General features: G+C 43.0%; 3 protein-coding genes and 1 long non-coding RNA gene across 10 annotated transcripts in view; 3 read left to right on the top strand and 1 right to left on the bottom strand.

The window, feature by feature from the left end:
• Positions 1-46,225: 46,225 nt before the first annotated feature.
• On the top strand, positions 46,226-185,364 carry inpp5b (inositol polyphosphate-5-phosphatase B). Of its 5 annotated transcripts, none has more exons than XM_033045465.1 (24): positions 46,226-46,940; positions 48,391-48,470; positions 50,784-50,860; positions 60,849-60,872; positions 68,168-68,278; positions 80,580-80,750; positions 126,373-126,463; positions 129,399-129,467; positions 132,867-133,034; positions 134,133-134,234; positions 138,203-138,317; positions 138,791-138,907; positions 143,884-144,071; positions 147,649-147,760; positions 149,133-149,242; positions 156,431-156,566; positions 159,119-159,229; positions 165,180-165,345; positions 169,656-169,891; positions 175,066-175,182; positions 175,315-175,399; positions 177,714-177,841; positions 179,989-180,100; positions 184,162-185,364. In XM_033045465.1, exons 1-24 carry the CDS (start codon positions 46,884-46,886, stop codon positions 184,284-184,286), a joined length of 2,808 nt encoding a protein of 935 aa, XP_032901356.1. In that variant the 5' UTR covers positions 46,226-46,883; the 3' UTR covers positions 184,287-185,364. The 5 variants fall into 5 exon arrangements, with proteins under 5 accessions (XP_032901356.1, XP_032901355.1, XP_032901357.1 ...); XM_033045464.1 differs by having other exon boundaries at positions 46,227-46,940; positions 50,763-50,860; XM_033045466.1 differs by lacking the exons at positions 46,226-46,940; positions 48,391-48,470; positions 50,784-50,860; positions 60,849-60,872; positions 68,168-68,278 and adding an exon at positions 71,403-71,544.
• A 17,602-nt stretch (positions 185,365-202,966) lies between these two features.
• Positions 202,967-204,476, bottom strand: LOC116988250. The gene is made up of 2 exons (XR_004415897.1): positions 204,345-204,476; positions 202,967-203,367 (listed from the first exon to the last, which is right to left on the bottom strand). It is a non-coding gene; the product is annotated as an uncharacterized LOC116988250 (long non-coding RNA).
• Positions 204,477-204,644: 168 nt separating this feature from the next.
• mtf1 (metal regulatory transcription factor 1) lies at positions 204,645-256,712 on the top strand. Of its 3 annotated transcripts, XM_033045472.1 has the most exons (11): positions 204,645-204,923; positions 207,285-207,773; positions 219,821-220,059; positions 232,379-232,510; positions 237,820-237,893; positions 241,240-241,370; positions 242,715-242,792; positions 245,054-245,156; positions 245,747-246,216; positions 251,080-251,143; positions 252,816-256,712. In XM_033045472.1, exons 2-11 carry the CDS (start codon positions 207,321-207,323, stop codon positions 253,223-253,225), a joined length of 2,154 nt encoding a protein of 717 aa, XP_032901363.1. In that variant the 5' UTR covers positions 204,645-204,923; positions 207,285-207,320; the 3' UTR covers positions 253,226-256,712. The 3 variants fall into 3 exon arrangements, with proteins under 3 accessions (XP_032901363.1, XP_032901362.1, XP_032901361.1); XM_033045471.1 differs by lacking the exon at positions 204,645-204,923 and having other exon boundaries at positions 207,235-207,773; positions 251,086-251,143; XM_033045470.1 differs by lacking the exon at positions 204,645-204,923 and having other exon boundaries at positions 207,236-207,773.
• A 25,603-nt stretch (positions 256,713-282,315) lies between these two features.
• Positions 282,316-288,358, top strand: part of yrdc (yrdC N6-threonylcarbamoyltransferase domain containing) — a 9,876-nt gene continuing 3,833 nt past the window's right edge. The window contains exons 1-2 of the mRNA XM_033045473.1: positions 282,316-282,556; positions 287,598-287,793. Of these exons, the coding sequence (XP_032901364.1) occupies positions 282,406-282,556; positions 287,598-287,793 (347 nt within the window). The 5' untranslated portion in view covers positions 282,316-282,405. The remainder of the gene's footprint in view (positions 282,557-287,597; positions 287,794-288,358) is intronic.

Genomic DNA, 288,358 nt, shown 5'->3' on the forward strand with positions numbered 1-288,358 from the left:
TCATCTTTTCTTACATTTTTATGCCTCTCTTTTCTCCGTTGCACAAAGAACTATTATTCGTGTAAACAAAATCCAGCGAGCTTTCAACTTGCTCCCAGGCCCAAAGCTGAATTGTGCGGCATACCATTGGGATGATCGCGGTTGGAAAATAAGTATATAATGTCTTCCTTGAAAGCTAAACCAGAAGACATTTAAAAACATAATTGAGAGGATTCACAAGGATGGACATTCCTGTGATCAACAGTGCCCTAGATATTCCTGGGGAAAACGAGAGGAGTCAAATGAGAAGTTGTTGAGGGTGAGGATAAGTTATTAAGATGGAACTGCAGATGCTGGAAAATCGAAGGTAGACATAAGTGCTGGAGAAACTCAACGGGTGCAGCAGAATCTATGGAGCGAAGGAAATAGGCAACGTTTCGGGACGAAACGTTGCCTATTTCCTTCGCTCCATAGATGCTGCTGCACCCGCTGAGTTTCTCCAGCACTTTTGACTACCTGTGAGGATGTTAGTTCCTCCAGGCAGAGGAGAGTGTTAGTTGAGGAAAATAATTGGGTCTCTGTTCTGGCAAGAACTAAAGGGCCCTAAGACCTTCCTGGAGGGGAATGGGGATGTTAAGGGATGAACATCCATGGTAAAGCTGAGGCAATGGGGATCTAGGAATGGAAAGGTATTGAAGTGTTGAAGTGTATGTGAGGTGTCTCGGATGTAGATCAGAAAGGACTGGATGAGGGAAAACAAGATGGAATTGAGGTATTTGGAGAATTCCTGAGTCTGTGGAAGGATTCCAACCCAAAGTAACACCTGTCCATTCCCTCCAGATGCGGCCTGACCCGTTGAATTACTCCAGCACTTTGTGCTATGCTAAAGCTCTCTGGTCAAATTGGAAGGCATCGGAGATTCTTCCATCAACCAGAGCGACATAGTTCTAGGCATAACAAACTGCAGATGCTGGTTTACAATTTTTCAGTTAATTTCTCTTTGAAATCTATAACAGAACTACGTATGGTTCCAGTAAATACCAGCCTTGGTTGCAGAGATGCCCGCCATGCATTTGGAACTTCTCTGGTATGAAACATGACAACTTTTCCTTCCTTCATCTACATTTACCTAGACTTTGTAATCCTGGCCTCTACACACCCTTTAGAACAATATGTAAACCCAAAGAAGCAACAGGAGCCAAAATGACAAAATCTACGATGCTTTGTTTTAGTTTAGTTTAGAGATGCAGCATGGGAAACAGCCCTTTCGGCCCTCCGTGTCCGCACCGACCATTGACCACCCATGCATACGAGTTCCATGTTATCCTACTTTCACATCCTACACACTAGGGGCAATTTACTGTAGCCAATTAACCTACAAACCTAGCATCTGTTTTTCAATTTCAAAATTAAATGTTGCTCAAATTCAACAATATATACAAAAAAAACCCTGCAAAATCTCTTGACACATTCTCAGATTGGACATTCAATAGTAGACACAAATAGACAATAGACAATAGGTGCAAGAGTAGGCCATTCGGCCCTTCGAGCCAGCACCGCCATTCACTGTGATCATGGCTGATCATCCACAATCAGTACCCCGTTCCTGCCTTCTCCCCATGTCCCTTCACTCCTCTATCTTCAAGAGATCTATCTAACTCTCTCTTGAAAAAGTGCTGGAGTAACTCAACAGGTCAAGCAGTGTCAGTGCTGAGATGCTGCCTGACCCGCTGAGATTCTCCAGCACTTAGTGTCTTTTTTTGTCAACCACAATCCACATATCCTTGTTTATACATTCAATAGTGATATAGTCAGTAATGTTCACACCTGTCTTTTAATAAAGCACTCTTGCCATTCACGTGCCCCCCTCTGGGGTCATATCCCCTCCCCAACCATTGCAATGTGGATGGAGCAGCAACAAAGAAGAACTGGCAATATATTACCAATTCAAGAAGGTGCAGAACTTGTAGCTTCTATGCTCCTATGGCCTTTATTATCCTTGAAAAAGCAAATGCAAGAAACACAAAGTCATGGGTTACCTCTCCCACACCATCTCTTCCCATTAAAGCATGATCCCCATTGTCAGGCCAGCATTCATGTGAGAATGGCTTAGGTCACCCTGGCATTAAGGAGTTCTCTAGGTTTGAGGTCAGACGTCTGTCTACTCTCCAGTAGCATTGTTAATGGACAAGAGTATCCTCGATCAGTGGCTCACCACCGCCTTTTCAATCAATTCAAACCTTGTCTGTGACACCTATTTCTCAATAGAAATGAATCTTTTTTTTCGTGTGAACCTCAAGTTTGAGTTCAGGTTTATTGTCATGTGCATGTGTACAATGAGGGACAGGTACATGAAACATCTCGCTTGCAGCAGCATTACGGGCACATAGACAAACACACAAAGAATTGGTGGAAATGTGTCAGCCTCAATAACAATCAGCACGGGAGCACCTCAAGGCTGCGTGCTCAGCCCCCTGCTGTACTCACTCTATACCCATGACTGCGTAGCGAACCACAGTGCGAACTCCATCATCAAGTTCGCTGACGACACCACTATTGTGGGGCGTATCACTGATGGGGATGAGTCAGAGTACAGAAGAGAGATCGAGCAACTGTCCATATGGTGCCAGCGCAATAACCTGGCCCTGAACACCAGCAAAACCAAGGAACTGATTGTGGACTTTGGAAGGAGTAGGAGGGGGACCCACAGCCCCATTTATATCAACGGGTCGATGGTTGAAATGGTCAAGAACTTCAAATTCCTGGGAGTGCACATCTCTGAAGATCTTTCCTGGTCCGAGAACACTAACGCAATTATCAAAAAAGCTCATCAGCGCCTCTACTTCCTGAGAAGATTACGGAAAGTCGGATTGTCAAGGAAGACTCTCTCTAACTTCTACAGGTGCACAGTCGAGAGCATGCTGACCGGTTGCATCGTGGCTTGGTTCGGAAATTTGAGCGCCCTGGAGAGGAAAAGACTACAAAAAGTAGTAAACACTGCCCAGTCCATCATCGGCTCTGACCTTCCTTCCATCGAGGGGATTTATCGCAGTCGCTGCCTCAAAAAGGCTGGCAGTATCATCAAAGACCCACACCATCCTGGCCACACACTCATCTCCCTGCTACCTTCAGGTAGAAGGTACAGGAGCCTGAAGACTGCAACAACCAGGTTCAGGAATAGCTACTTCCCCTCAGCCATCAGGATATTAAACCTGGCTCGGACAAAACTCTGATTATTAGCAACCACTTTCTGTTATTTGCACTACCAGTTTATTTATTCATGTGTGTATATATTTATATGGACACATTTATCTGTTTTGTAGTAAATTCCTACTATTTTCTGTGTGCTTAAGCAAAGCAAGAATTTCATTGTCCTATACAGGGACACATGACAATAAAACTCACTTGAACTTGAACACTTGAAAATAAACTATGTCTAAATTAAGCATCAATTACATCTAATATTGTAAAAGACAGAGGGCCGTGCATAAAAATCTAGTGTTCAGTGCAGAAATATAATTTTAAAATAATTTTAAAAGTATGTCCATAGTAGTGGAGACACAAGGAACTACATAGAAACATAGAAAATAAGTGCAGGAGTAGGCCATTCGGCCCTTCGAGCCTGCACCGCCATTCAATATGATCATGGCTGATCATCCAACTCAGTATCCTGTACCTGCCTTCTCTCCATACCCCCTGATCCCTTTAGCCACAAGGGCCACATCTAACTCCCTCTTAAATATAGCCAATGAACTGGCCTCAACTACCTTCTGTGGCAGAGAATTCCAGAGATTCACCACTCTCTGTGTGAAAAATGTTTTCCTCATCTCGGTCCTAAATGATTTCCCCCTTATCCTTAAACTGTGACCCCTTGTTCTGGACTTCCCCAACATCGAGAACAATCTTCCTGCATCTAGCCTGTCCAACCCCTTAAGAATTTTGTAAGTTTCTATAAGATCCCCCCTCAATCTTCTAAATTCTAGCGAGTACAAACCGAGTCTATCCAGTCTTTCTTCATATGAAAGTCCTGACATCCCAGGAATCAGTCTGGTGAACCTTCTCTGTACTCCCTCTATGGCAAGAACGTCTTTCCTCAGATTAGGAGACCAAAACTGTACGCAGTTGCTGGAATCTTATGTAGAACACAAAGCCCTGGGGATCATGACCCGAAATGTCACTGGTCCTTGTCCTTCACAGATGCCACCTGACCCACTGAGTTACTCCAGCACTTCATGTCCATTACAGTACAAGATGCAGAAAAAAGTAATTCAAAGATTACATAATGTAAAACAAATAGTTCATTCCAGAATAATAGCATACATCACGTCGTTTTTAATGTGGTTTTTCAGAACACACTGCCTGAAGCGGTGATGAAGCAGAAACTCACACCATTTAATAAGTTCAGTCAATTCAGTTCGGTTTATGCTCATGTGTACCGAGGTACAGTGAAAAGCTTTTGTTACATGCTAACCAGTCAGCAGAAAGAAAACACATGATTACATTTGATCCATTTCACTGTATAGATACATGATAAGGGAATAATGTTTAGTGCAAGGTAAAGCCAGCAAAGTCCAATCAAGAATAGTCCGAGGGTCATCAATGAGGTAGAGAGTAGTTCAGCACTGCTCTCTTCCCGTTGCCTGATAGCTGCTGGGAAGAAACCGTCCCCGAATCTATGGGTGTGCGTTTTCACACTTCCTTTTCACATCTCCCTTTTGCCTGATGGGAGATTAGATGTATCTAATCAAATACTTGCATTGCCAAATGCTAGTAAACAAGATCAGTACAGATGAGTCAGTATGGACACGACGGGCTGAAGGGCCTTGTTACTGCGCTGAATCACTCTATGATCTTTACTACTACTTGGTTAACTAGGTCACACAAGTGTGTGGGTGTCAACTCGCCCTGTGCTTTTTGTGCATCATCTACTATCGACTTCTGCTTGAGTCTTGCCTATTGTAAGTAACCAAAAACAAGGCAGGGTATCATTGCCTGACCTTGAAATCTAATGGACTTGGAATGCATCCGAAAACATGATCAATCTTGTTAATAATAGTCTGTCAGTATTTATGTTCTTTCAACAGATGCTGATTAATAATGGTTTGACATTTGGCCTTCTGCATTCTGGGCCATGGAAATCCAACCAATGAGTCTGTGATTCCCAAACTCCCAGTCAGCACATCAAGGTTTTCCCTCTGAAATGTTATCTCTCCTAATTTTATTTTTCCAGCAACTTTGTCAAGTATTTTCCGCACACTCTGGAGTGGACAAATCATCCACAACTCTAATGATGATCTATGGGATCGAGACAATCGAGTAAATCGAGACATTCACCACCATTTGGCCACAAGTTGGTTCTGGCAGGTGAAATAATTTATTTCTATCCATCATGTAAAATATTAAGATTTAGGGCGGTGCGGTGACACAGTGGCAGAGTTGCTGCCTTACAGAGCCAGAGACCTAGGTTCAATCCTGACTACGGGTGCTGTCTGTACGGAGTTTGTACAATGCCCCCCGTGACCGCATGGGATTTTCTCGGGTGCTCCGGTTTCCTCCCACACTCCAAAGGCGTACAGGTTTGTAGGTTAATTGGCTTCGTTAAAAATCGTAAATTGTCCCTAGTGTGTAGGATACTGCTAGTGTAAGTGGATCACTGGACGGCGTGGACTCGGTGGGCCGAAGGGCCTGTTCCCGTGTTTTATATCTAAACCAAACTAAACTAAATATCACCCATTAATCATCTGTGTGTACACGGAATATAGAACATGTCGGAATAGGAATAGGCTCCTTGGTCCATGATGTCTGCACTGATCATAATGCCAATCTAACTCATTGGCCTCATCAGCAACAACGTTGAGTCGGCCTATAGGGAGGAGGTCCAGCTCCTAGCAGCATGGTGCGCTGACAACAACCTGACCCTTAACTCCAAGAAGACCAAGGAGCTCAGTGTAGACTACAGAAAGTCTAAGGGCGGCACGCACACCCCCATCCACATTAACTTGACGGAGGTGGAACGTGTTTCCAGCTTCAGGTTCCTGGGGGTCAACATCTTCGATGACCTCTCCTGGACCCACAATACCTCAACTCTGGTCAAGAAGGCTCACCCGCGTCTCTTCTTCCTGAGGATACTAAAGAAGGTCCATCTGTCTCCTCAGATTCTGGTGAACTTCTACCGCTGCACCATCGAGAGCATCCTTACCAACTGTATCACAGTATGGTATGGCAATTGCTATGTCTCCGACCGGAAAGCACTGCAGAGGGTGGTGAAAACTGCCCAACGCATCACAGGTTCCTCACTCCCCTCCATTGAGTCTGTCCAAAGCAAGCGATGTCTGCGAAGTGCGCTCAGCATCGTCAAGGACTGCTCTCACCCCAACCACAGACTGTTTACCCTCCAACCATCCGGGAGGCGCTACAGGTCTCTCCGTTGCCAGACCAGCAGGTCCAGGAACAGCTTCTTCCCTGCGGCTGTTACATTACTCAGCACTGTACCTCGGTGACTGCCAATCACTACTATGCATTACTATGACTGAATGCACGTAAATATATTTATTTATTGCTCATATTCTTGGTCGCTCTTCTAGGGAGATGCGAACTGCATTTCGTTGTCTCTGTACTGTACACTGCACAATGACAATAAAGTTTGAATCTGAATCTGATTCCACTGTTCTGCATATGTTCCATTTCCCTCTAGTCCCCGCCTGTTCCTGTGCCTGTCTAAACGCCTCTGTTATTGCTATCATGTCTCCTTCTACAACCTCCCTTGGCAATGTCTTCCAGGCACCTACCATTTCCTATGTAAAAAAACATGCATCGCACATCTTCTTTAAATTATCCTCCTCTCACGTTAAACCTATGCCCTCCAATATTTGATGGTTCCAGTGTCTTGGAAAGAACTTCTATCCTATCTATGCCTCTCATAATTCAATATACCTCTATCAGGTCGCCCCTCAGCCTCTTGCACTCTAAAGAAAACAATCCAAGTGCGTCCAACCTCTCCTTGTAGCGAACACATTCCAATTCAGGCCGCATTCTGGTGAACCTCTTGTGCATCTTCTCCAAAGCCTTCTCATCCTTTCGATTTGATTTGATTTGATTTGATTCCTTTACTGTCATTCAGACCTTTCGGTCTGAAAGAAATGTCGTTGCCTGCAGTCATACACAATAATAATAAATAACAAAACATACAATAAACACAAATTAACATCCACCACAGTGAGTTCACCAAGCACCTCCTCACTGTGATGGAGGCAAAAGTCTTACTCTCTGTCTTTTCCCTCCTTGTTCCTCCTCTGCGCTGAGGCGATCCAGGCCGAAGATGCCGCTCTCCAGTCCAGCGGACCTCCGTGGTGATGTCGCCGCTGCCGAAAGCCGGAACGCCGTCTCCGCTCCGAGTCGGCCCGCCACAGCCTCAGCTCCGAGTCCCGCTGCCTCAGCGAGTCGGGCCACCGCTGCCTCAGCTCCGAGTCCCGCTGCCTCAGCTCCAAGTCCTGCTGCCTCAGCTCCAAGTCCCGCTGCCTCAGCTCCGAGTCCCGCTCCTCAGCTTCGAGTCCCGCTGCATCAGCTCCGAGTCCCGCTGCCTCAGCGAGTCGGGCCACCGCAGCCTCAGCTCCGAGTCCCGCTGCATCAGCTCCGGGTCCCGCTGCCTCAGCGAGTCGGGCCACCGCTACATCAGCTCTGAGTCCCGCAGCCTCAGCTCTGAGTCCCGCTGCCTCAGCTCCGAGTCCCGCTGCCTCAGCTCCGAGTCCCGCTGCATCAGCTCCGAGTCCCGCAGCCTCAGCTCCGGGCCGCTGCCGGAAGCTGGAACGCCGCATCAGCGAGTCGGGCCACCGCTGCCTCAGCCCCGAAGTCGGCCAGCCTCGCGTTGTAAGTCCTGGCTGGCTCTGCCTCCGGAGCCTCGAGGTCGGTCGCAGATTGGAGACCGCCAGCTCCGCCATTAGGCCTCAGCGCAGACGGAGGCAGAGAAGGGGGATATGAAAAGAAAAAGTCGCATTCCCCCGAAGGAAGAAGAGACAAAAAAACATGTTTCACCCCCCCCATAACACAACCTAATAAACTAAAATTTAGCTAAACAAGACAAAAAAAAACAACAACAAAAAGTAAAAACAGACGGACTGCAGGCGAGCCGCAGCTGTCCAACAGCGCCGCCTTTCTATATTGTGGTGACCAGACCTGTACACAATCCTCCAAATGCCACCTAACCAAAGTTTTATATGGCCTCAACAAGACTTGTCAACATTCATCCCCAATGCCTCAACATGGTACTAGCATGCCGTAGACATAATGTTCTATGCATGTATTTGTTGAACCATCAGTGAACCACTGAACCATCCTACCAACAACTAGAGAGTAGTCCTGAGCTATTATCCACCTCATTGGAGACTCTCGGACTATCATTGATCGGACTTTACTGGATATTATCTTGCACTAAACATTATTCACGTAATTCCCTTTATTATGTATCTGTACACTGTGGATCGCTTGATTGCAATCACGTATTGTCTTTCCGCTGATTGGTTAGCACGCAACAAAACTTTTTCACACTATCTCGGTACTCGTGATAATAAACTAAACTCATTCATATGTTCAATTGTAATATCTTAAAACTGGAAAACCTCTAGGACAGTGCCAAGTTTGGTGACATTGACTTTTCTTCCATTAATATCCACATGAGGAGAACTTTATTAAGCGCTGTGCTTTGCAAAGGACAACTTACCGACATAAACTGAGGTGTATGCTTGTGTGTTCAGAAGGAATCACGCGAAAGCAGCAAATGCCTTTTGCACTAAGTCGCTCATGTATTAGATCATTTAAAGTACTGGTATGAAAGTCAGTGCGGATTATGATCAAGGCATCAGCATGGGTACCTCTTTTCCTAACATGAAATCATTCAAACATTGTGCAAGAGGAAACAAAAGTTCACAACTTCACACGTTATAGGAGTAGAATTTGGCCATTCGGCCCATTTAGTCTACTCCGCCATTCAATCACGGCTGATCTCTGACTCCTAATCCCATTTTCCTGCCTACCATTGACACCCGTTCTAATCAAGAATATGACTATCTCTGCCTTAAAAATATCCACTGACTTGGCCTCCACAGCCCTCTGCGGCAATGAGTTCAACAGATTAACTACCTTCTGACTATAGAAGTTCCTTCTCACCTCTTTCCAAAAGACCTTCCCTTTAATTCTGAGGCTATGACCTCTGGTCCTAGACTCTCCAACCAGAGGAATCATCCTCTCCACATCCACTCTATCCATGCCTTTCATTATTCTGTAAGTTTCTATGAGGTGTTCTTTTTCACTTAATGAAAGTTAACTTAAAACCAATAAGGAGTGTGGGGAATGGGAGATCCATGAGGTTTACAGTAAACTCTTGCCATAGTGTGTATGGGGCACAATAAAAGGCCTGTAAATTAAACAGTACAACTTTTCTCATCCTCCACTCTCTCACCCCTGAGGGACATGTGAGGAAAGAACCTTCAACCAGCATCATGTCTGGGGGTTGTAGGCCGGAATCTGTCAGAGTGGTGAGTAAAACTACTGTAGCTCTGGCCAACAGATTTGTAGCCAACCCAAGGCTCCTTCCGCCTCCAATTCCAGTGCCTGAGCACCAACATCCCATCACATCCATCTATGTCATAGTCACAGTCATACTTCATTGAAACAAGCCCAACTCATCCATCCTAACCAAGATGCCCCATCTAAGTTCGTCCCATTTGCCCACATTTGACCCATATCCCTCTAAACTTTTCTAACATGTACTTGTCCAAATGTTATTCCACCTGCCTCAACTACTTTCTCTGGCAGCTCTGTCCATGTACCCACCACCCTCTGAGTAAAAAATTGCCCCTCAGGTTTCTATTAAATTGTTCCTCACTCACCTATGCCCTCTCATTCTTGATTCCCCTAAATATTTTGTGCTTTTTCCCTATCCATTCCCCTCATAATTTTATACACCTTTATAAATCACCTATCAGCCTCCAGCACTCCAAGGAAAAAAGTCCTAGCCTGCCCAATCTTTCCCAATCGCTCAGGCCCTCATGTCCTGGTAAATCTGCACGCTATCCAGCTAAATGGCATCTTTCCAATAGCAGGGTGACCAAAACAGAACACAAAACACGGCCTCACTAATGTTCTGTAGAGCATAACAACACAACTTCAGAATCAGAATCAGAATCACACTTTATTCGCCAAGTATGTTTTGCAACATACGAGGAATTTCTTTCGCCAGGTCAGTCATCCAATTAAAACCAACAGCTCACATAAAACACATTTTAACATGAACATCCACCACAGTGACTCCTACACATTCCACACTGTGATGGAAGGCGAAATAAAGTTCAAGTCTCTTCCTTTTGTTCTTCCTCGGTCGTGGGCCTCGAGCCCCCGTTGACGGGATGACCTTGACTCCCATAGCCGGTGGCGTTCGGGCCCTCCGCGTCGAGGCGATCAAGCTCCCGCATCGGGGGGGATGTCAGCTCCCCCGCGTCGGGCGATCAAACCTCGCATCGGGGCTGGTCGAACCTTCCGCGACGTTGAAGCTTCCCGACTAGCCTCTCCTGACAGCGAGCTTGATGGTAAAGTCCACGGTGATTGCGGTGGGAGCGATCCCAGGCAAGGGATCAGCTCCGATGTTAAGTCCGCGCCCCGTGGTGGGGCTCACGACAGTCCGAGGAGGCTTCCAGCTCCATCGATGGTAGGCCGCTGAGCCCGGAGAATGTGATCCGAAAATTGATCACATCTCCGGGAAGATAAGAGCTTGAAAAAAAGTTTCCCCTGATTCCCTCCCCCCTCCTCCCACATAAAACAAACCGAAGAACATTAAAACAAACTTTTAACAAACTAAAAAATAACAAAAAGAAAGAAAATACGAACAGACTGCTGGCAGGGCAGCCATCTTCCCGGCGCCCCTGGTGGTCTTATATTCTATACTCAATTTCCTGACTGAGGAAGGCCATTGTGCAAAACCCTTCTTCACCACCCTATCTACCTTTGATGCCACTCTCAGGAAACTATGTACCTGTACTAGATCCCACTGCAACACTCTGCAGGGCCCTACCATTCACTGGGAACATTCTACCCTGGTACAACTTCCCAAATTGCAGCACCTCACACATTTGAATTAAACTCCATTAGCCATTCCTCGGCCCACTCATCCAGATGATCAAGGTCCCACCGTAATTCTTGATAACCATCTTCACCGTCTATGCATTGTTCAGCTTCCTCCAACAGTAACTCAGTGATTTTCGTTGCGGAATCGGCAACTTCCCAACTTCAGGTACAGGTACACACTGACCTTGTGTCAGTAGAAAGATATAGACTGATGCACTGACTAATTATTGATGTCTCGAAACCTTAAAATTCTTCACACGTTTGCATAAAAACTCCAAGGTATACATACGATCGAAGGGGGCGCTGCACTGGCAGCAGCCTGTCGGCAGCGTGTCCGTTTTTTTTCAACTTTTTTTATTTTTTTAGTATGTTTAAAAGTCTGTTTTTAATATTTCTTTGTGTGTTATGTGTGGGGGGTGGTGTGGGGGGGTAAGGGGAAAACCGTTTCGGCCGCCTCTTCCATGGAGAGGCGACTTTTTCAGGTCGCCTCCCCCGTGGCCTAACAGCAAGGATCGGCGCGGACTTTCCCGGAGACGCGCCCGGAGCTTCAGCGGCGGGCGCAGCGTGGACTCTCGGCGCGGAGCGGGTGAGACCTCGCTGGAGGGGAGCGCTCCGTTACGCTGGCCCGCGGCAGCCGGCAGCCGGCAGTCTGAAGCCGCAGTCTGCAGAACTCCAGCTGGTGCGGCGTCTACAGCCCGGGATCCCTCGTGGAGGACCCGGGGGGAAGAAGAAGCTTCCACCGCCGGCCCGCGGCCGTCTTCTACCGCGGGTGCGGCATGGACTTACCATCTCCCCTGGAGGGGAGCTTCGACCACCGGCCCTGCAGACTGTGGTGCTTCCGGCTGCGGTACGGCAGGTACTTTAAAACTTTGACCGCCGGCCTGCGGCCTACACCAGCCTGAAGCCGTGGTCTCTGGTTGGGAAGAACCGATCCTGGACTCACCTTGACTTTGACTTTGTCCCTTACCATCTGGACGCCCGCAGCAACGGCTGTGGAGGGTGGTGGTCCCGACCACGGGGGGAAATGGAGGAGGACTGGCCAAGCTCTGTGCCTTCCACCACAGTGATGAATGCTGTGGTGGATGTTTGTGTAAATTTTTTATTGTGGTTGTGTTCTTTATTACTGTACCACTGCTGGCAACCCAAATTCCACCGACCTTGGTTGTGTGGCAATTAAATTATATCTATCTATCTATCTATATCCATTTACGCCGTCATAAGCATTCAAGATCTTTTCAAGTCTTCTGCATCATGTTACTTTTGCCTTCAGTAGACACATACATACTTGATGCCCATAATAATAAAGTACTTCTCTGACTGCTTCCTGACTGTAAATTCCCCTAAATGTAAATGCCTCAGGAAAAATCGAATGATCTTAAATGAAAGCTGAGTCCACAAAGGATTACTGATTTGCAATCACCAGGTTTGTACATGTATCTGAGATGCATTTATTTTCCTCTAAGTCACACTCATCATAAACTCTGAGGTTAAGTATAACAATATTTGCATTAACAAAGAGGTGGATCAAACCGTTCACACAATGAGTTACATGCAGTATGTACATGATTAGGGTTTAAACCATCTCCAGTGTTAAGTTGGAGACACAAGGAAATGCAGATGCTAAAACTTTGAGTAAAACACAAAGTGCTTGAGCAACTCAACAGATCAGGCACATCTGTGGAGGGTCTCAACCCAAAATGTCGCCTATCCATTCCCTTCATAGATGCTGATTGACCCGTTGAGTACGTCCTGTGTTAAATTGGTTGCTGTTAACTGGGAGGCTACTGGATGCTGCAAATTGTTTCATTGTTGCCAAGGAAGACAAACCGGACAGATTTACGTCCCAGATCCTGGAGTCACAGAGCTACAGAGCTTAGAAATAGCCCCTTCTGCCCAACTCATCCATGCTGACCAAGTTCCCTAATTGATCAGGCTTCAACATCTCAGTCGTTGCCTTGAAAAAAAGTAAATGCACAATACATTTCAGTTTCAGATACATGTGGTTAACTCAAGACCTTATCCATGGTATCATCAGCAGTAATTAGGTCATGATTCAGAAAGTAATTAGGAGTCAGTGTGTCATAAAATAATGCCCTACATTCCTTGTGGCTCAGGAAGGTTATTATCAACTGGTTACCCACAACACTGCAAGATTCAAGACTTGTTTCCCAGTGAAGCAAGCCAGGTTTCTGTCTCTCTGGGTGTGGCAAAGAGACAATGGATGAGAACAGAATCAAATTTGACAACCGATTCCCTCCCACCCAACACTTGCTGTGCACAATCTCAAATAAAGGGAGGAGATATGAGCAGGACATACATCAAAAGCTGACCCTGTCCCTGCAAGAGAACACAATTGAGATATGCAACTGTACGTCGTTTATCTGTGTCTATTACTCCATGTAGTTCTGGTCACCCCATTACAGGAAGGATGTGGAGGCTTTGGAGAGGGTGCAGAAGAGGTTCAACAGAATGATGGGTATTAATTATAAGGTTGGACAAACTGGGCTTGTTTTCTCTGGAACGGTGGCGCAGCAGTAGAGTTGCTGCCTTAGAGCGAATGCAGCACCGGAGACCCGGGTTCGATCCTGACTACGGGTGCTGTCTGTACAGAGTTTGTACGTTCTTCCCGTGACCTGCGTGGGTTTTCTCCGAGATCTTCGGCTTCCTCTAACACTCCAAAGATGTACAGGTATGTAGGTTAATTGGCTTGGTAAATGTAAAAATTGTCCCTAGTGGGTATAGTGTTGATGTGCGGGGATCGCTGGTCGGTGCGGACCCGGTGTGCCGAAAAGGCCTGTTTCCGCGCTGTATCTCTAAAAAAACCATCAGAGGTTGAAGGGAGACCTGATAGAAGCATGTAAAATTATGAGAGGTATAGGTGGAGTAGATGGTCAGAACCTCTTTCCTTTTTTGCAGGGTGGAAATGTCAAAGACTAGATGGCATAATTTTAGGATGAGAGGAACAAAGTTAATCGGGCAAACTTTTCCACACAGTGAGTGGTGGGGGTTTGGAGGGTGATGCCAGGGTTGGTGGTGGAGGCAGATATGATAGTGGCATTTAAGAGGCTTTCAGGTAAGTGCAGACATAGAGGGACATGAATCATGTACACACAGATCAGATTAGTTCAACTCAGCATCATGTTTGGCACAAACATTGTGGGCGGAAAGCCTGTTCCTGTGCTGTTATCTGATACCTTTTTGTCTCCTTTACATCCCGACTTTGTCCACCCATCTACCTATAGAATGCCCCCTCACTTGGACACAAAATGCAGGAGGAACTCAGCAGGTCAGACAGTATCTCTAGAGAAAAGGAACAGGTGACATTTCGGGACAGAACCCTTCTTCAGACCCTACCCACCTATCACTTGCCAGGCTTTATCCTGGCCCCACCTCTCCGTTCCAGCTTCCCACCACACCCCCACCTCCCCCTCACCCCTACAATAATTCTGGAGAAGGCTCCCAATCTGAAATATTGTCCGCGTCCTCCACAGATGCTGCCTGACCTGCTGAATTACTCCAGCACTTTCTGTTTTACTCAAGGTTCCTGCATCTGCAGTTCCTTGCATCTCCGTGGGTAAGAAATGTTGGCCTTACCCAGATTCTGAAAATGAATAAATAAGGGAAGAAATAGGGCGTCACGGTGACGCAGCGGTAATGTTGCTGTCTTACAGCGCCAGAGATCCGGGTTCAATCCCGACTATGGGTGCAGTGTGGAGTTTGTACGTTCTCCCCATGACCTATATGGGTTTTCTATGAGATCTTTGGTTTCCTCCCATATTCCAAAGACGTACAGGTTTGTAGGTTAATTGGCTTGGTATTAATGTAAATTGTCCCTAGTGTGTGCAGGATAGTGTTAATGTGCGGGGATCGCTGGTCGGAGCGGACTCGGTCGGCCGAAGGGACTGTTTCCGCGCTGCATCTCTAAACTAAAGTAAAACTAAAGATCAGTGGCATGCTGCTGTTTATCGATGCAGATTGTTTGCAAATCTCTGGGCTGGGATGATCAGCTCGGAGTTACTGGTGAGCATGTGGCCGGGTTGAACGCCCGAGCATGTTTTGCTGGTGTATTGTTTAGTTGACATGTTCTGGCAGCTGAATCAGGAGGTGACTCATCTCTCCAGGAACCTTCCCTCACTTTCCTGGCTCCCAAAGTGGTCAGATGGTGTCTCTCGCTGCAAACATAAAATGCATTTTCCACTTATTTTCAAAGCCTCAGCCAATGACTGTTTGGATGTTAGTATAAACACAGAGCCTGAGATGAAAGCTCTCTTCCAGAAAACCATCCAGGGAGCTGAGCCTGCAGTTTAATTCTGCCTTCCTCCTTTTGCAATGACCACGGTACCTATTGCACCAACTCCGAGAAACCGTCCCATGGACAATAAGGTTGAGAGATACGGCACTGAAACAAATCTTTCAGCCCTCCAAGAACATGCCAATAATCAATCATCCATTTACGCCAATCTTACACTAGTGTAATCCAATTTAATTCTCCCACATTGTCATTAACTCTCCCCCCCCCCCCCCCCACATTCTTCCACTTGCCCACACACCAGGTTGTTTAACCTACCAACCCACACATCTTTGGGATGTGGGAGGAAACCGGAGCACCCGAAGGAAACCGACACGGTCACAGATAGAACGTGCAAACTCCACAAAATCCAGGATCGAACCTGGGGCTCCGCGAGGCTGCAGCTCTACTAGTTGCGCCACTGTGCTGCCCAGGAGAACTCCCGGTTGCTAACTATTTTAACTCCCCTTCCCATTCCCACACTGACCTTTCTGTCCTGGGCCTCCACCATTGCTGAAGTGAGGCCACACGCAAACTGGAAGACCAACACCCCAACTTCCACTTTGGTGACAGCGGACAAAGGGCCAGTGGATGGAGGCTGTGTTGTGGTTGCTGATACTCAAAATTAACTCAGGCGACGCGGAGAATTCTTCAAGAAATTCAAACCTTTATTTGCAAATCAAGGCTGGAACACTCAAAGAGCAAATCACTTGAGAGTACACTCCAAACCAAGAGTTGCCCCTTCTTATGGCATGTTTAACTCTGTATGTTCCACCCCCGGTGCATTTCCATACCCAATCACTTGCAGACATTCCCTTATCGATATCAATCACTTGCATTTTCTCCTCCTTTCCCAGTAATTTTCCATTCTGTAACCCACCCTTGTTTAAACCACATGGCTTCCACTTTATTGGGCCCCTTATTTGGGCCCCTTATTTCTCTCAGCTAGGGGGCTTGATACAGAGTTACAAAGATCATATAATTGTCACAATTGATTTACGTTAAGTGTTAAGCTAGCAGAACCCAATGTTTACTTTCCTATCTTAGGCCCCCTTTATCTCTCTTAGTTATCTCAGCTAGGGGTGTTACAAAGTTACAAAGGTCATATAACTGTCACAACTCATTTACGCTTGAGCTAACTTCGAGGGGAGAATCAAAACACCTCCCCCCTCAATTTATATAAATAAAACACACAAAGGCGAGCAAATGTCTTATCTCAACATAAACAAGCTAATCCAAACATGCAGAGCAAAGCTAAATCCAAACATGCAGAGCAAAGCTAAAACAAAGGATAATATTTAAGTATCTCAAGTATTACAAACACCAAGAATATAAAATATAAAGATAATACCTATCTCTATATTACTAAATCTCTGTTCTTGACCGCTTTTGGCCTTTGTGCTGCGATTTCCGAGAGAACGCCGCCACCTACGGCCGTAATTTTTGGCCACCTCGCTCAGAGTCCCCCTCCGCCGCATGTGTGCCGAGGATTTTCCCGTCGATGAATAATGACAGAGATATTAATGTTTTTACAAAATTCCCCATTCTCTCTGCTGCCCTCACTGGCGGCAGGGGGAGGGAGGGACTATAAAACCAGGAAGTGGTGTGCCTCAATTAATCTCTGCAAGATGGAGCTCTGTCAATTAGTCTCTGTCACTCTGAGCTCTGAATGACACTGAACAAATGTCTACAGCACTGTGTACCCTTAATTTGGTTTGAAAATGAAAATATGGTTAGAGGTAAAAAAGCACTGCCTGCAAATGGTTGTTTGGGTTTGGGTTGAAATAAAAAGGCACTCTCTCTCTCTCCCCTCCTCTCTCTCCCCACCTCTCTCTCTCTCTCTCTCCCTATCCCTCTCTTTCTCTCTCTCCCCCCCTCTCCTCCCTCCCTCCCCCCTCTCCTCTCTCCCCCCTCCCCCTCTCCTCTCCCCCTCTCTCCTCTCCCCCCTCTCTCCTCTTCCCCCCGCCTCTTCCCCCCCTCTCCTCCCCCCCTCTCCTCTCTCCCTCTCCCCCTCCTCTCTCCCCCCCTCTCCTCTCCCCCCTCTCCTCCTCTCCCCCCCTCTCCTTTCCTCCCCTTTTTCTCCCCCTCCTCCCCTCCATCCCCTCCCCCACCGTCCCTCCCTTAAACCCCCCTCCCCTCCTCAGACCCCTACCCCGTTCCCTCCACCCTCCCTCCCCTCCCTGCTCCCCACCTCTCCCCTGCCCCTCATCTCACCCCCCTCAGCACACCCTCTCTCCCCCTCTCTCCTCCCCCCTCTCTCTCTCTCTCCACTCCCCCTCCCTCCCCTCCACACCCCTGCCCTCTTCCCTCCACCCTCCCTGCTCCCCACCTCTCTCTCCCCCTCACTCTCACCCTCTCTCTCTCCTCCCCTCCTCCCCCACCCTCCCTCTTCTCCTCCTCTCCACCCCCCTATCCCTCTTGCCCCTCTCTCTGTGTCTCTGTCTCTGCCCCTTCTCTCTCTGCCCTCACTCTCTACCCCCGCCCCCCCCCCCCTCTCTAGATGTGACTGCAAGTTGGGGGCTATGCGTCAGTAGATAGGGTGGTTATGGGGTAAAAGGAGCAAATTAATAATATTAATATAATATCAAGGGGGGTAATTAGCGGAGTGCGGGGGCGGGGGGGATAGTTAGTGTGTGACGCTGCATGCCGCCTCCCCCCCCACAACCGCACGTTGGGGGTACAGACCCAACGGGTCTGCACTTGGTCTAGTATATTACTAAAAGTCTGATCTTGACGCTTTTGTTCTGTATATTGATTTTAGAAAAATTGCTGCCACTTACGACTGTGATTTTTGGCCATCTTACTCAGAGTCCCATTCCCCTCCGCAGGACAAGAGGATTTTTCCCATTGATGAAAAATAAAAGAGTTATTAGTGTTTAAAAAATGGTGAGATTCTCTCTCCTCAAGGCCACGCCCCTTCCGGAGTGACAATAAAACCCGGAAGTGTTGAGTGCCTCAGTTAGTCTCTGCATGATGAGCGAGAGCATCGCGTCTCTCATTCTGAGCTGTGAATAACACCGAACACATGTCTACTAAACTGTGAGTGCCCTTAGTGTGATTTGAAAATGATTTGAAAAAGTGTTTTTTGGTTTGAAAATGCATGCTAAAAGTGTGTTTTGGTTTGAGAATTCTAAAGTTGCCTTGCCTAATTAAAGTTGCATTGCCTAATTAAAGTAGCCTTGCTTAATTAATGTTGCTTTGCTTAATTAAAGTTGCCTTGCCAAATGCAACAGGTTTGTTTTGAAAATGTGCCTTTTAATTGTGCCTTATTGAAAAGTGTGCAACAGGTTTTGGAAGGAAAAACCATGAATAAACGTTTCATTAGATCAGGAATGTTTTTAATGCAAAATTGCAGCTAAATCCTTAACCTGCTTAGTGGAGAAGTGGCGCTGATTGCGTCATTTCCACTTCGTGGAGAGGTGGAGCTGAGTGCGTCATTTCCGCTTAGTGGAGAGGTGGCGCTGAGTGCAGAAGAACCATTTGAGTAATTCAAGAGAGCTTACTGCCATGTATATGGTGAGTGTGTTTGTTGAAAGTTATTTAAAGCATGTTTTTGCTGTAGCAGCAGCTGTAGAGGAGTGTTTCAGAGTAAAAATGGCTTTAAACTTTTGAATCATTCGGTTTAGAAACAACTGTGTTCTTATTTTCAAACTTCTTACATAGAGTATATGGTTAGTAACAGGATTCAGTATGCTTACCACATTCTGAAGTTACTTGGCATTTTAGTATTGGTGGTGTGTGTGTGTGTGAGTGTGTGGGTGTGTGTGTGTGTGTGTGTGTGTGTCTGTGTCTGTGTGTGTGTTTCTGTGTGTGTGTTTCTGTGTGTGTGTGTGTGTGTGTGTGTAACTGTGTGTGTATGTGTGTGTGTATGTGTGTGTGTTTCTGTGTATGTGTTTCTGTGTGTGTGTATCTGTGTGTGTGTATCTGTGTGTGGGGGGGGGTGAAGGGAGGAGGGGTGACTGGATGAACTGCCAGCGTACCAGCCGTGAGTGACTGCACTACCAGCCCACCAGCCATGAGTAAGTGAACTGCCAGCCCACCAGCCATGACTCACTGAACTGCAAGCCCAATAATCCATTCTGTCCACCCTCTCCCCCTTCTCTTTCACAGAGTCTGTCATCTGTTATGGGCATAATTTGTGGCAGTTTCTCAGCTGCCAACCTGCCAGGTCTGAGTGACTGTACTGCCAGACCTCAGTGACTGAGCTGCCAGCCCAAGAATCCATTCGTCCCACAATGTCCATACTAGCCCTCTGGAAACCAGTCCCTTCAGCCCACAACACCCATACTAGCGTTACAGAAAGCCCCCCACCCCACTCCCACTGGCCAGCAATATTGGAATTGATGGAGAGGTGGAATATTGCGTTGGGTGACCAGCCCTCCCGTGTGATGCTGGTACCCAACAGGTCCCACTTAGTCTAGTACTCCTCTATAATTCCCCCCTTTGAGACCTAATCAGTCTTACAGAAAAAGAAAATCACAAGCTGCACATATCAGCGTCGAATCAAACTACAACTAGCCCCCAAAATCAGAGTCCTCATATTTCTAATGTTCAGCCTCACGGTGTTCTTTCTCTGGAATCCTGGGTAACTGAGCCAAAAACCCACCCCCATTATACTGGGGCAGGAAAAAAAATCCAGCTATTCTTACAGACTATTGTTCAATATTCCTCTGGTGTGTTTTGCACGTCATCGTAGTATTCTATCAGCGGGGTCTGCTTCTCTGGGAGACCAGATTCACCTTTTTCCTGGAGGGGGAGCTGCTTTGCAGTGGCTCTTACTAGGGGAGACTTAATACAGGGAAAAACACAACATAGCACAACAATAACCACTAGCAGCACAGCTCCAATAGTCACCCCCATCTTAGCCAACCATGCTCCCCAACCGCCTAACATATTTTCTAGCCAATCAATGAATTCATGTCCAAAACCCGCATTCTGCTAAATGTCTTTTCTCAGATTTTTCAACTTATCCATTGCTTTAGTGATGGACCCCTCTGGGCTGGTGTTGTTAGGTATGAAGGTGCAGCAGTGCTCCCCAAACAGGACACACACACACCCCATTTTTCTGTTAATAACCAATCCAGGGCCTGCCTGTTCTGCCACACCACCCTACTGGTGGCATCAAGTTGGTCTCCTAGGGCCGATAGTGTGTCCTCAGTGTCATTAATAAATCTCTGCTGGTTATAATAAATATAGTTGATCCATTCTGTATTTTTCGCAGGCGTGATCCAAATGAGTATTGACTCCAACCCAGCAGTAATCTCACTCCAAGCTTTAAACTCATTGGGGATTCCTCTTAGTTGCCCTATTCCATCCAGGTAAAGTCCTTCAGGAAAGGTTTCAAATTATCTCTTCCTACGGGTCCTTGCAAATATTTATTTTGGGCATGACCAGGACGGGTTGTGCTAACATTACCCTAGCATACAATCCGGTCTAGTTGGGTGGGAGTGTGTTCCTGGCCCTGCCACCACACATCCAAAATCTATCCGCTACTGCTACATCTGCTGTTAGAATCGTCCTGCAATCTGGTAGTGAAATAGGGCTGTTAGACCTGGGCATATTTTGGGCTAACTGATTTGGTTCTTTTTGATTACATGTCCATAATGTACTGCAGCGAACTGGGAAATCTCCTACTGGGTGTGTGCCATTCACTGCAAGGTAGCACTCATACTGTTTTGCAGTTGTAATTTCTATCCCTAACTAGACCAAGTACAGACCCGTTGGGTCTGTTCCCCCAACGTGCGGTTGTGGGGGGGGGGGGGGAGGCGGCATGCAGCGTCACACACACTAACTATCCCCCCTCCCCCCCCCCGCACTCACGCTAATTACCTCCCTTGATATTATATTAATATTATTAATTTGCTCCTTTTACCCCATAACCACCCTATCTACTGACGCATAGCCCCCAACTTGCAGTCACATCTAGAGAGGGGGGGGGGGGGGGTAGAGAGTGAGGGCAGAGAGAGAAGGGGCAGAGACAGAGAGAGAGGGGAGGAGAGAGAGAGGGTGAGAGTGAGGGAGAGAGAGAGGGGGTGCTGAGAGGGGGGTGAGGGGGAGAGAGGAGAGTGGGGGGAGAGGAGGGAAGAGGAGGGGGGGAAGAGGAGGGGGGGGGGGAATAGGAGGGGGGGGGGGGGGAGAGAGAGAGAACCCAAACCCCCCAAACAACCATTTGCAGGCAGTGCTTATTTCCTTCAAACTAACCATAACCATATTTTCATTTTCAAACCAAATTAAGGGTACTTACTCACAGCTGTGTAGACATTTGTTCAGTCATTCAGAGCTCAGACCTCCATGTTGTAGAGACTGATTGGGGCACACCACTTCCTGGTTTTATAGTCCCTCCCCCATCCCACCAGCAGGAGCAGCAGAGAGAATGGGGAATTTTGTAAAATCATTAATATCTCTGTCATATTTCATCGACGGGAAAAATCCTCGGCACACATGCGGCGGAGGGGGGCTCTGAGCGAGGTGGCCAAAAATGACGGCCGTAGGTGGCGGCGTTCTCTCGGAAATCGCAGCACAGATCGCCAAAACCAGTCAAGAACAGATTTTTTGTAATATAGATGGTGGTTTGGGGTAGGGTTCTCTAACTCATGTGAAATTCCATAATGTGCATTGGTCTGCCTGATCTATCCCTTGTGTTGATCCTGCTGCATTTAAATACTACTGAATTTGAGAAATGTTTGACCACTGGTTTATACTTTGGAAGAATTTTGCACAATACGTATAGTTATGAGGATCCGGTACAGCCAGTGTTTTTCAGATTCAGAATCAATCTTTATCGTCATTGTGCAGTGCACAGTACAGAGACATCGAAATGCAGTTCGCATCTCCCTAGAAGAGCGAACATAGAATAATGGAACAGCAAAATATATATATGTACATACATTAGCAATAGTGCAATTTTTCTGGGGGAAGGAGTGTCTGGGGGGGGGGGGGGGGGGGGGTGACTGGCAATCACCAAGGTGCAGAGTTAAGTTGTGTAACAGCCGCAGGTAAGAAGCTGTTCCTGAACCTGCTGGTCCGGCAACAGAGAGACCTGTAGCGCTTCCCGGATGGGAGGAGGGTAAACAGACTGTGGCTGGGGTGAGAGCAGTCCTTGACGATGCTGCGCTCTCTTCGCAGACATCGCTTGCTCTGGACAGACTCAATGGAGGGAAGTGAGGAACCGGTGATGTGTTGGGCAGTTTTCACCACCCTCTGCAGTGCTTTCCGGTCGGAGACAGAGCAGTTGCCATACCATACTGTGATACACTTGGTAAGGATGCTCTCGATGGTGCAGCGGTAGAAGTTCACCAGAATCTGAGGAGACAGATGGACCTTCTTTAGTCTCCTGTGGCCTTAGTGCATTTTATGCATTGTGGTAATTTCAATGTCTGTGCCATGTATCGTGCCCACTTATACCAATCATTAGTGACAGCTCTGGACCATTCGGCCGAGCTATCGCCGTTCCCTGCCCCAAGATCTCGCACCTGTTCCCCTAACCCTGGTGAGGTGGTGGGGTTACCAGGCCATATCGGCCATGTTGATGGTTTCCAGGTCTGAGTGGGGAGGGACCGTATGGGCATCCCCCAGCCCTCCCCTACCCACACTAGCAGGAGGAGGAGAATAATTCGCGACCTAATTTACAACAGCCTCAGAGTCACTAGTGTCTCCAAAAACCTCACTTACTATCTGGTTAAAGCTCTGCTCTTCCCTAAGGTCTTTGTCCCCCTGTTCACTTACCTCAGGGTATTATCGAGCCGTACCTGTGAGACAGCCCTTTGCAATGATTGAGATGGTACCAGGTGGATTGACCTTCTACCTGAACAGCGGTCCTTCTCTTCTTGGCTCGTTCCACTTCCTTCTAAAGGCTCCTACATACGCCGTGTCTCCGGGTTTAATGGGTCCTTCCTCCTGGTCCACCTCTGACTTTTTTTGCTTTTCCTGTGCATAAATCGACTTGTGTATCATAGTTAAATGTTGCATATACTGCTTAAGTTCTACCTCTAACTGCTCCAAACTTGGTCCCTTGTAGGACCTCTCCATTTTGGCGACGGCTTGGGTCTGCCAGTAAGCAGCTCGTGTGGTGTCCAATGAGTTATTCGATGAGTTACAACTCATCAGTGCCAATGGCAGGGCATCAATCCAATTCAACTTTGTAGTTGCACAAATCTTATTTAGCTTAGCCTTCAACGTCCCATTAATTATTTCCACCATGCCCTGTGACTGAGGGTGATATACACACCCAAACCTTTGTTTCACTCTCAGGGCCTGTAGCACCAGCTTGACTACTCTCTGAATGAAAGCCGATCCGTTATCGGAGCAAATTTCTGTAGGTATACCAAACCTTGTGATTACTTAATTCGTCAGAAACTTTACTACAGTCCCTGCACCTAAATCTTTGGAAGGTACTGCCTCCACCCACCTGCTAAATCTATCGATCACTACTAGCATATACCTTTTCCCTCTTACTGTCTTTATCATATCCACATAGTCGATCACCAGGTGCCAAAATGGCCCTTCGGGCACAGGTATGTGACCTATAGACGTTGTTATTCCCTTTCTGACATTGTTTTGAGCGCATACCTCATACTGTGACAAAATGTGGCCTGTAAGTAAGGTGACCAAAACTCATCCTATTTTACCTTTCTTATTACTTCCCCCCTTGCGCAATGGTCTAACCCAATCGATTCTGAAATAAGAATGGTCAGCAATGGTGTTGGTGCTACCAACAATCCTTCTTCAGTAGTCCACAGGCCCTCCGAGTTCTGCTTGGCTCCCCTTTGACTCCACATTGTTTGCTGTGCTAAGGTTGCCTTACCTTGCATTTCAATTACGTCCTCCTCTGTGGGTTCCAGATCCAAGCTTACCTGAGATGCAACAACAGCTGATCGGCATCCAGACGCTGTTATGGCTGCTTCGCCTGCAGCATGATTTCCCTTTATAATCATGTTGTTTCCCTTCTTATGTGCCTGGCATTTAACCAGAGCTAATGCCTTAGGCTTCATCATTGCCCTTATCAGATCTGAAATTTGCTGATAATGTTGTATTTACTTAAAGCCTCTCTGTTTCCATACTGCCCCAAACAAGTGACAGACCCCGTGAGCATATGCTGAGTCTGTATAAACATCAACTTTCTCACCTTCCATCATTTCACATGCTGCTATTAAAGCTTTAATTTCCTCCAACTGGGCTGAGCAAGGTTGCGGGCAAACTTCCAATTTGATTATCTTAAACCCTGCTTAAAACTTCGAAAATACCATTGTTTTTCCTACACAATCATGGGACTCCCCCTCATGACCAAGCGGGGCATAATCAGCCATATTACTTGTGGTACATCTTTGTATAGTAATATCTGGAAATGTCAACAACATCTGAAACGCTGTTATCCTAGCCGGTGTCAACACAAATTTACCCTTGTGTGTATATGATCACAGGATAGCCCATGGTCTCAAACGACGCTTTTTCATATGCATAGTACAATGCGGCTAATCCCTGATAGCAGGGTGGGTATCCCTGAGCTACCTCATCTAGTTTTGTACTGTAATATGCTATCGGCTGCTATGCTTTGCCTATGTCCATTTCCTGTGTCAGTACTGCTGCAGTGTAGCCCTCCTGCCTGTTAGAAACATACAGGTGAAAGGCCTTTTCATAGTTTGGTAGGGCTTGGGCTGGAGCTGACTGTAACTCTTACTTAATAGTGTTAAAAGCTGTTTCCGCCTCATCATTCCATTGCAAAACATTTCTCAGGCTTGCGTGTCCTGCTTCCTTCATTATTTTCCTTAATGGTGTCACAATATCAGCATACTCTCCAATTCAGTCTGAACTGTATCCTGCCATTCCCAAGAACGTCATCATCTGTCCTACTGTCTGATGTTTGGGAGCTTTAATTATTGCCTCAATTTGATCCGGTGCTGTAGCCTTTACTCCTTTGGATATTAATCATCCTAAATATTCTACCTGCTGCTTACAAAACTGCAGCTTCTTCCTTGATACTTTATGACCTCTGCACGCCAGCCTTTCCAAGAGAGAGTCAAAGTGTCTCGCTCACATTGCTCCTCACTTGCGGAGCAAACCAACAAATCATCCACATATTGTATTAATGTACTATCTAAGGGTATGCTTTCCAAATCTGCCTTTAATATCTGATTGAAGACATGGGGCGAGTGTTTAAATCCCTGTGGCATCCTAGTATAGGTGTATTGACTACCTCTATAGGTAAAAGCAAACAAATACTGACATTGCTCTGCTAAGGGTACACTAAAAAACGCTGAACAATGATCTACTACTGTAAAGTAAGCTGCCTCTGTTAGAACATTAGTCAGCAGTGTATGTGGATTTGGGACTTCCGCTGGCCAATCTCTCACCACCTCATTTACCGCTCGCAGGTACTAGTCTCCACTTGGACTTGTCTGCTTTCAAGACCGGTAACAGCCGGGGTGTCGCAGGGACTATTTGTCTTAATAAGGACACCCACCTCCAGCAGACCCTGTATAGTTGGTGCTATACCTTCCTCTGCCTCTGGCTTCAGGGGGTACTGTGGTCTCCGGGGAAGATTTGCTCCCTGCTTTAATCCTATTTCCACTGGACTAGCGGATTTTACATTTCCGACATCTGTGTCGTGTTGTGACCACAGAATGGGGGCAACCTATCTAACCCTTCCTCCTTTGTCTGACCCTCTCTTTTCTTCATCAAAGGATGATGTTGCCGGAGGGTAATTTCGACCACTTTCAATGTTCCCATCATATCTATATTCACCACTATCTTGATATAATTATTATTTCCTGATTTCCATACCTGTTGTGTAATTTTTTCCCAACTAGTAATAGTACCTGCCTGTTTCACCAGGGGCCCCAAGACTCTGGACTGGTGCCCCTCATTGACAAGCAATGTCACATGGGGTGCAGCTCCTGCACCCTATACCACTTTTCCAAAAATGCATCCATTTAATTTGCAAGGCTGCCCCTTGTTTTCCAATTATTATTGCTTCTGCCTTTAGGTGGTGCTGGCCGCATGCCCCTACACGCCACATCCCCCTATTGTCTGCATCTTGAGCTTCGTCAAAAACCACTGTACAGTGTAACTCAAATTTGGGCTGGGCTGCTTTGGGCAGTATGGCCAGCACGCCCTTCTTCCACTTTTCCCAAATTTGATCTTCTATATCTCCTATCCAAAAGACGTTAGCTTTTCTAACTTCCTGCATTATCATTTGAGCACTTGTCCTGTCCACACTCAAACCATTTCTAGTACATTACAATTTTAACTCCAATTTCAACAGAGCATCTCTACCTCACAAATTAATGGGGGTCCCTTTAGAGACCAATACCGGCAATACTATTTATTTATTACTCATTTCTAAACTTACAGGTGCCCTGAACCATGTTAACTGTGTTTTTCCCGAGAACCCTACAGTTTTAACACATTTTCCTGACATGGGAAAGTGGGAGGCATACTGCAGTTGCACACAAGTGTATGTAGCTCCCGTGTCTATTATTATGGGTGTTAATTGTCCCCCCAAAATTACCTGAATCATAGGTTCTTCTTCTGCCTCTCGTGTTATCATTGGGCAATGTCCCTTCCCATCCGGGTTCTCTGGACACCCCTAGTATCTAGCATAGGGGTTCACAGGTCCAGCCGGGCCCGTCGAGGCTGGCCCTGGGTTAAAGTATCGTTCACCTTCCATTTGTCCCTGTTGATATGGGCCGGGCCACGGACGGTGTGGGTAGTCCCTCCTCAGGTGCCCAGCACACCCTATCCATTACCTGTCTCCTTGCTAGCCTTCCTCAACCACCTCCTTGAGATCTCTCCCTCCCTTGGGGACCTCAGTCCTGTCCGGGCTTACATCCAGATTATTTCGTTTCTGATAGGGCATTTGAGGAAACGCTCCCCCAAAGACATTTATTATCGGCATGGGATTTTCCGGCCCCTGTCTGACTGTCATAGGACTCACTGTATCCTTCCCACTGCTCGTGGGCACTGACATCATAGAACATACAACAATACAGCACACACCTTTAGCCCACAATGTCTGCCGAACATGGCGCCAAGATAAACTAATCTCAAATGCCTGCAGGTGATTCACATCCCTCCATTCCCTTGCATATACCATGTGCCCATCTAAAATAGACACAAAATGCTGAAGTAACTCAGCAGGTCTGGCAGCATCTCTGTAGAAGAGGAATATGTGATGTTTTGGGTCGAGACCTTTCTTCAGACTATCTAAAAGCCTCTTAAACGCCCCCATCATATCTGCCATTCTTAGCAGCGCATTCCAGGCACGCACCATCCACCGTGTAAAAAAACCCCGCACATCTCCCTTAGACTTTGCCCCTCTCATCTTGAAGCTATGCCCTACAGTTTTTGACGTTTCCATCCTGGGAAAAAGACTGAGGATGGAGGTTCAGCGTGGTGATTACGAAACAAAATGCCAACCATCAATGGATAGCAACTCCATCCAGCTGGGCAGGAAGTCAGGACTTAAAGAGCTGGGAATTCCCATGATTTCTTCTCAAAGTAGCCGAAGGGTGTTCGTTTTAACCTCTTGTTTTTTTTAATGCTCTCAATCATATTTTCTGAAAGAGTGTTTACTGAGAGACTACTTGGCTGCATCATGGCTTTTTCAGAAAATAGGCTTTAGGGAGCAGTTAGTATCGTCTTGCCTGTTGTTATTTATTGATGAGGCTCGCCCATTGCCAAGTCGAGTGGATTATTGGCACCTGTCCTCCGCTGAGGAAACTCACAGCAGGAAGCCGTTGTACGCTGGAGCAGCTCAGCGTGTCACTGCAGAGCTCATACGTGATGTGTCATCCCATCAGATCGCCCTGATTCATCTTTATAGAAAACATAGAAAATAAGTGCAGGAGTAAGCCATTCAGCCCTTCGAGCCAGCACCGTCACTCAATGTATTCACCGCATTCTCCCACAACAGGCTTACCGAATGTAGATTGGTTATTGCATGTGAACCAATCAGAGTAATGTACTACCACTAATTCCACCCTTGAACACTTCATATTAACACTCATTTCCTATATTATGTAGTCGCACTAGTGGCAGAGTGGAACAAACATGTATTGTACTGTGCCATTATGACTGATGATTAAAACTGACTTAAACACCAGACTGTGTCTGTACAGTTGTTTACATGGTGTCAGAAAGCTGTAAATTACCCACTGCGTCCGTTTAACGGGGTTTATTAGCATTTTATTGATTTGATCTTTTGATACGATGGCTTACTTGTGCTGAAAGCCAGCCTAACTAATCTTTGATACAGACATAGGCGAGCGATGGCGGCTCTTCGAGATCGACTACGAACACTACATAAATATCGCCTATCGCAACGACCCAGACGATGTCAAGGCATCTCTCCTGCTCAACCTGGCTGGATCCGAGGCTATGATTCGCGCGCAGACCTTCGAGTTTGCGCCACATGTGCTCAACATGAACGGCCAGGTGGTGGTCCCAGCTGAGACGGTGTGCAACCCAAATGTGCTGCTACGAAAATTCCGTGCGTTATGTGACATACCATCTAACCGCATTCTAGAAAGAGCTAAGATCTTTGCACGACACCAGCTTCCAGATTAGCCTGTGGAACGTTTCATTTGTGATTTAAAGTATATGGCCCCGCGAGGTCGCTTTGGTGAGATAACTAATGAGTTAATACGCGACAAGATCGTTAGCTACATGTCTGATCTAAAGTCAAAAACAGAGCTACTATGAAATGCAGACCTGACTCTTGAACAGGCTGTACACGCCTGCCGCATGTCAGTCACTATCACCTGCGACGCCTCGCAATACGGTTTAGGCGCAGCCTGCCTGTAAACAGCAACCGATGGTAGCGTGCTACCCGTATCGTACGTATCTCGAACCATGAGAGACCGAGCAGCGATATGCTCAAATCGAAAAAGAGCTGCCTGGGTTTCATTGAGGGACCATCCAAGGAACCTCATTCCTACCTTGTCAACGTCGATGGTGTTCTGTACCGGTGCAACTGTCAACATCTTCTGCCCGTGACTGAGCCGCGACCAACTCCTCCCAGTCCTCATGCCCCGCCGTTGGTTTTCAAGATGCCTGCTGCTGTTGTCTGTCCCCAACCCCCTGACCCCAGCATGCATTCCCCGTGACGTTCGGTTCCCTTACTCCCCAATGCCCCTGGTCCTGCATGCTCGCCCCGCCGTTCATCTCCCGGTTCCCCGGCTGCGTTCTCATTCTCGGGTTCTCCTCCACCCAGCCCTACTAACTCTTCCGCAACAGAGGGGGAGGGGTTTGTCCGCGCGCTCGGGTCGGGTTCGTAGACCGCCGGACAGATACGGTGAGTATGTTTAACCGCACGTATTCTAACAACTGACTAACAACTCTTTCCTCTACGGGGATGGATGTAGATTGGTTATTGCATGTGAACCAATCAGAGTAATGTACTACCACTAACTCCATCATATTAACACTCAATTCAATATTACGTAGTCGCACTAGTGGTGGAGTGGAACTAACATGTATTGTACTGTGCCATTATGACTTACGATTAAAGCTGACTTAAATACCAGACTGTATCTGTACAGTTGTTTACACCGAAAACAGCTTTTCATTCACTCACTCCCACCATACTCATTAGAAACATAGAAAAATAGGTGCAGGAGTAGGCCATCCGAGCTAACACCACCATTCAACACGATCATGGCTGATCATCCAAAATCAACAGCCCGTTCCTGCCTTCTCCCCAAACCCCCCGACTCCCGTCAGCCACAAGAGCCAAATCCAACTCTCTCTTGAAAATATCCAGCGAAAATATCCTGTGGCAGAGAACTCCACAGACCCACAACTAGAGTTACATTCACCCACCTCCCAATGGTGCTGTGCAGTAATTTAGTTTAGTTTACTTCAGTTTCTTGTCACGTGTACCGAGGTAAAGTGAAAAGCTTTTGTTGCGGGGTCACCAGTCAGCGGAAAGACAATACATGATTACAGTCGAGCAATTTACAGTGTATAGATAAATGGTGAGGGAATAATGTTTAGTGCAAGGTAATTGCCTTTCTGACTGCTCATCCTGGCGGGCTGGTTGTTATCTACCTTCGGGAGACAGGTTCACCACCGATTTTCTGGCAACCGATGATCCGGCACTTCCTTTAATCCGGACAAATTTACAAGAGCGCACTTACAATTCCCTGGGCGGCCACAGATGGCGCTGCATGTGACGTGCGCTCTTTTGGGACGTGTCCCTCGGTTCCAAAAGAGTTATTGGTTGACATCTGCAGTTGTTGGTGGTGATCCCTCGGCTTTGTGCAATTCTTCTCTTATTTTGCTTTTATTTAACCCCAGCTATGGCTTGCATTCAAGGTCCAAGTGACAGTCGTGGTGTCAAGCGTAAGCGCATTTAATTTACATTTAATATTATTTTTTTCAGGTTTCTAGCAGTCTATGGTGCTATAGAGACACAGGAGGGGTATAATTAGTGTCAGAGGAATATTGTTGTAGCATTACTATATGTGACCTCTGATGGTCTGCCAAAATGGATAATCCGGCAAGACTCTGGAACCAAGGGTGCCAGAATATCAGTGGTGGACTGTACTTGAATTCATCCAAACTCCTGCTGCTTCATTCACGACTATCACCATCCTGATACCCATCTCTGTCGTGCCAACTGCCCGACATTGCTGTGTGGCCAGCCTTGGATTAAAACGGGCATCATAGCAGTGGTCCTGAGTTTCCCTTTACAATGGATCAACATAACTGTCTCATTTAGTTTAAAGATACCACAGGGAAACAGGTCCTGCGCCCACTTGAATCCACGGCAACCATCAATCACCCATCCACACTTGTTTCACGCTATCCCATTTTCTCATTCACTCCCCGCACACGAGCAGCAATTTACAGAGGCCAATTAACCTACAAACCCGCACGCGTTTGGAAGGTGGGAGGAAACTGGAGCACCCGAGGTCAGGATCGAACCCGAGTCTCTGGTACAATGAGGCAGCAGCTCCACCAGTGGCGCCACTTTGCCCTTCACAGTTTCTTGCCCATCATTCACCAATCTGATGCTAATGAAATTATTTTCTGTCCAATCCCAATGAGCATCCCAATGCCACATCTACAGTGATTCACACAAAATCAAATGAATTTCACCGTGGTGCATCTGGCAGAGCTGTTGCCTCACAGGTCCAGAGATCCAGTTTCACTCCTGACCTCGGGTACTGTCTGTGTGGAGTTTGCACGTGTTCCCTGTGAGTGCATGGGTTTCCTCCGGGTGCTCCGGTTTCCTCCCACATCCCAAAGACGTGCGGGTTTGCAGGTTAATTGGCCCCTCTGTAAATTGCCCCTAATGCGTAATGAGTGGATGCAAAAAGTAGGATAACATGGACCTAGTGTGAACAGGTGATCGATGGTTGGCATGGACTCGGTGGGCTGAAGGGCCTGGTTCCCTGCTGTATCTTTCAATCCATCAATAAATTAAAAAATTCTAATACATTCACAACCAACGATTCCACCATTTCTTCTCATAAGATGTAAAGGCAAACATTTTCTGAAAACATTTGCAGGGGAAATGTCCTCACATTTTACGATATTAAAGGCCCTATAAAAAACCCTTTTTTTTTGCCTGGAGGGGCTACATCAGGTCTCTCATTCAAGCACAGACATCAGTGGACAACCATCTGGTGGAGAGTCCCCGACTGAATATGAGGAGTTTCACTCACCCTATGGCAGACACCACCTTCCACACCAGCAACCAGCAGATACCATCTTCCAACCAGCCACACGCTGAGTGCAGCAATTGATTAAACATTTGACAGGAAAGGGAGATCCCGCAGTAACCAGACTCCTACCCTCCTCCCCCGACTCACGGTCTGAGAGAAAACATCAGAAATATGTCATCACAGCCTCTGTTCAGGCACTCGTTTCACATCAGCCACACTCCCTGGTGTGGGTGTTCTCTTTAGACAGTGACTCATCCTGCTAATCGGCTCCAGAAGCAACGCACCACCACTGAAAAATAAAGGAGACCCAACAATATGCATGAGGGGGAGAGAGGGAGGAACAAGATGTTTACAGAATGTATAGAACATAGGGCAGTACAGCACAGGAACTAACAATTCGGCCCACATGTGCCAAACATGTCAAGATGATCTAATCTTATCTGCCGGCCTATGATCCACATGATTCCTCCATTACCTACATGTCCATGTGCCAACCAGAAGCCTCTTAAATACCATTATCATATCTTCCTCCCCCCCGCAGACAATGCGTTCTAGACCGTCACCACTCTTTTAAACAGCCTTTTAAAACTCTTTTGAACCAAGCCACGACTTAAACACTTGGATGTTTGTCACGACAGACATTTTCGGCATAAATCATTCAATGGAATTTTAAATTTTGAAGACACGTTGATAAGGGGCGGCACAGTGGCGTAGCCATAGAGTTGCTGTCTTACACCGCCAATGACATGGGTTCGATCCTGACAACAGGTGCTATCTGTACAGAGTTTTTACTCTCTCCTTGTGACCAGCGTGCGTTTTCTCCGGATGTTCCGGTTTCCTCGCAAACTCCAAGAAACGAACAGGTTTGTAGGTTAATTGGATTCAGCAAATTGCAAATTGTCCCTAGTGTGTAGGATTGTGCTCGTGTACGGGGTGATCGCTGGTCGGTGTGGACTCGGTGGGCCGAAGGGCCTGTTTCCACGCTGTGCCTCTACAGTAAACTAAAGTAAAGTCTAAAAATGAAGAGCCACGATAAACGTTTGATTTCCCCGAGACATTGTTTATTCGGAAGTGTTGAAAGATTTGTGGGAGAATTTGGGTGAAATCATATTTCTGCAAGTCGGGTCTTCTGTAACCCAGGGAGCACCCTTTACAGGCAAAATATCAACGAGCTCTGTAGTATTTTGTTTGTTCAGGAGGGTGCTGATAGATCCAATGCTTGTCAGCATGTGCGTGTGGGTTCAACAACAGGCTTGTTGCCCAAGTGCACGAGTCCTTGCATGACGTGTAGCAAGAGAAGGAACCATGTGAGGCGTTAGGACTATAACATAAGCCTCACATTGAGCATCCTTTTACCACACGTTTTTGTGGGATGTTGAATTTCTAAGTGATTGTGTAATGTAGGCATGTCAGTGAGCTGGATTCATCATAGGTAGAGTAATGTAGTCAAGCTATGGTGAACTGCTCTGTGTTCATAGGGAAGTAGGTATAATCTGAAAGGACGAAAGAGAGTCGCAGAGACTAACACCCAGGGGACAGCACAGTTGTGCAGCTGGTAGAGCTGCTGCCTCACAGCACCAGGGACAAGGATTCGATCCTGATCTTGGGTGTTGGCACATTCTCCCTGTAACCGCCTGGGTCTCCTCCAGATGCTCCAGTTTCCTCCCACTTCTTAAAGACGTGCAGGTTTGTAGGTTGTGTAAGAAGGAACTGCAGATGCTGGTTTAAACCGAAGATCAACATAAAAAGATGGAGTAACTCAGTGGGACAGGCAGCATCTCTGGAGAGAAGGAATGGGTGACGTTTCGGGTCGAGACCCTTCTTCAGACTGGTTTGGGATAAGGGAAACGAGAGATATAGACGGTGATGCGGAGAGATCAAGAACAAAAAAGGAACGATGATAAAGTAAACAGGTCAGGTTTGTAGGTTAATTGGTCACTGTATTTTGCATCTAGCATGTAACGGAGGGGATGCGTAATGGGATAACATAGAACTAGTGTGAACAGGTGTTTGGTGGCTGTCATGGACTCAGTGGGCCGAAGGGCCTGTTTCCATGCCTTATCTCTAATACTCAAAATCAGAGCTTAGGAGTTGGTCAGCTAAAAAAATGTTTTTATTGATGGAGGATGTTGAACTAACGTGAGTTTGGTTTCGGAGGAACAAAGCATTCTCAGGGTCCTGACCCGAAGTGTTGCCTGTCCATTTACCTCCACAGATGCTGCCTGACCCGCTGACTTCCTCCAGCACTTTGTCTTTTGCCCAAGATTACAGCATCTGCAGTTCCTTGTGTCCCCACTCTCATACTGGAAGAGGTTATGGAGAGGGTGATGGAGGATTGAATGCAAGGATGGGAACTTTAAAATTGTAGTTCTGATTGGGACAATTAGAGCGTTTGACAGGGATCCTCCTCAAAGTGTTCCTTCTGTGTGTTCTTCCGATACTGAATCACACTATTTCTTAAAAGGAGCTGCCATCTACAGTGTGAGGTGGGAACTTAAAAAGCCTGTCTGTGGAACTCGAGTCAACCAAGTTTGAGATTTGACGCCACCAAGTGGTGAGACCAGTGGCAACTATAAGGATGAGGAATAATGAAAAGGCTAAATACACAAGTTTCAAGAGATACAACAAGGAAACAGGCCATTTGTTCCAATGAGTCCTTGCCAACCATCGAGCACCTGTTCATACTAGTTCCATAAAAAGGCACAAAATGCTGGAATAAGTGTATAAATTGAATTTATTGAATTAATAAATTGAATAAATTACTGCAAAAATGTGGAATAAATTGCTGGAAGTGTTGTACTTCCGGTGGCGCTGGTGCCAGCAGCCTCCACCTACAGCCCGGTATCTTTTTGTTTTTTTGTTTATTTAGTTATGTAAAAGTGTGTTTTTTTGTGTTTTTTTTGTGTTTTTATGTGGGGGAAGAGGGTACGGTGCGGGGGATACCGTCCTTCAGCCGCTTCCTGGTGAGGACGCGACTATTATTCGAGTCGCGTCCTCGCCCCCCCCGAGCGGCCTACCTACTGGATTAGCGCGGCCTTTCCTGCCGGGATCGACCAGAGCTCCAGCAGCGGCGGGACAGCGCTGAAACATCGCGGGGCTGGCGATGCCTTACCGGGGATCGCCGTCTGGAGCCCGGAATGCTGGACCTGCTGCACCGACATCATGGAGCTGCGGTTTGCGGGCTCCCAACGCGGGCGGCGCTGATGGACAGCACGGGGTCCTGTGACTCTGCCCGGCTCGGGAGCTGCGGACTCAGGAGCTGCGGACTCCGGCTGCGGGAGGCGGCTGATCAGGAGGTCCGGGCCGCTGAGGAGGAGGATGTTCACCGTCGGGGTTCGGCGTCGGCGTTCCACCAGCCCGGCGTGAGGGCCTGAACATCGGGCCACCCGGGGCGGCGACTGCGGGTGCTAGGAAGACCTCGACCACGAGTGAACATCTGGGAAGAACGGAGGGGAGGCTGGCTGGACTATGGTGCCTTCCTCACCTTGGTGCCACTGTGTTATGTTGTGTCGTGGACTTTCAGTGTTTGTGCTTTTTTTTAAATTCTATTTTATTTTTAATATGTTTTATTATTTATTATTATTTTTTATTTTTTATTTTTATGATACTGCCTGTAAGGGAAATTCATTTCGTTGTCTCTAACTGAGACAATGACAATAAATTTGAATACAATACAATACAATAACTCAGCGGGACTGGCAGCATCTCTGGAGAGAAGGAATGGGTGACGTTTCCAGTCGAGGAAGAAAGGTCTCAACCCAAAACGTAACCTCTGGTTTGCCACTTCTTCTGGACAATTTATATGCCTCTTCCTTGGATTTAACACTATTCTTCAGTGAAGAAGGGTCTCGACCTGAAACGTCACCTATTCCTTCGCTCCATAGATGCTGCCTCACTGAGTTTCTTCAGCATTTTTGCCTACCTATCCTTGACTTCCCTCATCAGCCACAGTTGAGCTGCCTTCCGAATTTTATTTTTTTGCCAGACAAGGTCTCCTTTCTTTAAGTTCAGGACCCTCGTCTTTAAATTAGCCGTGCCGCTCTCCATCCTAATGCAGAATTCCACGATTTTATGGTCACTGTTGCCCAAGGTGCCTTGCACAACACGATCGCTAACTAATCCTTCTTCATTACATAATACCCAGTCTAGGATGGCCTGTCCTCTAGTCGGTTCCTCTACATATTGGTTTAAAAACCCATCCCGTATACATATCAGGAAATCCTCCTGTTCAGCACAGTTACCAATTTGGTTGGCCCAATCTATATGAAGATTAAAGTCACCCATGATAACCGCTGTACCTTTGCTACACGCATCCCTAATTTCCTGCTTGATGCTATCCCCAACGTCGCTACTGCTGTTTGATGGTCTGTATACAACTCCAACAAGCATTTTCTGCCGTTGGCTATTTCGTGGTTCTACACATACCGATTCTACAGCATCCAAGCTAATGTCTCTCCTTGCTATTGCAGTAGTCTCCTCTTTAACCAGCATTGCAACCCCACCTCCTCTTCCTTTCTGTCTATTCTTCCTGGATATCGAATACCCCTGCATGTTTCGCTCCCAGCCTTGGTCACGCTGGAGCAATGTCTCCGTTATTCCAAATACAGTATATCGTGTCCATTAACTACTAACTGCGCATTCAATTCATCCACCTTATTTCAAATGCTCCTTGCATTAAGGCACAAAGCTTTCAGGGTAGTTTTTCTTATCTCCCTTCTCGCTTTTGCTTCTGTCCTTTTATGGGCCTCTGTCTTCTTTCCTTTGGTCCCATCTCCCTGCCCTGTTAGTCTCTTGATTCCGTTAGCCCTAAGAGCTATATCTAACTCTCTCTTGAATACATCCAGTGAATTGGCCTCCACTGCCTTCTGTGGCAGAGAATTCCAGATTCACAACTCTCTGGGTGAAAAAGATTTTCCTCATCTCAGTCCTAAATGACCTACCCCTTATTCTTAAACTGTGACCCCTGGTTCTGGACTCCCCCAACATCGGGAACATTATTCCTGCATCTAGCCTGTCCAATCCCTTAAGAATGTTATATGTTTCTATAAGATCACCTCTCATCCTTCTAAATTCCAGTAATATAAGCGCAATCGACCCATTCTTTCATCATATGCCAGTCCCGCCATCCCGGGAATTAACCTGGTGAACCTACGCAGCACTTCCTCAACAGCATGAATGTCCTTCCTCAAATGAAGAGACCAAAACTGCACACAGGTGCAGTCTCACCAGGGCCCTGTACAACTGCATTTGGATCTCCTTGCTCCTAAACTCAAATCCTCTGGCTATGTGGAGTGGTGGGTACATGTAACACGTTGTCAGGGATGGTGGTGGAAGCCCACGCCAACCAACATGTCCCATCTACACTCGTCCCACCTTCCTCCGCTTGGCCCATATCCCTCTAAACCTGTCCTATCCATATGCCTGTCTAAATGCTTCTTAAGTAACTGCCTCAACTACTGCCTCTGGCTGCTCATTCCTTACACCCACCACCCTTTGTGTAAAAAAGTGACCTCTCAAATTCCCATTAAATATTTCCCCCTTTATCTTAAATCTATGTCCTCAGGTTCTCAATTCCCCTACTCAGAGCCAAAGAGTCTGTGCATTTACGTAATCTATTCCTCTCATGATTTTGTGATAAGATCAACCCTCAACCTGGGAATAAAGTTCTAGACTGCACAACCTCTCCCTAAAGCTCAGGCCCTCGTGTTCTGGCAACATCCTCGGAAATCCTCTCTGCACCCTTTCCAGCTTGACAACATCTTTCTTGTAACATGGTGACCAAAACTGAACACACTACTCTAAATGTGCCTGAACACATTTGAGTATCGTACGGGTGACTGACCTTTCCCCAATTGCCCTGTGTCTTCTGTGGTAGATCAAAACTCTTGGGTAGCTTCACTATTGTGCCACACTTTGTCCTGCCCCTCCTCTGTTTCAGCTATCTTCCCCCCTTTGCCCCGTTACCTTCAGTCTGAAGATGGGCAGCATGGTGGCGCAGCAGTAGAGTTGCTGACTTTCAGCGCCAGACACCCGGATTCGATCCTGCCTACGGGTACTGTCTGTACAGAGTTTGTATGTTCTCCCCATGACATGCGTGGGTTTTCTCTGAGATCTTTGGTACAGGTTTGTAAGTTAATTGGCTTGGTATAAATGTAAATTGTTCCTAGTATTAATGTGTGGGGATTGCTGGTCGGTGCGGGCTCGGTGGGCCAAAGGGCCTGTTTCCGAGCAGTGTCTCGAAAAACTAAAGGGTCCTGACTTGAAAGTTCACCTATCCATGTTGTCCAGAGATGCTGTCTGACCCACTGAGTTACTCCAGCACTTTTTGTCCTTCACACCAAAAATGTTTTGGATGGTGGTTTTAACCTAGACTTCTTCAGGGGGCAATGTTGCATCCTTCAAGAGTCCATAAAAGGTTACAGGAGAGTACGCAGTGTGTTGGAAGAATCATAACGTCTCGGTCATGGCAGAGGCATAACGGAGGTCGGGGTCTTATTCCTAAAATGGCGGAAGTGACGTTCCGTTGAGTACTACATGTAAGTCCATTGTAGGAGTGGTCTATCTTGCTCCTCTAGTATCTTTGGTCATGGCAGAGGTCTGGATATTGTTTTGTGAGAATAACCTCTCTTCATATTGTTATGTCACAGTGATCATCTTGGGAAGCAACACTGGTGACTGGTTACTGTCAGATTGTTGTAATGTTTAGAGTTAAAATGTTTACTGTGCAGGAGTTTCATACCTGATGTGTACAATAGCAGAGGATCATGTATCTAGTTCTTTTCTTTGAAAATATAGTTTACAAATATCAGGAAACGTAGCTGAATTCCACAATGCATGTAAGCACGTTAAACTTTACAGCAATTTGACGGTTACCAGTCACCAATATTACTTCCCAAGCTGTTGAGGCCACATTTGTAGTGTGTTCAATTTTGGTCACCCTGCTACAGGCAAGATGAAATTAGCTGGGAAAAAAGCAGAGAATAATGAGAATGGTGCCAGGACTTTAGACATAGAGATACAGTACGGAAACAGGCCCTTCACCCATTAAGTCCGCACTGACCACCTATATACACTAAGGACAATTTAACAACTTATTGAAGCCAATTAACCTACAAACCTTTACGTCTTCGGAATGTTGGAGGAAACCGGAGCATCCGGAGAAAACCCACGTAGTCACAAGGAGAACATAGAAACTTCACACAGACAGCACCCATAGTCAGGAATGAACCCGGGTCTCTGGCACTGTAAGGCAGCAACTCTATCACTGCATCACTGTGCCACCCTGGCTTTAGCCCTGAGCTACAGGGAGAGGTTGATCAGGCAAGGACTTTATTTCATGGAGCACAGGAGGATGACAGGTGTATAAGATAATGAGGGGAATAGATATGGTAGATGCACAGGGTCTTTTATCACAAGTAGAGATTCCTAGCTCTAGATCCTCCATTCATAGAGAACATCCTCCCAGCTTCCACCATGTTGAGTTCATTTTATATATTCCGAAATATTTATTTTATCGTTAACCAGAGGATTGAATATAAACCAATAATACAAAGAGGATAGTAAAATCTTCTTTAGGTATGTGAAGAGGTAAAAATTAGTTAAGACCAAAGTTGGACCCTTGATGACTGAAAAGGGTGAATTTATTATGGGGAACAAGGATATGGCAGATGAGTTGAACAGGTACTTTGGATCCATCTTCACTAAGGAGGACACAAATAATCTTCCTGATGTACTAGTGGCCAGAGGTTCTGGGGTGATGGAGGAACTGAAGGAAATCCACATTAGGCTGGGAATGGTGTTGGGTAGACTGATGGGACTCAAGGCTGATAAATCCCCAGGGCCTGATGGTCTGCATCCCAGGGTACTTAAGGAAGTGGCTCTAGAAATCGTGGATGCATTGGTGATAATTTTCCAATGTTCTATAGATTCAGGATCAGTTCCTGTGGATTGGAGGGTAGTTAATGTTATCCCACTTTTTAAGAAAGGCGGGAGACAGAAAACAGGGAATTATAGCCCAGATAGCCTGACATCGATGGTGGGGAAGATGCTGGAGTCAATCATAATAGATGAAATAGCGGCACAGTTGGATAGCAGTAACAGGATCGGTCCGAGTCAGCATGGATTTACGAAGGGGAAATCATGCTTGACTAATCTCCTGGAATTTTTTGGGGATGTAACTAGGAAAATGGACAAGGGAGAGCCAGTGGATGTAGTGTACCTGGACTTTCAGAAAGCATTTGATAAGGTCCCACATAGGAGATTAGTGGGCAAAATTAGGGCACATGGTATCGGAGGTAGAGTGCTGACATGGATAGAAAATTGGTTGACAGACAGGAAACAAAGAGTAGGGATTAACGGGTCTCTTTCAGAATGGCAGGCCATGTCTAGTGGGGTACTGCAATGCTCGGTGCTGGGACCGCAGCTATTTACAATATAAATCAATGATTTAGATGAAGGGATTCAAAGTAACATTAGCAAATTTGCAGATGACACAAAGCTGGGTGTCAGTGTGAACTGTGTGGAGGATGCTATGAGAATGCAGGGTGAATTGGATAGGTTGGGTGAGTGGGCAAATGCATGGCAGATGCAGTTTAAAGTGGATAAATGCGAGGTTATCCAGTTTGGTAGCAAAAACAGGAAGGCAGATTACTATTTAAATGGTGTCAAGTTGGGAAAACAGTACAACAGGATCTGGGGGTCCTTGTTCATCAGTCAATGAAAGTAAGCATGCAGGTGCAGCAGGCAGTGAAGAAAGCGAATGGCACGTTGGCCTTCATAACAAGAAGAGTTGAGTATTGGAGCAAAGAGGTCCTTCTGTAGTTGTACAGGGCCCTAGTGAGACCACACCTGTAGTATTGTGTGCAGTTTTGGACCCCTGATTTGAGGAAGGACATTCTTGCTATTGAGGGAGTGCAGCGTAAGTTTACAAGGTTAATTCCCGGGATGGCGGGACTGTCATATGCTGGAGCGGCTGGGCTTGTATACTTTGGAATTTAGAAAGATGAGAGGGGATCTTATTGAAACATATAAGATTATAAAGGGTTTGGAAATGCTAGAGGCAGGAAACATGTTCCCGATGTTGGGGGAGTCCAGAACCAGGGGCCACAGTTTAAGATTAAGGGATAAGCCATTTAGAATGGGGATGAGGAAACACTTTTTCACAGAGTTGTGAGTCTGTGGAATTCTCTGCCTTGGAGGGCGGTGGATGCCGGTTCTCTGGATACTTTCAAGAGAGAGCTAGATAGGGCTCTTAAAGATAGTGGAGTCGGGGGATATGGGGAGAAGGCAGGAACGGGGTACTGATTGGGGATGATCAGCCATTACCACATTGAATGGCAGTGCTGGCTCGAAGGGCCGAATGGCCTACTCCTGCACCTATTGTCTATCATTGATGGGAGTGGGAGGCTGAGCCCTAAGGCTGATGTATAGATCATTGGCAGTGCTTTTTACACAAATTATTTCATTTACTGATCGGTGATGCCAGTTAGCACAGTATGGAGTCCGCGGTGCGTTGTCAGTGCCAGCTCTATGATCCCACAACACAGAGACAATGCACTGGAGATTCAACAGCATTTTGAGAGCCAATATAAGGAAACTCCAAAGGATGCAAAGAACATGCGGACCGTTCCCACATTTGGAATGATAAGAAGAGGCAGCCACGGCTAGTTTCCGACAACTTAAGAAACATACAGTGCTGACAATTAAAATCTGACAGTGTGCACTTTAACCACGTGTGATTTTTTTTCTATTACAAATCTCAAATTGTGGAGTAGAGAGTCAAATAAATAAATGATGGGTCTTTGTCCCAAACATTATGGAGGGCACTGTGGTTCAGAACACTACAACCTAATGTGATCACAAGTTTACCTTCATCTAGTTTGTATTCAAGAGACATTGCACCCTCTCAAGGTTGCTGTCTGCAGCGTGATGTAATACTATAATAATCGGCAAGTCATGCAGAAAACTGGCAGCAGCAGCAAAAAGGGACAGAAATGGGGAAGTAAAAATTTCTAAGATGCGCAATTTGAAAAGACGAAAGTGCTCTCAGCCACAAAGAAAAGTTTGAAATTCAATATCAGGCCATTCAATTCCTCCTTAGCTCTTGCTAAGTCCTTGAAAGTCAAGTAAATAAATATACAACATAATGAGTGTAGGAAGGAACTGCAGATGCTGGTTTACACCGAACATAGTGGTGTAAAAAATGCTTGAGTAACTCAGCGGGACTGGCAGCATCTCTGGAGAAAGGGAATGGGTGATTTTTTTTGGTCATGACCCTTCCTCAGACTGTGTGCTTGTCTGAACACTGACTCATTGCCGCATCTGAAGCTGGACATTGCAGTGAAGAGAATAACACGAGAAAATAGGAGCAGGATTCTGGAGTCAGTCCCTTCAAACAGGCCCCATTATCGGATGTGACCATGCCGGCCTTGACTCCTCTTCCATGCTGATCCTCTATATTCCTCGCTCTATCAAATAATCATCCACTTTAAATGCTTCATAGGATCCAGCTGCCAACACCTGCTACAACAGGGAATTCCAGGGATTCACCACCCTCTGTGAGCAGATGTTCGCTAACCCCCCCTCCCCTCTCTCTCCTGCCTCCCCACCATTTCCCTGCTCTGTGCCACCTGGATTCACATCTATTTTTCTCCCCCCCCCCCCCGCTACTTTCCTCCCTCTGACTTTACAATCCATAACTCTTCAAACCTGTCTCACATCTTCCTTTTTTTATCTCTGGCCTTTGTTCCAACTATTTGTCTATCACCCCCCCCCCCCCCCCACCACCACCCTTGTTTTGTCGACCTATTACCTGCCACGCTTTGTCCGACCTCTCGCCTTTTCCAGCTTTCTGCTTCCCTTCCTACAATCAATCCGAAGGTTCTCGACCTGAAACGCACCTATCCATATTCTCCAAAGAGACTGCCTGACCAGCTGAGTTACTCCAGCACCATGTGTCCTTTTATGTATTAACCAGCATTTGCAGTTACTTGTTTCTACATAGCTCAGTTTTAAATAATTAGCCCCTTATCTTGGGTAGACTCAAGGTTTATTCCTTGGAGCACAGGAGGCTGAGGGATGATCTTATAGAGGTGTATAAAATCATGAGGGGGATAGATAGGGCTTAGTTTAGTTTGGAGATACAGCATGGAAACAGGTCCTTCGGCCCACCGAGTCCTCGCCAACCAATGATCTCCCATACACTAGTTCTATCCTGCACACTAGAGACAATTTATAGAGGCCAATTAACCTGCAAACCGACACGTCTTTGTAATGTGGGAGGGAACCGGAGAATCCAGAGGAAACCCACGTGGTAACTGGGAGAACGTGCAAAGTCCCTGGCGCTGTAAGGCAGCAGCTCTACCACTGCGCGACTGTGCAGGGTGAATGCATGGAGACTTTAACCCAAGGTTGGGAAATGAAGAACCAAAGTGGATGGGTTTAAGGTGAGTGGGGAAAGATTTAATAGGAATGTTGAGGAGCAACGTTTTCACTCAGAAGGGTATATGAAACAAGCTAGTTGAGGGATGTAGTATAACAGCTTTTAAGAGACACTTTTAAAGATATTAAAACAGTACACAATACCTTGTACAATTGCAACAAAACCTTATTTTGAAACTGCAACATCTTTGCATTGAAGGACAGAATGTACTTCACTGAAGACACAATGGCTGGAGTGTGAGTGGTTGTTGGGTACATTCCTGAGGCAGCTTGAAGTGTAGATGGAGTCAATGGGGAGACTGGCTTGTGTGGTGGACTGGACTTCATCCACACAAGGAGCGGCACAGTGGTGCAGCGGTAGAGTTGCAGCCCTTGCAGTGCCAGAGACCCGGGTTCGATCCCCACCACAGGTGCTGTCTGTACGGAATTTGTATGTTCCCCCTGTGACCGCATGGGTTTTCTCGGAGATCTTCACTTTTCTTCCATACTCCAAAGAAGTACGTTTGTAGGCTAATTGGCTTGGTATAAGTGTAAATTGTCCCTAGTGTGTAGAACACTAGGTTCAATTACACTAAGTATGCAGGGGATCGCTGGTCGGTGCGGGTTTGGTGGGCCGAAAGAGGCTGTTTCCGTGCTGTATCTCTAAACTAAACTCTTACAGTCTTGACCAGCAAACCAAGCTGTGATGCATCCAGATATGCAGGGCCGGCCTTAAGCCAATTGGACCAATTGCTCCCAATTGGGCCCCGCGCCTAAGGGGGCTCCCAGCCAGAGTAATCTACTCTCGGCTCGGGTAGATCTACCCCGGGTAGAGGGGGAGAGAGAGTAGATGGGTGGAAGGGGGTGTGAGGGGGAATGGAGAAGGGGGAGAGGGGTCGTTCCCTCACGGTCCCGGGACAGCGCTCCCACCCCTCCAGTCGCCATGCCTCACCACTCTCTCCCCCCGGGGAGACGCGGTGAACAATACAGGGAGGGCGGGGCCGGGGGTTGGAGCAACGTTTACAAACCTCGGCCTCAGCTCACACCCGTCCGCCCGGACCCCGGCATCCGCTCCCGCTGCCGCCACAGAATCTCCTGTCCGCACTTCGGACAATGGAGTCACCCACCACTATGGCACTGCCCGACGTCAGTCTCGCCGGTCGAGTCTCATCGCTAGGAATGGAGCCACCGACCTGTCCGCCGCTCCGACCGGAAGCGTCGTCTGCCCCGACAGCTCCCAAGAGCAAGAGCGGAACTCGCTATCAAAACATGGAGGGGACGGGCGACACAATTTTTTTGGCGGCCACGCGCGCGAGGCTTCGGAGGCTCAATCCAGCGCTAAATGCAGTTCAACTCTGCCTGTCTCACCGGGTTAACTACAGCCCTGTCTGGACTGACGGGATACCAGCGATGCTTCTCCGCTCTGGCCATATTTCCCGCAAGTCCAGGAAGGGTTGTAAGCTCACCTGGCGGGACAGGCAGAGTTAGCTGGGTTTAGCGCTGTTTCTCTGCGCTGGCCCGTCTGACTGCCGACCAAAGATCCTATAGCGGAGGATCTTTGCTGCCGACCTCTCTGGCCACCTGGGGGTGGGGGGGTACTCGGGTGGGGACAGGACAGCGCCGGAGACCCGGCCGGGATCGATCCTGGCTGCGGATGAGGCGCACTCTGTGCCACGTCTCCCTCCTCCAATCATCGCACTGAATCATGTCCCACCCCCATTGCCTCCTGACCGACGTCTCTCTCCTCCAATCGGCGCCCTCGATCATCAGTCTCAGTCCCACCCCCACTGTCTCGCGGAAAGCAGAGATTTCACCGGATTTTAAAATCCAGATTACAAAAACTTGGGGGGGATGTCCCCACCTCTCAAAACATGGAGGGGACGTGTCCCTCTGCCCCCGGGTTTTCCGCCCCTGCCCAAGAGGGCGTACCTGTTTGCAAGAGGAACTTCCACTGAGGTCTCCTGCACCCGCTTCATCCTCTTTCTTTCCGTTCCTACCCATCGCACCTCCTGCACTCTTGGAGTGACGATCTGACTGTAGGTCCTGTCCAGGAAGCTTTTGTTGTCCCAGATGAACCGCAGGTCATCCAACTGCTGCTCCAGTTCCCTAACTTGGTCCTTGAGGAGCTGCATCTGGACACAGTTCACACAGGTGTAGTGGTCAGTGACACCAGACTTCCCACATCATGCAGCATATGCACTGCACTAGCGTCCCTGCCATTATACTTAAATATTTAAATTAAACACACAACAGAATAAGCATAGCCTCCTTGCCTCAGCCTCTTCGCTGAAGACTATCCAAAAGGAATCACAAGGAACTGTGGATGCTGATTTACCAAAAAAGACACAAAGTGCTGGAGTAATTCAGCGGGTTCTAGGGCCTCTGGCCTGGAACACTCACTCTGTTTCATTTTACACAGATGCTGCCTGACCTGCTGAGCGTTTCCAACATTTCCTGTTTTTATCTGCCATCCAGCTGAGACGACCACTGGAAGAAGGCCAGGACTTCAGTTCCTGGATCTCACTGGGAGTTCCTCAAGCCAGTGCCTGCCTTGTCCCAGTCCCTTCAAATGCTTCATCAAAGACCTTCCTTTCATCGTGAGGTGAAGTCAGTTATGGTCGCACAATGCCCACTTTCTATCGTAACTTGGATGGAACATAATGTAAAACATTTTCCATAGTAACAGAAAGGAACGTAATATACTCAGAACGGGGATGAGAACCAAGACAAATGCTATTCGCCCTTTAATGTTACCAACGAGCAACGTCACGATATTTTTCAAAGCACTGTATTCCCTGAAAGAAATGCACAATGAAGCAAAGTTTGTGACTGCAACAGTGCGGGGCAAAGGGGATAAAGAGCAGTGAGTCGATTTCCGGCTGTTCGGACAAGGTTTGGCGTTCTGAATCAAACGTGGCAGCCGAACTTCTCCACCGTTATATCTGGGGCATGTGTGGACTAATAACTCGTGGCAGGATTTAGCAAGAGCAGAGGAAAGTACAACTTTATTTTTAAATAAAAAGGAAGCTCGGAACGTTGCTTGCAAATAAAACCGCATAACCCAGGCGAAGGAATGCGAGTGTGAGCAGAAACTGAGAAGAATTGCAACGGGCGGACGGAGTAGGATTTTTTTTAAAAGGGCGACGGAGATTTGGAAAAGCGGATTCTAGGGAGCGAGCGGAGTGAGCCCCGAGGGGGTTACAGATCCAAAGGAAGGACTGCAGGAGGCGGCGAGGAGTTGCAGCAGAGTTTTGCTCGGTGCCGTTCCCGGGATAATGTGCCAGTGCTGTCGCGCGCCCGGTGCTGGGGCGCGGCCAGGCCGCCGTTGCCAGGCAGCCTGAGCCGGGGTCGCCGTTGCCAGGCAGCCTGAGCCGGGGTCGCCGTTGCCAGGCAGCCTGAGCCGGGCCGGGGCCGCCATGGACCGGTCGGGAGTTGTGCAGGCGACACTGGAGCCCGAACATGAGTGTCGGGCAGTATCCTTGGGGCGGAGGTCGCGGCTTCCTAGTCGGGCTATTGCACTGAGTCCCCTTCCATCTGCTCCCACCGACCTGCTCATCCCCGGGCAACGGGGGCGAACTATCCAGAGGGGAGAGGGATGAACAGGGAGGGTCGGGCAGTGGGATCCCAGCCCTGTTAGAACCCTTTTATATTATATCCCTCCCTATAAATCATAGCCCCCTTTATATTTATAGACCCCTTTAAATTACCCACCCCTCTTTAAATTATAACCTCTCTAAAATTAGACCCCCATTAAATTAGAACCCCAATAATTAGAACAAAAGGGTATTCTGAAGCATTGAAACAAAAATTAGCTCTGTAAATTGTCCCCAGTATAGAGAATAGATGCAAAAGTGGGATAACCAAGAACTAGTATGGATGGCTGATCAACAGTGTGGACTCGTACTGTATCAGTAAATCAAAACGTTTAAATGTAGTTACTCCCAAAATGTATTAATGTATATGTTACCTAAAAAGAACTGCCAGGGATAGTTGTGCACTTGACCATTGAAAAATGCAGCACAGGAGCAGACCTTTTAGCCCACAATATCTGTTGAACATGATGCAATTAAACTAATCTCCGTCTGATCCATATCCCTCCATCCCTGCATATTTACGTGCCAATCTAATTTAACAGCGCTATCATATCTGCGTTCACCAACCACTCCTGTGTAACACAATTTGCCCTGCACATCTCCATTAAACTTTGCCCCTCTTAAAGTTATGCCTCCTCACCTTTGACATTCCCATGCTGGAAATTGTACTGATTTGTTTTGTGCTGATTTGTTTTGATAGAATGTCCATATGTGGATATGGTATAATGTATTTGTGCATGGTTTGTATTTTGTGAACAAGTACACTACACATGAAAACCGGCTCAAGCATTAGTAGATAGCAGAAAGTAACTGGTTTTAATTAATCTAGACAACAGTACGGATCTTGCATCTTTACCTCAGCCTTCCTCAGTAGAGATATAGCACGAAACAGACACTTTGCTGATCATTAACCACCCGTTTATATAAATCCTACATCAGTTCCATTTTGTTTTACCCTCCCCGTATTACCATCACCTCCCTCCAGATTATTCCACCACTCTAGGGGTAATTTACTATGGGGTATCTACCCACAGATCTTTAGGATGTGGGAGAAAACTGGAGCACCTGGAGGAAACCCAGAGGGACGCCACACTGACAGCACCCGAGGTCAGGATTGAACCCAGTGTCTCTAGCACCGTGAGGCATTGGCTGGACTAGGTCTGCCACTTAGCATCAAGGGAAGATTTTGTCTGAGCAAAAGGCTGCGTATAATTCTAGCTTTGGATTGTAAAAATTTTGACGGCTATTGACGGGACTTGTGCTTTAAAAGTACTATATTTCTTAAACATAAATTGCAATGAGATTGTTTTTCCTTCACAATGTTCTGTATGCGGTGCAAGGTACTGTGTTAGTTGGAGAATCAAATGAAAGCCGTATTATAGGACTGGTGGAATGCAGCAATGAATTTGCGTAAGTTCTTTATTTTCAAAGTTCATATCTATTGTCACTCTGTTTAAATATTGTCTACATAACAGTCACCTGACACTAATATTTCAGAATTAACAATTAATGACGAATTTAGGCTTTAAGAAATGTACTTGAAGAAAGCAATCCAATTTTAAGATTACAAGTGATATTATAAAGTTAAGGTTAGAAAGTATTTTATTGTCATGTGCCCCAAAACAGAAGAATTAAATTCTTACAACAGACAGGAAAACATAGTACTCTATAAACACCACAAAAGGCAACTAAAAAGTTATTTATTTATATATATTAAAAAACAAGCAAACAATAATACAATAACCCCTCATTATAACAGACCGTGGGGGGGTGGTGAGGTAATGGTCCATTATTGCTGATTGTCCCCTGTAACCAAGTAATCATTGTATAAGTAGTCGAAACTAACAACTGTAGTTGCTGGTTAATTCACACAATGCTGGAGTGACTCAGCAGATCACGTAGCATCTCTGGAGAACATTGATGGGTAACATTTTGGGTCGGGGCCCTTCTTTAGACTTTCAGTCTGGAACATGGGCTTGAAATCCAGCTGAGTTGAAGGCCCCTAGTTTGCTGGGTCAATGGTTATGGCTCACGGGTGGCCGGAGTGCAGGTACAGGAGGTTCTAGAGGTACTTTTCAACGATGGATAATTCAGGGTTTTAATGACCTCAACATATCGTAAGGTGAGAGTTGCTAAAATCTGGAGGATTTTGTTAATCGGAGATACTCTGTAGCCCAGTATAATTTAGGGTCCTCAAATTGTATGTTGATTTTGACTTAGTGCCCTTTTACATTCGCCTAACTATGTTATTTTTACTGGGTCAGTATTATTCAAGTATTATCTGCCCGGGATAAATGGAAGCAGATAATTTGGAGTAAAGAAAAATCAAATTGTAATAGAAGAGCCCTATTTTAAGAAGCTACCAATTATAAAAAGCATCAGTTCAGTTGCAAAGGTGATTGTTACGTATCAATCACACAGTAATAGCTTAATTCATTCTGCTTTCAGTTTAACAGTTTTACTAAAATAATTAATGTTGAAATAGATTTTTTTGGGGGGCGTAAGGGAATTAAAAATTACCTCAAAAAGAACTGTTATTTTCGTGTTAAGCACTGTGTCTTTTAGAACAAAATGTTATTGTAATAGTTTGGTGTCAAAAAGTGTTGGTTCTGGCACTTCCTGTCATAAATATCACTTGCATGTTTCCACGTTGGAAATGCACCAGGTATCAGTGCTCATTTCGAGTGTGCCAGGAGAAATTAATCCACAGGAGCTCAAACTATGCCTTACATTGGCACCTTGTAGATTTTAATGATACTGCTTTCTCTGTAGCAATGCAATTTTATGCTGGCCTCTCTGAGAAGGTTGGTTCTTTTAAGTTTACTCTTGCCATCTCTTTGAGACACTTCCATCACACAGTACTGACCTGCATTTCCCATCGTTTACAATCCTTGACTGACACACTTCTTTTATCCATCATTCGTGGTCTTGCAATCCACAGGTCCCAATCATTCCCTATTCATCCTGTCCAAAGCATCCACATCCTTCTCATAATGGGCCGACCAGAACTGCACACAATATTCCAAATGAGGCTAACCAAAGTCGTATAAAGCTGTATCATGACTTCCTGACTCTTATATTCAGTGTCCTGACCGATTAAGGCAAGTATACTGTACACCTTTTTTACCACTCTATATACTTCTGTTGCCACTTTTGGAATGTGTGCTCTTGGTTCCAAAGATATTTCTGTACATCAGTGCTTTTCTTGTGATGAGATCTTACCGTCATTTTGCAATTCCCACACCAAGCAACTCAGTGCTTTCAAAGTTAAGAGAAATATACATCTGAAGAATGATTTTGACACGAAATGTCACTGATTCCTTTTCCCCAGAGCCTGACCTGATTTACTCCAGCATTTTGTGTGTATCTTCGGTGTAAACCATCTTCTGCGGTTCCGTCCTACTCAAGATAAATATTCTCTACTTAACTGGCAATAAACACTTAACACTGGTCTTGATGGTGAAAGCCATTTTTTGGGAATTATTTTTAAAGAATGACAGGATATTTATTGGAGACCAATGAACTGCAGATGCTGTAAGCTTGCGTGGAACACAAAGTACTGGAGAAACTCCGTGGATCAGGCTAGATTGCTAGGCGATGTTTAGGGTTGTGACCCTTCATCAGACTCAGGATATTTATTGTTTTAGCAATGTTCAAATGCATCTATTCAGATTTTAAACTCCAACTTTTATTTTTGTTTAGAATTTTTATGTACACTCACAGAAGAATGGCAATCATTGCTGACGATGTTTCATTGGAAAAAATAGTCCCCATATCAGAAGACTTTATTATCGAAGAAGGTACTATCCTTTTATTCTTTAAAATGGTGGTGAAATAAAGGGGACAATATTTTTGATGGTTTTGGAACAATCTTTCTCTTTCATTCTATGCTAAATTTGTGAATTTGCCTCCTGAGGAATTAGACCTACACACTCTCACACTCTGCTTGTATTCTAAGTTAGAATCTATTAGTATTGATGTTTTACTCTTTTAATGTCCTGTTCTATAAATCAAGAATATTCTTTTTGTTTTGCCTTTCCATTGTAATGCTTTTTTTTAATGTTCAATTCAATGAGTCAAGAATATTTCTAATGCCAAATAATTGTCTTTCTGAGTTTCCTGGTCTCTAATTCCTGCTCTAAACTAGTTGTCGTGAAAAGCAAAAATATAGTTTGGTTTATTTTTTAACTAGTTGTTTCATTCCAACTACTTAGAAACATTGAACATAGGAACAGGAGTAAGTAATTGGTCTCCTTTTATGCCTGTTCCACCATTTAATATGAGCATAAAATTTCAATCAATTCAGTAAGCCGTTTTCTTGATTCCTTCAGCATTTATACAAATACCTTCTTCTTGATTGTATTTATGGACTTGGGTCTTCAGTGGTAGATAATTCAACAGTTCAGCACCATCCTGGTGAAGAATTACTTCCAAATCTCAGTTCCTGAGGCTGTGACCCACTGGTCCAGGACACCGCTGCCATTGGGAAAATTCTTTCTACATCTAGTCTTATAAGACTTTTACACATTTCACGTCCTGGAGAGTGCTGTCGAACAGAGAGATCTAGAGGTGGAGGTACATAGGTTCATGAAAGTCTGGACATAGGTAAGTATGATGAAGGTGTTTTGCACACTTGCCTTTATCGGTGAGGGGGAGCACTGTAGTTGGGACATCATGTAACGGAGCTGTACAAGATATTAGTGAGGCCATATTTGGAGTACAATGTATAGTTCTGCTCATATTGTGATCGGAAGGATGCCACTAAACTGGAAATGATGCAGTGAAGATTCACAAGGATGATACTGGGACTGAAGGGTTTAAATTATAAGGAGAACCTGGGCAAGCTAGGATTTTTGTCCCTAGAGTGTAGGAAGCTGTATGTGGGACAATTATTGCATTTAAAAGTCACATGGGACAGGGACAGGTACATAGATAGGAAAGATTGGAAACAAGTGGGCCTTCTGCAGTCAGGTGGGACTATCTTGGTTAGGCAACTTGGTCAGCATGGACATGGTGGGCCATGGGTCTGTTTCCATGCAGAGGAATTTTATGACTAAGACAGGTTTCCAACCTTTATCGTCCCGTTTACCCCAGACAACTTTAATAGCGCATAACAATGTTATTTCACTTATTTATGAACAACTAATGATGAACAGATACCAGTATACCAGAACCAAACACAGTCAGTCATTGAGAAAAAAATGTACAAATCCAGAATTATCAAATTTCCCCCCTGGGTAGGTGAAATTTACTTCCTGGGGGTAAATTTACTCCAGGTTGGGAACCCTTGCTCTAAGAGATCCCTTCTTGTTTGTTATGTTCCAGTGAATGTCGATGTAATTATCCAATCTCATCTCATATTTCGTTCGTTGTTTATTATTTATTATTTGTATTATTATTAGTCATGTGTCCTGAGGTACAGTGCAAAGCTTTTATTGTTCGCTAGCCAGTCAAAGAAAGGGCTATATATAGAGTGACACAGTGCGGAAACAGGCGCTTCGGCCCAACTTGTCACACCGGCCAACATGTCCCACTTGCCAGCATTTGGTCCTTATCCCTTCAAACCTGTCCTATACATGCACCTATCTAGCTGCTTCTTAAATGTTGGGAACTACCTCCTCTGACAGCTTGTTCCATACATCCACCACGTTTGTGTGAAAAAGTTACCACTTAGATTCCTATTAAATCTTTTCCCCTTCATCTTAAACCTATGTCCTCTGGTCCTCCTGATTACAATCAAACCATCCACAGAGTACAGTTAAAAGGTAAAGAGTACTTAGTGCAAGAATCTTCCCAAAGAATCTTTGTTGCACATCCTATTTGGCAGAAACATCCTTCCTCGGATAAGAAGACCAAACTCTGCACACAACTCGAAATGGGGTTTCACCAAGGACGTGAACAGATGCATAAAGATATCCTTGCTTTTATACTCAAATCTTCTTGCAATGAAGGCCAATGCACAGTTTGCCTTCTTAACTGCTTGCTGCATTTGCCTTCGGTGACCTACATTTTAAGCACCCACTTCTCTTTGCACCTTTTCCTAAAACATTGCATGCTATCCTGATAATCTAACTTTCTATTTTGGAATCTTTGATTTTTACACTTTATACTGCATCTCCAATGCATTTAGTAACTCCACTTTTCTAAATTCCACTGGAATCTCTTCACATTCTCCTCACAGTGCGCATTCCTGAGGGCAGCCTGTATAATTAGAAATGATTCATTTTGATCTTTCATTCTAATAAAATATTATGATTAGCTGGGGGCCCAAGCATTGATCCTTGTGGCAACCCACCAGTCACTGCCTGGAGAAGCACCCATTTGTTTGAACTTGTTGGAAGCTTTCATCAACATATGTACAGATTTAAAGGATTCTAATGATCTAAATCTTTTCATTTCAATCCTGAATGTGAACCAGTTGTGATTGGCAAGATGGACAAATAGCTTTTTCCTAGGTGGCCCCATTCTGCCGATGGTTTAAAACCCCAATGATTACTTTTGAAAATCGAGAACATTGCGAATATTGGAAATCTGAAATAAAAGCACATTGCTGGAAAAACTCAGCAGGTCAGGCATTATCTGTGGAAAGAGATACAGTCAATGTTTTGGATCTGTGACCCTTCATCAGAAGAGTACATTTGCTTTTTAATAGATATTTTTAATATACTGTTTTGTCTCTTTTTTTAAAAATAATTTAAGAATTCGCATATCCAAGTAATGTTACTCCACTTCCTGATCTTTGACATCTTCACCATTCACTGTGGTCATTTTTTTTTCCTACTCTAATTTTTAAAACACTCTGCGTAATTTTTCTTTCCTTTAAAATGCATTGTTACTGATTTGATTAGCTTCCAAATCTGCCTTGTGCTCTAACAATGTTAAATATAGTTTGTATCAAGCCATAATTCATGATGTCTGGAAATTTAAATATTATTCCCGGAATTTCTCAGTACATACACTGTATGCTTCAGTAAACAAAAGTGGCCCTGTGGAGCATGATGTAATTTCCTTGGCTCGCTCTTTGTATGTGTCCTGTCGTCGTGTTCTGCTCAATTCATCGTATAGTTCTTTTTGTCGCAAAGCTCTTAAATAACACATTTTAAAGCAGTACACCCACTCCCACTACATTTCCTTCATCCACTCTCTCTTAATGCTTATTGAAAATATATTTAAGGATGGTAAACATATTCACGTCCAGAAATATTACTATGTAGTATCAAAGATGACACAAAGTGCTGGAGTAACTTAGCGGGTCAGGCAGCATCTCTGGAGAGAAAGGATAGATGATGTTTCAGGGTCGGGACCCGTCTTCAGATTCTAAAAAAGGTTCGCGACCTGTAACGCCAACCATCCTTTTTCTCCAGAGATGCTGCCTGACCAGCTGAGTTACTCCAGCACTTTGCATCTATCTTTGGTATAAACCAGCACCTGTAGTTCTTTGTTTCTATGCTATGTAGCATCATATTTTTTCTCCACCGTGCAATCTAACCAGGGAAAAATAAAAAGTTACAGGAAAGTGGGACTTTATATGAGCTGCATGAAGTCTGCAGCTCTCGTCCAGGATCACCAATAGATCTGATGTGCGAAACCATCTGTGGATCTCCGATGTCCAGCAACAGTCACTTTTGGATGTCTAAATTCTATGTGCCCCACTGACTATGAACCATACCTACAGCAGCTTTCATGCACTCAATGAAATCAGTTTCTTCATAAGTTAAAGAAGAAAATATGAGCTTGTCCCATGAAGACACAAGAAACTAAATGCTGGGATTTGAGCAAAAAAACAAAGTGCAGGAGGAACTCAGCGTGTCAGGCAGCATCTATAAAAGGAATGGACTGATGATTTTTTGGATGGAAACCCTTCTTCAATCTACTTTATCCATGCCTTTCATAATTTTGTACCCCTCACGAAGATGAGGGATTTAACACATTGGCCTTCATCAGTCAGAGTATTGAGTATAGAAGTTGGGAGGTTATGTTGCAGTTGTATAAGATGTTGGTGAGACTGCATTTGTGAGTATTGCGTTCAGTTCTGGGCACCATGTTATAGGAAATATGTTGTCAAGCTGGAAAGGGTAGAGAGAAGATTTACGAGGATGTTGCGCCAGTGTGCACAGTACTATTGATACAGAGTCATTGTATATCATAACAAGTATTTTAATTAGGATACAAACAGAGACCACTGCCATGAGTACTGTAGGCTCGAGATCGTAGGTTGAACATGGCTGCCCGCATGCCACTAGGTTGTGGTGGTGTGGAAACCTGGACATGGATTATGGATCAGGTCATCTGCAGCAAAACCAGACACGGATCAAATTAGCAATACTGTTTGATCCACAACCTGGACTAGAGGGTCTGAGCTATAGGGAAAGGTTGATTGGGCTGAGACTCTATTCCATGGTGTGCAGGAGGATGAGGGGCGATCTTAAAGAAGTGTACAAAATCATGAGAGGAATAGATCGGGTAGATACACAGTCGCTTGCCCAGATTAGGGGAATCAAGGACCAGAGGACATGGGTTTAAGGTGAAATGGAAAAAAAATATTAGGAATCTGAGGGGTAACTTCCTCACATAAAGGGTGGTGGGTGTATGGAACATGCTGTCAGAGGAGGTAGTTGAGGCTGCGACTATCCCAATATTTAAGAAACTGTAAGGTACTGTATATGGAGGCAGGCAAGTGGGACTAGTGTAGCTGGGACATGTTTAGCGGTGTGCAACTTGGGCCGAAGGGCCTGTTTCCACGCAGTATCGCTCTATGATTTCTAAGATAACCCCTCAACCTGGTCCACACAAAAAAAGTCCCAGCTATCCAACCTTTCCTTATAATTCAAGCCTGCAAGCCTAGGGAACATCCTGGTGAATCTCTTTGCACCCGTGCCAACCTAATGACCCTAGAGTTGGGCGATCACAACTGCACACAGTACTCCATGTGTGGTCTCACCAATCACTTAATTAATATCTACATCATGATGTACCAACATTTTGTACTCCATATCCTTCCCAATGAAGGCAGGTATGTCAAATATCTCTTTCACCACATTGCCCATCTGACTTGCCACTTGCACTTGTTCTCCCAGATCTCTGTTTTGTAATACTCACCAGGGTTCTCTATTTACTGTATAATGCCCAGCCTGGTTTGACATATAAAAATGCAACACCTCACACAGATTTAAAGACGATTTTCCATTCCTTGGCCCAACTTCACAACTGATCTAGATTGTGTTGTAAATTGTCATCTGCAAAATTACCATACATGTTAACTATATTGTCATCCAAATCATTAATGTAGGTAACAAACAATAGCGTACCTCGGTTGATCCTGGCCGCCTAAATCTGATGTATGCCTCCTCCTTTCTCCTGACCAGACCCTCAACCAGACCCTGTTATTAACCAGGGTTCCCTGCCAGCTTTGCCCTTCACCCTAACAGGAACATGCTGGCCTTTTAGTCTTGTTATCTCACTATTGAAAGCCTCCCACTTATCAGCCATTCACAACTGTAAACAGACTCTCTTAATGGACCTCTGCGAATTCCTGCCAAAACACTCCAGAAAGTTTAGGTCCTCAACTTGTGGGCCAGTCTGATCTTTCTCCAAACTACTTAAAAATGAATATAATTATAGTCACTGGTCCCAGAGTTTTGCCCCATTGACACTTCAGTTATGCCTATCTCGTTTCCTAAGAAGAGAACACATTTTGGTTTTGCTCTCTGGCAGGGCTCTCTATATATGTATTGAGGAAATATCTTCGATCAACGAGATGCAATCTCACTGGGTCTCCACTCTGTGCCAGATCACGTGGACAATAAAAACATATGCTGTGCATCAGGCTATTGTCTAACGACACCATCTTTTCCTGCAAACATGTTACCAAGCTCAGGGAACTGGGTTTCTGCACATCCCTTCGCAATGACTTCCTCGTCAACATACCACACTCAGTATGTATTTACAACAACACTTTCTTCCCTATAACTGTCAGCTTAGGGGCACCATGAGGCTACGTGCTCATCTCCCTGCTTTATTCACTCTATACCCATGTCTGTGTAGCCGGACACTGTTCCAGGTGCATCATTAAATTCATCAGAATGCCAGAACAAGCTTGCTCTCAGCATCAGTAATGCAAGGAGCTGATTGTTGATTTTAAAAGTGGAAGTCTGAGGATCTACAAACCTGTCTTCATTGGTGGGTCGGTGGTGGAGAGAGTCAACAACTTCAAGTTCCTGGACGTGCATATCTCTGAACATCTGTCCTGGAACAAACGCATGGATGCAATCATAAAGAAAACCCATCAACCCTCTACTTTCTTGGAAGACTGTGGAGTTTCGGTATGTCAACGAATAGTCTCTTGAACTTCTACAGGTGTGTGGTAGAGAGGATATTGACTGGTTGCATTACTGCCAAGTTTGGCAACTTGAACGGCCCGAAACAATTACAAAAAGTGATGGACATTGCCTGATCCATCATGGGTACTGATCTTCCAATTGTCAAAGGGATCTGCAGGAGGCATTACTTCAAAAAGGCAGCCAGCATCATCAGGGTGGTCACACCATCTTGGCTACACCCTCATTTCACTCCTGCCATCGGGAAGAAGGTAGAGGAGTCTGAAAACTGTGACTGAGCTTCAGAAACAGCTTCTTCACAGGCTATTGAACACTACAACCACTAACTAACCTACAATAGAGTTCTTAGTTGAAGACATTCTTAGTGGTTTTTTGCACTAGGGACTTCAGGCTTTAATTTTATTTTGCACTAATATTGAGGTTTATTTATTGATTTTTGTTTTCATTGTTATTTACTGAGTACTGTGTTTACTCAGTTCAATTGATACAGTGGTGGGGGTGGGGGGTGGGATAACTTGGTACTCTAGTTACTCTACGCTAATTAATTTCTTGATTAGTTAGTTTGTCACGGTTAATCGGGAAAAGGCAGAGAAATGGGGTTGAGAGGGAAAGATGGATCAGCCATGATTGAATGGCGAAGTAGAATAGCCTAATTCTGCTCTGATAACTTATGAACTTATAATGCTGCAAGCAAGAATTTCATTGTGCCATTTCAATACATATGACAGTTAAATATTCTACACTCTGTAGTCTCTTCTTGGACAAGCTTCCGAATGCTGCCATTTACAGTATGGAAGAAGCAATTAATATTAGGGAAGTTGAACTTTCCCACTAATACTATGTTATTGTTTTTACTGCTATTTGCAATCTCGCTAGACATCTGCTTCTGTAATGCTGACTATTGGGAGACACATCAAAATGATCATTCCCTTCCTGTTTCTAAGTTGTGCCCCTATAACCTCTGGATGATTCCCCCAAGAATATCTTCTCTGAGCACTGTAGTTATGTCCACCGTAATCAAGAAGGGCAACTCCCCTGTCCTCTATCATGCCTGAACATGGAATGCCGAGCTGCCATTCCCACCTTGTTTCCATTATTGCTGTTATATCCCAATGCTGCCCTGAGTTCATCCGCTATTAAGCCACTAGCATTGAGATAAATATAGTTTAAACTACTGCCTTTCCTCTTTCTTTGCTGCCCACCTGTCTGTCCTGTCTGCCAATATTGCTCTCTCTGATTACAGTAATTGCCCCCAACTTCCCATCTGCCTCCTTTCTGGTCTGGGACAATCTGGCTGCTACCCCCCCCCCCCCCCCCCCCCCCCCCACCCCTTCCTCCTTGAAAATGTTTCGCTGCGACTCGGAGAAATCTTGGAACCTGGCACCAGGGAGGCAACACACCATCCTGGAGTCTCCTTTGAACACTGAATCTCCTGTTGGTCTCCCTAACTATAGTGTGACCTTTCACTGTATCCCTGCCTAATTTCACAATCTCACCCTATCCTACTATGCCTCAGCGAGACCTGGTGCCTCAAACCTGGCTGCTGCTGCTGCTTTCTCCTCTAACGTTATCTCCCCCCCCCCCCCCCCCCCCCCCACTGTATCAAAACGATATATGAGTTTTTGATGGGAATGGCCACAGAACATTCCTGCTCACCTATCTACTTTTTAACAGCACCTTAGTTGTGTCCACCTCATTATAACTCCGAGCTATAATGCTCTCATTCTCCCAGATGATTCTGATGTTATCCAGCTCTTGATCCAGCTCTCATGGACACATCTCACAGATGTCGTCCTCAGTAATACTTGAAGTTTCTCTGACTACCCACATTCTGCAGTAGGACCATACCCATGCCCTAACTGCTATGTCAACTGCATTTAGACTAAAGAAAAAAGGTATAAGACCGTTCCAAAGCCACTCGAATCAAAGCCTCAGCACTTACCCGAAATCACAGAACTTTGCCTCAACATGGCAACTCCCACCAGGGTGTCCATTTACTTGTTCGCTGTTGTGTCTCTCAATGAGCCAATGATCGAACAGTGCTCTTTTAAACGTTCCCACTGCTGCTCTGCTCTCTCTCCTTGCTGGAAACTTGCTGATAACCCATCACACAATCACTTGGTCACCAACTGTGCTTCCTCCTGTCTACCAAACAGTTCGGTCCCATCTACAAATGTTAACCACAGCGGTGAACATCAGCAAACCAAACCCATCTCTCCTCCAAGTCTCTGTACATCAACGCTTCCTATCTTCCATTGTTTTCCCTAGTGAAGTTGATAACTTCACGTTGTACAGCATCTACGGGCAGCCCCCGATCTGACCCTCATCGGGACTTATGGCAATTCGTTAACTTGCACCCGGGCTGCCCGTGCAAGAACTGCAAGTTCTGCCATAAAAATTATTTTTTACATTTAATATGTGCTTTATTTACATTTCTAGCAGTTCATGATGCTTTAGAGATACAAGAGGGATATAATTCGAGGGCCAGAGGTGTATTGTATTATTATTATTATGTGACTTCAGTTGGTTCGGCAAAACTCTGGAACGAAGGGTGCCGGAAAATCGGTGGTGGACCTGCACCTGATGCTGAAGCACTGAACCCTGCTGTACCCCACAAATTCCATCCCCCAGAAAAGACCCATTTATTCTAACTTGCTGCTTCCTGTCTGTTGAATAATTTTGAATCCATGCTAATGCATTCCCTCAAAACCCAAATGCCACGCACATTAGTTTATATAACCTTTTGTGTGGGAGTTTATGAAAGGCTTTTTGAAATTCCAAACACTACACATCTATTGTTTCTTCCTTATCTGTTTCATTAATTAGACTTTAAAAAACACTCCTTTAGATCTGTCAAACCAAACCAATTTTCAAGTGCTTTGATATATTTTACAAGAGCCTCCAGCATTTCCTGTAGTTTCCTTGTTTTCTCTCTCCCGCTGTTATGGAATTATGGAATTTTGGGAAATGATAACCGTTGCATCCATTATTTTCATGACAACCTTCTTTAATACTTTAGATATACCTTATCAGGCCATAGGGATCTATTGGCTTTTTGGTACCATTCATTGATCCAGCACTATTTTCTTCCTCACCTCCATTAGATTCTTGGCGACTTAAAAGTTCTCGAATGTTGCTTGCGTTCCTATTCCCCACAATGAATGTGTTTCAGATTTCAGTGACCCTGCCTTGATTGACATGAATCAAGGACAGAGCGAAGGCTGCATAAATCATAAAAGGTAATCTAGACCTGATGGGCCACATGTTCTGCTTCAATGCTGTAGATTTTTTGCAATTCAACAACTAAATCATGGTGCAAGTGGGGAAATTGCTCAGATCCAATTGCCGTTGTTCAATCTTGAACATCTCACAGGTTGAATTTAAATAAATATATGAACCAAATAAATATAACAGTCCAGGTTCTGATTCAACTTTTGCTTTTATTTTTCAGTGATTCAGAACATGCATACTATTGGTAAGTCTTATTAATTTCAGCTGTTTTACGTACATTTTTAAACTGATGTATTTATAGCAGCAGTTACATTTTAATACATTGCCTCTAACCATGGAAATTTTTCCAAAATGCATTACGACGACAAAAGAAACAAAGTGAATGGAGGTTGGGAAGATCTGCACTATTTTGGTCAAAGGTGCAGCTTAAGGAAGAAAAGAGAAGGAGATTGAGAGGTTTATGGACGTAATTTCAGAACATGGTCTCGACTCAAGCTACAAACTTCAGTAGTAGCCAAAAACAGAAGGAAATTGTCGATAAATCACTAGATTCAGATAACAGTTTTGATTCACTCAGTAATTTATTACACGGGATGTGGAGGGTCCACTGCACCTCATTACCAGCTGCCCACTGTTGTACTTTGTTACCGGTAAAGTGGGATCCGTTTCAAGACTGAATCTCCCATGTGGTATCATACTCGGCCATTAGTGGGTGCAGACCATGTTTCTCCCACCCCTGGGACTTCCACTGCGTCATCCATACAGTAATACCATTGGCAACTGCCCAGGAGTTGGTGTACACTAGGACTGGACTATTGTCATCGGACAAAGGGAGGGCCATGACATCCTCATGCAGACGGCGAACACCATCGTGGCCTCTCTCTCCGCCTTATCAGAGATGCACCATTTCCATTTACAAAAGGGAAGCGCTGTGCATGTTCCTCCTTATGGGAGACGTTGGTGGACTTAACCCAGGTCATAATGTGTAGGTGAGGGCCCATAGCCACTATGCCACCCGCCGTAGGGTGTTCGGTAGGAAGGAGTGCCAAGTAACATGCAAACAACTGTCACTCAAAGGGCGAATATGGCACGGCTGGATCAGGCAATGTCTTTGTCCAGATGCCGAGACGCGCCCGCTGTCCGTCATGCTTTTGCCACGGACTCCACTCTTTGTCACGAGCAGTAGTCGACACCTGCAATTCCAAAGAGACATTCTCCCACCGTAAAGCGAGCGGGAGCGCCTGTCCCACCATCCTCTCAGCCATGTGTTGGGACACAGCGTCGCCCATCGGGGAGAGTAACAGTGCCATAAGGCCTATGGCTGCTCGGTCAAGCGAGGCCGGCGAGAAATCCCACCGGGGACCCAGGCCACACCCCTAGTCTAGGGGAACCGGCACGGTCCATCCGCGGGGACTCTCGACTTGGGCCTGGTTTTCTTCATTCTGCCCATGATTCCCATTTTCCTCACAATGTAGTTTCCAAAGGGCATAGAAGTTGCTAGTGGGAACGGTGTCTACAGTGCCCTCCATAATGTTTGGGACAAAGACCCATCATTTATTTATTTGCCTCTGTACTCCACAATTTGAGATTTGTAATAGAAAAAAAAATCGCATGTGGTTAAATTGTCAAATTGTCAAAGCACATTGTCAAATTTTAATTAAGGCCATTTTTATACATTTTGGTTTCACCATGTAGAAATTACAGCAGTGTTTATACATAGTCCCCCCATTTCACCATAATGTTTGGGACACAGCAGTGTCATGTAAATGAAAGTAGTCATGTTTAAAATTTTGTTGCATATCCATTGCATGCAATGACTGCTTGAAGTCTGTGATTCATGGACATCACCAGTTGCTGGGTGTCTTCTCTGGAGATGCTTTGCCAGGCCTGTATTGCAGCCATCTTTAGCTTATGCTTGTTTTGGGGGCTAGTCCCCTTCAGTTTTCTCTTCAGCATATGAAAGGCATGCTCACTTGGGTTCAGATCGGGTGATTAACTTGGCCACTCAAGAATTTACCATTTTTTAGCTTTGAAAAACTCCTTTGTTGCTTTAGCAGTATGTTTGGGATCACTGTCTTGCTGTAGAATGAACCGCTGGCCAATGAGTTTTGAGGCATTTGTTTGAACTTGAGCAGATAGGATGTATCGATACACTTCAGACTTCATTATGCTACTACCATCAGCAGTTGTATCATTGTACCTTCAGCAGCCATACATGCCCAGGCCATAACACCCCCAACCACCGTGGTTCACAGATGTGGTGGTATGATTTGGATCTTGGGTAGTTCCTTCTCTCCTCCAACACTTTGCTCTTGCCATCACTCTGATATAAGTTAACAGTATACATGGCAGTGATAAATGCAACAATAAATACCAGTGAAAAACAGCAGAATAGTGCAAAGTTAGTTGTACAATCTGGAGTGGTGCAAAAAAGACTAAACTGTAAATCAGAATTAAGGGCCTGTCCCACTTGATGATTTTTTCGGCGACTGCCGGCATCATATCAGTGTCGCCAAAATTTCTGAACATTTCAAAATCCAGCGACGACAAAAACAATGTTGCGACACTTGAAAAAAAACACAGCGCGTCAGACGTCATCACGCCACATCACGCCGCAAATCTTTCGGTGACCTGATACGTCAGTCAATGATGCTGGCAGTCGCCGGAAAAATCGGCAAGTGGGACAGGCCCTTAACAGAGGAATGACATTCTTGCTATTGAAGGAGTGCAGCGTAGGTTCACAAGGTTAATTCCTGGGATGGCGGGGCTGCTATATGATGAAAGAATGGAGTGACTAGGCTTGTATATACACTGGAGTTTAGATGGATGAGAGGGGATCTTATAGAAGCATATAAAATTATTAAAGGATTGGACACGCTAGATGTAGGAAACATGTTCCCGATGTTGGGGGACTCCAGAACCAGGGGCCACAGTTTAAGATTAAGGGATAGACCATTTAGAACTGAGATGAAGAAAAACTTTTTCACCCAGAGAGTTGTGAATTTGTGGAATTCTCTGCCTCAGAAGGCAGTGGAAGCCGATTCACTGGATGCATTCAAAAGAGAGTTAGATAGAGCTCTTAGGGCTAACGGAATCAAGGGATATGGGGAGAAGGCAAGAACGGGGTACTGATTGTGAATGATCAGCCATGATTACATTGAATGGCGGTGCTGGCTTGAAGGGCTGAATGGCCTACTCCTGCATCTATTGTATATTTATTTATGTAATAACAAAATGGTACAGTCAAGAGTATGTGGCAGCAACTCCGGCAAGGAATTGTGAAAGAGGTGATAGGTTCAGGATTTCATAACTGTTGGGAAACTCACAAGTACTAACTTTTTTGAAACGTTGTAGACCAAAATTGAGTAAACTGCCTTGCCTCTTGTGTGACTTTCTCATTGGTGGAAAGTTACTAAACTACCTAGACAATTAAAGGAGAGAGGGGGGGAGGGCAAGAGAGCTGGAGGATGAGGTTAGTTTGGTTCCATTTCTGAATTTCAAATTACTGTAGGTTTGTCCCCTGGTACTGCTGTAGAAGTTGACCTGTTCCTTCTCAAGACGGAAATTTTTTCCAGGTTGTCCAAGTTTCTATGCTGTGTAACTCTATGACTTTGTTTGCCCCACTTCTCCAACAATGTGTGTTATGTGCACTATGCACCACAAAATCACCAAGATTTTCAACAGCAGAATCCAATTTCTGACAATATCCCAAAGAATACTGTGGGGTTCAGGAAAATGGAACATCATCCCTTCAAATTCCCCTAGAAATCACACATTCGGACATTTTAGCTTTCCACGTTGTCAAATTGCTGGAACAATTTATGAAACTCAGTTTGAGGTATTCCAAAATAAAAAAGAAATAACCACCATGGTATCAAAGGAAACCTGAGAACTCTTACATTTCTGGTTGTAGAAAAATAATGAGTTACAAAGTATTTTGTGATAATCATTTCTATGGTGCTTCTAAACTTCCTTCACACTTTATAAAAGAAAAATTAAAGCAATGAAAAAAATTGGTATCGAACAATTTGGTGCAATGATTTCATAATTAATTTTAATTGTTTTGAATGTGATATAGTGGTTAAAACACATTTTAATTACCAACCCTCATTAACAAGAAGATGGTGATAATTTTGTTTTGCCTTGAACCTGACTATGTAGTTAGTTAAGTTTGCAATTTTAGGAATTATTTTTTTTTTAGCTTTAAATGTATAAGTTTGCACATTTGAATCTTTTTATTTGTGCAATTTTCAAATTTGTTTGGTAAACAATTAATTTTAAAGTTCTAAATATACTCAATTCATTCACACGTTTGTTGTAGAACAAAAGCTTTTATAGTTGCACAACTAAATCATGAGGAGGCCAAGTTATAATTGGAAAATAAAACAGTATATAATGCAATAGTGTCACAGAGTTACAAAGCGTCGAAACAGGCCATACCATTTTCCCGCATTTGCTCCATACCCATCGAAAGCTTTTCTATCCATGTATCTGTTCAAGTGTTTTTTAAATGTTGTTATACTGTAGTACCTTTCTCAGCTACTTCATCTGGCAGCTCGTTTAATACACCCACTACCCTCTCAATGGAAAAAAGCTATATTATGTTTGGAACAGTTTGTGCTTTGAGTCCTTGCTAAATATATTAGCATAAATGCATCTGGTTGTTGTGGGTTTCTATGCTGCCACTGAGTGTCACCATATTCACAGTATTAACAACATAACTGAATCTCTGTGCTTTAATGGTTAAAGTTCTGGTAATGCAAAGTAAATGTAATTTTGTATTACATTCATAATTCCTGTTTTCAGTTACGTGCTTATTCACTCAATATTCTGAATGAGTTTGAGAAAGTTAAAGATTGTTTCAGTAATCTTAACAATTGTTTTACCAAAATGTTGCTGGGATTCAAGAGTATTTGCTATTTGCAGAGAGGTTGGACAGTCTTGGATTATTTTCTCTGGAACATCTGAGTTTATGGGAAGACCTGATTGAAGTATGAGAGGCATAGATAGGGCACACAGTCAGAATAGAATAGAATAGAATAGAATAGTTTCTTTATTGTCATTGTAACATGAACCATGTACAACGAAATTGTAAAATGTCAGCCAGTCAGTGCACCATTCAAACATTTCTAAATGCTAACGATACATACAAGGTAAAATATTTAAAAAAGATAAACAACTAAAATAAATATCATAAAAATAGCACGCATAAACACCCAGCCCTACATCCTTCTGTCGATTTCACAGTCTCTTAGTATGTATCGCCCCTGCGTTCCTTGGCGGCTACATTTAGTGCCTTTATAGCAGTGGGGTAAAAACTGTTTTTAAGTCTGTTTGTCCTTGTCCTTGTAGATCTGTACCGTCTGCCTGACGGTAACAGTTCAAACAGGGAGTGTCCGGGGTGGGAAATGTCCTTTATAATACTCTGGGATTTTTTGATGCAGCGGGAACTGTGTAAGTCCTCCAAGGTAAGGAGAGGGCAGCCGACAATCCTCTGGGCGTTGTCAATGGCCCTCTGGAGCGCTTTCCTCTGAGCCGCTGTGCAGCTGGTGTACCATACGCATACACAGTATGTTAGGATGCTCTCAATGGAGCACCGATAAAAGGACAGCAGCAGTCTCTGAGTGATGTTATTCTTCCTGAGCACCCTCAGGAAGTGCAGTCTCTGCTGGACCTTTTTCAGCAGCGCAGAGGTGTTCACGCTCCACGTCAGGTCCTCCTCAATATGGATTCCCAGGAAGCGGAAATCCGCCACCCTCTCCACACAGTCCCCTCTGATAATTAATGGTACCATGTCTGTTTTATTCTTCCTGAAGTCTATTATTATCTCCTTGGTCTTTAAGGTGTTGAGGAGCAGGTTATTTTCTCCACACCACACTGTCAGCTGCTCCACCTCATCCCGGTAGGCGTACTCGTCCCCCCCGGAGATGAGTCCCACCACCGTAGTGTCATCCGCAAATTTGACAATGGTGTTGCTGTGGTGGGCGGGGGTGCAGTCATGTGTGTAGATGGTGTAGAGCAGGGGGCTCAGCACGCAGCCCTGTGGAGAGCCGGTACTGAGGCTGAGGGCCGTGGATGTGTGATGGCCCACTCTGACTCTCTGGCTGCGACCCGACAGGAAGCTGTTTATCCACATGCAGGTGGAGTGTGGAAGTCCCAAGGCCCCCAGTTTGTCCACCAGTTTGTGGGGAAGGATGGTATTAAAGGCAGAGCTGTAGTCCACAAAGAGCTTCCGCACGTAGCTCCCCCGCTGCTCCAGGTGGGACAGTGCAGCATGGAGAGCTGTGGCTACAGTGTCCTCTGTAGATCTATTCGCTCTGTACGCAAACTGGTGGGGGTCAAAGCTTCGGGGCAGGAGTGATGTGATGTGACCCCGGACCAGTTTTTCAAAACACTTCATCACCACTGGTGTGAGTGCGACTGGCCGGTAGTCGTTGAGGCTGGAAATGTGGGTTTTTTTGGGCAAGGGGACTATGGTTGCGGACTTCAGACAGGGTGGAACAGTGGACTGGGCCAGAGACTGGTTGAAAATCCTCGTACAGACTCCAGCCAGCTGGTCAGCGCAGTCCTTCAGCACGCGTCCAGAGACGCCGTCGGGTCCAGTAGCCTTCCTTGGATTGATGGCCCGCAGCGTGCGCCTCACCTCATGCTCCTCTATCTTGAGGGTTAGGCTGCTGTGGACCATGTGGTGCGATGTGGCTGTCTCGGGTGGCTCCACTTCAAAGCGAGCAAAGAAGAGGTTCAGCTCAAGAATCCCTTTCCCAGGGTGGAAATGGCAAATGCTAGAGGTCATGGCTTTAAGGTGAGGAGGACAAAGTTTAAAGGAGATGTGAGGGGTAATTTTTTTTATACAGACGGTGACGGGTGCTTGGAACGTGCTGCCAGGGTTGGTGGTGGAGGCAGATACTGTAGTGGCCTCTAAGAACCTTTAGTGAGGCACATGAATATGAAGGGAATGGAGGGATATGGATCACGTGCAGGCAAATGAGATTAGTTTATCTAGGTATCATGTTTGGCATGGACATTGTGGGCCTAAGGGCCTATTCCAGTGCTGTGCTGTGTTCTATTAATGTCCATTTTATACATATTACGTGCAAAATCCTTTTGGCTTCGAGAAAGCTTTACCTCCTTACTTAAGAAAAAGCCAGCTTAATAATTTATTTTTTAATTCAGATAGATAAAACTGGCTACGTTTCTCCCATTTTATAGTTTTTATGGTTGCACAATGAAATTATGATGAAGCGATGTCCAAGTTATAATTGGAAAAATGATACATACCAACCAGAATATTTAATCAGTTCTGTTGTGACCTTTTGCTGTTGGAAGTGCTTCATTGAGATAATGACTAACCAAATTGCAAAAATAAACTAGTTTCTATGTCTTAATATGATGCAAGTTCTGTGTTAATGGCGTGTTGTTGGCTTAACTATATCCATAGTTTGTGGTATTGAGGTTTGGATGTACAAAAGCAAAACTCTACAGATGCTAAAAGAACCAGACAACAGTTTTGTTCTAAAATGGTTGTTGACAACTCCACAGGTTCTGACACGACTGTCAAAATAACATCAAATGATGTTGATCAAGTGCTTGAGCTGCCATTTGGTTCACAGAGTAGGATTTTCCTACAGGAATTACACAAGGCATGTGGAGGTAAGAATTATTATTTTTTTGTTAAAGCCTCAAATATCCTGAAGATTTAGGGCCACAAGAAACTGTAGAAGCTGGAATCATTATCAAAACACAGAGTGCTGGAGGAACTCAGCGGGCCAGACAACACCTATGGAGGAAATGGATGGGCGACATTTTGGGATGGGACCCTTCTTCAAACTGAGGGGCCAACAGGGATCATGAATGTTAAAGATAGGATCAACATCAGGACAAAATTATGTCATCAATAACCAGTCCCAGTTAGTGCTAGAAAATTCCAGAGGTGTGTGGCATATAACTATTGCTCTATGATAATACCTGCACATTCACCTTTTTCCTTCCCACCATCCAGGGACCAAAACATACTTGGTGAAATAGCAATTCAGTACAGGTTTCAATTTAGCGCACTGGATTTGATGCTCACAATGAGGATTCCTCACATTGGAGATACCAAAGGCAAATTGGGTGACAGCTTTGCAGAAGACAATTGTTCATTCTTACCCATTGCATTCAGGAGTGTGTATTTGTCATATGTACCATTTATGAACCAGGGCAACAAAATTCCTACTTGCTGCAGCTTTTCAGGAACCTTCCATTCTGACATCTGTTCATTTCTTCTTATAATGTTCCACTGAACTCCAGAGCTTTGGAGGCATTGTATCACAGCTTCTCACTACATGTGTTACAGCCTCAGATTTCAACATGGAATTCAATTATTCTAAATTTCCAGCCTTCCCAGTTACTATTCAGAACTTGCTAGTTCTCATGAAAGGTTGTTACCAAATAAACATTTTTGGCTCTCCACAAACGCTGACTGATCTGGGTATTTCCAACATCCTCTTTTACATCTGTTTTGGAGCTTAGTGGTTGGCGATCATAATATCCACAGATCTTTCCTATAAATAGCGAGAAAAACTACAAATAAGCACAATGCGCTGCTCGTTGTGGTGAGATTGCTCACAAAAGTTGGGGTGCAGTTGATATAGGTGAGGTGGGTTTTGATAGGCAGATAGTGGACAAATCCCCTCTCACTTGGATCAATCTATTACCTACCAGGCTTTGTCCACCCTCTCCTCTCTTTCAACTATCTTCACCCCACCCTCTCCTCCCACAATCAATCTGAAGAAGAGTCCCGACCCGAAACGTCATCTATCCATGTTCTCCAGAGATGCTGCGTGACCCATTGAGTTACTCCAGCATTTTGTGTCTTGTTTTATAAGCCACCATCTGCAGTTCATTGTTTCTAAGATAAGTGAAAACAGTTTTTACATAGTTTATCCAGAGTGTTTTAGTTGATGAATGTGATCTGTAGGGGGTTATCGTCAATTTCTCTTGCACAAGGGCCGGTTCAATGATATAAAGATGGAAAATGCTGAAAACATTCAGAATTTCCAGGCAACATCTTTGCAAAGAGAAGGGCCCAAAACTGAAAAAGGGAGAAACCTGCAGAAATGGTGAGGAGCAGGTGATAGGATGAAGGGTGTTAAGCTATAGCATTAGCTGATGAGAGAGAGAGGATAAATGGATCAGACAGTGTTTTTATAGAGAGATAACTGAGTGAATACCTCATGTGTATCCATCAACGTAAATGGCCTTTTCTGACACAAGCAATGATAGAAAGTTGTAGACACGAAGCACTACTGATGCGGTTTATAAAAAAAGACAAAGTGCTGGAGTAACTGAGCCGTTTACACAGCATCTCTGGAGAACATGAATCGGCAATGTTTCAGATTGTAGTAGGGGGAAAAAGCTGGAAATTATTTGAATTTTATTTCAAGGTATAATGTGCACAAGAAGGGGGGGGGGGGGGTTGGTGGTGAGGGGTGTGGAGGGTGTTCCTCAAGCTTACACTGGACATGCTAGAACAGTGCAGGAGACACAGACACAGGTCAGAGTGCAAGTTGAATGGAGATTTCAGATCAGTAGTTTGCTGAGGTCAGATTCATCTCATTCATTGTTGCAATATGTAAATGGAATTTGATATCTATATACTTAAAAGTCTGATCTTGTATGGGGATGTATTTGTTTGTGTGCTTGTTTGTGTATAATCACATCTTCTCGAAAAAACGACGCGCTAACGGTAAAATGTTTACATATTCCGGTAGAGATTTTTTCCGTGTAATCCTAAATTTCATGCTTTATTTCTCGAATTAATGAAAATGTTCAAAAATCGGACAAAACTTTGAAATAAAAACGACTGTCTTTCGCTGATGATGTCACAATGGGTCTGCGTGCCTGCTGTCTTCCACGCGCTGCAAGTGACGTCGCCCCCCCCGACATCTCGCTCCCCCCCCCCACCGTTATTCAAAAGTCGTAGCTGGAGATTAAGTTGTGCCTTGCACTGAAGCCGCCGAACTCGCAGTCCTATGGTCGCCCACCGCTCGAAGTCCTTTGGTCGCCGCTGCCGGAGATGAAATCGGGCCCCTGCCTCTGCCCTCTCTGTCTGTGCCTCTGCCCTCTCTGTCTGTGCCTCTCCCCTCTCTCTCTGTGCCTCTTCCCTCTCTCTCTGTGCCTCTGCCCTCTCTCTCTGTGCCTCTGCCCTCTCTCTCTGTGCCTCTGCCCTCTCTCTCTGGGCCTCTGCCCTCTCTCTCTGTACCTCTGCCCTCTCTCTCTGTGCCTCTGCCCTCTCTCTCTTTGTCTCTGCCCTCTCTCTATGTGCCTCTGCCTTCTCTCTCTCTGCCTCCCTCCCTCTCTAGCAGTGTTTGCGAGTTGGGGGCTATGCATGAGTGAATAGGGTGGGGGATGGGGTAAAAGGAGCAAATGAATAATATTAATATAATATCAAGGGGGGTGGTTAGTGTGTGTGTATGTGTGGTTAGTGTGTGTGTGGGGTTGTTAGTGTGTGTGTGTGGGGGGGGTGGTTAGTGTGTGTGTGACGCAGCAGGCCGCGCCCCCCCTCCCCGCAACTGCACGTTGAGGGGACAGGACCCAATGGTCTAGTTATCTTTTAAACCAATCTGCACTTCCTCCTCATCTCGATCAAAGGAGTGAGGTTCTTGCAGTGAGGCTGCGCTGTTGCACCCTGCAGTCAGTTACTTATTCACAACTTCCCAGAAAGCAGGCTCTGTTTTTGATGGTGACATTTTTCTCATTGTTGTGCTTATTTAATCAATTATATCATGTACAGAAGCCTAACTTATTCACATGCATTTTTGACCCTCTGTGTAAGCAAAACGGATTATTACTGTGTCTTCAGAATTGTTGAAAGTGGGTCTATGACTGTAGAAAAATACGCACTTTAATGTTTAAAAAACGCAGAAATTACAGTGGTAAGTACTGACATTGATTTGACAAGTGCGTTGCATGAGCAACATCCATTTAGATGTATTTTACATGTAGAGGTTATAGTTATTATGCATCATACTAACAACGAATGCTGTGCACTTCATTGCTGCTTTAAAATTGCTGCAAAGTGAGTATTGTGATCTTAATGCGTCCTGTCGGAGATATTTTTGTATCTAGGCACAGTTTTAAGGAACTGAGCCAAAAACACTGACATTAATGACACTCTCAGCAACTTAGAAATGTATTTGTTCTTGTTAATGCAATCGGTCCACTTGATTGTCTTTGCAAACTTTCTTGCAAATGTTGTAAACGAAAGGAGAGAGGTGCAGGTTGACTGCTCGGGTAGTTCGCAGTGTTTTTGGCTGAAGGGTGGACACAATAATTGTACGGCACAGTGGTGCAGCTGGTAGAGCTGCTGCCTCCCACCACCAGAGATCCGGGTTAAATCTCGACTACGGATGCTGTTTGTGTAGAGTTTACATGATCTCCTTGTGACCGTTTGTGTTTCCTTCGGGTGGTCTGGTTTCCTCACACATTCCAAAGATGTGCAGGTTTGTAGGTTAATTGCCCTCTGTAAACTAAATTGCCGCTAGTGTGTAGGGCGTGGATGCGAAAGTGGGATATCACAGAACTAGTGTGGTCATTCGACAAAGGTGATCGATGGTCGGTGTGGACTTGGTGGGCCAAAGGGCCCGTTTCCATGCAATCAATCAAATAATTGGGCATCATCGTGATTTGAAAGGTTATCCTAGTTGCTGTTAATAGTGCATATGTGGATGATGCTAATAAACTTTACTGATGTATCCTCTTTCCAGTTTTAACTTGTTCAAGCTTGTTCTAATAACACTGAAGCAGCTGCAAATACTTGTGGTAAAGCTGGCTTTAGTGACAGGGTGTTCATGGGTATGCAAAATGAAAGTTGTAACAGATCGTGGTACTGTAGCGGGTTTGAAATTCATTCTGACATCCTCGGGATGTGGGAGGAAACCGGAACATCCAAAGAAAACCCACCCAGGGAGAACATACAAACTCCACACAGACAACACCGGAGGTCAGGATCGAACCTGGGCCCCTAGCTCTGTGAGGTAGCAGCTCCATTAGCTGCACCACTGTGCTACCTGATAAATTAACTTTGACCTAAGTGCAAATTTAATGTTATTTTCCACAAATGCTGACCAAACTGCTGCAAGTGTGTCCCCTGCATGTTCTGCTTTTTATTTCAGATTTCCAACATCTGCTGTCTTTTGAATTGTAGCCTGGGTATAGTGGTTTGGCAGATGTCATTTTTCTCCTCTGTTCTGAAGTAAGCTGCACCGTACCATGTGCCCTGAGTCCATGGTCAAGTTGCTGCTGGCAGAGCCCTTCATGGGTGGTTTTCACAGTACACAAAAATGCTGGAGAAACTCAGCGGGTGTTTAAGAAGGAACTGCAGATGCTGGAGAATCGAAGTTTTCACAGTGTTGCTTTCAGTTTGTCCAACCTTCATCAGCTTGCTGCAGAGATATGACCACATGGAGCATGACTAGCATCCTCCTCCTGTCACTTCCTCTTTCCTTAACTGATCATAGCTCAAGTTCAAGATCAAGAGAGTCTATTGTCATGTGTCCCAGATAGGACAATGAAATTCTTGCTTTGCTTCAGCGCAACAGAATATTGTAGGCATAAATAAATACCGAACAGATCAGTGTGTCCATATACCATTGAATATATATATATATACACACATAAATAAGCATATGAAGTGCAATAGGCTGTTAAAGTTCAGATTTTTGTTTGAGTTGAGTTTAGTAGTCTGATGGCTGAGGGGAAGAAACTGTTCCTGAACCTGGATGTTCCAGATTTCAGACTCCTGTACCTTCTACCTGAAGGCAGCGGAGAGATGAGTGTGGCCAGGATGGTGTGGGTCCTTGATGATGCTGCTAGCATTTTTGAGGCAGCCACTGCGATAGATCCCCTCGATGGTAGGGAGGTCAGAGCCGATGATGGACTGGGCAGTGTTTACAACTTTTTGCAGTCTTGTCCGCTCCTGAGCGCACAAGTTGCCGAACCGAGCCACGATGCAACCAGTCAGCATGCTCTCTACTGTGCACCTGTAGAAGTTCGAGAGTGTCCTCCTCGACATACCGACTCTCCGTAATCCTCTCAGGAAGTAGAGGCGCTGATGTACTTTCTTTATAATTGCATCAGTGTTCTGGGACCAGGAGAGATCTTCAGAAATATGCATGCCCAGGAATTTGAAGCTCTTGACCCTTTCCACCATCAATATAAACGGGACAGTGGGTCCCCATCCTACCCCTTCCTAACTCCATAATCAGTTCCTTGGTTATGCTGGTGTTGAGAGCCAGGTTATTGTGCTGGCACCATTTGGTCAGTCGGTCGATCTCACTTCTATACTCTGACTCGTCTCCGTCAGTGATACATCCCGCAGCAGTGGTGTCGTCGGCGAACTTGATGATGGAGTTTGCACTATGACCGGCTATGCAGTCATGAGTATAGAGTGAGTACAGCAGGGGGCTGAGCACTTGAGGTGCTCCCGTGCTGATTGTTATCGAGGCTGAGACATTTCCACCAATACGAACAGACTATGGTCTGTGAATAAGGAAGTCGAGGACTCAGTTGCAGAGGGATGCGCAGAGACCCAGTTCTGAGAGCTTGGTAACCAGCTTGGAGGGGATGATTGTATTAAATGCCGAGCTGTAGTCAATGAATAACAGCCTGACATATGAGTTTTTGTTGTCCAAGTGGTCCAGAGCAGAGTGGAGAGCCAGCGAGATCGCATCCACCATTGATCTGTTGTGGCGGTAAGCGAACTACAGTGGGTCCAGGTTTTGTCGAGGTATGAGTTGATTTGCGCCATGTTCAGCCTCTCAAAGCACTTCATCACCACAGACGTTAGTGCCACTGGTCGATAGTCATTGAGGCACGTCACCTTGCTCTTCTTGGGCACCGGTATTATTGATGCCCTTTTAAAGCAGGTGGGAACCTCAGACCTCAGAAGTGAGAGGTTGAAAATGTCCGTAAAAACTCCAGCTAGTTGGTCCACACAGGTTTTCAGAACAGGACCGGGTAAACCATCAGGTCCAGGCGCTTTCCGAGGGTTCACCTCTCTGAAGGATTTTCTGACGTCGACCTCTGTGACTGTGACCGAAAAACCATCACGGCAAATTGGGGCTCGGGAAGGCACATCAGTATTCTCCCTATCAAAGCGTGCGTAAAACGCATTGAGCTCGTCAGGGAGTGATGCTTCTCTGACATTTGAGCTGCCTCCTGATTTCGCCTTGTAGGAAGTGATGGCATTCAAGCCCTGCCACAGTTGCCGAACATCCGTCTCATCCTCCAGCTTGGAGTAAAAGTCCCTTTTTGCCTTTTTGATGGCATTACCAAGGTCGTATCTGGACTTCTTGTAGACCTCTGTATCTTCGGACATGAATGCCCAGTGTCTGGTCTTCAGAAGAGTGCGGATCTCAAAGTTCATCCAAGTTCATCTGATTGGGAAACACTCTGAAGGTTTTTGTTGGGATGCAGTCCTCCACACATTTCTTATGAAGTATATAACGAATGTGGCGTATTCGCTCAGGTCCGTTGCCGAGTCCCTGAACATCATACAGTCTACAGACTCCAAACAGTCCTGAAGTTGCTCTTCAACCCCCCGCCCCCCCCGACCAGCTCTGAACAGTCCTCACCTCAGGGGGTGCGCTCTTCAATTGCTGCTAATGTCTGGGGGTAAAGGACCTGTCCCACCAGCATGCGTCTAGCGCGACCAAACGTGGTCGCTTGAGGCGTACGGCCTCGTGGGGCCGGTCCCACTTCGATCGGCGGAGGCGTATGGAGTTGTGCGGGCTCCAAAAATCTTGCACTGTCCGAAAATCCCGCGCGCCAACGGCCTATCGGCCCGCAGGCGCATTGAGGGCGTCTTGACGGCGTACGCCTAGCGCGTGGCGTTGCGCGATGACGTCATCGCCCGACGCTGTGCGACGTCCAAATTCAGTCGGCCCGCCTCCTGACCAGCTGATTTGTGAGTATGATGTCGGGACCAGCCCCGCACAACTCCATGCGCCTCCGCGGTTCGAATTGGGACCGCGTTTGGTCGCGCTAGATGCATGCAATCGCATGCTGGTGGAACAGGCCCTTTAGGTTGTAAAAGTCAGCCCATCAATTCTCAGCAGTCATTCAGCACTCAGTGTTTTTGTTTAGCATACATGCCCTGATGTTCTTATAGCAGGCAAACTTACTTCACACTAAAGTGCACATCGTCAGATTTTAATAAAGGCTATTTTTATACATTTTGGTTTCACCATGTAGAAATTACAACAGTGTTTATACCTGTACATAATAGTTCACCATATTTCAAGGCATCATAATGTTTGGGGCACAGCAATGTCATGTAATTGAAAATAGTCATGTTTAGTATTTTGTTGCATATCCTTTGCATGTAATGACTGCTTGAAGTCTGCGATTCATGGACATCACCAGTTGCTGGGTGTCTTGTCTGGTGATGCTCTGCCAGGCCTGTATTGCAGCCATCTTTCGCTTATGCTTATTTTGGGGGCAGCCCCTTCTGTTTTCTCTTCAGCATAAAAAAGGCATGCTCAATTGGGTTCAGATTGGGTGATTGACATGGCCACTCAAGAATTGACCATTTTTTAGCTTTGAAAAACTCCTTGGTTGATTTAGCAGTATGTTTGGGATCATTGTCTTGCTGTAGAATGAACTGTCGGCCAATGAGTTTTGAGACATTTCTTGAACTTGAGCAGATAGGGCGTGTCTATGCACCTCAGAATTCATAATGCCACTACCATCAGTAGTTGTATCATCAATGAAGATAAGTGAGCCAGTACCTTCAGCATGCCCAAGCCATAACACCCCCCTAACCAGTGGTTTGTATCTTGCAGTGTAGCCTCTGTATTTCTGTTCATGAAGTCTTCTGCAGACAGTGGTCACTAACAAACCCACACCTAACTCCTGAAGAGTGTTTATGATCTGTCGGACAGGTGTTTGGGGATTTTTCTTTATTATAGAGAGAATTCTTCTGTCATCAGCTGTGGAGGTCTTCTTTGGCCTGCCAGTCCCTTTATGATTACTAAGCTCACCAGTGCTCTCTTTCTTCTGAATGATGTTCCAAACAGTTGATTTTGGTAAGTCTAAGGTTTGGCTGATGTCTCTAACAGTTGTATTCTTGTTTCTCATTCTCATAATGGCTTATTTGACTTTCATTGGCACAACTTTGGTCCTCATGTTGATAAACAGCAAAAAGTTTCCAAAGGTGATGGAAAGACTGGAGGAAAGACTACGTGCTGAGAGCTCTCTTATACCTGCATTAAGGAGGCATTTAAACACACCTGAGCAATTACAAACACCTGTGAGGCCATGTGTCCCAAACATTATGGTGCCCTGAAATGGGGGGATTATGTATAAACACAGCTGTAATTTCTACATGGTGAAACCAAAATGTATAAAAATGGCCTTTAATAAAATCTTAATAAATACATGTGCACTTTGACCAAATGTGATTTTTTTTCTATTACAAATCTCAAATTGTGAAGCACAGAGGCAAATAAATAAATGATGGGTCTTTGTCCCAAACATTATGGAGTGCACTGTACCACCGTCAATATCTCTTGTTTTTAGGGCCGGATTTACGTATAAGCAAGACAAGCTTAAGCTTAGGGCCTCGAGATCTACGGGGACCTACTCACCTCGCTGCCTCACCGACCATCCGCCCACCGGGACCTCCTACTCTTTGCCCGCTGACCCTGGCCAATCCACCGCCCTTCAGCAGCCCGCAGCCGTCGCTTTACCTGCAGCCTGTACTCAGCACCGGGCCTGAAGTTTCCACGCTGCAGATTCCCATTCCCCTGGGTTTGACTGCGCTGGGTTCTAGTGCTAGGCCCCCCCAACACTGGTAATCTCAGTGGCTGTTCCACTGGGTCTTCCCCATTCCCCTCAAACCATGTGACCCCAGTTCTTCCCCACCCACACTACAGTCCTCATACCCCCCTCCACCAGACATCGCCTTGACCTCAGTCCACTCACTTGCCTTCCTCCAGCCCCAACCCACATCCCTGCCGCAGGCCCAACACTCCAGAGCTTCAAACGGCGATCCAGGTAAGGCATCGCCCGCTCTGTGGTGAATCCAATATGTATTTTAAAACCAACTGTTTAATGACAACATACAATAGGATCTAAAAGTGTCACACTGTCACTGTCGGGTAGTCATGGTCCTCTAGCCGTGGGGGTGGGGGATTGGGAGGGGGGGGCCTCAAAAGTGAAATAGCTTAGGGCCTCTCTTCATCTAAATCCGGCCCTGCTTGTTTCCCTTTCCCTTGACTCTCAGTCTGAAGAAGGGTCCTAGTTTCTTTGTATTGTGAGATTAGGGGCTAGGATGGCTTGTGATGCAATCTCACCTGCAAAACAGATAGTTCGTCAATGAGTTGAACACGACTCTGACACCAGTAGGAACATTCTGGTCAGCCTCATCTTGACCGAAATGGGGAAATATTCACAATGGTTTCTACTCTATTTCCATATGGACCAGTTGCGAACCCCTGCTGTGGAGCCTAAAGTAAAAAATAACTAACTTTGTTAATGCATTGCAGTGAGGAAGCAGATGGCTGTGAAACTGAAACTTAAGTAGGAATGACAATCTTTGAGAAAGGAGAAAATTCAATGTTCATACCATTGGTTTGCAGGCAATCGTATTTTAATCTCCTTTGAAGTAGAAGCAGATATTTTTATTTGCTAAAATTTAGAAAGACATCAGAATTTTACAGAATGACGTTAGGTCCATTGATGTCGAAACAAGGAACTGCAGATGCTGGCTGACAGAAAAAATCCTCCAAGTGCTGGAGTAACTCAGCGGGTGAGACAGCATTTCTGGAGAACATGGACTGGTGACATTTTGGGTCAGGGCACTTCCTCAGTATAACCGTTGTGTTGGGGGGAGTGGCGGAGGAGAAAGAAGAAAGAAGGCTGGAAGAGAGGAGGGCAGGAAAAAGCCTGGCAAGGGATAGATGGACACAGCCAACGAATTGCAAAACCAGCGGACGGATGTAGTTAGAAGGGGAGGGGGAGGGGGAAAATAGGTGGGAGTGGGGCACAGGGAAGAGAAGGGGTAAAAAGAAAGGTGGGATGGGGGTTTAGTTAGTTACCTAAAATTGGAAAATTCAATGTTCATACCATTGGGTTGTAGGCTATGAGGTGCTGTTTCTTGAGTTTGCTTATGGCTTCGCTCTGGCAATGGGGGAGATGCAGGACATAAAGACCAGTGTGGAATGAGAAGAGAAGTTAAAATGGTTAGCAATCAAGAGATCCAGTCGATTTTAAGGGCCTGTCCCACTTGGGCGACCTAATCCACGAGTTCTGGCGAGTTTGCCCTCGACTCATACTCGCAGCATGGTCAACACGAGGTCGTAGGAGGTCTTCGTAACTCTCCTTCATGCTCGAGAGTGGTCTCCACGTACTCGAGGCCTCAGCTAGGTCGCGGCGTTTTTTCAATATGTTAAAAAATGCCCGCGATTAAAAAATGGTCGCCATGGAAAAAATCGATACTTTTTTTATTCGTAGGTTTAGTCGGCATGTTACTCATAGGTAATCGAGGGTAGTCGAAGGTAGTCGTAGATAATCTTCATCATACGTAGATAATCTTCATCATAGTCGAAGGAGATCGAAGGAGGTCATCTTCACTCTCCACTATTCCGTGTCCAATTTTCCTGAAATTAATCATAGCTAGTCGAAGCTGGTCTTCAACAGTCGAAGGAGGTCTTCTACATAGTCGAAGGAGGTCTTCAACATAGTCGAAGGAGGTCTTCAACATCATTGCTATCACTTTCAAAATTCAGAATACAATAAAAATATTTGGCCACGTAGAAGTTGGATCGCTAGAACATAGAACAGTACAGCACAGGAACAGGCACATTGGCCCACAAAGTCTGTGTCGAACATAATCCAACACCAACCTGCACACCTATCTACCTGCACACAATTATTACCCCTCCATTCCTTGTGAATCCATGTGGCTATCTAAAAGTCTCTAAATGTCACTATCGCTTCCACCACCAACCCCAGCCAGTGTGCTCCAAGCACTCAACACCCTCTGTGTATAGAGAAACAGTGGGGCTTTGATTTGTCCTTTGCATACCTCTCATCCATTTGTTCTTTGCTCTTCTTCATATCTCAAGTTTCCCCATCCCCTCACTCTCAGTCTGAAGAAGAATCTCGACCCGAAACGTCAACTATTCCTTTTCTCCAGAGATGCTGTTGATGCTGTACAATATAAAGGTTGAACAAGTTAGGGCTTTATTCTTTGGAGCGCAGAAGGTTAAGGGGGGACTTGATAGAGGTTTTTAAAATGATGAGAGGGATAGACAGAGTTGACGTGGAAAAGCTTTTCCCACTGAGAGTAGGGAAGATTCAAACAAGGGGACATGACTTGAGAATTAAGGGACTGAAGTTTAGGGGTAACATGAGGGGGAACTTCTTTACTCAGAGAGTGGTAGCTGTGTGGAATGAGCTTCCAGTGAAGGTGGTGGAGGCAGGTTCGTTTTTATCATTTAAAAATAAATTGGATAGTTATATGGATGGGAAAGGAATGGAGGGTTATGGTCTGAGCGCAGGTATATGGGACTAGGGGAGATTATGTGTTCGGCACGGACTAGAAGGGTCGAGATGGCCTGTTTCCGTGCTGTAATTGTTATATGGTTATATGCTGCCTGACTGAGTCACTCCAGCATTTTGTGTCTCTTCGACAGAAAAACAGTCAACATTTGAGATCAAAGTTCCTTCCTGCTTTGCCTTATTTCAGAACAACGCATTACAGTAATAAGCTTGTCAAGTTGGTGTCTGATCTGAATCCATTCATTCTTTCCAGTAACAGACTATTAATGAATGATGGTCTGGCTGGATGTGTATAAAGACATGTAAAGGTTATTTGTGCATTTTTACAATATAAATTATGCAACAATGGTGATAGGAAAAACAACGAAAGATGTACTCTGCTTTACATGTGATTTTACTATTGTAGAAGTACACAAACAAGCTGCCCCTGGAGGATTCTCACTTCAATTTCAGTGGCTGGCAAAGTACCAACAAAAGAAAAATTTACAGCTGCACAGATGCCAGGGGGAAGAATATCCAAATGATACCGCATCCTCACTCTCTTGCGCAGAAGAGGAAATGGCCAGCAAAATAGGCGGTAAATTTTTTAAATTATTTCCTACAATCTTCATCTCCTTAAGCAATGTATGTGGTTTCTGGTGAACTGAGAATGCTGAATTAATTTGTGAGTGTTTGACAGACTTTACTCAGAGCTGCTGTAGATTTGGAAGCAACAGCAGGAGAAGATAAGCAAGAGAAAACACTGATTGGGAGGAAAGAAGTGAGTCAGAGGGGTGAAAACAGTTGAAAATGAGAGGCAAAACACAGGCAGACTTTACTCAGAGCTGCTGTAGATTTGGAAGCAACAGCAGGAGAAGATAAGCAAGTGGGAGGAGAGAAGTGAGTCAGAGCGGGGAAAACAGTTGAAAACTGAGGACTTTGGTTTGTAAATTGGTAAATTAGGCAATTTATCAATCAATATAAGCAAGACTGCTCTTAGGGAGCGGCAGTGAGGGAGCGGCCGTGTGAGTCTTTGGCTCGAGAGTCTTCGGCGAGGAGGCTACGCAAAACACTGCAGAGGGAGAGATGAAAGAAGGAGATGTCAGGCAAGCTGATTCAATGTGATGCTTGCAGTAAGTGGGAGGTCAAGGACACTGCTGGTGCCTCTGGCTGCTACAAATGTGACAAGTGCATCCAGGTAGAGCTCCTGAAGGACCGTGTTGGGGAACTGGAGAAGCAAGTGGATGACCTCAGGTTCGTCCGAGAAACTGAGTCGTTCCTCGACAAGTCCTACAGTAAGATTGTTACACCTAAGGTACTGGAACAGAGAAGGTGGGAGACAGTGAGAAAGGGAGGGAAGCATGGAATGCAAACGTCCCCGGGTGTTGTACCTCTTGTGAACAGGTTCACCCACTTAGAAGCTGTCGGGACAGAAGACGTGTTTACACTGAGCGGCGGACTGGCTTGCGATGCGAATTGGGCTGTTGAGCCAAAATCAAAAAGGCCAAAGTCAGGCAACGCCATTGTAGTGGGAGACTCCATTGTGAGAGGTACGGACAGGGGTTTCTGCGGCAACAGACGGGATTCGAGGATGGTGTGCTGCCTTCCTGGTGCCACCATCCAGGATGTCACGGACAGAGTGCAGAAAATCCTCAAGGGTGAACAGCCGGAAGTGGTAGTGCATGTTGGCACAAACTATGTCGGAAAGAAGGGGATGAATATTCTGCAGCGTGACTTTAGAGAGCTCGGAAAAATGCTGAAAAGCAGGACCTCCGGGGTTGTTATCTCCGGTTTGCTTCCAGTTCCTTGTGCTGGCGAGAGCAGGAACAGGGAGATACAGGACCTGAATGTGTGGCTGAGGAACTGGTGCACGGGGCAGGGATTTAGATTCTTAGATCACTGGGATATGTTTTGGAGTAAGGGGGAACTGTACAAAAGGGACGGATTGCATCTTAACAGATGGGGGACCAGCATTCTGGCAGGCAGGTTTGCCACTGCTACACGGGTGGTTTTAAACTGAATAAGGGGGGTGGGGTGTCGAATGGGATAGTGGAGGATGGAGTTAAAGGGAAAGGGTTTCTTAAATGTGTGAGCGTAGAGACAGAGGGGTGTAAAATGAGGGTAGAAGCAATAGGTAGCAAGGTGAAAAGTAAAAGTGGCAGGCAGACAAATCCAGGGCAAAAATCAAAAAGGGCCACTTTTCAACATAATTGATTAAGGGGTAAGAGTGTTTTGTAAAATTTGTGGCTCAATGCAAGGAGCATTCGTAATAAGGTGGATGAGTTGAATGTGATGAAGCTATTAATGATTATGATATAGTTGGGATCACGGAAACATGGCTCCAGGGTGACCAAGGCTGGGAGCTGAACATCCAGGGATATTCAATATTCAGGAGGGATAGACAGAAAGGGAAAGGAGCTGGGGTAGCGTTGCTGGTTAGAGAGGAGATTAACGCAATAGAAAGGAAGGACATTAGCTTGGAGGATGTGGAATCGATATGGGTAGAGCTGCGAAACACTAAGGGGCAGAAAACGCTAGTGGGAGTTGTGTACAGGCCACCTAACAGTAGTAGCGGAGTTGGGGATGGCATCAAACAGGAAATTAGAAATGCGTGCAACAAAGGTAAAACAGTTATAATGGGTGACTTCAATCTACATATAGATTGGGTGAATCAATTTGGCAAGGGTGCTGAGGAAGAGGATTTCTTGGAATGTATGCGGGATAGCTTTCTAAACCAACATGTAGAGGAACCAACGAGAGGAGAGAGCAGGCTATTCTAGATTGGGTATTGAGTAATGAGGAAGGGTTAGTTAGCAGTCTTGTTGTGCGTGGCCCCTTGGGCAAGAGTGACCATAATATGGTTGAGTTCTTCATTAGGATGGAGAGTTACATTGTTAATTCAGAAACAAGGGTCCTGAACTTAAAGAAAGGTAACTTTGAGGGTATGAGACGTGAATTGGCCAAGATAGACTGGCAATTGATTCTTAATGGGTTGACGGAGGATATGCAATGGAAGGCATTTAACGACTGCATGGATGAACTACAGCAATTGTTCATCCCAGTTTGGCAAAAAAATAAATCAGGGAAGGTAGTGCATCCGTGGATAACATGGGAAATCAGGGATAGTACGCTTCATCTTTTGTTTTGATACAAATTAGCCAGAAAAAGCAGCCTACCAGAGGACTGGAAGTCCAGCAGAGGAGGACAAAGGGCTTAATTAGGAAAGGGAAAATAGATTATGAAAGAAAACTGGCAGGGAACATAAAAACTGACTGCAAAAGCTTTTATAGATATGTGAAGAGAAAAAGATTAGTTAAAACAATGTAGGTCCCTTGCAGTCAAAAACAGGTGAATTGATCATGGGGAACAAGGACATGGCAGACCAATTGAATAACTACTTTGGTTCTGTCTTCACTAAGGAAGACATAAATAATCTGCCAGAAATAGCAGGGGATCGGGGGTCAAATGAGATGAAGGAACTGAGTGTAATCCAGGTTAGCCGGGAAGTGGTGTTAGGTAAATTGAATGGATTAAAGGCCGATAAATCCCCAAGGCCAGATAGGCTGCATCCCAGAGTACTTAAGGAAGTAGCCCCAGAAATAGTGGATGCATTAGTGATAATTTTTCAAAACTCTTTAGATTCTGGAGTAGTTCCTGAGGATTGGAGGGTAGCAAATGTGACCCCCCTTTTTAAAAAGGGAGGGAGAGAGAAAACGGGGAATTACAGACCAGTTAGTCTAACGTTGGTAGTGGGGAAACTGCTAGAATCACATTTGGAAAGTGGTGAAATCATTGGACAAAGTCAGCATGGATTTATGAAAGGTAAATCATGTCTGACGAATCTTATAGAATTTTTCGAGGATGTAACTAGTAAAGTGGATAATGAAGAACCAGTGGATGTGTTATATCTGGACTTTCAGAAGGCTTTCGACAAGGTCCCACATAAGAGATTAGTATACAAACTTAAAGCACACGGTATTGGGGGTTCGGTATTGATGTGGATAGAGAACTGGCTGGCAGACAGGAAGCAAAGAGTAGGAGTAAATGGGTCCTTTACACAATGGCAGGCAGTGACTAGTAGGGTACCGCAAGGCTCAGTTCTGGGACCCCAGCTATTTATAATATATATTAATGATTTGGACGAGGTAATTGAATGCAACATCTCCAAGTTTGTGGATGACACGAAGCTGGGGGGCAGTGTTATCTGTGTGGAGGATGCTAGGAGGCTGCAAGGTGACTTGGATAGGCTGGGTGGGTGGGCAAATGTGGATAAATGTGAGGTTATCCACTTTGGTGGCAAAAACAGGAAAGTAGACTATTATCTGAATGGTGGCCGATTAGGAAAGGGGGAGATGCAACGAGACCTGGGTGTCATGGTACACCAGTCATTAAAAGTAGGCATGCAGGTGCAGCAGGCAGTGAAGAAGGCGAATGGTATGTTAGCATTCATAGCAAAAGGATTTGAGTATAGGAGCAGGGAGGTTCTACTGCAGTTGTACAGGGTCTTGGTGAGACCACACCTGGAGTATTGCGTACAGTTTTGGTCTCCTAATCTGAGGAAAAACATTCTTGCCATAGAGGGAGTACAGAGAAGGTTCACCAGACTGATTCCTGGAATGTCAGAACTTTCATATGAAGAAAGACTGGATAGACTCGGTTTGTACTCGCTAGAATTTAGAAGATTGAGGGGGGATCTTATAGAAACTTACAAAATTCTTAAAGGGGTTGGACAGGCTAGATGCAGGAAGATTGTTCCCGATGTTGGGGAAGTCCAGAACAAGGGGTCACAGCTTAAGGATAAGGGGGAAATCTTTTAGGACCAAGATGAGGAAAACATTTTTCACACAGAGTGGTGAATCTCTGGAATTCTCTGCCACAGAAGGTAGTTGAGGCCAGTTCATTGGCTATATTTAAGAGGGAGTTAGATGTGGCCCTTGTGGCTAAAGGGATCGGGGTATGGAGAGAAGGCAGGTACAGGATACTGAGTTGGATGATCAGCCATGATCATATTGAATGGCGGTGCAGGCTCGAAGGGCCGAATGGCCTACTCCTGCACCTATTTTCTATGTTTCTATGACTAACATCAGATATTGATCATTCTATTGTTCCTCTGAACGTTGTCTGAATAATATTCAGAAATGTAGAGCTAAAACTACTGAAACCCATGCGTCCAAGACTGAGTGGACTTCTTTCAATATTACCCACAGCTAAGTTGCTCTAAACCGGTCGGTAAAAATAATACAAGGAAGTTTTCCTCACCTATGTTCTCAATGATAATTTACTGCATGCTATTGTGTTAACATTCTCCGGTAAAGTAATATTTTGCTGTTCATGCTTGTACATCCTTTATACAGAAAATGTTATGGATCTTGTGCATTTTGCAGTAACTTGGGAATTTGAGATTGTAAATGTCTTGCTAATTAAGTGGTCACTTGCATCAGTGCTGGAGTAACTCAGCGGCTTAGGCTGCATCTCTGGAGAACATGGATGGGCGACGTTTCTGATTGGGTTCCTTCTTGAATTTGAAACGTCTGAAGAATGGTCCCGATCCGAAACGGTCCTCCAGAGATGCTGCCTGGCCCGCCGAGTTACTCCAGCACTTTCGGTTCTACGCAAGATTCCAGTATCTGCAGTTCCTTGTATCTACATGGTTTGTTCCTACATTTCACAGTGAAAAATTTGACATGGAGAATTGGACTGCTCAGCTGAGTAGATCTGCACTGCATCTTTCAGAATGAGCTGTCTAATTTTATTTGCCCAGGAGGCAAAAATATGGTAATCAAACTAAGCCTGCTCTGCCATTCAATATAATTATGGCTGGACATGGCGTCTTCTCTGGATACTCCGATTTCCACCCACACCAAAGATGTACAGGTTTGTAGGTTAATTGGCTTCTGTAGATTATAAATTGTCCCCAGTGTATCGGCTAATGCTAGTGTACGGGGTGATTGCTGGTCAACACGGACCCTGGTGAGCCGAAGGGCTTGTTTCTACACTGTATCTCAAGTCCCTAGCAATAGATATCCCAACCTGGGGAAATATCCTCTCAGGCTCCTTCAGCACAACCTTTCTACATGCATCAACTCTTCATCCCAGGAATGAACTGCACTGAACTGGTCTCCAGTGCAGGCACATTTATCCTTCGGACCATCTATTCCTCAGGAACAGCTTCTTCCCCAATATTATCAGGTTTTTGAATGGTCCTTCCGTAAGTGGACAGTGCTGTAGTAACTCAGCAGGTCAGGCCGCATCTGTGGAGAACATGGATAGGTGACATTTCGGGTTGGGACCTAGTCGTTCCATAAGCTAGGGCACTGTCCGATTCAATGCTACTCCATTACAGAAATTCGATTTGTGTACATTATGGTGCCACAAGAACTATATTCTGCATTCTGTACCTTCCCCTTAGCTCTACCTATTGTACTTGAGTTTGACTTGATTATTTATCTTTTGTGTACTGACCTGATTGGATCGGCCTGGATAGGGATGTGGTGAGGATGTTTCCTCTCGTGGGAGACTGTGGACCAGAGGCCATAACCTCAGAATAAAAGGATGTGCTTTTAGAAAAGAGATGAGGAGGAATTTCTTTAGTCAGAGGTTGGTTAATCTGTGGAATCCTTTGCCGCAGATGGCTGTGGATGCCAAGACATTGGGTGTTTTTAAGGGGCAGATTGACAGATTATTGATTAGTAATGGTATCAGAGGTTAAGGGGAGAAGGCAAAGGAATGGGGTTGAGAGGGATAGATAGATCAGCCATGATTAAATGGCGGAGTAGACTCGATGGGCCGAATGACCTAATTCTGCTCCTATAAGTTGTGAAGCGGAGAGCACAGGAGATCGATACCAGGCACCCCCTGCACGGACACACAGCACCTCCACCCCGACTGAAATCCAGAGCCAGTTTCTTGCAGACAGTCCCACCTCTCCAGACAACCAAAGAAACAGCAAGGACCAACATCTGGAAAGATGAATGGAACCAGCTCAACACACGAGCCCACGACTGGATGGAGAGAGGAATCACTCCGACTGAATGCCTCGCCAGCGGGCACGACCTCCCATGGCCAACCTGGAAGACCCTCAACAGATTACGAGTGGAGCAGGGGAGGTACAAAGCACTTATGAAAGCATGGAACTACCAGGCAGAAGACACATGCAGCTGTGGAGCAGTACAGACAATGTCACACCTACTGGAGTGTGACGACGCCCCCCAGTGCAGCCCCCAGGACCTGGCTGAACCGACCCGACCAGCTGTGACCTGCGCTAGATACTGGCAGAACGACATCTGAGATTGCAACGGACTCGAAGAAGAAGAAGAGTTGTGAACATGATAGCATGCAAAATGTAACTCTTCACTGTACTTCAGTACATATGACAATAATAAATGTAAACCTATGTGTAAATCAAACATACACATTCCTCTAGATGTAGCTACACATATGTCCTGTAAAATTACATCAATGTTATACTCCAACCCTTTGCAATAGGAATCAATGTTCCATTACTTTCCAATTATTTGGTATATCTGCTTGCTAATTTTGTGTTTCAATTACTAGAAATCCTAAATTCCTCTTTTACCGCTACACTTTGAGTTACCACCAGCACTTTGTGTTTATTGTAAACCAGCATCTGGAGTTCCTTGTTTCTACACTACATGCTACTTATAATAGCCATATTTTTGTTTATGGTTCAGAGTTTTGCCACTTTGTTCATGGTCTGTACTTCAAGAGTAGTTTGTCGTTCAAAATTCCATAATCTATTCATCTTTAAGCTTTATGGCATTGAAATTCGAAGGAGCATAGTACAATGTTGCATAGGGATTAAAATAAAAAATGATAATTTTTCAGCAAGTATGAGTTTTGTGTGCACGGTTTGCATGGTTCCTGTTTGTCTGGCAGTGTGATGGAGACCAGAAGTGATGTCACACAGGCCATTATCACTTCATAGCTTCAGTAATCCTCTTCCAAGTCATTAATTCTCAAATTAAAGTTGACGATGCTCCTCAGCTATTCACTCAGGTAAAAATTAAGTAAGGGGCTAAGCCAGATTTTTTTGCTGATAAAATTTGTCATACAACACGGAAACAGGCCCTTCAGCCCAATTCGTCCATGCTGAACATGATGCCCCATCGAAGCTTGATCCATTTGCCCGCATTTAGCCCATATCCCTCCAAATTTTTCCTATCCATGTACCCATGCAGGTGTCTTTTTAAATGCTGCTATTGTACCTGCCTCAACTACTTCCTCTGGTTGCTCGTTCCATATACCCACCACCCTCTGAGTAAAGAAGTTGCCCCTCAAGTTTTTATTAAATCTTTCCCCTCACAACTTTTAAAACCATTACCTTTTATTCCAAACTTGCAGACACTGAATGGCCACTGTTGGTGTTATTGGTCTTTGCAGTTACCAGAGACACAAACGTAACCTATTATAATGGAATGGCTAGGTAGATGGACACTGAGTACAAATGATTACAAATTTTGTGTGAAAAATCCCCAAATATAATAATTATGTGAAAAATCTTTACTCCTGAATCCAGCAAAATGCATTGGAAGATTTGCTATTTACTGTAGCTCTAAACAAAACTGCTATGATTGTTAAGATGCTTTAAACAGGTCTCGTGTGCCCCTTGCATAGGATTATTGATGGGTAATGTGTCTGGTTCAATCACAACAGCATTACATTGAATGACATATGGTTAGACTGCTGGCCAATTATACACGATAAAGCTACATCCGATACCTTCAAGTCAAGTCAAGTCAAGTTTATTTGTCACATACACATACGAGATGTGCAGTGAAATGAAAGTGGCAATGCTCGCGGACTTTTGTGCAAAAGACAAACAACCAAACAACCAAACAAACTATAAACACAATCATAACACACATATTCTTTTACATACTAAATAATGGAAGGAAAAATGTTCAGTAGAGTTAGTCCCTGGTGAGATAGGCGTTTACAGTCCGAATGGCCTCTGGGAAGAAACTCCTTCTCAACCTCTCCGTTCTCACCGCATGGCAACGGAGGCGTTTGCCTGACCGTAGCAGCGGTCAGGCGGTAAGGTCAACGACCTTGTTCAATAGCAGATTTAGATTATCTTTCCCGATAAGCATTGACTATTTCTTAGAAAAATAATGCAGCTCAAATGATCATAGGTACAATAGTGATAGCAATGTAAGCTCAAGGCTCAGAATGCAAGCCACAGTTTTCAAATTGCAGATGGCACAGGCCTTGGCAGTACCTGTATTGTGAACTGTGAAGAGGAATATGATTGATTGCATCAGACAGGCTGGTGGAAGAGCAAATGCAAAATGTTTAATGCAGAGAAATGTGAGATGATACATTTATGTAGGAACAATGAGGAGAAACCTTATAGAGTAAAGGGTTCAGGACCAGAGAGACCTGGGCACAGACACTAAAAGTGACAAGACTGGTATAAAGTGCGGGAAAAAATCACCAGGTTATGAAGAAAGCAGACGATTAGGCTAACACGAGTTTGGGTTTTATCAATAGAGGAGGAAAGGCAAATAATTCTAAACATTTATAAATCAATGGTTTGATTTAACTGGAATATTCTGTTCAAACGTGGCAGGAAAATGTAAGGGCATTCAAGAGGATCCAGAAAAGATATACAGGTGCACAACCTTTTATCCGAAAGCCTTGGGACCAGACACTTTTCGTAATTCAGAATTTGTCGGTCTTCGGAATGGAAATTTTTTAGCGTAGATTTTAATGGCTGGCTCAGTGGTAGAGTGCTCGGCTCATATCCGCAAGGTCGCGAGTTTGCGCCTTGATCCCGGCAGTAAACTCGGTCGCGAGTTTGAGTCTTCAATGTCGTTTTTTCTTGCAGAATAAATGTTTGTATGAAATACAGTGTAGGAGAGGTGTACTGACTGTGTGGGCAGAACTTTGGAAGTGATTGCCCACCAGTCTAAAAAGCCGCTGTGTCTCCCTGTCCCTGGGATAGCAGGGGGCGATCAAACAGCACAATACCCCCCTCCCCCTCCAACTCCAGAGGAATCCGCTCCCCGATGGGCCGCTACCAAAGATCATAGAGGAGCTCCTCTATGATCTTTGGCAGCTACAGCGACAAGTGGCAGTTCGCCCACAGCCCGAGCTGCGCCCCCTCATCCGCCACCCCAAGAACAAGACGTACCTTGCACACCATCAGCTTCTGCCCCTACGTGTTCCTCTGGAGTTGGAGCGGGGCTGGGCTGGAGTTGCTGCTGGCTGTGGGTCTCTGGGATCTCCGTGCTTGCAGTGGGCCTGGGGGTCGGTGGGCGGCGGTGGGAGCTGTGGACCTACGGACCTACCTCCGTGGAGCTAGCCAGCTTCGGAGCGTGGAGAGCTGCGGGGGCGAGCTGCTGCGACCCGACTCCGGTGGATGGTGACACCGGGAGCTCGCGGGTCTCCGGTGGGAGACTGCTTTGCGGGGCACCGGCAGCGGCGACTTCTCCCGCCCGAATTACGGGGTTGAGAGCAAACATCATAGAGGTTAAGAGTGACCTGGAGGGGGGCCTTACAACGCCCGGCGCGGCTGTAAATTGCCGCGGACTTGCTAGCGCCTGCCGGGGGCTCCAACATCAAGACCGGGGCAGGGCCCTACATCTCCCGGCGTGGCTTTGAGTGGCCGCTCCCCGATGGGCCCCTACGACGCCCCGAGCTGCGCCCCGTCATCCGCAACCGAGGTTCCTCTGTAGTTGGAGTGGGGCTGGGCTGGGCTGCTGTTGCCTGTGGGTCTCTGGGATCTCCGTGCTTGCGGTGGGCCTGGTGGTCGGTGTCCAATTGGTCCTGACACGGTCCTGCTACAATCGCCGACGTGAAGACAGTGCAAAGCCCCCGCGCCGGTGCAATGGGCGGGGAGCTGGAGAGGGAAGGGAAGGGGTCACACACATGGCCGGGAAGCAGAGGGGTGTAGGTGGGGTGAAACTGAAGGGAGCGACAATCTGCTGCTGCCTGCCCGCTGAGTTAAAAAGTTCCCACGCAAGACTCACGAAACACTGTTTATCGTGAGTCTACCGTGGGAACTTTTTAATTCAGCGGACAGGCAGCAGCATATTGTCAATTATTAACCCTCCCGCGCAATATACCCTCATCTTCTCTTTTATGAATGGGGATTTAGTTCCCCTTTCTTCGAGGACCGACCGGAGGTTCCGCTGTCACCTCTGCGGGCCGCCCTCGGTGAACGTTTTCAAGGACCTTTCTTCAAGGACCGAAAAAATGGCCGCTATTCGGAGGTTTTCGTTATTTGGATCTTCGGATAAAAGGTTGTGCACCTGTACAAGAATTAGTTCCTGAGATAAAGGGTTACTGTTTACAGTTTTCTAGAGCGAAGAAGAAGCTGGCATATGTATATGAAATATTGGGAGGGTTGGAAAGAGTGGAGGGGTTTAGGACTAGGTCACGGATACACAATAAAGGCCAAGAGAATTAATGGTGATGGGAAGTAAAACTCTTATGTGATTGGAATCTGGAACACTTAGTCTGCAGATGTCGTGGAGGCAGGTTCCATTGTGGCTTTCAAGCGTGAATTGGCTATATTTAAGAGGGTTAGATGTGGCCCTTGTGGCTAAAGGGATCAGGGGGTATGGAGAGAAAGCAGGTACAGGATACTGAGTTGGATGATCAGCCATGAGCGGTGCAGGCTTGAAGGGCCGAATGGCCTACTCCTGCACCTATTTTCTATGTTTCTCTGAATTGGTTTGTATATGGTGAGGAAGAAATTGCCATTTTATGAAGAAAGCAGCTTCAAGAAAGGATGGTTAAAACTAATGTTGCTTCTATGCGCATGATACAAAGCAGTCTGAAGAATGGTCCCGACCCAAAACATCACCTGTCCATTCCCTCCAGAGATGCTACCTGACCCACTGAGGTCCTCCAGCACTTTGTGTTTTACCTTTTTTCAAGATGTAATTCAACAGGATTGACAGTTCTAAAATATGATTGCCAAATTGTAAACATCAAGACTTCATTTATTTGGGGAATTCTTCATATCCGATCATTCATTCATGCTAACAAAAATACTTTTCTGATACAAAAATACTTCGTAGACCCTTTTTTGTGGGTTAACTACCACATCCTGAATTTTTCATACGATTTTGTAACCATCAGGGTCATAAGTGTAAGCCAGCAGAAATATAAAATAATAGGAATCATTTTCCTATCTCTATGAGGCCCTGGCAAGCAAAGCACATTTAAAAAAATGTTATAAGCATTTGCTAACATGCATTAATATTGCTCTGTCCTGTAACATTCATCTGAAAGTATTGTTTTATGAACACAGAATTCTGCAAAGAAATTTATACTAAAACCAATAGATTTTTTCTCGTCCATCCTTGTATATACTGACCCAGAAGTAACGTTTTGGTTTGAGGCATGATCTGTACAATGAATACAATCTTTTAAAAATATATTTTCAGTTAATTATGATTTTTTTTTTACCCCATCACTATGGGAAGGTATGGTGGCACAGCTAGTAGAGGCCTGGGTTCTATCCTGACCTCGGATGCTGTCTGTGTGGAGTTTGCCCGTTCTCCCTGTGATTGCTTGGGTTTCCTCCAGGTGCTCTAGTTTCCCATGGGGTTGTAGGTTAATTGGCCTCTGTAAATTGCCCCCAGTGTGCAGGGACTAGACTAGAAAGTGGGATAACATAGAACTAGTGTAAACAGGTGATTGATGTTCGGCATGACTTCGGTAGGTTGGACTTTTTCCTAAGCTGTATCTTTCAATCAATCAGTTCAATTGATTACCTTAAAAAAGTAAGTGATCAATTCCAGTGTTCCAGATTCTAGCATCTGCAAATCCTTGTGCCTCCATTCTGAGTTATGTTTACTGCTGACAGACATTAATGAAACCTCTATAAAGCTCAAACCCACAAAACACCAAATGGAACAAAAATGGTATCCTGTTTTCATTTTAGAACTTTCTGGATACAGCAGTCAATAAAGTCAGAAGATTCAAAAGTGAACAGGTGGCAACCTTTACGGTCAGGCAAGTAGGAATAAAAATGCCTGTCACTGGCACTGGGCATTTGACTTGCTGTTTAAGCCTGCAGTCACTTTGAACGATAAATGGTCATAACAAAATGTTATAATCAGGCAGCTCATTCCTGGAGTCTGAACACAAGTCTCAGTACAATTAATCATCAATCATCCCAGTTAAAGCTGGCCTGGTGTTGTAACTAGCTCGAGATGTGAATGAAGAACAGTCTGTTCGTTGATTTATCCAGTAATTTGCCGAGCTTACCAAGGTCATATATTATAGTTAAGTTGGTGCCAACATTTGGATGAGGTGCTTCAGCACGTTTTAGATAGATCTGTCAGGCCAATGTTTACCTGCATGTGAAATAAAAACTGAAAATGTTAGAGGTGTTCAGCAGGTCTGTATGCATTAAAATATAAGCCGACCTGCTGAATGCTTACAACATTTAATGTTTTTATTTTTGATTTTGAGCATCTACAGTTTTTGGGGTTGTGCGGGTCAGTTCAAGAACCTGATGGTTTAGGCAAGTAGCTGTTCCTGAACCTGGTGGTCTGGGGCGTTCAGCTGCTGTACCCCCTGCACAATGGTAGCAGTGAGATTTATGGTATGGAATTCCATTTATTAGCTGTTGTTATGGATACTTTTATGGATAGTGGATCTCTTGAATAGTCCTCCCAACCTGGATAATCTCATTCCATGATGATTTAGTTTAGTTTATTGTCACTTGGACTGAGGTACCGTGAAAAGCGGTGTTGCGTGCTAACCAGTCAGCAGAAAGACAACACATGATTACAAACGAGCCATCCTCAGTGTACAGATACATGATGAAGGGAATAATGTTTCGTGCAAGATAAAGTCTAGTAAAGTCCGATTAAAGGTAGTCTGAGGGTCACCATATTCTGATGATGTTGACATATTCTGTTGTTGTTTACATGTTCTGTAGTGTTTACATATTCTGCTGTGCTGCTGCATATAAGAATTTAATTGTTCTATCTTAGACATATGACAATAAACCACTCTATACTTAAGGTACATACTAGTTCAGGACTGCTCTCTAGTTGTTGGTAGGATGGTTCAGTTGCCTACTAGCAGCTGGGAAGAAACTGTTCCTGAATCTAGACAGTTCTTCCCAGCTGCTACCATAAGATGTTGGGTGTACCTCCTGAAACTACATATGAAGGTATAACCAACAAGGTACAGTTTGTTTGGGAAGAGGGCATAGCCCGGATGATGGAGATCCCTGATGATGGATGCCACCTTCTTGAGGCAGCACTTCAGATAAATGCTTTTGGTGGAGATGAGCACTCTGTACCTGATGGGCCGGGCTGAGTCCATCCTTCTCTGCATAAGACCGTGGCATAATTTCTGACTTCAGGGCAGCATAGTGGCACATCTAATTTAGCTGCTGTCTCACAGCTCCAATTGCCTAGTTTTAGCCTTGGTGGAGTTTGGTAATTCTTCCTGCAACCTTCCGTGTGTTTTCTTGAGGTGCTCCAGGTTCTTGCCTCGATGCAAGACAGGGTAGCACGATGGCGCAGCGGTAGAGTTACTGCCTTACAGCGCTAGAGACCCGGGTACGATCCTGACCATGAAGGCTGTCTGTGCGGAGTTTATATGTTCTCCCTGTGACCACATGGGTTTTCTGTGAGTGCTCCGGTTTTTTCTCACACTCCAAAGATGTACAGGTTTTTAGGTTAATGGGCTTTAATAAGACATTTAAATTGTCTCTAGTGTGTAGGATAGTGCAAGTGTACTGGGGTGATTGGTGGTTGGTGTGGACTCGGTGAGAAGAAGGGCATGTTTCTGCGCTGCATCTGTAAAGTAAAGTCTAAAGATTCAACAGTATGTGGGTTGGTAGGCTATTTGACCACTGTGAATTCTCCATAGTACAGGTAGGTGGGAGGGCCTGGGGTAATATGGGGAAATTAGATGGGACTTTGTGATTCTTTGTGAGCCAGCATTGATTCAATGGACAGAATGGCCTTCTGTGTTGTGAAGAAATATGAACATGAGAATTAGGGGCCTATGTATAGCGTTCTGACCCCTCATTTCTGATCCATTCATATGAATGTGGCTACTTGTTTACCTCAAAGACTGCTTACATAATCAGAAGGAAGTCATAGCAACTCCATTTTCTTCTATAGTTTAGGTAGATTTATCACTAAATAATTTTACCACAAGATATTGTAGAATCTTTTAATGCACTGGACCACAACATTTGTAACACTGTTAACACCTCATTATATATTTAGCACTTTCTAACGTCCCCATAAACTTGTGGGTTTTTGTCGATTCATACCTTCATGTTAAAGTGAGATTTATTAGATTCCTCTCAGATAAACAGAGCAAACTTAACAATGCACCAGGTTATCAGTGAAGCTCAACACCAGTATTTTTGATGTCTCTTTCCAAAGATTCTGATTGTGTTGTATAAATGGTGAGTGATTCACAGGTGTTCAAAAAAATCTGAGCACCCTTTTCCTCCGAAGAAAGACACAAAATGCTGGAGTAACTCAGCGGGACATAAATGCTAGAGTAACTAGCAGGACACAAAATGCTTAGTAAGCAGTTGGGATTATTGGGATAAGATTGGGATAAATGCAGGTTGTTTTTTTGCAAGAGGGCTTGAATACACAAATAGAGACGCCCAAACTCCCATGTACATCTTGAAGACGGGCCCTGACCCAAAGCTTCATCGATCTATTTTCCTCCAGAGACGCTGCATGACCCACTGAGTTCCTCCAGCAGTTTGTTTACTGCTCAAGGCTTCTTCCTCAGGCAGTAGTCAGATTAGGGAAGTGTTCAGATTGTAAGGCACAGTTCTCTCTCCACAAAAACTGACGAATAAAAGGCTGTAATGCACTCAAGCATATTAAATAAATTGTTGATGCATCTTTGTCCTCATTTCAGGATTGCATAGAATTAAGGTAAAGCCAAAGTGAGACAAGAATTTGCTGACGAGAGAATGTTCCCCCCAAAATTCCTGCTCCTTTTACTGCTGCAGTCGGGTGCTGGGACAATTGTTGAAAGTCCGTTCCTACGATTTCTGTTCCTCTAAGGAGCCGAAGATAAACACAAAATGCTGGAGTAACTCAGCGGTCAGGCAGCATCTCTGGAGAAAAAAAATAGGTGGCGTTTCGGGTGGAGACCCTTCCGACCGTTTTTGACATTAGTCGGGAGGGATTGGACCAGGGGGGACAGGGTGGAATCCAGTTACGTGGAAATTATTTCAGTGGGGCAGGAGCAGTTGTGTTTATCGATTTTGGGGATAAGGTTAAACCTGGCCTTGTGGGGCTGGGGTGTAATAAGGTTGGAGACTGTGGAGGGCAGATGGCTGGAAGTGATAAAACCAGAGATGGCCTGCAAGATAATGGCCTGGTGCTCATCTGTGGGGTCATGGGCCTGGAGTAAGTAGGAGGTCTAAGGAGCCACTGGATAAATGTGCCTGCCACAGCTCGAGGGAATGGTGGGTCAAGTAGTGTCCCGAATAGGATTTGGATTTGGTTATTGTAGTCCAGGATTACCCCACTCAAATAGAGGTGTGTGGTCACCCACTCTCATGTAGCAACAGGGCAGATGTCCTTTGTCTGAAGAAGAGTCACGACCCGAAACGTTGTACATCCATGTTCTCCAGAAATGCGGTCTGACCCATTTCTTCTCTCCAGAGATGCTGCCTGTCCCGCTGAGTGGCTCCAGCATGTTGTACCTATGCTGTGTGACCCACTGAGCTACTCCAGCACTTTGTGTCTTTTTTGGTAAATCAGCATCTGCAGTTCCTTGTGCCTGGAGATTTCCTTTGTTATCTTGTAAGACAATCTGAACCACTGCAGTTGTTGTTTCTGCTGATGTGACACTTGATTCTTTTACAAACAGCTCTTGCAGTGCAGCATAGATGTTGATTATTATACACAGTATATTTGTAAGCATGAAACGTGCATGCCTTTTGATGAGCACTGTGATTATATCTTACCTTTTGCTACAGGTTTTGATTACTCTCAAATGAATTAATTAATAAACATTTGTATTTTTGAAATATGAGCAGGCATTCCAACAACGGGCAGCATTTAGATTAACAAATAAACTTGTGTACTTTGGTAAAGCACACTGCCTTTTTGCATATCTTTCATTCGTTGTTCTTTATCTCTCTACATCATCGTCTATATCTCTCGTTTTCCTTATCCTTAACTAGTCTGAAGAACGGTATCGACCTGAAACGTCACTCATTCCTTCTCTCCAGAGATGCTGCCTGTCCCGCTGAGTTACTCCAGCTTTCAGCTTTTGAATCAGCACTGGCTCAGTGATTGATTAGCTGAGCCTGAAATCTAAGTTTCAGTGATGTCATGCTGGCTTTGAATAACGAGGAACTTGTTAAAGACCTGATGGCAGAATGCAGCATTGAACTGTGAAATGTCCACAAAAGACGCTTCAAATACAGGTTGAAATACTTCCCCTTTTTTTACGTTCGGAGCCGGTGTTGTCACTTGTACTTCCCAGGACTTTTTAACCATTATTTATGAGTGAATGAGAGGACAATATCTCATTTTGGTTTGAGCGTAAACTACTGTTTGTAAAGGGTGTTCGTCTGACTTAGTAGAAAATTGACGAGGACAAAAATTGGTTCAGCCTTGTTTTCAGGCACAGAGTTTTCAGATTGTATTGTAATTAATTTATTAGTAAGTATGTAAAAACAAACAAGTAATTTGATTTGCCATACAGTCGTACAGATTGTGAGCGTTAGTAAATGTTGGAGGCCCAGGATTTATTTCAGGTGGTTGTCAGGTATTCCTAAAAAATGTATCAACCAACACAGGAAGTTTGAACATTGTGACTGATATCGTTGCTTAATATTCTTTGTTTTTCTGTACCTCTGTAAAAATACAGCAATGTTTATACCTTATGGACAATTAATATTAATGGCTTAAAATCTTTGTGATCTGTAGTTTCAATGAAATTATTGGAGATCAAATGTTATTTTTTTACAAATTAATTCATGAAGCAAAAAGACACAGAAACCTGTGGCGTTTCTTGCAGTTTAAAAATTTTAAATTAATGCTATTTGTGTGAAATTTGGCATTTGGTTGTTCCTTGTCAGTTGTAATGTTGGTCTGTTTAAAACTAAATCCATTCTGTCTGAAGAAGGGTCTCGACCCGAAACATTCCTTCTCTTCAGAGATGCTGCCCGTCCCGCTGAGTTACTCCAGCTTTATATGTCTATCTTTAATCCATTCTGTTACTTATTTATCCTTGAATCATGACCCCACAGACTTTAATGTCACACGCCAATTCTGATTTCATTACTTCCAACTTTCTGCCCTCTAAAGGCTCCAACCTTATCGTTACCCAGCCCCGTCCGGGCCGATTTTATCTTCTCTCCAAAATGCACAAAAAGAGCTGCCCTGGCAGACCCATTGTTTCTACTTGTTCATGTCCCACCTAATTATTTACTATACCTGGCCCAATCCCTCCCCACCTATGTCCAAGACACCTCACAAGCTCTTCGTCTCTTCAGTGACTTCCGTTTTCCAGGCCCCCACTCCCTCATCTTTACTATGGATGTCCAGTCACTCTACACCTCCATCCCCCAACAGGAGGGTCTTAAAGCCCTCCGTTTCTTCCTCAACCGCAGACCCAGCAATTTCCATCTACTAATACTCTCCTCCGCCTAGCAGAGCTGGTCCTTACCCTCAACAACTTCTCCATCGATTCCTCCCGCTTCCTCCAAATCCAAGGCGTAGCTATGGGCACTCGCATGGGCCCTAGCTATGCCTGCCTCTGTAAGGTACGTCAAACAATCACTGTTTCAGGCATACACTGGCCCTATTCCCGAACTCTATCTCCACTACGTTGACGACTGCATTGGTGCTGCCTCCTGCACCCATGCAGAACTCACTGACTTCATCAACATCACGACTAATTTCCATCCTGCACTCAAATTCACCATCTCCGACATCTAAATCTCACCATCACTATTACAGGAGGCAGACTATTGACTGACACCTACTACAAACCTGACTCCCATGGCTATCTTGACGACACTTCTTCCCACCCTGCTTCCTGTAAAGACTATCCCCTACTCCCAATTCCTCCGTCTATGCCGCATCTGCGCCCAGGATGAGGTTTTCCATACCAGGGCATCGGAGATGATCATTCTTTAGGAAACGAGGGTTCCCCTCTTCCATTATAGATGAGGCGCTCACTAGGGTCTCCTCTATATCACGCAGCTCCACTTTTGCTCCCCCTCCCCCCATTCGTAACAAGGACAGAGTCCCCCTTGTCCTCACCTTCCGCCCCATCAGCCTTCGTATACAGCATGTAATCCTCCAACATTTTCGCCACCTCCAACGGAATCCCACTACTGGCCACATCTTCCCATCTACACCCCTTCCTGCTTTCCGCGGAGACCATTCCCCCCACAAGTCCCTGGTTAACTCGTCCCTTCCCACCCAAACCACCCCTTCCCCAGGTACTTTCCCCTGCAACCGCAGGAGATGCAACACCTGTCCATTTACTTCCCCCCTCGACTCCATCCAAGGACCCCGATAGTCTTTCCAGGTGAGGCAGAGGATCACTTGCACCTCCTCCAACCTCATCTACTGTATCCACTGTTCCAGGCGTCAACTCCTGTACATCGGCAAGACCAAGCGCAGGCTCGCCGATCGTTTCGCTGAACACCTCCGCTCGGTCCGCCTTAACCTACTTGATGTCCCGGTTGCTCAGCACTTTAACTCCCCCTCACATTCCCAATCTGACCTTTCTGTCCTGGGCCTCCTCCATTGTCAGAGTAAGGCCCAGCACAAATTGGAGCCTCATATTTTGCTTGTATAGTTTACACCCCAGTGGTATGAACATTGACCTCTAACTTCAGATAGCCCTTGCTTTCCCTCTTTCTCCATCCCCTCCCCTTTCCCAGTTCTCCCACCAGACTTACAGTCTCCGACTACATTCTATCTTTGTCCTACCCACTCCCCTGACATCAGTCTGAAGAAGGGTCTCAACTCAAAATGTCACCCATTCCTTCTCTCCAGAGATGCTGCCGGTCTCGCTCCAGCATTTTGTGTCTACCTTGGATTTAAACCAGCATCTGCAGTTCTTTCCTACACAGTAACTTGTTTACATTCGTCTCGAAGGAATATGAAACAGAATGGTGGTTTGCCCTTTCCTTCCATAGCTCTTCCTTCCCAAAGTGGAGTTATTATGTAAACAAAATATGGATAATCTTTTCCATGGATAATCTTGGTGAGTGTTGCGCTTGTTAATTTAACATTTATTTCGTATGGAAATTGTTTTAGAGACCTGAGATGAATATAGCGCAGATACTGTAGGTTTATTAATTTCACATGTACCGAAATAGAATGAACGGCTTTGTTTTGCGTGCCATTCAATCAAATGAGATAATACTTTACATAAATACAATGAAGCCAAGCTCAAGTACAATCGGTGGAGCAATGGGAAAGATACAGCGTGCAGAATATAGTTCTCAGCATGAAAGTCAAATGTCTGCAATGAGTTAGAGGTGAATTGGACAGTACCCTAGCTTGTGGAAGGGGCAATTGAAATCTGATAACAGGAAAAGAAGCTGTTCCTGAGTGGTGATAAGCGCTTTCAAGCCTCCGTATCGCCTGTCTGACGGGAGCAGGAAGAAGGAATGACTGGGTGGGATAAGTCTTTGATTATTTTCACTACTTTTCTGAGGCAGCATGAAGTGTAGATGATGTCAATGGTGAGGAGTGTGGTCTTTGTGACGGACTGGGCTCTGTCCACATCTCTCCTCAATTTCTTGCATGCTTGGGCAGAGCTGTTCCAAAACCAGCTGTAATGCAACTGACAGTGTGCTTTCTATGGAGCATGTGCGGAGGTTTGTAAGAGTCATTGGATTCTGCTGAGTGTCATCAGTCTCCTGAATAAGTTGAGGCGTTTGTGTGCCATTTTAGTGAATTTATACTTTCATGTTGTTCTATACCACCCCAAATATTGTCATGAATCATTTATCATGTTTTCTGGTTGTTATCTTATCACTAAAGAAAACAAGCACTTTTAGTGCCAAACATTTGTTCTGTTTACGCAGTGTATTGTATCCTTGTATCCCTTGGTTATCACCTCTTCCCCAACCAACAATGGGCCATTATGGGCTCCACCCTTTATTGGACATCTGTTGCCAGTCCTATTTTGGTCTGGCCTTTTCCTGCCTCCAGTTCCCTCCCCTCTACTTTCAGTCATAAGAACAGTTCTAGCCCATAATGTCACCCATCCATTTTCTCTATTGATTACTTCAGCACTTGCTCAGCAACTGCTGAGTTATTCCTGCACTTTGTGTTTATCATCCCCAAAATATCTGCCGGATTTCTTGTCCATTTTAAACAGAGACACAAGATACTGTAAATGCTACAATCTTGAGCAAATCTTGAGTTCTCTTTCTTCAGTGGACGTGGATGCCGGCTTTGTTGTGTCTCCTCATTTCCGGCATTTCTGCTCTCGCTCCCCCTCCTTCCCAGATGGATCAAGGATAGAGTTTCCCTGGTCGTCACCTTTCACCTCACCAACTTCCGCATCCAACACATCATCTTCTGACATTTCTGCCAACTTTAATGTGATCCCACCACCAGTCACATCTTCCCGTTCCCGCCCCTTTGCACTTTCCACAGAGGCCATTCTCTCTGCAACTTAAATTTTCACTCCCCTTCCCATTCCCTCACCGACCTTGCTGTCCTGGGCCTCCCTCATTGCCAAAATGTGACCACAAACCATACTGGAAGAACACCATCTCATAGTCAGCTTGGGAAAGTGACACATCACTGAATTCCCCAATTTTAAGTAATAACAACTCCCCTCCGCACCACCCTCAGCACACCCCCTCCCTGGCCACTCTCTCTTTTTGCCACCGCCCACTACCCCACGTGAGTGCGTACACATATCTCCCATGTTCCGGCCACCCTAGCCCCTTCCCGTCCTCCATATGCTCACTCTCCACTCACGCTCCCATCTCCTAGACCCTACATTTCTCTTTCGTCCTTCCTCCCTGCCCACTTCCACGTATGGCTTTCAATTTCACTCCCTCCTTTTCTTATGTAACACTCTTGTCGTCTTTTCTCCTCTAGCCTTTGTCACTATCTCCTCCCATTTATTAATCACGCACCCTCATCTGTATCACCCATCACTTGCCAGGCGTTGCCACATCCCCAACTCTCTTTGCCGGCTTTGACCCCCCCCCCCCCCCACAACATCAGTCTGAAGAATGGTCCCAATCTGAAACTTCACCTCCACAAAGCTGCTGGATTCACTGAGCTACTCCAGCACTTTTGTTTTTTTGTCTATGTTATACGTTAGGGTTGGCTGATAGTGGTTGAGAGGATATATTGTTCAGGTTTTCCCAGTATCTTTGGCCTTGTACATGCTCAAGGCAAGCAGCAGAGATATTGAAACATCTGCTGCATAATAAAACCGTTCACAAATATTTATAGTTCTGCACAACATGTTTCTTCAATCTTGGAAGTTCAGCAAGTGAACATTGATACACCAGAGACTAATACACTGCTCCATAATATCAGGATACACATTTAAATTAATTGCATTATGTGCCGTGTTTAGAGATTTTAGTGCAATTTCCTATTTAATGCAAAGCAAACTGAAATTGATAAAATATGTTTTTAATGTAGATATTAGAATTGGGAACAAAATTACATCATTTGTTTTTTTGAAAGGATGGAGATATTTAGCATGTTCAACAGGAAGATTAATGGTCTGAAATATAAAGAATAATACAGAATAGTACATTTGTACATTCTCCCTGTGATCATGTAGGTTTTCCCGGGTGCTCGCGTTTCCTCTCATATTCTAAAGACTTGCAGGTTTGTAGCTTAATTAGCTTCGGTAAATTGCCCCTGAGTGTATGGGATACGGTTTGGGTGACAATGGTCCGTATGAATGAGGTGGGCCGAAGGGCCTGTTAGGAACATAGAATCATAGGTGCAGGAGTAGGCCATTCGGCCCTTCGAGCTAGCACTGCCATTCAATATGATCATGGCTGATCATCTAAAATCAGTACCCCGTTCCTGCTTTTTCCCCATATCCCTTAATTCCTTTAGCCCTAGGAGCTAAGTCTAACTCTCTCTTGAAAACATCCAGTGAATTGGCCTCCACTGCCTTCTGTGGCAGAGATTTTCACAGATTCATAACTCTCTGGGTGAAGAAGTGTGTCCTCATCTCAGTCTTAAATGGCCTACCCCTTATTCTTAAACTGTGAACCCTGGTTCTGAACTCCCCCAATATTGGGAAAATGTTTCCTGTCCAATCCTTTTAAGAATTTTATGTCTCTATAAGATCTCTTCTCATCCTTCTAAATTCTAGTGAATTTAGTCTATCTATCTAGTCGATCCATTCTTTCATCATATGCCAGTCCCGCCATCCCAGGAATTAACCCTGTGAGCCTACGCTGCACTCCCTCAATAGCATTAATGTCACAGCTTAAGGATAAGGGGGAAATCCTTTAAAACCGAGATGAGAAGAACTTTTTTCACACAGAGAGTGGTGAATCTCTGGAACTCCCTGCCACAGAGGGTAGTCGAGGCCAGTTCATTGGCTATATTTAAGAGGGAGTTAGATGTGGCCCTTGTGGCTAAGGGGATCAGAGGGTATGGAGAGAAGGCAGGTACGGGATACTGAGTTGGATGATCAGCCATGATCATATTGAATGGCGGTGCAGGCTCGAAGGGCCGAATGGCCTACTCCTGCACCTAATTTCTATGTTTCTATGTTTCTATGTCCTTCCTCAAATTAGGAGAACAAAATTGCACACAATACACAGGGGTGGTCCCACTAGGGCCCTGTACAACTGCAGTAGGACCTCCTTGCTCTGATACACAAATCCTCCCACAATGAATGTCAGCATGCCATTGGCTTTCTTCACTGCCTGCTGTACCTGCATGCTTACTTTCAGTGACTGATGTTCAAGCACACCCAAGGCTCGTTGTACTTCCCCTTTTCCTAATCTGACACCATTCAGAGAATAATCTGCCTCCCTGTTCTTGCCACCAAAGTGGATAACCTCACATTTATCCACATTATACTGCAACTGCCATGCATCTGCCTACTCACCCAACCTATCCAAGTCATCCTGCAGCTCATAGCATCCTCATCACAGCTCACAATACCACCCAGCTTTGTGCCATCCGCAAATTTGGAGATGTCACATTTAATTCCCTTGTCTAAATCGTTAATATACATTGCAAATAACTGGGATCCCAGCACCGAGCCTTGCGTCACCCCATTAGTCACTGCCTGCCATTTTGAAAAGGCCCCGTTAATTCCTACTCTTTGCTTCCTGTCTGTCAACCAGTTCTCTATCCATGTCGGTACCCAACCCCCAATACCATGTGCTCTAATTTTGCACACTAATCTCTGGTGTGGGACCTTGTCAAAGGCTTTTGGAAAGTCCAGATACACCACATCCACTGGCTCTTCCTTATCCATTCTACTTGTTACATCCTCAAAAAATTCCAGAATATTAGTCAAACATGATTTCCCCTTCATAAATCCATGCTGATTTTAACTGATCCTGTCACTGCTTTCCAAATGCGCTGCTGTAACATCTTTAATAATCAACTCAAGCATCTTCCTCACTACTGATGTTAGGCTAACTGGTCTATAATTCCCTGTTTTCTCTCTCCCTCCTTTAGTTAAAAAATGGGGTGATCCAGAGTCGAGAGAACATTGGAAAATGATCATCAATGCATCCACGATTTCTAGGATCACCTCCTTGAATACTCTAGGATGCAGACCATCAGGCCTTGGGGGATTTATCTGCCTTCAGTCCCAACAGTTTACCTAACACCATTTCCTGACTAATGTGAATCCTCTTCAGTTCATCCCTCCCACTAGATCCTCAGTTCCCTAGTATTTCTGGGAGATTGTTTGTGTCTTCCTTAGTGAAGACAGAACCAAAGTACTCGTTTAACTGTTCTGTAATTTCCTTGTTTCCCATTATAAATTCACCTGTCTCTGATTGTAAAGGACCTACATTTGTCGTCACTAATCTTTTCCTTTTTACATATCTGAAGAAGCTTTTCGAGTCAGTTTTTATATTCCCCGCGAGCTTTCTTTCATGCTCTTTTCCCCCCCTCTTAATGAACCCCTTTGTCCTCCTCTGTTCTAAAATTTCCCAGCCCTCTGGTTTGCTGTTTCTCTGGCCAATTTATATGCCCTTTCCTTTGATTTAACACTATCCTTTTAATTACCTCGTTAGCCACAGTTGAGCCGCCTTCCCCATTTTATTTTTTCCCCAGATAGGGATAAACATTTTTTGGAGTTTAAGTCTTTGCCATTGCATATCTACCGTCAACCCGTGAAGTATAATTTGCCAGTCTATCCTAGCCAATTCCCGTCTCATACCTTCAAAGTCTCCTTTCTTTAAGTTCAGGACCCTTGTCTCTGAATTAACCATGTCACTTTCCATCCTAATGCAGAATTCCACCAAATTATGGTCACTGTTGCCCAAGGGGCTTTGCACAACAAGATCGCTAACTAATCCTTCCCATTACACAATACCCAGTCTCGAATGGCCTGTCCTCTTGTCGGTTCTTCTACTTATTGGTTTAAAAAACCATCCTGTATACATTCAGGAAATCCTCCTCCTCAGCGCTGATACCAATTTGGGTTGGCCTAATCTATATGTAGATTAAAGTCACCCATGGTACCTTTGCTACACGCATCCCTAATTTCATGCTTGATGCTATCCCCAACCTCCCTACTGCTGCTTTGTGGTCTGTATACAACTCCAACAAGCGGTTTCTGCTCTTGGCTGTTACCGCACTGGATCTCTAAAGTAAAACTTAAGCATAGCGCAGGAGCCCTACGGCCCACAAAGCCTTTGCCGAACATGACTCCAAGTTAAACTAATCTCTGCGTGCCTCCATATCGTTCCATTTCCTGCATATTCATGTGCCTATTTAAAAGCCCCTTAAATGCCTCTTAAATCGTATCTGCTTCCGCCACCATCCTTGGCAGCCACTTCCAGACACCCACCACTCTGTGTAAAAAAACTTCCCCAGCACATCTCTTTCAAACTTTCTCCTCTGACCTTAAAGCTATGCCAGTAGTCTTTGACATTTCCATTCTGGGAAACAGTTTCTGACTGTCTACTCCAGGGGTGGGGAACCTTTTCATGTTGGAATGCCGCATTAAGTTAGCTGTAACCTAATAAGGCCACATCCAAGAAACTTCAATTAGATATACTTCAAAATGTACATTATTTTGTTAAAGTAGCCCTCATGACTTACTAATGTTTTAATTGTGGCCGTCAGTCGGGGAGGATTATTTTGTTGAATCTTCTTTTATTCTTTGGTATTTTAAATACGTTCATTTTAAGATTAAAATTAAAATAATAAAAGACCTCATCCCTGGTCTACTCCATCTATGCCTCTTATAATTTTATATACTTCTATCAGGTCGCCCCTCAGCCACTGACAATCCAAGGTTGCCCAACCTCTCCTTATAGCTAATACCGTTTAATATAGACAGTATTCTGGTCAACCTCCTCTTTGCTCTGAAAGCCTCCACATCCTTCCTGTAATAGGGTGACCAGAAATGTGTGCAATATTCTAAATACGGCCTAACCAAAGTGCTATAAAGCTACAACATGACTTCCTGACTCGTATACTCAATGTTCTGACGGGTGAAGGCAAGCAAACCATACGCCCTCATTATCACTCTATCTACTTGTGTTTCCATTTCCATATGGTTGTGCACTGATACCACACCATCCCTCTATTCATCAATGGTGTTAAGAGTCTAGCCATTAACATTGTCAGGATGCTGCAATGTCACAATGTCAGGACAATGACATTTAAAAAAAAAGTGATATTTGGTTTATTAATGGGTATGCTAGGGAGTTGACAATTCTTCTTGGATCAGGAGGCCCAAGGCAACCTTGATTTTGGGCCTTTATGCCTCAAGCATACATATTCCTATTTCATACTTTCGCACGACACAGAAAGAGGTCATTCTGCTCACCGCATCCTAGTAGGCTCTCTGAGCATTCACATTTGTTCCATTCTCCTATCTATTTCCCTCTAATGTGTTCTCCGACAATTTTTTCAGTTCTTCCAGCACCTAACTATACAAATAGCCTATTTACTGCCAGCATATCTTTGGAACGTGGGAGGATAGCAGGGCATTTGAGGGAATTCATGCAGTCATAAGGAGAACATGCAAACTGTACACATACAGCATTAGCAGTCAATGGCAAATCCGCCACCTTGGAGCTGTGCATCAGCAGCTCTATCAACTGTGGCACCGTGCTGCCCATCTACTGGAAGTTGCTTAGAAAACTGATGACCGATGATGGAAGTAAAGGGCCTGTCCCACTAAGGCGGCTTTTTAGGCGAGTGCTGGAGACTCTGTGCTCTCCACATGATCGCCACATAGTGTCCACATGTTCGCTGGTGGTCTCTGGTGAGTCTCCTTCATGGTCGCGCGGAGTTCCCGCATTCTGGGAACTAGTTGCGGCCTCAGTATGGTCGCCACAAATTTTTCAACATGTTGGTCGCCATGGAGAAAATCGATACTTTTGTAGTCGTAGGTGCAGTTGTAGTGGGGTCGCCATGTAGTTGGAGGTAGTCGAGGTAGTCGTAGGTAGTTTTAGTTAATCGCTTTTGTTGACTGGGCATTTTCATTGGCTCATTGGGGGGGAAAATCATAAACACGAGTTTTCAGAACCAAGGAGAACCGACCGGTAATGTTAAATGCCCGCCGAACTTCACAGCTGTGTATCTCTGGCTTAGTAAAAGTTGTCTGGCTTCTTAAAAGTGCCTCCACTCCTTCTCCCCCCCCTTCGCCCCCCCCCTTCTCCCCCCTTCTCTCCTCATCCCCCTTCTCCCCTCACTCCCCTCCCCCTCACCCTCCCTCTTTTAAAGGACTTACCGTACACTGTGCTAGCCGTCTTAACCCCCCTGTTCATCATGGTGTCTGTCTGTCTATCTGTCTGTCTGTCTGTCTGTCTGTCTGTCTGTCTGTCTGTCTGTCTGTCTGTCTGTCTGTCGCCGTTCCAGTCCCCAGTTTTGCAGCGAGTGCCGCAAACTTGACAGTCGCAGGCAGTCCGCGGAAAAATCGCGCAAGTCGGACAGGCCCTGACGAGGAAACACTTTTTCTCACAGACAGTGGTGAGTCTGTGGAATTCTCTGCCTCAGAGGGCTGTCGAGGCAGGTTCTCTGGATGCTTTCAAGAGAGAGCTAGATAGAGCTCTTAAAAATAACGGAGTTAGGGGATATGAGGAAAAGGCAGGAACGGGGTACTGATTGGGGATGATCACATTGAATGGTGGTGCTGGCTCGAAAGGCCAAATGGCCTGATCCTGCACCTATTGTCTATTGTGTATTGTCAGTGGCCTATGGTAAGTGAAGGTGAGAGAAAGTGATTGAGAAGTGATTTGCAGCCTCCAATTTATACTTTCCAGGCTTCTGTTGACTTGATCTTTGGTTTCCTTGACTTGCTATTTCTTCAGACAAATAATTTCAGTACCTTGTAACTTGGAAGTAATTTTTAATGTAGCCAGAGCGCATGTCAGATCAGACTTGCATGCTTCCACCTGGGTAATTCAAGTGAAGGGCTTCTGGGGAAAGATATTTACCCATTAGCAATTGATCCTTCCTCTATGGAACTAAACATCTTCCACGACAGAAGCTTGAAGACACACACCACAGGCTCAGGAACAGTGTCTTCCCCTTCCCCCTGTTAGCAAATGGGGTTCTGAACAGTCCTTCCATAAGCTAGCGTACAGTCTAATTCTCCATCCTACCTCATTGTAGACATTGGATTTTGTCTCTGAAACTGTTATGTTACAATACTGAGAATCTATCTTCTGCACACTGTATCTTTCCCTTCTTAAGTTTGTACTTGAGATTGGCTTGATGATATTCATGTCTTGTCTGTCTTCAATGGATAGCAAGCAAAATTAAAACTTTTCACTGTACCTTGGTACATGTGACAATAATAAACCTAAGCCTGCAGCTATTTTCTCACTTCAGATGCAGATTCAGCAAACAGCTTTGCCTTCATCTCACTGAAGACTCAAAGGTAGTCTATGGATCAAATAGTATCACCATGGAAATTCAACAGACACTAAGTCAGGGGTCGGCAACCTTGTTCTGCATACGGGTCGGGACGCGTGTCTGTGAGCGGCTGGCGGGCCACATCTATCACGTGTACACATGGATCCCGCCCTGGATGGCAGGCAACAAATCATGTGTCACATAGATCCCGCCCCTTCGAGGACGCTACCCGGAACACTGGCCAAAGATCAAGATACTCCACTATGCAGTATATGCACTATGCAAAATATGCCGTATCAACAATGCCAAACATTATGTTTTGGTAAGCATCTGAACTGGAACAGGTTACGGGAGGTACATAAACAATGGCAATAAATCAATTGCTCTTACAGAAAGCATATGGACAGCAGATCTCCCATCCCACCATCAGTCCAAACCAGTTATATATTCCACAGTGATACAAAGAGTACCTGTGAATAGACACAAATTGCTGGAGTAACTCAGCGACTCTGGAGAGAAGGAATGGGTGACGTTTCTGTCGGCTCTCGGCGGCGCTCGGCTCTCGGCCTCCTTGCGTCCTTGCGTCACCGTGCCTGGGCGCCGCGGCCTCGAGCCCGGGAGGTACCAGAGATGACGGAAGTCTGCAGGCCGGATGAATACGGAAACAAAAGTATGCCTGCGGGCCGGTTGATTTCGGGTTACGTGCCGCATTCGGCCCGGGGGCCGTAGGTTGCCGACCCCTGCACTAAGTCATAAAACACGCTTGCACCGAAGATGTGATTTCCGCTTTGGATAGATGGAGGATGATGTAATTCCTGTTTACAACTTATTTATTGTAGTGCCAGGAGATTTAGTGTCAGCCTTATGAGGTGTGTTTACCATTGGGTGAGCCTAGAAACCAGTTTATAATAGTGGTGGTGTCACTGCAATGACGTGATTGCAAGTTGGGGCTTCCCTGAGGAAGTCCCAAGAGAGATCACGAAGAACGTGACTGAAGTCGATACCTCTAATTACTCACTGGCTTCACTCGATTTGGAGTTTGGGAGGAACAGAGACATTTCCATCTGCATCAAAAAAAGACACGAAGTGCTGAAGTAACTCAGCAGGTCAGGCAGCATTTTTGGAGAACATGGATTGGTGACGTTTCGGGTGAGGATCTGAAACTGTCCAGCACTTTCTGTACTTTTGTGTAAATCAGCACCAGTACAAAATCTAATTTTGCAAGTGACTGAGTGGATCAAAATTCACCATTTGCCATTATCAGTGAACAGAATATCTTTATACCAATCATTTGTGTCCATCATAGTCTATAGTGCCGACTATAACTTCCGAAATTGTTAGTTTAGTTTAGAGAAACAGCATGGAAACAGGTCTTTTGGCCCACCGTGTCCACTCTGACCAACTATTACCCCAATACTGGTTCTATGTTATCCGAGATTTTCATCCTACACACTGGGGAAAACTTGCAGGAGCCAATTAAACTACAAACCTGCACGCCTTTGGAATGTGGGAGGAAACCAGAGTACCCAGAGATAACCCACACGGTCACAGGAAGAATGTGCAGCCTCCACACAGACAACATCCGAGGTCAGGATCGAACCCGTGTCTCTGTCGATATGAGGCAGAATAGCAGAATGTGCAGCTAGCACTACAGATTGGTAATTAATTTCAAGACATTCTATAAAGGGAGCTTCAGTCTTCAGAAGGATATGGATAGGACATCTTACTTTTCCTGTCTACAATACCTCTTTGAGAACTGTTATTCCCAAGAACAAATTGCCGAATTGGAGCATAGCCTATCCATTGATTGTTTGGAGATAAATTGGTGAGGCTCTACTTCCAATATGAAGTAGAGCAGCGGTAGAGTTGCTGCCTTACAGTGAATGCAGCTTTGGAGACCCGGGTTCGATCCCGACGACGGGTGCTGTCTGTACGGAGCTTGTACGTTCTCCCCGTGACCTGCGTGGGTTTTCTCCGAGTTCTTTGGTTTCCTCCCATACTTCAAAGATTAGATTAGATTCGTTTTATTGTCATTCAGACCTTTCGGTCTGAACGAAATTTTGTTTCCCTGCAGTCATACATATAATTTTTAAAAATGGCAAAAACACACAATCAACACAAATTTAACATCCACCACAGTGAGTTCACCAAACACCTCCTCACTGTGGTGGAAGGCAAAATCTTAAAGTCTCTGTCTCTTCCCCCTTTGTTCTCCCTCTGCGCCGAGGCGACGGTTCAAACTCCGCGGGTGGTTGCTGCCTCCGCCGCAACTCCAGGGCCGAGTCGGGTCTCCGCCGCTGCTGCTGCTGCTGCCGCCACCGCAGCTTCTGTGCCGAGCCGGGTCTCCGCTGCTGCTGCTGCCGCCGCTAGAGCTTCGGGGCCGAGTCAGGTCTCCGCTGCTGCTGCTGCCGCCACCGCAGCTTCTGTGCCGAGCCGGGTCTCCGCTGCTGCTGCTGCCGCCGCCACAGCCTCGGGGCCGAGTCAGGTCTCCGCTGCTGCTGCTGTTGCTGCTACAGCTCCAGGGCCGAGCCGGGTCTCCGCTGCCGCTGCTGTTGCTGCTACAGCCCCAGGGCCGAGCCGGGTCTCCGCTGCCGCTGCTGCCGCTGCTGCCGCCGCCACAGCTTCGGTGACGAGTCCGGTCTCCGCTGCCGCTGCTGCCGCCGCCACAGTTTCGGGGCCGAGTCAGGTCTCCGCTGCCGCCGCTGCTGCTGCTGCTACAGCTCCGATGTCGCCAGCTCCGCCATTAGGCCTCGGCGCAGACGGAGACGGGGAATACGACCGAAGAAAAAGTCGCATCCCCCGAAGGAAGAGACCAAAACATGTTTCTCCCACCCCACCCACACACATACACAACTTAATAAAACAAAATTAACTAAAACATGACAATGAACAAAACGAAAGAAAAAAACAGACGGACTGCAGGTGGGCCGCAGCTGTTAAGCCAGCGCCGCCATCTTGGAAACATGGCGTACAGGTTTGTAGTTTAATTGGCTTGGTAAATGTAAAAATTGTCCCTAGTGGGTGTAGGATAGTCTTAATGGGCGGGGATCGCTGGTCGGCGCAGACACGTTGGGCTGAAGGGCCTGTTTCCGCGCTGTATCTCTAAACCAAAAAACACTAAACTCGGACTACTTTACACACTGTTTTCCTGATTTACAGCTTTCTTTGAGTTACACTTTTATTAAGACACCCCAAGTAATTCCTTCCATATATTTCTACATACTTCACTGTCTTGAGATTGTGCAGAGCAACATCCCGTTGCACCACCACCTGTATGAAATACAGCAGCAGCTTTAACTGGTGAGGATTTTTCACTATTTAGGAGTTAGTTGATAAGATGGAAGTGAGAGCAAAGTTTATGAAAGTAGCTGTAGTTTGTATGTTGACATCAGAAAAAGACAGGAGCAGGAGTAGGCCACTCAGCCCTTCAAGACTGCCTTGCCATTCAGGATGATAAAAAATATGGCTACATTTGGAGTGTTGTATGTAGTTCTGGTCACCCCATTACAGGAAGGATGTGGAGATTTTGGAAAGGGTGCAGAAGAGGTTTACTGGTATACTGTCTGGATTAAGAGGCATTAGCTTTAAGGAGAGGTTGGACAAACATATTGTTTTCTCTGAAACGCTGGAGGTTACGGGGAGACCTGATAGAAGTATATAAAATTATTTCAAAAACCATTTTTCCCAGGATAGAAAAATCGAAGACTAGAGATCATGACTTTAATGAGAGAGGGGCAAACTTTAAAGGTGATATGCGGGGCAAGTTATTTGTTACATTGAGGGTGGTAAATGCCTGGAATGCGTTGCTGGGGATGCTGGTTGAAGCAGATACAATAGTGGCATTTAATAGACTTTTGGATAGGCATATGGATATGCAGTGAATAGAGGGATGTGGGTTGTGTGCCGGTAGATAAATGATAGTCTTGGCATCTTGTTCAGTACAGATGTTGTGGGCCGAAGAGCCTGGTCGTATGCTGTAAAATGTTCTATGTTCTTCTGTGCCAGTTCCACTTAGTCCTCAATTCCCTGACAATCAATTAGTTTCAAATAGGATGATAGATTTAGCAACAATTGTGAGGAACAGATTAAAAATACCCTTGTGTAAGAAGGAACTGCAGATGCTGGTTTAAACCGAAGATAGACACAAAAAGCTGGAGTAACTCAGCGGGACAGGCAGCATCTCTGCAGAGAAGGAATGGGTGACTTTTCGGGTCGAGACCCTTCTTCAGACTGGTTAGGGATCAGGGAAACGAGACATATAGACAGTGATGTGGAGAAATAAAGAATAATGAATGAAAGATATGCAAAAAATTAACGATGATAATGGAAACAGGCCATTGTAAGCTGTCTGTAGGGTGAAAAAGAGAAGCTAGTGTGACTTGGGTGGGGAGGGATAGAGAGAGAGGGAATGCTGGGGCTATCTGAAATAAGAGAAATCATTATTCAGTGCTGAACTAAGTCGTATTCAATCTTCAGGACGTGCCGAAGAACATGTCTCTTTGGCAGCTACTTGCAAAGATCGCATCTACATGCCAGCTACTGCAAGAATTTACAATGCACACAAGGTAAAGGCAACACTGAGATGGCACAGTCCGTTCTTGAGCAAGAGACAAGAGAATGTTATTGTCATGTGTCCCAGATAGGACAATGAAATTCTTGCTTGCTGCAGCACAACAGAATATGTAAACAATACAGAACAGGAGATAAAAGTTCAATGTGTCTATATACCATAGACCATATATATATACACAATAAATAGATAAAGTGCAATAGGCTGTTATTATTCAGTTTGTTTGATGGCAAATTTAATAGCCTGTATTTTATGGAACTTTCACAGACAATATTAAGGTGTTTAAGAAGGAACTGGAGATGCTGGAAAATCGAAGGTAGACAAAAATGCTGGAGCGAAGGAAATAGGCAACGTTTCGGGCCGAAACCCTTCTTCAGACCAATGTTAAGGTGTCTCTGTGTAGGAAGGATCTGCAGATGCTGGTTATACCAAAAATAGACACACGGTGCTGGAGTAACTCAGCGGGACAGGCAGCATCTCTGGATAGAAGGAATAGATGGCCTTTTGGGTCAAGACCCTTCTTCTGACTCTTCTTCATTTAAGGTGTCGCTGCTCTTTTACACCAATAGAAATAAAGAATAACCTTTAAGCACAAATAAATGACATTCTCAAACCTATCTGAAATGCCACAATAGAGGCCACGTTGGCCCTAATCCCTGCTTCTCTCATGAGATTATTGTAAACAACAGGTCGATTGTGCCTCTGGATAGATGGAATGTGTGCACACTGGGAAACGGAGTGGGGGGGGGGGGGGGGGAGAGAGATGGGAGGTAGGGTATTATTACTTGCAATTTTGGGAACAGCTCTCCAACCTTTTGGGAGATGAGGCTCGTGAAGGACACTGGCAGAGGTTTCCTCTGTCGCAGGCAGCAGGGACTGGAGTTAGTTGTCACTTGTGCAAGTACAGTGAGGTGCTGGTACAAATAAAATCTTGCTTGCAGCAGCATCATTGGCTCAAAGACTCAAAACAGCACACACAAACACATACATAAATTCGACAAGACAATCAAAAGAAAAAAACTGCAATAACAGGATATTAGTGTAAACGCAATCGGAAAACAAGTTCATAGTAGTGCAAGAAGTGGTCGGTTAATATTCCGTTTGTGAGGTACGATAAGGTTGTGCAGGTTGGTTCAAGAACATGATTGCAAACTAACGGTTCCTGAACCTGGTTGTGTCGGACTTCAGGCTTCTGTACCTTCTGCGTGATGGTAGCACCAAGAAGAGGGCACAGCCTTTATAGTTGGGATCGATGTGATAGATGCCGATCTCTTGAGGCAACACCTCATGTAAATGCTTTGGTGGGGAGGGTTGTTCTGGCAATGAACAGAGCTGAGCCACGGAATTTATGCATCAGGCCATGCTGCAATCGCTTGGTTAACATGTTAACTGTGTTGTGATCTTTTTTACCTTGGTGGTCAGGTGATCAAACTAGATTATTTACACTGCGGTAGGATGGAATTAAGGGTGCTAAGGGCAGGGATATGTTTGAGGAGGCCATCAAAGTATTTCTTAGTTCACAAGTCATAGGAGCAAAGTTAGGCCATTCTGCCCATCGAGTCTACTCCGCCATTCAATCATGGTTGATCTCTTTCCCTCTCAACCCCATTCTCCTCCCTTCTCCCCGTAACATCTGACATCCTTGCTAATCAAGAACCTGTCAACATCTGCTTTAAAAATACTCAATGACTTGTCCTCCACACCTGTCTGTGGCAATGAATTCCAGAGACTGTATCTCTGACCATGATACGTTCACTGCTCAGTGACATGGGGCCTTGGGTGTTTTGCTGTGGCTGTGTTCAATAGCCTAAGAAACCTATTTACGTCAGGGCGTTGCTCTCTTTCAATTTACTATCTGTTCTTGACGTGATGAGTTTTCTGCTGGATCTCTGCCTTCGGATGTCTGCAGACCTCTCTCAGTTTCCTTAAGGGGAGGTGACATCTCCAATCAAAATTGTTAATCAGGGCAGCCCATACACTGTGGACATGTTGAGGCTCCTGTTGGCTTAGAGTTGATATGTTTGCCATGAAGTTTAGTTTAGAGATACAGCGCGGAAACAGGCCCTTCGGCTGACTGAGTCCGTGCTGACCAGCGATCCCCGTACATTAGTTCTATCCTGCACAGTAAGGACAATTTACAATTTTTACTGAAGCCAATTAACCTACAAGCCTGCACGCCTTTGGAGTGTGGGAGGAAACCGGAGCACCCTGGGAAAACACACGCGGTCTCAGGGAGAACGTACAAACTCCGTACAGACAGCACCCGTCATCATGATCAAAGCTAAGTCTCTGGAGCTGTAAGGCAGCAACTCTACCGCTGCGCCACCGTGTCGCCCTGTTGCCTGAGAAGGATTATCGTTGTGGTGTCCTTGAGAGGTTCAACATCAACCTTTTTGTGGTCAGATGCTGATGTTTTTGAGCCTGATTGCTGGAATGTTTTGCTGCTCCACAGTGGATTAGGTGATGTCCAGCAGTCATTGGTGACCATCAAATCATCGGCGTTTTGGATACCATTGTGTCATTGTCTATCGGTTCTCAGTACTTGGACGGAGGTTGCCATGAGGTCTTGTATTCTTGTTCCTAACAAAGCAGGGTATTGGTTATGACAAGACTGTGATCCAAACATTGTGTCAAGAGAAGAATGACATTTGACTAAACCTTCCCTACTACATCTTTTCCAGTTATACCTGAGCAGTGGTTATGCCCACTTCAATATCCTGCTGCTGAAATCATCCAAGATGATCAAATGATCTCTCTCTGGGGTGGGTGAATGTTTTCCATGTTGGTGTGGAAGTTCTCCTTACCTTCAGCCACGGCTTGTTAGCACTGATAAACACAGTGTCGATTTCATAATGGGAGGAGTTGAGTATAGGAGCAAAGATGTCCTTCTGCAGTTGTACAGGGACCTGGTGAGACAACACCTGGAGTATTGTGTGCAGTTTTGGTCTCCTAATTTGAGGAAGGGCATTCTTGCTATCGAGGGAGTGCAGCGTAGGCTAACGAGGTTAATTCCCGGGATGGCGGGACTGTCATGTGATGAAAGAATGGAGTGACTAGGCTTGTATTCACTGGAATTTAGAAAGATGAGAGGGAATCTTACAGAAACATATAAAATTATTAAGGGAGTGGACACGCTTCATGCAGGAAACATGTTCCCGATGATGGGGGAGTCCAGATCCAGGGGTCACAGTTTAAGAATAAGGGGTAGGCCATTTAAGACTGAGATGAGGAAAACCTTTTTCACCCAGAGAGTTGTGAATCCGTGGAATTCTCTGCCACAGAAGGCAGTGGAAGCCAATTCACTGGATGTTGTCAAGAGAGAGTTAGATTTAGCTCTTAGGGCTAAAGGAATGAAGGGATATGGGGAAAAAGCAGGAGCGGGGTATTGATTTTAGATGATCAGCCGTGATCATATTGAATGGCAGTGCTGGCTCGAAGGGCCGAATGGCCTACTCCTGCACTTATTTTTCTATTTTTCTATGTTCTAAATACAAATGGATGAATTTGTTGTTGTGGGTCAACGTCAGACAAAGTCCAGAGAAGTTGGACAAATAGTCATGCTCAGCGTAAAATGTGTACATTTCAAAATGATTGTATTTGTGATAACAAAGTCAAATCCAAAAGTAGAAAAGCGAATGTTCCACGTACAGCATAACTTGTGTTATATTTTGCGTGGTATTGCAACAATGATTGACTTGGCTTCCTTGTGCTAAATCACAGTACTAATTGCCTTCATAGATGTTTGAAGAGTGCTGCACTCCTGCAGGCGTATGTCTTTGAAGGCGATAATGCAGAAGTGAGTCATTCTGTAAACTGTTCCAGTGCCAAGAGTTATCAACTTGCTGAGCAACCTCACCTAGGAGAGGTTGACATGTAAAGTTGTGTAGCAACTGTGGGTAAAATCAAATATTGTGTGGCTACTTTAACCACCTGTAAATACAGTAAGTAACGAGGTGGAGCAGGTTACCTCAAGAAACACAAAGAAAATACAATTGCATATTCTTTATCTGACTATTTTTGCTTTGTAGTTTTATGGGGTGCAGCTAGCCAGTAAGCTGAGTTAGACCTGTTGACAAACTCTTGTGTAACTCCTTTACATTTGCATTGTAGACTTTGTAGCCTGGTGTTATTGGTTCATCCATTTTTATAATATGGATGAGGCATTCTTAACTTTGAGTCTTTGAATGTCCAGCTTGCTTGATATGTGCTCATAATGAATGGAAGCTGGTAGATTTGCTTGCTTAAACTGAAGATAGACACAAAATGCTGGAGTGGGACAGGCAGTGGGACAGGCAGCATCTCTGGAGAGAAGGAATGGGTGACGTTTCGGGTTGAGATCCTTCTTCAGACTAGTCGGGGAAAAGGGAAAAACGAGAGATATAGGCAGTGATGTAGAATATAGAACAAATGAAGGAACGATATGCGAAAAAGTAACAATGATAAAGGAAACAGGCCATTGTTAGCTGTTAGCTGGGCAATAAACGGGAACCTGGTGCGACTTGGGTGGGGGAGAGATGGAGAGAGTGAGGGAGTGCAGGGGCTGCGCAATGTTAGAGAAAACATAATTGATACCACTGGGGAACAGCGTCTCATATTTCACTTCGGCAGCTTACAACCCAGTGGTATGAATATTGAATTCTCTAACTTCAAGTAACCTGTGCACTCCCCCTTTCTCAATCCCTCCCCCAGCCAAGTTACACCAGGTTCAGTTACTTTGATCTTTTCAATATTTTGCTGAAGGAAATTGCCACTCATTCACTGCTGGACTTTTACACTGATTCTGATAGTTTAGATACAGCTGAGTGGTCTAGGGTGTCGGTGAGTAACACGGTCAATATATCAATTTCCATTCTATCTTCACAAGGAGGGAAAGAACAGGAAAGTTTGCAGAAGAATGAGAAATAACTGCAGACTGAATATCCATGCGGGTTACAAAATGGTTAATATATTTGCAAACAGAAAAAAATAGTGATTTACGAATCTGTTTGTGATTTGTAAAGGCAATCTCTTATTCTGTTTGTTTAAATATAGATTGTATCCAATACCAAACGCAGATGTACCTTTGTACTCAATGTTTGTTTTCATGTGTTCACAAGATAATGTGCTAATTCTGGGGAAAAGTCTCTCAATATTCTCATGTCTGTGTTCTCTATGGTAATTTGCGACCTTTTATAAAGTTAAGTTCTGATAATAGACTTGTAAGAATTGATTACACATATCGAAATATATTGGATTTTTTTAACTAAAGGATTAAGCTTAATAAATTTAGGTCATTATTTATTAATTGTATCTTGAGATACGTGACAATTATCTTTAATTTGAAGTTGATAACATTACCAACGTATCTTGAGTGTTATCTGTTTTACGAGTAAATGTCAGATTAAATATTTGTTGATAACTCTTCTTAGACTTCAGTTCACTGCTCCCTGCTCTGCCATCAACTCCCACTTCTCCCTTTCCCTGAATATCTGAACAGCCTTGAGAACAATTTATTACAAGACATTAATTTTGTATGCTGTCTTTATTGCCGACAGCAGCAGGCTTCTAGTTCATCTGCTTTATGGATTTGATCGCCCAAAATTTGGAATAAAAATTTAGCACCATTTCTCTCTGCGTTTTGACTGGGCAACAACTTTTCCACTACTGAAAATGAGCAAAGGGGGCCAGGAGTTTCAAATTAGTTTATTGTCATATAGATCAGGATGCAGAGAAATTCCTGTTTCACATGAAGCTTAGTTAAGTTTAGAGATACAGCACGAAATAGGCCCTTCGGCCCACTACGTCCGTGCCACCAGCGATCCCCGCACACTGATACTACCCTCCACACTAGGGACAATTTAAAATGTTACCAAGCCAATTAGCTTATAAACCTGTACGTCTTTGGAATGTTGGAGTAAACCCAGAGAAAACCCACGTAGGTCACGTCTCGTCTATACTTGGTATTGCTGATGTAAAGGAAGCCAAGAAAGCCACATCGGAAGCACCAAATACACAGTAGGATGTGGTCAGAGGAGATGCATGCGAACCTCGGTCATACCTGGAAGGGCTGCTAGGGTTCCTGGGTGGATGTGAGGGAGGATGTCTAGGGACAGGTGTTACATTTCCTGCAGTTGCCGTGGAAAGTACCTGGGGGAGGAATGGTTTGGGTGGGAAGTGATGAGTGGGCCAAGGAGTTGCGAAGGGAGAGGTCTCTGCTGAAAGCGGTGGGGATGGGAAGACATAACTGGTGGTGGAATCACGTTGATGTGTTGGATGCGGAGGATGGCCGGGTAAAAAGTAAGGACCGGGGAACCTGCCCATGTGTCCTCTGTGTCTCCAAGATTTGCTCTTGCTTACCCCCCACCCCCTCCAGACTGAACCAGGATAGAGTGTAGGTTGAGCCGTAGCTGAACAATGCGCAGCTCCACCCGAATCAGTGAAGACTATCTCACCTTGTCATGTTCCAGAGAACAATGGGGTTTCAGAAACTGGGTATAGCAAGGAAGTAGTCCATTTGTTAATCTGCAGAGATAAATCACTACCAGCATAGTTGAAAAGTTTAGGCAGATTAATGCGCAAGACTTTATCAGGTTTCATTCCTTTCATCTCATTATTTGTTGACATTATGACCTATGGAAACTAGGAATGATGGATAACCACAGTTATGTTTTAAGCATTTCCATTATCTGTTACACTGTAGTAGCTGATGGTTATGGATGTGGGTCTTGGGGTACTTTAATTAAATCTTGGATCATCAGCAAGTACTCTTATGTCAGACTACCATGGCCACTGTGCCTTGAATCTGAATACCATTGAGAAGTACAGTACCTACTTTTCTCAATTATCTAATTCAAGTTCAAGTTCAAGTGAGTTTATTGTCATGTGTCCCTGTATAGGACAATGAAATTCTTACTTTGCTTAAGCACACAGAAAATAGTAGGCATTTACTACAAAACAGATAAATGTGTCCATATACCATGATAAATAAATATATACACACATGAATAAATAAACTGGTAGTGCAAATAACAGAAAGTGGTTGCTAATAATCAGAGTTTTGTCCGAGCCAGGTTTAATAACCTGATGGCTGAGGGGAAGTAGCTATTCCTGAACCTGGTTGTTGCAGTCTTCAGGCTCCTGTACCTTCTACCTGAAGGTAGCAGGGAGATCAGTGTGTGGCCAGGATGGTGTGGGTCTTTGATGATACTGCCAGCCTTTTTGAGGCAGCGACTGCGATATTCACTGCCACATTATAAATGGTTCCACGCTGAGACTAACTACCGTTTGATTGATGACTGACCCAAAATATTTGGAATATCTTCTTCAAGTTGATAGGTTTATTTTAAATAGGATGAACTTATATTTAATTTAATTTTTTGCAACAGTGTAAACTCATTTCCTAGGCTTTCCACATTCTTTCTGGTAGCATTCATAAAAAAATCTCTCCAGCTTTGTTAAAAATGTAATTCAGACAAAGTTGAAATCTTATTAGATTGCAGAACAAATAAATTTATTAGTACCCATACAACTATATATTTGTGAGGTTGGTCCACGTTAAAAAAAAACAAGTTTCATTGTTAATATGTTAAATTTAAACACGTTTCAAGCCCATAGCTGCAAATTTTGATGTTTGCTACATTTCTGAATTTTGCTTTGTCTGCAGATTGAAATGAAGCTTTTTACGCCAGGTCTTAGATTATACATCACTAAGAACCTGGGAAAAATAATCATCTTGCGGAAAATGGGCATTAACCATGTTTCCCTGTGTTCGAGATCTTAGTTAACTTTCTATCATTTTACTTTAAGTCGTGTAATTTCTAATTTTGCAAATAATATGATAATCAAAAATCTTTCAAATGGCACATGCATGAAATCAACCATACCATATCCATCAATCCTCTCAAAGAACACAATTAAGTTTGTCAAGTAAATTTGCCTTCAACAAATTTGTGTTGAGTTTCATTATTAAACTTTACTTTTGCACGTTCCATGTCATTTTGCCAAGTATTTTTCAGGCTAATTTCCGGATTATTGTCTCCATAAATTGCTTTGCACTGAAGTTCGGCTGACTGTCTGGTAATTGCTTTTTTTTTGGAAACGTGGTGGAACATTTGCAAATATACAATCCTCTGGCACCACCCTATACTTAAGGGAAATGAAGTCAAACCTCATTCATTGCCAGCCACACTTCCCTCAATAATTTAGGATCCACCTCAGATTATATATTTTGAAACCCCATTATTTATTTCCAATGGAAAGATTCTCTAATGGTTTTCTTCAATATTTCTCCCAGTCATATAGCATGGAAAGAGGCCCTTTGGCCTAACTCATCCAGACTGACCAAAATGCTCCATCTATGCTGTAGGAGGGAATGTTGTACTTTTCCCATACCCTATGTCTGACTTCACTCAGATAGGCACAGACAAAATAAAACAGCTCATAGATCAGTGGTCAACAAAGGTGTTCCTGTTTACCTGCATTCGACCAATATCCCACCAAACCATCTATCTGTCCATGTGACTTTCAAATGCTGTTTTCGCACCTGCTTCAACCACCTTCCCTGGCAGCTGGTTCCATGTACCTACTACCCTCTGAATGAAAAACCTGCCTCTCAGGTTCCTATTAGATCTTTCCCGTCTCACCTTAAATGTATGCCCTCTGATTCTTGATTTGCCTACCCTGAGTAAAAGCTATCTATTCAACTCATGATTACCTCCACTTACCTCTAAAATATGACTCCCTCAACCTCATGTGTTTCAAGGAATAAAGTTCTAGTCTGTCCAACCTCTCCCTATAGCTCAGGCCCTCTAGTCATGGCACCATCTTCGTAAATCTCAGCACACACTTCAGTTTAGGGTGATATTAAAATATATCAGTACATCTTTACAATTTCTATTACTTTATTGATCCCTACGTGTAGACTTTCTTTGCACCAAATGTCACATACCATTTGGATGTGATCACTTGCACCAGAGTTCCTAGCTTGATCCCAACCAGTGGCATGTATTTCTGCGCAGCATTAATTATTTTGATTTGGCATCTGTTCCAAATTTTTAGGTGGTGTCTTGAAGAGCTAAAACCTAGATAATCAAATAGAACCTGTTCTGATGCAAAATGTAACAAAGGATAGTTGTATTTGTGTCGTTAACTAGGGATACACTTTGAAAGAAGCTTGGAATAAGCCAGAACACAGTGATTTAGTTTAAGATACAGTGTGGAAACAGGCCCTTCGGCCCATCGATTAGTGATCACCCCGAACACTAACCTGCACATTGGTGCCAAATTACAATCTATACCGAAGCCAATTAACCTACAAACCTGTACTTCTTTGGAGTGTGGGAGGTAACCGGAACACCCCAGCTCCCATACTCCCACAAAACAGTCACAGGGAGAACGTACAAACTCCGTACAGTCACGACCCGTAGTCAGGATCGAACCTGGGTCTCTGGCGCTGTGCTTCTATGCTCCCTATTATTGTCTTCTGGTGCACTTGAGCCCGCCAGTAGTTGAGAATGAATTAATGGTAACCACAAACTGTTTTGGATGTTATCTCGCCCTGAATTTGAAGGAACTTTTTCAAACTTTGGGCATACTTTTGTCTGGTGTAATGAGAAGGTGTTGTTACCAGTCAACATATTTATAAGGTGATTCTTACTATTGAGCAAGCACAGTAGATTTGTGGTGATCATCATCTCAAGTGGAATGTTGGTACAGTATAAATATTCTAGACAACAAGTATGAGAGGGAACCTTTACATTAAGAAGGGGAGAGGTGGTTTGCGTTCCAAGAAATTGGAGAATACAATTTAGCCGTTTTGTGATTTTTTCCGTACGCAAAGCTGCACACGTCAAGAAGCCGGTTTAAAAAAAAAAAATCTTGCTTTGATTTATCTATTTTTTTCCGACATAAAGTGGCACAGTGGTGATTTTGCTGCCTCTGAGCACCAATGACCCGGGTTTGATCCACACGTATGGTGCTGTCTATGTGGCATTTGTGGGTTTCCTCCTGGTACCCTGGTTTCCACCCACATCTGAAAGATGTGCGAATTGGTAGGTTTATAGGGCTTTGAAAAAGGGCCTGTCCCACTTTCACAACCTAATTCACGACCTTTTTTACTCGTGGACATTTTTCATCAGGCCCATAGAAAAAACGCCCCGACCTACTTGATGCCACGGGTACCTACGACTAGTATCACGGCCTGCTACGACCTACCTACGACCTCCTACGACCTCATGACGACCATGCTGCGAGTATGAGTCAAGGGCAAACTCGGCAGAGGTCGTGAAAATGGGACGGGCCCTTAAATTGCCCCTAGTGTGTAGGGAGTGGATGTGAAAGTGGGATGACAGAAGGAGTGTGAGTGGGTGATCGATGGTCGCCGTGGACTCAGTGGGACGAAGGGCCTGTTTCCCATGCTGGTTATCTTAACTAAACTAAACCAAATACCACAGGAGTGAATTTTAATCTGCAAAAGTGGAATGAGGGCAAATTGCATTCTCCATCACAAATTTTAAGATAATAATTAGTGAATTCTGTAAGATACGACCAATCCGTGGATGGTTTCTGTTTGAAGGATTTTAACAACAGCGTATTCTAACATCTTTGGCATGTATGTTAGATTCAAGTTTCTGCTTTTCTCTTTCACCCACATTTTGCATAGAAATATCATTGCCCCTGTATAACAAATCATTCCTGGCTAGTTACTAATGGTGCTTTCCTGCTGCTATCTAGCCCTGCCTGTGTACCAACTATTCACTCAACAATACTTTGCACGTATTTTTCTATCGGTGTTGCTGCCACTGCTGCTGCTGCTGCCGTCACTGCCATTGCTGCCATTGCTGCTACCAGTAAGTACTGAACCGCTTAAGAATCTCGTAATTCCGAGAATATATCGTTCAGTTTAGTTTCGTGCTTTTAGTTCGCGTTCTGATAAAATCAATGCTGTATATTGTCTTTCAAAAAACGAGAGGTGATCTCATTGAAACATACAAATTTCTTGCAGAGTCACAAGGAACTGCAAATGATGGAATCGTGAGCAAAACACAAAGTGCTGGAGTAACTCCGCGGGTCAGGCTCAATGGCTGTGGAGGGAATAGATAGGCGACGTTTCAGGTTGGGACCCTTCCTCAAACTGAAAAAGGGTTGCAACTCAAAATGTCACCTATCCATGCCCTCCATAGAGGTTGCCTGATCCACTGAGTTACTCCAGCACTTGGATTCACAAGGAACTGCAAATGCTAGTTTACCTAGTTTACCAAGTGCTGGTGTAACTCAGCGGGTCTGACAGGATCTCTGGAGCACATGGGTAGGTGATGTTTTGAGTCAGGATCCTTCTTCAGACTGATTCTAGTGGGGGGATGGGGGAGTAAACCTGGGAGAGAGGAGGGGCTGGTGAAAGCCTGGCAAAGGATAGGTGGACACGGGTGAGGGGGGCAAGGTTGATAGATTGGTTGGACAAAGGCCAGAGATGAAAAGACAAAAAGTGTGAGATAAGAAGAGATGTGATTTGTGAAGCCAGATGAAGGAATACAGGTGCAAGGGTGGGGGAGATGAGAAATGGGTGCAAATCCACTTTGTTTTTGGCTCACAATTCTTGCAGAGCTTGACACAGTGGATGCAGGTGTGTTTAAAACCAGAGACCACGGCTTCAGAATATCACTATTCAGCTCCATGATGAGGAGAAATGTCTTCACCCAGAGAGCAATGGATCTCTGCAATTCTCTACCCAAGACGCCAGTGAAGACTGGGTCACTGAGTTATATCCAAAACGGATATAGATAGATGTTTGGATATTAAAGGAATCGTGGGATGTTAGGTTAGTACAGGACATTGGCATTGAGGGAAAATATCAATCATGATCATAGTAAAAGGTAGGACTACTTGGTCGAACAAAATCCCCAAACCTTCGACTAACACGAGGGCTTTTGGCCGTCATCTCTTTCCTTCCCTAACACTGACTCTCCAAATCCACCCGTCCAGAAGTGTGCATGCAAAAGATGTGATGCTGATTCAGTGGTGGGTTTAATGGCTGTAACTGTTATGTCTTTGGCACAATAACCACATAATGCAAGTCTAACAGCGCACTATGATTTTCCGCCCCATATTTGTGATAGCAGGCCTAAGATTGCTTATGATCCCTGTACTGCTACATGGACTGCTGCAATGCCATGTGTTGCAGTGAATAGGTTTAGGCTTAATATTGGCACGTGTACCGAGGTACAGTGAAAAGGTTTGATTTACATGCGATTAGATGTACCGTACATAAATGTAATCAAGTCAAGGTAAACAAAAAGGGGACGATCCAGAGTGAAGAATATATGCCTCAGTGTTATAGCGATAGTCCAATGTCCACAATGGGGTGGAGGTGAATTGAAGAGAAATGCGGCAGACATCATTTGGCTTATGTGAAATTGACTTTAGGCAAATATAAGTCCTGTCATCATTTAGCATCTATGACTTCTCAGTGCAAAACATTGTTGACTTTTTAATTTTAATTGATTCATGAAAACATTGGGTCAATTAAAGTAAATCTCTTTTCCCCCACTCATCCCTTAACCCTGCCCAAGCAGCCAATTGAACCTATGCCCTAATTTTGTTCTTGTTATTTATGCTTTCACTCGCATCGATATGATTATCTTTTTGTCAACTTGCAGGTGATTCTGATCTTCTGGCTTCACAACTTGATGATCAAGAGCAGGTCTGCCAGAAAGAAAGTGATGATGATGTTGAATCTACCCCAGAAAAGTAAGAGCCAACAGCATGACAAAGCTGCAGAATGTTTGCATTCATCTCGTTAGGGTTTTGTGTGATTTTGAAAGTCAGTCTTGTCCAGATGATGCCTTCCTGAGGTGTCAAGTGGAGCAACAAGGTGTCTCCTGCCCCAGATTATAATGGGCAGATTGACATGCTGTGTTCCATGGTTTATGATTCATGGCCATAAATGCACTATGCATCGTCCAGCATCTTCCATTTGTGAGCAGGATGGTCATTTATCCATTGACTGTTGAAGATTTATTGACTTTGAGAGAAGCCAGGAGCCATGACAGTGCAGTTAAGAAGGAGGTGGTACATAATAATAATAATAATAATAATACATTTTATTTAATGGGCGCCTTTCAGACATCTCAAGGACACCTTACATAGATTAATAGGAATAAAGACATATAATCAGAATAAATTAAGTAATAAAGACATCACAGAGACACAAATTAAAAACAGAATTCAATCCAAAAACAGAAAATCAAAAACACAATGTGAAGAGAGAGCAGCGGCAGCCAAAGCGCGCCAGCGTCCACTCTCTCTTCACGGCAGCCATCTTGGACACAGACTTACAGGATTACAATTAGACAAAAAAATCATCCCCCCACAGTGGATACCACTGTGGGGGAAGGCACAATGTCCAGTCCCCACCCCAAGTTCACCCCAAAGTCAGGCCTATTGAGGCCACCGCAATTGCCTCTACGGATGCCCGATGTTCCTGGCCGTTCTCACCGGGTGGTCTTGCCCCGGCGTCGGGAGAGTCCTCTCGGCGGCTGGGCCACCTGGAACGGCCGCTTCCTGGTTGGAGACCGCGGCTGCCGAAGCCGACAAGGCCGCGCCGGTTTGGAGCTCCCAGGCTCCCGATGTTAAAGTCGGCGCCGCATCTCCGCACTGCCGCCTCTCCGCACGCCGCCTCTCCGCACGCCGCCTCTCCACTCCGCAGACCCGCAGCCCGGAGATGTTGCTCTCGGCTGTCCAGCTCACCAGAGCTCCAGCGCGGCGACCCAGGCAAGGCATCGCCCGCTCCACTCCGCTCCGCGATGGCGCTCCAGCGCTGTGCCGCCACCGAGGCCGAGGTGCTGGGCGGTCCCCGCCAGGAAACAGCGCTCCAAGCCCACTGGTAGGCCACGAGGACGGGTCGACGGGCAGCCCGGAGAAAAAGCTGCCACACCGACCAGGTAGGGACCTAGAAATAAAGTTTACACCTACCCCCCACATTAAAAAGTCCATATCCCCAACAAACAAAAAACAGGACTCACTAAAAACTATAAAAAAAACAAATTAAAACGGACGGCTGCTGGCTAGCAGCCGTTCACCAAGATGGCTCCTCCTCAATAGAATAGTACAGCACAGGAACAGGCCCTTTGGCCAACAATGACGGTGCCATACACAATGTCAAGATGAACTCATCTCATCTACCTGCCCATGATCTATATACAGGTCCACCACCGATTTTCCAGCAACGGGTGGCCTGACTCCTCCTTTAATCCGGACAAAACCCCTTTCCCAGAAGTTTCCTCGAAATGTCGACCTAATCGGGACTTATATATATGGTCTATGCTATATAGACACACTGAACTGTTCTGTATTTATGCTTACTATATTCTGTTGTGCTGCAGCAAGCAGGAATCTCATTGTCCTATCTGGGACACATGACAATAAACTCTCTTGACTTGACTCTTGACTTCAGTGCCAAGCAGCAGGTCGAACTTCTGCCTGGCTGAAGCCGGCAGATCCGTTCCCGTAGACAACTTCCTTGGTCAATTGGCGGGTAGAATTAGCCGGCTGCGGCCAGGGCTTTGGACCTCCGACCCAGCTGGAGCCGGCAGATCGGTTTCATAGCCGACTTCCGCGCCAACTTTGCGGGTCCTCCCAAGGCCGTGACTTCTGTCGGTCCAGCAAAATGGATAATCTAGAAAGGCTCTGGAACCAAGGGGGCTGGAAAATCAATGGTGGACTTGTATAATTAATAAAGAACATGGGGTACTTTCCACCTGCATTGTATCCATTCCTTGTTCTATTCACCTGCATATGGGTTTGAATGGCTTGTTTCAAAGCTGTATCTTTCAATCAATTAGAATAGCATTTTTAAGTGTACATTGAGGTTATAGAACCATAGATAGATACAAAATACTGGAGTAACTCAGTGGGGCAGGCAGCATCTCTGGAGAGAAGGAATGGGTGATGTTTCGGGTCAAGAACCTTCTTCAGACTGATGTCAGGGGAGAGGGAGGTACATAGATACGGAAGTGTATAGATAAGGAAGTGTAAGGTGTGAAAACGGAACAAAGGGATTGGAGATCAAGGAAAATGTAGAATAGATCATTGTTAGTTGGGAGAAAGTAACAACAAAGCAAACAAATAAAATGTAGTCGGAGACAGTAAGACTGGTCGGAGAACTGGGAAGGGGGAGGGATGCGGCGAGAGGGAAAGTAAGTGTTATTTGAAGTTAGAGAAGTCAATGTTCATACCACTGGGGTGTAAGTTGCCCAAGCGAAATATGAGGTGCTGTTACTCTAATTTGTACTGGGTCTCACTCTGACAATGGAGGAGGCCCAGGACAGAAAGGTCAGGCGGACTGAGCGGAGGTGTTCTGCGAAACGATCGCCAAGCCTGCGCTTGGTCTCGCCGATATACAGGAATCCACAGCTGGAACAGCGGATACGGTAGATGAGGTTGGAGGAGGTGCAAGTGAACCTCTACCTTACTTTTTAAGATCTAAATCTAGAAAATAGTATTTGGGTAATAACATATGAGTGTTTTCCTGATAGCAGAATTGATTTCTGCCTAGTAACCGACGCATGAGCTAAGTGATAAAGTGAATGTAACCAAGTGAGGCAATCTGAGTGTTATCATTACACATAATGCTGTCCTTTAATATGCAGAACTTGCTCAACAAAATAACTTCTGTTGTTTCCAGACAGCCCACTGACCTAGAAGAATTTTCTGAGGCCTCCACCAGTACCGTTACTCAACCTCCTGCCATGGGGTATGTAAACGCAAACCAGTACTGATTCAAAACATAGGCACTGAAAATATTTGAGTTGATTTGTTTTTAAGCTTGAGTTTGGAAAGTAATTTTGCATGTTCTGTCATGTTTATTGTGAATGCACGTATTTTCTTGTTGATTTTTTTTTCCTACTGTTTTCTCATGCTTCATAAGGTTCGAGTAATGTAAGGTGAATGAAGAGTGTGCCCCATGAAGCATCATCTAAAATTAATATTTTCAAAATGATATTGCAATTCTCTGAAGGCTCAATTTTGTTTGAATGGAAATTGATTCAGTGACCTGTTTTTGTAACAGCAGATATTCTTTGATAGTTGGGTTTTCCCATCATGAAATTCAGCTAACTGCACACTGGAGGAACAATTTTAACTGGGCTGTTCATAAAAAAAAAAGCCAAATACGAAAATAATTTGTTGAAATAATTAACTTAGGCGGAGGTTATTACAGGTGGGGAGCACCATCTAACAGTCACTTCGAACAAATACACCAAACACTTTTACATTAAAGCACACCGTATAAATATAATCAGATTCCATGTATGAGCATAAGAGACCATTATATATTCATTTAATTCACTACCTGCAAAAGCTGTCTGGCAACAGTTATAGTGTGACTGATTGTCACAATCAAAATATTGCCTACAGAATGGAGAAAGTGGATTGTAAACTTGTTCTTACTTTTCATAATGAGGGCACCACATTCCTATATCTTTGTTCCAGTCTTAATTTTGTCCATTTATTTTTAAAACAGAGGTGGATATGAATCAGTTATTTTTTCAATACATTTGGAGCAATCCCTGCATGATAAATATTTTGGAGCCCAATTTGTATGTAGTGTTTCCCTCCCCCCTCCCCCCCCCCTCCAAAAAAAAAGTAGTAATGGTTTAGAATATTCAGATGTGGATGAAAGAATGCAATTCGGCACCAATAAAGACTATTCAAAGTCAATCTTTATATCTCAACCAAAACCTGCAGAGTAGGTTATCAGATAAACATCCTGTTACTGTTTTTGCAACTTTGTTGTGCAAAACCTGGACAATAATTTTCTTTAAGTTACAACAGTGGCGACATTTCAGTTTATTTAATTAATTATAAAACATTTTGGCACTTCCGAAGTTTTTAAAAGATGTTGTATAAACTCTCCTTCCCTCCATCAAAATAGTCTAAATTGCAACATTTTGAATTACAGTAACTTCAGTGGTATGAGGAAATTGTCTACATACATTCCTGCAGACTTATTTCTTTCATTTATTTATCCTCCGGTGCATTAGTTTTAAATTACGAACATGTTTAAATCGCCATTTATTTTCCTCGGTTTGCATGCCTACTCATGGAGGATGTTAGCAAGTTTTCTATTGCAACCAGATACATTTGCAATTATTTCTGCAAGTGTTTCCAGAATAGTGTCTCAAGAGTCCAGATTAGCATAATATTTAACATTGGTGACAACATAAGATGCTAATCTCGTACCAGTTTTCTGACACACAACAACATTAATGTCATTGCTGAGCAGTCAATGGCATTGATAAATTCTCATAGACCCAAACTAGCAACTATGTAAGCAACATTTTACAGTAAGCCAAATAAGGATTGGAACATGCATTTGTTTACAATGGTAGCTAATCACCTCAAGAAAATTTTAAAATATAAAATAAATTGTGTTCCATTATTTTGAAATTCTTTGTTCTTTGTGTTTTCATGTATTTGAGGGATTGTCAAACCAGATATATAGAAATAGGTTATTGAGGAAATGGACACTTGGTATGTCATTTAAAACGTGTCTCTTGTATACTATGTAATAACATGTTTAATATGTTAGAATTTTGATGGTCAGAATAATTCAAAATATCAAATTCAAAATTGTGACTGGTATGTTTCCAATCCAACAAGGGGAATGACATAAAAAAAATAAAAGAATGAGCTGCAGGTGCTGGAAATCTGAAATAAAAACAATACATGTTGGAAATACTCAGCAGGTCAGACCCGCAACTGTAGGCAGAGAAGCAGAGTTAAATCTTCAGATTAAACACCCTTCAGAGAATCAGAACTAAACTTTTAGGTCAAAGACCTGACCACTTCACCTTCAGTCTGAATAAGAGTCTCGTCCTGACCAGTCACCCATTCTTTCTCTCCAGAGATGCTGCCTGTCCTGCTGAGTTACTCCAGCATTTTGTGTCCCACTTCACCTTCCTCCAAGCAGCCTCTACATTCCTCAGACCATTCGCTGTAATTTCTGTCACCTTCAAAGAGATTTCACCACCAGACACATCTGCCTCACTCCAGTGACGTGCGGTGAGGTCAATGGCTATGGAGGCACTGGCTAGTATCAGAGCCAGATTTACACACATATGAACCCGATAGAGGTAGCTTAAATTCACCATCCAATTGGCAGGTTGCACAATGACTATTGGATAGGCAACCATATGTTTCATATTTCATATCAGCATTCTTTACAACACACGCTGTATATTTTTATATTTATTTTATTTTATTATTGTTTTTCTCTACTTTTCTTAACAGCTATTTTCATTGGGAGTATGACAGGTGAGGCTCTGCCTACCCTGACCGCACGTCCCAGCCTCACGCTTCCCTTTTTGGTATTTTGCAGCAACCGTTCCCTTCACAACTTCCTGCTCCACTCTTCCCTTCCCACCAAACACTCACTCTCCTTGCAACTGAAGGCGATGCATCATGTATTCTTACACCTCTTCCCTTTCCAGCATCCAGGGATCCAAACAGTCTTTCCAGGTGAAGCACCAATTCACTTTTTCCAATCGTATGTTCTGCTTTCAGCATTCACAGTGTGGTCTCCTCTACAATGGAAAAATCAACCACAGATTGGGTAATCGCTTTGCAAAGCAGCTGTGTTGAGTCTGCAGTAACTTTCAGCTGCCTGTCACCCTAACTCTTCATTCCTCTCCCACTTTAACCGTCTGGTCTGTGGCCTTTTGGATTGTTATGATGAGGCCGAACACAAACTTGAGGAACAGCACATTGCAACATTTCTGTACTCAATATTGAATTCTACCACTTAACATTTCCTCACTCCTCTGGCCCCTCTCCTCACTCCTCCATCCCTCTCTCTCCCCACTCCCCCGGCCTTCTCTTCCCCCCACTCCTCCGGGCCTCTCTCTCTCTCTCTCCCTCCTCAAACCTCCTCCCCTCACTCCTCTGGTCCTCTCACTTCCCCCACTCATCCATGGTGCCACAGACCCATAAAGTTACACAGAATAAAGTTACACAGGTGGATGAATGGGCGAGATGCTAAGGAAGTGAATTTTGTTATGCATTTACTACGATCTGCGTTTGTGTTCCATTCCTTGAGATATTGGAGACATTTTTGGAGACATTTTTTAAAGTTGTGTGTTTCTGTTTCGAGCAGTCCGGAAATGACCAATGACGTTGTCCGCGACGTTGTCCGCGACAAGAATGTGATGGTTACGAACACGGGGCATATCCTTGGCATACCGCAGTTTGGTCTGAGGGACAACATAATCAAAGTTGAGTTGCTGAAACAAGAAGGAAAATACACCTACATACATAATTACAGGTTAGTTTACACGTTCTGTGGACTGTGCAATCAACATTAATTTTCATGTGTATTACAAATCTATAACTTTGTTCTGATGTGCGGTGATGCTAGTTGTATTTAGAGAAATAGCAATGAGGCTCATCAGCTCATTGGGTTTATACAAATTGTTTGTGTGCACCTAATTTGTGAACCCTGACCAGGTGCTATTTGCATGGAATTTGCCCATTCTCCCTGTGACTCCAGGTGCCCCGGTTTCCTCCCACATCCCAAAGATGGCAGATTTGTCAATTATTTGGCCTCTGTAAATTGCTCCTGGAGTGCAGGGAATAGAGGCAAAAGTGGGATAACATAGAACTAGTGTGAACTAATATCAACCGATGGCATGTGTGGGCAGCAGGGCCTGTTTCCTGTTTCAATCAATTAATCAGTCAAGTTATTTAGACAAATTTGGCTTTAACGAATCATTGAATAGACACAAAAAGCTGGAGTAACTCAGCGGAACAGGCAGCATCTCTGTAGAGAAGGAATGGGTGATGTTTTGGGTCGAGACCCTTCTTCAGACTGGTTAGGGATAAGGGAAACGAGATATAGACGGCGATGTGGAGAGATAAAGAACAATGAATGAAAGATATGCAAAAAAAAACGATGATAAAGGAAAGAGGCCATTGTTAGCTGTTTGTAGAGTGAAAATGAGAAGCTATTGCGACTTGGGTGGGGAAGGATAGAGATAGAGGGAGAGAGCCGTGCCTTCCTGAATATTCATACCATTGGGCTGTAAACTGCCTAAGCAAAATATGAGATGCTGTTTCTCCAATTTGCGTTTAGCCTCACTCTGACAATGGAGGAGACCGAGGACAGAAAGGTCCAAAGATCCTATAGCAAGCAAGATTGATCACTCGACGAAGAAGACGTAGTACGGTCATCGGCAGATTCATTTTCGGCCCCATTTCCGTAACCGGCTTCCGTCTCCACACCAAATATCCCATAGCGGAGCAAAGATACTAGTGCAGAGACGGAAGCCGGTTATGGAAACATCCTCATAAAAATAAAAGTTCTTTGGTAAAAATCTTCTCCTCATTTTCAGAATTATAATTTATTAACACAAACTGTTTTCAGAATATTTGCAGGAACATACAACGTGAACGGCAAGTCCCCACTGCAGGACCTGAAGCCTTGGTTGAGTTATGATATTGAACCACCTGACATCTACTGTATTGGGTATGTGTGTGACCACATTGATTCATGCGACTGTTAGTTAGATGTTCCGGTACTTTGGCTTCCTATAATTACGCTGAAACTATTTGCTGTGGTAATAAAATTAGCATCAAAGTACAATAATGTCCCATAATGGGAGCTGCAGTGTTATTTGCTCAGCTTGGAAAGGAGGGAAGAGTAGGAACCTTTGTACTGCTGAATATTTTTCAACACTCTAAATGAAGATTAAACAAATGCACTGCAGATAACTAGTTTCATATTGAACTTGGATCAGAAACATTGTGGGTGAGATGTTTGTCATCTTAACAGGCATTCCAGTATTAGTTTAGTTTATTGTCACGTGTAGCAAGGTACAGTGAAAAGCCTTTGTTGCGTGCGAACCATTCAGCGGAAAGACATTACATGATTCCATCGAGCCATCCACAGTGCAGATACATGGTAAAGGGAATAACATTCCGTGCAAGATAAAGTTCAGTAGAGTCCAATTAAAGATAGTCTGAGGTCTCCAATGAGGAAGATAGTAGCTCAGGACCACAGTGTAGTTGTCCATAGAATGGTTCAATTGCCTGATAACAGCTGGGAAGAAACTGTCCCCAAATCTGCGGGTGTGCATTTTCACACTTTTGTACCTTTTGCCTGATGGTAGAGGGGTGAAAAGGGAATGACTATGGTAAGACCCATCCTTGATTATGTTGGTGGCCTTGCAAGGCATGAGGTGTAAATTGAGTCAATAGAAGGTAGGTTGTTGTGTGTGATAGTCTGGGCTGCGTCTGCAATTTCTTGCGGTCTTGGGTGGAGCTGTTCCCATACCATGTTGTGATGCATCCCCATAAAATGCTTTCTACAGCGTAAAGCGTAACAGCCAATCTTTGCTTTGTGTTTCTACTGCAAACATCAAGGCAATCTCAGCTGTATTTATTGCTTTGCACTTTTCCACAATAGAAAATGTATCGGATAGGATCAGCTATGCCTGGCGAATAGAGATGTTGCTGGCTAGTATTTGTGGGCTGGTTTCTGATTGCCAAAGAAAATAAATGGCTGGGAGGAGGGAGATGATTTTCATTCAGGCAGATTTGCATTAAGGTGATTTTCATTGTGCAGGAAGGGTACAAGAGTGTGTAGTCTACAAAGAGGATCACTGTGAGGGATACAAATATAGAAATATAGCTGCAGGAGTACGCCATTCGGCTCTCCGAGCCATTCAACATAATCATTCAATATGATCATGGCTAATCATCAAAAATCAGTACCCCGTTCCTGCTTTTTCCACATGTCCCCTGATTTGGGTGAGGGGAGGGGGGTGTGGGGGAGGGGTGTGTGTGGGGGAGGGGGGGTGTGGGGGGGGGAGGGGGTGTGTGGGGGAGGGGGGGTGTGGGGGGGGGAGGGGGTGTGTGGGGGAGGGGGGTGTGTGGGGGAGGGGGGTTGAGCGGGAGGAGAGAGTGGGAGTGGGGTGTGTGGGCTCACCGGTTCCCAGCCCCGGCTCCGACCGCACTCACCGGCTCCAGGACCCGGCTCCGGACTCACTCAGCGGCTGCCGCGCTCTCAGCCCCCGCCCGCGAACACATCCTCAAAAAATTCCAGAAGATTTGTCAAGCATGGTTTCCCTTTCATAAATCCATGCTGACTTTGACCAATCCTGTCACTGTTTTCCAAATGTGCTGCTTTTACATCTTGAATAATCGACTCAAGCAGCTTCCCCACTACCGATGTAAGGCTAACTGATCTATAATTCCCAGTTTTCTCTCTCCCTCCTTTCTTGTAGTTACATTAGCTAACCTCCAGTCCACAGGAACTGATCCAGAGCCTATAGAACATTGCAAATTGATCACCAGTGCATCCACGATTTCTAGGGCCACCTCCTTGAGTACGCTGGGATGCAGACCACCAGGCTCTGGGGATTTATCCGCCTTCAGTGCCAACAGTTTATCTAACACCATTACCTGACTAATGTGGATTCCCTTCAGTTCCTCCCTCCCACTAGATCCTCAGTCCCCTAGTATTTCTGGGCGATTGTTTGTCTTCCTTGGTGAAGACAGAACCAAAGTACTTATTTAACTGTTCTGCCATTTCCTTGTTTCCCATTATAAATTCACCTGTCTCTGACTGTAAGGGACCTACATTTGCCTTCACTAATCTTTTCCTTTTTACATACCTAAAAAAGCTTTTACAGTCAGTTTTTATATTCTCTGCAAGCTTTCTTTCATGCTCTTTTTTTGCCCCTCTTAATTAACGCTTTGCCCTTCTCTGCTGAATTCTAAAATTCTCTCAGTCCTCTTGTTTGCTGCTTTGGATTTAACACGATCCTTTTAATTACCTCGTTAGCCACAGTTGAGCTGCCTTCCCTGTTTTTTTCACCAGACAGGGATGAACAATCTTTGGAGCTCATCCATGCAATCTTTAAATCTTTGACATTGCATCTCCACTGCCAATCGTTTAAGTATCATTTGTCAGTCTATTCTAGCCAATTCCCGTTTCATACCTTCAAAGTCTCCTTTCTTTAAGTTCAGGAGCCAAGTCTCTGAATTAACCATGTCACTCTCCATCCTAATGCAGAATTCCACCATATTATGGTCACTGTTGCCCAAGGGGCTTTGCACAACAAGATCCTTCTTCATTACACAATACCCAGCCTAGGATGGCCTGCCCGCTAGTTGGTTCCTCTACATATTGGCTTAAAAACCCATCCGTATACATTCCAGGAAATCCTCCTCCTCAGCGCTGTCACCAACTATATGTAGATGGAACAGTGATGAATAAAATTGGGTGGAGAAGGAGATTGGGGCCATCTATGTAGTCATGGGTAAATTGAGTGATGATTTTGGATGATTGCAGAGTGGAATATTGGGACAATTTTTAAAGATGTCAATAATTCAAGATAAATTAAAGCTGAAGATGTCAGAAACACTGTGTTGCTCAATGTTTCTAGCGTTTTCTGCTTTAATTTCAGCTTTTCAGCATCAGTAATTTTTGTACCATTTTCATTGATGTACGATGATTTGGATTGTGCAGTGTGAAAGATTGTTGAGCTACGAGGAAGGAGGGAAAAATTACTTTCAGAAGAGGCACAATGGGCAAACTGACCTTTTGATAGCCCTTTAAATGAAAAGCTGATGGGGATAATAGTGGAATTCTGCATACAATGGGATTTTTTTTCCTGTAGGTTAAGTACACCTGCCATAGGACTTTCAAGAGTGAAATAAAAATTGCAGATAAATATAGCTGTTTGTAGTGGCTTCATGCAAGAAGCTGCCAAAATTTCTTAAACTTTTCACTTGAGTTGGCTAAAGTTTATACCATGTGCAGTTGAATTGATTTAGCTTTACGTCTAAAATGGTGCTGCCTTTTAATCAATGTATCAACATCATGTGGAACTTGAGAGCCTGAGCAGTAGGGAAAGGTTGGGCAGGCTAGGACTTTATTCCTTTGGGCACAGGAAGCTGAGGGGTAATCTTACAGAGGTGTATAAAATCATGAGGTGAAATAGATAGGGTGAATGTACAGAGTCTCTTACCTAGGGCAGGGGAAACAAGAACTAGAGGACATAGGTTTACATAGGTGAGATGGGAAAGATTTAATAGGAACCTGAAGTATAACTTTTTCATTCAGAGGGTATTAGGGTAAACTGCCTGAGGAGGGAGTTGAGGCAGGTACAATAACAACATTTAAAAGACACTTGGCCAGGTACATGGCTTTCGAAGGATATGGGTCAAACTCAGGCAAATGGGCCAGCTTAGGTGAGGTATCTTGGTCGGCAGGGTTAAATTGAGCCAGTTTCTGTGCTGTATAACTCTATGCCTCTATGCGTGATGAGGCGTGTCTATCTCAGTTATAACCTGACTAATTCATTGGAACCATTTGCTGTACATTTTTGTCCTCTCCAAACCTGTTTAGAGGATTGATATTTGACGTGTTTACTGATGTTCTGATTGGCAATAGGGTAAGCAGAGCTTTTTGTTACTTGTTTTTATAAGTTTTCAAGAAATTGACCTGAGCAAAGAAGCATTCCTTTTCAACGACTCACCGAAACAAGAGGAGTGGTTCCGAGCTGTGTCTGTGAGTCTTCATCCTACAACCAAATATGCAAAGGTACAGTTATTGTATTATTTTTAATGCAGCTCAGTTGGATCAATGCAATATAATTATTGCAATAACGTAGCAAAAAGTAGAATTATTTAGGCACGCAGCCCTACCTATTAGGGTTCTGTATGGATGAGAATTGAAATTTTTTTTCATTTGAAATTGTTTCTGGATCAAATGTATAAACGATACGTATAACCACTTTCCTTTAGAAATGACTAAATTATTTGATGGAATTCACCTGATTCTTCGACATATTGCACTATTGTTGCTCTTTCTGAGATCAGCTGTGGACAATGTTTTGATATAACTCCTTGTATTGAAGCAAACCTGATTGAAAGGTCCCAGTTTTGGTGATTCAGGTTATTATTTGCTGTATACCTATGCTGCTTCCCATTTCTCAGCTACGTTTGTATCCGTGGTACATCTGAAGATGAGACATCTTTATTTGATACTTTAATGAAACGGATCTTATCTTTCAGATCAAGCTTGTCCGTCTGGTTGGAATGATGCTCATATTGTATGTGCGACAAGAACTTGCAGAATACGTCACAGAAGTAGAAGTCGAAACAGTAGGAACTGGCATCATGGGAAGAATGGTAAGGCAGATTGAAGGGAGAACAATCAAATCCCACTGTTTGGTTAGTTAATGGCACATTAATGGAGAGACTATTACAGTTCAAAATGAAATGAAAAACAGTTCTCTATGCGAAACAGTTCTCTATGAAGGCAAATATTGCACATACCTTCTTTACCATCCTATGTACTTGTTCTGCATCTTCCAGTGAACCATGGATGTCTTCTGTACATCAATGGTCCAGAGACTCCTGCCATTTACTCTGTAATTTCCTCCTAAATTTGACCTCCCAAAGTGTAACATGTCCATTGCTGGCCCCTTTTAGCCGTCGTGATTCCCTGTTCTTTCTTGCTTCCTTTATATTTCTTAACGGCCCTGTCTGATTCCATCTTCCAGAGTCTTACACATAACTACTAGCTACCTGGGATGACAGATGGCACAATGGGCTAAGTGTTCGGCTGGCAACCGGAAGGTAGCCGGTTCGAATCCCGCTTGGAGTGCATACTGTCGTTGTGTCCTTGGGCAAGACACTTCACCCACCTTTGCCTGTGTGTGAGTGTGAATGATTGGTGCTGGTCGGAGGGGCCATAGGCGCAGATTGGCAGCCACGCTTCTGTCAGTATGCCCCAGGGCAGCTGTGGCTACAGAAGTAGCTTACCACCACCGAGTGTGACTGAGGAGTGAATGAATAATGCGATGTAAAGCGCCTTGAGTATTAGAAAGGCGCTATATAAATCCCATCCATTATTATTATTATTACCTTCCTTTAACACTTAAAAGTAACATCTAATTCCTGCCGACCATCGATCACCCATTAACACCAGTTCTATGTTATACTACTTTTGCATTACACCTACACACTGAGGGAAATTTCCACAGGCTAATTAACCTGCTGATCTGTATGTGATAAGTTATAGTTCTTAGCAGAAGGACTAATGAATTGATACCATAAGATTGTGCAATTTCATTGTGACGAGGAGGAGGACACCCTCATACGGTTTTGTCCATGTCCTTGGCAATCTTGTGCATGATCCATCTTAAAATTTAGGAAATCGATATTGAACATAGAATATATGATGCCTCATTATATTTAATTTTCCCTACACTTTCCACCCACTTCCCTTGATGGTAAATAAGGAATGGAGGTTCCCAGTGGCATACCTATAACTCCTCAGTTTTGTTTAGTTTAGTTTAGTTTAGAGCGTTGAAACAGGCCCTTCGGCCCACTGAGTCCATGTCGACCAGCAATCACCCATTCACTAGTTCTTCCCACACACTAGGAATGCCAATTAACCTACAAACCTGCACGTCTTTGGAATGTGGAAGGAAACCGGAGCATCTGAAAAAAACCCACGCGGTGACAGGAAGAAAGTACAAACTCCGTACAGACAGAGACCGTAGTCAGGATCGGACCTGGGTCTCTGGTCCTGTAAAGGGCCTGTCTCACTTGCCGATTTTTTTGGCGACTGCCGGCATCATTGACTGACGTAACAGGTCACCAAAATATTTGCGGCGTGATGACGGGCGGTGTTTTTTCATGTGTCGCAACATTATTTTTGTCGCCGCTTGGTTTTGAAATGTTCAAAATCTTTTGGCGACACTGATATGACGCCGGCAAATGGGACAGGACCTTAAGGCAGCAACTCTACCGCTGTGCTGCCATTATGGGTGTGCCACTGAGTGAAGCAATTGTTACAAATACCCCTCCTTCTTTATTAACACACAATTATAATTAATGAAGGTCCCAGCTCTCTGAGGCCCGAGGGCCAGGGAAGCAGCTATTTCAGTTGAGAATGGTTTCTCCGCCTCTCTTTCTGCGAGTTTCAGTTTCTATTATCTCTCCTCTGTCACTAATTAAAGAGCTTATAACAGAGGCATGGACCAACATTAGTTCCTGCTTAAAATTCTTTGGTGTGTCTAAAATAAGAAACTTGGCACTAATGCAATGTATAAAACCCATTGCATTAAGGTACAATAAATAATTTGTTTACATATTATTGCATTGATACAAACCTAATAGAACAAGAAATGGTAATATTTATAATTTAAATATGGGACACGTTGGCCGGTATGGGCAAGATGGGCCAAAGGGCCTGTGTCATCTTGACTATGACTCTAAATATACAATAACTTCCACTTTACATTCTCCAGCTCATTCTCAATTGAGGATTTAAATGGTATGTGATTTAAAACTTCTATGTACTTTTCTCATTGAGTCATACAGCACAGAAACTGGCCCTTAGACCCAGCTTGACCATACAGATGATCAAATATCCATCTATTGTAATCCCATTTACCTGCACTTGGTCCATTGCATTCTGTGCCTTGTCCATTGAAATGATTGTCCAGATACCTTTTTTATGGTTGTGAGATGGCTACCTCCATCACCTTCTCAGGTCAGTGTTTTCCTGTTTAAAACCACCCTCTGCATGGTAAAAAAAAGCAATTTTCAGATCATTTCTAGTCCTCTTACTTCCCACATGAAACTTATGCCCTCTGGTTTTCGGCATCTCCCTGATGTGGGAAAGTTTTCACTGTTCATCATGTCTATGTCCTTTATGATTTTGTATGCCTCCGTTAGGTCCTCCCTCAAACTCGTATGTTCTAAGGAAAACAAACCCAACGTAGACAGTCTGTTGTAACCAAAACTTGTGCAATCACATCCTTCCTGTAGTGTGGTGGCCAAAACTGCACTAAATATTCCAGCTGTGGAAGGAGCAGAACACGCATTGCCAGATGCCAAACCATCAGGATTTCTGAACAGTCAGATAGCAGATTATTTGGAATTTTAATATATTCTCATCAAACTGCTTGCACACCTCTGAATCCTAGCACCACACCCCCAAAGCACTTCCTCCACAGTTGAATGGTATGCATCGACATAGATCTGTTTTGTTAATCCTTAAGGGCCTGTCCCACTTTCACGACCTAATTCACGACCTTTTTTACTCGTGGACATTTTTCATCATGCTAGAAAAACGCCCCGACCTACTTGATGCCACGAGTACCTATGACCAGCATGTGGGCCTGCTACGACCTACCAACGACCTCCTACGACCTTGTGACGACCATGCTGCGAGTATGAGTCAAGGGCAAACTCGGCAGAGGTCATGAATTAGGTCGTGAAAGTGGGACAGACCCTTTACACTTTCAGGGAAAAACACTGACCAGCCCACTTGTCCCTTTATCGTTGTCACAGCATTAGAAAAGATATATCCTCTGCTGAGCATTTTAAAATGTATTATTTTCAGAGCTCCTGTTTACAAACTTTTGTTGGTGTAAATCTAAAATGACCTCTTCCTCTGAATGTAGATCGCAGTGAATCCTGAGATTCTAATGACTGCTGAATTGGATTTTGAACACGGCGTTTTACTGGTCCATGCACCCGTAGCAATTGCTTCAATTCCTCTCTGGCAATAATGTCAAGTAGCACAGGAGTACCTTGTGTCTCAGCTCATCTATAATCTCAAAGGAGCTACATGCACCTGATATGGGGAACTAACATCAAATGACAATTGATTACAATCTGGTTTTCTTTTGTGATTCTTACTATGGAATCATAAAATAATAGCATACATTGTCAACATCACGTTGCAATTGCACCATCCTTATGTATAGTGGAAATGCTTGCCATCGAGGCAGTGAAATAAATTCTTGCTAAGGGTTGATTGTCGTTTATTTTAGAGAGTTTAGAGATGCAGCATGGGAACGGGTGCAAAGGCCCACCTGGTCCACACCAACCATCGATAACCGGTTCATTCTCGACACACCAGGGGCAATTTCCAGAGGCCAATTAACCTACAAACCCAGATGTTGGATGAAACCGGAACACCCGGAGGAAATCCAGGCAGTCACAGGGATAATGTGCAAACTACATATAGACAGCACCCGAGGTCAGGATCGAACCAGGATCTCTGGCGTTGTGAAGAAGCAGCTCTACCAGCGTTGCCACTGTGCTGCCCCCATACTCTGTTGAGGAGAGATTGGGTTGACTGGTTTTGTGTTCAGAAGGTCAGAGGAAAGAAAGGATCTAATTGAAACTTAAATTCCAACAGGGCTAAATTGTCAGGATACAGGGAGGATGCTTTTGCTAGACTGTGGTGCTTAATGTCATAGGATCTGATTATAACCTCTCTAATTCCCTGAGATCCAGGTCCAACTTCAACCCCTCCCCCACCCCACTTTTCTATGGACCAATCTTTAGTTTAGAGATACAGTGTGGAAACAGGCCCTTCAGCCCACTGAGCCCGCACCAACCAATGATCACCCATAATCTAGTTCTATCCTACATGCTAGGGACAATTTACAGAAGCCACTTAACCTACAAACCTGCACATCTTTAGTATGTGGGAGGAAACTGGAGCATTCTGTGAAAACACACGCAGTCAAAGGAAGAACATACAAACTCCGTACAGACAGCACCCATAGTCAAGATTGAACCCGGTTCTCTGGCGCTTTAAGGCAGCAACTTTACCTCTACACCACTGTGCTGTCCGATTTAGCACAATCCACCTGCCATTCTCCATCACCGCTGACCACCACTAGATGTCTCCTATATCTTGCCATCAACCAGCATTATTGAAACACATGAGCCTAGTGCAATCTTCCTGGCATCACTAATCACTGCACAGGGCTCAGATGCATTGTCCCTGGCCATGGCACATCCAGCAGCCATTGTTCTCCTACAACCTACTCCTCATCTGGCATTGGACAAGGGTATTACACAGCCCATTTAGTTTGCAGAGAATTCAGAAGCAGCTGAGAGTGGGCCAGAGATCCCAGGAGTAGGATTGCAGGGGATCTTCCAGAAGAGGGGATTAGCAAGTTGGAATAGTCAGCCCAACGCAAGATGCACAATTTTAGCAATAACGCAACTTTAGTGTACTTGATTAATGTAGACTTTTCCAGCAAGGTATTACTTCTCCGAAGAATTTTCCAGCATGAATTCTGAGCTCTTCCGAAATCTCAAGCTTTTCAAATGTGTGTTTTTCCTCCTAGGGTAACAAGGGTGGAGTGAGTATAAGATTTATGTTTCATAGTACCTCCATGTGTATCGTGAGCTCTCACCTGGCAGCACACACCGAGGAGTGTGAAAGACGGAACCAGGACTACAAAGAGATCTGCACTCGAATGCGCTTCCTCCAAACCAACCTGCCATTATCATCCCTCACAATCATGAAGCACGAGTAAGTGGCCAGACCTCTGAGAGTTACTCGCACAAAATAGATGTTTAAATGCTCCATCTGACATTAGGAATATGCTCCATCTGACATCAGGTTCTAGTGAGAATCAATTTTCCTCAAACTCAATTTGATGGAGTTGCATCTGTCCAATGGTTACATACATACACTGCCCTCCATAATGTTTGGGACAAAGACCCGTCATTTATTTATTTGCCTCCGTATTCCACACTTTGAGATTTGTAATAGAAAAAAAATCACATGTGGTTAAAATGCACATTGTCAGATTTTAATAAAGGCCATTTTTACACATTTTGGTTTCACCATGTAGAAATTACAGCAGTGTTTATACATAGTCCCCACATTTTAGGGCACCATAATGTTTGGGGCACAGCAATGTCATGTAAATGAAAGTAGTCTTCTTTAGTATTTTGTTGCATATCCCTTTCATGCAATGACTGCTTGAAGTCTGCGATTCATGGACATCACCAGTTGCTGGGTGTCTTCTCTGGTGATGCTCTGCCAGGCCTGTATTGCAGCCATTTTTAGCTTAAGCTTGTTTTGGGGGCTAGTCCCCTTCAGTTTTCTCGTCAGCATATGAAAGGCATGCTCAAATTGGGTTCAGATCGGGTGATTGACTTGGCCACTCAAGAATTGACCATTTTTTAGCTTTGAAAAACTCCTTTGTTGCTTTAGCAGTATGTTTGGGATCATTGTCTTGCTGTAGAATGAACTGTCGGCCAATGAGTTTTGAGGCATTTGTTTGAACTTGAGCAGATAGGATGTGTCTATACACTTCATAATTCATTGTGCTACTACCATCAACAGTTGTATCATAAATGAAGGTAACTGAGCCAGTACCTTCAGCAGCCATACATGCCCAGGCCATAACACCCCCACCACCCCGTGTTTCACAGATATGATGGTATGCTTTGGATCTTGGGCAGTTCTTTCTCTCCTCTATACTTTGCTCACTTTGATATGTTAATCTTCATCTCATCTGGTCTCAAGACCCTTTTCCAGAACAGTGGTTGCTCTTTTAAGTACTTCTTGGCAAACTGTAACCTGCCTATCCTATTTTTTGCAGCTAACCAGTGGTTTCCATCTTGCAGTGTAGCCTCTGTATTTCTGTTCATGAAGTCTTCTGCGGACAGTGGTCATTGACAAATCCACACCTGACTCCTGAAGAGTGTTTCTGATCTGCCGGACAAGTGTTTGGGGATTTTTCTTTATTTTTGAGATAATTTTTCTGTCATCAGCTGTGGATGTCTTCCTTGGCCTGTCAGTCCCTTTGCGATTAGGAAGCTCACCAGTGCTCTCTTTCTTCTTAATGATGTTCCAAACAGTTGATTTTGGTAAGTCTAAGGTTTGGCTGATGTCTCCAGCAGTTGTATTCCTGTTTCTCATTCTCATAATGGCTTCTTCCACTTTCATTGGCACAACTTTGGTCCTCATGTTGATAAACAGCATTAAAAGTTTCCAAAGGTGATGGAAAGACTGGAGGAAAGACTAGGCGCTGAGAGCTCTCTTATACCTGCATTAAGGAGGCAATTAAACACACCTGAGCAATTACAAACGCCTGTGAAGCCATGTGTCCCAAACATTATGGTGCCCTGAAATGGGGGAACTATGTATAAACACAGCTGTAATTTCTAGATGGTGAAACCAAAATGTATAAAAATTGCCTTTATTAATATCTGATAATGTGCACTTTAGCCACATGTGATTTTTTTCTTTTACAAATCTCAAAGTGTGGAGTACAGAGGCAAATAAATAAACGATGGGTCTTTGTCCCAATCATTATGGAGGGCACTGTACTTGGTTTGAGTTGGTGTGGCACTGAGCTGTGCAAGCCAGAGCAATCCCAAGTTTATTTGCCTTGATGTTACGATGACCCTAAGAAAGTGGAGCAACAATTGAATGTGTAGGAAGGAACTGCAGATGCTGGTTTACACCGAAGGTAGACGCAAAATACTGGAGTAACTCAGTGGGATCAGATAACATCTCTGGAGAAAAGGAATAGGTGACCTTTCAGGTTGAGACCTTCTTCTGAATGCTCACAGAGGGGGAGCAGCGAGAGAGGGTGTGGCAGAACTCCCATTGTAAAGAGAACTTCTTCAGTCGGAATACCTTGAGAAGAGTTTGCATCTGAAGAATGGTCTCGACCCGAAATGTCACCTATGCCTTTTCTCCAGAAATGCTGAATTACTCCAGCATTTTGTGTCTAACTTGGGCAAATACATCCAAGGCTCTTACTTCTGTGGCTAAAGAGTTGATGTGTGTGAAGTTTGTACTGAGATCGTACAAGAATCTGTCATGAGACCGTAAGTTATACCCTCTCCTATGTTATCTCCACCGCTTCCACGTTTGCTCAGGCACAAGTACGAGCAACAGCAAGGTGGTTGAGTTAGATCTTGGGCTAGAACCCAGAGGTTCATCATGATGGCTGAAACAGGACTTCTCATATTTCAAAACTCCAGGAAAAGAGAGGATGAAATTAAAAATGGAAATGGAGATAATGTTTCAAAACTGATGATGGATTGTGACCTGAAATATTTCCTGTTTCTCTTCTATTGGATGCTGCCTGAGCACGCTGTTTCAGGCATTTTCTGAATTTTATTTTGCATCTCCAGTATTTTTGAGTTCTCTGATTCCAAAGAAATTAGAATGAGGATATTTGTTGCTATATATATTCAAAGTGGTTAGCATTTCAAACACTATCATACCTGGAATGGATCTAATCAAGTGCAAGTGAACAACGTTTAATGGCAGCTGGAAAACAGGAGGGAGAAATAAATCAAAGAAAATGTTGATAGGGTTAGTGTGGAAAGGTTGGATGGAGTCTGTGTCCATGGATACAGATCTAAATGCTTTCTTCCCTTATCCAAACCTGACTGGGAATCACAATGTGAGACCAGTCCCATATCTTCGTGAAGAACAGAAAGAGCCTTGTAGGTTTTGTCATGTGTATTTTCATCTTTCTTGAAACCTGTCCATGCACGGCAGTAGACCAAAAGGAAAGATAACGTTAGGACCATCAACTGAGTTCATTGATAGCATGACTATGAGCTCCATGTCCCTTAAGTGCATGTCTTTCCTAAACAGTACACTTGAAATCATGAAGAAACGTAAAAGGATAATGCATTAACTTCAGAGTGTTTTCCAATGTTTGAAGTGAAGCCAAATGTAGGGTGCTTTACCTAACTTGAAAACGTTTAACAGTGACATTTTATATTATGAGATGCGTTTTTTGGTTATCATACTTCAGTGACTGTTGTTGGAGTGTATGTACAGCAGTATTAGAGGATGATATCATCAGTTTTCCACTGTTGTGTTGTGCCGAGACATAAATGTCTCATACTTGAAGATTTATTCTATATGAATGAGGGTCATTTGATTAAGACTATAGATATGTGGATATATATATATATATATATATATATATATATATATATATATATATATACACACATATATACAGCACCAGGCCACAGCTTGATGTTTTGTGGGCAAAAAACTGAGTATCTGGGATATGTTTCTATTTATTCATTCATTGTTTGCAACTTTGTTTTGCAATATAAAGCATTGTACTATGGGTTGGAGATCTGAACTACAGGATATGTCACCCTGAGGCAGAAACAATTAAGAAGTTAATTGCAGCGAAGGATTACCAAAACCTCATCAAGTATGATCAGGTAAGGTTTACGTTAAGTGACTGTTAATATTTATAGGGCTACGGAGGCATCAAGGGAAAAGTTAATCGCCACAGATTACTTAGTTGATCAACCAAACGAGGTGGAATTATTTTTAAAGGAAGCTTTTGATAGTGAAACATTTGTACAAAATTTCCAAAATAATGAACAATTATTAAAATTAAAGTGAAGCAAACAGGATAAATGAAGGGCTCAGTCTACAGACTGGTACAGACCAAGAAGAACAAGAGATTTACAATATCAGTATTTTTATTTCGACCACTATACCACCTGCTATTAAATGATTGAAAGATGCACTGTGGAAACAGGCCCTTCAGCCCACCAAGTCCAAGCCGACCATCGATCACACATTCACACCAGTTCAATGTTATCCCACTTACACATCCACTTCCTGCAGACTAGTTGGAATTTACATTAACCTACAAACACGCACGTCTTTGGGATGTGGGAGGAAACCGGAGCAGCCGGAGGAAACAAGAACATTCAAACTCCACACAGAGAGCACCCAGGGTGAAGATCGAACACAGGTCCCTGCCACTGTGAGACGGCAGCTCTACCAGCTGCGCCATTGTGTCCCTCTTTGGCAATCAAGTTATTTGTGGAATGGTTAGTTCTAATGTTTACTTGATTCCCTTTGGGTATGAGGGAAAGTGAATACAGAATATTTCATTAGAGGAAGAGAAACATTATCTTCAAAAGATGCTCATATTTTTAATGTCAAAATATAATAGTCTATGATGCAAATTTTTAATTATGGCCTAAAATGATTCCAAAACATCCGAGGCGTGACAAAGTATTGACTCAGGAAGTTTAACCTGAATGCTTGGCAGAGGATTCTACAATCTACGCCTATAATTTATATATATTTCATATTTATTCCACACATTTTTCCTTATTTCACAATTTATTTAAAGTTACATGATGGAAATGTGGAAAATTTTAAGTATTTCTATTTTAGCCTACATGACGCTCCATATACAAAGTAGAAACATCTTATTTGACTGCTATATTTATCTGTGTAGGAAGGAACTGCAGATGCTGGTTTACACCCAAGATAGACACAAAATGTTGGAGTAATTCAGTGGGTCAGGCAGCATCTCCAGAGAAAAGGAATAGATAACATTTCGGGTCGAGACTTCAGGTCTGAAGAAGGGTCTCAACCTGAAAAGTCACCTATTCCTTTTCTTCAGAGATGCTGCCTGACCCACTGAGTCACTTCAGCATTTTGTGTCCATGCTTTGCTATATTTAACTGGTTCATTTATGAATATTAATTTTTTTTAAACTCACATCCTTAAATGATAAAAGGACTGCAAGTTAAGACAAAAGTTGTAAGACCCTCTGTTGTTGCACAGCTAAGCAAGCACAAGAAGAGTATGATGATATTCCGTGGATTCGAAGAAGGAGCGCTCAACTTTCAACCTACCTACAAATATGACATTGGCACAGATAACTGGGACACAAGGTAATAGATGCCTTGAATGCTCATTGGACCGTCAAAATCCTGAATCTGCTATCTTTAACTTGAAGTCCATTCTAATCAGGGTCTAACTAAAAATAGCCCCAGAAAAGTGCATAATTTTCCCTTCAGTGTCTCTCACTGTTTCATTCTGATTCATTTCTCTGCAATACTAAAAATGAAATTGAATATTTACAGTGGCTTTCTTCCAAATACATTGATTCTTTAATCACTTGCAAGTCAAAATGCATTTAATCACATAATACAGTACTTAAGGGGTAATATTCTTATAGCAACAAAAAAAGACACACAATGCTGGAGTAACATCATGGGTTAGGCAGCATCCCTAGAGAACATGGATACGTGATGCTTTGGTTCTGCAGACTGATTGTAGAAGAAGGAAGAAAGTTGTCAGGGACAGGACAAAGCCTTGCAGGTAATAGGTGAACATAGGTCAGTGGGGGTGGGGGGGGGGGGGGGGGTGGTTGATAGGCAGATGGTTGGACAGTGATAAACTACAGAAGGTGTGAGACAAAAACGGTTGTGAATTATGAAGCCAGAGGAAGGAATGTAGGTTGAGGGATGCAGGGTTATGGAATGGATGTATGTCCAGGTCAGGCATAGGGGAGAGGGCTTCGGGAAGATATGGGCTGTGGGGGAAGAAAGGGGTGAGGGGTATTGTTAGAGATTACATAAAAATGGTAAAATTCATTGTTCATACCGTTGAGTTGTAAGCTACCTAAGCAGAATATGAGATGCTGTTCCTCCACTTTGTGTGTGGCCTCACTCTGGCAATAGAGGAGGCCCAGGAAATAAATTTCACGATGGGAATGGGAAGGGGAATTAACATGGTTATCAACCGGGAGATTCAGTCGGCCTTGGCGGAAATGTTCGGGGAAATGGTTGCCCAGGAAGTCACATCGGGAACACTGATGCCTGTAGATGAGATTAGAGGAGATGCATGTGAACCTGTCTCATCTGGAAGGCCCTGCTGGGCTACCTGGATGGACGTGAGGGAGGAGGTATACGCACAGGTGTTACATCTCCTCCGGTTGCAGGGGAACATACCCAGGGAGGGGATGGCTTGGGTGGGAAGGGATGGGTGAACTGAGGAGTTGCAGAGGGAGTGGTCCCGGTGGAAGGTGGAAAGGGGTGGGGATGGGTAGATGTGGTGGGAAGTGATAGAAATCTCGGAGGATGATGTGGTGGATGTGGTGGCTGGTGGGGTGACAGGTGAGGACCAGGGGAAATATGTCCTTGTTGCATTTGGTGGGAAGGCAAATCTGTGGGACAAAGAAGGAGACACGAGTGAGCTCTGACAGTGAAGGTTTAGCCATCTTTGACAGTTTATTTTCATTATTCTGTGGATAGTAAAAATATAATAACAAAGAATAGTACAGCACAGGACACAGTGTCTTTGGCCCACAGTGTCTGTGCCGAACATAATGTCAAGATAATCTAATCTCATTTGTCTTTGTCCAACCCCTCCTTGTAGCTAATACCTCTAATCCCGGTTGCATTGGAACTGATGGTCAGTTCAATCTGTTGGTCAAATAATCTTTCCTTTTCAGAGGTGAATAGAAAAAAAAACTAAAGTCCCAGGCTTCAAAGAAGTCTTAACTTCTAAACAAGTACACAGCTTTGAAATAGGGAGACATTTACTTGGAAGAATATTTGGATCAACAACGCTGGAGGAAAATATAGAAGAATACAACATGTCAGAAAGCTGTGGTTTGTGGATTTAACCGCCTACAAAGTACATGTCGGTAGTTCCGATTGGCACCATGATCGGTGCAGATATGGTGGCCCGTAGCATCTGTTCCTGTGCTACACCTTTATGACTTCTGGGTATACATTATCAGTTTCTTCCTTTTTTGGCTTAGGAACAGTCATTATTTCCTCTGAAGCTCAGATCAGTTGATTTCCCACATGGAAGTGTGGTCTGAGATTCAATTCAACTTCATGCTGTCTGCATTCCCATCCTTTCTGAATCATTTGCTGCAGACACATTTTCATTTCATCTTGCCTTGTAGCCTTCTTGAAGCCCCGCTGCAGTGGCTGAGAGATTGGGATAAATCTCACCATGTACGTTGTCTTAAGATCAATGTATGAACCATCCTACTACAACTAGAGAGCAGTCCTAAACTACTATCTGCCTCATTGGAGACCCTCGGACTATCTTTGATCGGACTTTACTGGTTTTATCTTGCACTAAATGTTATTCATGATATTCCCTTTATCGTGTATCTGTACACTGTGGATGGCTCGATTGTAATCATGCATTGTCTTTCCGCTGACTGGTTAGATTAGATTAGATTAGATTAGATTAGATTATTTAATGACCACACAGTCAAGCTGGTGGAATTCAGGTTCAGTACAGGATGTTACAAGGTAGGCTGTTCGCTGTACCTTGGTATATGTGACAATAAACTAAACTCAACTCAACATTTTTTTTTAATCCTTGGGATTGGTTTGGATGAGCATGTCCGCTGCATTCATGTTGAATCTCCCTCTTGAATACGTATGTCCACGTCAGCATTCTCTGCTACCTCTTTGGTGCTCTGTGGACGAGCTTTACTCAAGTCGCCTGTGATCATTGTCCATGTGCACTCTTCTCCTAATGTACACTGGTGAAACTTCTTCAGTCCAAAGTTCACAGCATGTAACTGAAGAAGAAAAAAACCCGCAGATGCAGGAAATCTTAAACAAAATCACAATGCCAGTACTTTCAGCAGGCAAGCAACATCAGTGAAGGGAGAAACTGTCACATTTCAGCCCATGACACTTCATCAGAACTGGGAAAGTGAGAAGATAAGGGGGAGGGGACGGAGAAGGGAGTTTATATCTGATAGGGTTACAATCAAGCTTGTCCACGTAACATTAATATACGGTGGCATCGTCAGAGTGGGAATTGGGAGGTTGTATTCACCTTCTGGTTTACCTGCATTGAAGTCAAAACTTTGCATGTTTATCTTTGTGGTACAATGATTGTTTGCATTGAATCAGTGTGATCTTTTCATACATGTTGTACCCTTATCAGTCCCGTTTGCTTGGAGTATTATTTCCAAGAAAAGCAGCAGTATCTTTCTGTTCTGATGCAATAATTCATATCACATCTGATGTGAGCGTTTAGATTCGCTGTGGTCTTGGTTGGCATCAATTGGATGACACTTTAGTCTCAATAATACGATTTTAAGGAGAGATTTAATTCCATAATCTTGCCTTGAAGGCTGCAGGAAGCCATGGTATGTTGTTTCGAAATGATGTTGAAATGTCACTGGTTGCCCTTTTACCACCGGGTGGCGCCAGCAATGGCTGCCTCGCCAGCAGTCTGACATGTCCATTCTCTGTTTTTATAATTTTAAGTATGTTTTAAATGTGTGTTTCCATGTTTCTAGGTTAGTTTATGTGGGGGGGGGGGGGGGGGGGAATAGGGGGAAACTTTTTTTCAGTCACTTACCTCGACGGAGATGCGACTTTCTCAGTGTCTCATCTCCCGCCCCGTACCCCCCCCCCCCCCCCCCCCCCCCCCCCCCCCACGGCCTAACAACTGGATTGGTGTGGCCTTTCCTGGAAACCAGCCTAAAAGGAGCTTCAAGCCGCAGGCACAGCACGGACATTAACATTGCGGATCTGCAATCCTTTGCCGAGGAATGCCAGAAGAAGTGCTCCGAACGCTGGGCCTGTTGACTTTAACACCATGAAGCCTGCGGTCTCCGTTAAAAAGCGGCCGACTCGGGAACTCCTTGCCGCGGAGTGTTCCGATCCGTCCCGACGTCGGAGTTTCGATCATCCCAACGAGAGGGCCTGAACATCGGACCGTCTGTAGCGGCGAACTGCGGAGGGTTCATAGGCCCCAGCTACGGGTGAAGAAAGGAGGAATATGACTTCCATCACAGTGAGGAATGTTGATTCCACTGTGGTGGATGTTTATGTTAAATTTACTTTTATGTGTGTATTGTGCTCTTTTCACTTAGTACGGCTGTATGGTAACTCAAATTTCACTGTACCTTAATTGGTTAAGTGACAGTAAACGCGAACTTGCACTTGAACTATACCAGCGTCTTGGCCAAGAGACATCTACAGGGTGTGTACTTTTCTCAGAATCTGTTGCTTCACATCAGGCACATTGTGTTCACCCAGTTCTTTGGAACTGACTCTGTCTTTGATCCTTATTCTAATCCGCAAACTTTTGATGACCTTTTTAATATGCACTGTTAGTAGAATAGGATTTTGTTTCTACTTGCCATCTTTCCCGTACACAGGATATTCCTTTCTCAGTTGCATATTGCCATTAATGATGTTTGTAACAGCTAACAACATTGGTGAAACTTTCCTTTTTGCCCGAGTTTCACTTGCATTGGGCATCCAACATTTCTAGCTTTGGTTTGGATAATTCCACAGCTTTGTACGTCTACCTACATATTTCTTAAGTTAATTCTAATTTACATAGCAACCATTTCCTCAGAGTGGATTACCAGATTCTGTCATCTGGTCTCGAATAAGCAAGACCTTGAAATCTGTGCATTGCCTTCTAATATAATTATCAAAAGAGGCCAGTGAACCTAACATCTGTGGTCGGAAAGTTGCTGGAGAGTATTCTGAGCAATAAGATGTACATGCATTTAGATGGACAAGGGTTGATTCGGGATAGTCAGCATGGTTTTGTAAGAGGGAGGTTGTGTCTATCAAATCTGTGAGTTTTTTGTTGATGTGACCAAAAAGGTTGATGAGGGCAGAGTTGTAGATGTATATATGTATTTCAGCAAAGCATTCAACAAGGTTCCGCATGGTAAGTTGTTCTGGAAGGTTAGATGGCATGGGATCCAAGGAGCGATACAAAATCATGAGAGGAATAGATCCGGTAGAGTCATTTACCCAGAGTAGGGGAATCGAGGACGAGGACATAGGTTCAAGGTGAAGGGGAAAAGATTTAATAGGAATCTGAGGGGTGACTTTTTCACACAAAGGGTGGTGGGTGTATGGAACAAGCTGCCAGAGGAGATAGTTGAGGCTGGGACTATCCCATCGTTTAAGAAACAGTTGGACAGGTACATGGATAGGACAGGTTTGGAGGCTTATGGACTAAGCGCTGGCAAGTGGGACTAGGGCAGATGGGACATTGTTGGCCGGTGTGGGCGAGTTGGGCCGAAGGGCCTGTTTCCACACTGTATTACTCTATGACTCTATGAGATAGCTGAATAGATAGAAAATTGGCTTCAAGGAAGGAAGCAGAGTGTTTTTCAGACTGGAGGCCTGTGACTAGTGGTGTGCCTCAGGGTTGGGTGCTGGACCAATTGCTGTTTGTCATCTCTATCAGAGATATAGATAAGAATGTAGGGAACACAAGAGTACCCAGAGGAAACTCATGGTCACAGGGAGAATGTACAAACTCCACATAGACATCACCAGAGATCAGGATCGATCCCAGATCAATGATGCTGTGAGACAGCAGCTCCAACAGCTGCTACACTGTGCTACTCAGTGTGGCTGCATGTGAGGAACAGGCTCATCTACGTGGTTCCAGTGTTCTTGTAATGGCTTGCATGCAATTTCTGAAGTCTCATTTGAGGAATTCATGGCATAATTCTTTCCTCTTTTATTTTCCTATCTTTATTTTAATCTGCCATAAAGTTTTGCTTCTATTGTCCCCCTTCTCTACCAAAAAGCTTCCTTGGATATCTAGCACCTTCAGCAGCTTTATTTATTATTTTATGCACGGTTTAATTTGAAATGTGAAACTGATGATTGAATTGCTTAACTTGCCATCTCTGTCTTGTGTTATCTCATTGTGTGGTATTTGTTGGGAGGCATCACACTCAGCATTTGGTGTGAAAGTTTTGTATACCACTGCTTCTAAATACACATCCATTAACTAGCATTTCTGGCACAGTACTTATTGTCTCCTTCATTAGTTTCTGGATGATACCTCAAATAGTTGAATTTACTTAAAACAAAGATTTGCTGATGAAGAAGCTTATATGACTGGACAATATTGTTCATGTTGCTTTCTTTCAAACAGGTTTCCTCTCATACTTTCTACACTAAAATGTTGTTGCAGCAAAGAAAGTAGTTAATCACATTGACCTTGTGCATTAAGGGGTAACAGCTTGGAAGCAGCTATTGTTCACTAATATTTTAAAGGTCAAAGTTTTTTCCCCTCAAAATGCGTTGACTTTTAATAGGGTACAGTTCCACGAGAGAATCCTGATTGATTGCATCCGGCAGGGTCAATTAAACTGTGTATTTGCACATCTTGTGGTACTCTACAGATGAAACATCATAACAGATATCAACCAGAGAGGGGAGGCCAGGGGTGACAGCAGAAGGCAAGGTTAAGCTGTGCGGAATAGATTAAAGAAAGGGGAGGGGAGATGGGAGGGAGTGAGACAAGTGGACAGTTAAACAGAGAGACGAACAAATGTACAGAGAACACTCTGGGTAGACTTGATAGTGAATATAACTTTATGCCAGTGATTAGGACAGAATAATCTGTCTTGTTTTTGAGTTGCAAATTTGGCTGAGATCCAAAGGAATATCATTTTATTTCCTGATGCAACTTTTACTTGACTTGGATAGTGAAATGTATGCAGAAGTGTGTATGAAACAACTACTATAAGCCCCACCCCCCCCTCCCCATCCTCTTTTGTCCCCTCTTCCCTGAGCCCCACCTGAATGCGTGCTCATTTCTCCCTTTCTACTTCCCCTTCCATCTATATTCCTTCCTCTGGCTTCACAATGTATGCTTGTTCTATTGTTATCTTATCTCACCCTTTTTGGCTTTTCATCTCTGGCCTTTGTCCAACCATCTGCCATTCAAAAAAAAAACCTCAACTGTATCCACCTATCACTTGTCAGACTTTGTCCGGCCCCCCACCTTTCTTCCAGCTTTCTCACCTCCACCACAATCTGCATTAATAAAGCCGAAACGTCATCTATCCATGTGTAGGAAGGAACTGCAGATGCTGGTTTAAACCAAAGAGAGACACAAAATGCTGGCGTAACTCAGTGGGACAGGCAACATCTATTGAGAGAAATAATGGGTGACGTTTCGGGTTGAGGCCCTTCACCTATTCACATTCTCCCGACTTGTTGCCTGACCCGCTGAATTACTCCAACACTGTGATTCTTTCTTTTACCGTAAGGTTAGCAGTGTTCATGAACGTTTTTGAAGAAGTGTTTTTTATTTCTCAGTGAGAAGTGCCGAGTCCCTGCGTGGTGTGATCGAATCCTTTGGAAGGGCAATCACGTCAAACAGTTGGATTATCGCAGTCACATGGCTTTGAGAATGAGCGACCATAAACCTGTCAGCGCGTTGTTTCAAGTTGGGGTACGTAATCATCTTTTCATATTCACCATATTTTACCCATTGTCTTGATCCTTTGTAGTAAAAAGGAATTGTCGGCAAACACACCATGTTTACCTAGAGCATTTCATAAAACCATGATGTATTGTAAAATCAGACCATTTGGCAAATAGTTTATCTTGATCATAATCATAACCATCATAATCATACTTTATTTGCGAAGTATGTTTTGCAACATACGAGGAATTTGATTTGTCATGCAGTCATACCAATAAAAAGCAAGAAAACACACAAAATACATTTTAAGATGAACAACCACCACAGTGATTCCTCCACATTCCTCACTGTGATGGAAGGCGAAAAAAAGTTCAATCTCTTCCCTTCTTTGTTCTCCCGCGGTCGGGGGCCTCGAGCCTTCCGTTGACGGGGCGATCTTGGCTCCCCTAGCTGGCGCCGTTTGGGCCCTCATGTCGGGGCGATCAAGCTCCTGCATCGGGGGGGATTCTCAGCTCCCCTCCGCCGGGCGATCGGACCCCGGGTCGGGGCTGGTCGAAACCTCTGTGTCGTTGGCAGCTCCCGACATCGGTCTCTACCTGAGACTGCTAGTTCCCGAATGGTGAAATCCTCAGGCCGCGGTTGGAGTGTCGATCCTATGCAAGGGATCGGTTCCGATGTTAAGTCCATGCCCCGTGGTAGGGCTCAAAGTCAGTCCCGAGCAAGGCCTCCAGCTCCATGATGTTTGGCCGCAGAGTGACCGGAGATACGATCCGGAAAACAATCGCATCTACGGCAAAGTAAGAGGTTGAAAAAGTTCTCGCCGACCACCCCCCACATAAAACAAACCAGAGAACATTAACACATGCTTTTAAAACACACTAAAAATAACAAGAAAAGACGTTGTGGATCAAGCAAACACTCAAAGCAGCCGGAATTTAACAAGGATAAATGGTCTTGTAGCCATTGACACTGATGAGAATGGTACAACCATCTAGGGTAAGATTGTGGGACCTGACAGTTCAAATCTAATTGAATAAAGCTAGACATAGTGACATTTGATGCTGCATTATATTTGATGTTAAATGAAACAAAAAATACAGCCTGACCTCCTGCGTAAACACTTTCGTATCTGCTTCCATCACTTCTCCGGACGGCTCGTTCTCGGGATCCACCACTCTTTCCCGTTACAATATGCACAGATATATTTATTGAGCGAGTTTAAACTCATTCATGAACCATATGACCATAAGAATTATGGGCAGAAATAGGCTTGCTGACTTTTCAAGCCCCACCATTTAAATATGTTCATGGCTGATCTGACTGTGGCCTCAAGTCACATTCCAGAATATCCATAGTAATCCTTCACCTTTCTTATCAAAAACCTATTGACCCATTGCCTTAAAAATACTGAAGTACTTTGCTTCAACCTCTCTTTGAGGAAGTTCCAAAGTCTCACGATCTTTGAGAAAACAAATTGACTGTATCTGTGTCCTAAATAGCAACCTTTTTTTTATCAGTGATCCCAAGTTCTAGTTTCTCCCATCTTCTCTGCATCTATCTTGCCCCCTCAGGATCCTGCATCTTAAAAACAAGCCCTGCGTCGGTCTTTCAAGCTCCTTTACCTGCAAACCGAACCAGTTCATCCATTCTATCGAGAGGCAGTCGGTCTGGTCCAGGTACCAGTGGGATGAATCTTTGCCAAAATGCTTCCACTGCACTTAAGCTCTTTATTAAGCAGAGACCAATATTGTGTAGAATATTCCAGATGAGGTCTCACCGCTTTCCGAGATAACAGCATAAACCCTCCCTCATTTTATATTAATTTCCCACAGCAATAAATGCCAACATTATATTAGGTCTCCTAATTACTTGTATCTAGTTTACAGAACACCATGCATTAAGAACCCAAAACCGTGAGCATCTCAGAGCTCTAATATGAGCCCTTTCTGTAGTGTGTAACGTTTTCCTTACATATTTGTGGTTTGGATTATTACTTTGTCATGAATAAGCAGAAAAATCTTTAAGAAGCTACAGGTCAGATTGTGATCTAGGGACATTCGTGTTTTGCATCAAGAAGGAGAGTAGGACTTGATAGATGTAATCTCAATGGTTGGAAATGCAACTCCTGTTCTACTTGGCCTACAAAGAGTACTGCCCAGCATTTTGTTGCTGAGCTCTGGGCACATCAGTATCCCAGTTGCACTTGAGCCTTATTTGAATATATTATTGGTGAGGAGCCTCTTGAAGTCAGGACTTTTGCAAAGATCGATTGCTGCCAATGATCCAGCAGTGTCTGTCAGTGCAGATGGCTGGAGCTGATTTTAAGTTGTTTAAAAACCCCTCCATATGCACATGCACTCACCAAGCCTAACCCCCTCCTTGTGAAACCACCATATCAGAAGGATCATCTTTCGCAATGAGCATTGTTTTTCTATCCACAGGTGTATTTTCAGAAATATCTTATGCTTTTCAATTGCCAAATCTAAATCTGTTATTTCCTCCTGAGATAAAAAAATGTTGGCTGTTTAAAGGGAAAGTTGGTTCCGATAAGTTCTTAAGTACAATCCATATTTTTACAGATAAAGGTGATCAATCAAGATTTGTACAAGAAGACCTATGAAAATATTGTTCGTACATTAGATAGAATGGAGAATGATTCTATTCCTTCAGTGTCACTGTCCAAGACCGAGGTAAGATACTCTGTTGGTATTTGGGTCTGCAGCTTTCAGTTTTGTGTTATTGTTAGCTCAGCTCAGTTTGAATGATATGTTGCTACAACTACTTCACTTCATTAACGGTTCTCTTGTTAGGTGATACTATTGATTTATTGGAGATATTTGCATTCTGACCACCTTCTGATCTTTAATTATATCCAAACAGTATTCTGCCAGGTTGCTGTAACACTCTCTAGTCAATGTAAAGCCAAAAGTAAAATTTAAATTGTTGATCCATGACTTAGAATGAATGTCCAATTATACAGGTACTTTTCATTTAGATGCTGCAGTAAAAATTAAACATTACTTATCACCCATTCAATTAAAGTAAACTGGAGACTGCCGTGTGTTAATTTGTCACTTTTGTGTCCAGTATATAATAGTAAGATTAAACGAGAACTTACCAGTTTGAAGTTTGATCTTTATTTTATGAGGAGGAACGTTGAGGGAATACGTGAAGAACCCCGCCTACGGCGCATGCGTGTCATTCTTCAAAGCAGCGGTGTGAGGTCACAGATAGAAAATAATGACCTAAGATAGTAAGATTATTAAAGAGATACCAGTTTAAGATATGACCATATAAGGGTGGGAGCGGAGGGCACGTATTCCCTCAACGTTCCTCCTCATAAAATAAAGATCAAACTTCAAACTGGTAAGTTCTCGTTTAATCTTACTATTTTACTTCGGAGTCACGTGAGTGACTTCGTGAAGACTTCAAAGCTCTGTGACCTCATGCCGTGGAACGAGTCCAATCTTCACAACTGCCTTGGTAGTTTGGGAGAAATTGTTACTGGTATTTAAAAAAAAAAAATACAATGATACCAACATTTTTAAGCAAAAATTGTAAATAATATTTATTAAATCAATTTATAAACCTTATAAGCTTCAGGTGTAAATTAAATAGAACTCAAAATTTTGCCCGAAAACGTTTCTTCTTTTCTAACTGGTTTGTTGTAATATGTGCGAAACGTTTTCTCTGATGACCATCCTGCAGTTCTGAGGATATTGTCCATCGGTACCTCCAGGCGATTAGCTGCTGATGTAGATGCAGCCCTGGTGGAGTGAGATTTGAATACATTAGTGTCCACTCCTGCCTGAACTAAGCAATATCTCAGCCACCGTGAAATGGTCTGAGTCGAGACTTTATGGTATGGCTTCTTATGGCTAATTAAAAGAGCCTTTTCATTGCCTCTGATAGCCTTCGTTCTGTCCATATATAACATGATGTGTTTTACTACACAGAGACGTTCATCCTGTGGATAGGCTATGAACTCTATCACCTGACCCGCTGATCCTGGTCTATTTTGCTTAATAAGGCCCTGGATCACGAAAATCAGCCTTCCTGTCGCCTCCGTCAAGTTATCCAATCTTAACTTCTGTAATGACTGGACCCTTTGCGCTGTGACCAGCGCCATAAGCATAACCATTTTCATAGTTAGATAGTTTAGCGGTAATGCCGTAGCCGGTGACCAATTCCGTAACATTTTTAGGACTACGCTCACATCCCAGATTTGGCTATATCTAGCCCTTGGTGGGTTAGTGTTAAAGATGCCTCGTAGCAGTTTTATTACTAGAGGATGTGAGCCGACACCCTGTCTTTCTGTGCCTTCCCATAAATAACTGGACAAGGCACTCCTAGCACTATTGACCGTGCTGTAACTGAGTCCTTCAAAGTGCAGGCTTGTGAGGAATTCTAGGACAGCTGGAATATCCACCTTTCTGTGGTCTAGATTGTTGTCCAGGCAGTATTTAGTCCATTTCTTGACATGACATAAATATTGTTTTTGAGTGGAAAGTCTCTGTGCTGCTGTGATCATGTCCACAGTTCTATCAGATAAACCCATATGCCGAAATGGTTCCTTCAGAGTCTACAAACCAATAAATTTAGATAATTATGGCAAGGATGGCTGTCCCCAGTCACCGGATGCACCAGCAACTGAGGACTATGTTTTAAAGTAATATATGGTGTAAGCACCAAATCCTGCAGCACCGAGAACCATGGTTGGGTAGGCCAATCAGGTACTATGAGAATCCCAGATGCCGAGTCTAGCTGAATTTTCCGTAGTACCCGATTGATGAGGCAGAAAGGAGGAAATGCATAAATGAACCATTTCCCCCAGTGCAAAGAGAATGCATCTGTAGCTTCTGCCTCAGGATCTGGTTCCCATGATATATACCTAGGTAACTGATGATTTAACCTGGATGCAAAAAGATCAATATCCGGCCTTCCGTACTTTGCTGTGATATCAGCAAATATCTTTCTGTCTAACATCCATTCCGTATTTTCATTAAATTTTCGTGACCTGGCGTCTGCCACTGAATTAAGTATCCCTGGTAGATACGTAGCCGATAACCAAATATTCCTTTGGATACACCATTCCCAAATATGGTTTGCCAATTCATCACAGGATATTGATATATTTCCACCCATATGATTTATATATGCCACCCCCGTGGTATTGTCTATCTGCAATCTAACATGCTGGTTAATCATTCCCGAGCAATAAGATTTTAAACCATAAAAAGCACTCAACATTTCTAAGTAATTTATACCCTTTGTGGTAAGTAGGTTAGTTTCCTGTATATTCCATCTCCCTCCAGAGCTCGAGATGGTATCCGTTGCTCCCCAACCCAGTGCACTGGCATCTGTTTGTAATACCACAGATGGGTTTGGAATAACTATTGGGTTGGAGCTATATATAACATTTTGTTCCCACCATTGTAGTTCTTTTATAGCTCTAATTGTTAGCTCCATAGGCCTATCAAAATGGCCTCTATTAATTTTTAGTGCTCTAATTTTTTCTCTCTGTAAATTTTGGTAATGCAATCGTCCAAATTGAATGGCAGGAAACGTGGCTATAATTTTCCCAATAATCCTGGCTACCCGTCTAATGGATGGTTTAACGGTATTAATAAGCTCTGTGCAATCCTCTTGGAACTCAGTGGCTTTCCCTATAGGTAAAGTCACTAACATATCAAGTGTGTTAATAGTGAACCCCAAGTAATCAATATTAGTTGCAGGTGTTAATCTTGACTTAATTGGATGGATAATGAATCCCAGCTGTTCCATCAATTTTCTTGTGGCAACCACTGCTCTACTAGCCAATTCATAAGTTTTCCCCACAATCAAGATATCATCCCCCATCTTTCTTATGTCTAATGAATATATTTGAGACAAATTCCTGTTGTTCATGTTTGGTTTTTTCAATTACTCCTTTCGTGAACAACCTTTGTATTTCAATTTTTGCTTTAGCTCTGTCTAATTTGGTAAGCATATAAGTTCTGTCCGGTGTATGTTGTACTGGAGGTTCTTGTATGTGTATAAACTCTATAAGATATCCCTTAATACTGCTAAGGATATACCTATCCACAGTTAACTTACACCATGCTTCCAAATGAAATTGCAACCTCCCTCCAAGTTCTGTGCTCCTTATTAATTTTTGAGGCACAGACCCACCTACCTCCATGGTTATCGGTGGTGTTACTTTCTTGGTCTTAACCGAGGTTGCGGAGGGCCTTGAGGTTGAAAGTGGGGTAAATGTTGAAGTGGAGGCTTCCGCATTTTCCATTGTGGGCGTCCCGGGCCAACCCCTAAAAAAGGACGCTGTTGCTGGTTTCCTCTGGCCTCTCTCCAATTTTTCGTACTATACATACTAGTACTTGCTTTTTTAGTCGTCCCATAAGGATGATACCGTTTTCCGACATATCCTTTGGTCGCTTTTATTAGGCCCAACGTTTTGGCCTCTTCCTCCAAATCTTTGACCTGTTTTGATAGGTCACCCCCAAACAACAAATTTTGAGGTTTTATGGCTTTCTGTTTGCACAGGATTGCAAATTTTGGGTCTAACGTTGGCTGAATAGCCCCTTTCCTGATGTTGTTCAGTTCAAATTGAACATTGCAAAACAGTGCTAAAGCGTCTTTCATGTCATTGGACATATCCACATTTTCCAGCCTACGGGCCAAAGCTGTTATACCCGCCGAGAGTCCTTTACTAGCATTCTGTATTTTTATATCCAGACTCCGAATATCCTGCCCCACGTGTCTCCAAATGCTTCGGTTCACCTTGGGTACATTCAGAGCCGCACAATTTCGCGGAGGTAAATGTCTTGCCCATACCTCAGCTAAGGTATCAGTTTTGAGGTGATGGGTCGTCATATAATCAATGCTGGCCGCCACCCTGGCCTCTAGGTCTTTTCCAGTTTCTTCTTGCTGGAAATATGTGTGCACCATGTCCAGCAACTGTGTTCCCTCATCCTCCATATGGGAACGTGGCTCTGACTCTTGTTCAGAGTCCGAGTCAGGCAGCCCTTGAACACCCTCTTCAGATGAGGATGATATGTCCAGCAGCCTTTTCTGGCCATGCTCTGAGGGACTTACACCTGTATGTGTGCGGCTTTTATCCATTTTCTGGAGCCTGACACTATGGAGATGTTCCTCCCACAACCGCTCCAGCCGACTTTCGTGCTCTCCCGCACTAGTCGCTCGCGGGTGTTTCTTTTTAGCCCACCGCTCCTGCCGACTTTCGTGCCCTCGGGCACTAGTCGCACGCGGTTTAAATCGCAACTCGTCGCCATGCCTACCGGCTCTGGTTGCTCCCGGCCGCTGCAAACGCCGTTTTTCGCCGTCCCGGTACTCCTCCAAACAGATAGATGACGGCCCCACATGCTGCAGCCACTCGTACTGTTTTCCGAGCTCTGCAGATGCGATCGCTGCCGGCTGCTCTATGCCCTGCAGCTGGTCATCATCACTGCTATACAAGTAAGTATTTACCGGCGATTTTTCGGGCTCACTTTCCCAGCGGTTCGTTTTGCGTTTCGCCTTCCCGCCCGGTCTAGAATTAGTTTTTCCCGGCGCGGGGTTTGAATCTGGCACAGCTGGCTCAACGCAAACTGCCTGTGCCGTCGGCTGCTGCTGCGGGTCCCCGGCACCTTTACCGCCGACATCCTGCAGCTTCTTCACAGCCTTTCTGCGTCCTCTATCCATTCCTAAAAAACGGTGAAAATGCAGAATCACTTACCTGCCGTCGACCGGCTTGTTAACTCTCCCGTTCAAGGGGACGTCCTCCCCAGGTCCGACACGTTCAATGCGTGTATGCGATATGACACGCATGCGCCGTAGGCGGGGTTCTTCACGAAGTCACTCACGTGACTCCGAAGTAAAATCAGATGATGTTTCATAATGCTTCCATAGTTTTTATTGCAAATTCTACTTTGAATCTCCAGATGTTCCGGAAGTTTGGGTAATATCGCTTGACAAATGTATTGGCAATTACATCTGCATCCTCTCATTTATTTTCCCCAGAGACAGCGATGTAACAATCAAACTGTTGTGTGAAATCTTAAGAGAATATTTGAAATGACCCTACATTCATTTGTCCATGAAGTGCATAATAAAACTTCTGAATATGGAAGACTAGTTTTAATTGCTGCACAGGTTCATGCACAAGTCTTCTGTAGGATTCTTGACCATGCTCTATATAATTTTTACAGCATTAGTAGGTAATTGTTTACAAAACCTTCAAATCATTAATCCTATATCCAGCCCTCCTCCTCCACCCCACCCGGCCCCATCTCGAAGTTAGCAATTGCCCATTACATTGTAACCATGAGGACAACGGCACTTGTTTAAATACCTAGTGTGTATGAACTCAGCTGCACTCAACCAGTGAACCATTCAAAGTACTTCTGCTGATGTCAGATTCCTGATGAAGAGGACAGAAAACATCAGTCTTGGTTTATGATCCTACAATTGCCATTTGGTTACTGTTTGGTTACTGTTCCAAGCAGTCGTGAGTGTGCATATCTCTTGCACTGATAGGTCCATCAATCATGTGTTGTTAACATGTCAATTTAACCCTTTAGGACAGTTGTATTGTTTTTGTGAGTTATTTTGCAAGTGTTCTTTTACTGACACGTTTTTTTCCAGTTTAATTTTGAGAATGTAAAGTTCATGCAGCTCCATGTTCAAACGCTTATCATTGCCAACACTGGGCTTGTGCCCTGTCAGTTTGAATTCATCACCAAACTGAACGAGCCTTCTTACTGCAAGCCATGGTTTAGTGCCACACCTAACAAGGGGATTTTAATTGAAGGTATGTTTTATTTTGTTCCTAAGTATAAATGTGTCTCTTTTTAACATTGCATTCTGTTACAGGATTGATTTTATTCAATTGCTTAATCAAAATTAAATGATCAAAATTTAAAAGTTGAGTATTCAAGGTGTGAGGTACCATCCATGATGAAAGTGCTCATGTTTAGGGACCCAACACAAAGTGAATCCATCCCAGCTCCCAACATGTCCTTGGTGTCTGAAGATAAAGTGGATACTAAACTTTAATTCACATTTGGAATCAGTAGTACGGGGTGGTAATGGAAATGGAAATATCATGAAGTTCATCTGAGCTCAGGGAGACCCCATTCGATCTTGATTACGGATGCTGCCTGTGCGGAGTTTGCACGTTCTCCCTGTGACCATATGGGTTTCATCTGGGTGCTCCAGTTTCTTCCCTACATTCCAAAGATGTGCAGGTTTATATAGCTGATTGGCTTCTATAAATTTCCCCTAGTGTGTAGGATGCGAAAGTGGGATAATAGAATTAGTGAGAGATGGTCGGCATGGACTTGGTGAGCCGAAAGGCCTGTTTCCATGCTGTATGACGAACTATCACTAAACTAAACTAACCTGCACTGGAATAACTTGATGATGACACAAGGAACTTCAGTGCTTGAGGATCTCAACGGGTCAGGCAGCATCTGTGGAGGGAAAAGAGGCGGTGTTTCGGTTCGGGACTCTTCCTCAGACCCAACATCCTAAGAAGTGTCCCTACCTGAAACATCATCTATCCATTCCCCCCACAGATGTTGTCTGACCCGCTGAGTTTCTCAAGCACTTTGTGCAACTTGATAACCCTGGATTCCTCAAGTATAAAAATATCCTCCATTCTCAGTGCAATATAGAATATTCCTCCTTTTTATTTTATATAATTACATTAATATTTCCTGAATCACGAAATAAAAATAAAATTATTTGACCATCGTTTTGATGATGATACCGTACGTTATGAAAGCTGGATTTAGATACTTACTTTACTCATTGTCATAGAGTCATACAGCACGGAAACAGACCCTTCAGACCAACTTGCCCACGCCAACCAAGATGCTCCATCTACCCTAATCCCACCTGCCTGTGTTTGGCCCATACTCTAAACCTTTCCTATTCATGTACCTGTTGAAATGTCTTTTAAATCTTGTTACATAACCGGCCTCAACCACCTCTTCCGGCAACTCGTTCCATATACCCACCATCCACTGTGTGAAAAAGCTGCCCCTTGGGTTCCAATTAAATCTTTCCCCTCACCCTTTAAGCGGCCTTTTCACGGGGCGACTTGACGCAAGAGTTAACCAGAGTTTAACATCGTGGGAACCTCGTGCGATAACAGTACGGCATTCGTGGACCACCGTGGACCACCGTAGCGCTAACGGCAGGTAATCGTGTATCTTGGTCACTCGGGAGAAAATTCAAGAAAGTTTGAATTTCTCCAAGAGTGACTTGTACACTTGTGGTTGAGCATTGCAACATTGTATAAATATAGTGGCCAGTGCGATATCCGTAATAACTCTTGCGGGTACCGTGGGAACTCCTGCGAACGGTGAACCCGGAAGCTGGACAGAGGGGACAGAAAGTGAGTAAAAATTGTCTTCTGTGGGATTGAATTTAAAAAATAAATAAAAATAAAGATTTGCATCCGCATATGGACATCAACTTATTCATGAGTTATGTTAATGAGATTCAAGAAAATAACTAATCTTTAAAAGGGACTTTAAAAGGGACTTTACTGAAAGGTTACGCATTTTTATGGTCCGTGAGAAATTTTTCACATGGACTTCTTTGAGAGATACAGCTCGGAGTCCTCGCCGACTAGCGATCGATGCCTTTCCGAAGCAGGGTCCAGAACGCTACCAATCAATGTTCTCCAGAGACCCGTGTAAGGAGTGAACTGCACATGCTGGTTTAAACCGAAGACAGACACAAAACGCTGGAGTAACTCAGCGAGTCAAGCAGCATCTCTGGAGAAAAATAGCTGATGTTTCGGGACGAGACACATCTTCAGACTCAATTCCGATTAGGATGTCTGAAGAAGGGTTCCGATTCGAATCGCCACCTATTCTTTTTCTCCAGAGATATCGAGACCCTTCTGATATGCTGCCTGTGGTCGATAAATGCGTAACCTTTCAGTAAAGTCCCTTTTAAAGTCCCTTTTAAAGATTATAGGCGAGGGAGAGGAGGGGGAGACAGATGGGGGTGTCTTCATTTACTGGCGGCGGGTGTCTGTCACTGAAACAGGCAGGTGAGATTTCACATCCACCTTGTGTGTGCCTCTCTCTCTCCCTCCCTCTTACACAGGCTGAGAGACTCTGCCTCTGTGAGTGTACGTCTCTTTCTCCCCCTCTCCCACACACAGTAAGACCGAGGTACTGTGCTCAGTCCATCTGTGTCTCCCACATACACAGTAAAACATGTCTCCAAATGAGCCAATTCAACCAAGGGAGGATATTTATAGTGTGTGAAAAAAAAAGTTACATCATTTGTGTCACGTGTAGTTCACGATGTTCATTCAAGATTTAACGCGAAAGCTCGGGAGACGGACAAGTCACTCGCACAAATAACAGAAATGCCGAGTACCGTGGGAACTCTTTATCTACCCCCGTTATATCGTGCGAGACTCGTGCTGGACCACGACCACTTCACTCTGGTGACATCTTGCGTCAACTCGCCCCGTGAAAAAGCCCCATTAAACATATGTACTCAGGTTCTTGATTCCCCTGATCTGGGTAAAATACTCTGGATTCACCCTATCAATTCCTCTCATGATCTTATACACCTCTATAAGGTCACCCCTCCGCCTCCTGCCCTCCAAAGAATAAATTCCAAGCCTGCCACAACCTCTCTCTGTAGCTCATGCCCTCATGTCCTGGCAAAATCCTCGTAAATCTGCTCTGCGCTCTTTCAAGCTTAATTACATCCTTCCTATGGAAGAATAACCAAAACTGAGTACTCCAAGTGTACCCTGACCAATGTCTTGTACTACTGTAACATAACTTTACACAATTTGAAGATAATGGTTTAAGTGAGGTTACAGTGTAAACATTGGCAGCTAAACCACTGACATTACCAGGGTTGAGATGTGATTGGGCCATACATTCACATAGTTCTCTCCTTCTCTATTCAAAAATTTAGAGAGCCTGGGTTTAGTAATTTAGCTGTGTTAAGGCAGTACATCGCCCAGACACTGGTATATTTCACAGATCCACACGAAGTAAACTTGCCATCCTCAGATTAATTTTATTTGTGAAAAGGAATAAAAGTAGCCTAACATGTGATATCAGGGGCATTGCTTCCAGCCAAGTACACACTTGTACTTGGCTGGAAGCAATGATCTGTACAAACACATAACATTGTCACTAATTAGAGACAGACAAATCTGTTTAACGTTGGCCAAATACCAAATCTGCTTCAGGGTTAATGTTTTAAATTAATCTATTTTCACAAGGATATTTTCACATTCCACAGTGGAGCAGTGAAATTGAGACACAAGTAACTGCAGATGCTGGAATCTTGAACAAAACAAACAAGTGCTGGAGTAACTCAGCAGGTCAGGCAGCATCAGTGGAGGGAATAGACAGGTTGGGTCCCTTCCTCACACTGACGAAATGAAGAATCCGGACCTAAAACGTCACCTTTCTATTCCCTTCACAGATGCTGCCCAACCTGAGTTTTGATTGATTGATTGATGCTTCATTGTCACATGTACTTGGTACAGTGAAATTCTTTGTTTTACAGTTCTCCTTTGTTCTCAACGCCCCCCCCCCCCACCCCCCCACCCCACGCCAGGTTCCCCTTTGTTCTCAGCGGCACGTTCATCACTGACCGTGCGCGGCCTGTCCTTGACTGACTGCCAGCACTCACACGGGCGACAGCTCACTGGCCCTCCTCACTCACCGACAGCCATCCTCGGTCATCGACAGCCCTCCACGCTTGGCCAATGTCCATTGTTTGTGGCAGCTGAGGGCCGAGCCCAGTCTAGATCGGCTGTGCCGACGGTCGGTCCCGAGTAACTCCAACTTTTAGTGTCTATCCTCCTGCACTTAGTTTTTTTTCATACTTTACGCTAATTATACATGAAAACCATGTGCCTTGTTCAAATAGAAACATTGTGGTTTTCATTTACTGACCCTGAATCACAGGAGAATGTTGACTTGGGTGAAATGTGCACCTACAGAAGGTCTGGAGATAAACAAGAAAGTGCATGCCTGTTTTAAGACTCTGAAGATAACCTTTGCAATGATCAGATTGCTTGTTCGATGGTGTGTATGAACAAACATGAGTTTGTTTTCTCTTTAGGAAATAGGATAGAAATCGAGTTGGAAGTGTATGTGAATAAAACCACTGCTCTTTCATTAAATATGGGAACGGACCAGATTGAAGATATTTTAGTCTTGCATCTAATACGTGGAAAAGATTATTTTCTGGCGATTTCGGGGAATTACCTCCCAAGTTGCTTTGGATCTTCACTGCACACGCTTTGCTGCCTGAGGGAACCAATGCGCGACGTCCCACCCAAAAGGATACAAGAGTTGGTGAGTAGATTAGTCTAAAATAATCTCAAATTGCTGCAACTGGAAATGTGCGGAACAGCTGATAATTCAGAAATTCAGAAAACATTCAGAAATTGCATGTAAAATGTTATACGTTTGTCCTTCCATTCCACTTTTAACATTAGTCTTGACCTCTTTTTTAAAATCTTTTTCTATAGATGTACAGAAACGTATTATTTATTTTATGTAAAACACTTTGGTTTCAACGCGAGTTGATTTAAAACGTGCTATATAAATAAAACTTACTTACTTTAGCGATACACCATGGAAACAGGCCCTTCGGCCCACAGAGTCCACACTGACCATCAATCACCCGTTCATGCTAGTTATTTTATCCCTCGTTCTCATCCATCCCCTGCACATTGATCAGTTAACCTACAAACCCATGCGTCTTTGGGATATGGGAGAAAATCGTAACACCCGTAGGAAACCCACCAGGTCATAGGAAGAACATGCAGACTCCACACAGACAGCATGTGAGCTTAGGATCGAACTGGGTCTTTGGTGCTGTGAGGCAGCAGCTACACCAGCTACGCCACTGTGCCGCTGTGATACAGAGTAATATCACTCCAGGATCTGCTCACGTTGAGTCTGAAAAAGGGTCCCGAACCAAAACGTCACCAAAAATGCTCCAGGGATGCTGCCTGACCTGCTGAGTTGCTCCAGCACTTTGTGATCACATAAACATGCCTAACACTTCTGTGCAGTATTGAGGAAACACTAATGAATCAGATTACAATTGCTCTTGTTAAAGCAGGCTGAGGGACCATATAACCTACTCTAACGTCTGTCTGGTCTTCAATTCTTGAATGCTATTTATTTTCCAATGTGAAGAGTGTTCAATTGTCATATGTTCTGGGAACAAAACAATGAAATTCTTGCTTGCTGTAGCTTTTACAGGCTTCTCAATGTTATGTTCTTAGAAATTAATTAGCACATTGGATAAAATTGCTTAAGTGATACAGTCACATTTGATCTTGGTTTATTGGTTATGAAAATACTGGATCTGTATCCTTTATGCTTAAAATTTGTCGCGAGAGCTGGTATTCTATAATGGAACTTTAACATTAAAAGCTGACTTACATAAATTCAAGAAACATGTAAATTCTGCATAACTGATCTACAAGATCATAAGAAAGTGTAGAATCAGAGAATTGAAATTTAATTATTTCAAAGAAAATAGAAAGATTTGAAAACAGAAGAACAATTTATTTTCAGATGTTTATTTTGATGGCAGAGGTTGATGTTAATGCAGGTCACCGGACCGTATAAATTATCCCAAGAACCCTCTAAAACTGCATGCCTAACCCCCGTTCACTCTGCACATCCCAAACGTGGCCTCCCGCAGTGAACTGCAGCTGCAAGTATCAATAGGCTTTCACTTCCCAAATCTTGTGACATATTTCTGAGAATCATGTCAGAAGTACAGCGATGAGGCCAATCGATCCCAGAATTAACTGCAACTTCTAGGCTGCTGTGATTTTGTAAAGGAGATTGTTTTCTGAAAAGCTTTTGGTGATCAGTTCCTGCGCTTGCACCTATGAGAACTTTACAAAGCTCACCCCCACCTCCATTCTGCTCTGTGTTGCTACAAACAAGGTGACTATTGGACATTGACTTTGATTAGCTCCTTTCATGAATCCAGCAATTCCCAAAGCACTTTACACTCAATAAAGTACTTTATAAAGTGTATCGATGTTTGATAGGCCTTAAAAATAGCAGTCAAGATGTGCAATTTTGGATCAAAACCTTTCCAAATAACTAAACTGCTTCATCTTGAGTAGATTTGGTCAATTCATGGGACCTTTATAAGGGAATTGGGAATCTAATTGCAAAGTATATTAGAGGATATAGAGTTAAGAGATTAGTGCACGTGCTCCAGCACAGATGTAATCAGGAGTACTTGCTATCGGTTTACGTTGCAGGTAACTTCACACTTGGGCTTTGGGTGATTCTACATCATTAAATGAAAGATGATCTTAAAAATATCTCTTGCTTTGTAAACATTTATTCATTAATTTGAATATGAATTGGTTGAGTCTGGTTCATTTCCTATACTAATATTTATTTTGAAGTCTACAAGTGTTTGAAGGTGGACACAAAAAGCTGGAGTAACTCAGCGGGTCAGGCAGCATCTCTGGAGAAAAGGAATAGTTGACGTTTTGGGTCGAGACCCTTCTCGAAACGTCACCTATGTTTTTGTTTTCCTCCAGCAACGCTGCCTGACCTGCAGAGTTACTCCAGCTTTTTGTGTCTGTCTTCAGTTTAAACCAGCATCTGCAGTTCCTCCCTACACAAGTGCCTGAAGGTGTTGGGAACTTGACTTTTAATGCGTTTACTCGCATGCATTGTTTATTTAGCACAGCTCTCAGGGTCAAGGAAACTTCACAATCTACCATTGTTAACATTGAAAGAACATTTACAAAAGCATCTTCAATGACAAAACACAGAGCACTCAAGTAACCCGCTTTGCCTATAAACTGTCGATCGATGCCTAGTATTGAGCACCACAATTTTACCATCAATTCCGATGGTACAGGTGTAATTTTCTTGCATTATGAAACAAAACCTGTAATGTATCCATTCCTTAAAATGATCTTATCTACAGAAAGGCTTGGATTTTGATGTCCAATAACTTGTTATATTATTATCTAGAGTTACACAAAACTGAGAACAATGTATGGACTACTCCCTTGCAGAAATTGACAGTAGTGTCTCTAGTAGGTAAATGTGGAAATCAAAAATCTGCTATCACTAACACCCCATCATCATACACAGAGAGTGATATTGTCTGTATAATATTCAGAACACAACACAACATAATAGGTACTGTTCAGTGTGTTTGTGGCTGATCTACGCTAGCTTCACCTCTGCCTCTCTGCCAGTTTCCCACTAGCCTCAATTCCCCTATTTTTCAAAAAAATCTATCTACATCCTCCTTAAAGTTACTTCTAATGATCTAACTGAAACCAGTAACCTAACATGGGTACCAGGTATTATGAACTACTTTTAATGTACAAATGTTATGCTTTCTTAATAGTTTTTGTGTGAGATTGACATTTCCTCAGATAATATTTCAAAATTGACTGGATTTTATATTAGTTTATAAAGTTCACATTATTTCAACTGTTATTCTTACATTTATGTTGTAAAGCATTTTGGGCATTGTAAAAGTTTTAAAATGTCAGTTATAATTTTTGCCTCGATCAATTTATCTGTGAATTCCTCAGTGTGCTTGGCATTGACTTTCTTGATGTCATCATTCTCACTGGATGCCAGTGGTTCCCTGGAACTGGCATTGAGAGCAGGAAATGCACACTGCAGTTGCTTGGTGGCAGCTTACTTCACACTCAGCAAATGATGTTGCTTTATCACTAATTGGAAAATCCTGATCTTACTGCAGTCAACCAGTTGTACAGATCTGTATTTGCATTGTCTTTAGTTATTCTGCTCTTACCCTTCATGTTAGAGCTGCTCTCTCCTACGTTGCCTCCCTCTGATAATCCTACCACACTGTCCCACCTACCAAAGAAAATGGTGCAGTATTTCTCACTTGACCGTATGGATGATATTTGTACGAATTGTTGCCATGTGCGGCGGCAGGCAGTAGATGGGACAGTTTGGTGAACTTTTGCATCTCTGTCGGCACCAGAACGTGGCGACACTTGTACACTGCTTAGGTCAGGTCTGCTATATGATTTTACCGAGGTGCCAGCAAAATAAACCTTTCACTGTACCTAGGTACATGTGACAATAAAGTATAATTAATCATTGAATAAGTCAATAAGGAGTAAATCTTTGAAGTGATCTTTTGCTATGAACAGCAGTACAAGTACAAGTATCCCACGATACGGGATAAAATTCACTCTTGTGGCGTATTCCAAGTAGAATAAAAGGTGAAATACAATGCATCCCAGTGGAATGGGAGTTCGGGAAGTGAAAAATTCATCTTTATGGAATTCATAAATCAATAACAAAAAATTGGATATAAGGAATAATAATTTACTCTTGCAGAATTTAAATCAACACAAAATATATTCAAGGGACCCGAATTAGTTTATCAATGACAATGATTACAGGCTGCTGATTCACAGCAGGAGGCCACTTGAGGGATATGCTTTGGAAACTGACAAGCAATCTTTTCATTAATGCAAGGGACCCCTGCATAATACAGGAGTTGTGTTCCTGGGATTCCCCCCCCCCCCCCCCCCCCCATATAAATTCCTAAGAGGGAATTTTATGCCGTATCATGGATTTTTGGGTTGTGATTTACAAATTCAGCAAGGGGAAAATTTCTGCAACCCAAATAGTGATAGCATTAGGTTAGCAAATGGTGATAACCGGTACTTGTCCAACAATTACACAGTTGTTCACAGCGAAGGATTACTGAAAAGATTTGGTTTATAAACTGGCAAGGCAATCTCTTCTCTTGTCTGAAGAAGGGTTTCGGCCCGAAACGTCGCCTATTTCACTTCACTCCATAGATGCTGCTGCACCCGCTGAGTTTCTCCAGCAATTTTGTGTACCCTCTTCTCTTGATACTTGTACAATGCTATTGTATCAAACAACAGTTGTTGGTAGAGCTGCTGCCTCACAGCGCCAGGTTTGATCCTGACCTCGGGTGCTGTTTGTGTAGAGTTTGCACATTCTCCGTGACCACATGGGTTCTCTCAGGATTGCACTTGTTTCATCGCAAAGGCGTGCAGGTTTGTAGATTAATTGGCCTCTCTAAATTGACTTTAGTGTGTAGGGAGTGGATGAGAAAGTGGGATAACAGAACTAATGTAAACGGGTGATTGATTTTCGGTGTGGACCTGGTGGGCCGAAGGGCCTGTTTCTATGCTGTAGCCACAAATTGGAAACAAAGTTACATGTATTTATAGTTAATTAAAAGAACAATTCTTTCTCTTCTGCCTACAACATAGTCAGAATTCCTTTGCCTGTAGATCGTTGGGCATGACTGTTGAGAGAAACACTTCTGCTTGGAACTCATGTACACTTATAAGATGGGATTCAATGGAGAGAAAAGAGTTTGTGTTATATAAAATACATTATTCATGCCATAGCTTGGGGGTACACTGTAGTTTATTTTGACATGAATGGCGCACTTTATTTCAGCATTACTGGAATTACAATGCAATTTGTTTAACCTGTAGGAACGAAAGGCCAAGGAAAACAAATATGGTGACTGCTTGTCAAATGAAGTGCAACTTGACATTCCAAAAGAAATCTGGACAATGGTCAACTACCTACATCGCAATGCTGCACTCCAGGTCTCGTTGTACTACCTGCTCGCTGTAGTAACAATTCCAAACTATCCGTCTTGATTCATGTTCATTTCTCAGCTTGTTTTCCCATGTAATTGGGGAGTGCCTTTGTTGACATGTCAAATGCTATCATTGTAGGGCGATCTTTTCCAACAACCAGGACTGAAGTCGGAATTTGAGGAGATCAGAGACTGTTTGGATACTGGAATACCAGATTTTATCCGTATCCTTTTCTAATTTGTAATGACCTTTCATGACTTATCTTCTATTGCGTTTTGATTACCTAAGAATTTGCCAGTGTTTTTCCCAGCATCAGAGCAGGGTGGAAAGGAAATCAAATTGGCAGCAATTCTCTTTCATTAGGCACAGCAAGAGAATCCCAATTGCGCCCATTGAGGTCCAAGGGAAATGCTGCCAAAGACGGCAAGTGCTTTATCTGTTTGTGATTTTACGTAGACTTAGAAGGAGGCTAATTCATTTTGTGAGACTATGATAGTCTCTCCATTTCTCTGCTAATTTTCCCAATCATTAACCCACTCCCGTCCCTCCATCCATCAACTTTCCCAGGTTTTACCACAATCTACACACTAGGGTCATTTCAGAGCCGTCGATTTACTCTCTAACTCCAACGTCTTTGGGCGATAGGAGAAAACTGGAAACCTACGCAGTCACAGGGGAAATGTGTAAACTCTACATGAATATCAATGGGAGTCAGGATTGAACTCCGGTCAATATGTCTGTGAGGCAGCAGCTGCACCAACTCTGGCGCTCTACCATCTATCTTTGTGACTATACTTATACAGTGCCCTCCATAATGTTTGGGACAAAGACCCATCATTTATTTATTTGCCGTTGTACTCCACAATTTGAGATTTGAAACAGAAAAAAATTACATGTGGTTAAAGTGCACATTGTCAGATTTTAATAAAGGCCATTTTTATACATTTTGGTTTCACCATGTAGAAATTACAGCAGTGTTTATACATAGTCCCCCCATTTCATGGGACACCATAATGTTTGGGACGCAACAATGTAATGTAAATGAAAGTAGTCATGTTTAGTATTTTGTTGCATATCCTTTGCATGCAATGACTGCTTGAAGTCTGCGATTCATGGACATCACCAGCTGCTGGGTGACTTCTCTGGTGATGCTCTGCCAGGCCTGTATTGCAGCCATATTTGGCTTATGCTTGTTTTGGGGGCTAGTCCCCTTCAGTTTTCTCTTCAGCATATAAAAGGCATGCTCAATTGGGTTCACATCAGGTGATTGACCTGGCCACTCAAGAATTGACCATTCTTTAGCTTTGAAAAACTCCTTTGTTGCTTTAGCAGTATGTTGGTGATCATTGTCTTGCTGCAGAATGAACCGCCGGCCAATGAGTTTTAAGACATTTGTTTGAACTTGAGCAGATAGGATGTGTCTAAACACTTCAGAATTCAGTATGCTACTACCATCAACAGTTGTATCATCAATGAAGATAAGTGAGCCAGTACCTTCAGCAGCCATACATGCCCAGGCCATAACACCCCCACCACCGTGTTTCATAGATGAAGAGGTATGCTTTGTATCCTGAGCAGTTCCTTCCATCCTCTATACTTTGCTCTATAAGTTAATCTTCATCTCATCTGTCCACAAGACCTTTTTCCAAAACTGTGGTTGCTCTTTTAAGTACTTCTTGGCAAACTGTAACCTGCCCATCCTATTTTTTCCGGCTAACCAGTGGTTTGCATCTCGCAGTGTAGCCTCTGTATTTCTGTTCATGAAGTGCTCTGCAGACAATAGTCATTGACAAATCCACACCTGACTCCTGAAGAGTGTTTCTGATCTGTCTGACAGGTGTTTGGGGATTTTTCTTTATTTTTGAGAGAATTCTTCTGTCATCAGCTGTGGAGGTCTTCCTTGGCCTGCCAGTCCCTTTGCGGTTAGCAAGCTCACCAGTGCTCTCTTTCTTCTTAATGATGTTCCAAACAGTTGATTTTGGTAAGCCTAAGGATTGGCTGATGTCTCTAACAGTTTTATTCTTGTTTCTCAGTCTCAGAATGGGTTATTTGACTTTCATTGGCACAACTTTGGTCCTCATGTTGATAAGCAGCAATAAAAGTTTCCAAAGGTGATGGAAAGACTGGAGGAAAGACTTGGTGCTGAGAGCTCTCTTATACCTGCATTAAGGAGGCAATTAAACACACCTGAGCAATTACAAATGCCTGTGAAGCCATGTGTCCCAAACATTATGGTGAAATGGGAGGACTATTATAAATACAGCTGTAATTTCTACATGATGAAACCAAAATGTATAAAAATGGCCTTGAATAAAATCTGACAGTGTGCATTCTCAAATTGTGGAGTACAGAGGCAAATAAATAAATGATGGGTCTTTGTCGCGAACATTATGGAGGGCACTGCAGATGCAGAACTGGTCCAGTGTGAATCTTTTATATAATTGTGCTTTGTTATTTTGTGGGGTTTTTTTGTAAATGGACATTATCCAAGTGTACGTATGTGAAACACCCCATCTATTTCCTTAACATATTTGCAGCTGGCAGTAACCATTCTATATGCGAAGCATTGTTGCTCTTTCTGGATGCTCTTCCTGAGCCGGTCATCAAGTATAACCTATACATCAAATGTCTCGAAAGTGCCAACAGCCTGACCCAGATTGAACAGGTAAACAACACAATGCCAAAGGTGGACATTGTGAAGCAAATCACAAAGTGCTGGAGGAACTCAGCGGGTCAGGCAGCATCTGTGAAGGGAATGGACAGGTGACGTTTTGGGTCAGAATTAGCCTTTAGACCCAATCACACTGAGTGGATAACGTAAATCCCATTTTCAATATATGAGCTAATTGTAGGCAATTCATAGCAGATATGGAAAACTTTCCTCATTCTGAAGAAAGGTCTTTGACCTGAAATATTAATTCTGTTTCTTCCATCCCAGATCTACTTGAACTTGCTGGGCTGAGCATCTCTGCGTTTTTGTTTCTATTTTGGGTTACCAGCACCTACAAGTATCTGCTTTTTATTTGCATAAATTATCACATATCTGAATGAATATGAATTAGAGACTTAGGGAGGCCATGAAGCCCATCTTTGGGTCGATGTTGTGGAGCTGTCAGGAGTAGACCCGGCGGCAGCCGAAGTTGGGCCGGCGGTCGATGAGAGCATCAGTGGTCGAGGCCGGCGATCGTTGAGCTCGAGGGTGGACGTAGGCAGTCGAGGACCCAAGCTATGCAAAGAGACACCATGTAAAGGGCGTCGATAAAGTTACAAAGTTTTCCATTTAACACAAACCATTTTTAACACAATCTATTTGTGGTCCCTCTTAATTCTTGGTGGTCCCCCCATATTGGGTCCTCCTTTGTTCTCCCTCTTGGCGGTCCCCTACTGGGTCCTCCTTTGTTCTCGGCGCATGTCCGACTTCTGGCTCCCACGCGGGCGGTCGTCGACTACCTACGTCCGCCCTCGATCTCAACGATCGCCGGCCTCGACCACTGGAGCTCTCATCGACCGCCGGCCCAACTTCGGCTGCCGCCGGGTCTACCCCTGACGGCTGCACAACGTCGACCCAAAGATGGGCTTCACGACCTCCCTAAGTCTCTAAGCCTCCCTGCCTGCTTGACATTGTTGTGGATAAGACAGAATTTCCTGAAATGTCTATGACTGAGCCATGACTCTAGGGCATCACGAAGATTCCTGTGCAGCTGGAAAGGAAGGGATAGATAGAATTATCATAAATCTGAATAAATGACAGCAGAAGGAACAAGGAAGTAGTTAGATTGAGATATCAAAGCAGGACTCCAACTAAAAGGCAGATCCTCAAAGGTCAAAATCCCAGGATTTTTATATTCAGCTTTAGCCAATCTCGCCAATGCATTTATCCTGTTGTGAGGAGGATGCAGAATCTGCTTTTCATTTGCATAAATTATCACATATCTGAATGATTGCTAAAATATATATATGCTACGTTAATGGGCAAGGTCATGGCAGATGGAATATAATGGAAACATTGAGTTCTAAAAAAAACAGAAAAGTGGAACAATTTTTAAACGGCAAGAGATTGAAAGGTTTGGCTGTCAAGAAAACCCTTGGTCTTGTTGCACATCTTTAACTAGTCTGTGTCAGCGATGATTCTGGACTCTGTAACGCTGCTGAAATCATGGATGCTAGATGCTGAATTTCATCGGATACTTGGTTGCTTATTAAAATACTCCCTCCCCTCCTTTAAGCTGCAACAGTTCAAAATGAACATTTCCTGAAAGGTAACAGGCAGGTTGAGTAGGTAATTAAGAAGATAAACCATATTCTGGCCTGAATTGTCAGATAATTTGTGTACTGCTCCAATTATGTAGAGCCCCAGTGAAACTGCATCTGGTATATTGTGTGCTGATCTCATCTCCCATCCTTCACAATGATATACGTGGGATAGAAGGAATGCAGTGAATGTTTGCCAGATTAATTCCTGGTGCAATATGTTTGACCAGTGAGTAGCGATGAAGCAGGCTGGGCCTGGACTTCTTGAAGTTAGAAAAGTGAGGAGTACTTTACTATGTTTTTTAATGTTAGATGTGTTATATAAATGATTTTTGTTGATGTATTCCTCTTGTTTTCGTAAACCCAACAAGAACAAAAAGACCCAACATTTTATATGTCCATTCCCTCTGTAGATGCTGTCTGGCCTGCTGAATTATTCCAACACTGTGTTTTGCTCAATATGCCAGCATCTGCAGTCCTTTGTGTGTCCAAGGATTTTTGTTAATCAATTTGGTAACTTCCATCCACCCTTATACATCCTACTTGTTTCTCTTTACATAGGTTGTTCTCATGCTACCTCAATGCCATAGGAATGTGTTCAATTGTTTAATGGCTTTCCTTCGAGAACTTCTGAAGCATGTGAGTTCCAACAACCTTGATGTCTGTACACTTGGTAAGCTTAATTTTGCTGTCTTTCTTGGGAAATTTTAGGTAACAATAAAAACAAAGACTAACTGGAGAATTCTATGTTGAAAGCCAGATGGATTTGTTGGCCTCAAACTTGATATTTTTGGTTAAAATAGCTGAAGATGAATGGTGAGGCTGTGAAGCCCTGCTAATTTGTCTTCAAGTCACATTTCCATGAGGCAGCAGAGGTTCCAGGGAATTATAATTAAGAGTGGCGCTCAGGTAATTGAGGAAGTGAGCAAGTTGAATCTTGGGGAGTTAACAAGCTGGGAAGGTCAAACAATCAGGTAATTGGGTCAGGAGAGGTAATGAAATCTAGCAGACAATACTTATGGTCAGGTAGGGCTGTATGGTTGTGTGGAGGGGGATCGTCTATATTACTAAAAGTCTCAACTTGACCACTTCCTGTTGCACTGTATATTGATTTTAGTAAAAACACTGCCACTTACAGCTGTGATATTTGGCCATCTTACTCAGAGTCCCCCTCCGCTGGCCAGGACAAGAGGATTTTCCCCATCGATGAAAAATAAAAGACTTATTAATGTTTTAAAAATGTTGAGATTCTCTCTCCTGAAGGCCATGCCCCTTCCGGAGGGACAATAAAACCCGGAAGTGTGGAGGTGCCTCAGTTCTCTGCAAGATGGGGGAAGCGAGAGGTCGTGATTCTCAGTCTGAGCTGTGAATAACACTGAACACATGTCTACTAAATGTGAGAGGTTTTACTGACCTGTCAGTGCCCTTAATGTGGTTTGAAAATGTAGTTTGAAAATGCAAAAGTGTGTTTTGGTTTGAAAATGCTAAAGCTGTGTTGCCTTTGGTTTGAAAATGCTAAAGCTGTGTAGCCTTTGGTTTGAAAATGCTAAAGCTGCCTTGCCTTTGGTTTGAAAATGCTAGAGCTGCCTTGCCGTTGGTTTGAAAATGCTAAAGCTGCCTTGCCTTTTGTTTGAAAATGCTAAAGCTGCCTTGCCTTTGGTTTGAAAATACTCAAGCTGCCTTGCCTTTGGTTTGAAAATGCTAAAGCTGCCGTGCCTAATTGAAAAGTTGGTTTAAGAATGCTAAAGTTGCCTTGCCTAATTGAAAAGTTGGTTTGAGAATGCTAAAGCTGCCGTGCCTAATTGAAAAGTTGGTTTAAGAATGCTAAAGTTGCCTTGCCTAATTGAAAAGTTGGTTTAAGAATGCTAAAGTTGCCTTGCCTAATTGAAAAGTTGGTTTGAGAATGCTAAAGTTGCCTTGCCTAATTGAAAAGTTGGTTTCAGAATGCTAAAGTTGCCTTGCCTAATTGAAGTTGGTTTGAGAATGTTAAAGTTGCCTTGCCTAATTGAAAACATAGAAAATAGGTGCAGGTGTAGGCCATTCGGCCCTTCGAGCCTGCACCGCCATTCAATATGATCATGGCTGATCATCCAACTCAGTATCCTGTACCTGCCTTCTCTCCATACCCCCTGATCCCTTTAGCCACAAGGGCCACATCTAACTCCCTCTTAAATATAGCCAATGAACTGGCCTCAACTACCTTCTGTGGCAGAGAATTCCAGAGATTCACCACTCTCTGTGTGAAAAATGTTTTTCTCATCTCAGTCCTAAAAGATTTCCCCCTTATCCTTAAACTGTGACCCCTTGTTCTGGACTTCCCCAAAAGTTGGTTTGAGAATGCTAAAGTTGCCTTGCCCAATTGAAAAGTTGGTTTGAGAATGCAACAGTTGCCTTGTCGTCTATATAATTAATAGTCTAATCTTAACCACTTCCTGTTTACGCTGTATATTGACTTTAGGAAAAACGCTACCACGTACGGCTGTGATTTTTGACCATCTTACTCAGAGTCCCCCTCCGCTCATCAGGTGCCGAGGATTTTTCCCATCAATGAAAAATAAAAGTTATTAGTGTTTAAATTTTTTTGAGATTCTCTCTCCTGTCAATCATGCCATGAAGGCCATGCCCCTTCTGGTGGGAGGGACTATAAAACCTGTAAGTGTGGGCGTGGCTCAGTATCTGCAGGAAGGGGGAGAGGTCACGACCCTCTGTCTTTAGTGGCCTTGCACCCTGCTAGAAATGGTATGAAACTGCATTTGAATTTGGTGGCCTTGCACCCTGCTTGAAGTGGTACGAAACTGCACTTGGATTTGGTGGCCTTGCACCCTGCTTGAAGTGGTAGGAAACGGCACTCGAATTTGGTGGCCCTGAACCCTGCTTGAAGTGGTATGACACTGCACTCGAATTTGGTGGCCTTGCACCCTGCTTGAAGTGGCAGGAAACTGCACTTGAATTTGGTGGCCTTGCACCCTGCTTGAAGAGGTATGAAACTGCACTTGAATTTGGTGGCCTTGCACCCTGCTTGAAGAGGTATGAAACTACACTTGAATTTGGTGGCCTTGCACCCTGCTTGAAGTGGCATTTCAAGGAATAGCCATGAGTCAACTGCCAGCCCACCAGCCTTGAGTGAGTGAGCTGCCAGCACACCAGGCTTGAGTGACTGAGCCGCCAGCCCAAGAATCCATTCGGCCTGTAATGTCCATACTAGCCCTTCTGGAAACCAGTCCCTTCAGCCCACAACTCCCATACTAGCGCTCCAGAAAGCCCCCCACACTGGCCACCAATACTGGAATTGGTGGTGTGGTAGAATATTGCGTTGGGGGATCAGCCCTCCCGTGTGAAGCTGGGTCCCACTTAGTCTAGTTATTTAATGTAAATTTCACTCTTGGGTAATTATAGGCTAAGTCCTGGTGTTAATCCATCTGTTCAATATAAATTGAAAATGATTTCAGTGCTGGGCGCTGAGTTGAGTACATAGTATTTCAGTGCTCAATGCATTTGGCCATTTTACAAATGAAACATGGGTATAACAGCTGAAGTTTCAGGTCAGTTCTCAGCAGTTCGGGAACAGCAGAGAAAAATAGTGCTGACATTTCAGGGTGACAATCTTTCATCAGAAAAATGACAACTGCGTTCCCTTCCATGGATGCTGTCTGACCTGCTGAGTATTTTCAGCAGTATCTTCCCAACATTATCTACACATCAGTTTCAAAACTAATCAATAGAGTTTAATAATTGTTTGTCAAAGGTCCTTGCTTTTATTCACCTGAGGATTACGGATGAGTGTGGCAGGATGCAAGAAAAAATGAATTAGGAATGAGGAGTCTATCATCTAATCCCTCACACCTGCTCCACTCCTTCCCTTGAGTTAACATGGCCCTTCCAGATACTAGCCCAGCAAACCACCTCTGATTTTCAATGTTGTTAACTTTCCTAATTAGTTGAAATAGAGCTGCATTTTAGAAAATACTGAGACCCATATTCTGAACAGGATTAAGCTGTTTCACTATTTAAATAAGATTTATTTTTCCCTGTTAGCATGGTGATTATCTTATATATATGGCCCTCCATTCAGATCTTCCCCATATGATAAGCTTTCTGTTTACTACCGTTTCTTACTCATAGTGTCAAATAACACAGAAATGGGCCTTTCAGCCCATTCTACTACTCACTTATGCTCATGGGGCAATTGACCTAACAAGCCACATGTCTGAGAAATGTATGAGGAAACCGAAACACAGGAGGAAATACACAGTCACATGGAGAATGTGCAAACTCCATGGCAGACAGCCTCGTAGATCGCGATTGAACCCGGGTCACTGGAGCTGACACCAACTATGCCACTGTGCCCTTTTATAAAGAACTTTGCGTCTTCTTGTTTAGCCTTTGGTTGAATTTAAGAAACGGATCCTCAACATGTTCAGCTTTACTTTAAAGCGTTAGTTGATGAATCAAACTTATTATTTTATTTTCATAGCTGTTGTATTTCTTTTATTGTACAGTGACCAATACAGAGAGAGTATACACAATTTGGGTTGTTCCAGAATACCGACTGTTGAGATGTTATAATTAAATAATTTTTAAATGTGGTCTAATGCATTGGATTCAAACAATTATTTTGTAAATGTATAGATTTATAATTTTTTAAAATGGTGATTGAAGCATCCACGTAGTATCACCAATGAGAATTACAGCCAATAATTTAAGATATAAACATCACTCTTTGTTTCTCTACAGCGAGCATCTTCGGAGCATTATTGCTGAGACCACCTCCCACTCTAGTGGGTCAATATGAGCCATTCGTTAATAAGAAGGCAGCACAGCTATTCATTTCACAATTACTTACTCTGCAGGATGGTTAACTAAAGTACCTTAACCCGCCAACATAGTTTATTTTATAGAGTTCAATAAAATTGTACAATTTCCAGACAAGAGTATTTTTTTATGAAGTTCAGGTAATGTAGAGCAGTGCAAATATTTTGATATTTAGAACGTAAATTCAGATTTTTGTATTGTACCTTACTGTTGGTGTTCAGAGCAGGAGAGATTTTCCCCACCTCCATTTTGTCAAAGTGCAGTGGAATGTTATTAATGTCACATCTTGTCATGCATTAAGTGCAGGGCACTGATGGTTCTGTATGCAAACAGTTGCTTCCTGTTGACAAGTGAAATCAGAGATTACTCCATGCTCACTTTAACCGGGCAAAAAATGTTTTCAATTTTTCATCAAAGTGGCTTTTGAAACTGTATTTTGCACAATAGCTCTGAGTTTAAGCACAGACTGGATAGACCAAATAAATGGAAGTGTCCTGCATCATAAATTTTCACACATTTTGTGAAATGGAAAGATTGTAAAGGGCCACAATAAATGTTAACTTGTCAAAAATTTGCCTGCAATTAATCTAATCCCAAAACATTGGAAAAAACAGAAGCAAATTTGAGTATTATTGGAATTGGAATATTACGGGAGTGTGGAGACAGGCAAATCAAGTTAATTCAGCAATTATAGTTGCTATCTTTTGGAGTTGATGTAATGATAGTGAACTATACCTGTCATTATATTAGAGCTTTATCGTGGTAGCAAAAACTGATTTGTGTACAAATCATTTGCTCTTTTAAGCCAAGCGAATAAAAAATAATCATCACAAGAATTATGGATAGGTGTGATCACCAGATATTATTTGAAATGTTTTGAACCAATAATAACAATTATGAACTTGATAAAATCTTTACTTATCGTAGTTTGATCAGATAATGTTCACTGTGAAACATTTTGCCAGAGCAGGATTTTGGCATACATTTTTAAACCTTTAGACCTTTCATTTTGGATAAATTAGCAATGAATTAATACCAAATTATGTTGAACATTTTTTATAATACTTTAATTGCTGTTTCAGGTAAAATACGTTTCAATACCCAATATTAAATCTTCTCGGATGACTGTTTTGTCTTTGACTAAGATTCTTTTGGCTTTCAGTATTGTACTTTGACAAATTGTAATTAGAATGAGTTGCAATGATTTTTTTCCCCCGTTGAGATTAGACTTGAATCACATGTTTTATAATCTCAGTTCACCGTAATGGAACTTGTGAAGTCTCTTTTACCCTATTTGTATATTATTTCTCGCACCAGTTACAGAAATGGCTTCAGTCCACATGACAAACTGAGCTTGCTCTTTTTATTTTACTGATACATTCCATTTGTTTTACACAGTGTTAAAGTATGTACTTACAAAGCTTTAGATTAGTGATCATCTTGTAATGAGTAGATATTGATGTTAGATTAAACTAAAAAAATCCTCAACGACTGCCCTCGCCTTTCCTCTTCTGCCTATGTTTGCAATGAAGGTATCACAGTAAGTCAATTCAGAAGCTGCAGGTTGGAGTGCTTTCCTTGTGAGGTGCCAATTAAACTAGCTAAAGGACGACTCTCTTCAATATCTGATTCTTCTTATTCCCTACCCCACATCCGTGCTGTGCTTCAAAACGAATGTATCCTCATAAAAATTCTGCTATTCTGCTCTTCAGCCCTTATTGTTGATGTCACCTGCTGAGCATTTTATGTTGAAACAGCAAATACTTTAAATACGCAGGGAGCTGGTTCTGCATAGTTTAAGTTTGTTAATTTTATCGATTGAATGTTCATCGCATCCAGTCCCAGCCTTGCATTAGTATTTAAGGAGATCCACACAGTACTTAAACATCTGTTGCTATAGCAACAGGTTTGACATGATAGGTTTAATCTTATTCAAATATAAATTGTAAATATTTCCAAATATCGATCTCAAGTTAGCATCATTGGCATCTCTGGATAATTACAATGATGAAAGGTTGTTTGTCCCATATTTGGTCACGCATCTCATTGATTTCTAATATTTCTATTCCTGACCAAAATCCCTTTTTAGCTTTTTCTTTCCTGTCTGTCTTAAGGGCCTGTCCCACTTTCACGACCTAATTCACGACCTTTTTTACTCGTGGACATTTTTCATCAGGCTAGAAAACACGCCCGACTTACTTGATGCCACGAGTACCTACGACCTCATGACGACCATGCTGCGAGTATGAGTCAAGGGCAAACTTGGCAGAGGTCGTGAATTAGGTCGTGAAAGTGGGACAAGCCCTTTATTAAAATCTCCGTCTTTAACAAAGCATTTGGGCACCTCTTCTACCACCTTCTTTATCAATTCAGTGTCCAATTATTTCTGATTGTACTGAAATAAAATGTCCTAAAACATTTTTCTATGATTAAAATTCAACATAAATTAAACAGTAGACATGTTTTGGTGATCTCGATTTGGCATCCTTTGCATTGGCAAGGACTAGGAACCATTTCACCGAGCACTTGAAATTGGTCCGCCAAGGCCTACTGAATCACCCCATTTCTAACCATTTTAACTTCCCTTCCCATATTGGAGTTGCTGTCCTGGACCTCCTCCTTTTCCAGAGTGAAGCCACAAGCAAACAGGAGGAACAGCACCTCATATTCCACTTGGGTAGCTTACAACCCAATGGTATGAACATTGAATTCTTCAATATTAGGTAATTAACCAAATCTTCCCCCTCTTTTTTCTTTCCCCATTGCTTCTGCCCCCCTTCACACTTTCCCTTCTTTTGTGTCCCTTCCACCCATATTGCTTCCTCTGGTCTCACTTTCCACACCACGTCTTTTCTCAGTCTTTTATCTCCTTTTCATCTCTGGCCTTTATCCACCTTTTCCCAATCAACCCCTCTCACCTTTATCCACCTTTTTCTTGCCTGAATTTGTCCTGCCCCCACCTCTCTTCACACCCCCCCACCTAGAATCAGTCTGAAGAAAGGTCCCGACGTTACCCATCCATGTTCTCACACTGTGTGACCTGCTGAGTTTGTGTTTTAAAAACAATTAAAAGGTTGTTTCATCACTGTTTAACCAAATGTTATTGCAGAATTAATGTTTAGCTTCACATCTAATAGATAATTCCATTAGGACACAAAGACTATTTATCTTTTATAATTGTAACCCACTGGCAGCTCCCTGCTTATTGAAATGTTTGATGATTTTTTAAGTTACATTTCATGTTTGTGAAATACCACTAATCTTTCTTTGTCCTACTGACCATCTTTGACAGTTTTAACAGTTTTATGCATTAATCACAGGGCTATCTCCCGACCCTGCCTCCAATTTGCCAGCACTCCACCTCACTTTCTCCCAGCACTAACCATAGTCTCACTTCCTCTAATCTTAACATTATGCCTTTACAAGTGCTTCTTTTATTTTTCTGTTGTTAAAGTCAGTTCCCAATAATTTTATGGGCTTTTTCTTTCTTTGAAATTAAGAAGTTAAACCTAATCAATCCCAGTATTCATTTGTACCTTTCATTAATACTTTCAATATCACAATAAATGCATTGTAATTGTGGCACGCTGGAATGTGACCTACATCTGTTAACCATAGCTGTCATTGTCTTAGAAATTGTAATGAAACATTCTGTTGCTAATAATATCATGCATACATGGCCCATTGCTGCATTCCTCAAATCATTCACTAAACATTATTTGACACAAGAACAACAAGGAGGAGATATTTGATCAAAGAGGCTGTAGAGCATTTTGAAGAAAGAGAGGTTGAGAGTTTTAGGAAAGCAGTTATTTAGACCCTTCAAAGCAGAGCTTTAGACCCATTGCACCCAAAGGATTGCCAGGTATTGGTTGAGTAATTAAAATCAAGTGACAAGAATTGGAGGAGCACAGATACTTGGGACGTTTGAGGGACTTTGGGAGATTACAGATAGGGACATGTGATTTGAAAAGGGTGAGAATTTTCAACTTAATGTAATGTGACCTGTCCAGATCAATAATTGTTAATATTGAATTAATGTAATGTCTCCATGTTAATAAAGCAATGTTTCATTGTCAGACCTGTTATCAACATCTTGGATGAACCAGAAAAATATGTATATATGGTGGCTTTCAAATGAGCTACAGAGAGTATTGATATATTACTGCATAATAACATAAATAGTTATCTTGAGGTGCAGAAAGTGAAGTAAAACATTGTGGAAATAATGGGAAAAAAAAAGAAACCTTGCATGAAATGAGGTTTACATGAAAACATTCTTGGCCTATCTGGCATGTTTCTGTGTCTCTACACCCCGTCAATGTAATGCGTAAATTCATTCACATAACAACTGGCATGATTGATCCCAATCTTTGGCATACAATCTTGGACCAGATAGAGTATGTTAATATATATCGCAAGAAGGGTCTCGACCCAAAACATCACCCATTCCTTCTCTCCAGAGATGCTGCCTGTCCCGCTGAGTTTCGCCAGCATTTTGTGTCTTATCTTTGGTGTAGGCAGCATCTGCAGTACCTTCCTACACAATATGTATCTCAGCCTTGTCAATGCAGGACATAGCTTTTTTAAAGTGATACATGTATGAAAAATAAACCTGCAGTTTAGAGATGTTGAATGAGGATTTACAGGGCATTCCAACACTGCTTCCAGTAATGGCAGAGTATCTGGGTCATGAGATCCCATTGATGGTGTACAGTAGCACAGTATTTCATCTTCAAAGCAAACCTCTGCATTTTGTAGGAGAAATCATATCACCCACTCTCCAAGTTTGAGGGAGTGAAGCTGGTGATTAAAGCATGCCATTAAAGACTGAGCATAAACTAAATTCTTGAAAGACACTTCAGCAACAAAATTGTTAGAGAGGAACACTATTTTTCCTAATATTGCTTACAGAGATTTTTGTTTAGCCAACTGCTGAAAATCAGGATGGTTTATAGCAAATGGGTGATTGTACATGAGATAGTGCTCTATAACATTGGACAATGAACCAAAACAGTCCATGATATGATGTAAACTGTTGCGTTCATATGTACGGAATTTAATTTAAAAATATTTATACATTGGTGAAGATCTTTGTTAATGTTCAAATCATACAAATTGTCAGTGCACAATACAAATAAACATGATTTAATATACTCTACTGTGTTCTTTGCTGCAAAAAAACGCTTTTGTTCCCTTCTCCCAAATATGAACAATGCCAGTTTTTACTGCAAACAATTTTTTTTATTTCCATGCAGTCCCCTCATCTCCCTTCGTTCACCTGTCATTTAATTGAGAGACTTTTTATGATACTAGATCTTTCATTTTCACAGCAGACTGTCAGCTCCATGGTAAATCTTTGCTGCAGCGTCCAGCAGTCAGAGTTTCAGAGAATAGGTTTCAGGAGGGATGACCAAATCTGTCACTGAGCACGAGACCCTGTTCAAAATGTCGCAGGATTCTGGTACATCATCGTTTCTTGGATTCTGTGCGAGTTAAATGTGGCACAAGATCCAAAACCTCGCTGATTCAGTGGGAACTGGACTGTGAATTATTTTTAATTACTTTCCTGTTTAATGCTTTTAATTTATATTTTTAAGTAGACTTTTTTGTCATTCTTTTTAATTACATATTGACAAACATTGAGTCAACATTCAGATTGTTTTCGTGCATCCATCCACCAAGAGCAGGCACATGAATGGCCAGCAGGGGGACTCCCAAGTCTAGACATGGCCGTACTTGTACCAATTGTATTGATACAAACTGCATCTTGAATGCCCTATTATTTCTGATCAGCTCGGAACAAGAATATTGCACATTTTAAATGGTGTTTAAATGATCATAGATCTTCACAGGACTCTTTGCTGTGTATATAAACTTGCATATGGGGCACGATATGAAATAATATTGGTGTTTGTATCTAACTGTTAAACTGAACAAAAAGTGAAATTGGAATGAGTGATCAAAAGCATGATTTTTAAGGGGCATCTTAAAATCTGAGGGTTAAGATGTTCAGGAAAAGATTTCTAGAGCTCATGATACAGACAGCCTATGGTAAAGTCGCCAATCATGAAGTAAAGCAAGATATAAGCAACTGCAGGTGCTGAAATCTTGAGCAAAACACAAAGTGCCAGAGGAATTCAGTGGGTCAGGCAGCATCTGTAGAGGGAATGGACAGATGATGTTTTGGGTCAGGACTCTTCTTCAGTTGACGTTTTGGGTCGGGACCGTTCAGACTGGATGAAAAAAATGATTTAACAGAGGATATAAAATTCATTATATGACCATAAGGTTATTTTTTTCTAACTTTTGTGAAGATATTTTCATTTTTGAGTAAACTAATATATCAGTAATAAGCCAATAAAAGAGTTCAACAAAACTGCTTTACCTGGGCTGAGAATGTAAAACTTGGTATCACAAGGAGGAGCTGGCACAGAATGTTCAGATTTGGGAAGACTTAGTAAAGTCATGAGGGAGACAGGATTAGTAGGATATTAGGTTGGGTTACATAAAGAAGGGTAGGAGGAGGCTTCTTTGGGCTAAATGAACAATATTTGTTCTGGAAAACCCATTGCCAACTTCAAAGGTATCTGACAAGATTCACTGGAAAGATGTAGATATAAATGGACAACTTGCATGTTCCGTTGCATCAAATTTTACTTGGGACATAGGCTCAAGTTATTGGGCACGCCACACATTTGCACTAACAAATGCAGTGGCAAAATTGGGAACGCTGGCATGATTAAATGGAGAGAGGAATAATTGATAGATGATAACGTCAAGATGTGCATGAGAGGAATAGAGGAGGTGTGCCAGAAATGAGCAGCCTGGAAAAAGGAAGGAGTGATCACAGTGTTAGGGTAGGTTGAAGATTGAGAGAGGCTGGGAGAATAGAGCAACAGTTGTTTTGGGAGGGGCATGGGAATTGAGGTGGGTATTTCACTTGTCAATAGCTTCTCAAATGGACAATGTGGTCCAGGTGACACTGGAATGACCCACAAGGAGGCTTGCACAGAAATCACATCATCACTTGTCCCTGGCACAGGGACAAAAGTAACATCACATGATTTAACCTGGCACAATTTACTCCAGATGAAATGAATTTTCAATCACATAGCTCTGATTAAACAAGCCCCATGATCCTAGGTACTTAGGGCTGTTAAAACCCTTCAACATTTCCTGAAGTCCGTTCAACAACTTTATGCCTGTGATGCTGCAGCAACAAGATATTAATTGTATCTGCACCTCACCACACTTGTTGATACAACAATAAACTCTATTTGACTTGACACTCTCTGTTAACATTCAAAGGCCATATGAGAGATTGGCTTCCCGAATACCATTTGGGATATCCAAGTGGATCCACTGCTCCCAACTTTGTCAGGAACCAAGGGTTATCTGGAAGCTTGGGCTAGAATCTCTACTTGGTAAGTAAATGTGCGTTCATGTTTGTAATTCACTGTGCTTGATGTCAACTATGATGATGCAAGTCCATCCTGAAAAGCAATTTTCTATGTTCCGTGGATGAGTGTATCACTCAGGAATTTCTGAATTTATTTTGATTAATTCAGAATTCTGAAAATAATTGTGTAGTTGTGCTCACATTGTTGAAAAATGAGTGTTTAGAAGGTTCAGTGGCTCGAAGAATGATGCAGCACCAAAAGGTGCATTTCTTAATACGATTCACAATTAGTTTCAGTTATCTGCTCTCTCCTCAGGGCCCCATCATTTCTAACCCTTCAATATTTATGCACTTCTCTATTGAAAGTTACTGATGAACCACCTGCTACCACCTCGCAGACAGTGTATTTCCAGATCACTATCTTAAAAAACTCCTCTTTTCTCCCATAATACCTCTGTTGCCTTAAGTTTCTGTGCTGCAGTTACAAGCATTTGCCTCTGGAATCAGTTTCTTATTTGCTCCATAAAGATCCTTCTTGATTTTGAGCATGATTAGCAAATTTCACTTTAACCTTAACCATTTTCCAGTAGCTCTGTGTAAAAGAAGTCCTGGAGATCAGATGCGACTCCACTTACTCCCTTATACATCCTCTCTTTGGAAATTGCCATCTTTTCTGAAGTGTTGTTTCCACAAATAAACATACTACTGTGAATGTGTCGAACATAATATTTTATAAAGATTTAACACAACATCTTTGCTTCTGTATGCCATGTGTTAATTTATAAAGCAGCTATTTGATTTTTATTTAGTTTTTTCCAATTGTTGTACTATCTCCAAAAATGATCTAACCAAGTTTTTTATTAAAAAATGTATACTTCACATTTCTCTGTTAAATTTCATATAGCTTATCAAACCCTTATCAAATACCTTGCTGAAGTCCACATAGGCAACGTTTACAGCTTTGCCCATGTCAACCTTTTTGGCTTACTTCTTCAAAAAAACTCACAGGTTTGTGACACAACCTCCCACGTATAACACTCTGCTTACTATCCCTAATCAGCCCGTCTAAGAACATCTTATCCCTCAGAATCCTCTCTCATAACTTAGCTATCACAGATGTTAGGCTCATTGGTCTATAGTTTCCAGGCTATTCCTTGCAGACCTTCTAAGAAAGAGGCACAACATTAGCCTCCCTCCAGTCTTCTGTATCTAATGATGACATATATCTCAGCCAGGGACCCTGCAATTTCTTCTCTGGCCACTGCAACATCACATCTTCCCTTAGGGCCTCTCCGATCCACATCACTGGTACACAGACCAGAGGAAGACTTCAATCAGCACCACAAACAATGACTGACTGCTGGATAACACAAGTACTCTGGAGTAAACTGGGGCCATGGGGAAATGAGATACAGCTGGGTCCAATTAATAGTTATTTGACCAATTCACTGGAAACCTCGTCAGCCCTACCACTTGTCAACCCAGTGGTTCCAGCCAGATGTCGAAGGAGAAAGGAGGATAGCAAAAGGAGAGAGGGTAGAAGATCACTTGTTAACTGTGTTTCTGTTTTTCCAGGCTCAGGGAAGACTGAGCCACCCAAACAAACCTTAAGACAGTCCGCACTTCCTCTTGAGGTCAGGGGAAGATGTTGGGATGAATACCAAGTTGCCTGTGCCTCCTCACTGACGATGAGGGACTGTGCCCTTGAGTAGACCTGGACCAATAGACAATATTGTTTGACATTGGAAATAAAGCCTATTGTGATAGTTCACCTTACTACGAGTGTAGTCATTGCTGATCTGGTGTAATGACTGACGCCACACACCAATGTCCTCGGATATATCTGATCAGTCCCAGGAGATTTATATGCCTTTGTACACCATGGGACATCCAGCACTTGCTTGACTGTAATGTGGATTGTCCTCAAGACATCTCCATGAACTTACCTAAGCTTCCCAGGTTTCATATCTTTCTCTGTGGTAAAAACAGAGGCGAAATACTTATTGCGGACCTGCCCATCCCCGACAGTTGCACACACAGATGGCCGCTTTGAAAGGCCCTATTCTCTCTCTAGTTACCCTCTTTCTCTTAATGTACATAAAATATCTTAGGATTTTCCTTAATATTATCTGGCAGAACTATCTCCTGCCCGCTTTTTCGCCTCCTGATTTCCTTCTTTTATATGCTTCTCAATTTCCAAAACTTCTCCAAGGATAAACTTGATCCCAGCTGCCCATGCCTGATCCATGCCTCCTTTTCCCTGACCAGAGCCTCAATTTATTTTGTTATTCAGGCTTCCTTTCTCCCACCTACCTTGCCCTTCACCCTAACTGCATGGCCTGAACTCGTCATCACCCTTTTAAAAGCATCCCACTTTCGGAACGTTACTTTGCCCGCAAACAACCTGCTCCGATTAACTTTAGCAAGTTCCTGTCTTATACCATCAAAATTGGCCTTGCCCCAATTCATAATTTTAACTTGCGGGCCCGCCCTGTCTTTATCCCAAATTATTTTAACGCTAATAGAACAGTGGTCACTGGTCCCAAAAAGCCCACCCATGAACACCAATTATCCCCCGTCAAACTAAAACTAAAGTGCAACACTGTGGACGAAGCGGAATTCCTCACCGACTCCTCTGATGCTTCGCTTTCCTCCAGCCCGCCCGCCGCTGGGCTCCCGAGGAAACCGCTCCAGCAACCGCCTCGCCGAAGCCACTCTCAGCCCGCTTCAGTTTCACACATGCCGCACGGCACCCGGAGGGGGGAGGAGGGGGGGCGGCACTTTCACTCCAAGTGGTCGGGAGGATGGAAGGGTAGAGACGGAGAGAGAGAGAGCGAGTCGACAGGTGTTGTGATATGGAATTGGCTGTGTGTGTGTGAGAACTACTCTCGGATAAGTGTTGTGTGTGTTTTGTGTTACGCCTGCGGGCCGGATGATTTTGGGTTACAGTCCGTGGGCCGTTGGTTGCCGATACCTGATTTAGGAGGTTATTGTACACTCCAAACAAGGTGATCATCCCCTTTTTATTTTTCAGCTCCACTTAAATAGACTCACTAGACGAACCGTCAGTAATGTCATCTTGGACTATGCCTGTGACAATCAATAAAGCAACTCTCCCTCCACTTTTACCCTCACCCCTGTGCCCTGGAACATTAAGCTGCCAATCCTGTCTCTCTCTCTCAGCCAGGTATCCAGACTGGCTGCAGCATCCCAATCACACGTACCTATCCACACCATGACTTCATCCGCCTTGCCTGTCAGACATGTTGCATTAAAATAAATGCAATTCAATCCAACAGTACTTCCTCGCTAGACACAAAATGCTGGAGTAACTCAGCGGGCCAGGCAGCATCTCTGGATAGAAGGAATGGGAGACCTTTCGGGTCGAGACCCTTCTTCAGAAGAAGGGCTGAAGAAGGATCTCAACCCGAAACGTTACCTATTCCTATCCAGAGATGCTGCCTGACCCGCTGAGTTCCTCCAGCATTTTGTGTCTATCATTGGTTTAAACCAACATCTGCAGTTCCTTCATATAGTACTTCCTCCCTCCCTGCCTTGCTCCTGTCCACTGAAATTTCTTTCATCACCTTCCATACCGACTCCCAACCTGCCTCAGCCCTACATTGGATTCCACCCCCCTACCAATATATTTGCTCAATTCTCTTATATATTTGTATTCTCACAGTCTGTGACAAATCCAAACGATGGCTGTTAACTCGAGGTCAAGTCAATAATACATGTCAAAAGGAACAGCGGTTCTGATACACTAGGGAACAGACTGCATACTTCCGTCGTCCAAAAAAAAAAGTCACCAACACAACTCTGCTTTCTATCCCTTAGCCAATTTCCATCCGCCTTGTTAACATGAATTTAGTCCCTCGAGACATAATTTCCTAACAAAATATAATTGTAAGTTGTTTGTTCCTACATCTCAGAATACCTGGCACTTCCTTCCCCTTTGTTAAGGGCCTGTCCCACTTGGCGATTTTTTCAGTGACTGCCGGTATCATTGACTGACGTATCAGGTAACCGAAAAATACGCGGCGTGATGACGTATGACGCGCGGTGTTTTTTCATGTGCCGCAACATTTTTTTTGTCGCCGCTGGATTTTATAGTTATTATAGATTGAAGCATTCTGAAACAAATATGAAACAATCTTACTTAGATGACTTGAAATTAAAGCATATAATTAGTTAGTTATCCAATTGTAGCTAATCTAAACATCTATCCATTTCTTAAGAATAGATTAACATTTTTAAATAGTCTAAGTGTCCAAATAACATTCACACAATGATTCACAATATAACAATTTTTAAATCTCATTGTCATGGGTTTATAGGCCAAATGGAAGGAATTTAATGTTTAATACCTGTAAATTAATGGCCATTTAAATCAACTTGCCTGTGGGATTTTCTGGAACGGGACCATTTGGAACATTGAGGTTGCAGTGATTTTAGTCCCCATATCAGCAGCAAATACACTGCCGGTTCTTCGGGGAAAAACATCACCGTTTCGCAACTTAAAATGTGAATTAAATGCATCTTAAGAAACACTTTTATACATAAAAATAAACTACTTTCTTTTACCTGTCCCCTACATAAAATCCGTCCCCGTTGTCGGCATTGACGGCTTCAGAAGCTGATTTTAAAATCACTCCAGCGATTAACTTGTCGGGCGAATTTTTTTTTTTAAACACACAGAACGGCCGTCGGAACGTTTCTTTAGCAACATCTTGCACTCCAACAAATATAATCCAGGACCAGGTCGGAAAAAAACCCACATTTTAACCCAGCACCCCCCTCAAACGCGCCAAAATCGCGCACACGGCCAGTGGCAGAATTGCAACGCCGCTGAAGGTAAATATTGTAACATACCTAAATTATGCACTGCCACCCTGAACCACGTTATGTGTTTCTCTCTGGTGAAACACCCATTGCACTGGTCTTAACAGTGTGTGGGACTGGCCATCAGTTGTGCTGACGACACCAATGTTATCAGCACAACTGTTTTTTTCAGCCTCCCAAAAGGTTGTTTTTTAAACTTGATTTGGTTACTGACAACCACAGCAACACTAACAGCTGAATAGTCTGAAGAAGGGTTTTGGCCCGAAACGTTGCCTATTTCCTTCGCTCCATAGATGCTGCTGCACCCGCTGAGTTTCTCCAGCATTTTTGTGTACCAGCTGAATTTACTTTATTGTTAAAGAATGTGACAATAAAAATTCCTTCAAGGCAAATTCTTCCATTTCACATTTTATGAAATGCCAAAGCTATGACCAAGTCTTCATGCATATAACATTCCTTTGCAAGATTGAACCCAATCTTACTTTGTTCATACCCTGATATCTCAAGTGTACTGAAATCCTTTCTTCATGAATTGTGAATTCAGTTTTGTTTCTCCACATTTTTACAAAAGCTCCTCATGTTTTGTTGATAACAAATATATTCATTATTTCACAGGAGCTGATTGCCCTGTTTTTTGTCTAGAATGTTCCAAATATATATTTCTGCTTATGTTGCTGCTAAATGTAAAAATCCCTGAAGAGTGCCTCTGCAAAATTACAAACAATCTCAACTCTCTGGTGACACCAGGCAGAGAACAAACACATCCTTTCTCCAATAAAATCACATTTGATGTCTTCAGATGCCAGGCAGTGAAGTGAACCTTACAGTATGTGTTGTTAAATGGAAGGGGTGTGTTGGCAGAGGGGATGGAGAGGTCTGAGGCAAAGACAGACAACCATCCTATCATCACGTCAATCAGTCATCAGCACATTAGCTCCACCCATCCCCAATCAGTAATCAGACAGAAAATAAGTCTTCGAATCCCTTTTTGGAAAATTTCTAAATTTTTTACAAGTTTGCAGATGCAAGTTTGCATTGTAGGGGGCTAGATCTCAAACAATGACAAAACAAGCTACAGGAAGGAGATAGAGAGCTTAGTAACATGGTGTCCAAACAACAACTTCTCTCTCAATGTCAGCAAGATAAAATAACTATTCGATAATACTTTGTTTTACATATAACCCGGTAAAATCACAGCAGACCTCACCTAGGCAGTACATAAGTGTCGCCATGGTTCTGGTGCCAACAAAGTTACAAAAGTTCACCAAACTCGTTATTAACTTAAGGAAGCAAGGTGGTGTACATGCATCGATGGTGGAGATGGCACAGAGCTTCAAGTTCCTAGGCGTAAACATTACCAACCATCTGACCTATGCCAAGCATATTGAAGCTGAGAAAGTAAAGGCGTCAGTGTGCATCCTTGACTCTAGCCTACAAGGGACTCCAAGGGAGGTTCGGCATGTCTCCAACAACTCTCCTGTTGCACTGTAGAATGTATCCCGTCCGGATACATCATAACTTGATTTGGCAACAACTTTGCCTAAGACCTTGGTCGGCATGGACCAGGTGGGCTGAAAGGCTCCGACAGTATCTTCTCACTGCTACACTATCAATTGTGTGTAAATTGCAGTGATGCCTGTTCAGAACAGCATCTGATATGCAGAACCATGGTTATGGTGGCTTTGCTGAGGCAGAAGCCCAGCAAGTTTTAACACTATGTTTCTATATTCCACAAAACAGACAGGATTAAAATTATCATCAAGCTTTGTAATCAGATATTACTAAGGTGAATGAAACGCGATAGGATAAATAAACAGTTTTGAACCATGCAGTGTTCTTTCATTGACGACAGACAACATTTAAAAGGAACAGTTGCACAGCAACAATCAAGAAGGTAAACAGAATGCTGACAACACCTCCTCCACAATAATTCTCAACACCAGTACCCTGCAAGAGTGTGTTCTCAATTCCTGACTATACTCCCTATACACTCATGGCAATGGGGTCAAATTCAGCTGTAACTCCATCTACGATTTTGCAGATAACACCACTGTGGTGGGCTGGATTACAAACAATGACGAGTCAGAGTGCAAGAAGGAGAGCTTTGTACAATTGTCTCAGGCCAACAACCTCTCACTCAATGTCAGCAAGACAAAGAAGTTAGTTCGAGACTTCAGGAAGCTTGGTGGAGTACATGCCCCTATATCAGCATAAATTGTGCCGAAGTGGAAATGGTTGAGAGTTCATGGGCATTAATATTACCATCGCAATGAAGCTTCGCGATGATGGGGCCTTGGCGGCGGTGGCGATGCCTTGCGGCTCAACCCATGGTCGATGAGAGCGTAAGAACCACCGTGGGGGGGGGGGAGGGGAAGAACAATGGAGGACATGGTGTGAGGGGACTGCCGTGAGGGAAGGGGGGGGGGGGGAGAACAAAGGACAATGGAGACCCGGCATGGGGAAACCACTGTGGTGGAGGGGGAGAACAAAAGGAAGAGCCGGAGTGCTTTGTAACTTTAACAGGGCTATTTGTATGCATTGGGTATGCATACAAAGAATTTCACTGTATTCCATTCCATTCCAATAATCTGTCATGGACCAACAACATTGATGGGATAGCCTAGAAGGCACACCAATGCCTCTACTTCCTTCGAAGTCTGACGAGATGTGGCATGTCTCCAATGACTCACAGCTTGATTCGGGAACAGCTCTGTCCAAGATCGTAAGAAATTGCAGAGATGTAAATGTAACCCAGTCCATCACACAGATCAGACTTGTCACCATTAACTACATCTGCACTTCACGCAGCCTCAGAAAAGCAGCTAACATAGTCAAGGATTTGTCCCAACCCCGGTCATTCCTTCTTTGACTCACTCCCATCAGGCAGGAGAGACAGAAGTTTAAAAGCGCGCACCATCAGACTCAGGAACAGCTTCTTCTCTTTTGTTATCAGGCTTCTGAACGGTTCTATCATAAGCTAGGGTACTGTCTAATTCACCTATTTCCCATTGCAAAGCACTAATCTTTGCCCTGCATGGTGTTAAACTGCTTGAGTGTTACTGTAGCTGCAAGCACCCAAGGCAGGTGGGGGAGTATTTTATCACACTGTAGTCAGTGCGAGTTTTGGGATATCAAAGGTTAAACACTTGTCTCTGCCCTGCTCTTGCTGATACAGTAAATAAAGTTGTGGAAGCTTTAGCTCAAATGCTGGTCATTGGTATCTTCGAGGATTTTGGAGATGGTCATTGCCAGCCATTTTTGTGGCAGGTATTTAATTTGCCATTAATCACCCCATGCGTGAATGTCTTCTGGATTTTGCCACAAGCTTACTCGAGAATTTTACTTTTGAGGTGTTGCAAAAATAATTGAATATTTTACACTTATCAACAGACAAGTTCACTTCTGACTTAATGGTGAAGGAAGGTCATTGATAATGTAACTGAAGATGACTGTGTTTTGGACACTGTACGAGGAACACCTGCAGTACTAACTAACTTGTACCAACAACAACCATGTTCCTCTGCATGATATATGATTCCAACCTCTGGACTGTATACCCACTGACTTCAGTTTTGTCACAATGCCTTGATGCTACATTATCAAATACTTTCAGTCCTTATTCTAATTTAAAATACCTTTTGGTGCTGACAGGAGTATAGGAAAACTCCCTGGAGTTCGTCTGTCTGAGCGACCAGATGAGACTGCAGATTAATGTAATAGGAGACTTGGTTTCTTCCCCTTGATAGCTTTAGGCCGCTGAAGCCAAATCACTGCTTCTCAGCAAATATTAGCTGATTCAGCTTATTTCTTGACCATACCTCTTTGTATTTCCTTGAAGGAAATGGGCTGTAAGCATGAAGTGAACTTCTATGATGAAATCATGTTTTTTTTTCTCTAAGCAGCTTTTCTTTGTAAACGTAATTCAACTGTACTTTGCATTTGAAATTGAAATGACAAAAAAAAAAACGAAAGGCATTTCCCTACTAATCTCTGCTCATGCCTCAGACCATCTGCTGCTGAAGCTATTGCCTATCCCTTTGTTGTCTGCAGTCTTCAGTATTCTACATAACCCTGGCTGCCCGGACATCAATTGCACTCATTCAAAGCATAATTCTCACATCCAAACTCATTCCAAGACGTATTTGTCTGTCACTGCTGCATTTTCTGATCAACACTAGATTATAGTCCAGCTCTTTTCATGACCATCACTACAAACTCCTCCGGGCCTGCTCTTTTTACACAACTTTCCTTTCCACTCGGCCTTTCCTCCATCTCCAATTACATTCACTTTACCAGTGCTACCAATATTTTGTCCCCTCATGGCTCTGGCATGCCATCTCTCGAGCTCTCTAGTTCACGTTTCTCCTTGTCAAGCTTCTCCTGTGATGTCCCGGAGGGATCAGTGCTGAGCACGTTGTGTTTATGATTTATATTAACAATTTGGATGAGAATCTACAAGGCATGTTTAGTAACACAGTGTTGTATTTTGAGAAATGAAACCAGGGCAGGGCCTTCACACTAAATGGCAGGGCCGTAGGGAGTGTTCTAGAGCAGAGGGATCTAGGGAGCGAGGTACATAGTTCCCTAAAAGTGCTGTCACAGGTAGATATGGTGGTCAGGAAGGCTTTTGCTACATTGGCCTTCATCAGTCAGGGTGCTGAAAATAGAGGTTGGGATGTTATGTTACAGTTGTACATGACGTCGGTGAGGGCCCATTTGGTGTATTGAGCTCAGTTTTGGTCATCCTGCTAAAGGAAGCATGTTGTTAAGATGGAGACAGTGCAGAGGATTTGAGGACCTGAGCTATAATCAGACGTTGGGCAGGCTAGGACAGTATTGCTAAAGTAAATGAAGATGATTGTGTTTAGGCCAATTTCCAAGGTACTCCTGTTGCGGTAATTAACTTCAAACAATCATATTTGTTTGCGTGTGATATGACTGCTTGACCACCACAGGGTGCCTTAATACCACATGTAGTCAAACACTTTCAGTGCTTCTTCTAAATTAAAAATGTTTTGGCGATGACAGTTAACAGGAGTATATGAGAATTCCCTGGAGTTCATCTGTCTGAAGTACCAGATGAAACTTCAGATTAACTGAACAGGAGAACAATTGATTCCTTCCCCTTAATAGCTTTGGGCCACTGAAGCCAAATTACTGCTTTTCGCCAAAGATAGGGATAGATTGGGCCGGCTCGGACTTTATTCCTTAGGAGTGCAGGAGCCTAATAGGTGATCATATGTTAATATATAAAATTATGAGGAAAACAGATAGGGTGAATGCACACTCTTTTACTCAGGGTAATCAAGAACCAGCAGACATATGTTTAAGGTGAAAAAGAAAAGATTGAATAGGAACCAGAAGGGCAGCTTTTTCACAGAGGCTGGTGGGTATAAGGAATGAGCTGTCAGAGGTCGTTGAGGCAGATAATATAGCAACATTTCAAAGACATTTGGATGGGTACACAGCCGGATATTTGCCAAACAGCGGCAGCTGGGACTAGTGTAAATGTGGTCGGCGTGGACAAGTTAGGTCGCAGGGCCTGTTTCCGTGCTTGTATGATTCGCCAAAACTCACCTCTTTGATCAACGCATTGGCTGCTTTCACAACTGAAGTTTCCGTAATGTCATTATAACTTGTATTTTGGCTTTGGCAGTGCTAACCTACAAGTGACTGAGCATCAAATATCTAAGAGTTGTTTAAGAAAGAACTGCAGATGCTGGAACAATCAAAGGTAGACAAAAATGGTGGAGAAACACAGCTGGTGAGGCAGCATCTATGGAGCGAAGGAATAGGTGACGTTTCGGGTCGAGACCCTTCTTCAGCATTTTTGTCTACCTTCTAGCATGTTTGGAAGTTTCCTAGGGCCATCAAGATGCACAGGCTGAAAGTTAAAACTATTTCTTCCATCTCCATGAGAAGGACCGCCGCAAGGGAAGACCCGACGGGCCGCCCACGGCAGGCCTGGTTTGCCATTGCAAAGAAGGCTCCAAAGACCCAAGAGTCGAGGAGGAGGGAGCTGCGGGCAACAACGGACACGAGGAATGGTTCGGTCAGAGAGGGATCGGGGTATTGCTTCCAGCGCCCAAAGTCGGCTGCAGAAGGAGCCCCCGGGAAACAGTGGCGGTTGGGCGAGGAGAGGGGCGTCAGTTCGCAGGCTGAGCCAGTCAAGAGGGATGGAGGAGACCCTACAGCGGCCTGAGGCTTACCTGGATTGGGAGCCGCTCCAGTACATCGAGCACATAGACCGGACTTTGGACTTTTGTAAAGTTGAACTGTGCAAAAAAAGAATTCACTGTGCAGTGCATACAACCATTGAACCATTAAAATAAGCTGAAATGATCTCTGGGTTCTTAAAAAACATGTTCTCATGTTGTGTTTTTTCAAGGCATCACAGCCAGGTATCTTGGATGAGCCAGAAAAGAAAGCTGGACTGGTTATTGCAAAGAATAATCCCACAAGGTCACTCCAACAATCAAAGCTGGTTTGAGATATATGACCTTTATTTTTGAGCTTTTACATTAAAATTATGAACCTGACACGAATGAGCTTTTGATTAGAATAACAGCATGATTACAAACAATAAAGCAATGTAAATCAGGATGCAGCAATGTGATACTACCTTGGATATGACATTTGATGATTGTGATATCAAGGAGTAACTGTCATTTTGCAAGTAATTTTGAATGTGGATACAATGAACTGCAGATGCTGGTTTACAAAAAAAGACACAAAATTGTGTAGCCTTTTCAGGTAAGGCAGCATCTCTGGAGAACATGGATAGGTGACGTTTCAAGTCAGGACCCTTCTTCAGGCTGAATTATTTTGAATGACTGAAGTCTCAGGCAGGAAAGAGTGGAATGACTCTTGGCTTCAAGTGACTAGAAGTACAGAAAGGAAACTGCTAATTTCACAGGAAATACAAGTAAAACATTTAAAGAATCGCTGGCTATATATGTGATCTATACGCATTTGTGAGCATGTGTATATGTACACACACTGAACTTTTTTTTCTCTCGTTTATTACATGGTGTACTATTTTACATATTCTGTTGCGCTGCTGCAAGCAAGAATTTCATTGTTCTATCTGGGACATATGACAATAAAACACTCTTGATTCTAGTCAAAGCTAGTTTATATGTCCATTTGTGCTGAATGGTCCCATGAGAAATCATTATGAGAAGAGGAGTGAAAGAAAGGAGGGGAAAATGAACACTTTGGAAGGTTGAATGCAAAGGGAAAGTATATAGATAATAGCTAAAGCCTCAACAGCATTGATTATACAGAGAGATCTTTGGGTTTAAGTGCAGTTCCCTGAAAGTGGCAACACTGGTAGATAGAGTGGTAAAGACGTTGTGTGGTTTACTTGTCTTCATTGGTTGGGGCATTGAATATAAGAGTCAGGAAGTAACGATGGACGCTCTATTACAGGAATGATGTGTTTGGAGTGGGGCAGAAGCGGTTTACCGGAATGCTGCCTGGATTAGAAGGCGTTAGTTACAAGATGAGGACACAACACGCTGGAGTAACTCAGCAGGTCAGGTATCATTTCCGAAAAATGATTAGTACAGGTGTCAGAGGTTATGGGGAGAAGGCAGGAGAATGGGGTTAGGAGGAAGCGATAGACCAGCTATGATTGAATGGCGGAGTAGACTTGATGGGCCGAATGCCCTAATTCGTTTCGGGTCGAGACCCATGGACAAAATGTTATTGTTTTCTCTCGGCATAATAAAATAAAATTATGTTCATTTCTGCCTCGGGACTTTGGTAGTACCGGACTATCAGTTTAGTTTAGCGGGTGGGGAAGGGGTGCTGGCCTGAGACGACCCTGGACCGCGCTGGCCTGAGACGACCCTACCTCAGGTGCCACTGTGGGTCGACAGAGGCGGCCTCCGCTCACTGCCGCTGTCGCTCCCTCTGGCGAGTAGGCGGCGCTTATTCCATGTAACCCGTCCCCTCGGTGCGGCTGCCGCTGAGGAGGAGTATGATGGTAGGTACACAAAATTGCTGGGGAAACTCAGCGGGTGCAGCAGCATCTATGGAGCTTTGAAGGAGTATGATGGTGGTCGGTGGTGACTGTTCTGGAAAGCTCCACCCTCAGCGTGGAGCCGCCTCACGCTCCCCCCCCCCCCCCCCCCTGCACGTGACACGGGCCAGCCGAAGACGCCGGCTTCAGCCCGCGGGCGCCCGTTGCTGGGCAACCGGGTCAAACCATTTTACAATCCCCACCCGCAAAAACCGCAGATTGTGCGGCTGGCAACGTTATCACTGCAGAAAAGAACGAGTGGTTGAAAGAGAAAAAAATAATGGTGTAGTTGTTTGCGGATTGGGGTTGTGGGGGTGTGGCGGGCTGGTGCACCCAGCATGCCGCGGGGCTGGCGGACCATGGCGGCGGCTGCTGGAGGAGCGGCGGGTCTGGGTCAGGCTGACAGCGCAGGTAAAGCCCAGCTGGGGGAGGGACGGACGGACGGCTCGGTCAGGAGCACCCGGGAGACAGGCTTGGGTTTAAACATGGTGGGAAGCGAGGTCTGTCTCCCGTGACAGGTGAGCGGCCTCGGGCGGATGGCGGGGGGGTCGCGCCGGACCCGGGCTGTCACTGCGTCCGCCGCTACCCGGGTGACGGGGGCCCGTCCCGGCCTCGCCACTCTCCGGCCGAGTAACGGGGAGTGCAGTTAGAGATACAGCATAGAAACAGGCCCTTCGGCCCGCCGAATCCGCGCCGACTACCCGCTATCACTAGTTCCATATTATTCCACTTTCTCACCCACTCCCAACACACTCGGGGCAATTTGCAGAGGCACGTCTTTGGGATGTGAGAGCAACCCGCAGCACCCGGAGGAAACCCACACGGTCACAGGAGGAACGTGCAAACTCTACACAGACAGTACCCGAGATCAGGGTTGAACCCGGGTCTGTGGTGCTGTGAGGCAGTGGCACCGCTGCCCAAGTTGCTCATATTCCTACTCTCCCTCTTTCCAACGGGCACCGAATTAACTGAGTCTTGTTCTCCTTTACTCTCCAACTCTTTAATTCTCCTTTCCCCTACCTCCCTGCTTTAACTTCCAACTACTCTACTGATCTCCTCCCCGTCACTGCAATGAGGCTCAACTTTATCCCTGTGTCCATCCTATCGGTTGGAATGGATTTCATGCCAGAGCAACTGAGTCGGGAATATAAATTAGAGAGGCTGGGGAGAAAATGAGTTTAAACTTGAATTTCTAAGCTATGGCGAAGGGACTCGTCTCCTGGTGACTCGTTTGATATATGGGTTGGTGACTGCCAGGATTAGTGATCTTACACTAAACACTGACTTGCAAAATGTCTCCTTGCACACCATCTCCTACTTGCATTTTGCATGGTTATCTTTGATCTTGGATATTTAGCAAAATGACATCATGGGTGACTTTGGGCAAAAAGGGTTTTTGGGAGAGCTTTGAGAAATGGAGAGTTAAGTTGGGAATTGATTATTATGGAATCTGAATGGTTAATGACAGAATTTCCAGTTGTTGCCTGAAGCGATTGAGAAATGCATCAGTTGAAGGAAGGGAGCTAGGTTTATAGATAAAAAGTTGCAGAGATCTGGCATAGATTTATTTTTTTCCGTCCCAAGCCACTGATTGCTTTGCTCTTATTCTTCCAATATACCAAGACCTGCAGTTGAACCACACAGTTCATCCACGTTCATCTTGGATTAACATATTGGTCGTCTAGTAGTTAGTTAAAATTTTTTGCTGTTTTTTAAGTTGAAATCAGTATATGTAGCAATAAGAATAACAGATTCTTAAACTCCATGAATGAATGCCCTTTGGAATGATGCCCTTTCTGTCTGGATTATGACTACCATTCTGGGAGATTGGAATTACAATGGTCAACTGCCACCCATAGTTGTCCCGGAAGCTCTGTCTAGATATATCAAACTATTACAACGAGGTAGTGACTGCAGCTGTTCAAGTGGCCCATTATAGCTGCTGGGGCATCTGGGAATATGCATTCAATACTAGTTTTGCCAGTGCTTACCTCTATCCTGAGAACGAGTAATGAAAAAAGAATCTGATGCTCTTATATCTACATAAAGCAGACTAACACTGCTTGTCAATTTACTTTAAACTTCAACTTTCATTCAATTTTCATTTGGCTCTCTTTTATGTTATAGACTGATCTACAGACATTCTAGTAATATAATTTTTTAAATGTTTGCCTTTCCTTTGGCAATTTAAAAAATCTATTTATCAGGTGAAGATAAACTATTGATTTTGATCGCACCAAGCAGGGTCTATGGAGTCTATTTAAGTGTTAATGATTCTGTCTAAAATGTTCAGCTTGGCTCAAAATTTGTTCTGTGGCAAGTGGTTGCATTTGATGTTTTGTAAATAACGAATCAAATGTGTGTAAAATTCTACCAGCCTGGGTGTAATTGATAGATTATTGGCCATATAGTGTTTAATGCTTGGTGCAGAAGCAATAATGGAAGTAAAGCATTTTGTTCTAGGACTAGGAATGGGTAAATAATGCAAAATGATGCTGGTATTCTGATGATCAGTACTGCTCCTAAACAAGTGTGCATTATTCTGGACTACATTGTTTGAAATGATCTTGCGTTACTGTTAACTTCCCAAATCAAGCAGAACAAATTAAATATATTTTCTATCCAATGGCAGTGCATTTACTGTAAAATGTTATTGGGCATCTTGAAGTTGTGAATTATGCTATGTAAATATATTTATTGCACTTGAAGGAAACTATTTAGCCATGTTTTTATCCCTGCATTAACAGCTCTCTCTGTTTCATGACCATTCAGAAAATTCCACCATTCTGGTATAATCGAGAATACAACATGGGTGACAATGACCCAGAAAAGGATGAACTTGTGTCTGAGAATAACAATGTTGCATACTATGAAACAGAAGATGATGAAGAGGAGATGACTAGGGAAGAAAAGATGGGCTTTTCTGTAAAAAATGGACTTCTGTCCTCTTCCTCTGGGACTGTTTATGATCAGACAACTGTCTTAATAGAACAAGACCCCATTGGCTTAGACGATGAGGAAGAAGATGATGAAGAAGGAGGCAACAATAACAACTTGGTGACTTTTTTATCAGAGAATAGCGAGGATAACTTTTACCTGATATCGGATCCTGATGGAATGGCACAGGGTTATGTGCATCACACCATTTCTCCTGATCAGATTCAGTTCACCATAAATCCTGGATCCACACCAATGCCCAGGAATATTGAGGGAGCCACACTCACCTTGCAATCGGAGTGTCCTGAGACCAAGGTTAGAGAGGTAAGTGTTTCAAAAAAAAAGGACAGAGTGTGGTTCTATTAAATATTTAGTAAGAGCTAATTCATTCGCACCTGCTAGTATTTTCAGAGTTTTCATTGTGTTAAGAGGTTTTTAGACAGCAACTTGGATATGCAGCGAATGAAGGGATATGGATCTTATGCAGATGAAGCAAATTAGTTTATCTTGGCTTCATGTTCGGCACAGACATCATGGCCCGAAGGGCCTTTTGCTGTGCTGTACTCTTCCGTGTGTTAAAGCTCAGAGTGCAATCGGTACATTAATATTGGAACTGCAAATCAATTTGCATCCTTTCTTTGCAACTGCTTAGATATGCTTAGTAAGGCTAATATGCAAGGTGTGTTAAGGCAATGAAAGAGTGATGGTAGTGTGGTGCCAAACTCTTTTGCAGTGGTGGTACCAAACTCTTATCTTGCACTGCTCTTCTGCAGGCTAATGACCCACTGTGATACCAGTGTGGATACTACTCTTCTGCAGGCCTCTGACCCACTGTGAAACCAGTGTGGATACAATATCCATTGATGGACCAGCTGCTTTAGCTCTACTAACAGCTAAGATAAATTGCCTTGATAATTAGCAATTCTTTTCTTTTTTTACTTGGGGTGTGGTCTGGGATGGAAAGAAAAATCATTCCATTATAGACAGCACTAGGCCCTACAGTTGGGATTATAATCCCAGTAAAAAAGAATAAGATGTTCCCAAAGGCTTTAACATCATAAATGAAGGAAGGGCCATCTTTATTATGGATAAAGGCACTTCTGTGCTATAAGGGGGTAGTTTAAAGATACAATGTGCAAACAAGCTTTCGGCTCACCGAGTCAGCGCCGACCAGCTCAGCGAACACCCTGTACACTAACACTATCCTATACACTAGGGACAGTTTACAATTTTGCCAAAGCCAATTAACCTACAATCTTGCATGGCTTTGGAATGTGGGAGGAAGCAGGAGCATCAGGAGAAAACCCATGCAGTCACAGGGAAAACGTACAAACTCTGTACCGACAGCACCTGTAGTCAGGATCGAACCTGGGTCTCTGGCGCTGTAAGGCAGCAGGTCTACTGCTATGCCACTGTGCTGCCCAGGGCACATCTTGGGAGAAGCAGTGGTGACTTTAGCTAATTCTATCAGTGTGAGCATCGGATGCAAGAATTGGGGACTGAAATGGCCCTTTGCCATTCTTCAGGGTCATGGTTGAATTTCGACCTCCATTTTCCTGCACTATCCCCCAAATCCTTGTATTACCTTTGTATCTGCAAATGTTTCAATCTGTTTTAAATGTACTGAATTTATCTGAGACTGCAGCCCCCAGATTTTAAACTTCTCAGCTGGGGGAACCTTGCTCTTTGCACCCACCCAGTTAAGCTGTGTAAGGTTTTTTTCAACTAATTGGATCACATCATTCTTCTAAACTCTAGAAAATACAGACCATATATCCCCAATCTCTCCTTGTGGCAGCCCCCCCCCCCCTCCCTCCCCATTCCCTGAATCAGTCTTGTGAATATTTTGAATGTCCTGTAGCATTCCCTCTGTGAAAATGAAACCGCAACTGTATAGAATACACTGGGTGCAATTTTACCAATATTCTATGTAATTGCAATGAAACTTCTTTTTACTCCTCTATTCAAATCCTACAATCTAAGCCAATATATAATTTCTCCAACTTGCGGCACCTGGACGCTAGTTTCCAGTGTACAAGCATACCAGACTCGAACATCAACGATCTGCCAGTCACCATTTAAAACGCTCTGCTTTTCTGTCTTCTACCCTAAAGTGGATTAACTCAAATTTCTCCAAATTATGTTCCATCTGGCAAATTCTTGTTTAGCTTGTATTTATTTCCTTGAGGTTTTTTTAATCATCCACCTTCCTACTCATAATGCTGGCTGTTTTTGCATTGTCAGTAAACTTGAAAATAGGGCAGCACAGTGGCACAGCTGGTAGAGACACTGTCTCACTGCCGGAGACCTGGGTTCAATCTTGACCTTGGGTGCTGTCTGTGTGGAGTTTGTACATTCTCCCTGTGGTTGCATGGGTTTCCACTGGGTACTCTGGTTTCCTCCTACATCTTAAAGATTTGTGGGTTTGTAGGTTAATTGGTCTCAGTCAAATTTCCCGCTACGGTATGGGGAGTGGATAAGAAAATGGGGTAATAGGGAACTAGTGTGAACATGTAATTTGATGATTGGCATGCTTAATGGGCTGAAGGGTATGTTTCCATGCTCTATCTCTATCTCTAAACTAAACGTGACATTAGTGTCCCCTCAGCTAACGCATAAATGTAGATAATGAACAGATTGGTCTCAAGAACCATCTCCTGCAGTACCCGACTATTCACTTCATTCTGTTTATATAATGCAAATCTCAGTCCATGCCAGGGAATAACACCAACGGTGCGCTAACTTTGTTAACCAACTCCTGCACGAGTCCTTCTTGAAAACCTTTTGAAAATCAAGATCAAAAGGCCACTTGATGGTGACTGACTACTAATGTTTGTGAGGGACAAAGTCAGTTATTTTAAGAAGATTTAACCATATATTAAGCGACAAACTGGCCTCAATGGAGTCATAAATCTGATGATAAGTGCAGTGTGCTCAACACAAATGAATGTAATACAAAACTTGTTTGTACTTTCTAAGGTGTAAGAGTACTACTTAAAAAAATAAAACCTATTAATGACAGGAAGTTGATGATAACAAAGCTGTATAAAAGCATGGAAAAAGACAATACTAACACACATCTTGTGGGGAGGAGTGATAGAATAAGCAATAAAATTTGATCAATAGTTGATGAGAACTACAAAAATGCAATGTTAAAATAAATTTATTTGGGGCATCACAATCAGTACACCTTAATAAGACAATGCACCAAATGGCCTTGTTCTGAAATACTAAAACTATAATGGTATAATTCATCTTTGGAATAAAAGTTTGATCAATAGCAATGTAGACCCATTGAAAACATGGTGGCGGCATTTAAAAAAAAAACAATAACGAAATGGCAGACATTGAGTACTTTGCGTTATTATTTGTATAAGATGAAGAGGGAAGTAAAAATAAAATACTGAGGATCCTGGAAATCTGAAATGAAATAATACTGGGAATACTCAGCAGGTCTGGCAGCAGATGTAAAGAGAGAAAAAGAGAAACAGGATTAAGATTTTGGTTTGACCTGTTATTCTGAAGGGTCACCCAAGAGGATACCAAGTTCTGCATCCTAATAAAACAATATTGCTTTGGAAAATGCAACCAACTGCAATTAATATAAACAAATATTTGGTAGTGAAGAATATTATGGGACTAAAGTGTGATATGTTTCCAAGATCAGAAGGTTAATATTGCAGAGCTTTAAAAGATCTGAAATGTTCAGTGATACTACAGGTGCACAACCTTTTATCCGAAAGCCTTGGGACCAGACACTTCTCGGATTTCGGAATTTTTCGGATTTCGGAATGGAAGATTTTTAGCGTAGATTAGGTAGGTAGCGCGGGCGGCTTGAAAAGTCTGGAGCGGCTGCCTCCTCCCCGGAGACCGGGGAATCTTTGTAAATCATTGCTTAAATGTTAGTCAGTTAGTTTGGAGGGATTTTATGTGGTGGGGTGGGGGGGGTGAAGGGGGAAACTTTAATTCTTAGTCCCCTACCTGGTCGGAGAGGCGGGGAGTGGGCAATGCCTTGCCGGGTCGCCGTGCAGTAAGTTCCGGAGAGCTGTGGCTGCCGACTCCCAACATCACAGAGCTGGGGCTGCAGGCGTCCGGCCGCGGGCGGAGCCGGTTGGAGCTCCGACCCCGGCAACTCTACCCCTGGCTGCGCGGCGCTCCAAATCCAGCGCCGCCCGCCCGGAGCCCCAGCTCCACGATGTTGGGAGTCGGCGGCCACAGCGCTGGGATACCAGCGGGTAGCGGGCAATGCCTTACCGGGTCGCCGTGCGGTAAGCTCCGGAGCGCTGTGGCCGCCGACTCCCAACATCGCGGAGCTGGGGCTGCGGGCATCCGGTCGCGGGCGGCGCAGGAGTTGGAGCGCCGCGCAGCCTGGGGTAGAGTTGCCGGGGTCGGAGCTACAACCGACGCCGCCCGCGGCCGGACGCCCGCAGCCCCAGCTCCGCGATGTTGGGAGTCGGCGGCCACAGCGCTCCGGAGCTTACTGCACGGCAACCCGGTAAGGCATTGCCCGCTCCCTGCCTCTCCGACCAGGTAGGGGACTAAGAATTAAAGTTTCCCCCTTCACCTCCCCCCCCCACTTCACATAAAAGCTCTCTAAACTAACTGACTAACATTTAAGCAATGATTTACAGATGTTTAAGTGTCTCCCCGGTCTCCGGGGAGGAGGCAGCCGCTACAGTAGTACAGACCTGGGTTGACCGTGGGTCGTTTCGGGTCAAGTTTGGCGCCAAACGCGAACTTTGGTGTGCAGACGACATCCTGGAAAAAATGTCCGATTTTCGGAGCTTTTCGGTTTCCGGAACTCCGGATAAAAGGTTGTGCACCTGTATAAGTCTATGATGTTATAATTAATCTTTGAAATAAAACATTGATCAATGTCAACGTGGGCAATATTTAAAGTCATCCTCTGTTTTTATCTGAGGGGAGGAGATGGGACCATTCTTTTAGATTAGAAAATGGATATATTGCATCACTTCACTATTTAATAAAATAAAGCAAAAGGGAGAATTCTGCACAAGTTAACCTGACAAGTATTGAATAGAAATTATTGGAATAAGAAACTTTAGCAGTTTCTTTCCACAGATGCTGCCTGACCTTTTGTGTATTTCCAACTTTATCTGCCTTTATTTCAGATGCTTGACATCTGTGAAGATTGTTTTCTATTTTAATGAACATTTCCTTTATTTCTTCTTTACTTTACATGAATTCTCCTTTCCTTCCCTAATGCAACCTGCTTTAGCATATCTCAATTACAAAATGCTCTGCTTACTTAAAGCCCTGTCCCACGGTACAAGTTCATTCCAAGAGCTCTCCCGAGTTTGCCCTGATTAGAACTCGGAGATTTACGGTAATGGCCACTCGTCGGTACTCGGGGCTCTCATGGACATTTTTCAACATGTTGAAAAATCTTCACGAGTCTTCCCGTGCTTACCTGTCGTTAGCAAGTCTTCCCGAGTACCTGCCAGTTATTGTTACGAGCCGCTAAGAGACGTACCTGAGCTCCGACGTACCCGCTACGTTCATTCTCCGTGCTTACCATGAGTTTGATTTTTTTTTAACTCGAGAGAGCTCTTGGAATGAACTCGTACCGCCCGACAGGGCTATTAAATCAATCCAGTGTGAAACGTTCATAAATATTGAATGGGTATGATTGCTAGCCATTGGTTTCTTTGTCATCATCAGATCAAAATTCTCACCTATAGAAGCAGCCAGAACGCATGATGTAGTACAAAATCTAATGAATTTGATTAATAATTGGAGAAGGGCTTTCCTGCTCTTGTCCAAGATAATGCATTGGAATCTGTTATCTCAGATGAAAGGACAGACAGGTCCTTTTGCTTAGCATCTCATCTGCAAGACAGCATCTTCAGTGGTGCCATATTTCCCCTCACCTTACACTGAAGTATCAGAATAGTTATTTGTGCTTAAATCTGTTTGGTTGTGGCCATGGAGCATAGTCATCTGATTCAGATTGCCATTTGATATTGTACTAAATGCTAAGTTTTGGCTGCTCCTGTAGGTGAGAATTATGATCTCTGAGGATGACCATGAAACGAAGGGCTAGCAGTCGTGCCTATTCAATATTTATGAAAACTTCACACTGGATCGCCAAACAAGCACACCGGTCAAAAACAGGTTGCATTAGTGAAGTATAGTAGAATTATTTAAAAGAAAACGATTACAGCATACTGTCTTCATAATATAATTTTGGTATCTGCTCAGAGCAGATCATAAGTTTCAATAGGAGTATTGCCACTTGAAGCTTACTTTCAAATTAATAATGGTTACTGGAAGCAAGTTTTAAAAAACTGCTTTAATGAATGGCTAAGAGATTGTGTCAGCAAGGGTACCTCATTATTTTCTGTGTTTAAAACTGATAAACTGATTTATTTTGATAAACTGATCAAGTATTTAAATTGCATTCAAATTTTGTGAATGCTATGTTGCATATTTGACTATGTGGAAGTTCTTGGATGTTACTGTGGTAGCTCCCTTTCATGTTGCTTCTCAATTAATCTTCCATAAGACATAGGCTCATAGAGTCTGCACGATTCACTCATGGCTGATCTATTTTTCAATCTCAACCTCATTCCTCTGCCTTCTCTCTGTAACCTTTGACTAATCCCTAGCCACTAATCCTGAATCTTTCACTCTCAACTTAAAAAATAACCAATGTCTTGATCTCCACAGCCGTCTATGTCAATGCATTCCACAGACTTGCCACCCTCTATCTAAAGAAATTCCTCCTCATCCCCATTCTAAAGGTACGTCCTTTTAGTATGCCCTCTGGTTCTAGACTCTCCTGTGACTGGAAACATCTTTTCCACATCCACTCTATCTAGGCCATCCATTATCTGGTAGGTTTTGATGAGAACAACCTCACCCTTCTAAACTTCAGCGTAGTAATTGTTGTATTAGGTTGCCAATATGTCAGAAGATCCTTGAAATTCATTCTCTGCCAGATGAAGGCTAAATTGTATTCCTGATACTGTTTTATCACCCCACCAAACCCAGGGCAAAAGGACAAATTAAACCAGCCACTACAGTAAATGTTTTGTTTGTACTCTGACACACCTCATGGAAATGTGGAGATTAATCCTTCGAATATTTCATCATCCTAGAATTTTCTGGGAATGGCGAGTTGCGTGTGCTTGTTCTCTCCTTAGGTAGGCACGTAGCTCAAGTGAATCTGCTGTCTTCACTTTCCCAACAAAGATGGTTCCAATGTGGTCAATGAAACCCTTTGTGGTAAAGGCCATCCAATTGTCAGAACCATCATGCAGCAGAGTGGAAAGAAACTCAAGAGGTAGATAGAGCTCTCAGGGCTAACGGAATCAAGGAATATGGGGCAAAGACTGGAACGGGGTACTGATTGTGGATGATCAGCCATGATCATATTGAATGGCGATGCTGGCTCGAAGGCCTGAATGGCCTACTCCTGCACCTATTGTCTATGTTTCTATGTATCTATGCATCTACAGTGCCCCCCATAATATTTGTGACAAAGACCCATCATTTATTTATTTGCCTCTGTACACCACAATTTGAGATTTGTAATAGAACAAATCACGTGGTTAAAGTGCACATTGTCAGATTTTATTAAAGGGTATTTTTATACATTTTGGTTTCACCATGTAGAAATTACAGCTGTGTTTCTACATAGTCCCCCCCATTTCAGGGCGCCATAATGTTTGGGACACATGGCTTCACAGGTGTTTGTAATTGCTCAGGTGTGTTTAATTGCCTCCTTAATGCAGATATAAGAGAACTCTCAGCACCTAGTCTTTCCACCAATATTTCCATCACCTTTGGAAACCTTTATTGCTGTTTATCAAAATGACGACCTATTTGTGCCAATGAAAGTCAAATAAGCCATTATGAGGCCAAATAAACCCTGTGTCACTGGATCTTGGACTTTCTGAAAGAGAGACCGCAGTCAGTCCGTATTGGCAAGAACACCTCGGGCTCGATCACGTTGAGCACCGGCTCCCCTCAAGGCTGTGTGCTCAGCCCGCTGTTGTTCACACTGCTCACACATGACTGTGCTGCCAGATTCAGGGACAATAGATCATAAAATTTGCAGATGACACAACAGTCGTGGGACTCATCAGCGGAGATGAGGAATCAATGTACAGGGAGGAAGCGAAACAACTAGTGGACTGGTGCGGCAACAACAATTTAGCATTAAATGTCGACAAAACAAAGGAGATGATTGTCGACTTTAGGAGGTCGCAGCCAAAACACACATCCCTCAACATCAGTGGCACCACGGTGGAGAGAGTGGAGAGCATAAAGTTCCTCGGAGTGCAAATTACAGACAGTCTCACCTAGTCCAGGAACAACACTGGGATTGTTAATCGGGCCCATCAGCGACTGCACTTCCTGAGGAAACTCAAACAGGCCTCAATCCCCACCAACATCCTCAGGACTTTTTACAGGGGCACGGTGGAGTCTGTACTCACGTACTGCATGAACACGTGGTACTCCAACTGCAACTGCTCAGATAGGAAGGCTCTGCAGAGGGTAGTGAGGGGAGCAGAGAGGATCATTGGCGTCTCCCTACCCTCGGTACAAGAACTGTTCCAGAGCCGCTGTCTGAAAAAAGCTCTGAGAATAGCTAAGGACAAACTGCACCCCCTCCACACACACCTGGATCTCCTGCCATCAGGCAAGAGATACTGTAGCATCAAAGCCCGGACTACCAGACTGCTAAACAGCTTCCTGCCCCAGGCTGTGAGGCTGCTAAACAGCCACTCCACCTGATTCTGCGGCTTTGCACTGCCATTTTAATAACTCTGGCACTGGCCACTCAAATGAGCTGCCCTGGACATTTTAATGATTGTTTTTACTGTATTATAATGTTGCTGTTTTACCTGCTTTTAACTATTTATACTGTTTCATCAGGGACTGGATTGTTTTTACTGTTATTATGTGTGAAATGTTTAAGTTTCATGTGCGATGCTCCGGTATTCCCTGGGAAACGTCTTTTCATTTTGCACTGTACAACTGTTGCTTTGCAAGATGACAATAAAAGTTGATTGATTGATTGATTGAGACTAAGAAACAAGAATAAAACTGTTAGAGACATCAGCCAAACCTTAGGCTTACCAAAATCAACTGTTTGGAACATCATTAAGAAGAAAGAGAGCACTGGTGATCTTACTAATCGCAATGGGACTGACAGGCCAAGGAAGACCTCCACAGCTGGTGACAGAAGAATTCTCTCTATAATAAAATAAATCCCCAAATACCTGTCCGACAGATCAGAAACACTCTTCAGGAGTCAGGAGTGGATTTGTCAATGACCACTGACCGCAGAAACTTTATGAACAGAAATACAGAGGCTACACTGCAAGATGCAAACCACTGGTTAGCTGCAAAATTAGGATGACCAGGTTACAGTTTGCCAAGAAGTACTTAAAAGAGCAACCACAGTTCTGGAAAAAAGGTATGTGGACAGATGAGACGAAGATTAACTTGTATCAGAGTGTTGGCAAGAGCAAAGCATGGAGGCGGGAAGGAACTGCCCAAGATCCAAAGCATACCACCTCATCTGTGATGTTATGGCCTGGGCATGTATGGCTGCTGAAGGTACTGGCTCACTTATCTTCATTGATGATACAACTGCTGATGGTGGTAGCATAATGAATTCTGAATTCTACATCCTACCTGCTCAAGTTCAAACTAGTGTCTCAAAACTCATTGGCCGGCGGTTCATTCTACAGCAAGACAATGATCCCAAACGTACTGCTAAAGCAACAAAGGGGTTTTTCAAAGCTAAAAAAAGGTCAATTCTTGAGTGGCCAAGTCAATCACCCGATCTGAACCCAAGTGAGCATGCCTTTCATATGCTGAAGAGAAAACTGAAGGGGACTAGCCTCCAAAACAAGCATAAGCTAAAGATGGCTGCAATACAGGTCTGGCAGAGCATCACCAGAGAAGACACCCAGCAGCTGGTGATGTCCATGAATCGCAGACTTCAAGCAGTCATTGCATGCAAAGAATATGCAACAAAATACTAAACATGACTACTTTCATTTACATTACATTGCTGTGTCCCAAAAATTATGGTGCCCTAAAATGGGGGGACGGGGGACTATGTATAAACACTGCTGTAATTTCTACATGGTGAAACCAAAATGTATAAAAATGGCCTTTATTAAAATCTGACAATGTGCACTTTAACCACATGCGATTTTTTTTTCTCTATTAAAAATTTCAAATTGTGGTGTGCAGAGGCAAATAAATAAATGATAGGTCTTTGCCCCAAACATTATCTATGTAAGCTCTGGTCATCCATGTTTTGGTAATTGACTTCTTATTGTGTATGGTGTGCACAGCCTAAGGTTGTAGGTCATCTTGTTCTATTTGATCTATTTGTTTGTGCACGTTGGGTTGATTGCATTAGTCGAAACAGAGTGGACCACATGAAGGTTGCAATCTCTCATCCTGGCAATTGACTGAATCAGGCTAATAAACAGCTTGAATGTTTCAGACATTAATAAACATTCACAAACATTTAAATAAGCACCATTTCAATTTAATCATGTTGATTAATGAAAAGAAACACCATGATATTGAACAGTTATAAAATCTGTAAATCTGCCTTCTGCTCCTGTAGATGTGGTTGTCCATGGAGAAGAAGGGGAACCATACACCAGCAATGACCTGCCCTTGAATGGCAGCTGAAAGTTGGTGTTCTGTCACTGGATTTCCCACATATGGGAAAACATTACCAATCACTTCTCAATGTCCAGACCTCTGTATGTTGCACAGTACCCCTTTAGCTTCCTGATGGTTATGGAAGGAAGCTTCTCACAAGATCCATTCTAAAATCTTTTGGAATGTGCGTATTTATCTACCAAATTGGCCTGCATCTTGTTGCCTTCCTGGCTTATGGAATGGATTTGCTCATCTACTTCTGGTGAATCAGAAAAGTTGTGTAGGAAGGAACTGCAGATGCTGGTTTAAACCGAAGATAGACACCAAAAGCTGGAGTAACTCAGTGGGTCTCTGGAGAAAAGGAATAAAAATAAAAAGGACCATTTCTTTTCTCCAGAGATGCTGTCTGACCTGCTGAGTTACTCCAGCTTTTTGTGTCCATCTTCGAAGAAAAAGTTGTGAGGGTCTTCCCATGTGAGCAGAAATGCTCAAATTGTTCCTAATGTAGTAGTGCAAATCTGTGGCCATTCTGTTTGCAGAGATTGCCGCCGATATGTGCACGTCAGATCCTGTAACTAGTTTGCTGGGTTTGAGGGTATTGCCTGTGGGAGGCTTATTAGTTTGGACATGAGGAGAACTTACTGCTGTTCTTCGAATGCTTTGATTTGTTCTTATTTGCTAATTCAAGCAAATTGATCCTCGCTTCAATGATTCATTTGGAAGGAAGCCCCACTTATTACAACAATTCCGTAAATGCATTGAAATGCCACTTTTGATTTTGTTCTTGAATATAAATTAAAAGTAGAAATGTTGCAACTGAAACTATTTGTTTTGGGAATGTTTGCAACATGTTGAATTATGACTGGATTCAATGATAAGAATCTGAATTGCAACATCTCAAATGTGGGCTTATGGCAGCAACACTGAATTGTCTATGCTGATGAATGTATCACTAAGGGGAACAACATTTTCAAAGTCCTTGTAATCAAATGTTTTCACTGGTGGGAGCAGTACACGGTTGTTGGTAAAGGTAAACCGAGATTCTTGAATCTAAGTGTTATCAGGATAAACTCTCATTGTTTTAGGTGAATAAATGTCAACCCACATACTTTGTATTTAAGCTGTTCTCTTGGAAATGTGCTGAGGCAGTAGTTTCATTTCTCTACTGCTGTGATTGACTTTTAAAATTTTATTTAATCATGGGATGTGTGCTCCATTCAAAACCAGACAATAGTGTTAAGTCATCACTTTAAGTACTGTAGTCCTTATGCAGTAAATGTTTTTTTTTGGATAGCTTAACCAGCAAGAGCAAGAAGGACCAGTGTATCGGACCTTGCATGCTATGGGGACAGCTATGTTTAGGAGGATCTTATTGATCTACCTTGGTAGTTCAGGTTATTTTCCATTGTTTTAATATTTCTGCTATTGAATGGCATTTGGACCTGTTAATATGTCTTTAATGTTGAATCTGGGAGGTGGCTTGCATTGACTGACTACCTGCACAGTTGCATTTCCTTTGTCCTCTTCCAATTGCAAACATTTGTGGATTGCGATCAAGACATTTAATATCTAAGATTCAATTTGTTGCCTTTCGTCGCAAAGTTGATAGTTGTATGGTTGATTTTAACTTTAAAACATATTAAATGATGTGCTTAAATTCCAAATGGAAATTGGGTAATTTGAAGTTTTTAACATTTTTCTGCACATAGGTCAAACGATATCAGTGCACATTTGAAGGCTGTCCACGTACGTATAGCACAGCAGGGAATCTACGGACACATCAGAAGACTCACAGGGGTGAATACACTTTTGTTTGCAACCAGCAAGGCTGTGGCAAGGCCTTTCTCACCTCTTACAGCCTCAGAATTCACGTCAGAGTCCATACCAAGGAAAAGCCATTTGAATGTGACGTACAGGGTTGTGAAAAGGCATTTAACACACTATATAGGTAAGTTGATTACAACTATGAGTATGCTCTCATCCATGTCTGAATGTCATAACCAGATATTCACAGAATTTGATTAACGCTGCAGTTCTACTGGTGTACTGGTGTGTTACACTGAGTAAGTAGTTGTTATTTGGATGAATTGTGTCAATCCATTTACGATCTGGTCTAGAATCCACAAATGTTTTATTGTCTATAAAAAGCCACCTTAGTTAATGAAAGGAAGTGAGTCTTTCGCACATAACTTTATATTTAATCCCTGGCTAAACGATGCTGGTTAATTCGAAATATAATAAAGTTTAACCTGTTTTGAGTGAATTTAATCCTGTAAAAAATATTAAATTAGCATAAAGGTTGACCTCCCAAATGAGTGCATTGTTCTTTGTTTATTAAATTCAACTTACAATTTTATTTGGGTGGATTCACCAGGAGAATTCAGTCACTAACTTAAATTCTACTGGGTTTGTCTAGATTTCACTTCAGACCTTCAAGCTCTAAAGTTAAATTATTTTCAGTACATCCCTGAATGTACATGTATTTTGCACAGCACGACTTGGTTGTGAAAGGATGTGTAAAATGAATCCGGTTTCTTTTTCCACAAATGCTTGATCTGCTGAATGTTTCTAACATTTTCTGTTAACTGCAGATTTTCTATTATTTTTAGTGACTTGTGATTGAACAAGATTTTCTGTTATATAAATTGATAATGTGTTTGTATTTTGATTGGTGGAAAGAGAGGGGTGTGTATATATTAAATGCCAGTCGGGCCCCATAACTGAAGAAGAATGTGCTGGCTTTGGAGAGGGTCCAGAGGAGGTTTACGAGAATGATCCCAGGGTTGATTGAGTTGACATATGAGGAGCGTTTGAAGGCTCTGGGTCTGTACACACTGGTGTTTAAAAAGAGGGGGGATCTCATGGAAATATATCGGATAATGAAAGGCCTAGATAGAGTGGATGTAAAAAGGATGTTTCCAATAATGGGAGAGTATAGAACCAGAGGACACAGGCTCAGAATAAAAGGATGTACCTTCAGATTGGAGATGAGGAGGAAGTTCTTGTGCCAGAGAGTGATGAATCTGTGGAACTGCCGTAGAGGCCAAGTCATTGGGTATTTTTACAGCAGAGATTGATAGATTCTTGATTAGTAAGGATGTCAAAGGTTAAGTGGAGAAGGCAGGAGAATGGGGTTGAGAGGGAAAAATAAATTGGCCATGATTGAATGGCGGAGTAGGTTTGATGGGCTGAATGGCCTAATTCTGCTCCTATGTCTTATGCTTTTAAAAATGAGAAGTTGCCACAAAGAACGTAGGTCGCATATTTTACCCATTTCTGTAATTCTTTCAATTTCACTCTTTAAAATAGAATTTAATAATACCTGGTCTTTTAATGAAGGATTAGTCTTGACCTAAAGTTAGTTGTCCAGACCTGCTAGTTAATAAACTAATTTTAAAATGTGCGCTTACAAAAAATCCTCGTTCAGGAGCCACCATAATTAATGGTGTCCACACGTGTATTTCTTCCATTTCCCGGCGCCCTGCTCTTCTCCAAAGGCAGAACATCAGTGAGCATTCAGAACACAAAGCGCTGGAGCAACACGGTGATACAGCCAACCACCGCGAAGAACAGGAAAGTTGTCGCTGTAATTAAGATGGTGAAAGCACAGTGTACGGGAAGGGTCACATAAGTCCTTTAAAGGAGTGGGGGGGGGGGGGAGAAGGAGTGGAGACAACCTTTAAGAAGCCAAAGATACATGGCTGTGAAGCTCGGCCATGATTGTTATTAACGTTACCAATCGGTTATCCTTGGTTCTGAAAACTACTGTTTACGTGGGGTTTTTTCCCCTATGAGCCAATGAAATTCACCGGTCAGCACCGGCTACATCCTATGAGAACCTTCGACCTCCTGGCAACCCACCAGGACCTCCTGGCGACCCACCTACGGCACGAAAATTCTCACCACTCTCCATGGCGGCTTCATTCTGGTTGCAGCTAATTTTTCAATATGTTGAAAAAATTGCGGTGACCATAATGAGGCAGCAACTAGCTCCCAGAATGCGGGAACTCCTCACGGCCATGAAGGCGACTCCCCGGCAAACACCCGCGAACATGTGGCGACCATGTGGCGACTGCATAGTTTCCTGCAGTCGCCTAAAAAGTCGCCTAAGTGGGACAGGCCCATAACTCTGTTGGCCTCTGTTCCATCATGCTTTTCTAGTATGTAAACTCTTAGGTTAAATATATTACAGACAACTCGCCTTCCTTATTTTCAGAATTTCCCACATCACATACCTATCTGTCAGTTTTTGTCCTTCTCCATTGCTACAGAGAGGCCAAATTAAAATTGGGAAAACAACAATTCACTTCCCTTGGGTAGCTTACATCCATCAGTATTTCCTAATTTTTGGTTAACTACACCTCCACTGTTCTCTTCCTGAATGCATTCAACTATCAACCAAATTTTAGTTTTAGTGATACAGCTTGGAAACAGGTCTTTCAGTCCACCAAGTCTATAACAACCATCAATCACTCATACAGTAGTTCTAAGTTTCCACTTGCATCCTACACTCTAGGGTCAATTTACAGAGGGCAATTAATTTACAAACCTGCACGTCTTTGGAATGTGGGAGGAAACTGGAGCACCCGGAGAAAATCCATGCTGTCACAAGGAGAACATAGGAATTCCACACTGACGGCACCCAAAGTTGGGATTGAACCCTGGTCTCTGGCGCTCTGAGGCACCAGGTCTACCGCTGGGCCTTTTCTCCCTTTGTTCATCACTCCATCCTCTTCATCCATCCTGGTTCCTTCTGCCTCTCATTCTCGTTCCAACTGTCACCCATCTGGTTCCAACAGTTACCCACCAGCTACTGTCTCACTCCCCCCCACCCCCCCATATACTGCTACATACTGACAATCTTTCCTTTTCATGCTGATACAATGCCTCGACCAAAAGTGTCAACTTTTTGCCTTCAGAGTCCTTTCAACATACTGCTTTTGTTCTAGATTCATACATTTGCTCTCTTGCCTTCAGTTAAGTTGCAAGATTTTATTTTTAATTCAGCTCTCCTTTTCCTTCAGTATATTTGTCTTTTTTCCAAATGGGATATTTAGTGATAGGAGTGCAGAAATTGAATACAGCTTTGCTACTTCTGTTTTGCAATGCTAAATTTAACTTGCTTGTGCAAAATACAATGCTGCACCTGCTTACAGAATCTGAATTAGCTGCTGGTATCCAAGGGGAGCTAACTTTAGTTATCAATATCTTTATTTCTTGTTTTTATTTTTTTTAATCCTGCAGGTTGAGCATTACCGAGTGCTCATGTTGTCTTTAAATTATGTAGGCAGACAGACACCCGAGTTGTTTGTTGGCATGTGTGCAACAGGAGCTTTACTTTCATTACCCTGAGGGAATAAGTAAAAATCAAACTTGTTTTTCATATTGTGGACAAAAATGCTGGAGAAACTCAGTGGGTGAGGCAGCATCTATGGAGCGAAGGAAATAGGCAACGTTTCGGGCCGAAACCCTTCTTGAGACTGAAGAAGGGGTTCGGCCCCAAAAGGTTGCCTATTTCCTTCGCTCCATGGATGCTGCCTGTAATGCTTTAAGCAAATAACTGATCTTGGCATCAGGTATTAGTTTAAATAGGAAAATTCTTTATTTTATTACACACCCTGTTAATCCATGTGGCATGAACTGATTTACAATCAATGCATATCAAGAAATTAGTCACATTTTGAACGAGAGGACAGTGATGTTAGTTGTGCCAAAATAATGTAAGGAAATTGTTTTTGGTCTATTTCTCAATTCGCTGACATTCTGTATCTTTTCACTCAATTTCATATTAGCCAATTTGACCGACTGTGCAACAAGTAATAACAAAGAACTTGGGCATTTGCTTGAATTAATGTTTAAAGCGTGGGTTTCATTTGTGTGCAGCAATTTTTCGGAGACATTGGTGATGAGGGAACGTTGGGTGAGCCATTTGAGCTTTGTAGGGAGAGGAAAATGAGTGTCTACATAAGATTTAGTTTTCAGTAGACGTTTCCTTTTTCAACAACTGTCCGACTGTTTCCTTTAAAACAATTTTATATTTTCATGGTATATATTGCAAGTGATTGTGAGGAATTAAATTGTCCCATGCATTAGGTTCAGTAATGGTATTGTGGTGCTTAGAAATGTGACACTTGAAGCAGCGTCTCGACTTAAAACATCGACCCTTTGCCTCCACAGATGCTACCCGACCTGATCAATTCTTGCAGCAGCTCATTCTTTTGTACTTTGTATGTTGCATTCTGTTTCAGCAACTTACATTTACAGTGCCCTTCATAATGTTTGGGACAGACCCATCATTTATTTATTTGCCTCTGTACTCCACAATTTGCGATTTGTAATAGAAAAAAAATCACATGTGGTTAAAGTACACATTGTCAGATTTTAATAAAGGTCATTTTTATACATTTTGGTTTCACCATGTAGAAATTACAACAGTGTTTATACATAGTCCCCCCATTTCAGGGCACCATATTGCAGCAATGTCATGTGAATGAAAGTAGTCATGTTTAGCATTTTGTTGCAATAACTGCTTGAAGTTGCGATTCATGGACATCACCAGTTGCTGGGTGTCTTCTCTGGTGATGCTCTGCCAGGCCTGTATTGCAGCCATCTTTAGTAAATCCTTGTTTTGGGGACTAGTACCCTTCAGTTTTCTCTTCAGCATATAAAAGGTATGCTCAATTGGGTTCAGATCGGGTGATTGATTTGGCCACTCAAGAATTGACCATTTTTTAGCTTTGAAAAACTTTGTTGCTTTAGCAGTATGTTTGTGATCATTATCTTGCTGTAGAATGAACCGCCTACCAATGAATTTTGAGGCATTTATTTGAACTTGAGCAGATAGTCTGTACACTTCAGAATTCATTATGCCATAACCATCAGCAGATGTATCATCAATGAAGAATAGTGAGCTAGTGCCTTCAGCAGCCATACATGGCCAGGCCATAACACTCCCACCACCGTGTTTCACAGATGAGGTGATATGCTTTGGATCTTGGGCAGTTCCTTTTCTCCTCCATACTTTGCTCTTGACATATAAGTTAATCTTTGTCTCATCTGTTCACAAGGCCTTTTTCCAGAACTGTGGTTGCTCTTTTAAGTACTTCTTGGCAAACTAACCTGGCCACCCTATTTTTGCGGCTAACCAGTGGTTTGCATCTTGCAGGATAGTCTCTGTATTTCTGTTCATGAAGTCTTCTGCGGACAGTGGTCATTGACAAATCCACTCCTGAAGAGTGTTTCTGATCTGTCAGACAAGTGTTTGGGGATTTTTCTTTATTTTCGAGAACATTTTTCTGTCATCAGCTGTGGAGGTCTTCCTTGGCCTGTCAGTCCCTTTGCGATTTGTAAGCTTCTTAATGATGTTCCAAACAGTTGATTTTGGTAAGCCTAAGGTTTGGCTGATGCCTCTATAACAGTTTTATTCTTGTTTCACAGTTTCATAATGGCTTCTTTGACTTTCATTGGCACAACTTTGGTCCTCATGTTGACAAACAGCAATAAAAGTTTCCAAAGGTGATGAGAAAACTGGAGGAAAGACTAGGTGCTGAGAGCTCTCTTATACCTGCATTAAGGAGGAATTTAAACACACCTGACCAATTACAAACACCTGTGAAACCATGTGTCCCAAACATTATGGTGCCCTGAAATGGGGGGACTATGTATAAACACAGCTGTAATTTCTACATGATGAAATCAAAATGTATAAAAATGGCCTTTATTAAAATCTGACATTGTGCACTTTAACCGCATGTGATTTATTCTATCACAAATCTCAAATTGTGGAGTACAGGCAAATAAATAAATGATGGGTCTTTGTCCCAAACATTATGGAGGGCTCTGTAGTCTGCACCTTTTTAAACCACATCTTTGTTCAGATTTCCTTGACAATAAATGTATCTTATTCAAATAAATGGTTATAACTTTGCACTTAATTAACTATTAACTGGTATGGGCAAATGGTTGCTTACTATTGTCTAATACTGTAAAAGAATCTGCAGGTTAAAGTTACCTACCATTTAAAGTTAAATTCTTACTGAAAAAAAGATGCTTTAAATGGTGTGACCCTTTCACCTATTTGTATGCTTATCAAGTTTCCAACCTTCTCAGTTATTTTGAGCTGCACTCTCCGATCACTTAAAACTAGATCCTTGTTTCATCAGTATTTGAGATATGCAGATCATTTTCAAATAATTTTACGATAGATGTATTAGGATTAGAATTTCAAATACCTGCCTCAATTCCGGTACATAACATTTTAATACAAAAAAAGACACACAGTGCTTGAATAACTGAGCAGGTCAGGCCGTATCTCTGGAGAATATGTTTGGGGGATATTTTTGGGATGGGACACTTCTTCCGACTGAAGAGGGCCAGGACTAACCAAAACAGTGAATACTGGTGAGGGGTTATAGGCAGATGAACACCAGAGATGAAAAGACAAAAGGTGTGAGGTAAGGATAGAAGAGATGCAATTCTGAAGCCAGGGGCAGAAATATAGCTGGAAGGGGAGAAATGGGCACAAGTCTTGGGGCACAAGGAAGAGGGGATAAGAAGATTGATTGTTGGTTAGTTATCTAAAAATGGAGAATTCAATGTTCATGCCATTAGGTTGTAAACTCCCCAATCATATTCTCCATATGTGTTGTTCCTCCAGTTTGTGTGTGGCTTCACTCTGGCAATGGAGGCGGCCCAGGACAGTATGGAAAGGGGAATAAAAATGGATAGCAAGCGGGAGATCCAACAGGCCATGGCGGACCGAGCTTACGGGTTCAGTAAAACGGTCATACGATCTACACTTGGTCTTGCCGCTATAAAGGAGGCCATGTTGGGAACACTGAATACTGTAGATGAGGTTAGAGGAGTGTACATGCATCTCTGCTTTACCGGGAAGGACAGCTAGGGTCCTGGATGGGTGTGAGGGAGGAGGTATAGGGAAACTTTTAAGGGGAAAGTACTTGGGGAGAGGATGGTTTGGGTGAGAAGGGATGAGTGAATCAAGGAGTTGTGGATGGAGCGGGCTCCACAGAAGTCGGAAAGGTGTGGGGATTGGAAGGTGGTGAAATCACGTTGATGGCAGGAATGTCGGATGCGAAGGCTGGTAGGGTGAAAGTTAAGGTTCATGGAAATGGTGGAATTTGTGTTCCATTTGGGGTGCTGTTGAGTGGGAGACCAACAGGACACCGAGGAGATGGGGGTGAGTGAGCCATCGATGACAGCAGTGGGGAAAGCATGTTTACTGAAGAAAGAACATATGGGAGGTCCTGTAATGAAAAGCCTCATCTTGGGCACAGTTATGGGGAGAAGGCAGGAGAATGGGGTTAGGAGGGAGAGATAGGTCAGCCATGATTGAATGGTGGAGTAGACTTGATGGGCTGAATGGCCTAATTCTGCTCCTATCACTTATGACCTTATGTGGTGGAGTTGCTGAAATTGAGAGCAGGGGATAATGTCTTTGCAGGCAGGGTGGGAGGAGTGTAGATAACTGGGCGTTGGTGGGTTTGTAGTAAACATCAGTTGTCAGTCCCCTTTGCTGGAGACAGAGAGATCAAAAAAAGGGAGATGGGTTTCATTGATAGTCCAGATTAATTTGAGGGCAGGGTGGAAGGTAGTGGTAAAGTTAATGAAATCAGCGAGTTCTGCTCGGGTGCAGGGGCCAGCCCCAATCCATTCATCGATGTAGTTAGGAAAGAGTTGGGGGATGGTGCCAGTGTACATTTGGAACAAGGACTGTTCATTGTAACCAACAGGCAGGGATAGTTGGGGCCCAATGCGAGTGTCCCTGGCCACACTTTTAACTTGAAGAAAGTGAGAGGAGTCAAAAGAGAAGTTGTTGAGGGTGAGGATGTGCCAGGGCAGACCTGTTAACTGCCTAATCCTTCAATGTTATTTTACAGCCGACTTTATCCCTTCTAAATTAGAATGTTTCAGGAGGTGATGGGTTATTTGCCCGATCTGTTAATTTGTATTTGTTCATATTTGCCATAGCTGTTAACACTAAGAACATTTGATTTGGAAAATAACTTTGGGTGTAATGCACAGAACCAGTAATCTCCAACATGTTCAGTCTTGGTGGCTTGTCTAACCTTAGCGTCAATTCTCTATCGTTCAGTATTGCTATTGTGGTTTTATCAGTAAATTAGATATAATGTGATTGCACAACTTATTTTTCTTCTGAGGAATCATTGTAAAACCAGGAAATCAAGGGAACATATGATTCAAGGTTTCCTTTGTTGAAGCCAATTACAAGGCCCAATCTAACTTTAAAACGTTTAAACTCTCAGTTAGAGGTTCCAATCTGAAAGAAGAGGTTTTTCTGTTTAAAAAGGACTTTAAAAAATATTTTTTAAGACAGCAATGAATCGCGAATTAGTTGTAGCTCTGATTAAATTAAACAATTTCTATGAATTGCCCAAGTATGAAGTATACAAGTACACCACTGCAGTGGGTCGGGGTGGGAGGGGGAAAGTTGATGGAAAGTTTAGTCGCATGGCTTCAAGAGCAACCTTTCCCTCGATCCCAACAAAACAAAGGAACTGGTCGTTGATTCACCCCAATGTCTGCATAAATGGTGCTGAATTGGAGGTGGTCGAGAGTTTCATGTTCCTTGGTGTAAATATCAATAAAAATTTACCCTGCAGCCAAGAGAGCACCCAACAGCCTCAACGTCTGCAGGAAGCTAGGAAAATTCAGCATATCTCCATGACTTTTGGCAATTTCTATAGATGCACATGTATCACTCTGGTATGGCAGCTGCTGTGCTCAAGACTGGAACAAATTGCGTAAGTTGTGAGTGGAGCCCAGTCCATATCACAACCAGCCCCCCCCCCCCCCCCCCCCCCCCACCTCACGCACACAAGCGCACCCCGCTTCCATATACACTTTCTGCTGCCTCGGGAAAGCAGCCAACATAATCAAGGACAAATTCACACTTCTGTCATTTTCTTGTCTCCCCTCTCCAGTTGGGCAGAAGATACAAAAGTTTTATCCACGCTGTTATCAGACTCTTCCAATCTACCTAATTGTGGCTCTTGCACTTTTTCTAACTATGCTTTCTCTGTAGTTATGACACTATAATTCTCCACTTTATTTATGTTTTCTTCTGATGTACTTGTGAAAGGTATGGTTGAACTCATTTATGGTATGAGGTGTCTGGATAGCATGCAAAGCAGAGTTTTTGGGTACACATGAAATAATATACCAATACCAAGTATTGCAAGGAATTGAGTAATACATGATTTTCCTGTATTTGCATGCTATGTCGCAGAGCAGGGAGGGACGGATATAAATGCATTTCATCGTGTCTTTTAAGGACAGTATTAAGGTGGTGTAATCAGTATGTTGTTAATATGCTTACATGGAGAATGCTTCTGGCTTGAGGGCAATTTGGCATTGTAAATTCATTATAATATTTTGCATCAGTGGACAGTAACTCTCCTTGAACCGAGTAAAACATTTTATGTGGAAAATTATGTGACAAAACAGATATAGCATGGTTATTAATCATTTACACGGGAGAATCTTTGGGTCCGAAGACTCAGGGGCATCTTAAAAGGGGCACCTAATCAATTTAATAATAAAAACAAAATGCCAGATTATAGGAGACTTGCAATTGGTCAGTCTTGCAATCAATACAGTCAATTCTCATTAAGCCAACACTCATTATACCAGAGTATTCACTATCCAACTCTAATTTGTGTGTCACAGATCCTAATACACCATAAACATACTTGTTAATCTGACAATTCATATTCCAACATTGACATGTTTATTCCAAAACCAGTTGTTAATTTATCGTTACATTTCAATCGCTCAAACAGTGGTCTCTTTGTTAGCAGGTTTTATTCATTAAACAAAATCAAACAGTCATCTTTTCATTTAGAGCTACAGCGTAGAAACTGGCCCTTTGGCCCACCTTGTCCGCACCGACCACAATCACCCGCACACTAGTTCTAACCTACACACTAGGGACAATTTACAGTAGCCAATTAACCTACAAACCTGCACATCTTTGGAATGTGGGAAGAAACCAGAGTACTTGGAGAAAACCCGTGTGGTCACAGGGATAATATACAAACTCCATACAGACAGCACCCGTAGTTAGGTTCGACCAGGATCTCTAGCGCTGTAAGGCAGCAACTCTACCACTGTGCCTCCCTGGTCATCTATTGTTCATCTATTCTTTGTTTTAGCCTCTGTAACATTTTTCTTTTTCATTTATAGAGTCATACAATATGGAAACTGGCCCTTCGGCCCAATTCATCCATGCTGACCATGATGCCCCTTCTAAGCAAGTCCTATTTGCCTACATTTGGCCCACGTCCCTGTAAACTTTCCCAATCCATGTGCCCATGTTCATCTACCACACCATTCTACTTATTGCCTTGATTTGTTAAAGTCAGGGGTAAAAACATTAATTTCTGTGGCTGCAGGTGAGACTTTGGGATGGTGTGGTGTCTTCCTGGTTCAGAGTCAAAGATGTCTCGGAGCCAGCACGGGACATACCTAGAGGGAAGGGAACCAGAGGTTGTGGTCCATATTGGTACCATTTGACATGGGTAGGAAGGGAGATGAGATCCTGCTCAGAGAATTTAGGGAGTTGGATAATAGATTATATTAAAAAGACAAGACCTCCAGGGTTGTGATTTTAGGATTACTATCATGTGCCATCTGCTAGTGAGATAAGAAATATAAAGATCGTGCAGTTGAATCTATGGCTAAGGAGCTTGTGTGGGAGGGAAGGCTTTGGATATATAGATTATTGGACACTCTTCCGGGACAGGTAGGACCTGTATAAGAGGGACAGCTTGCACCTGGGGAGGGGAATCACTATCTTGGGAAGTCGGGTCACTATTACAACTCAGTAGGATTCAAACTAGATGGGTAGTGAGGTGGGAACCAGAGCAGCAGATCAGCAAATAAAATGACTGATGTGAGGTACTAGTTATGACCATTAAAGCACAAAACAAGGACTGGCAGGGAGAGGTTAATAAACATGGTGAAGCTGATAAACTGATGTGTGTTTAATTCAATGCAAGGAGTATCATGAGAACTGAGAAAACACTCGGGTGGTCTGAGATAAGTGACATCTGATATTTGTTGGTATGCTTTGACCATCCATAATCAATAAACGCCAGTGACTGGAAAGCATGCTGGAGGTTAATATCTCACTTTTTAATATTGGTTTTGACTGTTGGACACCTTTCTCTAAAGGCAGGGTCACAGGGAGAATATGCAAACTCCACACAGTCAGCACTCGGGTTAGGATTGAACCCCACTACTGGAGGTGTGAGGCAGCAGCTCTACCAGCTATGCCACTGTTTGCACACAGTTCTCAGCAAGCACACTGAGTAGATGTCATTTTAAAGTACAGTGGGATAAGTACATGAGAGTGTTCGGACTGAGAGGACTATGACAAACACTCATGCAGGGTAGCACTAACCAGGCATCTGTGTCTCAGTAAATAGAAATAAAAACAAGAAATTTGAAATAAAAAAAAGATGCTGCCATCTTTGGTTGGTCAGCACAATGAGGAGAGAAAGAGTTAGCATTGAACATAGAACAGCACAGCTCAGGAACATGCCTTTTGGCCCACAATGTCCAAGCTGAACACAGTGCCAGGTTAAACTAAATCTATCTGCCTGGACTTGATCCATATTCCTCCATTCCCTACTTGTGCCTATCTAAAAGACTTCACTTGCCCCTCGCATCTGCTTTGAACTTTTTGTCTTTCAGCTTAAAGCTATACTCTCTAATATTTGACTCGATAGTGGTTGATGGAAATCCAGAATAACGGAGAGTGCTAGGAAAGCTTAGCATTCTTTGGGGAAAAGAAAACTTGCATCGGAACTGGCTAGGGATTGAAAAACAATAATAAAAAAAGCTGCAACTGCTGGAAGTCTGATACAAAACACAGAAAATACTGGAAGCACTTGGAAGATCAGGCTTCAATTATGTAGAGGGAAATATTTAATTCTTCAGGCCAATTACTTCCCTGTGAATATAACCGAGGTGAATTAATGGTTCACAAAATTGATTAACAGCATTCGAGTGTCATTAATGGTTACACATGTCTTATTTCTTTTTATGCTAATTTACTTATATAATTTGCTTTTTAGAAGTTGTTTTAAGGGAGTTCTTCTGGAGTGATTCTTTGACAACATGCAGTGCTGGATGTAATCAGTGATACAACACTTGATAAAACCGTTCATCGGGTTGTCAACTCTGAACTAGTCACTGGTAATAACTGCCTTTTGTTTTGTTTCCAGGCTGAAAGCCCATCAAAGGCTTCACACGGGGAAAACATTTAACTGTGAATCAGAAGGATGCACTAAGTACTTTACTACACTCAGTGACCTGAGGAAACATGTCCGAACGCATACAGGAGAGAAGCCATTTAGGTAGAGGCTTCTTATGGTTCCACTGTTTTGCAAAGCTTGTTATTAGTATGTAGATTTATTAAGAAATGGAAGATGTGAAGTTTTGTATTACTGTCAACTTGGTTTATCAATTTTGAAATTAGAAAAGGTGTTCTAACAAGAGACATGGTTGGAGTAAAACGTTTTTTAATAAGTAAACTTCAAGCTAAGTACCCTGTTCAGTTTTTTAACATGTGGACAATCTTATTCTTTAGAAATGCTGAGGGGAGTTAGCAATTCATTTGGATTCCTAATAAGATTATGACTTCTGTGCACAGTGGCGGACTGGGTCTAAAAATATTGGTTGCCAGGAGACAAAGGGGGCCCACTTCATCAGGGGCCCACTTGATATAGGGGCCCCACTTCATCAGGGGCCCACTTGATATAGGGGACCCACTTCATCAGGGGCCCACTTGCCATCGGGCAAGCTGACACCCTGGCCAGTCTGCCACTGTCTGTGCATTGTGAACACCTGCTTTGTTAAATGCAGTTAATGGACTTGGAAATGCATTTGAATTGTTGCCAAATACAGTCAGAACGATATGCCTGCGCATAGGATAAGTTTAGTTTAGAGATACAACATGGAGACAGGCCCTTCAGCCCACCAAGTCCATGCCAGCCAGCGATCCCTGCACACTAACACTGTCCTACACACACTGGGGACAATATAATTATACCAAGCTAATTAGCCCATAAACTTGGGAGGAAACCAAAGCACCTGGAGAAAACCCATGCAGGTCACAGTGAGAACATACAGACTCCATATAGACAGCACCCACGGCCAGGACTGAACCCGTGTCTCTGGCGCAGGAGGGCAGCAATACCGCTGCACTACCAGGCTGCCCTCTTTCTCACCGTCCACTTTCTTATCCTACACATTAGGAACAATTTACAGAAACCAGTTAATCTACATAACTGCACAACTTTGGAATGTGGGAGGAAACCTGAGCACCCAGGGGAAACCCACGTGGCCACAGTGAGAACGTACAAACTCTACACTGACTGCACCCAAAGTCACACCCTCAGGTGGGTCTCTGGAGAACCTGGGTCTCTGACATTGTAAAGCTGCAGCTTTACTGCTGAACCACTGTGCCACTGGGTGATTAGATTATTGTAGATCCAAGAACAAATTTAAAATCTTCATGTGAAATTAAGCAGGTTAAAAATTGTATAATATTATTTTACCTGAGTATTTTTGTCCTCACTGCTACTGAGGGTGTGATTTATTACTTCCCATGGCTGCCACCCTTTCACTCCGAAAATTTTAGTTTTTTTTAGCGTGCTAATTATTGATTTGCCTAGGTCTGAAGATTTTTTTGGTGTTTCTGCAATCCTCTTATTGTGTTGTAGGAGGGAATTTTGTACTTTACCCATACCCCATATCTGACTTTACTCAGATAGGCACAGACACAAAATAAAACAGCTCACAGATCACTGCTAAGTCTGTCGAACAAGTCAGTTTATTAAAAGGCCTTAGCGATGTACATCGGGAAACTGTGAGCAAGCCCAAACTGTTTCAACAAGCCATAGTAACTACAAGATTTTTATATCCTCATGACACAGTTGTGGAATGGAAATAAATCATTAATCAATGTTTCTGTAACCTTCCATCTTTGTCTTTCCCCGTAGTTAACTTTAATCTTACGTTTCTTGTTGCTGTAAAAATCTCTCTACCATATATCTATCAGATAGATACCATAAATGTCAGTGGCCCTGTGGGAAGGAATGATTCCTCGCTAAATGGGGTCCCCTCGTTAAAGAGGTCATTCGTTAATCTTTGGGGGACACCTGCTAAACACAGCGTCATGAGCAGCTGGTATCTCAAGATTGCAACAAATAAGAACCTAGACAGAACTGCGAAGGACTATCCTCCCCCCAATAGATAAGAAAGCCTGTTTTTCAACAGAATGTTTCAGATTTAGCTATTCTGACTACATTCTTGGCCATTTTTCCCATCATGCTCCCCAGTATGAGTTCTAGGTTTAAACAAATTATAACCTACTAATTTTATTCATAATTCTCAAAATTCCCAACAACAATGTCAACTGTTAGTTCATAATGGAATGAGTCTATTGAATGTCTTGTTAATTGTTCTTGAGTTATAACTTTTAAAAGAGTAGGCCTGCTCTGCAGAAGTTTTGGTATAGAAGGAATCTTTGTGTCTGCACTTTTATATTATCTGCTTTGTTTGAAGCTGTTCAAACCTCTGTTTCACTGCAACAAGAACTATGTTCAAAAATGCTTCACATAATCGAAACCCTTTTAAATGTCCCATCTCTTCTAGTCATATCTAGTTTGTTCCTTGTTTGCAATCGGATAGCCAGTGTAAGCATTTTGTCGGTAGTCATCTCACAGTTGAAGTAGTGCCATGCCATCCTCTGTGTCAAGTCCACCATTCAGTGTGATGTGCACTGAAATGTATCCTAGCTCCATCCAGTTGTCTTGGCTCCATAGCCTTTAATAATCTCATCGATAAATTTATGTCTTAACAATTAATCAAATTAGTCTTTTTTTCCTTCTAAATGGGATCTCTGTACATCCATCCAACTCAAGTGAAATAAGTTTCAAAATTTTGACAAAAATATTAAATTATTTAATTTCATTCAATGGAGTAAAAAAGCTTGTTATATTTAATTTTTCATCAATAATACATGTATATAAAATGTCAGTGTAGCTTTGCATGCCTTTTCCATGACTTTCTTGCACTCTTTCCATGAGGATTCTACACTTGCATAATATTTTAATTTGTATTCGGCAAACCATGTATAAAACTTGCAATCATAAACTCCCCCTTGTGACCTTCACAACCAGTACCACTGGATGACACCAACAAAATAATCTGTTTCTTAGATGTCCAAACATTCATATTCACTTTCAAGAGATGGTTGCTATTGGGACTATTGCAACACAAGTTGTACCAATAATATTCTTCTCTAATCTGAGGGAAAAACTCGTGCTTCCCAAATGGTTATGGGTTTTAATCAAAGATCGACACAAAACTGGAGTGACTCAGTGGGTCAGGCAGCATCTCTGGAGTTAGGTTTAAGTCCCATCCCAAAATCCTAAGTACAAAATCTAAATTGACAGCCCAGTAAAGCATTATTTTTCAGATGGGATACTATACTGAATGTCATATTTATTTTTAAATATCTAGGGCCCTGTAGTGCAGGGTTAAAGGCAAAATCCAGGCCAATATCAATCACTTTTTTCCCCCTATAGCAAGATCGAATAAACTGCATTCATCAGATAAAATTCAGGACCTTGGTTACATTGCAAGTGAAATCCTAGAAGACCATAAATCATCATTCTGTCACCATTCGGAATTTGAAATTTGATACAAGGGTGAGACTTTATTACTCAAATAGCGTAATATTTAATACAATTTTTTAACTATAAACTCTTTTCATAGAACAGTACAGCGCAAGAACAAGTCTTTTGGCCCACAATGTCCATACTGAACATGATGCCAAGTCAAACTAATCTCTGTGCCAAATTAAACTAATCCTTTTCCTGTACTAAAGAAACCTTTGTACAGTTCTCCAGGAATCTTGCAACTAAGCTAAATTAGTTTTTAATCCTTTTTATTTTGAATTCAACATGAGAGGAAATAGTCTACCCCATATCTGACATTTCAAGATGTTTTTTAATGGCTGTTTTATTTGTCTATATATTGAAGCAAGAAATATAAACTGTTTTCTTGCAAAGGCTTTGGAATGGTGGTTGTAAATTGCTATATTTGAAGAAAATTAATAGTTTGAAAACTATGTAATGCTTTATCAATGAAAAAGTTATACAGAATGGAAACAGGCCCTTCGGCCGAACTTGCCCATGCCGATCAAGATGCCCCATCTACCCTAGTGCCACCTGCCAGCGTTTAGCCCATATTTAAGTGGTAGCTTCCCAAACCGTGGAGCATCCTAAACCAGATAAAGAACTTTGAAACAGTAATCATTATTCTGACACGGTAAATATGGCACCTGATTTGTACTTTGAATTATTCAACTTGCATTATAAACAAAAGTAAAGTAAGTCAGCAATGATGTTTCAAATAATTGACAGAAATTTCAATAAACCCCCATCACTCTCTTTACTAAATATGGTATCAGACTGGGGCTTGATTTTATAACTTTTCCAAAAGATTATTGAGAACACGAGAGGATAGCAAAAATTACCAACCATGTGACTTAAAAGGATTTGGCATATTTTAACATTCACAAAGCTGGTGATATCACCAAAATAAATGACTCCCATCTTATCTAAAATCATGGATCTTGCAACTGGATAAATTGCAAAACTGAGCTAATAATGTGTAGAAACTGCAGGTTTACAAAAAAAGACACAGATGCTGGTGTAACTCTCCAGGTCAGGCCGTTGTCTCTGGAGAACAATGATGGGTGACCCTTCAGAAGAAGGATCCCGACCCGTAAAGTCACCTATTCATGTTCTCCAGAGATGCTGCCTGACCATCTGAGTTATTCTTGTACTTTGTTCCAATAATGTGTAGCTTGGGGCCCATGTGGATTTTCACTGTCAGAGAGCTGATAGAGCTGCACCCATTTGTAAATCTTACCATATGATGGGATGCCATCACTAAAAAAGGTAAGACATGTTCTTCCAATGCTGCAATGTTCATCTTTTTCTCTACTGTTCCCTGGGTGCCAGCAAAACGAAAGGTTCCTTTGGAAATACAAGGAACCGCAGAAGCTGTTTTACAGAAAAAATAAATAAGAGCTGGAATAACTTAGCAGGTCAGGCACCGTCGCTTCATGGGCAACATTTCGGGATGGGACCCAATTGAAGAAGTGTGCCAACCTGAAATGTAGTTTACCTCCTGGGGGCACAGTGGTACAGCGGTAGAGTTGCTGCCTTACAGCGCCAGAGACCCACGCTCGATCACGACGATGGATGCTGTTTGGTGTGCTTTGTGTGCTTTGGTTTCCTCCCACACTCCAAAGATGTACAAGTTTGTAGGTTAATTAGCTTTTGTAAATTGTCCATAATAGTGCTGGTGTACAGGGTGATAACTGGTCAGCACAGACTCAGTGGGCCGCAGGGCCTGTTTTCATGCTGTATCTCTGAAATCTAAAAGTCTATCCATTTCTTCCAGAAATGCTGCCTGACTCACTGAGTTACTCCAGCACTTTGTTCTTTTGGAGATGTTCTTTGGTGTCCAGCAGGCACCATTGATACCTGCATGTATGTGTGTGGGTGTGTGCATTTTTAATTAGACCACTACACATGTTATGCAAAAGTGACAGGGAGTTCAGACATTCAATGTGTTTCATTTTTAGGTGTGATCATGATGGCTGTGGGAAGGCTTTTGCGGTCAGTCACCATCTCAGAACTCACGTCAGAACACACACAGGTAATCAGTCTTTTTCATTTAACCTTATTTTTCGCACCCTTCACAATAAAATGTCGTGAATTATGTCCAGCCTATTTTTTGTTACTAACTTTTATTTACATAATTTATGTACAAATGTTTCCCCAACTCCATCCAAAATTAATGTTTATATTCCTGCTTAGTTTAGTTTTGAATGAGTGAGTCATTTTATAATGTAACTAGACTAAGTGGGATCCGTTGGGGAGGTGTGTATGTGGGCGGGAGGGTTGTGGGGGGGGGAGGGGTGTGGGGGCGGGTGGGGGGAAGGGGGCGGATTTGTAGGGGGTGGGGGGGGAGTGGTGTGGAGGCAGGGGGTTGTGGGGGGAGGGGGTTGTGCGGGGGGGGGGGTTGTGGGGGGAAGGGGGGGTTGTTGGGGAAAGGGGGGGAGAGAGCTCAGAGAAAAGACGGGGAAGAGCCATGGGGGAGAGGGGGTATCACGGGAGAGGGGGGGCAAGAGCCAGCGTGGGGGACCTGAGGGGAAGGGGCTGGAGCTGCGGGGTGTTGCGATGGCAGTGCATTTGGGACTCACAGTGGGCACTGGACGCTCTCCTCCACCGGGATCAGACCCTTCGCTTTCTGTTTGGCGACATCGGCGACATCTCGGGCCACTTGGATAGACCTACTCAATATCTTCTGTCCATTGATATATTCAGTGCTTTTTGTTTAAAGTTTGGGGAATGAACAGAAAGGACTACATTGACACTAAAAGTCAAATTTAAGGTTGATTTGCACAAAGCATTTTGACGAATATGTAATTGAACTCCCTCCTGCAATGTTCCTTGTAAGATTAATTTTGATGCTGTTTGTTTCTCCTAATATTTCACAGGCAAATTTCAGGCAGCCTAGGAAAATTAGGTGAATTTTAACATCTAATTTACCTGAAAATGTTGGCAGCGCTTTATTGTTGAATAGCATTGTGAAATGCAAAGCAATAACAACCATCTCCACAGCATCACTCCAGAAGTCTAGGCATGTATGACGTGCATCTGGTGTGATTTCTACTCATCCTGGGAGCACAGGATGATGCCATTCTTTGGGCATCACGTAACAAGCTAATTCAGGAATACATGACTCTGGAGTTACCACAATTGAGCACTCAGATTCACGGAGTCATGCAGCATGGAAACAGGCCCTTCGGCCCAACTTACCCACACCAACCAACATATTCCGTCTGCACAAGCCCCACCTGCCGGCATTCGTCCCATATCCCTCTAAACCCACGTACCTGTCTAAATGTTTTGTAAATGTTGCGATAGTACCTGCCTCAACTATCTCACCCGGCAGCTCGTCCCATACACCCGTCATCCCTGTGTGAAAAAGTTACCCCTCAGGTTCCTATTAAATCCTCGGAAATCTCTGCACACTCTTGGGACAAGTTAACCTTCCCAGGAAAGAGGCTGCTAATGGTTTAAGCCCCTTGCTATAAATCTCTTGCCTATTTCATCCTTTTGGGAAAAGGAATAGAAACTTACCAATATCCTGGATTTCTATCCCTGCCTCTTGGGACCTTGTCACCTATCTGTTCCTCCATCTGGTTCTGAGCTGCTTTCCACTAGCCGACTCCCACTTTTAAGGTATGAAGCCTCCAAAAGTCTTGCATTCCACCAGAAATAACCAAGGCACAGACCTGTTGACCTGCCCCTATCACAGCATGGAGAGGTTGATGTCTCCCTTTTCCCACTAGAACAACTGCAAGATCTTAGTACCTTCTAGCCATCATCTCCACCCTCCTCTGGCCCACTGGTTTGCATCAGAAAAAAAAGTCTTCAAACTCAATCTCTAGGAGCAAATACAAGCCTTTATTTTTTTTTAAAGGGAAGTGTTTGCTGAATTTTGTTGCATACTTACGAAGGCTTTAAGAAGCAAGAGGGATAAGCATGAAAATTTCAGCAGTTCCTTGTTTCTCCATGATTACTTTATAGTAGTCTGCTCAAAATGACTGCTGGTAAAATATGCAGCCACTTCATTCTATTTTTGCTTGATTAATTGCTGAAGGTGACTGCTCCATTTCTGTTTTTGGATAGATGCATAATCAGTGATAGTAGATCAAAATCTCTTCCCAAAAAAAAGGGTAGCTATTATAAGGAACCTTGCTTAACTGTGCTTCTTTAAGTGTGCTGTTCTCTTAGCACCAGTACGTTGATGAGATGCAAGACTAGAAATTAAGATGCGTAACACTTTTTAATTGTGCTAAATTAAGACACGGGATGCTGTTTATTTCAGTGCTCCTTACTCATTACCTGAATGATATATAGCTATCCATTTTCAAATGACGCCACTGAGCTTGTAACTGCAAATCTTCCTTGTTCACGTGCTACAATTTCAGTATCGGATGCATGGTGGTTAAAGTCATTTATAGAAACAATGAACTGGTTGACAAAAAAAGACAGTGCTGGAGTAACTCAGTGGGTCAGACAACATCCCAGGAGAACATGGGTACATGATGTTTCAGGTCGGGGCCCTTCTTCAGACTGTTTGTGGGGGGGAGGGGGGGGGGGAAGAAAGCTGGAAGAGAGGATTGGCAGAAGCTTTCTTTTTCTCACTGTACAACTCCAGCACGTTGTATCTTAAAGTACTCGTTATTGTCCGTGTTTATATAGCTATTAAAACAGCGTGTCCATGAGCAGTGGCCAGCCTGGGACCACGGTATGATTTGGTCAGTATTTTTATTGCTGTTCTCAAGGACTCCATCCTCCCACTGTTCACTCAAACCCCACAACATTCTGGTCCTGTTTGGAGTGTCCCTAACCATGGGTTCCCCTCTGGCATGTCAGTGATGTTGAGCCTCGGGTGTGACTGACTTTCACTTTGGTGAGTTCACAACCCAAACAGTGGCATGCAGTGGCCTTTAAATATAACACCAAAGTAGTAGATGAATTTTTAGGCTTCGGTATTGTCTTGGCAAATGCCCCACAACCTTTTAAACTTAAAAAATTGCACATGATTTTTTTGCCAGCACCCCACTGCTTTGTTCTGTTGTATTGCTGTTGCCAGTTATTCTGACAACCCAAAGTTATTTATAGCAACAAGCCTCTCAGAATGCAAGCAGACCCCAGCAGGATATTGCCCGCAGTTTTCTACTTGAGTAATCTCTCCTGGGAAGCCAATAGAAATGCATAAACATGAAAAGGAGAATTATTCAGAGCTACAGAGCGACCAAATTGAATTGCGTAGTATGGAGCTAGCTACCATTAATTAACATTAATTCATTTCTACAATGCTATTGCAAAAATATGAAAATTTTTTGTTTTGTCACTTTTGATGGAATATGAGTGAATTTGCAGGTGTGACAACAACTTAACACAAGAATACTATTGTGTTTTGATAGGTGAGCGACCATTCTTTTGCCCTAGTAATCGCTGTGAAAAGACTTTCAGCACACAATATAGTCTCAAGAGCCACATGAAGGCCCACGATAAAGACCCAGCTAATGTGTCGAACCAGAATTCTGTGAATGAGGTTAGTTTCTACAAAACATTGTTCCCTTTGAACGCTTTGCTGAAATGTGTGCTTTTAGCTGTTGGCCACTGTTTACTCTGCATGCATAGAACATGACAGTAGGTTCATTTCTGATTCACTTTTGGGAAGTGGAGGAATCTAAGAGAGATTTTGAGTCGGGGATGTCATAGAATGTTTGAAATAAAATGAGAACATTTTCATACACAAAGTACTTATCTATAAGAAAATAAAAGGATTAATGTTTTGAATGGAGATGCCATCTGAGTTGTATATTTAAAACTTAGTAGCAATAACCTGGTAAAAATTTGACAACTATCTTTCATAACAAATTATGATTCAATGGTTTCTTTATTATCACATATACACAGGTACAATGAAATACTTTTTTTGCATACAACTCAGCAAAGACTATCACCGTACATGAGCACTATCCCCTGGTTAGACCAGAATGTACAGCCCACTGAGTCTTTATGCGTGGCACCATTTTGTAGTTCCAGCAGCAGCTGGCCACAAACGCCTGTTGCAGTGATTGCCTCCATTCTGGTTGTCCCATGAACTGTTGTCCTCTCCTTGCACGGCCCTCTTCAGCCCTTGTTCCCCGAGGGGTGCCTCCTGCAGCCAACCTTGAGGGTGCAGAAGGTTAGACACCCTGGTTCTTCTTTGTCCAATGAACGTCGTCATCTCCCTCCATCCTCCTGTCCGTGGTTTCCCTCTCCGGGTGAGTTCCCAATTCCGCAGTGGGCTTATTGTTGAGGTGGGCTGCGACTCGCCGGGCCTCCCTCTCCGGGCGGGTTCACATTTCCACGGCGGGCCTGGCCTGTTGTGGGGATGGGCCCCGGCTCACGAGGGGCCTTTGTCCATTCTCCCTCCATCCTCCTCTCTGGGTGGAGGTGGACAGGCTTGCTGTTGCAGTGACCTGCAGCTCGCAGGCTTCCCTCTCTGGCGGGTTCCTGGTTCCGCTGCATTACTCAAGAATAGCATTGTAAACTTATAAAAAGTTACTTTAACATTGAATTAAATCATGGTGCTAAAAAAAATAATTTCAACTTATTCGCAATGTGGACCAAAAAAGATCAAGATTTTAACCATTTTAATGAAGAGATGACATTTTATTTTAACATTCGAATTAGTGCAGTAATATGCTTCCAATAAGTTGTAAAAGGATTCATGGTTTAGCTTTCTTTTAGATTTCCAATTCCTTCGCCAAGTCTGCAGATTGTTACAATTTTTTTTTAACGTTTTTTTTATTGCTGGATTCTCTCCATTCTGTGAAAATTGATTTGGTTTATAATTTGTGTAGATTTGTACGTTGGTAATATTGTCAACTCTGTCCACTGTCCACAGGAGACAAACCATTCACTTTGTTTAAGTGATCTAAGCTTGATATCCACGGATTCAGAACTTCGAGAAAATTCACAATTGGTAAGCTATTACAAGCTGTTGGTGATGATACGGCAGTATTTTCTGATTTTTTTTTTTAAAAGGCTGTCTCTTGTGCTAAGGTTATAAAACAATCATTTTTGCAGTTTGCAGTGTGGCATTCAATTATCTATTTGATGGTTGATTAATTTGAATAGATTAACAGGCCGGTTCTCACCATACATTACGTTTAATTATTTCACTTTTCTTCATATCATTTTGTTTTTTCAATCTCCTTGCAAAATACAGTGGAAGAGCCAGAGCACTGGAAAATGACAGATTTAATACTTTTTTCACTTATAACCCATTTCATTGATGTTTTCTGTCACTGGGAGGTGGTTTTCAAGATGCAAAAAAGAATGGATGTTTTGCAGGATTTTGCCATGTTTGGGGATACACGGAACACAAAATGCTGGAGTAACTCAGCGAGCCAGGCAGTATCTCTGCAGAACAAGGACTCTTCAGACTAACATCAGGGTCCTTCTAATCTGAAGAAGAGTCCTGATTTGAAACAATGCCTATCCATCCATATCCTCTAGATATGCTGCCTGACCCGCTGAGTTACTCCAGCACTTTGTGTTCTACGTTGTATAGTGTGGTCAGGTTGGGAGAGAATTTTTGTATTGCCGGTTTTGGGTGCATTTTAGTTTTTTAGATACAGGGCGGAAACAGGCCCTTCGGCCCACCGGGTCCGCACCGACCAGCAATCACACACATTAACATTAGCCTACATGCACTAGGGACAATTTACACTTATACCAAATATACAAACCCAAGCCAATTAACCTACAAACCTGTACATCTCGGAGAAAACGCGCACATTCACGGGAGAGCTTACAAGCTCCATATAGACAGCACCTGTAGTCACGATCGAACCCGGGTCTCCGGTGCTGCAAGCGTAGTAAGACAGCAACTCTACCGCTGCGCCACCATGTGGGGTGCATCCTTTCATAAGTTTTAGTGAAGAAGTTATCAATGACTTAAGCAGAACCTCCAAATGCAAGCATAGTCAGCCTACTGCAGATCCACTATTGAGGTTGGGATGACCTTGCCTCTAAAAATGCTGCTCCTGTGGGGGATGTTTCCATTGCACAAAAATCAAACTGCTGAAGGAACTCAGTAGGACAAGCATCGTCTCTGGAGGAAATCTGACAGTTGACAATTTGGGTTTGGGACACTTTAAACTGATCAGATGCTGCTTGGCCTGTTGAGTTCCTCCAACTGTTTGTGTTTTGCTCAGAATTCCAGCATCTGCATACTCTTGTCTCCATAATTTCCTGTTGGTTCACTCCTCTACTGCAGTTGATTTGTTATTAATGAGGTTCAACATTGTGTTGAGAAAGAGATGGGGCGCTGACGCCATCTTGTTTGATACATTTGAGATTGGTTCCATGAAGACGATTACAGTCATGGCTTAATGAGACAATTATGAAACAAATTTGAAAAGGGGAAGTATAACAAAGAGGGATGTTGGAAATGCAGTAGGTGTTTTCTGAATTTATTTTTAGAAGGCATTTAGCAATATTGAGGTTCATGGAATCAAAGGTCAGCTGGGAATTAGTTTAAAAGCAGATGGTGGTAGTCATTGTTGTTTTACAGAATCTTTTACAGGGCGGCCTAGTGGCACAACCTCTGCCTCACAACACCAGATATCCAGGTTAAATTTTAACCGCAAGTGCTGTTTGCGTGAAGTTTGCAAACTCTCCCTGTGACTGCGTGGGTTTCCTCCTGGTGCTCCGGGTTCCTTTCACATCCCTGGTGTGCAGGGATGCTTTGTAGGTTAATCAGTTTGTAAGTTAATTGGCTCGGTAAATTGCCCCTGATATGTAGGGAGTGGATGCAAAAGTGAGATAACATAGAACTATTGTGAATGGGTGATCGATGGTCAGCATGGAGTCAGTGGGAGGGACAAAGGGCCTGTGTCCATGCTGTATCTATCACCAAATTGTATATATCAATACAATTCAATCGGTCAACAGCAATCAACAGCAGTAGTTGAAAAGCAAAAAAATGCTTGTAAATCTATCAAAAGCAGATAAAATAGAAATACTCAGCAGATCAGGCAGTTTCATCGAGGGAGAAACAGAATTAATATTTTCGGTTGATCTAACTTATAGAGTATTGTCATGTTATACGAGTACAGTGTAAATACAAATTGTTGGAGTACTTTTTAAAGTGTGAACTACTTTTACTCAACTTCCTGATTTTTCTTTCTCCTCTCACTAATATTCACCCACGTTAATTCCTGGTTTTGTTTCTGTTAGGTCCAAGGACATGACCTGAGCACTATTTCAGCAGGAAGTCTCTTTGAATCCATGTTTCACAATACTGATAGCTGTGCCAGCCATGATGGTTCCCAACAGCCTGGTAGGAACAATGATTCATTACATTTCAGATATGATTCCAGTCACATTTTTCAAGCAGCACCAGTAGTTTTGGGGTTGAATAATTTACTTTTTTAAAACAATTGTTTTGTAGCTGGTTGATTGTAGCAGATCCAAGATGGTGCCCAAGCCAGGCGACTCTTTGTGTGCTGGTCACAGGAGTGGATCAACAATCACGCATTACAATCGCGACACACTCTTCAATCTCTGCTCCAACATTTCTTACTTTACCTTTGGACTATCTTCCATTGGACTTTTCCTTACACTAAACGTTACACCCTTTAGCATATGTGGATGGCTCCATTGAAATTATGTATTGTCCTTCCTCTGTCTGGTCAGTACGCAGCAAAAGATTTTCACTGTGCCTTCGCACATGTGACAATGTGAAAATATTGACTAAAAGGTGTTAGCAGGTTACAAAACCCAAGCAACTTTATTCTGATTTATGCTGCATTTGTTTTGGATCAAATAGTGGTTAAAATTATGCAGTTTATATAAAGCATCAGAGTTCAACTGTGGTGGTGGACATTGTTTTCAATGCTTATTTCACAATTATTTGTATTTTGTGTTTAGGCTTGACAGGGAAACTAAAAAGTGATGTTCCAACCTTGTCACAGCCAACTATTGAGAGACTTTCCCAGCAAGCAGCAGACCCCATCTCCACGCCGTCGGATACGTTGGCTACCAGTACGCACCAAACGGCATTTAGGAATCCCACTGGCATTTTGTTGACACCTGTGCCTGTCCCACCAGTCAAGCAATTTTCAACCCATCAGCAAGAGTTTGTTCAGCCTTCCCCAGCGCCACTACAGCCGAAGCAAAGACTTCCACCTTTGTCCAGTAATGGACTCCCATCCTCTTGTAACACAGAATCAATGCCGGCTATGGTACAGACTGTGCCTTTAGCAACCAACGGTGCTAATATAACAATTAATCCATCACAGAGCACCACTATTCTTCAGCCTGGCATTGTAATGGCAGACCAGAACTTGCAGTGGATCATAAATGGAGCCAACACTGTTCAACAAAATTCAGAGAAAATGGTGAGCATGCGGTTTAATTTTGTTTTTTAAAGCTATATTGAAATGATGGATGAATAACTCAAAGACTTGATGTAAGTTGGTTTAGAAGTTAGCAGATTTAAATTCCATTAGTGGACTTGCAATCTAGACTGGCCTCGAGGGGCCCACTTCGATCGGCGGAGGCGTATGGAGTTGTGCGGGGCTGGTCCCGACATCGCGCGGGGCTCCAAAAATCTTGCACTGTCCGAAAATCCCGCGCAACAACCGCCTGTCGGCCCGCAGCTGCATTGAGGCCGTACGCAGCGCCTCAACGGGCGTACGTAGCGTCTCGACGTCGTACGCAGCGCCTTGACGCCGTAGGCATTGCGCGATGACGTCACCGCCCGGCGTGCCGTTGCGTGATGACGTCACCGCTCGACGCTGTGCGACGTACAAATTCAGTCGGCCCGCCTCCTGCCCAGCTGATTGGTGAGTATGATGTCGGGACCAGCCCCGCACAACTCCATACGGCTCCGCGGTTGGAATTGGGACCTGCCCCGCAAGGCCGTACGCCTCAAGCCACCACGTTTGGTCGCGCTAGACGCATGCAATCGCATGCTGGTGGGACAGGCCCTTAAGTACATTGTCCTTTGGATAAGATTAGTTAATTGTGCTTGTTGGAATTCGAGGTTGTATATCAACAAGTAGTTGAGCTCAATGGCCTTGAGTGAACCAAATATCCTCCTGCTTGGTTTAGCTGGTACCTTCGTATATTTAGAATTTCTTAAATTTTTTATACACCTCAAAGTTCACCATGGAATTTCCCCCCATTTCATGGCAAATATTAGTCAAAACAGAAGCAGCGACACAAAAAACTGCAGATGGTGGAATCTTGAGCAAAACACAAAGTGATGGAGGAACTCAGCGGATCAGGCAGCACCTGTGAAGGGACACAAAAAAGCTGGAGAAACTCAGCGGGTGCAGCAGCATCTATGGAGCTAAGGATCTGCAGTTCCTTCTTAAGCACCTGTGAAGGGAATGGACAGGCGACTTTGTGGGTCAGGACCCTTCTTTATCCTGACTATAGTGGAGAGAGGAAGCTAGAAAAGAGAGGTGACGGTGGGACAAAGGTGAGGGGAGGGGAACTTGATTGGCAGATGAGTGGAGTAATTGACACAGGCTAGAGTTGCAAAGGAGTCAAAAGGGTGTCAGATATGGAGAGAAGAGGTGGTTGTACCATGACCTCGGGCTAATGAAAGCAAGCATCCATCGTACCACCTTAACCATCCTATTTACCTACGCTGTAGCCACTTAAGGGATCTTTAGACATACAATAAGGTCCTTGATACTCCGAGGTTGAATTATTCATGGTATTTGTCCTAGACCCCAAAATGGCTTGCATCATACTTGGCAGCACATACTTGGCTCTGCTATTCCCTTGCCCAATTAATCAGCTGCTGAATATCATCCCGGTTTATCCTTACTTTCATCCCTCAATCACTATTAAAGAAGCACAGATTATTTGCTGTCCAGCACATTGCAGAGGGCCATTAGTGTCATTAAACAACAGCTATTACTAACCAAAAATATATTTTTTGGTATATTTTACTAGTCAGACATGGATGCTATATCATTGTTAATCTTTAAACTGAGAATTATTATTGTCATCTATACTAGACTTTTCCTGTAGCTTTATCCTTTCCACAATCCCCCAGTGCTCAACTCTGACAAAAATATAATCATAGTTTTTAAAGGAAGAAGCTTCTAAATAATTTCCAGGTAATAAAATGGCACATAAGATCATATTAGATCTGTCTGATATGTGCATGCAGTCTTGGCAGGTAACTGTTCCTGTTCAAAAAAATCCTGTTTTTAAAGTAGTGTACTTACTAGTTGAGCATTGTATGGAAGATAACATAATTGACGTGGTTTCCAGTTATTAGGTGGACATGGTACAGGGTTTATTGTTTCAAACAGGTTGTGCACTCATAATAAAGTTTAGAACTGAAAGTCTAATTGCCCATCGAGTCTGTTTCCTCCAAACAGCACGGTATACACTGTAGAAATGTTGGGAAATTCCTCGTACTGAGAAATTCAAACCCTTATAAGCAGCTCAGTAAAATTATAATGGTTGTAATGCAATATTGTTTACCTCTTGCCAGTTTCAATGCAGAGGAAGGATTTCTGTGACGCCCCCATGACTAATGCCGTGAAATTGTTGGATATTGATTTGCACATTCTCCCTGTGACCGCATGGGTTTCCTCTGGGTGCTTCGATTTCCTCCCACATCCCAATTATGGATTGATTGGCTGCGGTAAATTGCCCCACAATTTCATGGCATCAGTATTGGAGATGCCATAAATCTCTTCAATTACTTCCCTATCATTTTTCTTCACTTTGTGAAGGAGTTAAATAATACTGTGTCAGTTACCTTTCACGGATCTTGATAGATGATGATGATGAGGGCAAGGAGGAAATAAAAATTTATTCTCATTTCAGGCATGGTTTTTGTTTAGCTAAAGCTTTAGGGATTAGGGTTTTGAATCCATAGTACAATGAGTCTAGGGAGAAGCAAGAGTGGAATGCAAGTTAATCGGGGGGGGGGAAATACAATCTCAAAATACAATAGCAGACCAAGGCTTGCTTGGTATGTCTAACCCGCTTGCTTGTTTGAGAACAGCCCATAATTGAGGATGCAGCTCCATAGGACTTTGGTTGGGCTGTATTTGGATTGCCTGCAGTTCCAGCCATTATGGGAAAGATGCAGAAGCTTTGGAGAGAGTGCAGAGGAGGTTTACCCAAATGCTGCTTGTATTAGAGGGTTTTTATGTTGCTAAAATGTTGCTTTGGATTTATAGTCGGAGATTGAGCAAAGACTAGGTTTAACTATATAAAATTAAGAAAGGCATCAATAGGGTAGACGGTTAGAACCTTATTCCCAGGGTGAAAATGTCCAACACTCAAAGGCAAAGCTATAAATTGAGAGGAGCAAAGTTTAATGGAGATGTGCAGGGCAAGTTTTTTTCACACACAGTCGTGGAGGCCTGGAATGCATTGCCAGCGTTGGTGGTGGAGGGAGACATGGTGGTGGCATTGAGAGGCTTTTAGAAAGGCACAGGGAAGTGTAGAGAATAGATGTATATGCATCATGTACAATCAGTTTCATGCTCGGCACAAACATTGTGCACCAAAGGGTCCGTTCCTGTTCTATGTTCCATTTTGATGCATTCCTGCTCAATCTCATAGGGTCATAGAAGTGTCCAGAAATGGCCGCTGCAGTTCACAACATTTCTAAAATACTTTTCCATTCACCTATAATTTACAGCAGTGCCCCCTTAAATTCTGGAACTTACCAGGGTTTTAGACTCGTTATGTTCAGAATGCAACTGCTTGAAGAGCAATAGGGATTTCTGGGTATTGATTTTACCCAGATAATTCCCAGTCTTAGTTTGCAGTGTTGCTTGTTGTATTGTACAAACTCTATTTTCCAAGCTGACTGTCAAAAACTCGTATTAATTCAGTGAGAGTAGTCCCTGGTGTCCTTCTTAGTGTTTGCCCGGACACTGTGTAGGTATCCTCCACATGTTCCTGTTTCCTCTCACATCCTAAAGATGTGCTGGTTTGTATTGCCCTCTGTAAATTGCCCCTGATGTATTTGGAGAGGATGAAAAAGTGGGATAATATAGAACTAGTGATTGACAGTGAGTGTGGGCTCAATGGGTGTGAGGACCTGTTTCCATGCTGTATATCTCTACAAAAATATAGCAGTGATGACCCTTTAAAAGGAATTAAAAGCCTGAAAGGCTCCATGGAATTACAAGTGTTCAAGTAAGTGACGTGCTGTTAAAGAATTTGCAACGTGCTGTTTAATATTCACAAGGGACCGCTTGAGGAATGCAAGTAATTACTGTGTGTGTGTGTGTGTGTGTGTGTGATTTTCAGTTAGTGCTGCTGCCTCACAACTTCAGGGAACTGGGTTCTATCCTAACACCGCGTGCCGTCCGTGTGGCCTTTTCACATCCTCTCTAGGAGTGCAGGAGCAAACCTATTGATACTGCGCTGGAGACACGACCATGAGTTTGTTCTTGGGCCTCTGGATGGGGACACTAACTTGCATCCTTGTGACTTGCAGGCAAGCTTGCTGTCAATACAGCCATGGCTGATACTGTGAAGTACTCTGGTATGTCCTACATTGGTGCAAGCTAAATTATCCTTTCCTTGTTCATCTTCATACTTTCACAACCATATTTAGTTTAGAGATACAGCGGGGAAACTGGCCGAAGTCTGGCACCGACCAGTGATCCCCACACACTTACACTATCCCGTACTCACTAGGGAAAATTTTACATTTATACCAAGCCAATTGACCTACAAACCTGTACGTCTTTGGAGTATGGGAGGAAACTGAAGATCTCGGAGAAAAACCCATGCGGTCACGGGGAGAACATACAAACTCCATACGGACAGCACCCGTAGTCGGCATCGAACCCGATCCCTAGTGCTGTCAGCGCTGTAAGGCAGCAACTCTACCGCTGCGCCACTGTGCTGCCCCTCATCTACCATTTACTATAAAAAGTAAAGCCAAGATTGATGATTTATTATCTCCAGGCAGACGATTGTACTTGGTCCAGACTCTGTCATCCACTAAATGTTTTCATTTCCCTGTGTTTCCAAACTCGCCATTGATTAGAAAATAAATGTTAAAAGTGGGAGCTCTGGTTCTGCCATGGAGAAGTCCTATTGCACTGCCAGAGGGGAGGATAAATGTCATGTTGACCCTGTGAATGTTTGCGTTGTTTAAAACTGTTAGATAAGAAATTTAATTATTCAATAAGACAGAATGTTATTTGTAATTAATGTCCATGTTAAACCGTTCATTTTTATAACTGTGTTTTTTTCTTCAGTCACAGGGTCCTAAAGTAGAAAAGGTGTTTTTTACCACAGCAATACCAGTCACTAACAATACGGGTAACAGCTTTTAATTTTTTTTTCTATATTACAATAAATTTTAAGCATTGGGTAAACTTTTAGATGGATGAATTAGTGATAATATGAATTACATCAAGGTATCTAAGTTTCTGTTTGTCCAGCGGGGTAAATGTTATGCGACATTGGTTATAAGATCTTATGTAGGGTTTATTCTTGAGGTAGAGATTTATTTCTAAACTTTCATACCTATTTGTGTCAGAAGGAACTGCAAATGCCTAAGGACACAAAGTGCTGGAGTAACCCAGCAAGTCAGGCAGTATCTCTGGAGAAAATCAATAGGTGACGTGCCTATCCTATTGCTTTCCTCTCCTATTGACGTCGCCCATTTCTTTTCTCCAGAGATGCTGCCTGACCCGCTGAGTTACTCCAGCATTTTGTGTCTATCTTTCATAGCTATTTATTTATTCTTGTGATGTGGTGAAAATGTGGTGTGCAGCAACAAAACATTTTATTGTCTGGAAGTGTGGCGAACAGATTTATGATGGTATAGTAGCCTAGTGATTATGTCACCTACATTTACATAAATACATAATGGGTTGAAATCTGACCATTGTATTTAAAACAGAAAATGCTAGAAATACTCAGCAAATTGGGCAGCATCTGCAGAAAGAGCAACAGTAAACAGTCCCTAAACAGATTAGGGGGTATTAGCTACAAGGTGAAGTTGGACAAACTTGGATTGTTTTATCTGGAATGTCGGACGTTGAGGGGAGACCATCAGAACTTATATCAGAAGTATATAAAATTATGAATGACCTGGATGGGATAGACAGTGAGAGTCTTTTTTCATGGAAGAGATGTCAAAGACTAGAGGGCATGGCTTTAATGTAAGAGGGGCAAAGTTTAAAGGACATTTTTGGGGCAAGCTTTTTTTTTTTAACTGAGCTTGAAACATGCTGTCATGGGCAGTGGAGGAGCCAGCTATAATGAGGTGTTTAAGTGCACATGGATATGCAGCAATTGGAGGGATATGGATCACATGCAGGCAAAGGAGATTAGTTTAACTTGGCTTTATACTGGCCACAGTACTGTGGGCTGAAGGGCATGTTCCTGTGCTGTACTAGTCTATGTAAGTCAGTTCTGGGGCCTGTGCCGTATGGTTGCTTAGCCCACACAATAATTGGTGAAGGAACCATAGATTACGTCCTGTGGTTGATATATATTTTCTACTTATGGATGCATGCAAAAACGTAAAGTATGTGAAATCACTGTTGACCAACGTGGCATCTTTCCATCTAATCCAGCCAATTGGTCACGTTGTGATTTTGGGTTGCGTAAACAATTGGCATCATGTTTCAATGATTTATTTATCTGTCTCACTGCAAACTCAGCACATCTTTATATTCTGATGTAAATCTTATCTAGAAAGATGTTTAAGAAACATTTAGGCAGGTTCATGGATAGGACAGGTTTAGAGGGATATGGGCCAAATGCAATCTGGTGGGACTAGTGTAGATGGGGCATGTGGGCAAGTTGGGCCGAAGGATCTGTTTCCGTGCTGTAAAACTCTTTGACTGGCTCTGACTCTAAATGGGGAATGGCAAACTCACCTTCTCAAAACTCTAATGTCCATGCAGAAGGTAGCTTGTGTGATATCAGCAGCCTCCAGGTTTTTATATAAATGCGCCTCTTGTTTCACTTCTCATCACAGGAAGCCCAGTGCAACAGATCGGGCTGAGTGTTCCTGTCATAATCATCAAGCAAGAGGAGTCGTGTCAGTGCCACTGTGCCTGCCGTGATCAGAGCAAAGAAAAAAAAGGAAGCAGCAAGGAAAACCCACCGCAGGAAGCGGACTCTTCGCAGGTCCAGTCCGATCAGGAGCAGATTCGGCCGCACTCTCAGACTTTTCCTTCCAGCTCCAAGGGAAGCAGTCAGGCAACACAGCCACCCTTGCAGACTGAACTCATACCGGGTGTGAACAATATGGATTTCACTGCGTTTCTTTCTCTCGACAGTCCGACGACCTCTGCAGATTTGTCTGGTATTGAGGCAAGTGACATTCAGACTCTGCTGAGGAAGGTAGAAGAAGAAATAGACTTGAGCAGCAATTTCTCCAAATGATTATGCTCAATAGAGGCTGATTTTCTAATTATTTTTCAAAAGAAATCCCAGCTTTTATTTATGCAGAATTTAAGACAAAAAGTGGGACCCTTTTATGCAGAAGTGCCACTTGCTCTGAGCATTTTTTTTGTGTGTGAAAATACTTCCAAAAATGCTTTGTGCAAGTTGAAAAGAGTAACTTCTCAGAGTTTATATTTTCAACAGCCTTGGAACGTTTGTCTGGACTCTAGATTGCATCTGGAGTCTCTCATTTGAAGAAAGGAAGAGATGTGCTAGGAATAAATCCACAGAAAATAAATGGCAAAGAAAAAGTGTGCTGATACAAAGGAAGCCCCTTGGTGTTTGTTCATTGACTTGTATGCAATTTTTTGTGTTTGCCTGAACTGGTTGCAATATAGATGGGCAGACTGCAGGGTTAAGCCCAGTTGGAGTTAGATCATATCACTGGTTCATGTCTGTGAGCTGATATTTCTTCGCCAAGAGAAAATCCCGATGGAAATGGTGAACTAGTAAAATGAGAGAAAAATATGATTTGAGCTTTTGATTTCTGTCACGAGGCTTTTTATAGCCATTGCACAGCTCACTTGGAGCCCCCTTGTGACCAAAGGCAGAGCTGCAGCATGAAAGGACTGAGCGAATCTGCATCCTCTTTAATCTAATCATAGTCATGCTATAGTAAGCCTGTAGCAAATTGTCAGTCATCTTGTGAAGTTCAATTACCCTAAAATCAAAAAAAAAAAGAGTTTGCATTAATGCTTTTGTTATGGTTTTCGTGATTACATTTGGTAAGATTCAATGAATTGTGCTGCAATGCTAAGTAGCTGGATCTGAACCAAAGCCTTGAAAGTGTTCAGATTGTTTCCATCTAACTTCTGAAGGACCGAGATGATCAAAATTAAACTTGTTACAATTGAGCATTGTTTGGCCCGCAAACTTTATCATAAATAATTTGTAAAGTCACGCTCTGCAATAAGGAAGGTTGTTTTGTGCTGATATCACACTGCAGGGGTTTGGGTACACTTTCTATAGCTGTAAGCTTTATTTCCCACAGTGACATATCAGGAGAAGTAAATATTTTATTTTCTCTCTGCACGCTCAATGCCCTTGCACTTTGGCTTAATTTAATAAGGTTTGTTCAAGTAAAATTGTACCCCCGAGATATATCAGAAACAAGCTTTCTAAACTTGGAATACATGCAGGTTACAATACCAAACAGGATATCCAAATACATTTCAAGATGTATTTTAATGTGTTCCTAACAATTATCAATTGAGAATTGGGTGATTGATAGTTTGCACATTTCTCCCATAAATGTAATGTAAATGGGCATGCATGCATATTGAATAACTGTTTCTAAATAATGCTGGTCAACTGTGTGAAGTTGCTAGCCATGCAGATTCCATTCGTACAGGCATGCAGATGTACAGTAGAGCCCTTTAACATTACCAGTTGAATGTGGGAGCTGAAATCATAGGAATGTAAGAAATATTTCCATACTATGTGAAGGAGCCCTGACTTGATGCAGAAGCTTACAAGTGCTATAAATAGCGTTTAAAAACATGTATTTACTTATTAACTGCAATCAATTTGGGATCCCCGCCTTCTCTTTCCATTTGCCACATTACATTCTAAGATTCAAAACTTCTGGGCAAACAAAACTGAAGAGGATAAAAGATGAAATGAATCATTTCGCTGCTACCACAACCTCAAATTTTAAAATATCGCCATCAATACACATTTTAAATCGCGTCTCCTCATCTGTGTGAGTTAAAGCATTTGGCTAATGAAGTTGCTCCATGGCAGATCTGTACAAAGCAACTTGTTTTTCTTTCAAATCTTGTATTCAAACTGTAAGAAAAAGTGTAAATTGAACTCTGGTCCAGTAAGTTAATTTTGATTATGTTAAGTTAATTAAAGTTAACTTTATTTTTTTTTAACTCTGATGGCAGAGATCTTTAAGCCCAGGTCAATTAGTCCAAATATCTCTCCTGTAACTTCTAGCTGATGGTTGGATAACATTAACTAGTTTTAAGTGTGTGAGTCAGAAAACTCTGCCTACAGTTATGCAAATAATGCAGTTAACATCTGATGTTGGGCATGCAAAGATTGTGTGCAGTTGGGGTACTTTTCTAATAACTGCTTGCCACCTGTAGGCCAGAAGGTGATTTAAATGAATCTGCCTGTCCTACATGCCACCTGTGAATGTTTGGTTCTGACACTTGATGCAAAAGTTTTTAATGTGTTCATTGTGATCCAAGAGAGGAAAACTAAATGGTGTTATAATGCAGCATATTAAAGGGTAAGAAGCCATGAATGTTAAGCATTACTAAAGTGGAATCGGTCAGCGTTCAAAGTCAATGAGCCCTTGGGATCAGACGCCCCCAAAATTAACATTAAAATTCAGATTAAGTCACAATAGAGATGTCACAATTATTTAAAAAAAAATTAATAACCTAAAATATAAGAATGTAACTTATAACATTTAAAATGTGTTTATTTTCGATGCTGTCATCAAATGTTCCAGAAATCATTTGCAAAATAAGTGAATATCTCTTGAAAATGATTCTAACAGAAAATATAAACGTACACTTCAAGACTTCCCTTAGCATATACTTAAAATTCATCCCTTTATCATGTTTGAAAGGTAGCAATGGGCTTGAGTCTAATACATGTTATAATGGCTATTAATAAAGAACAACTGGGGAAAGTTGAGAACTTAAGTTGGATGGGTGCAGGTTCAAAAAGTTCAAATCAATTATCTTGCAGCCACAAACTATTCTGCTGTGGGGTAAATGTTAAACATTAGAGGATGAGTTCTGTAACATAAAGTATTGGCATCAGAGGCATTCTTGTATCAGCACCAATGCTTTCTCTTCCATGGCAAATGTTGGCCGTGTTGTAATTTATAGCTTTTGTACAGCTCTATTGATTGGATCAGGCATTTTCTAGCAGCTTTATTGGTTATTTAGTTTCAAGGTATAGATGGTATCACTAAACTAACACAGCTTCTGAATCATTTCAGTGGCTCCATAAAAATTACAGTCTGCTTCAACTTATATTTGTGCTCTACAAATATTGACCTGTCCAATAAGTTAAATTTAAAAAATAATAAGAATTAAGTGAAATTCAGTATATAATTTGGAAAAGAGATTTAAACCAATTGCCTAAAATTATTTCTTGGTAAGTTTGTGCAATAGCAGCAATTTTCTTTTTGGTGTTACTGAGCTGGAAGGTGCAATTAAAATGCAATTAAATGATTGTTTGTATTCAGAGTTTATTCTGGTGTCATTTATAAATACAAATATCAAAATATATTTTGATGGAGTATTGATTTAGTGTAATTAGCACTGGGAAATGTAAAGCCATACTAATAGATTTGCTTTTTATTTGAGCTAGTTGTAGAGAATATTTGCAGTGCATTTGCTGTAATTTATCAACATTCAGATTTGGTCTAGGCAACTGGAATAAAATGTCTTTGAATTCCTTACCCACTGCAATTTAATTTGAACATTATTCATTATGGAACCAGCAGCAATGAGGAAATAATGGTCCTCGGGAGTTTTTATTCATTGCCTAAATGATTGGAGGCCAGGAGACATGGGAGAATCTGAGATGGTGGCTTTCCGTCTGGGTGGTGCCTTTGGCTTTCCAAGTGGTAAAGGATCAAAAGTACCGAAGGGGTAACGTCTGAAGCCTATAGCATCTCTTTCAATCTTCCCTCCTTTCTCGCTCGTTTTACTTCTCTGCTCCCCAGCCCCACCCCATCCGCAAAACCACCTAATTTTAGCATAATTAAGATTGCAGGAGTTGGTGGTGGTGTGCTGAGGTTTCCTTCCCATTCTTTTGGATTTAACCCCAGCACTTAGGAGATACACTGTTGTTCATTAGAAGGAAGCTTTGGAATTTGAACTCGAACATCCATTGTTATTATCTGATCAGCAACTCCCCGGTAGACTATTTTTACCTCTACCATTATATATAAAGTATAGCCAGTGCAACATCAGTGGCCAATATAAGTTTAGTATTAAGGCTGAGCTATCATTTGTCTGCACTGTAAGATTTCTCTCAACAGTGGCTACCGATGCACCTGGGTATTCCTCAAACGTAATTAATACCAGCTTTGGTCTTCATTACAGTACAAAATGCTCAACTATCATGAAGTACATTAACAAAGCAGTATAGTTACGATCGACACTTTTAATTTGCAGTACAAACTGGTATTATAATGATGCTATGGTATTTGGTGAACCAATGTTGGATTGTAGTTCATTGAATTTAGAAGATGCATGTTGGCCCACTGAATCCTTATTGGGTCCCTATAGTTAGTTCCATTCAGCAACATTCCCCTGCTCTTTAAATAAGGCTCTGCAAATATTTTCATTCAAGTGCTAAACCTTTTTGAAAATTCTGATCAACTGACTTTCTATCAGAGTTTGCACTTGAAAAATATATTAAAAGTCTTGATATATCAAATCCTGAAACGTACAATTGACAGAATTCAAATGAATCTTTTGAGTAAAGTTACCAATTTGCTGATAACAGCTCTTTCAAAATGGCATTGGACAGTGCCTAGTCTTGACATTGTTTTTGAATGAAATAACTTCAAACACCTTAGAAGATGTGGAAATCCCAAAGTATTTTTTTTAATTGGGACGTGGAAGATTTAAATAATCAGAAGCCATAATATTTTGTCCTAGTATAAAAGTACATTGAGCTTTTAATGTGGATTGTCAGAATATGTTACAACATATTTTACAACAAGTTGTAAAACTTTAAACGTTCAGTACGTAAAATAAAAATAGGTAAATTGGTTAATATAACATTTACTTTCCAGTTTTACCACTTTCACGAATAAATTAGGAATACTGTTATAATTTTACCTAAGGCATACATCTTGATCGAACTATTCAATATCAGCTTAATATAAAATGAGTATAAAGGAAACCCATACTTAAACTATAGCACATTTGAATCAAATTAATGCAATAATTTATATCAGTAACCATTTTGAAGCATAACGTTTAAGGGTTGTTAAAGCAATTAATTGAATTATATACATCAAAATTCTATTTGTGACTAAGATATATTATTTTCCAATCCATAAATAAGGTCATTATCATCATCAGAGTTTAACATGGTTCCTTGCATCAAGTGATTTTATTTTTGTGCTGTACATGCCTGGATCTCGTCCTAATGGGGAAGAGGGTGACCAGTTTCTTATTGTTGATTACATTTTATTGCCACTATAAGATTTCCTTGGAAGTGGTATCCAATTGTGACTCTCATTCATTTGAAAATAAATCAAAGCTATTTAAATTCAATCTCCTTGTGTATCCCCCAACTAAAATTGTGGGCATGTAAGTATTTGGGTGCTGTGATCTTTCATCAAAGGGAATGGAAATGAACATGGTGGAGGTGGGGGGAGGGGGTGGTGGATCCCTCTTGGGTCCTGTTGGGTCCCTCTTGCCCACCCCCCCCCCCCCCCCCGCCCCGCCCCTCTATGGAAATTTGTGCTGTCTTTCTGTCTGGATAGAAACATAGAAAATAGGTGCAGGAGTAGGCCATTCGGCCCTTCGAGCCTGCACCGCCATTCAATATGATCATGGCTGATTATCCAGCTCAGTATCCTGTATAAGAAAGATAATTCACCAATGTATTAAGGAAGTCAACAGCCACCATAAGTTAATGTCCAATTTCAATCAGGATATGAGCCGCATCCACAATCTGTACCAAGTATGTTCTTGACAAAATCTTTACCCCTTAAACATAACAATTTGTAGATCTCCAGGTGCATCTTAGTTTACTGGAGATGAGGATATTTTAACCCCACAGGTAGAATATTCTCATTTAGAAAGATGAATGAGAAACCTGCTTATTTTTCTGACAAGCAGTGGAACTTGAGTTCATGAGAAGAGTGAAACACACTATAAAGGCCATGTTTAAGAAAGAACTGCAGATGTTGGAAAAATCGAAGGTAGACAAAAGTGCTGGAGGAACTCAGCGGGTGAGGCAACATCTATGGAGAGAATGAATAGGTGATGTTTCTGGTCGAGACCCTTCTTCAGACCATGTTGGTAATTTGCATTAGAAATAATGTGGCTTTGTAAATTCTTTGTTCAAACAGAATATTTTGAGAAAATTCAGCAACGACCATCTCAAAATAGCCTTTAAAAAAAAAAAGTTGGCCATGAAGGAATTACTGCACTGAACGCGCAGAGAGAGAATTCACTGCCAAACAGTAAATAGATCATAGTCAGTGATAAGCTGCAACCACTTAATGGGGAGCTACTGCTGTTATGAATTGCCCAAAACTAAAGTGCCAATGTAAAAGTTATGTTTTGCAAATTTAAAATTTCAACTTCAGACACACCCAGAGTTTGTTAGTGTTAGTACACCACCTCCATATCTGCTGATTTATGGCTTGCCATTCTTTATGCACCTTAGGAAGACCTCATTCTTGATGTAATATGCACTGACGTTGTGATGAATGTCGTGTCTTTTGTTGTTGCTATGTGTTGAGATTTTCCTGACTCCCTCACGTAATAAGAAACACTGTATACAGCACTGTCTGTGAATTACTGATTCTTTGCTTTTCAAACCATAGAGTTCAAATATTTCCAGTTGTGGCTAATGTTTCACTTGCTGTTGTGTTGTGAATTCAGTCATGTTTTCATGCATCTTGATTTATCAAATGGTCTGTCTTGTGCAGTGACTGTGTTATTGGATTTGTTTCATTCTTGTCCAACTTGTAACCTGCAGCATTCATCTTTATCATAGAGATAAATAAGACAAAAGGAATTGTGGGGGGGGGGCTGTTAAAAAAAATCATGTTGAAAATTAATAGGACAACTTCCTATGCCAAAATCCTGTTTCAAACAATGACTGTGTACAGCAAGGTATACACAACCTTTATTATGAGTTTGATGCTGAAAATAATCATTGCGTGCATCTCTGCAGATCATCAGTCACACCTTTCTTTATTTCTTCACCCCCCCCCCCACCCTTCCTTCACTCTTGGAGCATATTTTGCTCTAATTTGAAAGATCTAAAAAAGTATTGATTATTAATAGGGCTCTTATTTTGAGTTGCGGTGAAACATTATTCTGTGGCACTGTTTAATTGCTGATAGCAAGTGAATTAAAGTTACATCCAAACTATCTACTAATTAGTTTAATCTATACACACACTAGGAAAATTATTACTGATTAGCATTCCTTGTATCATTTTATTTCCTTTTATGTTTAAGCACTTTAGGTTAATTAATTTGCAATTGTGTTGACTTTTGCACTCTTTGCTAAGGACTTTATTTGCAAAATCTTTAAATATTTTGCTTTGATTTGTACATGTTTTTTGGAAATATTGAGATTGTATGAAGAGTAGATTATGTCATTTTATATAGTAGTTAATATTTTGAAAAAGTACCCATTAATGCTTGCATTAGTGGTTTAATAAGTACTTGGGATGCACTGTAACATGATTATATTCTCAAAGTACTGAGCCTTCTTGTACTTATTCACTATAGCTGTTCTGTCTGCTTTGTTGGAAGCACTGTTGCTTTTGAGGAAGCTTTATACAACCTGGGAGTCGAACCACTTTGTTTTATGGAATAATCATTTAACTGGATACCTGTTGCAGAAACTGTTTTCCAAATTTTGATTTAGAAATATGTATTAGTATAAACAGAAAGACCTAGTTTAAAATCTGTTTTGATTTTATTATGCACAACAGCAGGTTAAGTCAATTAAGATGTTCTTGCCTACACAGGTAAACTAACACAGTAAAATTAGATGAAACTTCAATATAAAGATCTTTGGGTAGATGGAGACAGGAACTTTATTACTGAACAGATTTATAATTTGGAGAGCCACTCTTCTGAGCCCCAGGTACAATTTATTGTGATGAGCGTGTTTGTGCATAAGTGAATGCGCCCTTGGGTTTCTCTTGGCAACTTGGTTCTTTATTTATAAAACTCTGGGAATGCTCTGCTTCCATTAGTTATTGATATCTGTACTCAGTATGCACTAAAATGGCTGTGTATGTTCAGCAGAGGGACCTGAGCCTTCGTAAGCTAGGTTAATAGCATATGAGTATGAAGAATTACTTGCCTTCTTAAAGAACAAATATCACCACCAGTAACCATTTATTTTTTAATTTCCCTACAACAAGGCAATTTTTTATTTTGCTTTGTGATTTTTGCCTTTGGAAATCCTTTGCGCCCCCCCTCCCTCTCAGCTTAAGACACCCCTTCCTGATCCCTGCCTCAAATATTCGTTGTACATCTATATTTGTAAAATTCTTGGGAGAAAAATGGAAGAAATGGAGCAGCAACATCATACTGCTCTGCAGGCCATTAGTTGATGACCTTATCATTTTGCTACAGGAGATGCTTCAGTACTGTTTACCTGATCAGTTTAACCATTTTCTTCGAAAATACTAAGTATTTACCAGGCATGGGTAATAAATACAGCTCTGGACTTGATGCTAATATCCAGATTAATATTTATTTTAGCAACTGGTTATTTTTAAAGTTATAAATGTCAAATATGGAGATAATAAATGAGCCCATTGCTACAGACCTTGCCATATTTATGCTGCACACAGTATAGGTGTAACTTATTTATCCAGTCACATGCTGATACAGCACAATTGGCTCATGTGTAGATTGTTGCATCGTGACTGTACATGCAACTTACAATAGCTAAGCACATCACCGATGTAGCATGTAGATTGGGAACAGAGAAAGGGTCTCTGCTGTTGACTTTTTGTAATATTCCACAGGCCTTACATGGTGAGGCCAAGGGTTTGGGGCAGAAATAAATGGAGATGCAGCACCCATTGTATTAATGGGTCTATTTAAATGTATGGACGGGAGTGTCTTCATTCCTGAATTCTGATGTGAAAAAAGAGAAACAAAATGTTACAGTTGCTTCCAAAGGAAGAGAATGTCTCAAAAAACCCAAAGAGTGAAGAATAACAATGGATTTGTATTTTTGAAGAATGTAAATAAGAAGTTTGCTGAATTGCTTGTTTTTGTACTAAATTAATATTGTACTTCAGTTTGGAATATCTGCTAATATGTGGAAAATTTAACATTTTTGAAATTGAGCAATATGATGCATAAGAGCCTGATTAATAAATACTGACTTATTATGATCAGGAGGTGTTTTATTGCCAGATCTGAAAATTCTCTTAACCTGTAAAATAATGAAGATGTCTTCAGTTTCTAAATTTGTATTCATTATTTTACCTAATCTGAACCTAATGTAAACTCTGGGGTGGGTTACAAGTTAGATTAACAATTCTAATAATTATGATAATCAATCTATATTTCCCCCAGTATTTAAAGTAAAGTTGTCAAGAAGTATTGTGCAAAAGAAATTGTAGATGGCAGAGAGTACATTTGGAGAAGAAGCTGAATCATTTGAGATAATCATCAACCAGGCATTCTGAATAGGTAGACAAAAATGCTGGAGAAACTCAGCGGGTGAGGCAGCATCTATGGAGCGAAGGAAATGGGCAACGTTTCAGGCCAAAACCCTTCTTCAGACTGAATAGGTAATCCATCCTTTCCACAGTCAATTAAATTTATTCCATGTTCCCTCAGGCCCAAATTCAACCTGACTAGTTATATTAACCTTCTCACAGTAATGCTGCTATACAAATATCATCCACAAGAAATTGCAGAGAGTTGTGGAGGTAGCCCAGTCCATCTCCCAAACCAGACACTCCACATCATTTGACTCCATCTACACTTCACATTGTCTTGGAAAAGCAGCCAACATAAACAAAGAATTGTCCCTACCCACTCATCCTCCTCCTTCCCACTCCTGTCAAGCAGAAGATACAAAAAAGCTTGAAAGCACTCTCCACCAGACCCAGGAACAGCTTTTCCCTCTCTGTTATCAGGCTTCTGAACAGCTAGGGTACTATCCAATTCTCTCGACCCAATTGCAGACATTGGACTTTGTCTATAGAGTCAGTGTGAGATGCTGAGAAATATATGCTGAGAAATATATTCTGCACACTTACCTTCCCCTAGATCATTCAATTCAACATCCCTTGGTATTGTGTGTATAGTTACACTTTGGAAAGGTTATTTGAACCAACAATTGATCAGGATCTTTTGGATCAATAAAACATCAAACAGTCCCTTCAACCCAACTTGCCCTCGCCGACCAAGGTGCCCCATTTACATTAGCCCCCTTCCTGCGTTTGGCTTGTATTCCTCTAAACCTTCCCATCCTTGTACCTGTCCAAATGTCTTTTAAATATTGTTATAGTACCTGTGTCAACTACCCATCAGCTTGTTCCATATACCCATCATCCTCTGTGTGAAATTTATTGATCGTCACTATAGAATATTCTAATGTGGGTTAAAAGGAGAGATGGTAGGTTACTACTGAATGTCATCAATTTATCATTTAAAAAAATCAAAAGAATGATTGTCATGGTCACCTGGATCTTGAAATGTTATCATGCAGGTAACAATAGCCCTGAATAAAGCTGGTTGTCTCTTCAGATGCCCACAATCTATAAATAAATCCCATCCCATCCATTTGTAATCGAAAAAGCAGACGTCTATACATTCAGTAATTACAAATAATACTGGAACAGCCTCTGTAAAGAGTATAACATTTAACTTTAAAAGATAACATTTTATGCCAATGATCTATCATTAAACTGAAAGCCGGACAAAACTTGCTTTGTTAAGAGAGGGAGGGTTGTAGCAAATTGAATATTTTTTTGTTGGAAGTAGTTTGTCAGTGTGAAAAAGAGTCTCACCCTGATACGTCATCTGTCCACTCCACAGTTGCAACTGGATCTGCTGAGTTCCTCAATTTTATGTTTTGCTCAAGATTCCAGCATCTGTAGTGCTTGTGGCTCTAAGTTTAATGGGACAAGAGCAGATGAAGCAGTCCATACATTCAGCTTGCCATACAGTCACTGCAGGGAGCCTAGTTGGCAAATGGGCTCCTGGTATATTGAAGCCAGTTGACTGCTCATTACAGCAAGTTGAATATATGTCACCTGTGTTTAGTTTATTGTGAGAGAATCATGGAAATGGATTGACATCAACATTCTTGGCTCTCAGTAACTTGATGGCTTAGCAAGTTCCACAAATTATGAAAATAGGTTCTCTTGTCCCATTAAAGATCTGTGGCTAAATAGTTTAACCATAGGCATCGTAAACAAACATTGGAACATTCACTGGGGAGAAAAACCATTAAAAATCACCCTTTACCTTTCAAGATCACATTATTTGTGTGAATAAGGATTACCTAGAACAAAATGCTGGAAAAACTAAGCAGGTAAGCCAGCATCTGCAGAAAGAGAAAGTCAACATTTTATGCCCTCTATTCTAGTTCTGACAAAGGGTCCCAAACGATGACTTTGTCTTTCGGCAGATACTGCCTGCTGAACATTTCCAGCATTTACTGTTATTGCTATGCATATTGTTTCACATTTCCAGCATAGAGTCATGGAGGCTACTGAATCGACACCTAGAATTGATCACCCATTCACACTAGCTTCATGTTATTGTACTTTCTCTACACATTAAAGCCAATTTTTTTACGGACCAATTAACCTACAATCCCACACGTCTTTGGGATGTGGAAGAAAACAGGAGCACGCCGAAGAAACTTACGAGGTTACAGGGAGAACATGCAAAGCACACAGAGAGCACCCGAGATCAGGATCAAAGGCTCTGAGGCAGCAGCTCTAACTGCTGCACCTCTGTGCTACCCTTGCCTCTCTTCGAAACAGATATTCTGCAATTAACGAGCAGAATAATAATTTGTAAGAAGAAACTGCAGATGCTGGTTTAAACCAAAGATAGACACAAAGCTGGAGTAATTCAGCAGGCCAGGCAGCATCTCTGGATAGAAGGAATGGGTGACAGTTTAGGTCGAGCCTTCTTCAGACTGGTTCGGGATAAGGGAAACGAGTGATATAGATGGTGAGATGGAGAAATAAAGAACAATGATTGAAAGATAAACAAAAAAGTTACGACGATAAAGGAAATAGGCCATTGTTAACTGTCGGGTGAAAATGAGAAGCTAGTGCAACGGGTGTGAGAGATATAGAGAGAGAGAGAAGGAATGCCAGGACTACCTGAAGTGAGAGAAATCAATATTCATACCACTGGGCTGTAAGCTGCCCAAGCGAAATATGAGATGCCGTTCCTCCAATTTACGTTTAGCCGCACTTTGACAAAGGGTGAGACCTAGGACAGAAAGGTCTGTGTGGGAAAGGAAAGGAGATTTAAAGTATCCAGCAACTGGGAGATCAGATAGATTCAGGCAGGTTGATTTTGGTCTCACAATAGCTTTTCATTTTCACCCTACAACCAGCTAACAATGGCATGTTTCCTTTATCATTGTTACTTTTTTTGCATATCTTTCATTCATTGTTATTTATCTTTCAACATCAATGTCTATATCTCTCATTCTATTTATCCCTAACCAGTCTGAAGAAGCGTCTCGACCCGAAACGTCACACATTCCTTCTCTCCAGAGATGCTGCCTGTCACGCTGAGTTACTCCGGCTTTTTGTTCCTGTAAGCAGATTAATAAAACATAGTTTATAGTTTAATAAAACAGATCTTTAATGGGACAAGAGAACCTATTTTCATAATTTGTGGAACTTGCTAAGCCATCAAGTTATTGAGAGCCAAGATTGTTGATGTCAAAAAAATAGGGGGAGGGGGAAGAACTGCAGATACTGGAAATCTAAAGTAAATAAAATAGGCTAAAATATCCAGCAGATCAGGCAACTGATCTGAACAAGGAAAAGTTAGAAAAGAAGCAGGTTTTAGGTTACAGAGAAGGGAGCGGTTTGGGCAAATTAAAGGGAATATCTTAAATAGGATGGAGACTGAGATGCGATACAAGTCACTGTGATGCTTGGCAATTGCAGATTATCTGTTTGGAAGAGAAGTAAATGGAAAGATGTGAATATGGACAGAGAGAAAAACCACAGGACTGAGATATGAACCAACAGTTGCTGGAAATTGGAAAATAAAACATTCTGGGAATACTCAGTAGATCAGGTAGCATCAATGGAGAGTTGACAAACTTTTTTTTCACCAAATCTGCCAATTCTGATACAAACTGCAAAGTTACAGGGAAAGGAATTATTGAATACAATGTTGTTTCCAGAGTACCAAAATATTCCTAATCAAAAGAAATGTTGTTTATGTTGGGTCAGGAACCTTCTTCAGATGTTTGTGATAAATTGTTCTTGGCATTTAAATTTGATTAAATGTTTTGTTAATCAAACTTCTATTGCAGAAAGATACAAATAAATCATACATAGAAAATAGTTCCAAGAGTAGGCCATTCAGCCCTTCATGCCAGCATCACCATTCAATATGATCATGGCCGATCATCCAAAATCAGTACCCCATTCCTGGTTTCTCCCCATACCCCTTGATTGTGTTAACCCCAAGAGCTATATATAACACTCTTGAATACATCATTAGTTAGGTTAGAGGTAATAGAATAAATTCACTTGGCCCAGCAGAATGAGGCAAGATTGTCAAGGCAGTAATTTTCTTTGTTGTTTAGTTTAAAGATCACTTGGAAACATGCCCTTGGGCCCACCAACTCATCAGATTCGGCTTGTGCTCATTGTTATTCTGTTGAAGTGTAGATCTCCACTAATATTATTGCAATGTGTTACAGTAAATTGGAGGGGTAGTGTTTGCAGGTAAAAGAGATTGTCCTACAAATCAAACATCAAAAACATGCTATAAATGTAGACAACTTTATTAGTTCACGAATACGCTTAATTTTCCATCATTTCCCTTTAACAAATGCATCATAGTTTAAAAGTAATTACTCAACTTTTTTTTTCCTAGTTTAAATTACAGGCAAGTTGAGTTTGAAACAGAGGCATTGCAGCAAACTTCACCAGGATCCTCAGTCACCTGGTTGGCAGTTTGATCAACATCTTGTTGCTCCTCACACTCAGTTAAGTATGGCTGTTGGAATTAAAAAAAGGTTGATTCAGTATTCCTGAAAAGAAAGCTGCAACTAACAATAAACATCTTTTCCTGCCTTTAACATTTACGGTAGGCAATGCTAGCATTGTATGTGTAGGATTTGGGGTCATTCAACATACAATGCATTAACCATTTACAAAAGATGAAGTAATTGGCTTGAGATGCAGATTAAAGAGCAGTGTACAATGTACAAGGCACTGCAGATGCAGGGTTACAAAAATTGAATAGTGCTTACCTGACTTTTTCCAGCTTTCTCACCCCCCCACTACAATCAGTCTGAAGAAAAGTCATGAAGAGAAACGTTGCCCGCCATGTTCTGCAGAGATGCTGCCTGACCCGTTTTAGCACCATTTTAAAAAAACTATTAGAATGATAAATGTGCATTCATTCAACAAAAAGTCAACCTTTTCCATCCCATCCAATGAGTATGAAATATTGCAGAAATGAAACAAATTTGTGATCATCTCTTCAAACAGAACCTATGGCAACAAAATCTGATAAAAATCTAAAGATTTTCTCTATCAAGATGCAACAACTCAAACTGATTATAGTTGCAGAAAAATTAATTGGAGTGCTAAAAAAAATGCACATGGTAAGCTTGCCTTCCTGGATTTGAGGCCATTACTGGCCAGGAGAGGTTGGACAACTAATTATTTTCTCGAGAATGGTGGATGCGCAAGGCAGATACCAAGACTATAAAAGAGTATATAAAATTGAGATGAATATAAAACCACAAAGGTTATTTGGAAATGTAAAAAAAATTAAAAGCTATCTTGCAAAAAAATATTCTAGGAAAAAATATTTGTATCCTCCCTGGAGTAATCAGACATCATTGTCTAACAAGAACACAGTCTGACAGTTTCCCTGCTCACGGCCATTAAAACTGATAAGCCATCACTTATATTAATATGTGTTCAATGATGCGCAATTAAACAATGAAACATACAGCCTTTAGTCATTTTAGCATGCAGTAACAAGAATAAACAAAGTTATTAAAAAGACCTAGTTTTAAATTCTGCAGGAAATATTATCTTTGAGAATCAGAAACTCTCTAATCCCTAAACCCATTTCTTCATTGACAGTTGCTTTTATATTGGTTATTTTCTGTAATGCAAAGTTACTTCAGAACGCAAATATTGCATTAAAAAAAAGAACTATTTGTACTTGTTTACACAATCTTTCAGCAGGAGATCTAAACCTTTCCTTGTACAGAGACTTGTCTGAGGAAGTCGAGTTGCATGGACCATCAATCACCTGTTTGCACTAGTTCTATGTTATCCCACCTTCACGTTCACTGCATATTAGGGCCAATTTACAGAGGTCATTCACCTCAAACCTCTTTAGGACATGGGAGGAAACCGGAGCAGCCAGAGGAAATCAATGTGATCACAGGGAGAATGTGCAAACTCCACAGAGACAGCACCCGACGCCAGGAACAAACCCAGGTTTCCGGCACCATGAGGGAGGGCTCTGGTGGAAGCCGCTGATTGGTGGAAGCAGACTAGAGGAAGCAGCTGATTGGGTGCAACCTCAGGTTAGTATTTCTGCTTTCTGGTTAAAGGTACAGTGCTTTAGTAAAGGTACAGTGAGCTAAGGGTACAGTGGGCTAAAGGTACAGTGCTTTTTGTTTATATAATAAAGGTGCAGTATAAAGGTCAAGAGGGAGCAGTTGTTTGCGAGTCAGATACCTGCTGATTTCTCCCAGCAGTTTCTATTGTATCGGATCCAGGGTAAGGCGGGAGAATGACAGCCAGAGCAGTGTACTGTTCGGGATGTCAGATGTGGGAGGTCATGGTGTCGGATGGCCCTCCAGACGTCCACATCTGCACCAGGTGCAGCGAGATGGGGCTCCTAAGGGACCGTATTAGGATCCTGGAGCAGCAGCTCGATGACCTCTGTCTGGTCAGGGAGAGTGAGGAGGTCACTCCAAAACCACGGGAGAGAGACATGTGGGTCACGCTAAGGAAGGGCAAGGGGCAGAGGCAGGGACGAGTGAGTACTCCAATGTCGGTACACCTTGCAAATAAGTACTCCTGTTTGAGTACGGATGGGGGTGACAGCCTGCCCGGGGGTAGCGACAGCGGACGGGCCTCCTGCACAGAGACCGGCCCTGTTACTCCTGAAGGTAGGGACAAAAAGAAGAGGGCAATAGTAATTGGGGACTCTATTGTTAGGGGTCGGATAGGCGATTCTGTGGACGCAGTCAGGAGACCAGGATGGTGGTCTGCCTCCCTGGTGCCAAGGTCTCAGACGTGTCTCAACGCGTCCAAGATATCCTGAAATCAGAGGGAGAGGAGCCTGAGGTCGTGGTACATATAGGTACCAATGACATAGGTAAAAAAAGGGAAGAGGTCCTGAAGGGAGGATTTAGGGAGTTGGGAGGAGAGTTAAGGAAAAGGACCAAAAAGGTAACAATCTCAGGATTACTGCCTGTGCCACGCGACAGTGAGAGTAGGAATGGAGCGAGGTGGAGGATAAATGCGTGGCTGAAAGACTGGTGCAGAGGGCAGGGATTCAAGTTTCTGGATCATTGGGACTTCTTTTGGGGAAGGTGGGACCTGTACAGAAAGGATGGGTTGCACTTGAACCCGAGGGGGACCAATATCCTGGCGGGGAAATTTGCAAAGGCTACTGGGGAGACTTTAAACTAGAATGGTTGGGGCGAGGGACTCAAATAGAGAAAGCTAGTAGACAGAAAGGGAGGCAGGAAGCAGAAAAGGGAAGCACTCGGACACAAGAGGAGAAAGAAAATAAAGGAAATAAACAGAGAATAAGAGGCATATAAATGTGCATATTTTAATGCTAGGAGCATTGTAAGAAAGGTGGATGAGCTTAGAGTCTGGATAGACACCTGGAAGTATGATGTTGTGGCGATCAATGAAACATGGTTGCAGGAGGGCTGTGATTGGAAACTAAATATTCCAGGATTTCGTTGCTTCAGGTGTGATAGAATTGGAGCGGCAAGAGGTGGAGGTGTTCCTTTGCTAGTCAGGGAAGATATTACAGCAGTGCTTTGGCAGGATAGATTGGAGGGCTCATCTAGGGAGACTATTTGGGTGGAACAGAGAAGTGGGAAAGGTGTAGCAACACTTATAGGGATGTATTATAGACCGCCAAATGGGGATCGAGAATTGGAAGAGCAAATATGTAAGGAGATAGCAGATATTAGTAGTAAGCACAAAGTAGTGATTGTGGGAGATTTCAACTTTCCACACATAGACTGGGAAACGCATTCGGTAAATGGGCTGGATGGTTTGGAGTTTGTAAAATGTGTGCAGGATAGTTTTTTGCAGCAATACATAGAGGTACCTACTAGAGGAGGGGCAGTGTTGGACCTCCTGTTAGGAAATGAGACGGGACAGGTGGCGGAGGTATGCGTTGGGGAGCACTTCGGGTCCAGTGATCACAATACCATTAGTTTCAATATAATTATGGAGAGGGTCAGAACTGGACCTAGGGTTGAGATTTTTGATTGGAGAAAGGCTAACTTTGATGAGATGCGAAATGATTTAAAAGTAGTGAACTGGGACATTTTGTTTTATGGGAAGGATGTAGAAGAGAAATGGAGGACATTTAAAGGGGAAATTTTAAGAGTACAGAATCTTTATGTTCCTGTTCGGTTGAAAGGAAACAGTAAAAATTGGAAAGAGCCCTGGTTTTCAAGGGAAATTGGACATCTTGTTCGGAAAAAGAGGGAGATCTACAATAATTATAGGCAGCATGGAGTAAATGAGGTGCTTGAGGAGTATAAGGAATGTAAAAAGAATCTTAAGAAAGAAATTAGAAAAGCTAAAAGAAGACATGAGATTGCTTTGGCAAGTAAGGTGAAAGTAAATCCAAAGGGTTTCTACAGCTATATTAATAGTAAAAGGATAACGAGGGATAAAATTGGTCCATTGGAGAGACAGAGTGGACAGCTATCTGCAGAGCCAAAAGAGATGGGGGAGATATTGAACAATTTCTTTTCTTCGGTATTCACCAAGGAGAAGGATATTGAATTATATGAGGTAAGGGAAATTAGTAGAGTAGCTATGGATACTATGAGTTTCAAAGTAAAAGAAGTACTGACACTTTTGAAAAATATAAAAGTGGATAAGTCTCCAGGTCCTGACAGGATATTCCCTAGGACATTGAGGGAAGTTAGTGTAGAAATAGCCGGGGCTATGACAGAAATATTTCAAATGTCATTAGAAACGGGAATAGTCCCCGAGGATTGGCGTACTGCGCATGTTGTTCCATTGTTTAAAAAGGGTTCTAAGAGTAAACCTAGCAATTATAGGCCTGTTAGTTTGACTTCAGTGGTGGGCAAATTAATGGAAAAGATACTTAGAGATAATATATATAAGCATCTGGATAAACAGGGTCTGATTAGGAACAGTCAGCATGGATTTGTGCCTGGAAGGTCATGTTTGACTAATCTTCTTGAATTTTTTGAAGAGGTTACTAGGGAAATTGACGAGGGTAAAGCAGTGGATGTTGTCTATATGGACTTTAGTAAGGCCTTTGACAAGGTTCCTCATGGGAGGTTGGTTAAGAAGGTTCAACTGTTGGGTATAAATGCAGGAGTAGCAAGATGGATTCAACAGTGCCTGAATGGGAGAAGCCAGAGGGTAATGGTGGATGGTTGTTTGTCGGGTTGGAGGCAGGTGACTAGTGGGGTGCCTCAGGGATCGGTGTTGGGTCCCTTGTTGTTTGTCATGTACATCAATGATCTGGATGAAGGTGTGGTAAATTGGATTAGTAAGTATGCAGATGATACCAAGATAGGGGGTGTTGTGGATAATGAAGAGGATTTCCAAAGTCTACAGAGTGATTTAGGCCATTTGGAAGAATGGGCTGAAAGATGGCAGATGGAGTTTAATGCTGATAAATGTGAGGTGCTACACCTTGGCAGGACAAATCAAAATAGGACGTACATGGTAAATGGTAGGGAATTGAAGAATACAGTTGAACAGAGGGATCTGGGAATAACCGTGCATAGTTCCTTGAAGGTGGAATCTCATATAGATGGGGTGGTAAAGAAAGCTTTTGGTATGCTAGCCTTTATAAATCAGAGCCTTGAATATAGAAGCTGGGATGTAATGTTAAAATTGTACAAGGCATTGGTGAGACCAAATCTGGAGTATGGTGTACAATTTTGGTCGCCCAATTATAGGAAGGATGTCAACAAAATAGAGAGAGTACAGAGGAGATTTACTAGAATGTTGCCTGGGTTTCAACAACTAAGTTACAGAGAAAGGTTGAATAAGTTAGGTCTTTATTCTCTGGAGCGCAGAAGGTTAAGGGGGGACTTGATAGAGGTCTTTAAAATGATGAGAGGGATAGACAGAGTTGATGTGGACCAGCTTTTCCCTTTGAGAATAGGGAAGATTCAAACAAGAGGACGTGACTTCAAAATTAAGGGACAGAAGTTTAGGGGTAACATGAGGGGGAACTTCTTTACTCAGAGAGTGGTAGCGGTGTGAAATGAGCTTCCAGTGGAAGTGGTGGAGGCAGGTTCGTTGGTATCATTTAAAAATAAATTGGATAGGCATATGGATGAGAAGGGAATGGAGGGTTATGGTATGAGTGCAGGCAGGTGGGACTAAGGGTAAAAAGTTGTTCGGCACGGACTTGTAGGGCCGAGATGGCCTGTTTCCGTGCTGTAATTGTTATATGGTTATATGGTTATGAGGCAGCAGTTTCACCAAGTTGTGACCTGTAAGGCACTGCACAAATTTGGAACATTGAGGGTGTGATAAATGCTACATGAATGCATATAGTTTCACCTTTATTTGGGGAAGGCATGGGGAGACCAGGTGAATGAAACTGCACCCTAAACCTTGTCACACACAGAACAAGTCAAGCAGCAATGGGACAGGGCCGCAGTCACTGGTCACTCACCTCATTCACACTGGGGAGTTTTTGCTCCAGAAGTTCCAGCATTCGGTTACAGTAACTGATGTTGCACAACAAGACCTGCTGGCGAGCCTCGATGTATTCCAGCAGTGGGTGGAACATGGGCAGAGTGGCCTCAACCTGCGGCAAACAGCAAACAGACTGTCACTGGCAAGAGTCATAGAGCCCAGGAACAGGCCCTTCAGCCCACAGAGCCTGTGCCATCCATCCATGTGCACGCTAATCCTTTCCTTACCCATTATCATCATCTTCCCCTGTATTCTACCATTTACCCACATGAGGGGTAATTTACTGACCAACCCTCACTTCCTTGGGATGTGGAGGCCACTGCTATTAATAACCATGAACAGCAGAGGTGCCCACATTCTCTTTCCCTCTTTGCTAAATTTGTTGTGTTCTACATTGAGTAGTAGATAGAATAAACATAGACCCCACAGCCAGGAATAGCATAAACGTAGAACAGGAACATAGAACAGTACAGCACAAAACAGGGCCTTTTTGTACCAAAACATGATGCTTAGTTAAACTGATCTCATCTGAATGCTCATCTTCCATATCCCTCTATTCCCTGCACTTCCATGTGCCCATCTAAAAGCCTTTTAAATGCCACTATCATATATGCCTCCACCTCCACCCCTGGCAATGCATTCCAGGGCCCAACCACTCTGTACAAAAATAGTTGCACCGCAAATCTCCATTAAACTTTATCTCTCTTACCATATAATGATGCCCTGTAGTGTTGGACATTCCCACCTTGGGAAAGAGGCTCTTACTGTCTAGCCTATCTGCACCTCTCAATTTTATATACTTCTATCAGGTTCCCTTCAATCTTCACCGTTCCAGAGAACACAAACCAAGTCTATCCAACCTCTCTCCCTGTAGCTGAATCCCTCTAATCCAGACAGCATTCTGGTAATCTAGCAATGTTACAACATTTTGAGATATAAGAAATCAAGTCTGCAATTTATCCCATCAGATAAAGCATAAAAAGCAGTTTAATTTGACACCTAATTCACTTTCATATCTTCAGTATTAAAAAAGTTATGGCCATTTTCATACTCGGAAATTAGCATCTTCCCTATTGATTTTCCATTGACTTAACACAAAAGCTGTGATCGAGGACAGTCTAAAGCCCATAACTTTATTAAAAATTAAGAGAACTGAAATAAATTTTCAGTTATTATAGATTGAAGCATTCTGAAACAAATATTAAACAATCTTACTTGGATGACCTGAAATTAAAGCATATAATTAGTTAGTTACCCAATTGTAGCTAATTCCAAAATTCAATTACTAGATCTAAACATCTATCCATTTCTTAAGGAAAGATTAACATTTTTAAATAGCCTAAGTGTCCAAAGAACATTCACACAAGAATTCACAATAAAACATGATTTTTAAATCTCATTGACATTAATTTATAGGCCAAATGGAAGGGATTTAGTGTTCAATTGCTGTAAATTAATGGCCATTTAAATCTGCCATTAAATGGGATTCTGTGGAACGCGCTGGTTTAGAACGCTGCCATTGCGGTGAATTTGTACCCCATGTCGGCATAAAAGATACTGCCGGTTCAGATGGGCCTCCAAGTCAGCTACTCGCAACATAAAATTTTGTATAAAGGGATCTTAAGAAGCCCTTTTTAATGTAAAAATAAACAACCTACCTTGCCTTGTCCCCTACATGAGATCCGTCCCATTGTCGGGGTTCGCGGCTTTAGAGGATGATTTTTAATCTACTATAACAATTAAATAACCCAATCTAGTTTAAAAATACCTGCAGCGAACGAATTTCGCAGCGATTTTTCATCAGCAACTAAGTAGGCTGAACAACATCGATTTCAACAGCCTAGAGAAAATCGCGTTTTAAACCTGCCCCCCTCTCAAAGGCGCCAAAGTCGCGCACACGGGCAGCGGCAGAACTGTAGCGCCGCTGAAGGTAAGTTTTGCAACATACCTAGGTAATCCTCCTCTGCACCCTCTCCAAAGCCACCACATCCTTCCTGCAGTGGGGTGACCAGAACTGCACACAATACTCCAAATGCGGCTTAACCAAAGTCCTTTCGAGCTGCATTACGACTTCAAAAAGGTGGTTATCTATGTAAATTAATTATCTGACCTACTGTAGTTCTATCACATACCTCTTGATTAATATCAATCGCTGGTGGTGGGATGGAGTCGGTATTCATTTCGGTGCCGACTTGAGCAATCTGCGTTAGAGAACAAGATGGACTGTCCCCCATTTCCTCCGCCATTGTTAGTGCACAATAGAATTCTCCAACTGTAAGAGGGACACCGAGCAGGCAGATTAATCTTGAAGCACCACTGATGGACTGCAGCAGCTACAAACCTGTAGGGAAGAGCCAGAGCAGCCATTCTTGGATGAGGAGACATTCACCCAAAGATACAGTTTCATTCACACAACTCGGAACGACATATGGTCAACAGGATCCAACTGTTTACCCCGTTGACTAGATCAACATACCAAACAACACAAAGGATGCCTTCAGCAATCTTCCCATTGTGAAGTTTAAGAGACTTTTGAAGAGGCATATGGATATACAGGGATCACGCACAGGCAGAAGAGATTAGTTTAACTTGGCATCATGTTCGGCACGGACATTGCGAGCCAAAGAACCTGTTCCTGTGCTGTACTGTTTTCTGTTCTATGGACTTCACCATTGTTTCTTTAACATCAATTTTCATTGAAGCCAAATATATTAAAATTAGATTTTTAATTTAAAAATTAGGTACAAATATAGATTATATCTTTTTGGAATCACAAGGGTGCCATAGACGACAACAATTTTAAATGTTTAACACCAACTATGTTTTGACCAAAAATCAAACTACTGGTGGAACTCAGCAGGCCAGGCAGAATCCCTCCACAGATGCTGCCTGACTTACTGAGTTCTTCTAGCAGTTTAGTTTAGAGATACAGCACGGAGACAGGTCCTTCAGCCCACCGAGTCTCCGCTGACCAACGATCACCGCATAATAACGCTATCCTGCACACAATAGGGACAAATAACACATACACCAAGCCAATTAACCTATATACCTGTACATCTTTGGAGCGTGGGAGGAAACCTAAGATCTTGGAGAAAGCCCACGTGGTCATATGGAGAACGTACAAACTCCGTACAGACAGCACCCATAATTGGGATCGAACCCGGGTCTCCGGTGCTGCAAGGCAGCAACTCTACCCCTGCGCCATCGTGCCACCCAGTTTGTTTTTTACTCAAGATTTCAGCATCTGCAGTTTCTTGTCTCTCAACAATTTTTTTGTCCTTGGATTCAACATGACTACCAACCTGCTTACACTAACTTCAATGTAATATAGATGAGACTACAATTTGCTTAACATTGTCTAAATAGCAGCTGCCACAAAAACAGTTACATATTAACTTTGGATGGAAAGATTCCACACATATTTAAAAGGTTTTCAGTTAAAAATCTGACCTATTTTTCCTCAATTATCCAGTTGGTTAATTGCTCAGAGTATTTGTCTTAAATTTTACTTCATTAAAAGTCAGTATTGCGATTAAATCTACATTTTAAACTTTCCCCCTATCTAATACATATTTATAAAAAGTTCTACAAATCCTAATAATCCAGATTATATTCAATTATCTCACAGTCACAACCTACTTTCACAAAATACCAAAGCAGACTCACCTGGTGAAAAATAAAATGTCTCCTTATTCTTAGCTGAATTTCTCCAAGAATGAATAAAGGAAACTTGTTTTATAAATTATAGAAATCTCTGTAGGTGAAGCAATTTCACAAAACTAAAAGTTAGAAAATCAAGGAACCTCCAAACTATTGTCTTAAGTGCCAATCAGCAAAAACAAATATGTATTTTACATTGTGAAACAAGAGATTGAAACAGCCGGTACCTGCAGGAAACCTGTAACAACCACCTCTCTCTGCACTAATAAGTTACCTGTGTAACTCAGGTGGGCTGAAGTCTAGAACCAGAAGTTACAGTTTTGATTCACTTTCTACAGAAGACAAACTGACCACCACCATTTAACCCCTCTCAACAAAATAGGTAAAAGTATACACACAATATACAATTAGTTATTGTGTTTTTCAGTGAGGAATTTAAGAGGTGATTATTTCAGTTGCAATTGAACTTCTCAGCAAAAGAAAATAAAGAAAGCCCCATGTACAAATGTTGGTGTTCTTTAAAATTCTAAATGTATAATATTATATTATATTCTCCAATTCATATTTCATGTATATAATGTCTCCAAAAAAACCTATATTCTCCATTTGATATAAATGTATATTGCAGCCATTGAAGGTTCATAGGTTTTAACCACTTTACTTAATTAAATGTTGCAGTTCACATCCCTCAATCAGTCACCAATCAACAATTAGGAGATTTGAGGAATGGGTAATCTAGCTAATTGCCTGAATACAAAAATGTTTTATCCTCCATTTGAAGAAAAAACTGATGCTGAAAGATAGATGATTCTATTAAGGTATTTAAAATTACAGTAAATGTATTTGTCATTTACCCCATCAATTCCTTCATTATTTAATGGTTCAATGGTTTCTTTGGTGTCATGTGTACAGAGCTACATTGAAATACTTGTTCTGTATGTTATCTAGTCAAATCATTCTATACATGAGTACAATGGATCCTTTAAGGCAACATGGTAGGGGCTATTTACCTTACAGCCTCAAGCTGGGTTTGAGTGTTGCCTCTGTGGTTCGACCTTCTCCCTCGAACAATGTATTCCACTGGGTACTCAAATTTCCAAATGGACTGGGAGGTTAATTGGCATCTTATCTCTTAGTTCAGGAAAATGATAAAATAATTAAGAGGAACTGAGAGAAGTTTATAAAATTCTGAGAGGCATTGATAGGGTAGATGGTCAGATTATTTTTCTCAAAAACCAGAGGGTCTGGTTTTAAGGTGAGAAGGGGAACATTTAAAGGAGATGTGTGGTGAAAGTTTTTTTACGCAGAAGGAGATGGGTGCCTGGAACACCCTGCAGAGGTGGTGGTGGAGGCAGATACAATAGTGGCATTTAAGAGGTTTTTAGGTAGCTATGTGGATATGCAAGGTATGGAAAGAGGCTCTTTGGTCCACCGAGTCTACACTGACCATCAATCACCTATTCACACTAGTTCTATGTTATCCCACTTTCGTATCCACTCCCTACACACCAGGGGCAATATGCAGAGGCCAATTAACCTACAATCCTGCATGTTTTTTGGGACATGTGAGGGGACTGGAGGAAACCCATACAGTCACAGGGAGAATGTGCAAACTACACACAGACAGCACCCGAGGTCAGAATCAAACCTATGTCGCTGGCGCTGTGAGGCAGCAACTCTACCAACTGCATCACTGTGCTGCCCTGCTGCACCACTGTGTGATGATATGTGGCAGAGACGGACATTACATTGCAATGGTAAAAGTATAAATCATTCTTTAAATTTACAAACATGTAAATCACAAGCAAAGGCAGGCACATGGTTGTTCAAACCTTCACCACTATTTTAAAAATCCATAACGAATCAATTTCTAACTTCAGCTCTGCATTCCTGACCACTAGAGTCACCTCTCACTTGTTTATCAAAAATCTCTCTACCTGTCTTGAAAGTCAAAGACTTTGATGTCAGAGTCAAATACTCTGAAGAAGCTCAACCCGAGTTGTCACCTACATTTCTCCTGAGATGCTGCGTGACCCACTGAATTACTCCAGATTTACTTCAGTTTAAACCAGCATCTTCAGTTCCTTCCTACACACTCTGCTTCCCCTTTGAGTGAGACGTTCCCAAATGTTTGCAATACTGAGTGAAAATAATCCACTTTTTTAATTTAATGTGGTAGCTCCCAACCTTTATTCATCTGCGGTTGAAGATTGGACCGACGGTCTATTTTTTAAGATGGCATGATAAATGAATTCAGATTTCTGTCAAAATAATTTTAGTATTCAAAACATTTGATTCCGCTTATCAATCACAAAATTAAAGGATTAAAATTTTAAAAAAGAGCAAAAAGGAATTCTCTCTGTGGGCTTAGAAAGTCCTGGATGGGATAAATTAATTGACTCACAGACTCACAATGAATATTGCGTCGACATTGAATGCACCTACCCGCCTCCCCCTTGCATGCTGACACATTCACATCTGCAGGGCTGCATGTCAAAACTTTCATTGGAATTTTCCATTAATTTAATAAAGTTTTTTGGCCTTGTCAAAGCCCAGTTCAAACCCTAGCCGGAAGGTGAGAACCAGCGATTTAATGGATGACGTCACATCTTCAAACAGTACGCCACGCCTAGTTTTATGTTCTTGCGCACAAGGAAACACTTCCAATTCTGTTAATATCTCTCAAGATTGCATATCCTTCACTCTGATTCATCTCAACTCCACCAGATAATGCAACCTGCCCAACATTTCTTCATGAGGCAATCCAATCATCCCAGATATTAAAAAAATATTCCCTTTTGGAAGTGTTGGAGTAACTCGACGGGTCAGGCAGCGTCTCTGGAGAACATTGATAGGTAACGTTTCGGGTCGGGACCCTTCGTCAGACTGATTGTAGATGGTGGGGAGAAAGAAATCTGGAAGAGAGGAGGTGCAGGACAAAGCCTGGCAGGTAATGGGTTAATGCAGGTGTTATAAATTAATGTGTAGGATGGAACTGCAGGTGCTGGTTTAAACCGAAGATAGACACAAAAAGCTGGAGTAACTCAGTGGTCAGACAGCATCTCTGGCGAAAAGGAATAGGTGACGTTTTGGTTCAAGACTCTTCTTCAGACACTGACTGCTGAGTTACTCCAACTTTTTGTGTCTCTCTTTTGTTATAAATTAACCCCAGGTATCTGCCCACTAAACACTCTCTGAACAGCTTCCTGCATAATCAAATCTTTTCTAAGCAGAATAAATAAATTTCAGTTTCACACCTTTCTCAGTGACTTTTGTCTGGAAATAAGGAGGGGAGAACGATGCTGATGGGATTGCTCCTCAGAGAGCCAGCATCAGAGTTGATGGGCAGAATCACCTCCTCCTGTGTCATAATAAGTAAGAAAGATCCTTGTCCACTCTGTAGAATATCCACCCATTTATGATACAGATCAATGTCTTGCATAGAGACGAAAGTTTTGTGAGATAGACAAGACAAAATTCATACCAAGAAAATGTTGGCACAACACTCAAACATATTTGTTTGAAACTAGAAGAACATATCAATCTGGAATCTGAAGAAGGGTCCTGACCCAAGACATCACCTATGCCTGACCTGCTGAGTTACTCCAGCACTTTGTGTCTTTTTTTTATATCTGCCTCAGATAATACATGAAATAAATATATTTTTTTGTGTTCTTTTATTGATGGGGTTCCATTAGCAGAGCCATATTTATTTCCATTATGTACTGCCCCAAAAGGTGGTACTGAGCTATTTGATGAACTAGTGCAGACCATGTGGTGAAGTTGTTCCCAAAGTGCTGTTGGACAGGGCCTTCTAGATCCCTGACCAGGTGGCAAGGAAGGAAATGGTGATCTGTTTCCAAGTCAGGGCCGTGTTCCCGTTGTTGAGTTTAATTTAGTTTAGTTTATTGTCACGTGTACTGAGGTTGTCAGCAGAAAGACAATACATGATTACATTCGAGCCATTCACAGTCTACTGATACCTGATAAGGGAATAACGTTTAGTACAAGGTAAGGTAAAGCCAGTAAAGTCCGATCAAAGATAGTCCGAGGGTCCCAGATGAGTAGATAATAGTTCAGGTGGGATGGTTCAATTGCCTGATAACCGCTGGGAAGAAACTGTCCCTGATTCTAGATGTGTGTGTTTTCACACTTCTATACATTTTGCCCGATGGGAGAGGAGAGAAGAGGGAACGGCCAGGGTGCAATTCACCCTTGATTATGCTGCTGGTCTTGCCAAGGCAACGTGAGGTGTCAATGGAAGGGAGGTTGGTTTGTGTGATGGTCTGGGCTGCGTCCACAATTTGCTGCAATTTCTTGCAGTCTTGGATGGAGCTGTTGAGGGTAACATTCCCACTAACAAAGAATAGGTCAAAATAAAGAAGCATGTTGAACTGATCATCTTAAAATAGATCCAGAGTATCAAACCCCCCTCACCTGTATCTACCTATCACTTGCCAGGCTTTGTCCCACCACCAACACTTTTCAAGCTTTCTCCCCCTATTACAATCAGTCTGAAGAAGGGTCCCGCCCAAATCGTCATCTGTCCACGTCCTTCACAGATGCTGCCTGACCCGCTGAGTTATTTCAGCACGAGTCAAAAGGAGTCTGAAGAAGGGTTTCAGCCCGAAACGTTGCCTATTTCCTACGCTCCATAGATGCTGCCTCACCTGCTGAGTTTCTCCAGCACTTTTGTCTACATTCAATTTTCCAGCATTTGCAGTTCCTTCTTGAACGAGTTACTTCAGCACTTTGTGTTTGACATAAAATAGATCCAATTTAGATAAAGAATATTGGTGCAGGTAAATAATAACTATTCCATACTTTGTAATGCCCACATTACCGAAAGGACTCTATTCCAGACCTACTTGATTGTATATTTGGGGTTGGGTCACCTTTCTTGATGATGTAAAGTGGGATAACATGGAACTAGTGTGAATGGGTGATCGATGGTCGTAGTGAATGTGGTGGGCTGAAGGGCTGGTTTTCAATCTGTATCTCTAAACTATTAGAGGAGGGAGGAAGGAACAGCAGATGCTGGTTTACACCGAAGACACAAATTGCTGGAATAACTCAGCAGGTCAGGCAGCATCTCAGGAAAAAAGGAATAAGTGACGTTTCGGGTCAAGACCCTCCTTCAGACTGAGAGTCAGGGGAGAGAGAAACTGGTGGTAATAAGAAGCACAAAGAACAGGTGAATGCAAGGTAGGCAAAAGGACTAATCAAAGAGAGGAAAATGTACTGGATTGTGAGATACTGGACAAAAGTCCTGTTTGCAAATGTATAACTGCAATTGACGGAAATTTGAACTGAAACAAAAAGCTGAAATACCCAGCACCCAGTGTGGAGATATTTTTGTATTTGTATTTCATTATCAGACCCAGTAGTGCTCACATCTGTTATTAGACATTGCCACCATCCATGTGCCCATCTATTGAGAGAAATTCAGGAATAAACGTTTGCATTAGTAGATATTGTACGAGACACACACGCGCAGGCGCATTTGGACACTTGTACGTAACGCGGGGGTTGGCGCCGCTGACAATCCTCGCGTGTACGGAGGCGGCGAGCGCGCCGGCGCGGGTTACTATGGCGATGCGGGCTCGATGCTGAGCTGGGCCCGCCCGCTGCTGCTGGCGGCCATGAGGGACCAGGCGGCCACCGCAGCCGGGGATGGTGGCGGTGTCAGGCGGCTGCGCCTCCTGCGGCAGTCCGCAGGAGCCAGGCCCGGGCTCAGGCCGCGGCCTGGAGTTGGAGGTAAGAGGGGACGGGCTTCCTGGTTACTGCATCGGGTTGTAGGTGCTCCCGGGTCGTCACGACTCCACGCTGAGGCTCCCAGGACGACCCGCTCCAAGCTGGGACACCCGCTCCACGGTGGGACCTTGGGACGTCCCGCTCCACGCTGAGTACGGCTCCACGTTGAGACCTCGGGCCGCCACAGCCTTGTCAACTGGGGGAGTTGGGCCTGGGTCACAGGTGGGCAGGGAGACACAGGTTAACCTGGGCTCCAATAATTAAGGTCCCCAATAATCAAGGTCCCCCTGAAGCTCAGACATGACTTTAAAATAAATAGGCTGGCTTAGTCAGCATACCCTACACAAAAATAGACACAATTTTAGGTCACACTCTCTCTTCCCCTGCCCCCTCTATTTCCTGTGCTCCCCCACCCTGGATTGCACCCATTTCTCCCACTATCCCATCCTCTCCCAAATTCCAATCCTCTTTTTTTAGCTTTCTCCATCCTATTACAGTCCCATCCCAAAATGTCACCTATCCCTGTCCTCCAGATGCTGCCTGGCCTTTTGAGTTACTCCAGCACTGTTTTCTTCTGGAAACCGGCATCTGCAGTTCCTTGTGTTTCTATCTTCCTCTCTAAGTCTGGATATATACCCATTTTAGGGATAGGAATTCTAAAGATTCACACCGCTCTACAAAAAACACCAATCCTTTATACCAAGTTCTTTCGCAACATGTAAACTCTTCATGTGGAAGAAAGATTTGCTTGGCCCTCTTGCCCTTTTTCGAAGCCTGTTTGACTGAATGAGATAACTTTCCATTTCCTTAACTATTTTGTTTAACAAAGTCCTTTTCAATCTGTTTTTTTCCTTAAACAAAAGCTAATGAATCTATGCTGCACTATATATTTCTTTACATGTGGTAGGTTAATGGTAAAACTACAGTGCCCTCCATAATGTTTGGGACAAAGATCCATCATTTATTTAATAGCCTCTGTTCTCCGAAATTTGAGATTTGTAATAGAAAAAATAACATGGTTAAAGTGTACAATGCCAGATTTGAATAAAGGCCATTTTTATACATTTTGGTTTCACCATGTAGAAATTACAGCAATGTTTATACATAGTCCTCCCATTTCAGGGCACATAATATTTGGGACACAGCAATGTCATGTAATTGAAAATAGTCATGTTTAGTATTTTGTTGCATATCCTTTGCATGCAATGACTGCTTGAAGTCTGCGATTCATGGACATCACCAGCTGCTGGGTGTCTTCTCTGGTGATGCTCTGCCAAGCCTGTATTGTAGCCATCTTTGTTTTGGGGGCTAGTCCCCTTCAGTTTTCTCTTCAGCATATACAAGGCATGCTCACTTGGGTTCAATTAATCAAGCCAATTAACGTACAATGCTACGTCTTTGGCATGTGGGAGGAAACCGAAGATCTTGGAGAAAACCCATGCAGATCACAGGGAGAACGTCCAAACTCCATACAGACAGCACCCGTAGTTGGGATCGAACCCGGGTCTCTGGCGCTGCATTTTGCTGTAAGGCAGCAACTCTACCGCTGTGCCACCGTGACTGCCGATATGCGACTGCTCAATAAAGATAAGTGAGCCAGTACCTTCAGCAGCCATACAAGCCCAGGTCATAACACCCCCATCACTGTGTTTCACAGATGAGGTGCATGCTATGGATCTTGGGCAGTTCCTCATCTCCTCCATACTTTGCTCTTGCCATCACTCTGATATGTCAATCTTCAACTCATCTGTCCACAAGACCTTTTTCCAGAACTGTGGTTGCTCTTTTAAGTATTTCTTGGCAAATTGTAACCTGGCCATCCTATTTTTGTGGCTAACCAGTGGTTTGCATCTTGCAATGTAGTCTCTGTATATCTGTTCATGAAGTCTTCTGAGGACAGTGGTCATTGACAATCCACATCTGACTCCTGAAGAGTGTTCCTGATCTGTAGGACAGGTGTTTGGGGATTTTTCTTTATTATAGAGTGAATTCTTCTGTTATCAGCTGTGGAGGTCTTCCTTGGCCAGTCAGTCCCTTTGCGATTAGTAAGCTCACCAGTGATCTCTTTCCTCTTAATGATGTTCCAAACAGTTGATTTTGGTAAGCCTAAGGTTTGGCTGATGCCTCTAACAGTTTTATTCTTGTTTCTCAGTCTCATAATGGCTTATTTGACTTTCATTGGCACAACTTTGGTTCTCATGTTGATAAACAGCAATAAAAGTTTCCAAAGGTGATGGAATGACTGGAGGAAAGACTAATAATAATAATAATAAATTTTATTTATGGGCGCCTTTCAAGAGTCTCAAGGACACCGTACAAAATTTAGCAAATAGAGTAAAAACATGTAAGCGGAATGAAATAAATAGTAAAGACATCACCAGTACACAAATTAAAGACAGAATTCAATCCAAAGACAAAAATCAAAAACACAATATGAAGAGAGAGCAGCGGCAGCTAAAGCGCGCCAGCGTACACTCTCCCTTCCGGCAGCCATCTTGGACACAGAATAAAATAACCATTTACACACAAAAAAACATCCCCCCACAATGGTTACCACAGTGGGGGAAGGCACAATGTCCAGTCCCCAACCCCAGTTCTCCCATAGTCAGGCCTAATTGAGGCCTCCTACAGTAGCCTCTACGGAGGCCCGATGTTCCTGGCCGTTCTCGCCGGGTGGTGTTGCTCCGGCGTCGGGAGAGTCCTCACAGCGGCTGGGACGGCTGGAACGGCCGATTCCCTACCGGAGTCCGTGGCATCCGAAGCCGACAGGGCCGCGTTGGTTGGTACTCCGAGGCTCCCGATGTTAAAGTCGGCGCCGCCACCCGCGGCTGGCCGCTCCACAGTCCCACAGCTCGACGGTGTTGATCACGGCGGTCTCAGCATACCGGAGCTCCAGCGCGGCGACCCAGGCAAGGCATCGCCCGCTCCACTCCGCGATAGCGCTTCAGCGCTGTGCCGCCACCGAGGCTGAAGGTGCTGGGCGGTCCCCGCCAGGAAAACGCCGCTCCACTCCCGCTGGTAGGCCGCAAGGACGGGTCGACGGTACAGCCCGGGAAAAAAGCTGCCTCACCGACCAGGTAGGAACCTAGAAAATAGTTTCCCCCTTCCCCCCCACATAAAAAAGTCAAATTCCCCAACAAACATAGGACAAAATTCACTACAAACTAATTTAAAAAAAAGTGAATTGAACGGACAGCTGCTGGTTAGCAGCCGTTCCCCAGGATGGCTCCTCCTATTTTGACTAGGTCCTGAGAGCTCTCCTTTACCTGCATTAAGGCATTTACACACCTGGGCAAGTACAAACGCCTGTGAAGCCATGTGTCCCAAACATTATGGTGTCCTGAAATGGGGGGACTATGTATAAACACAGCTGTAATTTCTACATGGTGAAACCAAAATGTATAAAAATACCCTTTAATAAAATCTGACAATGTGCACTTTAACCACATGTGAATTTTTTTCTATTACAAATCTCAAATTGTGGAGTACAGAGGCAAATAAATAAATGATGGGTCTGTCCCAAACATTATGGAGGGCACTGTATATTATCAATTAATATCTGACTATTGGCTGGATTGGCCGTACCAAAGCATTTTTTAAGAGGCAGCATATATTGTTGGGTATGGGACATTTTTTGTTCAGACCAAGAAGAGTTGGCAGGTTCCTTTTTCTTCTTGTGTATGGCATGTACAGCCTAAAGTTGTAGGGCAACGTGTTCAATTTGATCTTATTTGATTGTGCACGCCAGGTTGATTCCATTCGTTGGAACAGGGCGGACCACGTGAAGGTTGCAATCTCCCACCCCAAGCAGGAGCACAAATAATTGGAATGTTCTACAGATACAGAGAAATGGTTTTGATGTTCTATCTGCGAGAACTGAACCCTTGGAGCAACAAATGTCACTGTTCAATGAAAAGTATTAACCTGAGAACTTGCTTGTTCAAGTTAAACTTGGGGGATCCAAGTCCATAGCTCCCTGGAAGTGTCAACAGAAGTAGGTAGATTGGTAAAGAAGGCCAATGGTATCCTTGCCTTCGCTGGCTGAGGCATTGAGTATGTCAGGAAATCATGATGCTGAAGAAGGGTCTCGACCCGAAACGGCACCCATTCTTTCTCTCCAGAGATGCTGCTTGTCTCGCTGAGATACTCCAGCATTTTGTGCCTATTTTCGCAGCTCTATAAGAATTTGATTCGGCCGCATTTGGTCTGGTTGCACCATTGCAGAAAGGACATGGAGGCTTTGGAGAGGGCATAGAGGAGGTTCACCAGAATACTGCCGGGATTAAGGGGTATGGGTACAGGCTGAAATTGGACAATTTGGATTGTTTTCTCTGGAACATTGGAGGTTGAGGGGAACCCTGATAGAAGTTTATATAAAATTATGAGAGGCATGGATAGGATAGACAGTCAGGGTGGAAATGTCAAAGACTAGAGGGCACAGCTTTAAATTGTGAGGGACAACGTTTAAAGGACATATGGAGTTAAGAGCAGTAAAGTGGTACAGCAGTAGTTGTTGCCTGCAGCGCCAGAGACCCGGGATAAATCCTGGCTACGGGTGCTGTCTATGGAGTTTGTATGTGCTCTATGTGACCCTGGGTTTTCCCCGGGTGCTCTGGTTTCCTCCCACATTCCAAAGACGTGCAAGTTGGTCGGTTAATTGGCTTTTGTAAATTGTCCCTACTGTGTAGGATAGTTCTAGTGTACAGGTGATCATTGGTCAGCATGGACACGGTGGGCTGAAGGGCCTGTTTCCATGCTGTATCTCAAACTAAAATAAACTAGCAAGTTTGTTTACAATGAGAGTTGTAGGAATGTGCTACTAGGGTGGTGATGGACACAGATACGATAGTGGTATTTAAGAAGCTTTTAGATTGACTCATGGATATGATCATGTGCAGGCAAAGGAGATTAGTTTATCTGTGAATCATGTTTGGCACAATCATGTGGGCCAAAGGGCCTGTTCCTGTGTTGTACTGTCCCTATGTTGTACTGTTGTTACGTTCTATGAATTCACTGCTAACACACATTTATTCTCCGTACGCAGATTGGAATGAGGTCTTAAGAGAAACTGTAAATGTTCTCCAGAGTGGTTGTGTAGTGGCTGTTCCAACAGACACAATCTATGGAATTGCCTGCCTGGCTCAGAATTCCGAAGCCATCCAAAGAATTTACGAAATTAAAGGCCGGAATACAGACAAACCTTTAGCTATTTCTGTTGGAAATGTTGAAGATATTTATAAGTGAGTGAAAGTACAGAAGAAACCAAACCACAATCTGTCTGATATTTCATTGTTTTGGGGTATGTGTCACTGCAAGGTCCTCTTTAATATCTATGCAATTAACGTCTTGCTTTTAAAAAATTGTTCGGTTGCTGTGGACAAGTTTAGGAAGATCGGGTTCTTGCAGATCAAATCTTTTGTAAATGTACAAGTTGACGATTTAAAGATTAAAATGTTTAACGCTCAGTATAGTGTGGGGTTCTAATAATCAAGGAAATGGGGAATGGGCAGAATTTCTGAAGTAAATACGGTACTGCCTGGAATATACAGTGGATATACAGATTGTATAACCATGGAACATAATTCTTTGTTCCCAAGTGTTTTGCTCTACAATCTGTACATTTCCTAGTATATTCCAATTGGAAGAACTGACAAAGATGTGGATGCAGTCTTTAATATAAAATATAAAAAGCTGACTTGTGGGCCTTGATTTTATTTTCCCTGTTCAAAAAGTTGTTTCCAACAGATGCAACATATAGTTCTTGGCCATCCACTATGATTTGAGTGTAAACAAAATATACTCTAC

This window comes from Amblyraja radiata, chromosome 27 (genome assembly GCF_010909765.2).
Source record: "Amblyraja radiata isolate CabotCenter1 chromosome 27, sAmbRad1.1.pri, whole genome shotgun sequence".
Classification (NCBI taxonomy): Eukaryota; Metazoa; Chordata; class Chondrichthyes; order Rajiformes; family Rajidae; genus Amblyraja; species Amblyraja radiata.

What these genes read in the sequence shown, in the direction of transcription:
- mtf1 (XM_033045470.1), top strand. Translation starts at nt 207,273, where the DNA reads ATGACCATTCAGAAAATTCCACCATTCTGGTATAATCGAGAATACAAC. An exon ending in ACAGGAGAGAAGCCATTTAG is followed by an intron (nt 232,511 to 237,819) that starts GTAGAGGCTTCT and finishes TTTCATTTTTAG; the next exon opens with GTGTGATCATGATGGCTGTG. An exon ending in TGATGGTTCCCAACAGCCTG is followed by an intron (nt 245,157 to 245,746) that starts GTAGGAACAATG and finishes TTTTGTGTTTAG; the next exon opens with GCTTGACAGGGAAACTAAAA.
- inpp5b (XM_033045464.1), top strand. Translation starts at nt 46,884, where the DNA reads ATGGACCGGTCGGGAGTTGTGCAGGCGACACTGGAGCCCGAACATGAG. An exon ending in CCGAACATGAGTGTCGGGCA is followed by an intron (nt 46,941 to 48,390) that starts GTATCCTTGGGG and finishes AATGTTCTGTAT; the next exon opens with GCGGTGCAAGGTACTGTGTT. An exon ending in ACCTCATCAAGTATGATCAG is followed by an intron (nt 147,761 to 149,132) that starts GTAAGGTTTACG and finishes GTTGTTGCACAG; the next exon opens with CTAAGCAAGCACAAGAAGAG.